The sequence below is a fragment of the Tyto alba genome, unplaced genomic scaffold (genome assembly GCF_018691265.1).
Source record: "Tyto alba isolate M040663 unplaced genomic scaffold, T.alba_DEE_v4.0 Super-Scaffold_22, whole genome shotgun sequence".
NCBI lineage: Eukaryota > Metazoa > Chordata > Aves > Strigiformes > Tytonidae > Tyto > Tyto alba.
Genome location: NW_024881296.1, coordinates 19,284,151 through 19,572,508, shown reverse-complemented (window position 1 = coordinate 19,572,508; position 288,358 = coordinate 19,284,151). Strand labels below are relative to the sequence as shown.

The 288,358-nt window shown below is 38.4% G+C and overlaps 2 protein-coding genes across 2 annotated transcripts; both read right to left on the bottom strand.

The window, feature by feature from the left end:
* Window positions 1–137,547: 137,547 nt before the first annotated feature.
* On the bottom strand, window positions 137,548–257,806 carry ADGB (androglobin). Its single transcript, XM_042796125.1, is given in 36 exon segments — window positions 137,548–137,975; window positions 139,530–139,713; window positions 141,090–141,192; window positions 143,283–143,391; window positions 145,748–145,903; window positions 147,578–147,765; window positions 154,404–154,515; window positions 155,763–155,962; window positions 162,170–162,354; window positions 163,976–164,163; window positions 170,006–170,159; window positions 170,358–170,492; window positions 173,200–173,293; window positions 175,627–175,761; window positions 181,629–181,767; window positions 185,066–185,233; window positions 186,731–186,845; window positions 188,953–189,094; window positions 190,103–190,205; window positions 191,886–191,949; window positions 193,472–193,640; window positions 199,616–199,661; window positions 208,562–208,684; window positions 211,491–211,609; window positions 212,381–212,555; window positions 214,845–214,939; window positions 220,689–220,814; window positions 222,456–222,667; window positions 224,312–224,398; window positions 225,563–225,702; window positions 231,766–231,954; window positions 232,882–232,953; window positions 235,217–235,309; window positions 237,615–237,765; window positions 257,147–257,535; window positions 257,708–257,806. Coding segments are annotated over 36 exon segments (5,148 nt in total). The 3' UTR covers window positions 137,548–137,786.
* Window positions 257,807–265,311: 7,505 nt separating this feature from the next.
* Window positions 265,312–287,743, bottom strand: RAB32 (RAB32, member RAS oncogene family). The gene is made up of 3 exons (XM_033011707.2): window positions 287,119–287,743; window positions 269,259–269,536; window positions 265,312–266,865 (listed from the first exon to the last, which is right to left on the bottom strand). Exons 1-3 carry the CDS (start codon window positions 287,345–287,347, stop codon window positions 266,716–266,718), a joined length of 657 nt encoding a protein of 218 aa, XP_032867598.1. The 5' UTR covers window positions 287,348–287,743; the 3' UTR covers window positions 265,312–266,715.
* Window positions 287,744–288,358: the final 615 nt, after the last annotated feature.

Sequence of the window (288,358 nt, the reverse complement as noted above, 5' to 3'; positions counted from 1 at the left end):
AAAAAAAAATCATAATAGAAATTAAAAGAATGGATCTGAATTGATATACCTTATACACACAAGTCTTAAACATCACAGGAGATTGTTTTGAAAGAAAAAAATAACACTTTTTTTTCTGAAGTATCTTTGTACACATAATAATTATTTTAAGCGTCTGAGGTTGCTCTAAGACTATTTGCTTTCTTGACATGAGGGATGCTGAGAACAACTTCAAGGTAGAGATGCATCTACCTTTAACAGAGAAAAAAAAAAAAAAAACAAAACAATAAAAGCACAATAAAAAACACAGCTTTAGTATTTTTAATATTTTAGTGAAACGTAGATTGTCAAAGGAACAATAGATAAAGGAAGACTTGGATTGTCTTACTGAGTCTTTAATGATGTCCATCTGAACAGCTATTATGTAAAAAAAAAAGTCATTGACTATACCTACATAAAAGACAAAAAAAAAGAAAGTAAAAAGAAACAGAAATAAGTAGTAAATTAAAAACAATAATAATACTAACAGAATATTACAAGATATGCTTGATGTATGTATTGATATATTGTATATTTATTAATGATCTGGAAAAGACAGTTAATGACATCTAGGTGAGAGAACTAGTCAGAAGCCTTCATAAAGCTAAGAAGAGCCATATGAACAGCAACATAAAATGCTGGTAAATTAATATATGGAGTGGGAAAATTTCAAATACAAATATGGATATTTGTTTTCACTTTTTATATTACCAGCATCATGCCTGTAGAAAGCTCAGGGAGAACCTGTGCTTGGTAATATCAAACAAATAAATTGTTACTGTACACAATCAATGGAATATATTTCTAAAAAGATACTAATAGCATACTGAATTGAGACTGAATTTTGTCATTCTAAACATTATTGTAAAATGAAAATAGGTAAGGTAGGTTTAGGAAAACTGTAAGTAGATATTGGAGAGTAGGTCTATGTCATTTGGGAAAGAGATGAATTAGAGGCATCAGTTATATACAAATGATAGTGAAAAAGGGAAGTTTATGAGCCTGTTACAATAAGGGGATGAGTCTACACATGGTCATCTAAGAAAAAAAATACAAGTATTTAACTAAGTGTTAACAAATGAAAAATTCAGAACAGGCAATATCTCTTATACTATACAAAATGAAGTGTTGAAATTTAATGCAAAAAGTTATTCAGCTGAGAGCTTTGAAAGATTTTAAAAAAAAGATATTTGGATGATAAATAAGAACATCCACTAATAATTGGCTGACAATTTTGAAAAATGTTGCATATAGACATTCATGACTGAATTAATCAGAATTTAGCTGGGATAAGGAAGGAGTTTCCTCTACAGAGAGATCAGTTGTATTTCTTCATTTCGGAGTTTTTTCTAACTTCCTGTAACTATGAAATATTGTCTGCTGTCAGAAAGGGGATTGTATGGATCACTGTTTTAATTCTATTGGTAAACAGCTGTTTTCCTCCCAACAAAGGCAACATTTGTTTCTTTTGTGATAGCTTTTTACTTAGGACTGAGTTTCTTTCTGCTTACAATATTTATAAGTATCTCATTTTCTTTATTGTTAGCATAGGTTGAACCTCTGTGCAGGAGGTTTTCTGTTCCTGAAATTATTTTTGGAATTCTGAAATTTCCCTTGATATCTTGGAACAAGTATTTCCTACCGTCTAAACAAAGTTAATGGGAAGATTCATCACTTCTTAATATAAATAAGAAAAATTCCCTGTATTGTTTGTATGTGTTTGAGAAACCATGTTAAACTTTATACATATTTGGCAAACGCAGTATCTGACATTTTAAAACTTATTAATATTTGGACAAGAATCCTGGAAGACACTTGAAATTCAAGCAGCACATGTGCCTGGATACCTATAGGAAATTTTCACTGCGTACAAAGAAACTGCTTCTTCTGTGAAACATTTACAGTGTTTCAGGATTGAAAGGAGTTATAGAGGATGTGTACTTCTAACTGGAAGAGCCTTTTAAAAGAACACTGCATGTATATATAGTTCTTTAAAGATTCATTTCTGTATTATAGACTTGACATGACCATTCACATACATAATTTTAATACTGTGTGTCTTTTTTTTTCAGCTGTGTTTCAGCTTTAAGAGTGAACACTGGACTGATTATTTCACTTACAAGTTTTCATATTATCACAATGTTTTTTTACCCCAAATCATTGCAATGAAATTCACCCTTGAATTATTAAAGTATACAAATACTATCATTTTTATATATACATATAGATTTGCTTTTAAAATATAATTTATAAGCACTGGGTTTGGTGAATGTTTTCATTTTGGAGAATAAAAATCAAAGCAAGAAGGAAAAGAATGAATCAAATGCTAATTTGAAAAATCAGGACATAATGCCCATGGAAGGTATGAGATTCAAGCCTCCAAGGGTAGCACATACCAATGGTAGGATCACTCAAGTGAGAAATTTCTGCCACTGGATATAACTGAATTCAACACTGATATGAAGCAAGAGTAATTCCATAATTGCTCAGATACCAGAGTGGCACAAATTCTATAAAATCCCTAATTAGAGAGATAGAAAGCTTGGTGTTTGATACACATGCTGACTTAGTCTGCAGCTGGCCCTGAACAATTCACTGCGTGTTGTGCTGGGGAGCTCTCTGACTGCCCAGCAGTTGTTCTAGGCTACCCAGGGCTTCAGTCATATTCAACATCAACATCCTAACAGCAACTCCTCTTTTACCCTGCAAGTAAAAACTCAGTGTGGAGGTAAAAGCTAATACATTGTCAAAGAACAGGGCAGAAGAAACTTCTAACTGCTCCCCCAAATGCATTTCCGCCAGCAAAGTTCAGTCACGGACTGAGCTGTCCCTTGCTGTCAGATCTGGCAAAGGAATGAGAAATTAGTAATTTGTGTTTAATGAAAAAGCATTGGAAATGTTAAATTCACTATGAAAGCAGGAATTCCCTTGAGTTTTTTGTATAACTCACCAAACAAGAGAAGGGTCAAAAGACAGTACAGTCAGTTCTTCTGGAAAGGGTCCAGTTTAGAAATCTGGAAAGGGAACAAATCAATTCTCTAGCAGTCTGGAATCCCCTATCAAAGTGAAATCCATAAAATACATCTGTATGGCCAATGGTGAGAAGACATAAAAAATCAGGACAATTACTTCTGATTCTTGTTGTGAGGAGACCTTCCATCAAAATTAATATTCTGTTATTCTGTACAGTCTGATTAAGAAAATAAAATGATGTCTCTATAAGTGTCTATACTTAACAATGTAACACCATTTGAGATAGCTCACTAAAAGGCATAGGTGCCAGGCAGGACAATAATTTGTGAATCTGTTGGTATCCAAAGATATCTGGAAAGAAGATATAACCATTTCATGCTTGAGCATGGTCAGCAGCTTGTCCTTATGAAAGGAGGCATTAACAATTCTCAGCAGTATTAGCTCTCTGATTATTAGTGTGTCTGCTAACTTTAGTCAGCCATGAAGAACATACTTAATGATGGTGAGATGGTGCATAATGATGTAGGTCTGAAATTTTTAATAGAAATTCTCTGTATGACAAATGATGTATTAACTTTAAGTTGGACTAGATCTTTAATATCCTGCCCAGTGGAAGAATCTCAGGAGTCCTATGGATAGGACCAATTTTACAGCCAACTTCCTCACAATATGAAATGCTGACTTAATTCTTAGAGTTTTCTCAGTTTGGGCTTGCATCTGGTAAGGAAATTAGTTAATTTTAAGGGGTGAACAGCCTCCCAGATTTGTGTGTATATGTTTTTCTTTCCTAAATATACCAAGAGATCAGTGTAGTAGTTGTTGCAGTCTCTGCACTGTAAATTGTTCTTCACAGTATGTGCAGTTGAGAATAGTATCAAAGAGAAACTTGTTTGCGTAAGGAAACTTCCTTTCCTTACATAAAATATTAGGAGGATGCGCTTCTTAAAACAGACAACATAAGCTTTACAAAACTGGTGCCTCTTGATATTCATGTGATAAATGCCATTTTTTAAACACTGCATTTGCTAGGCTTGTGTTCAAGTTTGTTTATGCTGTTCTGAAAATTAGAATTCCATGTTTATTGACTGTCTGTGCTTTTTTGATAAAATTTGCCAAGTTTATAGATAAAAAAGTTTTTTATAATTGCAAAAATGTGACGTTAAAACCAAGATTGTATTTTACTGACTCATGTATCATGGTAATGGACCACCCCTTTGGCACCCTAAGAATATTAAAAATAGTTGTTTTGCCTCTAATTACACTGTTGTATTCACACAGTATATAAGAAAGATGGAATAAGTGTTTCAATTATTGGCAAGATAGAATCTGGTTCAGTTTCCCATTGTCTTGTTGGATCTGTGACAAAACTAAGAAATAAAATGTGTATTGTATGAAAATTTACGTGATGTATCTGACTAAAAGCAGAGAACGCAGTTGAAGTGATGCCCCGCATTATGTAGCAGAATAGAGAAAAGCTACACATTAAATGAGAAACCAAAATCTGAACCCAGCTAATAAGTGTTAGTGTTGGGCTGTTGCAAGAGCTGAAAGTTTGAGTGTCTGTTCCACTTATGGGAAAGAATGCAAACGTGCTTAAATTTGCCTCTAAAATAGCAAAAGCCAATCCTTCCCAATAACTATTTGCAGTAATGCTACTGCATAGAAAATATTAAGTTTGGTGTTAACTTATGCAATGTAAAAGCTAAGATGATCTCAGTAAATGTAGGCACAATCTTATCACAGGCTGTTGCCAAGCCTAATAAGAATCCTAAAGACCTCAACCAGCAATTTATGCCTATGATACACAAATCGGAGGCATCAAAACCATTCTCAGAATAAAATCAGTAAGTTGTTTGCCTTGAGCAGGTTTTAAGATGTCGAAAATTCTTTTGCATGCATGTGTCTGTAAGGAAAATAGCCTAATTGCCAATGGATATAGAGTTGCATCCATCCATGCTGTAGCCTGAAACAATAGCTGTAAGATGTGTTATTAGCTCAATTTCTCCAAACTATGACTTATTTGTAAATACCATTATTTCGCAATACTAACATTGACAATTTTGTTAATAGACTCCAATTCTTACTGTATGTGGTTGGTTAGTTAGACAGCAGAAGCCAGCAGATTAAAGGTGTTCAGCTACCCAATTTGGTGTTTCCCCTCTCCTAATTTTACTTAGCGGGCGCTGCACCATTATTGTGGGAGATGTTGAGGCAGGAAAGGTGGGGACAGTAAGCATGGGAGAATCTTACGTGTATTGGACAGGCTGAGACACTCCTTGACTTTTGCCTGCTGTGAAAATACATTTCAAGCTCTCAAATATTACACTTCTGAGGGAACGGTGACTTTTGTTTGCAGCTGCCAGAAAAAAAGTGCCCTTTGTTTGCAGCCTGTCAATAGAATGACCTTTCCCTCTTGCCAATTTATGCTCAAGAAATACATGTGATTGTTTTCCATTTCCTGCATGTTTCAAGAATCTTCCCAATTTGTTTGATCAATGATTCAGAAGCTTTCAAACTGACATGAGAAAATACACATTTTTGCAGACTCATTTTCAGTTGGACCTGGAGCAGCTGAAGCTAGAGATCAGCTAGAATTAATCTGTACTTAATGAGGGAAACTTGCTGAATTTTTATAAATGCTTGCCTATGACACATATCCAGAGTTACGTAAGAAGTCTGCCATTTATGCAATTTGCTTTGGCAATATTTATATTTGTATTCAAATCTTCTCCCTTGGGAAAATTAATAAATCAAACACTTGTAATTGCCTATCAGACAATAACTTGCATTTTGGAATGCATATGGCTACCTCAAAGGCAAAAACAGGCATCAAAAGCCACTTACAGGTTTTCAGAGTTGGTCTAGCCAGCAATGCTTTCCTCCTGCTGTGTTCAAAGTAGATGCTGTCTTTGTCTTTAATGGAATGATGCAGATGGACTATAATTTTATATAGCTGCAATGACAATTTAAAAAATAAATGTAGATGCAATCTTATCTGTGTGACTGTGTGGCAGGTACAGATGTACTCAAATGACTTTTGCTTTTATTCCAAGTTCTCTGGAAATCATGTAGCCATGTTAGCATGACATTGTATGCAAACTGCAAATCTCTGCTAAAAAGAAGCATATGTTATCCTGAGCACCTGTTATAGGTAAACATTGTGATACTGTTTCTGATCTGCATCTGATCCAAATTCTGCCTCTGGGAGCAGTGTAGACCTCCTACTGATCTGTTTGCCTTCTCTGAAGGTAAATGGGATGCAAAATTGGCATCCGGTCCTCTTCTTAACTGCCCCATATTGACAGTACATTTCATGTCAGCAGTATCAGTTAGCTACTATTGCACTGGGTAATGCCCACAACTACCTACAGGGGAAGCTCATGCATGCTATGCTCTTGCATACAAAAAAAAAAAAAACAAACAAAACAGTTATGCCAGTTCTTTATATCTTTAGTGCCTTTAAAATATAAGTCTTAGAAATGGCTGCCTGCACTACCACGCATGTTCTTTAGGAGGCAGGAAACATGGGGTCAGAGTTTTAAGATTTTTTTAAAAGAGTTTGAATGGGGCAACAACTCTCTGCTAAGGTTCAGGATTCCTGATGGGTTTTAGGAAGCACCACACTGGTTAGATGCCCATGAAGTGTACAGGATGGGTTCCTTGCCTAATTTGCCAACTCAGAAGCTGTGGTTGCATTACATGCATTACATATTAATCAATCTGTACTTCCCTACCTATCTCAAATCTAAAAATCTACATTATGTAAATCTCATGAAAGCTAGGGCAAATGTAGAACTCGTAAGTCTCATTGACTCAGAGGGGATGGGTTATACATCAAAGTCAGAGCGGTGACAAACAGAGGTGAAGTCTTTCAGCCTAAGCCTCAAAGAATAAAGTTGAAGTGAATTTTAACCAAACAGTAACATTCGTGAGGAGCAATTGCAGGAACAGCTACAGCAGAGTAGTTTGTTATGCTGTGGTAAATTTGGATGGTGCCTCTGAGCCCTTAGTAGCCCTGTGACCAGCAGTTGAATTCCTGTTGTCTCACATGTGATATCTCACAGAGGTGCACTGTGCTAACTGTGCCTCTCAGCTGTGTTTTGATGAGAGCCATATTGCCCTTCCACCCTCTGACAGCTGCATCCAGACCTCTTCCAAAAGCATCTTAAAATATTATCAGCTTACCCAGTAATATAGAGGTCATGTCAATGTTATTTACAGCCAAAAATGTATTTAGCATATGCTAAGCTAACTTGTGCATTCAGGCACTAACTCTCAGCTGTTCTTGGCTGTGTCAATGGTCTTTCGCTGCTGCTTCTGTCCAGTATATTCTCAAAAAAAATGGTAGCCTTAGCTGCATAAACTCTTAGCTGAAATTGCTTCCTTACCACAAGCACTTAATCATGTTTCTCCTCCGTGTTTCCCCTAGAACAGAAGGCAGCAAACACTCCCACAGACAAGGAAGACCTTTTCCTGGAAGGTGCAGGGAACACCCTTCAGCTTTTTGTGATGGCTGCCCAGGTGAGACTGCTGCCTGAATTGTGACTTTTTTCTTCTTCACTGCATTTCAGTGCAAATTGCCTGTGATTTAGTGCCAACCTTTGAGGGCACAGCTCTCAAACAAACATGGCCTGTTGCATTAGGAGGCAATACAAGAAGTTGCCTGGCTGTTAGTTACCGGTTCCTGGGTGAGAGCTGATAAAAGACAATGCAAGTATTTCTAGTTCTTGAAGCTGACTTTGCCTTGAACAGACTGCATTACTTGGGCAGCTATGTGGAGAGGAACAGTAAGCAAAGAGGCAGTAAACATCATAATCCTAAACGCATCCTGGTTGCACATCTCAAGATTACAGTCTTATCCCTCCCTTTCAGCATCCACATGTCAAGATATGCATTCTTGGTGCAAGTGTTGGTAATCTCCTTATTAATGGCATTTGCCCATATTCCTACTCAGAGCTACATGGCACTAGAGAGCTGTCACATTTGTACCAAGCATCAGGACTCAGAATGAGGCTTTGTGCCAAAATACGAGGCTATGGGACATGCCACAGGTATCAGGCATGCCCTGAAAAATGCTCTGAGCCTCTCTCTCTCCTAATTTAAACTCCTTTAGCATCTTCAGGGCTGTGACTTGAGCTAAGGCTCTGAGCAGCTTGCAGACTGGGAGGTGGAAGCAGCATTTAGGCTGCTAGCAGATACAAGCAGATGGAGAAAAAGGGTATGTCCATAGTGCAAAAAGAAGCATGGTCCGCACTATAGTCATATCACCACAGCATCATCCCAAGCTCATTAGACTTGCTGAGATGTAAAGTTTATTAGTTCATGCACATTGGCTTCCTTTCACAGCCAGACTGCTTCCTGAGGCTAACCTAGCATGCTGGCACATGTGCTAGACCATATTGTCATACCAGCTCATTTGACAGAAGTTCAGACAGCTAAGTATTTCACTCCTTATGCACTGTAGCTCTGCTCTAGGTAGCTGCAAGGGTAAGTGGTGATTGAGTTGTGGCTTTTGACACTAGTACTTGCATGATGCTGATAAGCATCTATGATCCTGCCCTTACTGTCTTTAAAAATCTAGTCCTAAATGTATGTAGGTTTCCAGAGCTGATAGATAATAGGTAATCAGGTAACTGCAGGAATGATCACATTCTTCAATACAAGACACATTTTTGTGAGCCACTGGTATAGCTTCTTTTACAAGACATGAATCATTCTTTCCCAGCTCACACTGATGCTTTCAATAGAAAGATGTGAGTGCATACATCTAGGCAATGTGATCTTCCATCAACACCTCTCTTAATGAAAGATCCATATCACTGTTAGTCTCAGGACAACGGACTTTTTAGAACAATTTCTGGACCTTTACTTTCCTTTTCTTTATTTTTCTTTTAACCTTGTTTATGTTCAGTCCTAATTATGCTCAGGCTTCTTCATTTACCTCCATTTAGAAAACCATATCCTAGCAGCTATGACTTTAGCAGCGAACTGCTTAATGACTTTCCTCTTAGGAACTAGCTAGAATATCTGCCTGATTAGCAATAGCAAATTCTCTTTGTACCATAGTAAGTAGTCTAGGAATGTGCTATCCTTCAAAGATCACTAGCCAAGTCAATAAAATACAGTGAGCCAAACAGACATATATTGAGCAACTAGATGCTTTCACACACTTCCCAAATGCCCTCCTTTCAGTTCCCCTCTGCACCCTTGAAGCCCTCCTACCCCAGTCACATAAGTTGCCCTCCTACTGCCTATCTTCCACATTCTCCTTAAACCAGCTCCAGTAGCTCCATGCCAAGATGCCATTTTGCCACCCCCACACAGCATTTTTGTTTCAAAATTTTACTCCTTACTGCTACTGAAAATCTAGAGTTTTGGATCATGAATAGGGTCAGGTGCATGTAATCTTTGTATTTGGGATCATAACCACAATACTGGACCATTTAAATGCTTTTCATTTATTTTTGTCACTTTTTATTTTATTTTTTTCTCTCATTATTTGGTCTCTTTTATCTTTCCTCCTCCCATGTAAGATTGAAAAATAGATTGCTTAAGAACTTTTGGAAAACCTTGCAAAAAACTCCACCTAAAAATCTTTCCATACTGTTAATTTCACATCTGCAAAAGCAGATATGAAAAATCTCTACCACCCACCTATGGTCAATAAATATCGTTACTGCAAACAAGCATGAGTTGTAGGAGCTGAACAAATCAAGATGCGCTTTTGACAGGTTCATTTGGCAGTGTAGGAGGATATTCTACAATTCTAAAAATATATTCTATTTTCACAGACATTTTGAGATATCTCTGTAAATTCTCTTACAGAAGATGGCCCAGGGCCCATATGGTACAAGTCAATCTGACAGATGTTATATAATAATCTTCCTTGATTAAACTAGTACAAGACATTCTCTTCTCACCAACCAAATAACAAGCAAGAAAACCCCCATCCATTCTGAAGTAAAACACCACCAACTAGATAGACATGTTAGAGGTAGAGATCTTGTTATAAGGAACATTGTTGTCACGTTTGGGAAACCCTTGTCTCTCTATGTCATGGGAGGAGTCCATTATCAGATGAGGTAAAGTAACAAGTAGGACTTATTAGGTCTAGAGTTTATATCCGTGTTATTAATCTGAAAGCCAGATTAGGGAATAGCAATATACACCAAAATAATTATTTAAAAGGAAAGCAATAGAGGGAAGAGAGGGACATATTACAACACTGATAATAATTTAATTACTTTACACACAGAAACTGAAAGCAACTCATTTACAGAGAGTTTGCATGATATTTTGTGAGAATAGAAAGTCTTTAAAGATTTTATATCAGACATTGAAGGAATAGGAATCAGATATCTTTTGAAATAGGAATATGCTACTATTTTTTGACCATATCCATGCATATAAAGGGCACACAGGGATATTTTCCCAAAGGAGTTTACTGAATTGGCCTTAGGCATGCAGCATTTCTAGGAGCTAATTACAAATACCACAAAATAAAAAAAGTCTTTAAGCTTTTCTTCAAGTTACTGAAAACTTCATCTGAGTCTCCAAAGTTGTTGATGAAAAGGATGTAATGAGACCCTGCTTATATTGCCAAAAAAGACAATTTAGCTCTGAAACATCTGTGCTGATCAACATGAAAGAAAAAAACCCAAAACTGTAACTGTCCTTAATGACTATGGCAGAAAAACATTAAGGCTTTTACACACAGACATTTGATTTTCTTATACCAAATATGCTCATGAGGGCTGCAGATTCTGGTTTTCCCTCATTTTTTGAGATGTTAAAATTGCTTCAAATATTTAAATGTATTTTATATGTGTTACATTATGTGTGCAGAGCCTCACCATATTGTGTTATGATTTGGACCTAATTTTGCAAGCCTGCTTTTTTTGTATTTTATTTATATTAGTAGTCATGTGGAGATGACTGTAATTCATTACTCTCATGAATAAATCTTTGCCGAATTGGATCTTTAGTTTAGATCCAGTAAAAGTGAAATCAAAGGGCATTTTATATCATAATGCTTCTGTGGATCTAGAGCTTCATTATTTTTTAGGATTTCTTTCTCTCCTTCTCTGTCTCAGAACAGCTAATCATCCTAACTTGTTTAATTGCTCAAAACTGTGTTTATGTTTACACAGCAACCTCAGAGACTGAAGACAGGAAAAGAAAATCCTCTTGTCTAGTGATGTAGCACAATATCTTGTTCAGGGTTGTCAGTCAGCACTCTCAATTTCATGTTATTTATCCTGAGGTAAAGGCATTTAAACATGTAGGAAGACTGCTATTCATTTTATTGGTTTTGGCATGCTTGTCTAAGTCTCAGCTAAAACAACAATCTTCTGTTCATCTTGTATGAATTTAGACTTCATCTTATTGTACCAAAACTCTTGGGAACTAATTACAAGCCTATTTTTGTAGTAAAACAAGCATATTGAAAGTTTACAAATTGGGTGTATGTTTACCTTCCTTAGCTCACATACTGTGCTCTGGAGTATTAGTCCCATATGTAAACAACACTGCAAATATAAATTGCCTAAGTGGCTTCCCTGTTGTCAGAAACAGCTGTTCAGTGTGGTAGTTACTTCATCTTTTTTCAAAACCAGATACTAAGCCCCCTGAAGTAGTTCTCCTTCAAGTGAGTAGCAAAGTGGAATATTGTAGTAATTATTTTCTTTACTGAATTTTTTTTATTTGAAAGTAAGTGTCCATTCATAAAATGAATATACTAATGTTTACTGAGCAAAATATAAAGTAATGTACCTAAATTTAAGCACTCAAAGGTATGTGACGCTCGTGCTTAACGCTAAGCTTGTGGTTTAGTATTTTGATAAACAGAGTTTAAACATCAGCTTTCCCCATCTCCTTGTGAATAGACGAGGATAAATTTGATTCTTTGTGCTTACAGTCTTTGTTTTGAACCTTGAGGTACGCTTATGTAATTCTTCGAGAGATGTGTTTTTTTCAAATGCAAGTGCTAGGTATATTTTCATTTGTTAAAATAAAAAAAGGTTCACATTTTATTTGGTAATACCAGGTGAATGAACATAAAAGAAACACCAGACACTATGAGATTTATGATAAAACAATGAATTTTTGGAAGGAGGGAAGGAAGTCACTGCTACATTGCAGATAAGTGGACAAAGCAGTTGTGTGGATACTCATAGCTGTGTGTGCAACCAACACACCACATACACAAAAGCGAAAAGGTACAGCTTCCCTGATATCATTGTACCTCTGGCAACACTCCAGGCCAGTAACTACTTTTACCTCCTCTAGCATTTGAAGCTATAAAGAACATAGGCAGTATGCAAGAACCATCAGCAAATGTCACCAGTAGAATATTAAGATTTAAGCACTCTAATACTGTAATATTAATCTCAAAAATCAACCTTGTCATTCTCCAGACTAATTCTGTGGTAAGAATGATTGTATGTCCATTTTTGGTATACTTATTCTAGCAGAAGTCTCAGCATCTACCAGAGTCGTTTTTATCAAGGTGGAATTTCAGAGCTGAGGCTGCTGGAGATGAAACATCTCACAAAGAGATGATTGAATTCATTTTAATGGGTGCATATGTGGTGATGGAAGAGTCCAGTGTATATTGTAGATACTGTGTCACCTGTACATTGTTCTTATCAAACTAGAAAATCTTAAGTTCTTTGGAACAAGTAGCATTATCATTAAAACATTAGGAGGATTAACCAATGCAGTTGAGTAAGGCCTTCCCCTTGATATGGAGGGTGCGGTATACATATTTAAACAGGCACTCCTTAAAAACAGTCCCAGTTGTACCTGTAGTGAACAAACAGTCTTGACTCACCATATTTGTCAAACCTTAAAAAACTGTGTCAATAGTAGCATGGATGTTGCACATGACTTTCTCAGGAGAAGAATTAATACCAGACATCAATGTTTATTCCCTTAGATATTGTTTCCATAGACTTAAAAAGATCACGTCAAGTTTGGTAAGAAAAATACATAATCAGAGTACCTGTATTTTCAAAAATTTGTTGTTAGAGGATGATCCAAGTAGTGACCAATGGCTGAATCCAGTCCAACCTACATAAGATTTTCTGCTACAAGCTTAAAACAAATGTGAAGAAGCCCATCATCTGAATGCCCATGGCGGCTGTGTAGGCACTGGGAGTGGTTAAGGAAGGGCCTCTGGTTTCCAGCCTGGAAAAACAATCTGCTCCATTCTGCTCCATGGATAGTGCTAGGACCGGACATTATTGTGCTTCCTCCATGTTGGAGCTACACACAGAAGGAGTCTGCCTCTACAAGAAAGCAGATCTCAGACTAAAATACACACAATGTCTTCTCTGTCCTTTTTCACTATTGTTGTTTCCAGTTCTTTATCTGGCAATGTATATTTCAGGTTTAAATGCCTTTGGTTTAGAGCTGTCTTCCTTTCTGAGGAAGGGATGTGCTGTCACATGTTTGAAAAGCCCTAGAGTACTGGGACCTCCTTCATTTGGCCTCTGGTTTGGACCCTAATATATGACTGTGTAAATAAATGAACTGAACAATAATAAATATACACAAATCATATAGATATAAATGTATTAGTATTGTATGTTATTAATAACATTAATAACATTACAAATAAGATAAACCAGTAAAATCTGTTAATATAATATTTTAAATTTATTGTTATAAATAGAGTGTAGTATGTACAAGTTATTGAAGAAATTTATGTTAGTGCACAGAAAATTATAGAAAGAGAACTAATGAAGCTGTACAGTGATCAGAATATAACTTCTGAGAGCTATGATTAGGAGACAAACATTGACAAATGTCACTCTAACCAGTAATCTACATAACTCTTTAAAAAATGCATTTTAATGACATCTTGGGGGGAAGGGAGAGATATAATATCAGACAATAAAATAAATGCATATTCTTTTTGTTCATTAGTATGAACAATAAATTCCTAAAAGTCAAGAGTATGTTCATGAATAATAAACTTCCCCATAGCAGAGGTGACTCCACTAGAAGTACAGAAGAAACTTCAACTGTCTCCTTGCATATTTGTCAAAAATTGCGGTTAGGCACTTCTGGAAGCTGCCAAGAATGGCCCAAGCACACATCACTTTACTGCTTTGTTCCTAAGTAACTTTATTTCATGCTATTTCAAAGATCATCATCTGCCTTCCTCCACAGTTTCAGTTGCAGAGGTTGTTTTCTGTTCTGCTCATAAAAGCACTACTGCTTACTACTGTTGACACCACATACAGTGCTGCCAGCGTAGGAGATTGGTTTGTGCTCCGGCTGCTGCTGAGGGACAACTGTGAGTGAAGGGCCCTCTACAAACTCTGTACAGATGCCTAAACAGACTCGCATTTTCAGAATAGAAAACCTCACAGTATACAAACCAATTTCAGTGGCTAATTACGTGGCCATGATTTGTCAAGAAAAATAATTTTCTTTCTAAATTATAGTTACTTATGACCTCTTATTTTAAAGTTGGATATCTTCAAATAGTAATAGATTTTAAGAATTCAGACTGAAAGCATGTAGGAATATTTCAGGAATTGGAAAGCAAACAAATACTTGAGTCACAGTGGAAATAGTTGTTCACAATGCTGCATTGTCTGAACATACTGCAAACAAAAGGAGATGGCTTACAGCATCTACTGCTGAAGGGGAACATGCTGCTATCACCAAAGAAAGGAATGCATGGATTAATTGTAGTGATATGCCTAGAACATTTGGAGTTGAGTGAAGTATGAAACTAAGACCTGCCAATGCTGTCCCAATCTACAGCACAGCTGTATACTTGCCACCAGAAAGTCAGTGGCTAGCATGCAATGAAATGTGCACTAAGGACTGAAGTGATCATTAGCGGTCTTAGGTCACAAAAGTACCAAGATGTGCAGTTTTAAGACCAAGACTTCCAAAAGACAAGAGCCCCTTTAAATACAAAGGTGGGACTAGGCAGTTGAAAATCAAGGAAAATTTGGAAACAATGAAAAATCAGCCATGCATCACGTATTGCATATATCACAATAGATAGTTTTTAATGATTAAAAGAATGGAAATCTTCTGATACGTTTAGAGGTCTGTAAATTTTTAACATGCATTTTTTTAATATTTGACATTTAAAAAATAGAGTTCCTCTGACTATATAAAATACCAGTAGAAGGCCAAACTATGTATTTACCCTTTTGTGATGATGGCCTGTTTCACCTAATATTCATGGATGCAGAATTGGGACAAGGTCATTGTTATATGAACTACTACAGGTGCTTTATGGGGAGCAGAAAAAAAAAAAAAAAAGCTGCTTTGGCTTCTTTTTTCTTAGAAATATCAAGCTTATGTATTCTTAGTCTGGGGCTAATGGAAGTAAACTGAGGATAAACCAGGTTTGGGTTGACAAAGGAATAAATCTTACAATTACATTCTTATGCAGAGATTGATGTAGAAAAATTGCAGAGATAAACATGCTAAACAGATCTCACTCTTCTTTCACTCAGGTCTTCCTTAAAGAAAATTTATTCCAGGGCTCTGCAAGCAATATTTGGTTTGCTATGCTGATTAAATTTTTAAAGTAAAATCTGTAGAGATTCACTGTGATTAAGGTGTGAAATTTTTTGAAATAAAAATATTGTCAGTTTCTAAATAGAATTCTGCCTTAATCATTCTCATTCATAATTACCTCAGGGTTTCATAAACCATGCCTGAGGCTGTCTCTACCATGTTTTTTTCTTCCTAATGTCTGGGAGCATTGCCTAGAGTACCTTGCGACTCTTTCCAGTAATGGGAAAGGACATGCTTTTTATTGTTCCCTTATTACACTATCTTAATTTCTATTCCTTTTCCTCAATCTAATTCTTATTGTGCCATGCCCCCTATATTTCTGCCAGCATGCTCTCTCATTCACCTACAGTCAAACGTTCTTTGAATCAAACAGGATTTTAAAACTGCTGTGAATTCAGGCTCAAGTCCGTTTGAGTCCTATTTGCACAGCTCCAATCACAAAAGGAAAAATGAAAACTCTCATTTTATCAGGAGCTCAAAACTTTCTTAGTACTAAGGATTACCAAAGTGGTGTGGAGCTGCTATATGTGCCTTTCGGATCTCACCTTCACAAGTCTCCCATCTTTTCAGACACGTCTGATTCAGTAGGGATTGGACCAGAATACCTGCCCTCTAAAAAATGGCAGCTGATAGGTACACTTCAGAGTAATGCAGAAACTACTCTCCAAACTGTTAGTGGTAGAGCAAGCAGGCAAAAAAATTCCTTTAAAAGAGAGTCCTAACTAGGATGTCTTTTTTGCACCTTCAGACTTTATCAACCAAAGATGCCATTCCAATCCAGAAAAGGCATGACACCAGAATTTCAAGGCTATTTAGGCATGCAGATGAGAGGGGTTTACAAAAGTGTCTGAGTGATTATGTAAACTCGCAGATCTCCCTTGTGACTCTCTGTATTCAGAAGATCCTAAATAGTTTTGTTTGCCTATTAAGCAATAGCAATATTCAGGTGACTGTGTGATTAAAATTTCTTTACTGCTTACTTTATTTCTCATTAAGTTTATATTTTTGTTCAACATTAATGTGAGCTACATACTGTAGGCAGAATACATGTGAGCAAGTGCTGTTATAAAGCATGTATTCTGGATTGCTTCATATATAGACATCAGGTGACAGCAGTAAGAAGATGTAGTAGTACTACTGGGTAGTGTATGAAAGGGACAGGAATTTATTGCCTTAGAAAGTGATGCTAATTTTTTTTTCTCATTAGGCAGCAGATATTTTCAAAAGGAAGTCAGCAGAAACCCAGTAGTATCTTTATTCCATTTTAAAATTGCCCATGTGTTTATCTATCATGTTTCAATTCATATTCTTAACCAAATAACATTTCTCAGTTACTACTATCCTCATTTAATCCTTGGATGAACTGCTTTGCTACCTCACCTGTTACATGAATGCACAACATTTCCTCCAAGCTGGTAGTCTAAAACATAGAATTAGAAAAAGATCCTGCATGTTATTCTTTTTTTTTTTTTTTTTTAATCTCACAAAAAAGTATAATTGCTGTCAGTTGGACAGCTCTGAACTACAAATCTGAAGCATAAATAAAATTCAAACACCCCCATCTCCTCTTTATTTCAAAATCTCACATACACATCGTCTTGACCTTACTAGCTTAATGAAATAATCAGTGTTGAGCTAGGCTTATAGTGTGGGGGTTCTATAGTGTGAAATTAATGAGCTGGATGGGATCCCTTATATTTGGGAGCCAGAAGGAAGTTCTGTGGGGAGGTGTGAAGTCTACTCATGACAGTGGAAATGTGTTGTGTGGGCACTGAGGTGCCTTTAAGAGGAGTTCCGTAATCTGACATTTTCTTGCTTTCAGGAGTTTTCTCTCTATGGATGTCACAGTTGCTCAGCCTTAGCTGAATCAAAGTTATTCTCTATGGGAATATGCACAGTGAGTAGGTAAGCACTGGTGAAATAAGGCTGGTGAAGCCAGTCACAGGTTCTCATGTCACAAGAAGCTGAATTCAGCAGTGGTGTGAGCAAGCTCACAACATAACAACCTTAACCTACTCTGAACTTGGAGCAGAAATACTCCAATAGTCACCATTTGGACACGATATAGTCTCTGCTACCTGTCAGTGTAGTATGGTGGGACTAGAAGTGTTCAAAGTCCTTTATCATCATCTGATAGCATGCAAGCCTTGACTACTCAGGTTGGTGGTTTTGTTTTGTTGTTTTTGTTGGGGTTTTTTGTTGTTGTTTTTTTTTGGGGGGGGGGGAGTGGATTGTGTGTTGTTTTGTTTTGTTTCTTTTTTTTTTTAACTTTGGAGTGTGGTTTTTTTACAGTCTTGAACATCAACCTTTCTTTGGCATAAAGTTCATAACACTCCAAAATAAGTGTGGTCCCCCTAAGGGTATGTGTGTATGTCAGCAACATGACTGTGTAGGTCTGTTGAGAGGTATATTTGTGGTTTCTGGATGGAAGTTCATGTAGAATTTTTTAATTTGACTTCTTTTTTAAATTGCTAGTCTTCGATGCAGACTTTATTTTGGGTGATTTATGAATGACATAAAGAAAAGACCAGTACAAGAGCTCCTAATTAGCCCCACTAGAGTCAGAACATTCCTCAGCTATCACCTTTCAACTTTCACCTTCTCTTTAACTCCAAAAGGGAATATAATAACCAAATATGTGTTTGGAAATAAAATACCACTGGGTACATGTCAAATTAATTTTGGCTTGTTAAACTTTTCAAGAAAACTGAAGGAGAACTTTTGTGCTTTTGTGCATTTTAGCTCAGTGTCTGCAGGTAAGTGTTGAATAGGCAGGTACTGCAACTTTGGGAACATTTTGTGCAGATGTCTGCAGCATGGGTAACCCTCCCTGACAAAGGAATTTAGTAACTTTTAACACTGGGTCATAATCATATTTTGATAAAGCATTACATTTAATTCTACCTCTTTTTCCAGTGAGCACATACCTCAGGTAATCTCACTTTACCAAACCAGACTGTTATTTGATTATATTTCCAACTAAAGCTTTGATTGAGGCAGCATAACGATTTCCTTTTTTATTCAGTTAATCTCAAACTCAGAAAAAATCAGCTTTTGGCTGGAGTATTCATTGCTTGGTTTCTACCCAAAAAGAATTTTTAAAATGTTTGATCAGAAATTCATTTCACAGTGTGAGCGTGGGAAAATAGACAGACATTTCTCATCATAAAAAAGGCACCGGTGTTATTTTGAACATCTGTACAACTGTAATGGAGAGATGTTAAAAGCTGAAATTGAGTGAAAAATTGTTTTGATTTGCTTGAGTTATAGGTTTTTGAAAACAGGACTCTGCACTTGGTCAAAGCAATTTTTTTTTACTAACATAACATGCTGTGATGCTTTTATGGCTAATATGCTAAAGAGCCAGGGGCTGAGGGAACATTTATGTGCATTTTCAGCTGGAGCTGACAAAAAAAGCTCTGCAAAATTGAAAATGGCTTTCAACAAAAATTATTTGCCCTTCACTGAAAATGTTCATTGAAATAAAACAAATCCAATTGCAATCATTCAGAATCTTGACAAAAATGAGATTTTTTTTTTCTTTTCTTTTTTTGGCATACATCTAAACTACTACTAAGAGAAAAGAAATTACCCTCAAAATGAAATGAGTCTTCTGTGCTACTTGTAATATTCCAGGAGTCCAAGAACTCCAAGAAGCTGTACTGTTACCTACAATTGATTCTTTCTGTTTATTATAAGTGTACACTGCTAGATCTTCCAATAATGCTGGCTAGTAATTATAAACATGAGATTGGTGATACTGGAGCAGATTTGAGGTGTATTGCATGCAAACTCTGTCAACTAAGGTACAAAACCCACCAGAGTAGGCAATTATGAAGCATGCCAGTAAAAAGCATTACAGACTTGGGTAACTACAGGTTATGCCCAAGGGCGTACTTATAAAATTATAGGTAAATTCTATCACCCTTGCTTCTACTGAATTTACTGAGGTGTTTGTCTTGCAACAAAGCACACAGGAAAAATTTCTGTATAACATGTAGCTTGGCATAAGTAAATTAATTTTATTCAAAAGAACATAGAGTTGATTAAGAGAACAGGGCAAAAGATATGAAAATTTTGATCATGATATATAAGCTAACAGAGTTGTTTTGATACCTGGAATTTTAATGAGTTATCTGCAAGTTGTGCTAATAATATGGAAACATAATGTTGCTAACTTCAGTTGCTGTAACTTGGAGCCACTAATTTTTATAGCCAAGAAGGTTCAGGTGTTGCTAGCTGTATGAAAAAGGTTAAGATGTATATAGGACACAAATAGGAAAAGCAGATAGAAGAACATAGTAAAAGCATAGTTAAGAGTAATAGTCATTGTTGGAGGAGTTAACTTTCTGTAGCATGATGTGTATTGATGTTAGGCTGCACTAAAATAAAGTTTATGAACAAGATTTTACGTGTGGAAGAATATAACAAAATGCTGACAGATTGCTATGGAGGGTTTGATGAGAGATAACTGTTGATATTTGCACTAAAAGAACATTAAAGTTACCAAGAGCTCTTTGAAGAAAACCTAAGGACTTGTAATTATTTGAAAAATATTCAGACTAATTAACAGAAAATAAAAAATACTGACTTCCATCAATTTCAGTCTAACATAGTGCTCAGTCATAGAATCATAGAATAGTTTGGGTTGGAAGGTAACTTTAAACGTCATCTTGTCCAACCTTCCCTTCAATGAGCAGGGACATCTTCAACTAGATCAGGTTGCTCAGAGACCTATCCAGCCTAACCTTGAAGATCTTTAAAAATCTACGGGTTTGGAAGGGTTTTTTGTGTTTGTGTGGGTTTTTTTAATCCTCTTTTTTTTTTTTTTTTTTTTTTTTTTTTTTTCCTTTTCTTCTGGCCTCTGCAAGACTATGGAGAGTAACTCATTTTTTCTGCATTTTGGGCAAAAAAAAATCTATAGCTGGGATGAGCATGATTATATGTGTCCTGTGTTTGAGTGAGTGGTGGGTTTTTTGGTAGCAGGGGAGGCGTCTACAGCAGTGGCCCCCTGTGAGAAGCTTCTCAAAGCTCCCCCAGCTCCAAGTCAGCCCCACCTCTGCACCAAGGCCGAGCCAATTAGCTGCGCGGCTGCGATAGCGTATTTAAGAAGGGACATGGGAGGAGGAGTGGGACTTGTGAGGAGGAGTTGTGACATCTATGTGAACACCAAGGCCAGTGGAGGAATGGAAGGGGAAAAGGGAGGAGGTGTAATGGAGCAGAAACCCCCCCTATATCCTGTGATAAGGCGGCAGGGCAGCACCCCACCCCCATGGTGGTCTACGATGGAGCGGATGCTGACATACAGTCTGTGGGGGGCCCCATACCAGAAAAGTTAATTACATCTGAAGGAGGCCAGGATCCTGTGGGAAGAAGCAGCCCCCGCTGTTGTAGTTCAACGCTGGGAGGATTGCAGAATGCAATGGTGTCCCATGCTGGAGCAGCTTGGGAAGGGCTGCAGCCTGTGGGAGGAACTCAGATCAGACAAAAGTTGTAGAGGACTGTATCCTGTGAGAGGAGGACCATGATGGAGCAGGGGGAAAAAATTCCAGAAGTTCCACCCTCTCATAAGAAGTGGCAGCACTGACTGCAGCCCCCATTCCCTGCCTCTTATGTTGCTGGAGCGGGGGAGGTAGAGATATTAGGAGCAAAGCTGAGCCTGGGAAGAAGGGAGGGATGGGAAGGTATTTTCAAGATGTGATAATGTTTCTCACTGTCCTACCTTGTCTGTTAAGTGTTACTGTTTTTAGTGTCCGTAATAAATTTTTGTTCTTTTTTTCTTTCCTTAATGAGTATGTCTTTTGCCTGTGACCGTAATGGGTGATTCATCCCTCCCTGTCCTATCTCACATCCCAAGACTTTGCTTATTTTCTCCTTCTCTATTCTGGGGGGAGAAGGGGAAGTGAATGGCTGCATGGTGCTCAGTTTCCCTCTGACCTCAAACGATGACAAGAGGATGATGTTAGTATATCTTCTATACAGTTTTCCATTCTCTTTTGAATACATTTTATCATTTGTTTCATTTTGAATGCATGAAGATTTCCATTGATTAATAAAGTACTGTTGAAAATATACTAAAGCAAAAGGAGTCTTATGATGGAACTTTGATAAATTTCTGATTTTTTACAGATGTAACTATTTACTGTGATAAAAAAGACCAGTTAAGTTTTACTCTTTTCTTACTCTCATAATGTTTCTTTCCATAATAATGTTCTTTCAACATAATTATTTCTCTTCTTAGCAGACCCAAGCATGTTATACAGTGTCACTGCTATTTATTTCTTGTTTACATTTAAATATAAATGACTGACTAATAATAATGGAGTTATTTTGCCTGTCTGAGTCATGGTATCTCTTACTTCAGTAAAGGAATTTTTGTGTGACAGATGGTGGGATTACTTCATTTAAATCAAAATACAATATTAATAATTTGTCTGAAAGACCTCTGCGTCTTCCACCTATATATTTAGATACAGCTACTTAATGTTCAGCACTGTGGTTCTTACATAAGAACACCTTTCAACTCCCATATACAACTGCAGGAGGAAAGCTAAGATATTGGCTTCTATCCACAGGGCCTTTAATTGCTTAGCATCTTAGTGCATTAGGTTTTTATTCCTTTACTTAAAACACAACACTTCTGGAAGTAGAAGAATAACTGGGAAGGCAGTCATGCTTCTGGACATGGGAGAGTCTTCAAATAAACCTGCATCATTACAAACATGATGTTCTGGAACTTCTCCCCCTGTTCCATCATGGTCCCCCTCTCACAGGAGACAGTCCTCCACAAACTTTTTCCGACGCGGGTCCCTCCCACGGGCTGCAACGTTTTCTTACATTGCTCCAGTGTGGGACACCAACTTTCTCCAACTGGAGTCCCTCCCACGGGCTGCAGCCCTTCCCAAGCTGCTCTGGCGTGGAACATTCCCTCATGCTGCAATCCTCCCAGTGCTGAATTACAACAGCTGGGCTACCTTTTCCCACAAGATGAGCCATGCAAAAAACAGTCCATAAATCAGTGTCTGCTCCACCACAGATCTTCATGGGTGGCAGGGGGGGCCGCCCAGCCATCTCCCCACAGGATACAGGGGGGTCTCTGCTCCGGCACACCTCCCCCCTCCTTTCTTCCTCCGTTCCTCCACTGACCTTGGTGTTCACGCAGCTGCCGCAACTCCTCCTCACCACGTCCCTTCTTAAATACGTTATGGCAGAGGCACAGCTGATCGGTTTAGTTTTCGAGCAGAGGTGGAGCTGAGGGAGCTTCAAGAAGCTTCTCACAGGGGGCCACACCTATAGCCCCCTCCCTTGCTACCAAAAAACCCCACCACTCACTCAAACCCAGGACAAGGAAGAAGAAAGTATAGATCTCTAGGAAGATATATTGATAGATATAGTTAAATAGAAGATGAAAGGAACACCAGGGAGGTCCATTTAGAAAAAGAAGGGTTGGGGATAGTAAATAGAAAAAAAAAAAAATAGAGAAAAGAGGCTGAGGGGAACATTCAAATAAGGGTATGACCTTTGAAAATCATGCATTGGCAGCAGATGAATGGTTCAGATATTTGTATTTCCTGAATGCCATTACTTCCATAACAGATTACCCTTCCTCCTATATAAAACAAAAGACCTGTTCCATTAGTTTTATGAATACTCTACTTAATGTGCCATGAAACATCACGTTAATTTAATGTTAACTAACCTAGGCCAGCAATAGACAATTCCTTTCTATAGGTTTTCCAGCAACCTTATAGGCTGGGGCTTGGAAAATATTAATTACTTATTCAACATATAATAAAATTAAATGTATAGCTCAGGACATTCAGATTTTTAAAACAGTTGGCTGGCTAGGATAAACTGGTACATTCTGAAGATGTGGAAGTTGTACTGATTTGCACCAGCCAAGGATTTAGCCTGTAGAAAAAGATAAACTTGTTCCATTTAATGTGCATTGTTTTATGTTGTTTTATAAGTGTTGGGTTTTTGTTGGTTTTGGGTAGTTGTTTTATTTTTTTTTTTTTTAATAAAATTGTGTGTTCTATGAGAACATCATGGATTTTGCAGAATAGGGCTTTTGAAATTAATTTCCAAAGATTTGCATAAATTCTCTGAGGGCAAATAATTTTAATCTGAAGGAAGAGCACTACCCATCTATGCTGCAGATTTTAAGTAAATAAAATTTTTCTGGAGGTAGAAAAAAAACAGCTTCCATACAAAGTTGGAGAATTAACACCATAGGACAAATACTATTTCTGAGCACTCTGATAATACACCTGTCCCTATTACTTCAGAGTGAAATCTTAGAAGTCATTATAAATTTAGATAAGTTTGATCAAAAGCAGGAGAGACTTGACTACTGAGTAGGAAAATTATTGAATCTGGAGAGCTTGATAAACAAATCCCACTATAGATAATTATTCAGATTTAATACACATCACAATATTAAAGAGGTACACTAAGCAGTGCTGTAGAAAAAATAAGGTCAGGACTTGACTCTGTCAAGACCTAGCCTCCAAATAAACCACTCTGATTGTTTCATAGTTCGTGATTAACACAGGCTTTGATCCAGCAAATTCTGAAATACATTCTTAAGTATGCAAACAGTCCTTTTAAAATAGACGGTCCTATAGTTAAAGTCAAGAACATACTTAAATATTTTGCTGGATCACTGTTAGTAATGCCTTATATTGCTTGCAAGCTGGTGGGACAACTGGAAAAAAAAGAAACTTTGATTTACAAGTTAGCAAGATTTCTTCCTTCCTTCAGAAGAAAACTCTGTTCTTTTCCCATCTTGTCTTGACATTTGCATTCTTCTCCATACCCACAATATTAGAAACCACTTACCTGAACAGCCAGCCTGTGTTTCTTAGCCTCTTGTATAATTAATGGAGAGAGAAGCTCCTTCACTGGGCAATCTGCAGCAGCAGCTGTGTCTGGGTAAGTTGCCTTCTGGAACAGGGCTTTCTTCCCTCTTTCTTACACAGGTTTAGGCTATTACAAGATAATAAAGATGATTACACTTGGGTAGCTTAAGGATCTTCTCAATAGAGCTTGAAAACTCAATGAATATTGCAAAATATTAAAAAAAAAAAAAAAAGGTCAGTACTCATCAATAAGAATTTAACTCTTAATTCATTCTTGAGTTACAGAATTTTATGGAGCTTTATGTAGTGCAAATTTCATGTGAACTTAACAGGATGTTTCCATTCAATGAGTTTGTGTATCTACATGGTTTTTATTTTTAAATCTGGTGAATTTTTCCAGATTAAGTTTGGTTTTTTAATGTATTTTTAAATTTGTATATGTGTGCCTGTACTGTCAGGTTGAAAAATATGGATTTTTGCACATTTGTGTAATATTTGCAGAGATCCACACTGTATTATTTTAGTTTGCAGTGCCTGACACTGAGGATACATCATATTCCCAAAAGGAGACAGAAGGTGTTTCCTGGATATATTATACTTTGGCTACTTGCAGTAATTTTCTGCCATTGTGATGATAAGGGAGGGTCTGAATGCTGCCTTTCCCCCTGCAGAGAAGTTTAGCCAGAATGTGTTGCTGCTTTTAGCAGTCCTCTACACCCTTCTGCTTGCCCTCACACTGACACCAACTTTTACTTTGTCCCTACTTTTATTTCACCACTATGAAGATACAGTGCAAGACCCCAGTCTTCCCTGACCCTCAATGACAAACACAGTTACGAGTCATTTCCCTTCATTTCTGGCAATGAAGAGGAAGGGTGATCATGACCTCTCTGAGTCCCTGGGATGTTAACCTAGGTGGACAACTCACACCTTACTCTGACAGGGTAGAAATTAATGTTTGTTGGGCTCTTGTTACCTTAGTTAACAGAAAGACTGCCTCAAAGATTTAGCAACTATTTAAACATAGAAGAGTGTCCCCTTACTGGTCTGTGCTGCTACCACAGGCAATTTAAAAATTGGGTCTTAATTATCAACTGATTGGATGTTTAGTTTACACCCTTGTATTGCCATTAGGACCCCAGCACTTCCAGCTGTTATATTCTTAAGGCCAATGACACGGTATTTTCTCCTTGGGCTCTAGTTTACCCCAAGTACTTTTTCTGTGCTGAATACAGTAGTCTTTGTAGTAGAAGTGCATTTCCATGGCCCTCCATCAGGTAAAAGTCTTGAGCAGAGGACCAGACCAGAGAGGTGTACAATTTTATGTTAATGTAATTATCCATGGATGGGTAATAGCTGACCTCTTTCCCTTCCTACTCTAGTTTCTTCAGATGATTTCAAGACTTAAAGCTTAAGAAAATGGACTGAGAAAAGCTAAATGTTAATAGGAGTATGTCACTGATACATGATCTCCTACAAGCTCATTCTTCGGTTCTTTCTCTTTATCAACTAGACCTTTCTTTTAATTGGTTCCAGAGTCCCAGAGATCCCAGCTTGCTTGCTCACTCTAATAACATGTACAGGTCTAGCTGAACAAATCCTTAAATCAATAAAGTCACTATTTTAGAGAAGAGCAAAGAAAAAATCTGTTCTGGGAAAGCAAGCAATATTAGAGCTGGTTGGAAACACAGAGGGAATATTTCTAAAATCTTGTTTGATTCAACTCAGCTGAGCTGAATCTGAACTAGTTACTGAACTGAATCATTTTCAAAGTATGTCAGAATGTATCTTCTACGTCAAACACATGTATCTCCAAATACTTTAGTCTGCAGATTGATGTAGAGCCTCCAGTAGACAGAGACATAGAATTTTTAAGTAGCAAATGGTTTGGTTTTCCAAACCCAAGCTTACACACTGAATGAAAACACTAAGTATTTAACTACTAACCCAGTTTGCCACTTACGTAGAGTGTTTTTAGCTACTAATAAATATGAAATTATTGGACTGGTTTGCAAATATCATTAGTGCCAAAACAACACCTAACATAATTCATCCATGAGTCAGCAAATACCTTTTGACCGGATCTACTTACTATCTGTATGGTAACTATCTCCAAAATTATGTGAATGACACAATGGCTTGCAGCATTCTATGAAGTCTCCTTGTAACATGATCTTGCTTTCCCTTGAAAGAAAAAAAGGCCAAAAAAACCCCTTGCTGAGTTAGCTTGTATGGCTGCTCATGATTACCCCCACTTCACCATGCAGAGATTATTTGAGAGACCATTTTTTCTAAAATGAAATAAGTTGTATTGTTGAAAAAGTGATATTCCCATGGTCTGAACTCCTTTGAAATGCTACAAAACTCATTGCCATATGGATGGTTTTCAAATAGTGCAGTGAAATTATATGTATGGATGTGACCTTTTCTACTAAAAGTTCACATTTCCTTCATGAGAACAGGACATCCATAATCTGGAACTGTTTTCATGAAGTCTGTTGCCAGACCATGGTGCTGCTGAGAATCATAGCAGAATGCCAGAAAGTCAATGTTTCTGCCATTCAGTAAGGTTACTTATGGTGAAGTTAGGAAAGCTAAAGCCCAAATGGAATTGAATCTGTCCAGGGATGTCAAAGGTAGCAAGAAGGGCTTCTATAAACACATAGGTGATAAAAGAAATAGCAGGTGAAATGTGGGCCCATTACTCAATGAGACGGGGGACCTAGTCACGCAGGATATGGAAGAGGTTGAAGTACTGAACACCTTCTTTGCCTCAGTCTTTACTAGCAAGATGAGCCTTCAGGAATCCAGGGTCCTAGAGACCAGGGGGAAAGGCTGGTGCAAGGAAGATGTATCCTTGGTGGAAAAGGATCATGTCAGGCAGTACTTAAACAAACTGGATACACATAAATTCATGGGCCCTGATGGGATGCACCCACAAATGCTGAGGGAGCTGGCAGATACTGCAAGGCAACTCTCGGTAACCTATAATTAGTCATGGCAACTGGAAGAAGTTCTTGAAGACTGGAGGAAAGCAAACATCACCCCCACCTTCAAGAAGGGAGAGAAGGAGGACCCAGGGAACTACAGGTCAGGCAGCCTCCCCTCAATCCCTTGGAAGGTGATGGAGCAGATAATCTTGGAAACTATTTCCAGGCACATTAAGGACAAGAATATCATCAGGAATAGTCAGCATGGCTTCACCAAGGGGAAGTCATGTTTGACAAACCTGATAAAACTCTATGATGAAGTGGCTTGCCTGGTAGATGAGGGGAGAGCAGTGGATATTGTATACCTAGACTTCAGTAAGGCCTTTGACACTGTCTCCCATAAGATCCTCATAGACAAGCTGTTGATGAATGGGCTAGATGAGCAACAGTGAAGTGGTTTGAAAACTGGCTGAATGACCAGGCCCACATGGTGGTGATCAGCTGCACAAATTCTAATTGGAGGCCAGTAACTAGTGGTGTACCCCAAGGGTCAATATCAGGTCCAATCATGTTTAACATCTTCATCAGTGATCTAGATGATGGGACAGAGTGTACCCTCAGCAAGTTTCTTGATAACATAAAACTGAGCAGGGTGGCTGATATGCCAGAGGGTTATCCTGCCATCCAGAGGGACCTTGACAGGCTGAAGAAACGGGCTAACAGGAACCTCACAAAGTTCAACAAGGAGAAGTGAAAAACCCTGCACCTGCAGAGGAAAAACACCACACACCAATATATGCTGGAGGCCAGCCAGCTAGAAGGCAGCTTGGCAGAAAATTCCATGGAGTTCAGGTGGACAACAGGTTGAACATAAGCCGGCAGTGGGCCCTTGCAGCAAAGAAGTCTAACGGTATTCTCCATTAGACAAAGTATTGCCAGCAGGTCAAGAGAAGTGATCCTTCCCATCTACTCAGCACTGGCAGAGTCCAGTCAAGGCCTACAAAGATGGTGAAGAGACTGGAGCATCTCACATATAAGGAAAGGCTGAGAGAACTGGGGCTGTTTAGCCTAAAGAAGAGAAGGCTCAGAAGGATCTTATCAATGTATATAAATACCTGAACAAAAGGTGCAAAGAGGATCCATGTGCTTTTCAGCAGTGTCAGGACAAGGGGAAATTGGCACAAACTGAAACACAGGAGCTTCTCTCTGAACATCAGGAAATGTTTTTTCACTGTGAGGGTGGCCGAGCACTGGTAAAAATTGCCCAGTGAAATTGTGGAGTCTCCATCATTGGAGATCTTCAAAAGCTGTCTGGGCACAGTCCTGGGTGACTGGTTTGAGGTGACCCTGCTTGACCTGGGTAAGGGTTGGACCAGGTAACCTCCAGACGCCCTTTCCAACCTCAACCATTCTGTGATTCTGTGAAGTTAGGAAAGAAACAAATACTATTTGAAGCAAAGTATTGGTGTATTACAGTCAGACGGACTAACAGAAGCAGCATTGGGCATTTTTAAACTGGGAACTTCCTGCAGGTTCCTGTGTGCTTTGGGTTTCTGCCAGCTTAGAAAGGTGGAAAGCTCTTAGCAGTTTCTGAAAACATGGCTAATCCCAAAGAGCACAGATCTGAGTACCACATTTGATCTTTGGTTCTGGAAAAGCTTGCTGTATTTGTATTTGTAAAGGAGAAGGAAGAATGTGAAGCTGTTTTAAAAAGAAAACATGGCTTGCCTCAGAAGACATTCATGGGTTGGAATTATCAAAATAATAGTGGAGTTTACCACTCCATTTGGTTTGTGCAGGCAAAGAAATAAAAATCTAAATAAACAAACAAACAAAAAAAGATATTTTTTAAGAGTGCTTGATTCTTTTGCTATGAATAAACTTTTCAAATTCAGTCTTTTCTCTTTCTCCAGAGAAAGGTGAATTTGCAAACTCATCACTATCACTAATGTCACCTGTGAAACATTAACTTAGTCCTCACAGTTATGGTCATCCTCAACCCAAGATGTCTTTTATCCAGCCACCTGTAAACTTACACTTATCCTGCACATACTCTCCCTTCCTATGCACTTGGGTCAGGTCACGTTGTTTTTCACCACACTGCCTGGACACGAAAGCAGAGACAGCTGCTTTCAGTTCCCTGTATTCCCACGGCTCCCGTATTCCCATAGCTCAGGCCAGAGCCACACATGACAAAGAGCAAGTGCAGGAATTTCCCTTCACCTGAGTCCCCAACTGGATTATTCACAGCGTGACAGAATGGGGGGCGTGGGGGATGGTGTTTAGCTGGAATCCTCATTGTGCATTGAACATGAACATTTTGAAAGGCTTTTAATTTCTATTTGAGCAGAGTTTTCCCAAGGGACACCTCCTGAGTTGGCTCCCTTGTCAAAGAAACACAACAGTGTCCAAGTTGCTTAACTAAATGGTTGAAAATGTACTTTGAAAATGGTAGAGCATGATATTTTCCTTTAGTCTCAAAGTCAGAATTAGCTGATCTTTTCTTTTCCTCCCACTAAACATTCATTCAAAAGCAGACACCCACATTATAATATTACAGTTTAAAGGAAAAAATTTGGCACATCCATAAATACTTCAAGGCACAGCCCTGTTCTGCAAAGCATTGGGCAACCTTCACTTTGAGATTACTGGTAGCCTTATTTGTTATATATATATATATATATATATACTTCATGCCAGTAGTTTATTATGTAAACACATGCTTATCTCTAAATCCTGGAAACATTTTTAAAAAGAAATCACAACCACAGCAGTACATATTTTAAGCTTAATCCTCTTAATTCAGTCAAAAACCAGGCAAAATAAATACTCCTGTTAAATTACTTACATGTTTTTATCTAGTTTGTGCTAGCTATCATAGTTGTAATTAAATTTTTAATGTTTTTTCATATTAACCAAAACACTATTGCAAAACAGTATTTCAGGGCCCTCCAGTGTTCTTGTTGCATGAACAGACCCAGTGATTCACCTGGGCTGCTCACGGGCGTGAGGCTGCAGAAGGGCTGTATGCAAAACTCGCTGTGCGGCTTACCTGCCTTTACTGTATAGCTTCATACTCCAGTGCCAGGAGGTGGAAACACTGCTGGATTGATTCTCTCATATGCAGTGCCAGCATCCTTTACTACTTCTATAGAACACCAAATTAAATGTCAGTAAATAAAAATAAAACAGCAATTGTATTTTGATCATAACAAGTGTTTTGTGTGCCAGAGGCAAGAAGTCTCTATGAAGAGAAGAATGCATCCTTGCTTCATAATTGATGGGTTTGATAGATACCAGCAGAGTTTTATTACTTTGCATTTGGCGGGGAAGGGGGGGGGTGGGGGTGGGGGCACCAGGGAGGGCACAGGCCCTGCACAGAAAGGCGGCTGTGTCTGAGGAGGTGGCGGTGTTGTGTAACCACACTGACAGAGTGCGTCACAATGTGTGACATGTGGCAGCAGAATAGCCTTAAATAGCTCTCACTGTCTTTTCTCCTCCGGAGGTTTTGAGGAAAATTTGGTTTTCTGAGTAATGTTTTATCCTTTCTGAAATCACCTGATAGTACAGCTCAAACTCCTCTATAGGACACCTTCCTGAGATGTTGGAGAGTTTTAGGGTAGAATGGGTGGGGTCTTGGTCTTTTAAATCCAGACATTAGAAGCATATTCCTGGGACTATGGGATGAATACATGTTCATTAATCTTGGTGTTAAAATTGATCACTGTCCCTTCGTGACCTCTACTGTAACAGAAGATAAGGGCTGAATTAATTCCTGCTTGCACTGAAGCCATTATTAGAAAAGTGTCTGACAATGACTAAAAATTTTCCAATTATAGAGGATTCATTACAAAATATAAAATTTTGTTTTAACAGTTGATTATCTTTTCTACTAAAATTTAAACTTTGTTCTTGTAGGTTCAGGAACTTATCTGGATTTATCGCCTGCTCAGGATTTTGATATTCATTTGTCTGCTAGACTTCAGAGACCACATTTCTACATAATTACTACCACATTTCTGTTCTTTACTCTCCTACTTACAGACTGCAACCAAGTCATTGTTTATCTCTGTAAGCTAAATATATTGAGTTCCTTCACTCTTTCTCTCCAGGAGTTGTTTCTGCATGATCCTCATTGCTCTGATATCTCTCCAATTTATCTGTGTAGTTTTTGATCTGTAACACCAAATTTGGACCAAATATTCTAGTGGAGGCTGTGCAGATGAGGAATACAGTGGAAATATAATGTCAGTAGTGCTACTTAATATTCCCCTTTTACTCTCCCCAGAACTAGTGACCATATAGGTATGCTGAGCCCTCATGTCCAGTTCATCAGTGCCCTAAGTCCTTTTCAGAGTTACTGCATCCTGGCACCTCCTTCCTGTAATCATGGCTTTCATTTTTAATTTCTGGTTGAATAAGTTTGCGTGTGACAGTACTAAAATGCAGGCTGTTGCCCATACCCAGCAGAGCTGTGTTCTACTGACCCTTTGTGCTTTACTATACCTCAGATTTTGGCATGAACTCACAGTTTCTGTAAACTGGCTTCACTCCTGATGTGCAGAAACAGCCAGTAACCTCCCCAAAGTCTGGTGGGAAGCCCGGACTGAGGCTCAGCCTAGAGACTCTTTTTTGCCCCCAGAGCTGCTCTCCTCCTTTGCCAGAGGGAAAACCCCATTGCCCAATGCACTGCTTCTCCACAACTCAGCCTGACCCAAATTCACATCATAGATCAGCATTTATTACTGATACTCAGCAGGAAATCTTTTTTTTTTTTTATCTCAAAGTGAACATTTGCAGCTGGCCCACCAGGCCTTCTGAAACAGTCGTGTGAAAGATATTTCAGTGACAGACAGATCCATTCAGAGTTCATGTTTCACAAGCATGGGTCTTCTTATAATGGAACTTATTACTCTGAGACTTAGTCTTTCTCAGCTATTTCAACACCCAGTGTCAGAACACATAACACAAGTCGGATTTCTCATCCATGTTCAGCACTCTGCATTGCCAGGCTGAGGACAGGGCATCAGCTGTAGCTGTCAGCAGTCTCTGGGGCGGGGGCTGGGGTGCGTTGATGGTGTCTGGGATTTAGGGTGAAGGCAGGAAGGCAGAAACCACCCCGGAGGAGTTTGCTGGTTTGCAAGCTGTGCAGGCAACAGGGTCATGTGGGATACTGCTACTGAGGTTGTGGATGGCAGCTCAGGAGAGAAAAGCAACTACTGGGTGGGTGATAAGCATCATGAACAAAAATGTTTTTAGGGGCAGCAAATCAGGAAGCAGTGACTGTGAGCTGAGAACAGAGGCTGAGTCAGCTACAGCACAGAGATGAGCTTAGGCTCCTTCCCCTCCTCCTCTTCTCTTATTTACCTTCTCTTCTAACCAAACATAAGCAACTTTTTCTCCAGGCACTCTTTGCAGACAGCATCAAATCTAGGCATCTAGAAGGAAAGGGACTGATGGAAAGAGCCTGCAGCTAACCTACCCTGGACAAATAAGTGTATTTTCTATGTGTGTTCTGGCCATTCAGCTGCTTAGGGATGGTATTTTTCTATTTCTGACTCTTTCTTTCCGTTTCCCTAAGATTGGCTTCAACACAACACTGCTGTCTTTTATAGCAAACATGAGATATATGAAATGTAACAAAGGAAAAAGAAGGCAGTATCTTCTGTTTGCTTACAACCCTTCCCACCACTGCCCCCCAGCTTCATCTGACATGCAATATCAGTCTTTTATAAAACTCTCAATACACTGCTCAGTGAATAAGCATTAATTAAAAGAATAAGATGGAGATCGATGTTGATTTATAGACAGAAGACAGGGAGCTAAGCCTGAATGGATAACTAGCTCTGAAATTAAATCTAGATCTAGAAAGTAGTTGGAAAGAAAAGAATGAAATATCTGTCAAGTTCTTGTAGTGGAAAAGTAAGAGCCAAATTCTGACTGAACCCAGGATTTTCATAAATCTAATGAAAAGGGCAGAACTAGACACCTTACAGGATACCAGTGGCAATGATGAACAGGATGGGGGCACATCAGGAACAGCTGTTTTCTTTTCTGGGCTATGTTTTTTTTAGTTCAAGTTAAGAAAACTTCTTTGTCCTCAGTGTACTGTCATGCAGTTTACAAAATGCTCCCAGTGATTTCTGAAATGTGTTCCTTGCAAAAGCTTTCTCCCCACCTTCTACAGGTTCTTAATTTCACATACTGAAAGAATTCTTATTTCCAGGATTCCCTTCTCATCACAAAAATATAATCTGATTCTATCCAACTTCTCCACCCATTTCTTTTTCTCTCTAATCCTTAACAAAAAATTACTTTCAGAATATGACACATTTCAACTGTGGTATATGAATGTCATACAGAGGGCAGTGCTGCCTCTTCACAGGCTCTCCTGCTTCTAAATTTTACACTGCTCCTTATGATACCTTTTTTTTAGCAGGATTTGCTACTTTTTAAGCCAAAGAGGGATCCACTGCAGGAATGAATTTACACTGGCCTCGTGACACCTCATCTTGAGAACTGAGACACAGAGTTTAACATTTCTGAGACAAACTGTAATGTGTTATAGACAGTATGTAGCTTAACTTCTGAGGGAGAGATGTTTGAATGGGGATGGTTTAATAGAAGCAATTTTTAAAAAAAAGACCTGGGCCAGCTGAAACAAAACCACCCCCTCCTAGAAAGCAGTGGCACAGATTTGCTTTTTGTCTTTCAGAAAAGAGTTTTTCAAAAGACAAACTACCAAATTCTGTTTCTCAGTCACAAAGCCCATGATTTGCACCATGATTTGGTGCTTGGTGTATGAATATCTGTGAAGTAATGACTGAACAGACATAGCAGTAAGTTCTCCTAACTCTCTTAATGTTATATAGTGCAGTTTCTCCAAAGGAAATAAGAATTTACACTGTAAGAGATCCCCCAACGGCTTAAAGTACAGGTCCTTGGAGGCCCCATTAAATTGCCATTATGATGAACCTTGGGCTGTGCTGTTCTTTCTCTCCTGCCCTCGCATGTTTTGTGGCTCCTCAGCAGGCTCCCTCATTATTTTGGAAGGAAATGCAGTCAATGGATTGAAGATCAAAAAGAGTTGAAAAGCAAGATGTGAAATATCAACCCAGTCAGAACTGAACAAATGCCGTTTTATTTTCTCTGCAGAGGAAACAGTCTAGCAACAAACATACAGCTGTGCCTATTGTTTGGCACATATTGGGAGGTGTTTGATAACTTTGGTCACCTACTTCCCCGTCAGCTGTTAGATTTGTTTCCAGTGGAGTGACAGGGAATGGGAGGTCAGTGTCACCCTGAGCCATTTCAGAGAAAGAGCAAGAAATCGACAGAGATGTTTCCTTGGCTGTTGACTGTAATTGTTTCCCTCTGTTCAAAGCTAGAGCCACTACACTCCTCCTTCCTTGTATTTCCAATTGCTATCACATTCTATTCTTGTGTGCCATTCTTTTGGTGGAGTGTAAAATTGACGTTCTGGCCTGAAATTAGACAAACAAGAGAGGTACAGCCTGCCCCACAGTTTCAGACATAGCAAAACTGGCTCAGAACAAATCTTCAAGAGCCATGCAGTGATGGTAAGTAAGCCCCGTCCCCAGGCTTTTGGTCCAACTGACACCACAGTTACAGCTGTACAGGAACTCTTTTTTCTGCACTGACAGGAGTTCTGATAGCTAGACACTGACCCTACTACAGAGCGGCTGTGTCAGGATGAGATGATCTCCAGAGGTGCCTTCCAGCCTAGGCCATTCAGTGAGTCTGTATCCCAAAAGAGAATCCAGGCTTTGTGGGATTTACTGTTCTCAACACCCTTGAACAGATACTTAGCTTTGATAAGAGATGCTAGCAACATTTTTATAGGAACAAGTAAGCAAAAACTAGCTGCAGAAATCAACAGCTTAGGAGTTATAACAGACTCTCCCATTTAATAACATAAGCATTAAATTTTTCTGCTCGGCAGCTTTGTACAAGCAGGTGGAGAGGAAAGCTTTAGGCTGGTTTAACTTGTGTTTTTTGATACAACCAAATGTCAGTATTCAGAAACGTGTCATGCAAATCAAAGCCTCAGATATGAATGGCTCCAGTCTTGAGGAAGTTTGCACAGAGATCCAGACTTTACAGATGGCTTCCATCCTTACAGTGATCTGGCAAAGGCCTGGTGACTGAACTTCAGCATAGTCTAGAGCTGCGTGCTGCAGACTGAACTCATCTGAAAATTTATGGACAAGGAAAGAAAACAGTTGTTGCTGTCAAACAGAAAAATAGCCTTTCCTTGCACTGAAAGCTGAGGCTGTCCTAGTATCTAATTGTTCTTACAATAAAGCACGTATTAAAATGGCTGGCAGATCAGAAGAAAGTCATTCAGGTGTGCCTGGGACAACATACAATGAACAGAAGGGAAGATGCCATTGCAACTTCTAGCTAGTAAAGGTTGATTGAATGCTATTGATGGCATTTTGAGGCATTTGGATAAGGTCACAAGCAGTCAAAGTGAAAAACAATCATATGAATAATAAAATGATACTCCCCAAAAAGTCTCATGAGCAACACTGAAAGCAAAGGAAAGAATATGAGCCACATCAGAGGCAATTCAGAAGCTGCAACAAAAATCTAGTAGTCAGAATCTACTACAGTTTCCTTTGCAATGTTCCCATTCATCTGCATGAACCTTTTACACAGCATTCAAATGTCAATAAGCCTCTATGGAGTTCCTGGTGCCCTAAGGACAAGCACACTAACAGCAGACTTTGCATATGCCAAAAAAAAAAAAGTTTGTTTTCTTTACTGAGCTATGCTTCTGCACTAAAGACTCATTCAAACACAAGATTAGTTTCATTCCAGTTCATAGGTTTTGAAATGGATAGAGGTAAAGTAATACAAGTGCATGCTAAGGCACATAAGGCCCAGAAACAAATGTTAAGGATGCAGTTATATGCCTAGGTTAATTATAGATTTTATAAATTCTTTCAGGCTACGTGGTATACTGAATTTACAGTCAGTAAATAAACTCATCTCTACTCGTGACACTAAATACGTATTCCCCTACAAGGAGATGAATACTGAGATAGTGGAAATAATCAACTAGGAAGAAAGGATGGATCTGTAGTTTTTGCATGCAGTTGGGACCAGTTCCCCTGATCCCATAAGCCCCTGTGGTACCCCTAGACAAACTATTTTAACAAAATCTTTGGGGGGTATAAATGTGCCTGTATCCTACTGATTTTTTTTTTTTTTTTCAGATGGGAATAGTTGGAGTTAAATATCTAAATATGTAGATCTTAGCCTTTCAATACATCATTTTTCCACGAATAAATATGAGTAGCAGCATTACATGTCCTCACAGCACAGCTAGAGAGTAATTATATTAAAGCTTATGAGGTTCTGAGGTGGAGGTAATGAACACTGAACTGATACCACACACTGAAAATATAATGGTCTGTATTGTAACCATTTCCTACCTGCACCCTGACTGGACTTTTGACAGAGGCAGCATGGAGATTATGTTAAATCAATCATTGGCAAAAAGTTGACCAGGCCAATTAATATATTTCTTCCTCGTGTCCAAGGAGATATGCATGGGAATTGTTATTCTTTGAGTGTTGAAAATCACAGCACTGAGGCGAAGGTAACTTGGCAAAATCTGGGCCCTGATGCCCATTGTCATTATTCTTGGTGGTTTTGTTTTGTTCTGGTTTGGTTTGGTTTGGTTTGGTTGGATTTGGTTTGGTTTGGTTTGGTTTGGTTGGATTTGGTTTGGTTTGGTTTGGTTTGGTTTGGTTTGGTTTGACTTTTTTGGGGGGGAGGGGAAGAGAAACAATCCTCCCCCATTTTTCCAGCTTTTTTCACACAGTAGTCTGTCTGGCTATAGTCACACCAAGAATTCTCTTCCCTTTCTGCCAGCCAGAAGTGGGTCATCACTGGCTTACAGTTTACCATTCTTCTTATTTGCAAGTTATTTCAGCAGTTTAGGAAACTTTTGAATAAGGACATCTTGTGGCCAGCGTGTCTGTGTCCATTCATGCTCAGCAATGCCCATTTAATTATTACATTACCCTGCCTCCAGGCCATCCTGCTTCTACCATGAGAAAGCCAGAAAGTGAACACTTCCTTGGCCTCTTGGCAGAGTTTCCAGAGTTTCATCATCTAGGATCCTCTGTCATTTATCTATTCATGCATATAGATTTTAAACAAATCAGGCCTAAGATATATTTGTAACCCAAACAAAACATTTTAGAAGAGCATGCATTAGCTTTTAGTCATTCTGGTTACACTGTGTACAATGTCACAGGGGAAAAATCTAGTGGTTATAAATTGTGAGGTGTGACAAGCCCTTGCGTATGTCAACAACTAAAACAATTATTTCTATAATGAGCAAGTACAGAAAGTTAAAGAAACAGGGAGATTATCCTTCTAAACAGTTTTTAATAGCAATTTTATTTTAGCCAGCATATCTGACCTCTCTTTTTTCCATCTATATCTCATTCATTCATTTGATCATTTCTTATAGATTGAGTTTATGAAAAGAAAATCCTCAGTATAGTTAGTGGGGGCAGACTACACTTGAAAGGAAGGGTGTAAGAAACATTTGTTCCTAGCTTGGATACTTTTGTGTATCTTTCCTCACTTCGTGTTGCTACATTATATTTACAAATAGACCATCAGACTAATTCTCACTATGAGGAATAGATGTTTTCTTTGTACATAAGCTATTTCCTCATTCTATAATGAAAATGGATCAGTATAAATATGTTAATGGCTTTACCTGAGGCAGACATTTCAAGAAGATAACTGAGTGTGATGTACAGTTTGAGATCAGAGAGTCCTGTTTCAAAGCATGCACAGATTTCTATTTTTGTAAAACAAAGAAAAAACTAATGAGCTTTAGACATAAAATGTTTGGTGCCATCATGCAGCTGCTGTATGCCAGAAATGCTGACAAGCCTGTTTTTAAGTCTGCAAGAATCACATGACACAGTATGATTCACAATCATGTTAACCTTTGTCTTGTTTGTGATTTAAAACAATTAAAATTACCAGAGTCAACAGAGTGCAAACTATGTAGAGTAATTTGGTTTGGTTATCTACGCCTTTAAATGTATTTCTGTGTTTCATCATTATGGCTTTCATGTACACAGAAGCTACCGAACCATTCATGCGTGCTCATGTGGAGATGCAGATTCAGTGTGTTTGACAGCTCAGGAAAGTCATAAAGCAACGTTGTCAAACAATTGCACAGAAGTTGCAAGACGCATTAGCTAAACTGTCAATAAGCTACAACATTGATGTAAATTATCAAATTTGTCAAGCTAAACCCGGTGCAAACATGCATTTATCTTAATGGAACAGCATTTGGATATTTGATGATTAAGTGACTTTCCAAGACAGCAGGCTAGTAGTATAAATTGTATTAAGGTTTCTCTTATTAACACAATGTCTTTATTCAGGAATTATGTGTCTAGGACACCTTCTTTTTAAGGAAATCTTCATCACACAACAATTTCTTCCTTGCTTATGTCATTTCCTTCAACTGTGTGTCCAACACAAATACATGATGAGGTCTTCGGAAGGTGACAACAGCCCCTCAGAGGGATTCAGTGACATTTTTGCCAACAGATAATGAGAATGTCTGGGTGTACATCAATGTACCTGAATTAGAACAAGTTGCTGGCATTCAGGTGGCCCCAGTCATTCTTGGTGCATCCTTTCCTTCTGTATATGCAAGATACTCAGAAGATCCAGGGACCTATCCCTACTAGGGATTCACAAACTACCCTGGTATGACATATTAATAAGAATAATAATGTTCCTTCAAGTGGGATGTTATCTATCAACAATGGTTCAGGATTTGGTCTGTCTCTGTTCAGGTAGTGTTCCTTTAAATGAGGGCTCAAAGACCTTTTCTTAATCGTGGCTATTACGTAATATGAAAAATGCAAGAAACAGCATGTCTGAAGTCTTGTATTTCCCTGAGCAGGGACACTGCATTTTCCTGAGGTGAGTTTAGTGCCAGAGTTTGCTGCAGTGAGTAAGCAGAGAGGCAGCCTAGGGCCTTTAGATATTTTACCTCTGAATGTCATTTTACAGTGTCAGGAATCTCAAAAGCAAAATGGGCTGCTATTGCAATTTTCTAGAAAATAAATAACACTGGCCACATTAGTTTATTTCAGTATGAAGGGGTTTTATTACTACTTCTTCACAGCAGGTTATTAGATTGTATGACATAGTCAAAGATAAGACCTCTTGCTCAGGAAGTCCCTAAACTCTTCTTATCTTAATGGTGTAACCCTTCCAATGACACCATACATGGCTAGGTTACACACACACATTAGTCAAACAAGGTTAGAAACTTCATGTTAGGAAAACCTAAAACAAAATCAGTGTGAGAAAGATTACTGACATGAGAAAGTTCAAGAGCCCTCAGCACTTCTGAAAGTAGCACTATAGATTTCTTCCTTTTTCAATTATTTACTTCTGTTTTATTTTCATTGTTCTATTCAAAGACATTTCTTCATGACTGAGAACTTCTTTAAAGGGAGTAAATTTGCACTTAATGTTTTATATCTCTCTAGTTTCTGTTAATTGATACTACAGTGAGTGGATTAAGAGACATAACATACTTATATTCTTCTAGTAATAGTGTCTTTGAATATAGGTTTTTAGCTTTGACTTAGAATATTTTTTTCATACCAAACCTGTCTTTTATTTGTTATTTTGTTATGTCCCTTTCTTTCAAGAATGTCTCCACATATGCTGACATTTTGCATTTCTCATCCCTTAGACCTAGTAGTCTCTTTATTTGCTTCCTGGTGCCACAGAGTTCATTCAAATAGACATTTCTTTTTATTGATATACACTCACAGGCTTTTCCATCATGATTAAGTGTATAACAAAGAGCATATATTTCTATTTTTTTTCCTTTAGTTATCCCCCTTCTAAAATCTCCAAAGCCAGAATTATAGTCATACATACAACAATTTACAGGAAGGATTGTTTTTCCTTTGAGAAAATGAGAAAATTAGTACTTTTGGACCTTCATGCCTTCAGCATATACAACAGTGATGAACCGATTGTACTAAACAAAGTTTCTATCACATTTTTTACGTAATTTTACTCTACAGAGTTTTTTAAATCTTCCTCTGAAGCAGCCTGCAGTTTTTATGGAACAAGACAGAGTGAAGTCTGATATGGAGGAGGGTTTCCTTGCACATATAAAACAGAAACGAACAATGGGAAATCCCAGCACAAAAATCAGTCATGACGCTTCCTTAAGGCTTTAGCATGAAAATACCTGAGAGCATATCACTTCCAAATTCAAGTTACTAAAATTCTGTTTATCTATCTGTTTCATGGGTAGAGGCTTACTCATAGGGAATACAAGTTACCATTCAGAATATTATAACATTTAGGAGCTTAATTCATGGACAAAGATCTATTGTCCTTGGCACTGTGGAAATAGGGACCACAAGACATCCTCTGCCTCTGAGAGAGCTTAGGCTAAGTCAAAAGTCTGATAAAAGAGTAAAGAAATAGTATTTATTGATCAACATATGTTCTGAGCATGCTGTTGCCAAAACCTTATAGGCATCAGAGCAAAGGAAAATTATAAGGAAGATAGGGAATTAAAATAATGAGCTAGCTCTGTGACTAGTCATGGACATTTCTTTTAGAGTATGAAGGGTGCTAGAGAGAAACACAAAGACTGTGTTTGAAGGTTAACAAGAGAAGCGGAGACTGGCGTGATATCTGGTCAGAGATCAGGATTTTTATAAGAAATGAGAGTAAGTGCATATGGCCAAGATGGGTATCAGCAGTCTGACAGAAGGAAATCAAGCAGTGTGATCTGTGAAACAGAGAATGGAAGCCCAGGGATGGGGTGCACAGGGAAATCTTGACAGTCAATGTGACATGATAGAAGCATGTTGGAGCAGGTGGGGTGGGTGGGAGTAAGGTTGAGACCAGCATTTCACAAAGAAAGAGGGAAGGAAGTTGCAGTAACTGATGTGTGATGAGGGCCCCTCTTTAAGGAGGATGAGAAAGGCATTTTCTTAGAAATGTGATTTAGGAATAACTTCTAAATTTTTTACACAAAGAAGTGTGAAAAATTTGAGACAGAGACAAGTTGAATATGACATACACTTCATAGGCCTAGAAGACAGGAACAGGGGTTTAGCCATACTAAAAATTTTGAGTAAGAAATGGTGATATTATATCATTACCTGTTAGATTAACATGGACTTTTGTTGCCTGCTGTGGCTTATTTTATTTTCTGTAATGTAAATTATGTCAGCATAGTGCAAATTCAAGACAAAGAATTGATAACCTTTTCTTTAAGGAGCATACTTCCTAGGAAGAAGTGTTCCAGAGCTTATTACCTATGCACAGATTTAATTATGTTGGTGCCTTATAGCTAATGTTAGACAGATCTTCACATCAGTGCTGTCATGTTAATTATATTAAAATCATACTTTTTTTCATTGTTAGAGTTTTATATGAAATACCCGCCTTCCTATGAATAGGTGTTAATCTATACCTCTGCCCAAAGTGAGAACATATTACGCCAGTATGTACCTTAGCTGCATATCGCTAATGCTGTCAGAACATATATGAGAACATAAATATATAGGTTTTATATATATTGTAAAAAATATATTTATATTGTTAATACAATCCAAGCCAGTGTGCATGAACAAGTACTATTTAAGGATTCCCTATCTAGAGGACATCTGTACTACCATATAAAATGCAGTTCCCTCATTAGGTCTTCAGAGTAATCAGGCCATATTTGTTCTTGAGTCTAGATTTATAACAAAAGGCTACCTTTAATTTTTCAGTATATGCAAATGGAAGTGTCAATGAATGAAAGATTCTGGTGACTGTGCAGATACAGCAAAAAGACCAGGAAAGGTTTTGATAAAAAAACAGATGTGTCTTGGAAATGGTCCCATTTTCATACTTGTGAAATTAGACAACTCTAATGATATCAGATTTTCTGATTCTCCCTGATTACATATTTTTTATATAAGACAAACAAAAGGCATTCAGTAGCTCACATAATCAGATAAAAAGAATGGGGGTTTGTTCAGTAAATCTTTAAAGGGACATCTGTTCAAAGGACAAATAACAAATCAAAATTCTTCATATACAGTGTTCTGCATAAAATGATGTTATACATTAAAAATGGGGTATTTCTTCTTAGTCATTAGTAGAAGCCATCAAAATACAATAAGGGCAGGGGGAGAGAGAAAATATTCCTTGGGCAGCATTTACCAGCATGACATGTTTTTTGTTTATAGAAGGATGTGAAACACCATAAAATAGTACCAGTTTTCAGGAGTGAAGATTTACTAAGTTTATCAGCATCTCAATCTAGTTTTCACTTCAGAAAACTGGTTTTGTTTTTTAAAATATTTTGTGAATCGAACAACAGAAAATACTTATTTTCATAGTAAAAGAAAAATATCCTTTTAATGTTTTATTAACTAAAACTTCACAAAGACTACTGAAGTCTAGAAGTCCATAGAGACAAATTTAGAGGAAGATAATTTTCAGCTTCGATTATGCATTATTCTAAACTCAACAAGGGCTCTGAAATACAATGCTTAAGAAAATATTGCCCCCAAACTGTAAATAGTTCTATTATTTCTAGACTTACAAAGCTGTAAGACGTTGCAAGGGACTAGTAGAACTCTACTAAAGGTAAATGTTAGAAAATTTTTAGCTGTAGTTTAAGACTGGAAGGGTAAGGTGCACTGCAGATCCTGCAAGCTCTCACCTCCATTGTTAACTCTAAAATTATGATCAATTTTAGAGAATTTGATGAAACTATTCAAGGGAGTAAAGTTAAATCTATGCACGAACACTGGCAGCACAGGAGTGAAAGAGATCACAGAATTCCCTACAATAAATTTTCCTGAATGTAAGAAAATTGGAATTTGCCACTTTCATAGATGTTTCCCATCAGCTTTATTTTTTGCCAGGTTTTCAGAGCATACTGAGGAAATGCAGGTTTAAGAAATTCTCATACAGTCCCCTTGTTTGACAATGCTGGTATATTTGTTAAGAGGTATGTTTAGACATACATTTTGACAAAATTAGAACTTACTTTTTGAAGGATTATTTTTCATTTCTCATTTAAAATAACATGCTTATTCAGCCTGGAGCTCTGCTCCTGATATGACATCCAGCTGATTACCAAAGGACTATGTGCTTTTACTGTTGCCTCTACTCGACATCTGTTTATTGTAGAATAGTAAGCAGTTTAATCTTCCCTTTCAAAAAGCATAACACACTCAAAACTTTTACTATAAAGTACTAATAAAATAAAGAGAACATACCAATAAAACACAATGAATAATTGTAATGCAATAAACTATAAAATGCCTTTTTACTCGCTTGCATTAAAATGCAAGAACTTTAGGTAATCTTTAAATATGCACATATGCATAAAATAATTTTCTGTAATACTGAGCCATGTGACAAAGAATTAATGGTGTCTTCCAAACAAAAGTTGTCAGGACAAAACATTTTTGTTCTGACATGGTGCATTTTCTATACAGTCTTCATAAAATCTTATCAGCCATGTTCATTTCTCAGAGAAAATATATATACAAAACTGTATTTGCTGCATCCATTCAATAATCTTGTTCTGAAACCTTTAAGAGGCAAAACACCAACTGCTTTTGTCTTTCCCATGCTGTTTCTCTGATGGCACTCATATTGTTCTCAGAAAATATGAAATCATTATCTGCTACCTGAAGTGTCCATAAAAGCTTGAGAAATTCTGCAAAAAGATGCCTAGCAATACTATTTCTGCAGCACTGCATTTTCTGGAAATAAAAGTCATCAGCCTCAACATGTGGGAGGTATGTGTAACAGTGTGCCCTTGCTGATTTCAGTGGGGACAGCGAGCCTTGCACTAGGTAATGAACTGGCCAACTCTGGCACTGTTTAGCTGGAAAAAAAAAATAATGGAAAAAATGGAGAAGAAATTTTTTAAAATGTGCTTGTGGATGGGAAGAAGAGTACTGTCATGAGGAAGAGATACTGAGTCTAACCTTAATGGTAACTGTTCAATTTTCTTCTATATAAGTCTGGCAAATCAGCATTCCCCCAGCTTCACATCTTTGTTATCATAACACTATCCCTCCATCCATCTTTCTTGTCTATTTTAGCTGGATGCCCTTCAGTGTAGAGCTCTCCTGGGCATTTGAGGAAATTCCAGACCAAAGGGGGATGGTGCTCCTCCAGGGATTCCACGGACTGGTCTAATAATCCATTTACATATGACTTGCCATTCAAATTGGGCTTTGTCCACACCTGCTCTGAAATAGGCAGTGAATTGGAGATGATAGTTTTAAGAAGGCTGTAACTGAGAATTACAGTTGGCAAAACAAAGACAATTGGCTAGGTCTTTTCTCTGCCACTGGAGGATGTCGGGGGGTAACTCAGTTAAACATAACTGAATTACACCGAAGCAGAGGAATGGAAAATCTGGACTGATGCACGCAAAAAATTAATGTTTGACAGAGGAGCAGGGAACCAGACTGTGTCTGAACTAAAGATTGCTGGTGAGGTGGCTGTAAAGTTGGTTGAGAGGGGATGTTAAGTTTGAGATGAAGGTCAAGCTGAATCAGCGTATTTGTAGGGAGAACATTAAATACCAGTGAAGTGGCAAAATGAGGACAATACAGATTAGCCTGGAGACAGAATTGATTATACTGTTTCATCTGACTTGAAAGAGTGGTGGTGGGAGATCATGACACTGGATTAGTAGGACATAAATAAGATGGTTTCTTCACACTACCAGAAAAACCCAATGCATCCATGCCAAATAGCTTACAAATGCTGGTAGTATATTGGGTTTATAGGCCCACATTATAGATCTCATTTTCGTGGTGTCACCTCTTTGGTCTATGGGCTTTTTTTAATAGAAAATACTTCTTGTATAGCTATACATATGCTTTCCCTTTTCAAAATGGCTTTTGAATGGCAAGTTTTCACCTGGTTCTGAGTTCAAACAGTGTCATAAAAAGCTTATTTTAAAAATATAATTTCAAAGCTATCAGTGCTTCATGGGGATGTGAAAAGCAGACAATTCAGAAGCATTGTGTGTCCTGTATTGGTCTGTCCAGCCAGACCCTGCTCAAAGGGTAGTGTGCATCAACATCCCTTGGCAGTGGTATCCAGGGCAAGCTGTGTCCACATTACAAAATGCAGCATCTCAGACACCAAATGCAGCTTCTCAGGCAGATCTGCTTCTTCTTGAACAAGAGACCAGGGAAAGGGAAAGAGGAACTGCTGAGGGACCTCAGCCATGGTTTGTCAATGTGCTCAGGGGCAAGCAATGCTGCTGAGAGGTGAAACCTCCCCTGGCAGTTCCCCCACCCCAGGAGCTACTGGGCCTGCTCAGGGTACCTTTTTGGGGAGGGGCCAATGCTTTTCCAATTGGTCTTACAGGCTTCACTAGACTGTGGAAGAAAGGTTGTCTTTTCATTTATGAAAGAGATTCTTCTGAAAGGCAACCATCTCTCATGCAGTTTGTTCATTTGCGTTTCTCTTTCCCTTTCCAACTAGAAACACTCCTCAATGCAGAGCTGATGTCTCAAGGGTATCCAGACAACCTCAATCTCCCACCCCATCCTAAACATACAGAGTGCTCACACCTTGTAACGCTATACGTGTCAAACACCATGAAGTGTTGCTTCGTCAGTAGCTTTCCTCTGATGCTCTCCATTAGGGCTGAGCCTTCACGTCTGTGTTTGAAAGATGGTTTAATATGAAACAGGAATTTGTTTTGTGTCAGTTATTTTAATGCAAATTACAGTGTCTGTCAAAAGTGCCAAATAAACTGACAAGCCTACAAATGCAGATCTCACTCTCCACAGCTTAAGTAGTAACATATTATTTATGTTATTGTATTGAGGCAGCTGTCAGAGACTAATTCAGCATGTGGGCCTCATTCTACAAGGTAGAGTATATACCTTCTATAGGAATTTAAAACCTAAGTGTAATGAAAGTAATGAAAAATGTCTGCTGAACCAGGAGAGGGAAGAGAGAGATAATGATGACTCAGTACCAGTTAGCTTGAAATTACATAACCCCAGCTTGTCTGCTGCCTGAATTTAACAAGCATATGTTTTTTGTCAATGTTAAGACAAGAGACAGTTTTGAAGGAGGGGAATTTTTGGAGGCCTCTTCTTACATGAGAGGAAAACACAAGAAGATTGTTATTATTGGCAAAACCAAGGAATGGGCTACAGCAGAAACAAGGGGATAGTTTAGGCAGGTATTTCACAGCAGAGAAAGAGAGAAAAAGGTTTTGTAGTGGATCGTAGCTGAAGTGACAAGTAGTGCTGTGATAATTTTTTGTTTAGATGGATAGTTCATTCTACCAGTGAATGCGACCTCTCCACCCTCCTCAAGATAGTACTGACAAGACAGGAGAAGGACTGTTGCAGCAGCCTTCTAGTCATAGCAGGGGAATAAGAAATTTATCTGTGAGAGTGGAGAGGAGAGGTAGCCAATTTTTGGAAGGTTATGGAAGGAATAAAGGGAAAACTTTAGCTCTGAGGCAGCTTTAGGATCAAGGAGAGAACTATTGTAAAGAGAAAACTGGCAAGGAAGATGGGCTGGTTTCTGCGAAAGAAAAAATAGACTTGTCAGCAAAAGATAGGGAGCTCTGGTTTGTGCCTGTCATGGCAGGACATCCATGAATAGACTCAGAGACTCAGGCCAACATTAAGGCATGATAAAATAAGGAGTATTTTAAGTTAACCAATGTAAGCAAAAGAAATTACACCAACTAGATGTGCTCAGTTTCAATGCTCCAAGTGAGTTGAAGAGATATAAACAAGAATGTTGCTGCAGTTAGCCTGTTACATGCCTAATTTGTCAACTGCAATCATTACTCTCTACCGCACCATCACAACTTCCACAGCAAATTACTATGGTGTTACAGACTGAGGTGCATATGAAGAATAGACAGCAGGGAAAGATTAATTCATCATTAATAATTTTGTCTCTTGGAGTGCGTGTGCCCTGAGAGGAAAACATTCTACTCAGAAGTTTTCTTTATATGCTGTATATTTTATATTTTCAGGAAAGTTTTGTTAATTTTTTACAGACTTTAGTGAAAGTTTTATCTTTGCTGTCTCTCAGTGCCTTTTGTTTGACTGTGTTCTGTCAGACCGGAAAACCTAAGCTCAAGTTGAAAGTAAGTTGTCCTCTGCAGTAATGACTATCAGTCTTATCCGTGAATCATAGTATAGCTTAGCTCACTTTCCTAACATTGTGTTGGTTTTAAAAATGAGAATGTTAGTAAGAGTTTTTTAGGCAGTAAAAATATGCCAGTGGAGAAGACTCATTCAGCAAGGATTACATACAAATAGTACCAATTGCTTTCAGGACCATGAATAGACTCTATGTCGTACACATGATTGGTGCAAACACACAAAAAAAAGAGAAAGTGCAAACCTTGCATGGAGACTGCTACCATAAAGAACTTCAAATGTCACACCAATTCCAACATCTGAGCAGGCAATGAAGGAAGTATGATATTTTTCAGGAGAAATATCATTAGTCCAAAAAGTAGCTTTTGGTTTCTGTAGGAAGTTTATTTATTTAAAAATACTTTATGTTTGTGAATTTTTTATGTACTTCAGTTTTGGTCCAACTATCATGTTATGAAAGAGGAAATGAATCAAAATATCTTACAATTAGCAAAACAATTCTTTTAAAAGACTTACAAAGCATTTTTTCTGCTGTATATTCTCTAGTTAGTGAAGGAGTCCACTTTCAAACTTAGGTATACATTTCTGCAGAGGAGCTACCGATTAAGATATGTGCAGCTCTTTTACTGTAAGTCAATGATTTTTATGTCCTTGAAACAAATTGTCTGGCAGCTGCTTGCGATCTAGCAAGTGTGTCAGCAGAAGTGACCCATATGTCAACCTTTTACTTTGCAACCCTCTGCTGATTGTGAAAAAAGTGTGAAAAAGTTCCAAAAGGTTCCAGTTCCCTCACTTTAAGTGCTACTTCATGTGGGTGTTTCAGATCTACAAATTCTTGAGTTAATAAAAAAAAAAAAAAAAAAAGTGGAATTTTTCATAAGGACAAATGCTTGCAAGATCTTGTATAATTCTTTCTTCGGAGGAGGCTAGGTGTTTCACATCAGTAACCTTACCTAAGATAGAGTAGGCATCTTTTAAAGCATATCTCCTATCTTCTTCATTACTTATAATGTTTTAGGATCCCTCGTAGCTAGCAAATAACACTGAAAACTGTGATTTTCAAAGGGTCCCTCTGTACTCCAGTGCTCAACTCAGCTGAAACAGGATCTGCGTGCCTAACATCTTTTTGATTGTTGTACTGGGATACCTTATTCTAGTCCCAAGTATAGGCAAGTGAAAAGATACACAGGAGCTAAGGGAGGAAAGAGAAAAAAATAGATTTTGGTTCTCAAAATTCAAGACCAGTTTACTTAGATTCTTTTACATACTTCTCCAAAGGTATATGGTAAACTTTTTAAACTTTTCTGCCCTTTAACAGTAAACTATTTTGTGGTTATAAGTAGGTAATATGGCTAGTGTCACACTAAAGTCAGTCTCTCAGAATAAAACAATGCCAAAAGTTAACAGAGATCACATAAGAGTTAATTTTCCATTTAAGACAGTTTTGCAGTGTTAGTTTTCTTGAGGAATTACTGTGTTATCTTTCATTTTGAAGGCTGAAGTTCTGAAAATTTTCAAAATCTTGCTCAGTCATTGAATGAAATTATTCATGGCCTTGTTCTGAATCCTTAAAAAGCTAGGGAAACCACTAGGATCCTCTCCATTTCTGTGTTTTTTTGTTGGTTTATGTAGGTTTTTCTTTGCAGATGGCATTGTAGACATTACATAATCTCTTTACAGAAAGTACATTCAGGGCACCGCATCCTATTTCCTTGGCTCATGAGGTTAGATGGTGATATGGTGGTTTATTACTGGGTTTGCGTGGCAAGGTTTTGGTAGCAGAAGGGATACAGGGGTGGCTTCTGTGAGAAGCTGCTAGAAGATTCCCCTGTGTCTGACAGAACCAATGCCAGACGGCTCCAAGACAGACCCAATGCTGGCCAAGGCTGAGCCATACAGCAATGTTGGTAACACCTCTGGGATAATGTATTTAAGGAGGTGGGAAAAAAACCTCCAAAACCAACAACTTCAGCTGGAGAGAGGAGTGACAGTATGTGAGGACAACAACCCTGCAGACATCAAGGTCAATGAAGAAGGAGGGAGAGAAGGTGCTCCAGACACCGGAGCAGAGATTCCCCTCAAGCCTGTGGTGAAGACCATGGTGGGTCAGGCTGTCCTCCTGCAGCCCATGGAGGTCCACAGTGGGGCAGATATCCACCTGCAGCCCGTGGGGGACCCCATGTCAGAGCAGGTGGGTGTCCCCAAAGGAGGCTGTGACCCTGTGGGAATCTCATGCTGGAGCAGGCTCCTGGAAGGACCTGTGGACCCATGCTGAAGCAGGTTTGCTGGCAGGACTTCACCCCGTGGAAAGGACTCATGTTGGAGAAGTTCATGGATTACTGTCTTCTGTGGGAGGGACCCCATGCTGGAGCAGTGGAAAAGTGTGAGGAGTCCTCCCCCTATGGAGGAAGGAGCAGCAAAACCAACGTGTGATGAACTGATGGCAACTTCTATTCCCTGTCCACTTACACCTTTGCAGGAGAGAAGGCAGTAAAGTTGGGCCCAGGAAGAAGGAAGGAGTGGGGCAAAGGTGATTTTAGGATTTGGTTTTATTTCTCACTATTTTACTCTGATTTAATTGGTAATAAAATAAATTAATTTTTTCCCCAAGTCAAGTCTGTTTTGCCTGTAATGGTAATTGGTGAGTGATCTCTCCTGTCCTTATCTTGACCCATGAGCCTTTCATTATATTTTTTCTCTCCATTGTCCAGCTGAAGGAAGGGGAGTGATAAAACATCTTTGGTGGACCCTGGCAGGTATGGGATTAGCATTGCATGCAGGGCACCTCAAGATAGAAACCAGATCACTGACCTCAGTAGGAAGAGGTCACTGAAATGTTGCATCAAAGACGGTGCTCCATTCCATCTGATATACAAAACAAATCCACCACAATAATGTGCTCCTGTTATAAGTCACCATCAGTGAAGTGGCACATAAAGGAGTCACAATAACAGGGTGAAGCGTAACTATCATTTTGGCAGTTTTCTCAAATATATTACTAGGATAGTATGTTTTGTTACCTCACTCTATGCATGGCACTTTCAGGGACTGCACTTTATTTCTCATAGCATGAGATGTGCGCTTTACAAGTGAAAGGAAGATCATTTTCTGCCAGCATGCTGACAAGTGTAACTTCTCCTCCATGAACTTTGGATTCTTTCTGTGAAGCTGTGTTCTTACTAAGGATAATGCTGGATGTGGTGAGACTAACCTCAAAGCTGCTGCTATAATTTATGCAAAACTTAAAAGTTACTCTGTCCTGTTTGGGTCTTTTCTACAGTAGATGGGGGAAGCTTAATTTTTCCCAAGAGATTTTACTCTCCTTTTTTCCTGGAGGTCTTTTTCCCAAAGCATTTATTTCCTCTGGCTGTATGATAGTAATCATTCTGCATGGATACATCTGTGACCCTGTAAGAAAGGTGAGTGCAAAATGGACAACCATAAATTCTATTTAAGGATCAGTGGCAAGGAATAAAATGAAAGTAAGGAAACTGGCCAGAAGGCACTGACATTAGAAGAGAGTCTTAATAGACCTCTCTCCCCTCCCCATCTCATCGATGTTTTAAAGTCTTGGAAATTGTCCTTCAGGGTAAGTTTAATGTGCAGCAAATAAAGACTTATCCACATGACCCTCGTGGCCATTTATGAGGAGTTGTTTTGGCTCTCATTCCAGGAACTTTGGTGCTAGAGCCTGCAAAGTGTAGAAGTGGAGTACAATTTATGAGTTACAAGCACAAGTTACAAGTGCAAGAATGGAAGAAGCTTCTTGTTGTCTTTCACAGGAGAGAATGTTGACCAACAGGCATGTAGGAGAAATCTTTCCTGTAGTCACTGCCAAAAGGGCCACCACTTAGGCATTGTAGCTCGAGACATTTTTAATTTTTTTTTAAGAGATTACAAAGCACCTGCCGTTCAGAAGACAGTGGAGGTTTCTTGGCTACTCCTGTTGAAGATGCAACTGCAGCTCACGTAAACCATATTTGAGGTAACTACAAAAAATAAACCACTAACAGCATAATAACGAACATAATGCAGGACAGAGATCTGCTAAGTACTTGGGGGTGAGGCTTGCTCTGAGCTCCACTCCATCCTGGTAGCACTGCTACCTTCTAGGCAGTCCAGCTTGGCCTGAGAGACAAGAGCAGGCAGAGAGAACTGCAAGGTCAGTTCAGGGCAAAGCCTGGAAAGAGAAAGCAAAATGAGCCAGCAGAACCGGCATCTTCTGATGGGAAGGTAGAGGTGTTTGGCCTTTGAGATGTGTAAAGAAGTTGTCTGAAAGCCGTCCCAGTTCCCCCACCCACTCCCTGGCAGGCGCTGGGCAGACGCTGACCGCATCGCTGCTGCCACCGCCACCAAGGCCGGTCCGAGAGCGCCCGCGGCAGCGCCCCGAAGCCCCTCGGGGAAGGCGATCACCCTGAGCCTGAACAGCGTGGCTGGGCTCTCACTCAGCATTGCTGCTCTTCACACATTTAACCAGCTTCCTTCAATCTTGAGAATTATTTTTTATGAGCTGAGTACAGGATTAGGAGTGCAAGGTACAAGTGGTCTTGAGATTTATAAGGCTTGGTATAGAGAAATAGACTACCTACTTTATTTGCATTCTGCTGTAGGAACAGCCTCTCACTATGCAATGGATGAGAACAGAAGATCAAAAGTCTATTTTGAGACCGTCTGGAATTCACTCTACAGATGTTGCTTTTAACATAATCGTTTTAAATTAAATCAACTTTTTTTTCTTTTTTTTTTATTTCACACTCATATTACCTTCCTTCTAGAGCTTGCAAGTCATGATTCCAGCTGGACAAAACATATAATGTCATATTCAGGAAAAGTAACTTTGTTTAATTTACATTTTAAAAAGTACATCTTGTACAACAGACCTCTTGCAGCCCAGTTTTTCTGATTAAACCCAGCTAACACACATAGTTACCTGATAAAAATGTAATAGGTGTAGAAGATACAGATACTGTGCCTTGATTTGCAAACAACAACCAGGACAAAACTTTCCAGACTGGTTCCCTGAACTATATAGTTCCAGGTATTTTGCGAGTCCCCATAGACATCCAAAACTTACTTAGGTTTTCACACATGAAATCAAGTGACAATTTGAGATTTTAATTTGTGATTATTTGCTGTGCTTGCATATGTAGATCTCAGTGGATGCAAAGTAATTTAAAATTTCATGGCATTATTGGGATTTTTGTTCTTATGTTTGTCCCTTAAAGCCAACAAATAGCCATCTGCTTTGCAAACTCTTCAATTTTAGTGTCCCGTGTGCTTGCAACTCCTTGAAACTTCAGCTGTTTTCCCCCAGGTATTTAAATATTAATTTATTTAATCTTGACTCATTTCACTTAATACATTGAATAAAGAAAATATTCCAAGATCACTTTCACATAAAATGCAAATAAAAAAATATTCCTAGGAACTGGAAGGTGCCTTCCTAGTTGTCCCTTAGGACTTGAGCAGTTGGGTGGGAAGTGAACCCCTTGGATGACATAGTTTGCTGTTCTGCCTGAAAAGGGGGTATTGTGATGCTACAGGAGATGATACTTAGCTGCAAGGTGGCAGAGGAGGAAAACTGTGGACTCTGCAAGCAGGAGAGTGCAGCGGGAGAGGTCTCACCACTGGGGCTGGCAGGGGGAACCTACCCACACCCTCATGTGGAAACAGAAGCAGCAGCAGCAGCTCCTCTCAGGTGAAGGAGATTGTTGGCTGGCTCTCTGGACAGACTACCTGGGGTGAGCAGGACAGCCTTCAAAGACAGTGATGGCATTTTTACCAGTTGCTGCTGGGTATATAACTGGTTGGAAAATTTCTGACAGAATAATGTTTCTGTTAAAGAGATAGTTCTATTAAAATTGACACTTTTTACAAAAAGATGACAGCATTGATTCATTTGGACTCTTCCCATTTGAAAAATGAGTCTTCTCTCTTCGATTCTATGCTATGAAAACAGCTCATCTCAACTTTACCACTTTGATTTACTATGCATTTAAATATCAAATAAGCTGTAATATAGATACATGTAATATAGATAGATAGTATTCTGATGTTAAAGGGACCTAGTGAATTAACTTTATGAAAAAGTTTTCACAGTATTAAAAGCAAGTGCCTTGATAGCAGATTCACAGTGCAGTTTCCACAGTGTCTATCCACAGGAAGTATGAAAGATGAGGCTTTACAAAACAAAACAAGAAATCAGATTTGCTTATGCAATGTGGCTAGTCAGGCTTCTGAACACCTCTGCATGGGAACCACTGACCAAAGCTGTCACGTTCTGTGGGGTAGATGCTTGGAGGAGACTCCTGATTTCCATGGGCTTGATCATTGCCCACAGCTAAGTGAAGGAGCCAGTATGACTATTGCTTTCTTTCCTCTCCACTTGGATCTATTGCCAGTACACTCTGCTCTGCTGGAAAGCCAGGGAGATGTAGGGTTGACTACAGCTGCTCATCAACCAGATCTCTCCTCCTTCTCCCTCCACTGACTTTCAAACTGGGACGCAGCCCTCTAGTTAGCGGCTGGCCAAACACAGCTGTTAGAAATGTAATGTCACAGCAAGGCTGCAGGACCCAGCGATGTGGGTGTAAGTGAACAATAATGATTGAGGTGCAGGACATTTCCTGGGGAACGGATAAACAGCAAGGAGGAGTTAATGGCCCACACTGTGCTTTGGCTCATTAACTGCTAGCAGATATTAATCACCAGAGAACATTCCTGGTGGGGGATGGTGTTATTGTTTGAAATAAGATGAGGCTGTATTTTGTTTTCTTTATGACTACCTGTTTGTTCCCACCTGTGTTATGAGGTTCGCTTTGTCAGAGAGAAGTATAGGAGTCCTAAATCCCCTCCATATGCCTTAGTAAAAGTCTTGAAGTCACCAGGTTGTAACAGGCTGTTCCTGCACAGCAGTGCCTAGTAGTACTAACTGCTGGCCCATAGGCCAGCCCCAGATTCCCTTACTGAGGCTTAGTTCCACATTGGCATAAGAGCTTTCTCCTTTTCCATAGGCGATACAATACAAATATGAGAAAAGGAAATGGAGAAACAGTGACTTATGATGTCTTCTAATTTATTCAGGGAAACTTCAAGGAGTCCTGTAATTTATAAGCTAAAATTAATTATTCTTTATAAGGGAGCTGTCCCACAAACTGTTTCTAATAAGAAAAATATGTATAGCAAGTAATCATCTATTTTTAGAGGACATAAAAATATAATAACAGAAGTTATTGATGGGTGTACCTTTGTCAGAGAAGCTCAATAACGTTATCAACTAAATCACATCCCTAGTCTTTTTACGGCTTCCCAACAGTAATAGAAGATAACTTCTTATTTTTATTTAGTCCAATAAAAGAGATTGTATACAGTTTCATGTCATTTTTTGTACCTTTTAAGGTTACCTTATTTTCTACTCAGAAGGGAAATACTCACTGGAATTATACTGAAAAATCAAAACTCCTCTTTCTAGTCTCTCTCCTAAAAATGCCAGGGACAGCTCTGGGAATCAGCATTAATGTAAGTAGCTCCTGCTGGGCTGTCCACCAGAAATTACCTGAAAGTCATTTCTTGTGAAACTCCTTTGACCATGATAAAGTTACAACAAAGGTGAATGTGGTCCTGTCTACAAGAAGGAATGACAGACTCACTGTGAATACTGTGGTACTTGCATCTGAAAATTCGGCTTACTACTGGATTTTGAATTGTTCTCTTTGTATCTGCACTGGAAACATGAGGGAAAATCATCAATGGCAGGAGGAATTAAAAAGACAGAGGCTAAGGGCAGCTATCCGGCAAGATGCAGCCGTTATCTACGTGTCCAGAGCACTTGCCGTGAACTCATTTAGAAAACTGCATTGGTTTATAGCTGGTGCTGGAAAGAAATGCTCATTTGAATTATCTTACAGCAACATTGTTTTTTATATTAACGATCAGATAAATTTAGGCTCCTGTTGTAGAAAAATTCCAATCAATAACAGGGCTGTCTATGAAAGACAAGATTTGAGAAGGTTTTTTTGTTCAGTTTCCTTGTTCTGGTGGCCTTGGCTAGTACAGAAAAATTAGGCAGGGTCAGCCTTATTCAACAAGAGCAAGGTGGTTGTGGCAAGGCTGAGTGGACTCCAGGCACCTGGGTTGCACTGGACTGGAAGGGGTATGAGCACACAGGAGAACAACCAGCCAACCTGATTAAGTCTAACCAATTTCATGAGGAAAGCTGCAGATGCACAAGGAAGGTTTTATGGGTAGAGCTTTGACCCTCAATAAGCCCAGCAGTTATTAAGACTGGGACTGTGGGAAACTCTGCTGATGCAATGGGTTTTGTTCATTTTTATGTATATGAGTATATTGTGCATTTTCCAAACAAAGTTGTTTCCATTTCATCTTCTAAAAGACTCTCCTGTGATCTTGAATGGTTAAAGCATACCTGTAAAGCTAATAGGGAGGTCACAGCTTCAGTACCTAAACCATGAGAATAGACACATTTTTGGACAGGGAAGATTTAAAGCAAGACCACTGAGAAAATTGAGTCTGACTCTGGCAGTAACCACTGACATCTGGTACAAAGTCACAAAATAAAAAGAGAGACTGAAACATATGACCCCCATGAAATAACTGTTCCTGTGTCTACAGTGAATGGGTGGAATAGTATGAGATAAATATACTTACCGTAAGAAAAGAAAATAGATTGGCCACTACTCTCAGGATTCTATAAAGTGCAATAGAGTAGTATTCCTCTCTCTTTGTACATATATTACAAGTAGAAGGAGGACTGAACTTGAACATAATAATACTTTAAGGGATGAATAATAAGAAATTGGTTTCTTTATTCTTTTTGTTATATTGTCTCACACCATTTTTATTGTTCCTCTTCTAAAGTGCAAGAAGGCCTCAATATGTATGTGTGATGTCAAAATACACTTTAGATTTAGAATTAATATTCTACCCTTATAGCAGAACAGTAATTTGAAAACTGTTGAAAATTATATACCTAATACCATAAAACAGTTCTAAGAGTGGGTGAAGTGAGGGCTTGAGGATTCTTTTTTTATATTTCTTGAGTGCTTATGGGGCTCTCACTGACACAGAATCTTAAACTTGTGACTTTAATAATTTATTTTCCTAATATTTAGATGTTATTAGAGAGTTGAAGGAGCAAGTCCATGAGACGTGACAACTTGGAATCCTAGAATCTTGATGGCGCTCCTCAAGTTTCCTTCTATGTTCTTTGAGAAGTTTAAAAAGATAGATATTTTGCATTTTCATTGATAAGTTCCCTACAGTTCTGCTTCTGCTTAATTCCAGAGCAAGTTCTCCATCTCAGAGGCTCAGCAAATTTATCTTTTTCCCAAAATTGGATAGGCTCCTCAATTTAAATGTTTCTTGGCCATAGTGAACCAGACTTAGCAGCCATCATCAGCACACTCTTTAGAAAACATATGCACAAATAGGTTTGATTGCCAGTCAAAAAATTGCTGGAAGCTGTATTCATTTAAAGCTACTGAGAAAGAAAGGAAGAGAAGAATGACTTTGAGTAGTAGGGAGTATCCTAATTATGAGTTAATTCACATTGGATTTGCTGTTTCTAGCCTTGGGATACACAAGACCTCTCAACCACCAGGCCTCAGCTGAAATAGTATTCCCATCCTGACTCTTGAACATGGCCCTCTGTTATACAAATGTGAATCACAGGGCAACAAGGACACATCTAACCTTTCAGAGCCTCAAAGACTAATTTGAGTCCAGTCCCCTAAGACCTGTTAATACTTTTCATTCATTCATTATTTGTCATAAAATACATGCCTGGATGATATTAGTTCATAATAGTAGGACTCTCTCAGGGATGGATATTTTAAATAAAAAAGAATTATGTCTCCTGAGTCGTTTAGGCTCCCAGCTCTGGGAAGTGATTTGGTACTCCAGACCACTAAGCTAAGTAGTCTAAGTAACATCTGGAGTCCTATATCAAGTGAAGCTAAATGTGATTCAGAAAAAGGGTAAGATTTAAGATACAAACTTGTGTCTGAAGCATTTCCTCTTTATGAGTCCAATGGTCAAGCTATTGGAAATATCCCACTAAAGTGCCAGCTTCCCCATGGAGGAAAGGGGATACAAGATTGTTTCAGTTTAATCACCAGATTCAAGACTGTGTGATCAACCTGTGAACTGCAGTCATGGAAAGCCAGAAGGGGAGTCCTTTTTCAGCTTTTGCCCTATGTGACTTTTCAGCTGTCTCAGCTGGGTAGGGAACCGAATGAAAGGCTACATCCCAGCTACATAAATGGCTATTACAGTGGGAAGAGGTAAAGGCTGAACAAATAATTCTTAAGAAGTGCCTGCATGGTTTATGGTAAGATCCAAGGTCAATGACCTGGAATACCTTTTTGATGGCTACAGCTAGAAAAGATAGATCCCATTTCTTTGTGATTAATATTATCAAGAGGAGATGCTAAGGCAATAGTGCCAAACACCTGGTTTTCATCAAGAAGAAATCTGCCATTGACACATCAGTCATATGTATGCTTATTTAGGCCAATAGACAAATGACACAGTCATAAAGTCAGAGAGATATCTCCCTAGCAAGAAAACAGTGTTAGTTTAGAAGTGGTGATAGGTTAGGTAATAGCACCTGATCTAGTTGAAATCTCACTGTTTTTTTATTAGAGCACATACAAATGCTTCTTTGATAATAGCCAGAAACCTGCTTTAGGGAGCTAAAGAGCATGTTAAAAAAATTAATCTTGAAGTATGTGTAATGCACTCTCATAAGCCTTCACCAGACAAAAGTGGGGGAGCTTGTGTTGTGCTTTCACACATGGTTTGCATATAATGTAAGAGTAACTGTCAATGACAGCATTTAACTGAATGAAAGAATGTGTTTCTCCAATGTCTTCTTGCAAAATTCTGTTTTTCAGCAAACTCCTTAGATGCCGAGTCTCTCAGAATAGAACAAAGGGATTGCCAAAAGCCATGAAAACTAAATGATTGTCACCTTTGATTAATGAAAATAATATGGATACTGGTAGGTGCACACTCACTAATTACATTTTCCATATACAGGTCCTAATCTTATATTTATATTAAAAAATACTTATTTTAATAAAAGGGAACAACAAAAAAAGCTACAAGTAAATATTCTGTGGGAGAACACAGCCTGCAACTCCTCTGCAAACAGCCTGTGTCTGAACCAAAGATGCAACAGTAGCAGTCTCCAGCTGATACCAGATTCCTAGTGACTGAATAGGGTTGTGCAGAGAGAAGATTCTGATATTTCCTACACATCAACACAGTCTTGAACTCTCCAGACTAGGAAAATATTGCTTTGATAAAAGTGACAAATAACAAATTGATGAAAGTTAAGCATGAGGAAATATTTATTTATTTGATCTTTTCACAACATTATACCCTCCAACTCTCTAAAATAAACACAGCCAGAAGGACAGGACTGGTGTAATTCACTGCATCATGCATGTTTAGACACAACAATTGTACCCCAGACAAATTCCAGCCACGTGCTTCTCGTATCAGGGTCTCCAGCTTTATTCTTTCTAAGCAGTCTCAGCAACTTCCAAATCCCAGCCACATCCCATCTGCAGCTAGGAAAACAACAAAAGCCGTGCACACAGAACAGTGGTCATCCTCTTCCCTTCTCCATCCTTTAGCCCTAGGCCCAGTTGGCACCAGTCACCTCACTGTGCAGATGGTGGACTTCCACTCCTCATGAGGTCCTTTCTCTTCCTTGGTACTGACTGCCAGCTTTCTGGTGAGAATCTAAATTAATTTATCTAGTGGAGTGATGTCACTCCTTTAGTGCTATTGTGAAACCCTGTTGAATGGAAAACAAAAGGAAAGGATTCAAGGCTGGAGGAACATGGTGGGGGTGTTGGAACTAGATGTTAAGGTCCCTTCCAACCAAAACCATTCTATGATTCTATGACTTTTTCCTTCATTCTCCAATTTCTGCTACAAGGCTGCAGGCATAACAACCTTAGGTAAATGGACCAGGTTTAATGAGCACCCAGCCTGCGCCCAGACCTTTTATTTGTATGGCACATAGCAAATAACCTCTTTTGTCTTTTCAGTATTTGGTTGACACTTGGAGCATATGGAAATGGCAAGTATGAATAGCGGAGCAGCCAGCACTTCCATAGCTGACTGGACCATTCTTGTATTCAAAATCTGACTTTCTCACAGTACACATGAACCAAAATCTCAGATCTTTGCAAAGCTAAACCCTGGAGCTGAACAGTGTAGTGGCAGACCAACATGAGCAAACACAATGGAAAGTTTTAACCTGTCCTGAATGGCTAGAAAAAGAGCATTATGCTGTTTATGCAGCTGCATCCAGGGAAGGCACTCAAAATAAGTGAGGGCCCTGGTTTTCCTGGCCATTATAAAGTATCTTTATCTCTTAATTACATCTAGGTAACTGACTCTGCAAATTAGAAAGGAATGCAAACAGCCCTCCTGCAAAGGAGTCAGAACACCTTCCCTCCTGTGTGCCACGGTTTCTGCCCCCGCCACACAAGCCAGCGAGACACGGCTAGTAGATCAGCTGTCTGTGGCACCACTGAGGTACTCCACCATAACTTCAGATGTAAGAGGGCAATCCTGTCCTTTCCTCTGCCTTTGCAACATGAGAAAGTGAGCTGTGAAATGGCTAGCTAACCAGCAGGTTTTCTCCACACTTTTAATAAACCTATGTGCACATTTAGTGTTTTTTTTTGCCATTTGAGGGAATTATTCTTTATCTTCGGCCACACCAACCACTATGCTACAGATTGCAATTTGTACCCAATCATAAACTTGATCCAAAAGAAACTGAGAATACATGATCCCTAGAAGATTTGGTGTATTCATCCTCTGCTAGTGAGCCCAGCAAACCCAAAGTTTTCATGAGGAAAGTACCTGGTTTGGTGTGGACACAATGGAATGGGGGCATTGTGTGGTAAGTTCAGGTGTCTTTTGGCCACACAGCTGTGAAATATACCCTCACTTCACACAAATATACATCTACAGTCACTGACTTTGCTTTTGCAGCATCCAGGCTGTCTGAAATCAAACCACAAAGGGAAGACCTGCAATTTTGCTATTGCTGAGCACCTGTCAGTCATTTATATCCACTCGCTGCAAGCAGAAAACAAGGGGCCTGCTTTTTCGTAAATAACTCCATGAGGTGTGAAGTGTCAGAATAACAGGCTCTGTTGCATTGCCAGCTATTCAGCCATACAAAATATCAGCTTTGTGAGAAATTATATAATCAAGTCTGCTTTTAATTTGCAATTAAAGAAGGAGTTAAAATTCCTCTGGTTTTAGTTTTTAAAAATAATTTTATAATTTTCACAGTGGTACTTTTTTTAGGACTAATTTTATAATTTTTCCTCCTATTTGAAGAGACATGTTTTCTTCATTTCTTTGAGCACTTTTAACTTACAAGATAAATGTTCATGGATTTACATTTCAAGTGGCAATTTTTCTTTACAGTGTTTTTGACCCAGACAAAAAGAGCAGAAATATTAAAGGTCTAAAGTTATTGCAAGAATTTTTCATAGGTGAGTTTCTCAAGGAAAGCTAATATCAAGTAAAGATTCTTTATTGCTAACAAAGCTTGATTTTAGAGCTGGGGTTCTGATGGAAATTGTACCAAAGAAATAGTAGGGATGTTGGAAAGTGCAGGCCATAAGCAAAGGAAATAATTCAATTTTGGATATGAAGAGGCTGGAAGAACCAGAGTCATCCAGGGATATGAGGGTAGAAAACCTGGGAAAGAGTGAAATAACCCATAACCTGTCATTTTCTCTTTCGAATAGACAGTGGTTAAGAAGACAACATTGATCTGGTTTGGCCTTAGAAAGAACACCAACCCTTCTTTTGCAAATAATAAACCATTATCAGTTCTTTAAATTTAATCAACTCAAGTACCATCCAGCACTCTGAGGGCTGTACATGTTTAACTTTACAGCCACTTACAAAACAAATACTGAAGTCCCATTTTCCTCTACCTTTTGGTAAGAACTATAATTTTCCCAGAACTTAAGGATAATGCATTTAAGTGAGAATTAGGGACCCTATACGTGCACACACCATGAAATAGAAAGGGTGGGAAAGGAGTGGGAATTCAATATGGAGGATAAGCAATGGCCTGGACTACATGTTGCTGTTACTCTTTAAAGGAAAAGTAACCAGGAGCAACGTTTACCCAGACTGGGAAACTGGCAACACTTTTTGGTTGGGTTGGTGTGTTGTGTGTATTTTTTGGAAGTCAGTAAGCACATCCATATGGCAAAATGGAAAGCATGATATCAAAACTTGATTTGGTTACTATAAGAAAGAGCCTCTTCATCCTGTACGAGTAGGGTTTTTTTCTTTCTTCCTGTTTTTTGTCCAGAACTATTCATTTTTTTTAGCTTTAGATGACATAATCTTTTAATGCTTTGTTGCTCTTCTAATTAGTCTGTTACCATTATCTTTTAAGTAGCATTTCTGACCAATCCTGCATACCCTTTAGTCCTGTCTGTTCAGTGTCACCTCTGTGACTTGTTTTCTTTACAAGTATTTTCCAAATGAAAGACTTTCACCATCCTTTGTGTCTTAAATCATCCACTCTACAGCAGAAAGAAGGTATCAGCCAGTAAGTATGGCAATTCTAACCTTCTCAGGTATTTGTAGTCCGTGAAATATTGCAAAACATCAAGAGCACTTGAGCAGAAATTTTAAAAGCATGCAGAGAACATAAGCTAGTTTAAAAAGTTTGCAGTGATTGGTACACCTAACAAGCAATACCCTACCATGACCTTTTAAAAGCATCTAACATGAGTGAAAAATACCAAGCAACAAGGATGCCAATTTTTTCATATTTTGTGTGTGGACCCCCTTTGTGAAGGAAGGAAAAAGAGAAGCTGTTACCTTAAAAGCACTCTGTTAAGAGGCACTCTGCAGCTGCAGTTGTGTCATGATGTCTCTGTCTAAATTAAACTGCAAATTTTTGCAATTACCTAAAGTGTTAAATGCTGAATTTTAAACCTTAGCTAGGTCTTTTGTAAACTACTTCTGTTACTCTGCTTTCAGGGAGCTCTGGCTTCTCTGTGTCCTGGGTTGAGTGAGTGGTGGAGTTTTTTTGGTAGCAGGGGAGGGGGTCATAGGGGCGGCCCCCTGTGAGAAGCTTCTCAAAGCTCCCCCAGCTCCAAGTCAGCTCCACTTCTGTTTGGAAACTGAGCCAATTGGCTGTGCCTCTGCGATAACGTATTTAAGAAGGGACGTGGTGACAAGCAGTTGGACTGGTGAGGAGGAGTTGCTGCAGCTACGTGAACACCAAGATCAGTGGAGGAACGGAGGAAGAAAGGAGGGGGGAGGTGTGCCGGAGCAGAGACCCCCCTGTATCCTGTGGTGAGACAGCAGGGCGGCCCCCCCCGCCACCCATGAAGATCTATGGTGGAACAGACATTGATTTATGGCCTGTGGTTCCTGCTTGGAATAATCAAGGTGCTGTGCCCGAAGAAGGCCGGGTTCTCGTGGGAAAAGGTAGCCCCGCTGCTGTAATTCAGTGCTGAGAGGATTGCAGCATGTGGGGGTGTCCCACGCCGGAGCAGCTCAGGAAGGGCTGCAGCCGTGGGAGAGAATCCAGTCGGAGAAAGTTAGTGACACATGACGGAGCAGCATGGGGAATGTTGCGGCCCGTGGGAGGGACTCGTGTCAGAGAAAGTTTTTGGAGGTCTGTCTCCTGTGAGAGGGGGACCATGATGGAGCAGGGGGAAGATGTTCCAGAAGCTCCCCCCACTGAAGATAAAGGAAGTGGCAGCACTGACTGCACCCCACTGTGCCACTTGGGGGAGGAGGTAGAGATATCGGGAGAAGAGCTGAGCCCGGGAAGAAGGGAGGGGTGCGGGGAAGGTGTTCTCAAGATGTGGCAATGCTTCTCACTGTCCTACTCTGTTAAGTGTTGTTAGTGTCTGTAATAAATGTATGTTCTTTTTTTCTTCCCCTAACGAGACTGCCTCTTGCTCGTGACCATAAAGGGGGATTTTTTTCCCCATCCCAGTCCTATCTCAAACCCCAAGCCTGGCTCTCTGTCCCTTCTTACTGCTGGAAGAGAAGGGAGAGAGTGGCTGCGTGGTGGTTGGCTGCCGACCAGGTTCAAACCATGACACTCTGTAACCACCAGAACATGGAAGGAAAAGCAGAGTATAAAGGTGAATTCATTAGCTTCAGCTCCAACAACAAAGCAGTACTAGAGCTGGAGCTTTTGGAGAAAGAAAACAGCTAGAAGATGAAGGGTAGGCTTAAGGCAGGGCTTTTCCCAGGAACCTGTTTCTAGCCTTTCTGTTTGAGACTGAGCATTTGTTAGTTAGTTTACTTTGGGCTCAGTTACGATTGTCATAAAGATCTAGACTTTCAAAAAACATTTGCACTAGGTACAGGAATTCTGAAAAAGAAAATCCGCAGGAGGAACAAGTAATGTAAATATTCTTTGTAACACAGCATTTGGAGCTGCCCAGGGTGATAACTCTTCAGAGCAATTAGTGTATGTATATAACTCTATCCAAGTTTGCATCTAACTAACCCGGTGCTTTCCTTGGGGAAGAGTCTTCTGACCCACTACACACACAGAGCCCCCCAGACCATACTTGCTGCAGGGCACCCATGGATATGCAGGCTATAGGGGCTGCCCTATAGCTGTGGCTGTTACCTCGAGGCTGAGCTTTCATTCTGAAAGGAGATGAGAGCCAGAAGTGGGCATGGCTGTAAGGCACAGGCCTTGCTCCTACTCAGGCTGGCACCTATCCTCACCAGTAAGGATGGTTTCTTCTTATAGGTTGCAGGCCCCTTCCCACATGCTGCTCTAGTGCAGAAGCAGCAAAGCGGCTCCTCTGCAGCTATAGAGAAGAAATCCCTGTTTTAACAGCAGTCATGGAACTAGACTGTGCTTTTAGGGGGTTGCACTTTGTTTACGCACTTCTTTTACTTTCATATATACTTTAAACTTTAATCCTAAATTTTTTTTTTTTTTTTTTTAAATTGTATACTGAAGTAGCTTCCTGCTCCACTGCTTTCCTACCAGCTGTGCAGCCAACAATCCTTTTACCATGTGAACCATATACATGGCTGTCTGTGGGTTTGTGGCCCGGGAGCTAACCTGCTTCTGATACTCTATAGGAAGACTCTAGTAAGACTTTGACAGTTCAAACTGGTGTAAAGCACTGTGGTCTGACTTGCTCCAAGTTAGCACATTCTTCCCATTTTGAAGTCTGTAGCATGTTTGGCCTGTATTATACATGACATGAGCACCACTGGCCTCCCCTCCAGGCAGTGCATCAGCTCAGCGGGCTGCTGGCTCGGCTTATGTCCTGTGTCACATCTTTGATTTGCTGCTTCGGGTCTGATCCAAGTTTAAAGTTCAGGTCCTGTGGGTTTAAGTTTAAGGCATTTTGTTGTTGCTTGTCAAATCTGAAATATTTTCTTTCCTGGTGTTCATGAATTGACTTCTTGTCAGTGTGTTATCTCTCTATTTAAAAGCTCACAATCCCTTGTTAAAACCAGTGAGAAGTGTTTGAAAACATTGCTAATATTTTTTTCAGAAATATGGTGTATTTTAATCTGGATCTTTGTACATAAGTGAAAATTCATGAAAGAAACCAATGATTTTGTATGCCGCCAATTCTGCATTCATGACTTGTCACATTAAGGAAGCTTGTTTTTCCCCAGTGTAAACACTCAGCACTTCTTGAGAAGTTAGGCATCCAGAAAACCTCTAAATACGTTTTGAAAATTTAAAACTTGTTTGCATTAAGATCTCAGCTCTGCAGTTCTTTATCAGAGCTCCCTTTCATTCTAGCCAATGACTGATACCAAGCCCATCTTTCCTCCTTCCACTTTCTACATCTATAACAATTTTAAGTTCTTTGGCAAAGGACCTGTCTTTCCCTACTCCCATGCTGTCCATAGCACACTCTGAATGTTGTGGCTGTAAACAGGACACAGGAACAGAAGTACTGGTCTTAGTTGTGCCCATGTCCAACCTTTACTGTTCCACTCCTACCCAACACCAGCACTCTGCTGCAAGGTTCAGAACTGAAGACACAGCCTTGACGTAGCAGATAAACAAAGATTTTGGCAGGAGAACTACCAGCTGGAGAAAATACAAACTCCAAGAAGGTGAATTATTCTTCCTCCAAATTAGTTACCTTAGCCTGCTCTCTACGGATATGGTTGTGTAGTGTAGTTCCTTACGTTAAAAAAGTAAAGCTTTTGTGTGATGCTGTAAGTGACTGACAATAACGTCAGCAAGCAGCCAGATGGATTTTACATGGTACCACTCCTTTCTCTCATGCCATCTATGTGAACGTGCTATAGCTTCACTAGACATGCTGGCACTGAGTATCTGCAATATTATAGCAATACAGCCCCCACAACCCCATCCCAGCTACAGAGACGAAGCTTTCACTATAAGAGGTGTCAAATGGAAGAAGACACGCTGCATGCTTGTTTTACAGGATTACACAAATAGACTGTTTGACAGATTTTCTTTGTGGGATCAGTGGCTCATTTAAAATGTATTCCTTTCATAGGCACTTTATTAACACTGACGCTCAGGCTTGTTAATTTGGCATCCCATGCTGCCTGTGCATTGAGACATTAAGCAGGTTTCCTCTTCAGCTGTGCTACCTGTACATGTGGAGGAGCAGCAGGACCTGGAAGGTGTGACATCCCCTGCTGACTGCCATAAACCAGCCCTCGGTCACCGCTGTTGCTGGGGCAGTGTGCTGTCAGTCACTGCCCAGAGAAGTACTTTTTTCTGCAGTCGACTCAGCAGAGTAGGGGGCAGGGAGCCAGCAGTCCAGAAATAGTAGAAACAATTACTGCAAGAGAATTTTAAAAACCATTGGAAACTTTTGAAGCTGGATCATGCCAAAAATAAGACAGAATAGACTAGTACCTAGAGAAGATGACTTAGAGGAAGCCAGTACCTCTCCAGAGATTTATCACTGACGCAGATCTCATTATTTCTCTCATTTTCCCTCAACAGTTTTGCAATCCCTCCTCTTGGCAGTTTTCTGGAGATAGGGCATGACCTATGAGCATGAGACAACAGAAAGCGTCTCCCCTTGCTAATAGTGTGAGACAAAGATTAGTAAGCCTTTGCTGGGTATTTGCCACCCTCAAGCCCTCCTGCAAGTGTCAGAGCTCGCGAAATCACTCCTGTCTGCAAGTGCTGGAGTGGCTGAGAGTGCAGCAACAATTCCTTTCAGACCAGCAACTCAACTTTCAGAAGGCAGCTGTTGAGGAGATGCAGAGCTAGCTGACCCCAGCGGTGCTGGCCCATAGGCACAGGCCAGGCAGGGCTCTGCTCGCCCTCTGGCTCAGCGGGGCCCTGCGCAGGACTGCACTGGCACGGGCGGCAGTACCTGTGCCACCATCGTCCTTCTCTGGAGAGCCAAACACTGATGACAGCACCTGCCAGAGCAGGATCACATCCTGCTGGCTCAACATGGTGGGCAGGCGCCTGCCGTGTTGCTACTGGGCCCTGAGCGAAGCCATGCTGTAAGTGGCCTCACAAGAGTTTGGGGACCAGAGGAGAAATCTGCACTACCCTTACTCCTGTAAACATTTATTCCTGCTATACTTTACAATTCACAGTGTCAGGACAACTAAAGTGTCATTCACTCCCATCATCTGCCTGCTTGCACAGAGCAGCTTTGCGGTGGCCACTAAATCCCCAGGAGGCTGAAGGGCTAGGAGGCCACCTGTACTTGCCAATGCAAGTACAGATCTATTATAAATACACAGATCCCTAGGTGCCAGTGAGGAGGAAGGTGTGGCACCTGTTTAGAGAGAAACTCGTGTCTGAGTAAGTCATGCTTTTTTTGCTGAGAGTACTCAGAGACTTAAGCCAACCCAAAACTGAGTGGAATTTTCCCACTGAAGCTAGGGGAAGAAGTAAAAAACTCATTTCCTGAGTTAGTTTTATGAAAACCACAACTCATTATGGGATTGGAGAGGATTATTTCAGTTTAGGTACTCTTAAGGAACATTCTCTCTCCCATTTATATTTGTGTCAGATGCAGAGTGGAAGAGTAGAAACTCAGACACACAGCCAGTGGTCCTACCTCAGAAAAAAAGTCACCTGTTAAGAATGACCTGGTGAAACAACAGTTACCCAGAATGGTTTGAAGATAACCTCTTTTCCAAGTTTTATTCTGATATTCTTGTTATCTGGGAAGCATGTCCTTCTAAGAGATCAAAGACTGTTATTCTTTCAAGCATTAAAGTGGAACTGAAAGTGAGTCAGAGCTGGGATGTTACTGGACTCAGAGAGACAATTAAAAAACATCACTAGAGGTTTTTTTCTGAGAAAAGGCTTCAATTTTTCTTAGAAAATATGCTTTTTTCAAGGGCGAGAAAATCCTCGTCAGGAAACCCAGTCTTTTCACCATATACTGTGTTTGTGATCTGCTACCAGTTATGTGCTGCTTTGAGTGATTTATGTCGATAACGCCTGGTACGTGGCACTCGCGGTGGAGAACAGCCACTTTCCCCCAGCTCAGCTGTGTGACGCCGTGCCACAGCCGGGCAGAAGAAGCTCTTAGCAGGGTGCGATGCTCCCAGCACAGCAACAGGCGCCCGGATCAGCTGCCTTCCCTTGGGCCCTGAATGCGGGACAGATTACATCTATAACTAAGGGTCCTCTGGGCCACAGTTTAATGAACTTTTAAGTAATTGTGGATCTGTCTCAATCATGCTTTCAGTACTGGATACTAATCCGAGGCCTTGATCATATTTAACTAACCATTTACCTGTTTCCAGAAAAATATTAATATTTTCCAAGTGTTCAAATATGCATACATGCATCTCTGAAATCTATCTACTTTAAATTCCCAGCTTTTTTTTTTTTTTTTTTTTTTTTTAAATATAATGTCAACACACTGAGTGTCTGGGGATGTGCTCGGAAAGTTTGCTAGACAACAGTCAATTACAGTCAATTCTGAATATAAAATGAGCATAGACATGCTATTTTGTTTGAAATGGAAAGGAAGCTGAAGGCCTTTCCTTAGAAATATACCCAGCTCCATAACATGCATTTTTAAAGCAAAAAAGAAATTATGGAGTATTCACAAAGAAAGAGACCTCATCATGGTATTAATACTCCTAAGCTCAGAATATAACAGTATTCTCTCTGATGAATAGGAATTGCTCCATTTTTAATCAGGAAGTGCCTAATGAGGAGACACAGGCTGGTAAAGCAAACTCTTGGAGTATTTACATCCCAGCCTCAAGTTGCTAGCAGGTTTTACCCAGACACCGTATTTCAATACACACTCATGACTGATAATTAGATCAAATTTCTCTCCTTGACCAGCACTTTAACCTCGTTCTTCCTTATGTGTTGCTCATTTAATCTTTGTTTTATTATACCTTTATTGTATCTTTGTTTTATTCTTAGACTGCTGTACTTACTAGGGAGAGGAAGAATTTTGTTTTTAAGCTAACAAATCTGAACAATAATCTTGTGATAAAGTGTGACACATTCAGAACAGCTTCTTGCAGCCATCTCCTGTTCTTTCATATATACTATTCTCTCTTCCAGCTTGGGAACATTTAATTTAAATTTAAACACCAATAAATCCCCAACCCCAAACCAGAAATCACATTTTGTTAGAAAACCACTAAAGAAAATAACATGGCCATTTAGAAAGGACTTCACTTGTATGTGAGGAATTCAGGACTCCACACAAGTGATAGAGGCCAGAGGTGCCTGACAACCTGCAGACTTCTAATTCCAGCATTACTTTTGCTTTAGAAAACTGGCTGTTCCCTTCATGTAGCATCTCGGATTGGCTCTGCTTTCATTACTTATTCCATGAAATGCTAGTGTCCCTTAAGTGACTAGTAGTAATATATGGCTACATGGGGGTGGGGGTGGAGTAGGCAAAGAGAGCTTTAGAAAACAAATCTAGACTAATTGAATAGTTGAAACAAAAAATTCTTTGCTAATTAGACATGTCTAATTTTTACTTAGTTACCAAAACTGGCTGGAAAAATCTCAACACAATCAAGCAAAATCTGATTTTGTTGGATGGCAGGGTTTTAATGAAATTGGAAAAAAAAAAAAAAAAAAAAAAGTTTTCAAATCACAAGACTTACAGTTTCCATAAAGCCTTCATTTGAAGGCAGAGGTATTAGAAATAAATGCAAAGTTTTCTATAACAACAGCCCCCAAAGCTGTTCCACTGCACAAACTCAAATTACACTAGATAGAAAATCCAAAATGCAGGATGTGACTCAATCAAGCATATTGTATCTATTATTCCTTACTTTTGACATTTCTCCAGTTCCCACCTATAACTGCTTTTAAGGCCATAGAAGTCCTGATCCAATTTATGTGCCTTTAGAGACTTCACTGTCGTACCTAAGTTACACATATAATCAGCTCATACTCTGTACACAGACTGTGCCATCTTGAGAGAGGGTAATACATTGGAGGTCTCATTCATTCTTTAAAATGAGAATTTTTTTCCTGATTAGGTATATCAGGAGCCTGTTTCCTAACCTAGGCTGTTGTTTAGTGGACATGGTTTGGCAGTTTTTCTTTTTTCCAGGTTGTCAGGGAGCACTGACCTTGTGAGAGAGCCCATCCTCACGTATGCTTGGTCCATTTCTGCAGCCAGACACACTATCTGGAGAGTTGGAGAGTGTAGCCTTTGTTTGTGACACAGCTGATCTTCCTTACTTCACTATGCTTTAATTATATATGCAGTTCACCAGTCTCAGGATTACAAGAACACCTGAAACCAATGGCATTTTCAATGAAATGTGATATTTGTAAGAGATGGAGACTATTATTCTCCCAAAAAAGCTAAGTGTGAACCAGAGGTACAAAAGAACAAGGTAAAAATGAAAAGCCTGAGCCCAAACTTATTTAAATTTGAGATAATCTTGCAAGTATTTGTATACATATCGAAGATCTTTTAAAGTAATTATGCTCATTTTTAACTCCCGTTATAAACAAAGATACGATTGTCTTAACTTCTTTCATGAACTGGAATTACTAAAGCATTTGTGCAGCTCTAGCTCAGGTTAAAATATGAGTCCTGCAGGCCATGCAAATAAATTAAATGAATTTCTGGACTACTGTTAAACTGTTTTTTTACAGGGTTCAACTTATTTTGATTCACTGGGAACTTCTCATCTTTTCTCTCTTCTCTTGCTACCAACAAAGGCTTCAGAAACCTTATGGTTTCCCTGTCATTTTAGGTAGGTCATGTCTTGGCTAAGGAAAGATGAAGGCAGTAGTCTTTTCCGTTTGTTTGTTTATTTGTGAAGGTTAACTAGGACAGCATTCCATACCTCGTCAGTAATAAAGAACAGGATTTGTTCTTCCTCTCTAAAACTACAGCTCATCACACTAACTGTTTCAATACACAGCAGTTTTTATCACTGTTATTTGAGCTTCAAAACCTATGCAAAGAGGACCACCACAAAAAGTTTAAACCCAGTTCCAGTAGAAGTTCTTATCAGCTTCAGGAGCGCATTGCCTCTGCCAACTTTTAGAAATAAAGGTATCTGAAATATGGGTCAATTATTATCTGGCTTTAACAACAAAGCTATACTTCTGTTTTTCAATGAATGAAAAAGAGGGTTTCTAAACTCTTCTGAAATGCTATATATTGTCAAGAGGAGTACTTTATTTTATGAAACTAAATATTTATGAAAATATTTTATAATGCAGCCCCAGTATCAGGCTTTTGGAAACAGCACCACATTAGGGCCAATGTGCTTTTTGCGGATACAAATACTTGGAGATAAAAGAGATGTCATTTTAATGCCAGGTCTATAGACATCCTAATGACACTGAGCTACTCACAGACAGCAGAGAAAAATGGCATGCCTCTTTTTAAATGCATAGCCTCATAAGTAACATGCAAGTGTGAATAACAAATATTACCTTCCCCCTCAAACACTCATCAACTGATCTGCATAGTCAGAAAACAGATCTCTTACACCTATGCATACAAAGTGCTATATTGTCCCTGTTCACACTCACCCACTTTGCACATGTGGTTTGGGATATTGAAAGTCAAGGAAACGGATCCAGTCATAATTCCCCTGTGAATGTCAAGGCAGATGGTTTATGACTCCACAGCTGTGGAGATCTGCCTGTATAAGGTAAGAAGAACCTGCATGTACATCCTCTTCCAACTAATCCTCAAACTTTACTCAGTGAGTGAAGCAGCAGTTCACCATGAATGACATCATGCTGCCATCCGCACTTGCTGAGGGCATACATATTGACATCTGCCCCTAAATGGGGACAAACCTTACCAGAAATCTCTCCTGATCTTATTCACAGTAGCTTTTGAGGCAGCTCCCTTTAGCCTATTTGGAAAGAACATTGTGCAATTAATCTTTAGAGTTAATTGCAGCACATGCTCAGTAACGCTCAGATAAAACACTGCACCTCCAAAACTCCCTTGACTGTGCTTGACAGTGCCAGCACAGCTCCACAATTCAGCTATGATTCACCAGGCCCTGCAACATTATGATAAGATTGGGCTAAATTTCAATGAATGTTGACCAAATTTTCTGCAATACACTTCCAGAAACAACTATGGTTTATGGCTGAGAAGAATTGGCAATCATTATCTGAGTTTTGATGCAAGTTTTTGAGTTTTCATACTGGGCCCCGAAAACAAAATACAGACCAAAATGCTCAGTGCTTTCCGAAAGCGGAGATGGTAATGTTTCTACTAGAGCTACTGTTTCTTATAGCACAGGAAAGAGACATAATGCCAGCAGGGTGCCTTCTGAGGTGATGTGGATTAGAATAAACCAAGTGCCCATTTCATCACACAAAGGAAAAAACATTTTCCATATGTCTCCACAAAGTGTTTCAACCTTACTTGATCACCATTCATCAGAAGCACTGATGGCAGCTTAAAATAAGATTGCCTTTCTCTACCTAAGGCCACAGGAAGAATGAACCACACAGAACATTAGGAGAAGAAATAGTAAGTAAACGTATTAGGGGAAAGTCAAGGTGATTGAGATTTTTAATGATGCAATATTATGATTTAAACAGTGAAGTAGCTCTGTTTTATCGGGCAAACTTTCCTCTGGACAAGTCAGACTGCCAGTATGCATCATACTCACCTCTCCTACTCTGTAATTGTGTGCATATATAATTATAGTGCTACAAGTCTTGCATTTACACCTAAACTATTACCTCTTGTGGATTATTTTACTTTCACAGTCATAAAGAGAAGATCTGATGGGTCACAGTGTGAGGTTTTTAAATTTGTTAAGTTCTGATGTATTAAAGCCTTATAGAAAAATAGAAAAACAATTTTTCTCTTTCACATCAGAGTTCAATTTGGCCTAGAAATTTCAAGTAATTTCAAGTGTACTGAACATTTTTCCTCCAAATTCAGAAAGTTCCTAGCAATGATCACTGATCACTCCTTGCAAATTTGTTCTTATGCACACAGTACATGCAGGAATGCAGCCTTTTGCCACTTCCATTAATTTTTTCATTCTAATTTTCTGCAGTGAAAGACTATTCTGACTGTCCAGTCTGCTCAGTCAAGCAGAGTAAGCTCTCATAACTACTGACAAAAAGGTCACTTTGCTAGCATTTTGCTATTCAGTGTTTATTCTAAGTCTTGATTTTTAACTCAACACCAAAATAAGTCATTTTGTGTTCTGCAGGCCTCAAAGGTTTCCAAACTGCTTTTGGAGCAATTAAAATAATTTATTTTGAAGGTGATGGCTTAGACTCTTTGCATGTACTGAAAAAACTGAATTGTTGTTATTCCGATGTCTGCCCATGGAAGAGTATACATGCTCTCTTCTTCCTCTCATATTCTAGATATAAGTTTAGAGAAAAATAAAATGGGCTAGTTTTAAGTAAAAACAGAGCGCCCCATAGGAAACCTGAGTTTATTCAGAACTGTAGCCTTATAAATCAATCTCACAGTATTTTTCACAGAGGTAACGTGCTACCCTCCACCATTTGGGCCAACTTGTTGCTGATGTTTTTTCTAATCTTTTTTTAATTCAGTTTCTATGATAAAGTCAGTCTTCACTGCCCATCCCAAACTACATTGTAGTATTGCAATTAGGCTGTTAAACAATTGCAACATGATGTCCTCAGGCAAGGTTCACAGAAGATCAACAGTGCAATCTGTGCTTATTGTCTTCTATATCATGCTAAATCAGTGAAGCTTTTTGCTTCTGCGGAACAGAGGTTTGCAGCAGGAGCCTGACGGTCTTTTTGATTGTTCTTGCAGTACCATGGAAACAAACACACACTGCTAGTGTTCATTTTGATGAGAAAGCAGCCCTCCCGGTCAGGTGTCAGGCTGTCCCCTCCCCACACGCTTCTCCCCCAAGACATTGGGCAAAAAAAACCCAACAACTTCTATTTCTTATCCTTTTAAGTAGATCACAGGTAAACCAAAAGCTCGATTTATCTCAGATTATTCAAGATGAAGTATTTTTTACAGCTTCTTGGGTTACTATGCCATACTCACATATGGCTCTTCACTGTGAAGCACTGCAGACTTCTGCCCAGAACTCTGCCTGCATGAGTGGGACTTCAGAGCACTAGAAAAGATACAGTCTCTACTGGTTATATGCTGGAGCAGATTCCAGCTTCTGCTTATGCAACTGTGGAAAGAAAGTGAACTGCAGACTTATTTTTAGTGGCACAGATGCACCTACTGTCTCTCATTGAGACTGGCACAAAGACACAATGGCACATTCCAAGACTGAGACAGCATCTGTCTTCAAGTGTTTTTCCTCTTTAAAACAAGAGGACTCTCTCCTTCTTTTTCATCCTCTGTCCTTCTTAATTTAAGGCTGGGAAAGGTCAGCACATGGGCTCCTGCCACGTACCAGTCTAAGCAATATTTGCCACAGAAAATCCTCTAAAACTGGGTAAAAGCAGCAGCCAAAGCCAGGTTTAAGATTCAATACCTTTATTCATCTCGGAGTCAAGAAGAGAACCTCCTCCACCTGTAAAGGCTTTCACTGAATTTAGTTTCCTCTGGGAATCTCCCCTGAGAGAGACATGATATTTAAATTCACCAGCTGGGAGTCCTCCCTTCTGCTGATTCCATGCCTACAGAGTTTAGCTGCTTTCCCAAGCCCTTATAGGGCCCATCCACCCTACCAGAGAGAGATATTTAGGGTGAAGGCATTTCAACATTTAGGATGAAGGCATTTCAAAACACTAAGATTTTGGTTTAGGTTTGCATTAAGAAAAAGCAAGAATGGGACACTTAGTATATAGAGATGAAGCACCCACAAGCCAGGTACAAGTAAAATACTTGAAGAAATGGATGCATTTAAAATGAAGGAACAGGCAATTAACTCCCCAGAGTTTTGGGGAAAGCAACCAGTGATATGCCAGGTTTACATGGGAAGTAGGGGTCAGTGGTGTTATCCTACTGGAGAACAGCAAATGCAATGCCTTTATCTAATAAAGGTGACACCAATGATGTTGGCAGCAATGGAGCCATTTGTTTGGCTTTGCTTTTACCAAAACTTAAGTGAATTTTAAAGAAAAGAATTATTATAGACATGGAAGGAATTAGGTAATAGAAAATGGGACAAGACACAATGTGAATTTGCCAGTGTTAGATCAGATTATACTGATTTCTTTCTCTGGTGAGATAATTAGTATACACACAGGGAAATACATGGCTAATCTAACATCAGAAAATTATTTAAAATGCTATCTCATAGGAAGTTATTAATTGAACTGGAGAATATAGGGAATACCTATGAGAATTGTAAGCTTCAAGAAACAGTCTAGAGTGGATTGTAAGGAAGTATCAAGCTGGAAGGAAACAAGGCAGGCAGTTCCTCAGCAATTAGTTTTTGGTCTCATCTTACATAATGTCCTTGTTAGTAGTTGGAGCATGCTGGTGAAGTTTGCTGACCCTGTGAAGCTGGGAGGTATTATGGAGATGTAACAGGGTTAGACAATTGCATTGGAAGAAATGCATGACCTTGCAGACTAGAGTAATAGAAATTGTACAAGCAAATGTCCTTCCATGTAGAAAACTTATTCATTTCAGGACAGACAGCAAAACCTTCTGCTTTAAGGGATGGATATCAAATAGAAATGATGGTAGAGGAGAAAGACCTTGTTGTTACCAAGTGTGGGATAGACACTGTCCTCTCTGATGATTAGGAAAAGCATTTCTGTAACACTGCCACAGTCAGCCATCTTTGCAGTAGGGCAGAGCTTTTTCCTGCCAGGCCTTTTCCATACTCTCAGAGAAGCAGCACATTAGGAGGCTGGTGTTTAAAACACTGTGACAGGGTACTGTGATGAATAGAGCACTCATATCTTTGCAAAGGCCAAGTTCCTGAAAATGCAAGCAGACATAGCACCCCAATGCCACTACTATACTGATGACACTCAGATTTTAGAGCTTTCTCAGTGACCATGTTAGAGACTATTTAAAAAGAAAGAAATTCTTGGGAACAAGATGTCAGTGAGAAAGAAGTGCCAATATGCCATTCTGTGTTAGATCAGCTGAATGTGAGCCTGCAAAGAAATCATATACAAACATTTTATACATTCAGCCAGAATGCTTATCTTGGAACCAATTTTTCTTGGGCTCCTAGTTTTTTCATTTGTCCTGCCTAAACTCAGCTTAAATAAAAGCACAGAATGTCAAATAAAGGCAAATTGCAAGACAAGACTTTATAAATTATTAAAGATATGGGATGTCACAGCAGAAATTCTGGCTCTGTACTGTACAAGGCTGTCACATTAAACGTTATGAAGGGTCAATCTGAAATTGGGGAATAGGTTTATTCTGAAATGAACTTCCAAAAAGACAAAAAATCCTGTTCTGCTTCCAAGCCAAACAGAAGGTACAGCTCTTGAACTTGGTCTTCTGTAGCATAATCACATGATAATTCAAGCATTAATTCAAGTAAATCTAAAATACCCTCCCTAAAAAGCAAGATAACATTTTCCTTCACTTCAGACCAGAGCAGGACCCATCCTTCCAAAATAAGAAGCTTTCTAAACACGTTTGTGTCTTAAGGGAGGAAGTGAAAAAACAGACACTCAATAGGGATGATCACATAGTTTTATACATTATTAAAAGGGTGCTCAGAGTAAAAACTATAGAATAAAAAACCTTTGGAACACAGTCAGAGTCTGTATTGCCACCCAGTAGAATATGTAAAAATGGATAAGATTGACTAAAATATCTTTTAAAGATAAGTGAGGAAAAGCTCTTGTTTTCCTAACAGAAGGAAAACCTGAATTATTAATGAAGCTGAGATACTGACTGCTGTTGAGATTGAAAGTAGGCTTGCAAACTCAGACATTTGGCCCTGCGCATGGCTACGCTCCAAGTTTGGGAGAAGACAAGAAGAGAGAAGCTTTGGCAAACAGACAAATACACCTTTCACTGGAAATACTTCCAACACAGCAGAGGATCAAAAATTCTCCAGTTCTGTCTACCCCAGGGACACCCTATGACAAATGTCCCATGAATTACTACTACAGGTTTCAAAACACTCCATGGCTGCTAAGGGACAGAGTTTAGTGAACTGATCAATCAATGAAAAGATTAATCTGGTTTGTAACAAGCATTCTTAAAAAAAAAAAAAAAAAAAAAAAAAAAAAAGAGAGAGAGAGAGAGAAATAGCTAGAGAATGAGCACAGTGTTTAATAACGAAACCGTTTAACTGCTAGAGACACTTTTCCCAAACTTCTTGTTTAAATTTTGCAGCTTTAGCAGGTCTGAGCAGATAGAAGGCTGTTCGGGCATGGCTAGATCCGAGCTCTGCTCCTTCATCTGCTGCAAGATGGCTTTGTGGGCAACGTGCCCCAGATCTCTGGGCACCAGGAGAGTACAGCTCTCCAGACAACAGACTGCTGAAGTGACAAAGCAGCCTACCATCCACCTCCTGCTTTGTCACTGTGATATCCCTGGGTGGTGGGGCTGCTATCAACCCTACTGCCAAGGAAGGGCTCAAGGCTTGTGGGTCAGGCTGTTGCCGGAGTCTGTAGCAGCAGTAAACTCTTTCCTTCCCACATCCCTTTCTCATTCAGCCTTGGATGGAGCAGTGGGCTAGATCTCCCAGCACCTCCCACAGCCACCTTCCATCTCAGCCCTGCTCCTCTCTAGCCTCGTGCCTCCCCATCCTCTTCCTACAGCAGCAGTGGCCTGGACCCTGTCCCACATCCTTGTGATAGAAAAATTCAATTTTGCCTCCACTATCTAAAAGTCCAAATGAGTGCTAAACTCTGCAGGGCCTTCAGAGTTTGGTATCAAGGACTAGTATTAATATAGTTTAATGTCCTTTTGTATTTCAAAGTGAAAGGCATGATTTTCTGAACATACACAATGATAGAAAGAGATTGAGTCTTAGTGAAAGACTGCAGGAGTCTCAGTTATTACTGTGATAAGGAAGACTTGAATCAGAGAAGCAGCAGTTGTTGGTCCCAAAGGAGGTGGCATCTCCTCTATGAGCTTTGTTGTGGTCACTTGTGAGTACCCCAGGTATTTTGGGGGACTGCGCTTCGGGTCAGAAAAGCCAGAGGTTTCAGAGCCAAAACCATGGCTACTCCCTGTGCAGCTACAGGGCAGGAAGGGCAAGTTTCCTTAGGTGTCCCTTATGGGGAAAAAACCTGTGTATTTCTGGCTATTAAAAATGACAGGGAGAGAACCAGACTTACAGTAAGACACTGAGAACCTAAAGCACTCCTTAAAGTACTGAAAAGGTTGAGGGTAATTGGTAGGGCTTCAGTTTTCAATGAGGGAGTTTCTTTTCTTTGGGCTTGGTGACAGTTCTTCATTGTAGAAGCAGAAAGCCTCTGGAGCCCAAGTCACTGCTGCTGAGGTTTCAAGGGTAGAAAATCAGCATGAGGATTGGTACAAAGTTTCATTCATACAGGACTTGAGTTATTTAGTGGTGATATCATGAACATATATCTAGGGTCTGAACCACTTCTGATCTGACCATGACTGTATTACTATTTTGAATACCTTGTGCCAATTTAAAGAGAGAGAAAGAAAATACAGTCAAGTACTAAGTTCACTTCACTGCTAAGGTGTGTCATCCTCCCCACACCCTAGTTGTGGTACCCCCTTCCACTTCTTGGTTAGTCACCTACATGGTGCACACCTGCAAGCTTAGGGAAAAAATGGCATCTAGAAAATTTAAGGCTTCTGCAAACCAAAAAAATTTTGCAGGGCATTTGAACTATTGCTGAAATTCTGAAAGAGTTACTGGTTATTACATGTGGTCATTAGGAGAAAAACAGTCAGTGAAAAATTGCAGTAGGAGAAAACCAGAAGAGTTGAACATCAACAAGATGAACAAAGAATAGTGTACAATTTCTGTCTCTAACCCTCTGCAAGGTAAACATGTTGAATAGATACATTTGTCAGATACACTTTACTAAGTTATCATTAAGTTATCATTAAACAGAGCAACTAATGTCAGGGTTGTGTCTTGTAACCAACAGTATCAACTCTGTGGGTTGGCATACAGCTGTACAAAGTAGTCCAAGTTGTACAAGGTAGTGCAGGATAAAACTGAACTGTGCCAGCTCACAGTCAAACTTCTGATCAGAATGAGGTTAAAACTAGAATTAAAGACAAATTAAATCTGTGATTAAATTTCATGGAACATGTTGAAAACTAAAACATACTGAAACAGCTCCCTTTCACCTAGAACAGAGAAAGTTGTATTCTTTTCGTATACAGACACATAAATGATCCTCAACACTCATGCAGAACAAAACATCACAGTCAACATGAGTAAATGCTGATTTTACGAAGCCAGGCTTCTCAGATGCTTCTGAAAATCTCAATTAGCATCTATCTTCCTGTCTACACAGTATCATGACTTTGAAGAATCTGACCCCATGTCTCATTTGGGACTTAAGTACTTTGAAAGTTTTACCTCTCAGCAGCATGTATCAAATTAGAGACTTTCCTTCTAATCCTATTGTTGCAAGTTTCACAGAAATACTGGTATCACTGCCATTTATTATCACGTTTGGCTTGAACCAAACTTTTGAATTTCCCTGTAGCTTGGCAGCAGAGTTCAAGCAGAACAAGGATTGCAAAGTTGATACAAGTGAATACACATTTTTAGGAAAGGGATAAGAATTCAACAGCACACTCACCTGGATCTGAGGTTTTGATTATACTGAGATGCCAAGTGATGCAAAACACAATTTGTTTCTGTTATTTCCCCTTGGAGACCTGCACTGTATGAGTGAGATTATAGCAAAAGGCTTGGCATGTGAATTGCTTATTTGAAGCATATCATTAGCAACTTGCTGTGTTTTCAGTTGACTGCCTGTTCCTATCCACTTCTGTATTTCTGAAGAATTGTATATTGGTTTCCTTTTAGAATATTCCTTCATGTAGTTGTCTGTAGGAAACAGATTTGCCATGCATATTAGCCAGATTTTTCAGCATTAATATACATTAGTTCCAACTTCTTTTCTAAGTATAGAGTGTGACAACAGTCTTTTCTTTTTCGCCACAGTATTTCTGGGGGGGCTAGACAATTCCTTAGTTTAACTGGATGTAATCTCTGCTTTATGATAGTTCTAAAGCTCAAGAAAGACCTTATGCACAGCAGGTAAGAGGGCTTTTCTTGCAAGAGTCCTCAGCACCATTATTGTAACACAGTAGTAATATCCAAACTCTTTTTGGGTGAGTTCAAACATAAAACAGTTATTTTTAAAAATAGGTTTCCACTCCCACCTACACCCCCAGTTGCTGTTCCTGAGCAGATGCAGAGTTTGTTGCTGATACATAGAGAAGTCCCTTGGTAGTACATGACTCTATTACATAGAAAATGGGTAGCAACTCTTTGCAATTCTCCTGCACTGTTTATCTTGCTTATTATTATTATTATTATTATTGCTTTTAAACAGAAAACACAAAATCTAAGATAAAAACAGTGTACAAGAGTAGCAAGACCAGGCATATTTGCACATGGTTCCTTTCTGGGTGTCTCACTATAATGAGAAATATAACAAAATATCACTATAACACTAAAAAAAGTACATGCCTAAGGCACATTAACACCCAGCTCTCTCAATGCAATGAACTTTTCAGTCTAAATTGGAGAGACATGGATTTCACAGATGGATCACTCAGTGGATAAGGAATTGGCTGGATGGTCACACTCAGAGTTGCGGTCAACGGCTCCATGTCTGAGTGGAGAGCAGTGATGAGTGGCATTCCTCAGGGCTTGGTGTTGGGACCAGCTCTGTTTAACATCTTTGTTGGAGACGGGGACAGTGGGATTGAGGAGTGCACCCTCAGCAAGTTTGCTGATGACACCAAGCTGGGTGGTGCGGTCAACACGCTGGACGCAAGGGATGCCATCCAGAGGGACCTGGACAGCTTGAGAGGTGGATCCCTGCAAAACTCATGGAGTTCAACAAGGCCAGGTGCAAGGTTCTGAGCATGGGTCAAGGCAATCCTAAGCACAAATACACGCCGGGCGAGGAGTGGATTGAGAGCAGCCCTGCCGAGAAGGAGTTTTGAGTGTTAGTGGATGGAAAACTGACTATGAGCCAGCAATGTGCGCTCACAGCCCAGAGAGCCAACTGTGTCCTGGGCTGCATCAAGAGAAGTGTGGCCAACAGCCCAAGAAAGGGGATTCTCCCCCTCTACTCCACTCTTGGGAGACCCCACCTGGAGTCCTGTGTCCAGTTCTGGGGCCCCCAACCAAAGAAGGACACGGACCCGCTCAAGCAGGTCCAGAGGAGGCCACTAAGATGATCAGGGGGCTGGAGCACCTCCCCTGTGAGGACAGGCTGAGACAGTTGGGGTTGTTCAGCCTGGAGAAGAGAAGGCTCGGGGGAGACCTTATAGCAGCCTTCCAGTGCTTAAAGGGGGCTACAGGAAAGATGGGGGGGGACTCTTTGTCAGGGGGTGTAGTGATAGGACAAGGGGTAATTGCTTTAAATGGAAAGAGGGTAGATTTAGATTAGATGTAAGGAAGAAATTCTTGACTGTGAGGGTGGTGAGGCACTGGCACAGGGTGCCCAGAGCAGCTGTGGCTGCCCCCTCCCTGGAAGGGTTCCAGGCCAGGCTGGACGGGGCTGGGAGCAACCTGGGCTGGGGGAAGGGGTCCCTGCCCCTGGCAGGGGGGTTGGAACTAGGTGATCTTTAAGGTCCCTTCCAACCCAAACCATCCTATGATTCTATAAATATACAGCTGCTCTGAAGTTACAGCAGCCATTTGGGCTTGTGTAAGTTACACTGCTATTCAGCCCATACTTAGAGAGTTTACTATCAGCATACCTTAGCAGTAGTAAATGGTATGTGAGATGGCAGCTGTGTTTTGCTAAGTAGGTTTGAAATTCTGATGTGGATTTCACTCCATGAGGAGGTGTATTAGTACAACAAGCACATGCCTAGAGGTACTGCAAAAGTTTCTCTGCTATTGGAGAAAGTCAAACTTGTATACCTGTAGCAATTTGAATACTTGACGTATATATAAAGCTCAAACCTTATTGAATACTAAGGGTTATTTGAATGTATGACAATTTTCTTAGCTGGCCTTGTACAATACAAATGCATGTAGCCTTAGAAAGAACATAGTTTCTGCACACAGATCACAAAGAACTCCATAAATAGTGAAGGAGTTTAGCAAAAGTTTGATAAAAGTAATATCATCATATTGCCATCATCGTGGTTTGAGCCCAGAGGGCAAATGAGCACCACACAGCCCTTCACTCACTCCTTCTCCTTTCAGGAATGGAGAAAATTAAGCAGAAGGCTTAGGAATTGAGATAAGGATGGGGAGGGATGACTCACCCATTACAGTCATGGGCAAAAGACAGACTTGTTAGGGGAAGAAAGAAAGAACATCACTTTAATTCAAACACAAAGACAACACTTAGCAGACAAGGTGGGTCAGTGAGAAGTACCACCGAATCCAAAACCACCTACCCGAAACCCTCCCTTCTTCCCGGGCTCAGCTCTGCTCCCCATCTCTCTACCTCCTCTCCCAGTGGCTCAGGGGGCAGGGGATGGGGGGGTGCAGTCAGCTCACCTCTCCTTCCTTCTCGGGAGGTGGGGTGAATGCCACACATTCATCCTCTGCTCCACATGGATCCCCCCTCACTGGAGACAGTCCTACATGAACCTTCTCTGGCGTGAGTCCTCCCCAGAAGATGCAACTGTTCGCAAGCTGCTCTGGCGTGGGTCACCCCTGCATGTCGCAGTCCTCCCAGCGCTGAACCACAACAGAGGGGGCCGCTTCTCCCCTCAGAGTCCTGGCTTCCTTTAAGCGCAGCCACCTGTCCTGGAATGGCCTTCTCCACAGGCCACAGGTCAGCCTCTGCTCCACTGTGGACCTCCACGGGTGGCAGGGTAGGCGGTCCTGCCATCTCACCATGAGATACAGGAGCCTCTGCTCCAGCACACCTCCCCCACTTCCTCCTCCTCCCTTCCACTGACCTCAGTGTTCATCCATCTTGTAACTCATCCGCACAGGTTCCCCATCTTAAATACGTTATTTCAGAGGCACAGCCACTGTCACCAGTTGGCTTCAGCACTGGCCAGAGGCAGGTATGATTTGGAGCCAGGGGAGCTTTGAGAAACTTCTCACAGGGGCCACCACTGTAGCCCCCTCCTCTGCTACCAAAAACTGCACCACAAAATCCCAACACAGACGTTCATCTAGTATTGCCTCTGTCAGTTACAAGGCACACATTTCTAAAACTACACAGATATTGCATGATGTTATGACCTGGTCTGGGTAGCCCAGAGAGTCACAAAAGGTTTCATAATCCTCTCAAGTTAAATTAAGGTGAAATGACACCAAACAACCCATTAAAATATTTAATTTGCGGTAGAAACAACTTAAACTTGGAAAGAATAGTAAGCAACCTGGCTCCTTATAGATTTTCAATAAGAAAGAAAAGAAAGGAAATAAAAGGAGAAAAAGGAATCCAATCACCACCCCAGGTTCCAGTAATCTTGGGTGATGGGTACACACCCAGAAACATTCTCTGTTGCCTTTAAGTTCATTTTATCTGCTGATTTGCATATTAGATGAAGACAGGCAGGTTCTCCAAAAAGTCATTTACATGAGAGGTGAGGAAAAGATAGAACATGGGTTCTGTGCATTCGTTGAAGGGGGATAGGGTGAATTAACTCTTCCAACCACTTAGGTCGCTGGTCGTGATCTCTCCCTGCCACTTTTACCTTTCCCCCAGTTACCGCAGACTTCATGCTTCTTGGGCAATCATCCGGCCTTTGGTTCCTTCTGGGGCAGCATGTTCCCCTCTTACCAAATTTTTTAGCTCTTCAAGAGTATAGATGTTAGCAAGGCCTATATTGTTTATACAAAGTATCAGGCTTACACAATAGAGCCAATGTGTAGTGGTCCTTCTTTGAAGATCAGTGCAGTCCTGAATTAAAGTGTAGGCATTAACCTGAACCTATGGTTTTACTCAGTCTACATTTCCCCCCTTTGAGAACAGATAGAGAACTTGGCAATACAACCATAAGGGAGCAGAGCCGTGCACCCTTCGATGCACTCTGTGGTTCCTTATGCAGACATTTCTTTCCTTCGATGAATGTTTGAGGCATTTATAACGAAAGGTGGGAGGAAAACAGAGTACTTTAGAGGAAAAGAAATACAAGTTTTCTGAAAATGTTTATGAAAGTTTTTATATCTCAATATCTTCTCTGTAAAGTGGCAAGATGAACAAAGGACATCTTCATGACTGTAAAAAGAGTTGTTTATCTTTAAACAAGTCTCTCCAAAAACAATAAATGGATTTCAGTTTATCCAATTGTAACAATATTAGCTTTTAGGAACATGCTATTTTCCTGAATTATTATTGCATTGCATAGGTCAAGGGGAAACCAAATAGACATGTTATGCAGTACAGAAAGAAGGAAATAACACTCTAGGGGCTGCAATTCAAGACACCTGGCTTTGTTTTCAGACTTCCGAAGAAGGATGAAAGACATGCTTGTGCAGAAATGCACTGTTGCAGACACATTCTCCATCAGCCTGATGCCAAGAGGTACATTCCCTCTGGGAGAAGGGGGCATTCAGGATCAGCTCTATCCTACAAAAACATTTCTGCTATCAGTAGACACTCTGGAGGGCAATTAAACATCTGTTTCAGTTGCACAGTGGACTAGATAGAAATTGAAGCTCTTCCAACTGCCTTTGCTTTTTGGACTGAAGGACCCAGTCTGAAAATTTCTGGCAAACACAGGAAAACAGAAATATTGTATATTTAATATGGCTCTGCAAACAAGCTGTGGATCATTCATCACTGCTTCAGTTTAATAGGTCATATAGGACTACCAAAGCCATACATGTATTAATGCCAGTTGTGATGGCTTAAAAAAAAATAAAGTGGAGATACTGCAAAATGAAGACCGGTGAGTCTATATGTACCAACTGAAGTGAAATTAGGGAGGAATTAGATTATTTATATAAAGCAAAAAACCCAACCCCTCTTGATTCCCTTTCTCCCTTGATATGATTTGAGCCAGTTCAGTAGCACAACTGTTAGTATTCATTGCTGGGCTGATTGTATTGCTTATTACCAGTAGATAATACATCTCAAAACTAATCTGTACCCTGTCCCTTACACAGATAGCCCTTCCTTTGGGAAAATCTGGTGGAGGAAAATGTCTCTTAATGTCAGTAGCAAAAACAGAATTATCTTCATCTGGATCAGGATTTCACCAGCTGTCTACCTCTTGACCTTAACTAGTCAAGACAAGGTCAGCTCACAACTTGAACTAGCCTTTGGACAAATATATTTATCATATAGAATTTTGTATAAAATAAGTTATGAAGACACAATGCATAAGAGAAGGGGGAACAGAAATCCAACTCAGACAGACACCTTCCATGGAAAAGACACTCTTCTTTACACTGGTGAGCACAGGCTGAAGTTGTGCTGAACCTTACCTCCAAATGTGAAAGTTTTTTGACTTTGTGGGGCAATGCTTAAGATATATCCAATTCTAACAGCATCTTTCTTATTGAGCGTAAGTGCCAAAAGCCCCACCAGGCTTAAAAGTGTGACCACTTGGAATGAATTTTAACAGGAACCTAAGTGGTATTCTGACTGTTGGTGCAAAAGAAATGAGCAGTAAATTCAGCAGAAAAATGTGCACAAGGTGTCTGCCCATGTGCGTGAATATGCACACAGATGTGTATATATATTCCTCTATAGTTTGCCTTACTCATGACATACCTGTTTAAAAGTGTTTGTTTTTGTTTTTTTTTTTTAATCGTATTTCTTGATGATAGGGCTAATTTATCAGATAATTAAACAGTCTGCAGAAGTCGATCTGGGGACTGACGGTCCTAGTGCTATTCCTAGAAAGCTCCCAGATTGCGTCCAATTAGGAAAAGTGTTATTAGGAGAGGAACACAGGACCTAGAAGACTCAAATATGAGGAGCTGAACACTGCCTCTCATTAATTGATCAGAAGCAAGTGCTTGCCAGCTGAAACAAGACTGACTGTACATACTGAGCCATCCAGAAAAAAAAAAAAAAAAGGTTTGAGCCATAAAAGCAGTTTTGTAGAGTTCCACATTAAAATGTTATAATTCTTACCACCTGCCCCCCCCTTTTTTTTTTGTATTGAAAACACAAGGGTATATTTTTCCATTTTAAATTAATTTTAAATACTTGAAAAGAAGCTTTTTTTCCTAAAAAAGTAACAACATTAAATGGTACGTAATTTAATAAACACAGGAAATAATATAACAGGATGCTTGTACTACCTGTTGCCCAGAGTGAAACTCGAAGAGATTCAGTTATTATTCTTACACAGTATCCTAGTTATATATGTCATATTTTCATTTCACAAATAAAGGAAGTTACACCAGAAACAATTAGGAATATGCTACAAAAAAGTTACCCTCTTCCTTAAAAGGTAGTAAGGTAATATACACTCATTCTTGTATTGTGTAAATATGAATAGTGTAAATAAGCCAACTTCAAAATATTACTGAAAAACTAACTTGATTGTCAACATATTTTTTTTCCCATTAATATCTTAAAACTATTTCTTTTTCTTGGGTTTCCTGCCTACCACAAACTAGGTACCACAGCTCAGCTGTGGTAACTTGTGAAAGTCTTCAGCCATGAAAATCAAAGAAAGAAAGCTGATTCATTAGGTAATATAAAGCCTGTTGTTTGGAATCAATGATGTGCAATTCCCCAGATCACGACTATAGCCAGTAACAGCTAGAACACCTATGCCTTTCTCTGTACAGAGTTATTTTCAATGGCTTTCAGGTCCTCTTGCTTTTGTGACCGAGCAGCTCTGCCAGGGTTTTCTAGGACCACAAACAGCTGTTATTTAACAGGGACTCTAAGATGGTCAAAGCATGAACACAACTACTATGACTTACACCAAGTTGAAGTTTTCCAAGAAAAATTTTCATAAGAAACAGAGTCTGAGAGCAAACATGCTCTGTACAACTTAATTAAATTGCCTTGGAACAAGTAATTTTGGGGCTGTTTTTACAGGCCAGGCTGAATCATAGAATCATAGGATGGTTTGGGTTGGAAGGGACCTTAAAGATCACCTAGTTCCAACCCCCCTGCCATGGGCAGGGACACCTTCCCCCAGCCCAGGTTGCTCCCAGCCCTGTCCAGCCTGGCCTGGAACCCTTCCAGGGAGGGGGCAGCCACAGCTGCTCTGGGCACCCTGTGCCAGTGCCTCACCACCCTCACAGTCAAGAATTTCTTCCTTACATCTAATCTAAATCTACCCTCTTTCCATTTAAAGCAATTACCCCTTGTCCTATCACTACACCCCCTGACAAAGAGTCCCCCCCCATCTTTCCTGTAGCCCCCTTTAAGCACTGGAAGGCTGCTATAAGGTCTCCCCCGAGCCTTCTCTTCTCCAGGCTGAACAACCCCAACTGTCTCAGCCTGTCCTCACAGGGGAGGTGCTCCAGCCCCCTGATCATCTTAGTGGCCTCCTCTGGACCTGCTTGAGCGGGTCCGTGTCCTTCTTTGGTTGGGGGCCCCAGAACTGGACACAGGACTCCAGGTGGGGTCTCCCAAGAGTGGAGTAGAGGGGGAGAATCCCCTTTCTTGGGCTGTTGGCCACACTTCTCTTGATGCAGCCCAGGACACAGTTGGCTCTCTGGGCTGTGAGCGCACATTGCTGGCTCATAGTCAGTTTTCCATCCACTAACACTCAAAACTCCTTCTCGGCAGGGCTGCTCTCAATCCACTCCTCGCCCGGCGTGTATTTGTGCTTAGGATTGCCTTGACCCATGCTCAGAACCTTGCACCTGGCCTTGTTGAACTCCATGAGTTTTGCAGGGATCCACCTCTCAAGCTGTCCAGGTCCCTCTGGATGGCATCCCTTGCGTCCAGCGTGTTGACCGCACCACCCAGCTTGGTGTCATCAGCAAACTTGCTGAGGGTGCACTCCTCAATCCCACTGTCCCCGTCTCCAACAAAGATGTTAAACAGAGCTGGTCCCAACACCAAGCCCTGAGGAATGCCACTCATCACTGCTCTCCACTCAGACATGGAGCCGTTGACCGCAACTCTGAGTGTGACCATCCAGCCAATTCCTTATCCACCCAGCAGTCTGTCTGTCAAATCTGTGTCTCTCCTATTTAGAGGCAAGGATGTCATTCAGGACAGTGTCAAATGCTTTGCACAAGTCCTGGCAGATGAAGCTGCACCCTGGCCTGTCTCAGTCTACGTTGTGATGCCACATCAGTGTGCCAGGCAGTACTGCTGCACTGCAATGGAGCACAACGGCAATGCAATGATGGAGTGATCAGCCCCACTCTCAGAGCACCAATGCTACATATTAACTCTGGGGTAAGCTATCCCCTCATGGAGGCAAACATGGGAAACAAACTCATGTGCCAGGTAACTGCAGTAATAAGTAACTGAAGGCAGAAGGAGAAAATATTCCATTTATTTACTAATTTAAAAGGCATCTGGCAAAAAAAAAAAAAAAAAAAAAAAAAAAAGGGACCTGGGTGATGGGGATATATTTCCCTTACACTTAAGCTGGGAATGTTCCTGTTAGACTATAAATCCAGAAGACTGGCTGTTTCTTGTTTCATTAGAATGATCAAGAAGGAATCTGAATCTCTAAAATTGTGGTTTTTTCCTCTCCCCCTTCATTACTCTCAGATTGAATATTTCCAGTATGAATATTAAATACAATGTGCTTTTAGATGTTGACATAAAAGTTATTTTGTGGGTGGGTCTTCTGTGAACTTTATTATCTGTATACTGTATCTTGGCTCAGACCAGCCAGATCTTGTTCACCTTTTTCAAGAAGGACCCTCTGAATTTGACAGGAATTAATTTGTGAAACATGACTAAATAAGCCAGACTTCATTCATATCAAATATATCAAACAATGCATGGAAATTTAAGGGTCTTTAATACAAATCTTTTTCTGTCATCTCAACTGCCTTGCACTTGTGACACCAATTATTTAGTTAAAACTGAAATTTTCAAATATAATTTAGAATTTTATTGCCACTTCATAAAGTCTACTCTCTTTTCAGGTCTGACTCATTCTTCCCACTTAGTAATAATCTTGAAAGAGTGAATTGAGTTGCAACTGAAATACAATTTACATGTAAATTAAATTAAGTATAATTATGTTTCATAATTACCACTTGCAACTGAAAATGCCTCTTTCAGAAACTCAACAGAAATAATTTCTCAGCAATTTCTTCTTTGTAATTAAGAGAAACTTGGTTAAAAAAATAATAATCCTACTAGCCAGACATGCCTTGCAGACAGTACTTGCGTATGAAATGATATCATCTGCTGCACAGTAATTTAGCTCACACCATTTTACAATCACCTTTCTGCTTTTGAGGTTTCTCGACAGTTAATTTGCCTCAATTTTGAGATGGCTATATACAAGAGGAGAATTCAGACACTGTCTCCTGGGTTTGGGGTTTTATTTTTTGGGGTTTTTTTTTGAAATTCGTTGGCAGTGCAGTCAGAAATACCAGCCCCTACCCAACAGAACTTCTTGGAAACGATCATTTGTTCCATAGCTGAGATTACTGAAATGAAGAAGACAAAAAAAAAAAAAAAAAAAATTCCATTTTCTGCTAATGACTCCTCACTTCTGTTACCATTTCAGGCCACAACAAGTGATAAACTCTGGAGCTGGCAGGTGCTGGAGACCATTAGATTTTCATTGCTGAGAAAGGAAGTCTTCCTTCAACTTTCAGATGTTCATAGTCCTTCTTAAAGGATGTATTAGTGCCACATCAAGGGAGAAACAGAAATCACTCTGAGCACTGAAGTCCTTGCTGGGAAGATGTTGAAAATGTTTTCGACTTTCTGCATAACCAAGTGTAAGTAACAAGACAGTTAGATATATTGTCTCCTCCCTTTCCAACCTCCAAGCTTATTTGCTACAATTTAACTCTGTTGTTGAAGTGATGATTTCACCACTAAAGAATTTTAAGACTGTCGGGAGGGGAGACAACAGTGTAATTGTAGAAGCAAGCTATCAGGTGCTAACATTGCAGTGTCATTCAATACCAAAACACGTTTGAATGGGAAGCTTATGTAGCAGATACAAGTCCCAATCCCACAAGGTGCGAGTGGAAGTCCCTCAGGTGCATTTTGTTTTTTCCTTCAAAGTGCCCCCAAGAATATGAAAATGTCTTTGACCTCTTTTCCCAAGAAGCAGCTTCTAGCCATATATTAACTCACCAGTCCACATTTTGAGATATTGTTTCAGTTTATATAAGGTTTGAGATATATCCCATAGTTTTCCATCACGGCTTCTGAACATTTGCACTCCCTTTGCTTTGTGAGGGAAAGAAGTTTTTCCTAGTAATCCCAGTAGATATATGCTCAAACTTTAAATTACTACCTCATAATGGCCATTCACTTGGGCAGCAGAACCTTCTTCCAGAAGCAGTTTAGCATTTTATGAAGAGAAAAATGGTGCAGGCATTCATCAGGAAAGTTCAGACATGAAGCATTTAAAGAAGCCAGGCATATTAACATGAGTGGACATTTCATATTCAGCAGATAACTGCTTGCCTGTTGATAAGGCTAACATAACAAGATGCAATTTGTAATGAAGTCTATTGTGGATAATACATTGACAGCAGTGGACAACACTGGTTTTGCACAGTCCAAAAGTATAAAGGTGGCATAACATTACCCCACACCTGAGCAAACAGCATGCCTTTGCTAGCAAATGAAAGAAGTAGGGGTCTCTTGACCTACCTGCATAGATTAATCCTACCAGAGGATGGCTGACATCCTAATCCTGCAACTACACCCCTGATTTTATGCACGCCACTTAAAGCCATTTATGAGCTGGACATGCAGCCAGTGAAAAAAAGAAAGCCTGATCCACAGGACAATCTGTCACATCCAAACGGAGGCAACGTCAGTGCACAGAAGGAATCAAGCACTGGAAGTACTTTCCCTCCATGCATCTACTACAGATGTTCAAAGCAACTTGCCTAGACTACTTTTAGAGAAAAAAGTTCAGGCAAAATAAATCCTTTTTCAACATATGTAGTGTATCTTATAAATGAGCAGGCAAATTTAACTTCACTAAGTTATATTCAAGTGGCTGAAAAGACCACTGCAGTTTCTCACTGGTCTATCAACAGCTGCAAGCTATTAAGGCATATCACACAAAATTAAACAATCTCACTGAAAAATAAAATTTTACTTGCAACAGCAGTTATGCTGGTATTAGAATTAGAGCCCAGCACAAATGTTAAGTTATGATTCTACCACCACTGAAAGAGATCAGAAAGTCCTTGTAAATCAACCTCTGATCAAGGAGAATAAAATAAGACAGTGATTGCAAAATTGTCTATGAATGCCTACACACTATATTATATAATATAGTGTATGTACATGGAAGTGCTGGTCATAATATGTCAAGACTTATTTACAGGGAACAAACATATTCTCCCTTCTCAGATGACAGCAGTAGCTGGAGGGACTCAGGCATATTTGCTTTGGCTTGGCACTGCTCTCAGAGGGGTGCCTGCAGTGGGTGTCCTCTGCATGACACCCTGCCTGCTATTCTGGTCACGGCACAACACAGCATTAAAAGCTGGTTCAAATAATCAATATTAGAAATTCCATTTTAGTGCAAGAGAAGAGCTTGCTGGACAAAATTGAAGTAAAATGTCTCAACCTTATCGCAACTAAATTGTGTTTTGACCTTCCTAATATTAAGCATTTCAACAGAATCTGAACAAAAAAAAAAAGTTGGTTTTGTCAAATGAACCTTTTTGGACTTGTTTTGCAATGCATTCTAACCACTTTTAGTGTGCAGACAGGGCACAACGCTCACTGCTAATGGGCTAGTAGGATCAAAGCATTTGATGTAAAGCCTGTCATTGCTAGGAAGATAACAGCATGTCTTCCTTTACTCATCTCATTTGTAGGAATTTTTCTCATCTTTCACAGGAAGACAAGGATATAAGTGTAGTACACAAAAATGTGCCCACGAGTCAGCTGGACTCATAGCATTAGAAAAGCAGATATACAATGAGGGGTTTTTAATTACTTTTCATAATTACATTTAAAACTCAGATGCAACTCTTCTGGTATTTTAATCAACATTAAAGATGTAACTGCACAGGACCGTTCTGGTTCAAAGATATGGCAGTATTTCAGGATGCCCACATGCAGAGAGCTGCTACCAGCAGATAGTATTGCCTGTGTTTCTTAGTAACTGATAAGGTTGTTCATTTATAAGCAGGAAGCCTCACTGAATGGCCTCAACTTTATGTTAAGATCCCCTAAAGATATGCTCCAAGACATATCATATACAACTAGAGGAAGCAAAGCTCTGGTCAGACCACTACTCTCCCTAATTGCCTGTTTTAGAATGACAAAAATCAGATCATTTCAAAGCAAATGATATAGTTAAGAATTAAAATAATTTCTTGTATATTTTTAAATTCTCACACTTATCTTTTCCCTTTTACTGAAAGCCCGCTTGGTGCTTAGCAACTATGAGCTATCTGAACTGTTCATTGCAGTCACTGCCATCCAATGAGAGAGACTTATAGAAAAACATCAAAAGGTTATGGAACAAGCTCATCAAGAACTCGTTTATTATATGAAGTCATAAAAATGATCCAGAAGCAGCCAATTCATCCCATGTGGTGCTACCAATTCAGAACACAACACAAATTCCCTTTTATTCATGCATATGTGTATGTATATATGGGTGGGTTTTTTCAGTGTTCGGTGAGTGCATGAAGGACCTAAGTAAGTACATAACTATTGCTGATATCTAGAACAAGTGCCAAGGTAAAAAAAAGCAAGGAATCCATAACTCAATCACTCAGAGCTGGAAAAAATGAAAACTCTCCTTCCTCACAGCAGAAAAATTACTTGCAAAAAGTCAGTACTCGAAAATTAAAGAGAAACTTGCTAAAGACAAGGTATAGCCAAAAGAGTTACATCCAGGAACTCAAAGCCATGTAAAGGCCCCATATTGAAAGCATGGGGACAATAAATACCATCTACTGAGAATCCTTGATAAAGGGGGCAAAAGGAGTTCAGTATTGCTGCATGGTACATTACCAGAGGCAGCCCTCAGAAAGTTGAAGAGGTGTGTCCAAATGAACTGAATAAAAAGGATCATGAAGTCCTGCAGATTAAAACCCAAACACTCATTGAAGCAGACAAAAATACTCTGAGGCACAATTGATAAAAAGTATCAGTAAAAAAATCTGCTTTTAAGTACATGAGAAGCAGAAAACCTGTCAAAGATTAAAAAGAGTCAATTGATCATAATGTAAGAGTAGAAACTTATGAGGAGAAAACATTTCTTGCACTGCTGTTTGTTTTGTGAGAAGCTGGGAAGATTCCCCATAACAAAGCAAAGAAACGGTGGGGGTCTCCTGGGGGATTTTTTTTTTTTTTAAATGAGCGACTCGGAGTTGCCTGAAATTGAAGTGACTGTATAGTAAGTTATGGAACAAATTGCCAAAATGAACTTAACAAATTGCCAAGACCAGATGGTGTTCACCCAGGAGCTCTAAAGGAACTCAAGGATGAAATAACTGAATTACCAAGGATAGTGTGCAGCCTCTTATTGCATCAGTACCCAAGGAACACAACAAATGTGACATCAACTTTTAATGAACAGTTTCAAGGGAACCCCAGGTTTCTTGACCTGGTGTTTGTAGTGGGCAAGTAAGTGACAACTTCAATTAAAAAAACCCCAGAATTAATAGGCATCCGAATGATCAACTTCAGGAGTAAACATGGCTTTGCAGACAAGTTATGCCTTGCAAAACTCTATTTTGAAGGGGGCAAGAAACTCTGTGGATAAGAGTGATAAATCTGGTATCTACTTAGATTTCCAGAACGATATCTTATTAAAGTGGTAGAAACTAACAACTACAACATAAAAGAAGAAGTTGTTAGCATAGACAAATAATCAGTTGAAAGAAGTGGAAACAGAGGTTGGAAATAAATGGTCGTTTTTTGCTGATTACTGGTTCTACCTGGACTCATGCTGGTTCTCACCTTGGTAGAGGACCTGAGAGATGCTGAAAAATGCAGGGAGAAAGTTTTCTTAATTTGTAAATATTAAGTTATTAAGGATGAAGGCCAACAGAAAAACAGCAGGATTGGAGAGCTGAATGGACGATAAAGGAGCAGGGGAAATTCAGTGTAGGTGGTAATAAAGGATGCACAGAAGAAAAAGGTTCTTCTGTGAAGAAGAAGAATCCCAGCTTCACATATAAATGATGGCCCTTACCACTGAGCTGACCATTACCACTCAGAAGTGGTATCCTGAGACTATAACAGAAATAGCAACATAATATATAAGTATATAAATGTAATAGAAAGCTCCATGAAAACATTAGCTCAATATTTTGCAATGCTTAAAAACTTAAAAGTTTAGGCACTATTAGGTGATAAAGAGAGAACAAACTGAGACCATCATTATGCCATGGTTCATTTGGATCATGAATATTATGCACAGTCTCCTCATCTCTTGTGGGAGTCTAGACCAGATTCAGAGGTGGGAAGCAACAAAGAGTAATGATACAGGATTGGACTGCTCAATCACAAAAAGAGATAACCAAAGGTGGATATGGTAGAGGTCTGTAAAATGATGAAGCTCATGAATTAAAACGGGATTGCTTGTTTTCCCTCTTTGCCAGTAAAATGAGGCATTAAAGAAAGCCATTTGGAGTGATGTTCACAGCAAATAAAAGGATAAAGTTTATTATATAACATTCCCTAACACAATAATAGCTGAAGCTGGGAGAACATTTGGGGCTACCCATGTTTGTATTGTTTTCACTTTTCCACATGCCTCCATTTGTGGCCACTACAGTAGCTAGGCTAGTAAGCCAGATGGATCCTTAGTGACCTGTAGCTTCTTTTCTATTGTCATATTAAGTTGAATATGAGCAACACCTCCCTTCTAGATTAATTCATATACATCTGAACTACAGATCCAGATCAGCAGCTTATCTGGATTTCAGGATAATATGGACACTGTTTACCACAACCAACAGCTTTTCAAGGAGGAGGTATCATGGATCTGAATACCATCTCTACAAAAGCATGCATGTAACAGATGAAGAAATGTTAAATGGAGAGGGATCTCTTGAAATTAAAGCGATAATTGTTTCACTGTGCTTTCCTCTTGGCAATTAACTATCAGATTTTCAGTAGCTAAATACCAGGAGAGCTTATAATTTCTCTGCAGCTCCCCAGGAAGACCCAGCAAAGAGTCTCAGAAGGGGAATACTGGTGCTGCCTGTCCTCATTAATTAAATATGCTCAAGATTGTTCCTGGGAATGGGGACGTGATAGTAAATACTGTTAAGTTGTTAGCATAGTCCTATTAAATAGAACAATAACAAAAACTCATAGGCACACTTCTAAATTTAAGATGTTCCAAGGACCCTTGGCAGGTCAGTTTGCATATGGACATCCTACTTAGATTGAGGTAAAGAGAGAAGATGACTTTTACACCAAAGAAAAGAGCTGGAGGGAGGACAAGAGAAGAAGGGAGGCAGGAAAGAGAAGGTAATGAACCCCTTTATTCTTTCATTGCCATAAACCTGTACTCAAATTCTATGCTACTGTTGCATTTCGTATCCTACATATTTTTCTCTTGCCTTCCTACCTTAGTATCCTGGCAAGCCATGTTGCTCAAAGCCTTTGGTCTTTCCCCTCAACTGGTCTAAGGGCATGCAGCTCTTCACTCATGTATTGCTCTGCTTGAAACCCCAAAATCCCCCTCTTTTCCCCATTGCCACATCATCTGCTGCCTCCCCAGTGTATGAAAAGCTAGGGGTATATGAAACAAAGCTGATTTTGTAGAAAAGCTAAAAAAGTTAGCAAATTTCAGGAATATTCCAGTATTTGTACACATGAAGTACTAGGAAGCTATGTTTCTACGATTAATATCTATTTAATGAACCATGTTTTCAACTTCCTACTGTCCCTTGCATTAGGGGTAGCATGTCTAGCAGAACTCTACAGTAATGGTATGCAGCCTACTCACCTTTCCAGCTGAGTATATTTATGGCTAAAAAGGTGGCAAAAGACTTAACTGAGACTATATGTGCCACGTAACATATGTGCCCTGCGCCCAAAGATTGTGTGACCAGGGAAAGGCTGAGTGTACAGCTGCCAACCACTCCAGGAGACATCTATGCTGCTGTGAATGGTATGTCACTGGTATATAGTAAAGAGACAAGAGATCAGCGGTCTCAACAGTCTGGAGGGTATTTCCTTTTGTTACAGATGAGCTCTGCATGATCTGTTGATATAAAAGGGTTGTTTAGTTTCCCTACCACCCTCCAGCCTTCTAGAGATACCATTCATAAAATGCACAATTCCTCCAAAGCCAGCAAGAAGCTGTAGATGAGGGAAGGTGTGTTTGATTCACACTCTCCAGTGGTTTTGGCAGCAAATTTGATCCTACTGAAATCCTGACTGTGATGGAGACTGAAGTCTTTATGTTATTTATATTTCTGTTGCTTACTTTGCAATGAAACAATAATATATGAACTTTCATAAATGGATCAAAGGGCAGAAAGATGGGTTCAGTTCAAGCTAATCAAATAAACTTCAGGAATAACATCACACACCACCATCACCACATTAAATAGCTGAAGTAAAGAAATACATTTTGTCTCCAGATATAAACTGTGACAAATATCATCCCAATAAATCTTAATCATTGCTCCTTAAAAAAAAGGCCAGTCTATATTCTGTGTGAGGACCCTACAATTTTCTCTTGTCTCATTAGAGGACACAAGGATCTTTCCTTCATTTCAGCGATATTTATCTTGGTACCCTTAGAAGCCTCTTGGACACTGACTCAACACTAGCCTAGCTGAACCTTCTTTCCAGCAATCCTGTTCTCTGCTTTTGGGAAATTCCACTCAATTAATATAGCTCAGTTTATGAGCATATGAGGCCATTAAAAGTGTTGAGCTTTTTGTAGTTTTTATGCAATGTAGCCTGGCATTTACTTGTACACGATGAAAGGCTCTTTTACACACCACTTGAATTCAAATATCCTAGCCCAGTCATGCAGAAAATCCGTACTTTTTGAGGTACCTCAGAAATAGTATCAATTACTGGTTCACTCCTAAATTGTAACACTATGGGAGCTTGTAGAGGTTACACTAGCCTGAGTAAAAGTAATTTACCCTCTTTCCACATATGTCAATATATAAAAATAATATAATCCCACGTGTAGGCAAGACTTCAGTCACATCTGTTCCCTCCCTTATTCTCTGCAGCATAGAGAGCACCTAGGCTTGGGGAAGGCCTAAAATAGAGTTCAGGGACTCATGGAAAGATAGCCCCTTAAGGCCTTTTCCTAACCTTGTGGGCAGGGAATCCAGAGGAATTCTCTTGCTGCCAGAGGTACTGCTTTGCATATATACAAGTATACACCTTGGATTATGTGCGGGCTTGTGGTTTTTTTTTTTTTTTGCCCTGCTTGAGAGCTGAGGAATCCACTTCAGCCCAACATCTTCCAACCCCAGAGCCAGCCTGGCTAATTTCAGGGCAGTCTTTACACTCTATCCTGCATCTACTGTTCTTGAATAGAAAGGGGAAAAATCTGTTAGCTCTGCTGTAAGCATAAGAAGCTATATATTTACCTTCAGAAGTTTTATTTTTTGCAAAGTAAACAACAGTTGGACAATTTAATTTCAAGGGAAGTGACATTTGTTGTTAAGTTTGTTGTTTTTTTTTTTTTTACATAGATTTCTGCAACAAACTGAAATTTAAAATCAACATTTTCTTCTTGGCAAAACAGCCCTGGATAAAAATGAATAAAATCTGAGGTAAGAATAAAATTGAGATCTACATGGAAAATATAATATCAGTCCTTCCTAAAGAGCTTAAAGATTACCAAATCAGAAGTTGTCTGTATGTAAACAGAGATTTAGATAGGAGGGCCAAGTATCTACTCTGTTCTGGGAAGGTTGTAGATCTCTCTTAACCAGAGACTTAATGCCAGGAAAAAATAGTCGGTGGTGGAACTGAGGACTGAGAAAGAATAGAAAAAATTGCTTTGAGTACAAGTGAAGACTAGTTCAATTCTAAAAATACTCAAAAAAATAAATCATGTCTACATCAGCTGGATGAGTCCTGAAATGATTGAGCATTCCTTTTCTTTTGAGAGCAAAATGTTTTGTTTTGTGGTTTTGTTTATTTATATTTTTTTAAATAAAATATGTTGAGAGATTCTGGCACAAAGTCATTCTACCTTATTAACTTTACAGTAAAGTTAATGTGAAGAGACTATAAAACCACAGAACTATGCTGAACATGAAGATAGGTCAGGGAAACCATAATTTTGGAAAAAGCAGCCCCTTCAGTAAAGAAAATAATTTAAACATAATCAGGGAAAAATCCACTGACTTAACATCCTATGTGATGAATGAGGTTCAGCTAGATCCAAACCCTTTTCTTCCACCTGTGGAGGAAGCGTCTTGGGGTAGCATGACTTAGCCCTCTGAATAATATCATAAATATAAAGAGCTTCCTCATTGCACCATAATTTTTGCAGCAGTGCACCACTTTGATTCTTGTACATGTCAAAATTTCTGTCCATGTTAACTCTTCCCAGAACTTGCCAAGTGTTTAAAAATCAGAAACCTATTCCTGGCCTGTCCACTCCCCATGTCTCACAGAGGTTCAGCACCAGTGGGGTAATCACTGTGCTACCCACCTGAATCACAAGGCTTTTCATGGGGAACCTGAGGGTTTCCAGCTCATATTCATAGGCATAAAGAAAACCTTGAGGAACATTTAGGAGGAATTTTAAGATAAACCCCACTTCAGTGCCTTCTTAGCAAGGTGATAAAATGGGGTGTGATAATTATTCACCATTTCAAAGAAAAAAAACCCCACCTCTGTCCCAAAACACAAATCATAGCCAGATTGCTTGGCTGTATTAGAGAGCCTGAGCTTTATCTTCCAAAAGCTTTCTGGGCACAGCAGCAAACATTTAGGTGCCTTTTCATTAAAGCAGCAAAGGTCTATTAGCATATCTGTCCCACTGAGATTTTCTTTTTGCCAGAGAACAATTACCTCCCATATCTCTGAACTGTCATCCAGCCTTACAAAAACAGCCTCCTGAATGTGTCCCATGGAGTTTTCTAAGAGAATAACTCAGTGTGAGGAGGTCAAGCCATCACTTCAGTAGAGGATCAATTCACTAGAATAATTATTTTCAGACAAAGCACAGAGTTCATATTCATGTCAGCCAAGATCATTGTCAGTATTACAACAGCTCCTCCTGGGATTTGCAGTCCCACTGTGCAGGATGAGATACAGAACAAGCAGCCCAGGAAGAACACAGCATAAACGGGGTATCTGCAAGGTGCAAGCAGCAGGGGACTGAAAATAAACAATGCATTTTTATTTCTGCCGTCTAGCAACTAAATCGAAGTTGCATATATTAATGAAGTATGTGATTTTGAAATGTCATACTATTGGGGTTATACTTACTAAAACAGAAAGCAAGAAGATATTAATGAGAGGTCACCTGCCTACACAAACAGGAATTCTGCCTGGTTTGGCCCAGTACTATTAATGAAATCAAGACAGGAAAGACTGGAATGGCATATGGCTGACAGATGCAAGCATGTAATTTGATGGTGCAGTGGAAAGAATTACTAAGTACATCATTATCAATTTAGTAAATTCCAATTTCTTAGGAGAAAAAGACCTCAATTCTGGTTCAGCCATTTAGAAGTTAACCTTTCCATGAAGGCAATATGTGTGTATTGCTTTTCAGATGTAAGCTTTATGTATAAGTTACAGCACTATACAACAAGATGGTTAGGAAGGACTTTATGAATCTCATAGGTCCAGCTTCAGACTTGTCATTTCTGATTGATACTTGTCCAGTTCTTAAAGACCTCCACAGTTTCCCAAGTCTAAGACAATATCTCATTATAGAATCATTTAGGTTGGAATAGATCTTTAAGACCGAGTCCAACCATGAACCTAGCACTGCCAAGTCCACCAATAAACCATGTCCCTAAGGGCCAGTTCTACAGAGCTTTTAAATACCTCTAGGAATGGTGACTCCACCATTTCCCTGGGCAGCCTGTTCCAATGCTTGACAACCCTGCTGGTGAGGGAATTTTTCCTAATATCCAATCTAAATGTCCTCTGGTGCAACTTGAGGCCATTTCCTCTTGTCCTATCACTTGTTACTTGGGAGAAGAGACTGACACCCACCTCACTACAATCTCTTTTCAGGTTAGCTTTAGAGAGCAATAAGGTCTACCCTCAGCCTCCTTTTTTCCAGGATAATCAATCCCAGTTGCTCCTCATAAGACTCGTGCTCTAGACCCTTCGCCAGCTTTGTTGTCATTCTTTAGTCATGTTTCAGCACCTCAATGTACTTCTTGTAGTGAGGGGCCCAAAAATGAACACAGTATTTACCAGTGCCAAGTATAGGTGGACAGTCACTTCCCCAGTCCTGGTGGCCATGTTATTTCTGATACAAGACAGGATGCTCTTGGCCTCCTTGGCCACCTGAGCACGCTGCTGGCTCGTATTCTGCTGGCTGTTGACCAACACCCCCAGTTCCTTTTCTGCCAGGCAGCTTTCCAGCCACTCTTCCCCAAACCTGTAGTGTTGGATGGGGTTGTTGTGACCCAAGTGCAGAACCCAGCACTTCAACTTGTTGAATGTCATACAACTGTCCTCAGCCCACTGATCCAGCCTGTCCAGACCCCTGTAGAGTCTTCCTACCCTAAAGGAGATCAACATGCCCACTCTACTTGGTGTTGTCTGCACACTTACCGAGGGTGCACTTGATTTCCTCATCCAGATCATTGTTAAAGATATTAAACAGAACTGGCCCCAATACTGAGTCCTTTACTTTATCTTCACTTTTAGATTGTTGTTTTATTTGGGTTTGTTTATTCTTTCCCTAGCACCCGTTCTCTACCTCTGTTGTTGCAATTGAAGCTCAACAAGCAAAATGCTGAATGAACTCAGAGGTTTTTGCTTTATTTTTGAAGGGTTGAGAGAAGATTATTCCTTCATGCTTTTTAAAAACAGAAAGACTCCAAAATACCCTTTCATATAAAGACTCCAACTTGATATCTCCTATTTTGAAGCTGAAACATCAATAACCACATCCAGAGAGCAGCTTATCTGGAGATAATCAATTTTTCACCCAAGCCAGTTTCCTAAAGACCATGTTTCTCTAGATAATTCACAAGAATTTCATGTGAAATAATGTCAGAAGATCCCTTTCCTTTTCGGACATCATCAGGCTGTCCAGCCAGAACTCTAAGTTCATAGATAAATACTTAATGCTCAAGCTAAGGTAACTGTAGGCTATGGAAGATGGCCAATAGACCATTCAAAGTATTTTTCATTACTAAAAAATGTGGGCAGTGACCCTGGAAGTCTTCTCTTTCTTGCTTCATCTTTATTTTACAGGATGCACCTCTTGGAGGAAAGACGAGAAAGATTAGGGGGAGGTGATATATAACTAAACAGGTCCACTTCACTTTTTGGCCAGCGTATTTAAGTCCAAACCAGTCTCCTCTTTCACATCACTGAAGTTTGTACTTGACTTTCACTTGGCATTGCAAAGCAAGCAGCAGCTTGAATTCTGAGTCATCTGGCAGGGATACTCTCCAAAACAGTAAGTTCAAAGTTTCATCCTCTCCACCTTTCCTGTCTATTTTTCCATCCTTTCAAACACGGGTGGTTGTGCAAGAGTGAAAAAAGAATTATTCTGTTCAGAAATGAATATACAGCACATTTTGTTTTTAGGAGAGCGTGAATTGTACCCTAAGTTAACAGCTTAGATATGAATCTCAGTAACAGCTATATGTTTTCTTGCCTGGTAAATCACATACATCCTGGCATATTAAATTACAACAACCTGAAAGCATGGGGAAATGGGATTTGATACCTGGAGCCAAGTCTTGGTTTGCTTAAATTTATATTACCTTAATCAATTATTTTCCAAGGACAGATTTATCACATTTAGCTGGTTTAGCTGCAAGTATTTGCTTCACTGGTAGCTAATACACACATTTAACAATTAGAAAAGCAGCAGTCTATTAGATGTTAATTCCTTGGGTTTTTTCCTCTGCTCCATAACGTAGCTCTTAATCAGATATTTAGCTGCGTTTAGACCAAGTAGCTAGTGCAGCCCCCCAGAAGCTTACCTGTAAGCAGCTAAGAGCTGATTCTGCAAGATCTGTACTTTCTGTAATTGGAAATACCTAAAGGCAGAGTTATAGTTCACATATCCTTCACAACCTTGGGGAAACAGCTGAGTCCCTTCACATTTTTCTAGAATGAAGTGAAATACAAACAAAAGCAACTGGACATATTTCCTAAGCATTCTCTTTATTCCTAGCTGAATCTTTTCTCATGCAAGCAACACTTACATATGTGCACATGCACTAGTTTAGACATCCATACCTCTAAGGTAACTTGCCCATCCCATGCTTTTACTGCATCCCGCACCTGGTTTAATCTGATTTCAGAAACACAGCTTCTGTACCGTGATCTCCTGTGTGTCTACACAATACCATATTACTGTGTGCAAAGCTCAGTAATGAGAGACTGTTCCACTAGCAATGTATCCAGACACTTTTCAACTAGGGTATACAACAGTGTGACCTGTAGTTAACTTTCCCTGTATGACTCACAGGCTTAATTTCCACACCCTCCCCTCCCACCCCCCCACCCCCCCCCCATTAGCAAGCTGCCCCAGAGGGAAAAAATTAGAGAGGGAGAAGTGGCTATGTTTCTGCCTTCTTGAATTCTGCACATATCCCTACTCAAAAGCATTAATGGAGGAGGAGAGAGTCTGGAAGGTGCTCTTGCAAAGCTGCCTTTGTGCACTGGTTTGGATTGCAGAGGGATGGGTCAGGTATTGCTCATTAGCTGTTACACTCCCCATGCTGAAGCACAACATTTTCTGGCCACTGATCACATTTTGGCAGCTACAGAAAGAGGCTGTGACTGGAGCTAATGTCTGAATCTGAGGAACAGCCTTGAAGGAATTTGCTTGTTTTGCCTTCCATACAGCAAATCAGATTAACTCTAGTTTAAGCCTGACAATTTACATTAACATGTCATTTGTCTACAAACCATGAAAAAGTGTTCCTCAGGTTAGAAAAGGGTCATGTTTGGGGTCACTAGTTTCAAAGTCTGGAAATGAATCAGCAGTTTTGAAATTACACAGACAGACCAACCAAGCACTGCAGCAAAATATGGCCCAGGACAGCTTGCTTCTCTTATAAAAAACACCATGAGCCAAGACTCTTGTCTAAAAAGAATCTTTGGGTATTTCAGTAGAAAAGATTCAGGATCATATGCCCTTAGGCTGAGGTTTGAAAAAAATCTGATGGTACAAGACTGTGCCAAAGAGAATGGCTGCAAACAAACTTTCCACAGGAAGGGAAGGGGCTGAATCACAAAACAACAGAAACAGAAGTGAAGCCCTGTGCCTTTATCCTAAATTTACAGAACACTTCTGTGAGAGATCGGGGATATTATTCAGAAAGGCTGTTCCTGAGCCACCTCCTTGGATGAGATATCCCTCTACTTTGCCCGGTTCCAAATAATGACATCTTTGAGATCCCAATCAGAGATGTTGACAAAAGGAGATAAATCCCATGCCAGGCCAGTAAAAGGGCTACCAGTGCTTAAACAGATGTCTGTGCCAGCACAGTTTTGATGAGAAGAATCTCTAGAGACCCACAAGGCTCTCTATGCCCCTGGCCATCATATACCAAAGACCTGGGCCTCCACTTCACACAGGAAGCTGCATCCTTCAGTTCTGTGGTGTCCCAGGGCCTTGCCAGAAAGGAATCCCTGGCTAGAAGACAACAGTCCTCCTGGCAGTATGTGACCCTGACTCCAGCTATGGTGTGCTATCTGGAGACATTAGTGGAGAATGGCAAAATGAAGTTCAAAAGCACTGGCCCTATTCAACCTCGAGACTGCTCAGGCAGGCAGGTGTTGCTCAGTACAGGGACAACTCTTGCAGCTGAAGAACTCACTTATATCCTCTTACATCCAGAAAGCTTTATCTGGAGCTCTTACATGATTATTTTTATACTTATTGTGTCATACCCTCATTAAATGTGGGGAAGGAAGAGAAGGCAGAATGATATAAGGACTCCCTTTCAAATGGAAAGTTGGCTTCAGCCATGAACCATTCACATTAACCCAGAGATATCTGATTCACATCCAAACAAAGCCTTGCTGATAACTTGTCCTAGCTCTTTATTTCCCAGCAAATAACAATTCAGAAATTAGTACTTTTTCATTGAAGTAATGCAGCCATTCCTCTTGTCCAGTATTGCAGGTATTCCCCCAGTCTATTCTCCATAAACTGGCCGCTATCATGAAAGGACAAATAACTAGTTGGGCTGGGTGCTACCAATTAAACCCTCATAAGGCTGAAACAATCAAGTCCAAAACCAAGCCCAACAAGAAGAGTGGTATACACTCTGCTGTCTTCAAATTCATAACACTCCAGGTGATATGAAATGGCCGCTATATAATAAAGTCATGACTTTTTTTTATCTGTTCCAAAACATAGACTGAAAGGTTTAAGCATTATTGCCTTGCAATTCTCATCCAAATGAATACAGAAGAATCATTATCTATAACAGTACTTCACTGTAAAAACATCCCCTCACACCTTAAAATTGTGACTTCTTATGCACAGAAAGACTGTGTTTCTTGCAATAAAAATTATGGAACCTACCAAAATTACAAACCCAGAACTGGACATTTACTGAATAGGATTTTAAAAGGATTTATTTTGTAGCAATTTGTTCATGGAAAGAGAAGGAAGAGATGCTGAGAGTTTAAATATGTAATTGCCTAAAGGCATATGAAGGAAGCCATGCAAGTCACTTGTTTCCAAATGATTTTAGCAGGTCTTCAACCTTGCAGTTCTTACTGAACATATTCTCATCATGTTGTACAGCAGTGCTCCTCATATAATTTAGTAGTCTTTAAACAGGGATCTCTGTAGCCTCCAGTTCCTACTCCTTAATGCCTTGGACATCATTTTCATGTTAATTCAGCTAGTAGTTAAACAAAACTTTACAGAGAAACTAATGTAAGAAAGCATTAGTTTGGGTGCAGAGACCAATAAATAAAAATAGAAGTCTATTATGCAGTTGTATTTTTCTTCCCTTTTGTGTATTGTAGCTCAGTCTATGTTACCACTTTCCCTTATTGTCCACCCCTACCCTGATCAATGATGGAGCAAATATTGATTAGCACAGGCAAACCTAGGACAGATGACAAGCAAGCAACAGATTTTTTTGCAAGCAGATTGAGAATATAGCCTGTGCTCCTCCTGCAGTTTTAAAGGTCTTTTTTAGAACTTTTGATTTCATAAATTTCATAGCTGGTGAACAATTTGGCTGCAGAATCTAAGAAATCCAAGAGCCTAAAGCATAACATTAATCAACTCAACCATTAAAGCAGTCCTTATTTACTTTTGTCTTTTTTTTTTCTTTAACACAAAAAAACTACAACACATCTTGCAAACTAGGGAAAACTGTGACCACTATGGTAGCAACACAACAAATCATAAACAGACTATAAATAGACGGTTATTTTTAGACCTCTGTGTTTCTTAATTGCCTATAAACTTACCCAGTTGTGAGCGCTTTGTGAAGATTCTGATGAAAGAATGCACTCTCCAAATTTCCACAGGGCATAAATCCTCTATGTTATATCTTGTGGATGGGATGCTGACATTAACTGACAGAAACAGAACAAGACAGACATTTTTTAAATGGGAGAGGAGAGGAAGAAGGAGCCCTGTTACCTCTTCCCCTGCCCCCAGCTCTGCTCAACCTGGCTCAGCTGTGGCTCACATCTGTGAGAAGCTGAGGGTATGCCTATCAGACCTCAACCCTGGCTGAATTTCAAATTGCCTCCAGTGGGACCTGGATCTCTGTGGATTTTCATGTACCAAAGAGAATTGGAGCTGAATGGAAACATCCTAGTGAAAATTCCTAGAAACCAGATTCTGTCCTCACCAGGCATAGACCCTGCTGATGATTTATTCAGCATGCAGGCTCAGTCAAACAGTAAAATCCTTTTCACCTTAGGAACAGTCGTTCTGAGACAAAAAGTGTCTGTATGTCTGCATTTATGTGCCTACTCATCATTAACAGACAGATTGAAGTGACTGATGTCATGATTTTAATAACAGAAGCCAGAAACACCAGCAAAACATTGACAAGTGGAATTTGTTTGCAGAGGTTTTACAAGACCCTTAGGAGAAAAAAACAACCTTAATGAAGACAGACAAAATTATCAGGGAAATTACGGGGTGTTATGCACTGTTTCTTTCAGTCCATGGCACCAGTGATATAAATGCTTCAGTTCAGACTGGACCAGCAGTCTTCTGAGAGGTGCTGCTTCTTCCCGAGGAATGAATAACCCCCACTGAGTGCCTGGTGGCCTTTGCCAGTGCCCTTTGTCAGGCTCCTCTGGGCACACTTCCCTGCCTGCCTGCTGTACCTGTCACAGCCCTTCTAATTTTCCTCCAGTCTTTCTGGCCCTGCAATGCTCCACGAGGTGTTTCTACCTTGGCTTTGCAAGTGCTTCCATCATTTTCCTGCTGGTGAGACTCCTCTTGTTTCCAAGGCCTTTTCCCTGTCCTTTAAAGTTCCTCAGCTTTACCTCAACTACCCTCTTCACCCTGGTTTTGTTACTTGATCACCATGTATTTTTAAAAAAATTATTTTCCTGCTAGAACTGAAGTACCCCCTTGGTTTGCATGGCTCAGTTTGCTTTGCACACATTTGGTCTTGTAGTGCCCTTCTCTATCAGTGCTCATGGGCTCCAAAACGGACTCTGTATGGCCCATGCACCAGTATCCTTGAAAGCATCAACTTCCCAGCAGAGGAGAAGTCACTGACAAAAAGTATGGCTATTCACTTTAAAGTATTCAATTACTTACTCCTTTTTTGCAACAGACGTACTCAGACAGCATGCAAACAACACCCTTTCTCAGAAATTTGAACAGTTCTCTAAGGCCAGATCTGTCTCAAGTATTTTCTCTGGTTTGATAGGTGAGGCGAGGAGCCAATGCCTAGTTTTTGGCCAAGGACATTTCACTAGAAAATGAGCAGCAATGCAGAATTTATTCAAAGATGTAGCAAGCTTTGCACAGCTGTAAAAATAAGTTTTATCACTATGAGTAACAGTGCCATCTGCTGACTCCTGCTATAACCATATTGAGAGGGTTCCATAATAGATAATTAAGCAATAAATTTTTCCAAAATCCAATATCTTTTCACAGAAAACAGCTGCTGTCAGAGGTTTTTCAAGTCATCTTGTAGGATTCTGAGGTAAAAATAATTTTCAGTATGACTTCTGAAGTCAAGAAATCCTCAGCTGTTTTCCTATGGACCTAAGAGACATCAGAGTCTTTTATTAAATATTGCTCTGATGTCTGTAGAATATTTGAATTACTTTACCTTATTACACAAAGCATCAGAAAACTTTGTGTTGCTCTCCCTAATTTGCCATCTCTCTAAGTGATTTTCTGGGCCTGATGAACTGAGTGCCTACCTTTCCAGATGGAAGCAGGACCTTTGAGGTTTGCAGACAAACTCAAAGCAGCGGTGTCTTAGTGCAGCTATTTGGAAGAGAAGCTGTTGTTTTTTGGAAAATTAAACAACAACAAAAAAAAATCCTAGTTGTTATGTACACTGAACCTGCCAGTCTCAGGAGGCTAAAACCCAATTATTGGTCCCAAGAGATCCAACACAATGGGGACTGATGTTGATGAGATGCATTTTAGGTGCCAGTCTCCAAAGTCCTGATCACAGTCTTCTTCATGTTCAGGCACATTAGCTGTTTTATTATGATTTTTAAGCTAGTGATCAGTTATTTTTCAATCAAATTGTGCTTGATGGAGCACATTCCTTTCTAAATAAGGAAAATTACTTCCATAGCTGTATTATCCTTGTTCTTGCCAGAGGAAAGCTTTTGGTCTACTGGTCACTTTGCCACAATTAGTTTCATGCAAAAGATTTTAAAGGTGAACCCCTCAGAAAAACAGAAGGTAAAAAAAATAAAAAGATCCTGGTGTGGGGAAGCAGCTACAAGACCTGCTGAGTCAACTCAAATCCTCATGCAAATGATGCTTTATCACATATTTCTTAGCAGTCCAGAAGAATTTGCCTTTCAGCCTGCTATTGCTAAGCTGATGTGGGCTGGCTGCAAACAGAAGATGCAATTTGCTTCTTCTTCAGATGTTCCTTTCCTGCCACCCCAGATGGCTGAGTAGCGTCTACAGCTTCCACACTATAGAGACCTTTGCTGTGGGGCTGGCATCACTACATAATCGTATCTTCAATTCTAAAACATTATCATATCATCATATCAAGTTTGCTAGACCCAAACAGTCAGAAAATGCAAGCAAGGCAGATTTACTTGTCTAATCTTTATTCTGTGTTAGTATGATAAAGCTTGGATGGGCTAAGCATATGTAAATTAAAATGCTGAGACAAAAAAAAATGCAGAAAATAAAGAGCAGAGACTGCATACAAAGTCTACCTTAAAGATTAGGGATACGTTTGGGGCTTGTACAGTGTTGGGATTTGTGTGATACAGTAAAATGCTGAGACTACGAGGACCACAGTGGTGCCCAGGGGTGAATGCGGGAAGGCAAACAGCAAGGAAATTTCTGAGCTGTGGCTGCCAAGGAGGGATTTCACTGAAGGCTTTGGCAGAGGTTTCTGGAGCCCTGACTGAGATGCTGTTAGAGAGTTTATATGAAATAATTAAATAAGAGAAGACTGAAATTAATAATCCCATTGAAGAGAGGCCTTTGACTATATAGCCATACACACTAGCTTGCAAATACACTGGAAAAGATTTATGCAGTAACCTCTTCTTCTGGGTCTGCTCCACTTGAGTCCATGAGCATTTTGGAATTCCTTCCAGTGGGTGTAGGGCACAACTGACACTGGGCCAACATTCATATGTGTATATTGCTGCTTCTATCTGGTAATGAGAAAGGGTGCTGTCTGCTTTTCTTTCCAGACTGGAAAAGGGAACTTGGGCGGTAGATTGAACTGTCATAATCAGTTTGACGGTAAGTGAGGCAATAACTGTATCTTTGGCTTCACTTTCTCCCATTTCAGTAGTATTTGCTGTGCACAGAATTCATCTCTATTTATCAGTTTTTCTCCTCACCTGGCTTGCTCTTTCAAACAGGAGAGGAGGGATGGTTTTGATGCTTAAAGAGGCTCAGTGGAGTAAATCCTATTTGAACATCCACAGCCAATCCAGCCAAGGGTTACTTCACGTGCCTTTAAGGCTGTGTTCCAGTAAGTACAACCCAGCAAGAAATATGCTATTTTCTTTTCAGTGTGGCATTTCTGACTCCTGGTCAGCTCTGAAATCACTAGCAGAATTCACCTCTGGAAAGGTTCTACTCATGCAATTCATATGTGTTCCTGTATTTCTGCCTCAGCCCACCTTACTCTTCCATATCACATGTCATTGTGAACAGGATCTTCAATTCATCACATTTTTCAAATTAATTTTGATTTATAATCTTGTTCTCCAGCATATCCACAGTTCTTCCCAGACTGGTGCAATCTGCAAATCTAGTATGCTTACGATGATGTCGCCTGTGACAAGATGCTCCTCAAGATGTCTTCTGTGCTGGCACTTCAAAGATCCAGGCTGGACTGCCAGCCCATGAAGTCACTTAGAGGTTGGGAAAAAACATAACGATAATTCTGGAGTCTGTACCCAAGCTTATTGGGTAATGAGGTCTGTTCAGCAGGAAGTAGTGGGTAAGATCCAGTTTTGCCCACACAACCATATGATAGATACCGGTCATGCTGGGTACTGTGGCAGGGCACCTCAGCTGGTCCATGAGGGATCCAGGAGAACGGTTCTGGAGTTCCTCCCAGGAATGCAGGAAATGCCACATGCCCAGACTTTGATAAAATCCAGCCCAGACTTATTCAGGAGATACACATACATCATTCTGCTCTGTATTAGTCAGCAGTGACCCTGGGACCATGTACAAATGTGTATGGGCCAGGTGTGGGGTGGCTCATTCAGCTATATTTGTACATATAAGGTTCAGTGTATGCCCTAGAGGTTTGACAGGTACCCACTGAGGCTTCCAATAACTCTGTCAGTGGCATAGAGTCTATCTCAACATTTTCATTTCTGTGATGAGTGTATGATGCCTCTCATCCATAATTATAATTTTTTATATATTTTGATAGGATGAAAGACAGAGTTAAACACTTGTTAATTTAAATGCCTTCTTTTAATTACTCACAGAAAACTCCTTCCTGCTAGAGGCACGTTTATGCCAAGCAGCTTCAATACTATCTCAAGCATGACAGAGCCATCCTCAACAATTCCTGAACCAAACCATTTGAATCCTTTACTCTCCAAAACCTCCTTCCTATGGTAACATTTATAGTGGTCCACTTACCTGCTCATAGTGGTCAGATGTGTTCCTGTCTCCTTCCTTACCAATACTCACTTCTTTCAATCCACGCTGCTTAAGTTGTCTTGCAGGACATCATTGTGTAATGATTTACATTAACAAGAAACTGGTGAGTAGTCACAATGGTTTTAGGTACTGGTGAAAATTTTTACTAATTGAAAGGGTTCCTTTTCCTTGAATGAATTATAGCTGGCATTTTCTCATGATCGCTATCACTTGAAAACTAATAAGCCTTTTTTAACCAGAAATAGAGCTCCCTGTGGACCTTCTGCTAATCTGATGACAGGACTGCTACCAGCTGCTTTGCATGAAGAGTGAAATCAGTGTAGTTGTGGTACAATGAGTTCTACTACTGTAATATAAAACAGGCTCTTGAGCAGATATCTATCTGCAGTACAAGTGGCAATATTCAATACTGTCTGTATACAGTGGGAATTTTTCTGTGGAACACATATAGCAGAATAACTTCTTTTCTAATTTCTGTGCCAATTCATTTCTCCATATAGAGGTAAAAAGTGCTCAGTGAACAGGTCAGTCCTAATATCTATTGCCTAAACAAATATCTGTACAATGGCTTTTCATTGTCAAAGTAGACAAAGACTATTAAGCATACACCACATCCTCACCTGGAATGTCTCACTTGTAGCCAGGAGCAGATCTTAGAATTTCCTTTCACAGTTAAGATCACCTCACATGCAGTATATAGAAAAGCTAAGGCCTGGGGGTCTGAAGAAGTTCAGATGTGGAGTTCCAGTCCCATCACATGTTAGTACTTTGATGCTGGATCATAGTTTTCCCCATCATGGAGATAAAAGATTTTGGAGGTAGATCTACAGTCTTTGTTTATGATTTTTATTTTGATGACTGACTCTGCAATTTAGATTTATCAGCCTGAGAAAACCATAGATTCTGAGTTATGCCGTGTACTATTAACTGGAATTGTCTGGTTTTTTAACAGAATATTGCAGTGGAGAGAATAGAAAAGACAAGGCAGCAGCCAGTATGCTGCAGAGGTGCTACTGTTCTGGCACAAGTTTTTGTTTTATTTTTGGCTGTTCACTGAATTCATCCTTTTGCACTTCAGATTACATAACACAGAAAAAAATCAACAAACTTACATTCTTCTCCTCTAATACCTGTGTGTGATTTTAATCCCCAGATTTCTATTTATAAAACTGAACACAATTTAATCAAAAAGAAGAGACTGTATTTACAAAGATTAATAAATTGTAAAAAGATATTCAGCTACTCTGGCTAAGAAACTACTCAAGCTGGGAACTACTCAACACTTAAAACTGAATGCAATATACTTATTGCATGCACAAACCCCATTCAAGACTATAAAAACTAGCTGCTTATTCTGGACATTTAAAAAAAAAAAAACAAAAAACAAAAAAAACAACATAAAGTCAGAAATGTTTGCAAGCCTCCATTGGCTCATTACAACCCACAAGTTTTGGATTTTTTGTTTGTTGCTTCTTGTTTCTTCATGGCATCTCTGTAGCAAAGCTTGCCTACACTGAAGGCAGCATCTGGTGCTTTGCAACAGGTACAGTGATACCACATCCCCACATTCCTGGTGGCTCCATCTGTTTGCCATGGCAGCAACCATTCATGGAGCTGGTACTGCTCCTTTATAAGTCAAACCTCCCAACTGGGAACTGTGGGGTGAGGTAGGAAACCATGGTGGGAAGACATGGAGGCAATGCCCATAGCTACCAAACTGACCCTGTTCTTTCAGTGCTTTTCCTGCACTGAAGGTCAGCAGCATTGTCCATTTGGGGATGTTGTCCAGTGATGCATGCAGAAAGGCTCACCCTCAGAGTGGGGCCGCATCTGAAGTCGTCCAGGCACCATGGTGCTTGCTGGCTCCTTGCTGCAGACGACTTCATATGGGACCCTGCTCTGAGGCAGCTTGAGCCTCTATTTTTGTCCCTTTCCATTTACTAGTGAAGTCATGAACACAAGATTATTTCTTCAGATGTCAGCAATACCCAGTGCTTATTCCCCTGCTCACTTATAACTGTTTAGTAGCTGAATCACTTCCCAGCCAGCAATTGTGAGCTCCGAGATGGAGGCATCTGTTCACACAAACTGAGGTGTGGGAACAAATTAACTCTAGGTTTGGAAAGGGGCGAGAGGGATGGGGAAGACTCATTTTAAATACAAGTATCTCAAGCCCTAAGCCAAGCAAGACAGTCCAGGAAAATACCCCACACTGCCCTACATCACTATTTGAAATGGACTTCTCAAAATCACACAGAAGCAGTTTTTGAATTTACCAGTAAAAAAATCACAAACAGCAGTAAAGCTGCAGGGTTACACCTTATTATTGTCTGTTGCCAGTCCGGTTCAGATCTTCATTTTGTAGCTTGGCCTAAATAGTTTACCAGATTCTGTTATTATGTATGGCAATATGACTTGATATTTGCTCTGGTGCAGAAAAGCTTTCACCAGTGTGAGAAGATTAAGGACTCATCAGTCTGGAATTACTGGGTTCTGCTGGATGAGGTGCCCCTAAGCCTTTGAGCCAGTAAAGAGAGAGCCCTGTTGTTTTTTTCTATTTCTTTTGATCTCCTATATGGCTGTTTGCTGTATTTCCTAAATGCAACAGACTGCCTCTCAGCATCCGAGCTGGCTTCCCACCCCTCCTTCTCTGATGGAAGCCTATTCAAGAACGGTCCTCACAAGCCTTCCCTAAAGCTGTTATGTGGTCGAATAAAAGCTTCATGGACAAACACACAATCAGCCACTTAAAAGCATCTTTACCAGGGGAATACTCTGCATTCCTGATGGCAATTTTCCAGAGGTTAATTAGAATATGTCCAATTTTCATTGTATTTCCATCATCACAGTTTCCCTGCAAGCTGCTATAAAGCAGCACAGACCTTTACAGCTCTTACCTCTCACAGTGACAGCTTTAGACTTGGCAAAGGATAAGCATGGAGTGGAAAGGAGGAGGGAAAGGGAGAGAGGAACATGGTCAAGCCTGAGGCAGAAGCAACAGTGAGAGTTTGTAACCTTGCAAAATTCACCCAGAAGCCTTACCTCTGCAGCCTTTCACACAAAACCCTTCCCCTGTAGACTAATGAACACTCCCTTGTGCACCTTGCAGCCAGTGTTAGATAACAAAAAAGACCAAAGGCCCAAACAAACAAAACCCCTGAGGTCTGACAGAACTTGAAAATAAGGGAATGGGGTCTTGAAAACAGATTTGGCAACCTATTTCTTGCAACATGGCTGTTCTGGACAGTTTCAGGCTCTTTGTGAAAGAATTGCCACATATTCATCTTCAGTGTGTAATTGCCCTCACGAGTGAATATGTGTCAGCATTCTCGCTATCTTTTATATCTTTGTGCATTAGCATCAGGAGCTCTGAGGGATGGTTAACGATTTCTTCCCTCCAAATCCACAGGAACAATAAACACTGACATTCTGCAGTGTGGTTTGGGCTTAGGTTTGTACACATGGTGTTTTGGCTCTGCGTCTGGTTAAGTTTGCTGGTCCCTGGACACCCAGAGTCAGAGCAAAGTGCTGTGCTCTCCAGCACATGCACACTGTGATGCAATTAACAGTTACCACCTTTTCCCTTCGAGGTTAAGAACTAGAAGCAGCAAATTAAATGTTGCTCCACTGCTGCCATTTCTAAAGCCACAGGAAGACTTGCACAGGCAGCTGACTCTGAATGAATTTTCACAGCAGCTCTCGTAAAAGGGAAAGAGCCAGGGGCTGTGTTTGTTTGTCCTGATAAGGGCTCAGGAAACAGGAGAATTAAGCGAAGGCACAGGCCATGTCACTTCACTTTATGGGGAAGAGAACAGGGCCTGGGGCCACTTGGATCTAAAGGAAACACAAAACGGTGGTGCTGAGAACCTTCTCACAGAGAAACCTCTGCAGGGGCCTCGTTTTCAGCCCATGCTTAAAAGCAAGACAGCTGTAGGATTTGACTTTGGCTAGACAACCCTCTGAAGGACAGCATTTGGCATGCATTAGGACTGGAGATTAAAAGTTACTGTGATTTACTGTTTTCTTAATTAATTGGCTTTATTAAAATGAACTAAGGCAAAAGAAAACTAGACCCGTCTTCCCTGGCCAGTAGGTTGTACCTTCCGTACCAGTACAAATGCCTCTTTCCCTTACTGACAACTTTTGAAAGCATGGGGAAACTATAATTTTTGTGAGTTCCACGTTTCCAGCAAATTTGGCCAAAATTGGCCAGACAATGAAACTCGCCAACCTGCAGGCATTCAGGCCTCATCTCCACAGAAAAACTGTCTAAAGAGCCTCTTTAGAGCCTCTCCAGGTATTCCAGTGAGCTCCAAAACTGAGTCAGAGCATCTATTAGATCACACCTGAGTGTCAGCCCTGTTTTCCACTTTGGTTCAGTACTGCAGACAGGCAATTTCAGAGACCCAGATGTAAGGTGACTCAGGAGTTTTGTGAACTAGATGGGCTTGAAATGACATCCTACAGAAGAGGACTTTGCAAACAAGCAGCTCTGAATTCCCATCAGCTGTTGCATGACTGCTCAAAGGTCAGGCACCAGGGCAAAATCAAGGGAGAAGCACAAAATTCTGAAGAAGTTTTTCTTCAGAGTCAAAAATGTAGATAGGGATTCATAGAGGATTGGTATTATTATAAGCAAAAATTATTATCTTACTGCCACTTAGATACTTAGGTGTTTATTCATCTTCCACTCTTGATAAAGTTAATTAACAGATCTCAGGATAAATGGTTTAGTTATTTACTGGAGAGCTGGCTATTTATGTGATAATCACCCTCACTATTTGTATTCAGTTGATTAATCTCTAAAATAAACTGAGGCCTTATGTGAATTGATAACAAAAGATCCTCATTCTGGGTGGGGTACTTGTCAGCCCAAAATGTCAGCCACTCTCCAACATGCCAACAATCACCAGGTGAAAAAAAGAAAAAAGGATTTCCAGAATGAGAAAGTCAATGCCTTGGTAGACCTCACAAATCTTTTTCATCAGGAAAAGGAAAACTATCGTCTCCTCTTGTTGTCTTTGGAAAGGTTAGCAGTTAATGAAGGTGAGCGAATTTGCACTGATAAGCAGAGCTGGAACAGTACAGCATTACTACAGTCAAAAGAGCAAGAAAATCTTTATCGGTTCTCAGGAAGCCTGTTGTTTGTGATATTGCTTTAAAACAAAATTATATCAGAAATGTGAAGAGAAGAATTTGGGAGTTCATGCCAAAATGGAATATAAGACAACTTCCTGGTGCTTGCCTGTTCTGCAAAAACGCTGTGGTTTCCTCTGTCCAGACATAGCACAACTGCCTCAGCTCCACCTAAACCAACAACAACAGCAACAAAAAAAACGAACACAGAGGAAAGCCGTTCTGAAATGTTCCAACATTTTGAGTGCTCAGTTGGAGTTGCAGGTCACTGGGCATTTTCAACTGTTTCTGGAGGAGCCATTTAAAGAGCACTCTTCGTCCAGCATCCTAGCTGTGCCGAGTTGGGCTGGAAGGCTTAATGCTTAAATATCCCATGACAAAGAAAAGTCTCAGATGATACTAAGCTGGCAATTAATTTGTATTGATGAGATCCACATTGGATCACATGTACATTACCTATTGGTCTTCAGAGAACAATAGAGCTGAAGGGATTTATGTAAAATTTGTCAATGTATTTTATCTCTGCATTTAACATTGTATATTTCAACACATTGAACAAACTGATAAACACATACCAGGAGAAGTCCTCAATTAAGAATTTATTTTAGATTCCCAGTGTATTACATTAGTCCTTTCAAGGAAACAAATACCCTCTGGGAACTATACAACTGAATAGAGCACTCACCATGCCAGCAAACTTTGATAGAACAAGGAATTCCACCAGTATGGAACTAGGAAAGTCTAGGTTCTCATAAATGGATGTCAGATGACCCCTATTGCTCTGGTCATAATAATTGTTGCTTTCTGTATCTTCCCAGTATTCCCATCATGGACCATAAATATTTCCCAGGGCCATATATATATTTTCCCATTCCTCTCAAGCTTGGAAATAGTTGCTTGCATCTGCCCATAAGACATTCCACTCTGCTAACCTGGCATCAGATATCACTATCTCTTAAAACTGCTCAAGCAGCTAAGAGGAAACAACACTCCCCTATTCTGACCAAGTCAAAAACACAAGTTGCATAGTAGCTACTGAAAGTCCACCTTGTCATGGACTCACCACAGAGCACGAAGCATCTTTAACTAAGTATGAGATTATCTTTCATTGTTATAAACAAAGAAAATTATGACAATTAGTCAAGTGTATTTTATCAAAGCAAATGGTCAAGTAGTTGAATAGAGAATTGGAAATAAAGAACATTTTTAATGTAGATACTTATCCTTCCTTGGTTTTGAGATTCAAATTTTGCCCCTCTTCTCCCTTGTTTCTCTTAAAATATATTTCCATTGAGATCCTTAGAAACAATTTGTTATGGGCAACATAAATTGTGAAACATCTCATTTGACTCATTGCTTTTAATTCACTCTAAGTTTTGCATAGAAAATAGACGAGTTAATATTATAAGACGACTTTCATTGTCTGGATTCTCTCTTCTCCTCGTCACTAACTTTAGGGGCCTTGCACTGACACACACTGCAATATCCTCAGTCCTATCTGCAGAGCTTCCAGTTCCCCAGCTCCACTTCTACCCTTGCTGCAGATTTCTATCTCCTGTACCTAGCATCCCTGCAATCTCTCCGTGCCTCTCCTGTGTCCCCCTCCATCCTGCTGCCATGCATAGCCTGATCCCCTCCCACCACTTGACCTGTGTTTGGTCTCTTGATTGGACAAAAAGTGGAAAATAATTGAAAAAAAGCAGCAAATAACTGAAGTAACTTGGAGCTGTGTATGTAATGACTGGCCAGTGAGCAGCTGCCTCAAGGCTGAAAGGCAGTGGCAAAACCCTGCCTCTCCCTCAGTGAGGGCTCTGGTAGGGTCTCTTTCCTCTGTGTCTGATTTTGGCAAAGACTGAAGGAATTTAGTATCTCTGAGATATTATCTCTCAATTCCTTTGACAAATTTGACTGAGCTGATGCAGCTGATGGAAAAGAAGGGCAAGGGCAAGGGCAAGGGGAGGAAGGAGAAGATTGGACAAAAAGAGACAGGCAGAGCTGTCACATCATCTTTGTTTTGATAGGAAAACAGACTACCACTGCCAGCCGCCTCTGAAAACAGTCTGTCCTCAGATGCTGTGCTGTGTTTGGTTTGTCTTCTCCTTCCCAACAGTCTTACTGAAAGTGAATAACCAGAGGAAAGGCAGTTCAGTCAGCCACACTGAAGGATGGGAAGAGAAGCCTCTCTGAAACAGAATGTATGTATGCTCCTCCATCCACCCAACATCCATCCTGGAAGGATTTGAATGAGGTGCAACAATGAGGGGACCTTAAAATATTGTTCATACATACAGATTATCACAGCCTGATTCCATTCACCACACAAGTTTTTTTGGTGGCATGACAAATACAAGATGTCAGATTCTGGTTGCATAGATATTCATTGTTCTATTGCCATTAATACTCCTATCTATGCCAGTGGAAATGATGTACTTGCATTAACAACACATGAACCAGACAACTGCAAGGACTACTTCTAGCAAGGTACCCACTCACTGCCCCTACAGAGACTTCTCCTGGGAAAGAAGTGCTCCCAGAAATGTCCTTCAAGTATGCATGGAGGAGCTCTAACTGCCATGCAAACTGAGGCAGGGAGAGGGCTCGGAAACATGCACTATCCCAGCATTTAACCATATTGATCTGTTGCATTTTTTCAATATGGGGAGGGACAGGTAAAGACGAAGGGAGCCAGCTAAGTTCTTCTTAGGCACGTGGGAAGGGAAGGCCCTCATTGCTCTGCCCAGTTACTGCTGTGAGGGCAGCGGGCACCATGGCATGTGCAAAGCAGGTCTGTGTGTCTTTCCTCTTCTGCTATGGCTGTTTTTCTGTGCTTGTCCTCCCAACTTCTTCCTGTTACCCCTGGGCTGGTTCTTCCTGAAATGAATCACACATTTTTTGCATACTGCACATCCCCGGACAAAATATCTAATGGAAATGCAACCACAGTTTAGTCACAGTTTGAATTAGATCCACTCAGGCACAACACTATAAGGGAGTTTTGTTGATTTGTTTGTTGCATATATACTGGTTGTTAATTTTTATTGCTTGTAAACTTTTTCTCTATAAAATCTGTGTGAAAGCTGAACTACCATGTTAAAGGAAAGTTACCAGATGGGGAAAATATGGTTGATTAAAGTGGCTGTTTCCATGTTTGCTCAGTGTTGTGACACATCATCACATTGGGTAAGGTGATTGGCAGAGAAACAACAGCAGTGAGCATGGATGAGTGTATGCATCATGTGTAAATGCCTGGAGCTGAGTAGGGCTTGGTTTTGCAAATTTCAAGTAGTTCCTGAGTCTAATTTATTATAGGTTTTGATACAAAAAATGAAGAAAAAAATAATAAAAGAAAAATCAAAGTAAGTGTCACAGTTCCTGCTTTAGACTACTGAATGCAAAATGAAGAAAAAGCAGGGAGACTGTCTCAGACAGGGAATTAAGGTTATTTTAACACTACAGGTACTCTAGAGAAGGTACAATCCTATTTATTCCTATATGTATTATCTTCCTTGTTTCCATTCCAGGAAGGTAGAATGGTTTTCTTACTAAACCTGAGTTTCCAGATCTATCACAGATGTGGAGTATGATCTGGTACTCATGTCATCTCCTCTTATTTCAGCACCCCATCTATAAAATGTGGATAATACTTCTTCCCACTTTGTCTTGAACCTTGCATGTTTTCAGTGCAGTTTATTCTGTATATGTGTGTATGTGTGTGTGTGCATGTGTAAATATATACTGAGATATAGAGAGAAATATACAGACTCTGATTTTGCGGGCCTCTTGCTGGTATTATAAACTGAGAATAGCTAGCTTTTAGTAAGGAGTGAGCATGGTGGACAATTTGTTAACTCATCCACTAGCCTATAGATAGACATCAGTTAGACCTGTAAGCACTAGTTTCCATGATGTGCTGCACATAGCAAACAGAGATGCAATGGACAGTTTTCTAGAAGATTTGCACCTTGGGATATTTAAGTATTTTAAAAGGGCTTGTTTAATTAGAGAGGGACAGGACTACTAGCCATCCCTAGCCACTGGGGTGGAAAGCTCAAACGCAACCCTGACTAAACTGTTCCCTGGGTGCAGAAGCCCCTGTGCTGGTTACCCAGATGCTGTTGGACATCTTGGCCCTGTGACACAGGACGCTGGCAGCTGGTCCCATCCTCATTGCACTGCTTATGGCAGGCATTGCTTCAGTCCTTGTGGATGCTGTACCAGCCGCTGCTTGTCTCATCTCACACTCATCCTGAAAAAGCCTGTTTTTCAGACTTTCATCCTGTACACAGTGATCACCTCCCTTCATCAATAGCATCTCACGGTTTAACTCTACTCTCAATTCATTGACTCAAAGCAGCTAACCTAGAGCAGTTTTGTCTTCAGCCCAAAATATACTTTGATGTCAAGGCAGAAGCCCCTGAAGTCGACTGTATTTTCTGCTGGCCTGAGGCAAGGCTTGTTTTCGTGTGGTCCCTTTACCAGGCATTACTTACTCTCTCCATTCAGCTTTCTTCCACTACAGCCCAGGTTTCATTTTCATGGAAGGCCCTAACTTGTCCAAGGATTGAGCTTTTTAGGAGGTAATGTCAGGACAGAGTTCCCAGAGAGGTTTCCCCCTCTCAGCTCTGCACATCGCTGTATAGGGCAGAGCAGGTATACAGCACTTGGGAAGCAGAGCAGGGCAGAGCAGGGCATTAAGGAAGTGTTTAGACAAGAGCTTCTCAGCCAGATGGACCCCAGGTTTGTATGGAGGAGGGGAATGTCACCATTAAGCCTTGTCTGACTATCTGAGTCTTGGGACCAGCCTGCCATAAAATCCACTGCTGCAGCACTGAAGCCTGCTCCATCTGTGAGCTGCTGGTTACAGCTTCTCTAGGGGCACCTGCGCATTGCTGAATTCACTGAAGGGAATTAGGTTGTTAAATGGGGAATTAAGTGCCTACATAACCCTGCGGGGTCTCACTGAAAACAAAAATCCTTACTCCCGGGTCCTGTATTTGCATCCAGCTATCGCAACTGCAGCTAGCAAAGCCCTATGGGGAAAAAAAACCAGCTCAAATGAAAGCAGAAAAAAAGTGTCTTGTGAAGATCACCTGCAGAGAGGGAAGCTGCTCTCCAATTGCATGAAAGTCTGTGCCAGACATGTATGTGCTATGCAACAAAAAGCTGTTCACTTGGGTAGAATGGGAGAAGGAGGAAAATCTAGGTGGTGATGAGGTGCATTTCCCAAGACTTTCCCCAAGGCGGTAATGAGGTGAAGCTTGGCTGAAAGATGACAGAGGGCTGGGACCAGCTTTTGAGGTTCCCAAACAAAAATCAAAGTGAAATAAGGACAAACAACACAGGGTTTACGACAGTGCTAAGCTGACATGATTATTTGTAGATCTCACTGTATAATATGGGAGACTTCTGCTGTTCAGGGAAGACGGGTATCCTGGTGGCAGGGTGACAGTCCCCTGCTCCCAGGCCCCAGCGGCAGCAGAAACACCCAATAGCTGGAGGCCAAAAGTGGGCGCTGAGGCTGGCACTAGTGCACAGAATGTTTCTGATGAACACAACTTTCTTTCCATTTCCGTCACCAATGTTTTTGTTCCCTAAACCCTGCTTGATACCCAAAGAGCTACACTGCCTGGTGAAAGGCTTTGCAGTGTTTAATCATTTATAGAGGACTAACCAACAGTGTGCAAACCTTGGTGATGAATTTTATTTTAAATATTCTTATAAATGGAAGAATAATCAGAGTTGCTCTGGCATGGTAATTTATGAGCTAGCTGACAGGTGATAGCTTATGATCTTCCCTTAGAGAGCATGAATTTCTGCCAAAATTATCAGTCCTTCAGACATTTTTTAACTTGTGTAAGCTAGGCTTTTCCTCTCGGGCTTGTTAGCAAAGGATGCCTGCCTACTCCAGTCACGTTCCGAAAGGAAAGGCACAGTATGGGATAATTCCTGTTCAAGAATATGAAATGCAATTTAACTTTGCGGCATGGTGTCAGGCAAAATAATTCATTTCAAGGGAGGCTTTGCCATCACAGTAGTTGAATATTCACTGTAGCCTCTGGTCAAGAATTCAATCACCAAGGTGTTCCCTTTCGGGCTTACCTTTTGGGGCCTGATATGCAGAGGACAGACACCTTTCCCTTGACAGTTCTCCTTCAGTCTGAAAATCTTAGCTAAAGCTTTTGTTTTCAGCATCGCTCTAATGGTGCTTCTTCTGTTAGCAGCGAGTTAGCAAGAAGAAGAATTTAAAAAAGGGGTGAGGAATCAGGTTTTTTTGATTGTTAAAGAATCATTTACAGCTGAACTCTGCAAAAAATTTGGAGAACTGGAAACTGTACATCCAAAATGAAAATATATGTCCCAAAAAATCAAAACATTGGCATAAATTCTTACAGTATTTGGTTCTAGATATGTAGACATAACACAACACTCATAAGAAGCAAAAAAAAAAAAAAAAAAAAAAGCTCATTCTGCACTGTCATACTTGTTTCTTCCCTGGTATCCATGAAAGGCAGCTTTCTAAGCTGACATTTGTGGTGCGTAGCTCTGTGGTCTGTGGCATGCTGGACACATGACTTTTCTCCAGGGGTCACTTTGTGGCATTTGGGAGGGCCAAGCAGCTACGTGGTGCACACCACTCGACAATGCAGGCACTGAGACTCTGGATGCTGTGTATCTGGAGGTCAGTGCAGCATTTGGAGATGGACAGTCAGCCTGAATTTGCTCCTACATACAAAGAGCAGAACTGATGAGGATGAGTTTTTTCATCTTTTTCCCCAAGTTCAGAGCACAATCTGATCTGTTGCCAGGTCTGTTTAGGCTACACAGAGAAAGATTTTGCAAACCATCTTTGACCTCACCACAGTGTTTTCAAAATGTTTATTGAATTTCAGTGAAGAGAGACACATTCTGCTGGGTAGTACTGGGAGAAGGAGAGTAATGTTCTGGTGCTAGCAGTGCGTAAAACACTGCAGCAGATTAAAAAAATTCAAACTAAATTTGAGTCTTACAGCACCACAGGAATTGATTAAATGTATGCCTTCCTTTGATATAGTACTCTGTGTGCTCACTCTGCTGATGAGGGGTGTACCAGGTACTGGACTCCAGTCGGCTGCTGCACAGCGAATAACGCTGCTCGCATTGCTAGAACCTCCCTGGGTTTCAGGCATGGCCTGTCCTCATTGCCACTGTCCTCATGGGGAAAGAGTGCTTCAAATCTCAGTCGAAAGATGGGTGACTGGGCACCTGTGGTAAGCAAAGCTTTCCGCTTTCACTGGGAAGAGGAAAACCTGCACAGTGCCCATGCAGTCCCGACAGCCTCTGTGAGCCCTCCCCGGCCTCTTGCCACATCTCATCTGTGGACAAGGGGACAACCCAGCTTCTCAGCCCACCCATTTAGTTTTTCTGCAGCACAGTTGAATGCCAATTGCCTTTTGGTATCTTGCTCACTGCAGCCTTGACTGAAACCCTGCTGAAATCCCGGGGAGACCTGCTGCTGATCCCATGGCTCCGTACAGCTGGAACTGAAACAGCCCCCTCCTCCAAAAAATACACTCCCTCCTAGCCTGAGAATATCCCATTTGAGTTTTTTTTCTCTGATCTCATTTATTTCCCAATACTGTGCCTGTGATTACTCTCCCTCAAACCCTCTCTCTCGCTCTTACCAGCATGCCTTGCCTAATTCCTCCAGAGATGTTATCAGCTGGGATGATGAGCAGCTGAGCTCCCCGTATTACTGCTGATGCAGGCGGGCTGACAAATGAAAGAGCGAGTGTGAGCTCCGCTGGGTCAGCTTTTATCGGGAATGGGAGAGGGAGGCCAACGGGCTGGCAAATAGCAAGAGCTGGCGGCTCTTGATCACCCTTCCCAATATGGCTCTGGGCGCAGAGGGATGCAGGGGAAAAACCCATATGCTTCACTACCCTCGGCTTCCAAGAGCCCCTGACTACCTGGCTGATCTGAGCCCTGCCCAGCACACTGTTACACAGCCAACTGGCAGCTTTGCAAAGGGATTCAGTGCTTTTTATTAGGTTGGTTGTTTTGTTTTGTTTTGTTTTGTTTTTTTCCCTTGCATGCACCCCTAGGACAAAGAAACATGTGGTGTGACTGCCCAAGGCTTGCTCTAGCAGAAAATGCTGCAAGGTGGTGGGAAGACAAGCACCATTTGAAGAACAATGAAGCATTTCCTTAGTTTCTCTCCTTAGAAGAGGGTCTGGATCCTCAAATTTTCACAACGTGGTCCCTGTGACCACAAGGGACTTTACGGTCAGGAGCAAATCAGTGAGCAGCCAGGGGCATGGATTGATTCTCCTGGTTCAAAAGCCTCACTGCAAACTGCTATGTCCTGTAGTGCTGGCACAATATAGGATGCACTGGTGAATAGAGCAAATCTAGGATTATCAGTGTTCATCTTTGTGCAGCACACAGAGAGCAGCATAGTTCAGGAGGAGGAGGGTGATGACTGGGGAGCCTAGGCTCTCTGGTTCATCCATCTTTTCCACTGCCATTCCAGCTCCTGGAGGCAGCATCAGCACTACCATAGCTCACAGGGTGAGCAACCAGGCAGGAGGCAGCAGGTCAGCCCTGACAGATGCAGAGCCACGCAGGGGTGTCTAGTCAACAGGAAAGGATCTGGCATCAAAGAAAGGAAACAACACAGAGCCAGGAGACAGGCTGGGGACAATTGTGAGGGGTGAAAGGGTGGGAAAGGAGGATTTCTGATTGGGAAGGGAATTACAGCACCCTTTGCTCTGTGCTGCTAGAGCAGCCTTTGCCAACAGAACATCCTTTCCTCACAGCTTCAAGGGCAGAACTAGAAATGTGTATTTTCTTAAACACGGGAGCGCTTATCTGGCACCAAACTGGCGGCAAGACACACAGGGAACAACACAGTCCCAGGGATCGGTGGGACCAGCCACACCCTTCCCTTGCCAGTTCCAAAGGGCCATCGGGTGCAATTTTGGGGTGCAATCCCTCCTCAGAGAAACAGTTGAGGTAAAAGGGGGAGCAGAGGCCTGAGTGCTTTCTCCATTGGCAGGGCCTATTGACCTTGTACCAGCAGGAGGGAAGGGTGATAAGATGCTGTGGTCTCCCTGTTCACACTGCCCATGATGGGAGCAGGGCTACAGTGCCATGTAGCTCTCCTTCCTCCATCCACCAGCCTCTACTAAACTCTCATGATTTTAGCACTTGGGATTTTCCTTAAGTCTCAGTCCTTAGCATCAGCTGAAAATATGGGAAGTTCACCTCCTTTGTCCTAAAAAAGGTGGGTTTCCAGTTCTGCACTTGGAAATGTTCAGAGTACACTCAAGAGGATCCAGACTGTGGGAGTAATTTTACAACATGATGATTTCTGGGTGACTTGCAGGCATTCAAAATCTGCTTTTCCTCAGAAGACCAGCACAACACCTTGAGCTGGGATTGTTGCATTGCAATTACTGTTATGAACTGCCAGAAAGTCAAATCAGGAAAATTATACATAACCAGCCAGAATTGCCCCGCTACACTTTGTTACCAGCTCAGCTACCTTTCCCTGTGTGTTCCTCTGATAGTGATGCTCTTGGTAAGATGGTGCTTTTTCTTTTGTATTTGACTGATTAAAAGAGAATTATTATGTTTATGCTCTACCTCACTAATAAATCTGAATTTGTGTGTGAAAGGCAACAAAATAATTTGGGAGAAACTCTACTTTAAAGTGTAGAGATCTTGAATGTCCATTCCTGCAGTGGACACCTTACACAATATAACAAGTAAATAAAGCTTTAAACAGCCCTTTATCCTGTAATATTCTCACTTAACTCACGGGGAGCAAGGCTCATGCTGGTGGTCATTGTAGCCAGGCAGACAGGGACAGAAAAACCTCAGGCAGAGAGCCATTATTGTCTGCTGCTTGCTTAACTGTGGTTGGCTCATATCATTTTTCATTAGCCCATGCACAATAAATCCCTCAAGGACAAAAGTTAAAATAAGCGTTACTATGTACATTCTGCAATAGGTTGTTAAAGTGCAGCAGAAACAAGATGTGTTGCCAATGTTCTGAATGGAAACCAGTGGGTAGATGGTGGCCCTTGGGGTGTGATCGAGTGGGTTGGTTTCACCACTAGATGACACTCGTGTCTCTTGAAAAGGATCCTGCTGCCCCTGCTGCTGGCTGCAGGTGGAAGAAATATTGAAATCTGAGATTAACCTGGCCTCTCCTCTCCAGGTGGGAGCTCCCTGAGTGCCTCTCAGACACAGCCACTGCCTGATTAATGCAAGTGGTTGCACATTAGGAAGCCTCACTTCTTTATTTTGCAAAAAGAAGGTGAGAAAAAATGATGTGTTGACGTTTCAAATGTTGGTTTCCTTCCCAACAGAAGGAAGGTAATATGCTCTCAGCAAGAGGGTTTCTCCTACTGAGTTGTGGAGCATGGCTATGAATTAATGAGAGAAGGCATTGATTTGGTTGTCAAAAGTATGGTATACCCAGGGCCCAAGTCCTGCAAGACCCAGACTCACTATGAAACCATGGTCATGCTGTGCCTCCCACCTAACACCATTTTCAAAAGGCCACAATGCTTGCCTGCTACTTCTGCTAATGCCCAAATTACTCTCTGCAAAACTAGGACAACTCCTTGCCACCCAGTCCTCTCAGGAGACAGAAATCGTTCCTGTATGTAAGTGCTCAAATACCTTAGAGTAACACGCTGTAGCCACCACTGCAATGGAAAACTTTTTGAGTGATACTCTCCATTCGGCTTCAGTGCTTGACTGTAAATATTTGATACCACAAATTTTGGAAAGAGTCAGTAAAAAAAAGCCTGAGACTAAAATGCTGGTATGGCTTTAGGTTAACAGCCATCATGTAGCAGAGCACTATAAAGGACACAGGGTCAGAGTGTTTAAGGACAGCTGTAATTATATTTCTGAAAACTCTCCATGAAGAAATGTCCATATACTTCTGATTGTGGATATATGTGCTCACTGATGCCCAGACAAATACTGAAAGGGTGAAGACCCCAATTCTCCCAGAACGAAGAGAATACAATGCCACTCAAACATGGCCTGAGATGGCAGCCCTAACCCTGTCCTCTGATCAGCTTCAACAGGCTGGTAAGGCCATGCAGAATCCCACAGGATTGTGCTTCCACAGATCTGTTTGCAAGATGAGACATTTATGTTTTCTACAGCTTAGCAAGTGATTACAGAGATAACGAGGACAATTTGTCAGTAAGCTAACCTTTACATAAACTTCCTATTATGAAGATCTTCTTCTCACATTGTGCAACTTATCATGAGTAATGATAGTCTCATGAATTTTGCTATTTCAGGTTTTCCCCAGTTCATGGTCTTTGTTTCCTTTTTTTCTACAAAAACAGAAAGGTGCTTCCCAAGCATGTTTCCACGCTTGCAGTGGCCAGGCAATTAACAACTTCACCCACAATCAATACGCATAGTTTTCTTGAGTATATAATGCAGTTGGTAAGGAGATGAAGACTGATTTTTCCTGTGTAAGCTTTCCACAATAAACCTTAGTATTTATTTCTCTTGCAGTAAATCTACTTACCTCCTTTTAATCATGATGATGAAATCAATTAAAGATATTTTACTAGTCTGTCCAAAAACTAATGAGAATAAGATTTACAGGCAAGCAGGGTATTCTTGATACTGAATTATTGGATGGATACTCAAGAGACTTGAGCTAGTCCCTAAATCTGTTGGTCTGAAAAGTCCAGTCAAGACATTTACGGTGCTGAATAACTCTGAAAATACTCTAGATCACCAGTCCCTTAAACCTTACTTTGTTCCTGTGGCAGAACAAAGCAAAAGCTGTTACCATACAAAGGGGAAGCCAGTCCATATTAGGGAGCCAATTTACAGGAACAGCTTGTTTACTTTCAGACAAACAGTACTGCCTATGAGAGCCCCATCTCAAGCACAGCTCCTGCTGACTTCAGTGGGAATCTGGTATGAGTCAAAAGTGGAGGCTCAGTAGTGCTCTACAGAGAAGCATAATCATAATTACAGCAAGGATTATAATTGGAGAATTTCAAAGTCAATCAGACTGCTTCTGTTAATATCAATAGCTGTCTGGTGGCTAAATTGACTAGACTAATTCTTTTTTAACACCTCTGCCATAAGACTCATCATTAGACAAATGCCATATCCTAATATATACTGCAGCTTAAACACAATGAGAGCTTCAATCTGTTTTTTAATCTCTGTGATATTCTGTCTTGTTGCCCACATACTGGGGAAAAAAAAAAAAAAAGTTTATTATAGGCAGAAAACTGCACGGACTGTTCCCCATCAGAAGGTTCTCGCAGTCTTCGTGTCCCTGAGAAGTGATGGGCTCCTGCAGACCTTTGGTGCATGCTGACATTTGAAAAATAAGTAAAAAACAAAACTTAAACCAAATATAAGTAGTTTGCTGCAGCTCTCAATGCTGCAACTCAAAAATTTGCTGAAAGAAACTAGCATACTAGTATGTATCAGATTCGTAAATGGAAAGAAAAAGTCAGTCACCTGTTCAAAAACCTAAGCAGCCCCTGGTATGATTCAATTTACTTGTATAGTTAGCTACTCAGGCCATGTAAGAGTTCTTGGAGGGGAGAAAACAGACCCTCACTTATCCCAATCCTCCCATTTTCCTCTTGTACAACATGCAGAGTGCAGATTTAGTGTCCTAGCTGAAGAAGCTGTCCAGGGTCAAGCAGATGCATACCGAGTGGAGATGGCACTTGTACTGTGTCTTCATTCAAGGCAAGGGCCTTCAGGTCATGCTCCTCATTGGCACAGGCAGGGGCAGTGCCACTGAATAGTATCCCAAAGTTGTCTGGAATATGTTTATGCTTGTTCATTCCCTGAATCTGTTTTAAAAGGCAAGCGTCGTACTCGGAGATGGCAGCCCATGTTTTCAGAGCTAGACTCCACCAGCAGTTAATTCAAACTGGCCTGATTTTCAGTGCCCCAATTTGAAGCAAGTTCCTCAGCTCCTCGCAAAATCTAGTCATTTTTAGTTAGAGACCTACCTTTTGGTAACTGATTGGGAACATTACGACCTGCCTTTAAACTGTAATGTGTTACAAAATTAGAGGGACAATTTATGGGACAGCAGATACTTCCCTTTGCAAGTTACTGACTCCCTGGTGCATTATATCCTTATAATGAGTCAATAAAACAAGTCACAGCTACAGCACAATGAATGCCAAGACGCATAATGGGCAGCAGGTATTTTTAATGATTTACTCTATCAGCCTCCTGAACAAGCACTTGTACTTTTGGGAAGTTCACCGTATTACAATGTACAAGGTATGTGACTATCAGTATTTCGGCTGCACCTCTTGTACTGCAGAGAGATCAATACTGTGCACCAGCATCAACCTTGCTGGAAGAGAAAGGGCATCTGAGCCCGAGGACAAGCACTGAAAACAAAAAGTAGAGAAGTCTTCTGGGAATCAAAGGCTCGAGGCAACTAAAGCTAGACACAGACAGCGTCTGCATCCATGGGGGTTTGCAGCAGTGAAGATTCACCCCCTGGTTAGCTGAGCTATGTTTGAGATTTTTGATGGACTAGTTACACATATGGTCTTTGAATGAGAAGACGGACTGAAAGCCACACAAAATCCTCCCAGTTCACACAGACCCGTTCTCTTTCAAAAGTAGAATAGAGCAAGACAGGGCACAGCTTTGAAGGGCCTAGTGGAAAGCACTAAGCTTTTGTTATTTTGCAGACTAGTGCCTTTCAGTTATTATTTTTTTACTTTATTTATACCACTATTCAAAACTGAGTACATATTTTGCTGTGGGGTAAATAAAAGACTAAAAGGATAGCTATCCTTGCCTTCAGTCTCTCAGAAATAAGCCCAGGCTCGCTAGAACCTCAGCATTTTTCTTGTGGCCGCGAACTGCTCAGAGACGGGGTTTGATGGAGCCGGGCCGGGACCCAGCTCTGAGCAGGGGGTTCCCTCTGGGCTCCGGGACCGGCCCCCCTCGTCCCGCCCCGTCCGCCCACGGGTGTGCAGCGTGGCGGGTGGGCAGACGCGGACGCGGGCTGTGGATGAAGGCGGGGGCAGCGCTGAGAGGGCCGGGGCCGGGGCCGGGGCCGGGGCCGGGGCCGGGGCCGGGGCCGGGGCCGGGGCCGGGGCCGGTCTGCCCGGGCAGGCGGCCGGCACAGAGGCACTTCCCCGTAGCCAGCCGATCCGAGCAGCGCTGCCGGGCTTCCGCGGGTGCTGGCGGCCTTTCCCGCCCTGCCTTACTCCTTCGCGGCCCAGCTCGGCGTTCGGCCCGGGTTTAGGCTCCGCTTACGCAGGCTCGGGCCGGCGCTTGGGGCCGGAGCCGGAGGTCCAGCGAGCTGAACTTTGCAGGGAAAAGCAACCCTTACGGGCGGGGGGAGTCTTTATAAATAACGCGTTCGGGAGGAGAGACCGGTGTATCTGGCCCAGGATTTTGGGGAGCCTTAGGCTTGTGCTGGGATCTAAGCTAGTAGTAGAAGGACCAGTTCTTTTGCAACTGCTCTGAAAACAAGCAAAACAAACAAACAAAAAACCAACCAGATCTTCAGCTTGGCAAAGAATCACTGGGAGTGTACTCAGGTGTTTGGCTGGTTTGTATTTTTAGAAGACTTGGAAATGCCTGATAGGGGTGGAAGGTATTAGACTCCTCAGAATTGCTGTAAAGCTGCCATATTTTGTTTTAATAAAACATTTTAGATTTTTACATGAGAAAAGAGCAGCATCAGGACTACACAAAAAATTACAAGCCATTTAGTAAGGTAAATACTCTCTTATTCACAGTGTATATTACCTGTTGGCATTGACACGATTCACATCTCATTCTAGAAATTCCTCCAGGAAACAATCATCATTATAAATTTTTAGAAGTGGCTGAATGACTCAGCCTGCAGATTTAGTTGGCCAGAGTTATGCATTGCCTCTATACTCTCTGTACTATCTTTGATAAAAAAATGACTGTGGCACAAACTTTCTGAACGTTTCTATTTAAAGTAATCTCCACTTACCTGTCTTACTTCCCGATCTAGCCCACTGCTACCAGGGTGACAGTATGAAAGCAGCAATGAATCCAGTGGAGGCCATAGGAAAGGATGGAACAAGGAAACTTTGGGTCCTGTAGTACCTCAAATCAAAGTACTTGACTGTCAGGGGTGATTCTACAATGTCCTGCCCTGTGCATCCCGCTGGTGAAATCCTGGCCTCTAGCAAAACCAGCTGAATTTCACTGAGCAGGGACTTTATCTTCTAAAATACCTTGCACCTTATTTGCAATCATTCGGCATTGCACACCGGCACTCTTGTACCAGTGTGACTGTGTCTTAAATTATATAGATGATATAGTCAGCACACATGTGCTGATAGATATATGGGAGAAAATAATAGATCTCCAGCTCTTGCTAAGGTCAGTGAGAAGACTGGAAATAGAATGACGCCTCATCTTGACTTCCTTTTCTGTGCATTCAATTTGTAAATGCTATGACAGGGAAGCACAGTCTTCTCATCTTAGCCAGGTTTTCAGATTTTGTTTTTTGTTGTTGCCTTGTGGTGAATAAAAGTCTTTAAGAGAAAGCAGATATGGGTATAGACGAACACCCTAAACAGCACTTGAATATCACAGTCTATGCATGAATGGTATCTTAGAGCATCAATTACCAAAACAGTTTCCATCTGCAACATCGCAGCTGCAATGTGTTAAGACACTAATATATATGGGAGAAAAAAAAAAAAAACTCTCAGAGAAGCTAAGATCCCAATTAAGGCTTTGGAACTGTTAACATTGAATAGTTTAAGTGAAAGACACTTAAGCAAGTCTTGAGAAATGTGCTTTCAGGAAACCTACGTTTTGCTCTGGAACAATAGGAAAGCATTGCTTTGCTTTTCCTAATGTTTTTGATGATGAGAGGGAAGTGCTGTGAAACTCATTCTATCAAAAGTAAGGACAAGGTGAGAAGAAGCAGCTTCTCATTCCTTCATTAGCTGAACCTCATGTCTCTTTATGCCACGTTTCTGTGGTGTGAGAAAGAAGAGTACAAGCATTGCTTTAGGGACGTGTGACTAATTTCTGATCTTTTATCTTTCTTCAGTTCTCAAGAGTCATATTTTTACAGGATATATAAAACCCTGTAACATACAAGTTTTCATCCCCTTGTCTACCCAGATGTGGCTGGGAGTGGAGCAGCTTTAGACTTCCCTGCATTTCTAGATCTATGATTCCAGACCCAGCTCAAGGTTTCTCTGTACTTCAAAAAAAAAAGTTTTGGAGATTTGTGGCCTTAAAGCTGAAGGGGCAGAGTTGCATTGTGGTCTCTGGCATGGGCAGAGTAGAAAAGAGGAGGGGTGGATTTTTCACTGCCCCTTTGTGTCCCTTTAGGCACTTTCTGCTTTCTGAATGTCTGAAGTAGTTCTGGTCACTCCTAGCCAAGCCACAGCCGAGTGCTTTGACAGCTTCCATACTCTATCTGTTAGCTGATGTCCTCTGTTTTTTGCTACCTGTAGAATGTCCAGCCGTGGGATGGAAATTAAGTGTAGGACACTCCAGGCCGCAAAACAGTGGTCTCTTTTTAGCAAGAAAAAAGAGACTTACTAGCCTTATCAACATCCCTGAACATGCAGCTGCTGTAGCCCTCCTTGCATTTTCCAGCTTTGCAACGAGCTGGCTGATACACAGAGCCAGGCTCTCTCTTGCTGTGCTCTGTATCTGGTTTTATGAGCCTTCCAGGGTGGTCCCAAGTCAAGAGTAGCTGGGAAGGATGGCTGTGATGTCCTGCTGAGTAGGGCACACACCCACGGAGTCCACTTCAGCTTTCTCTGGCTGAGGGTACAGAAGCCTGGCTGTTGCTTTATGTGGATTGTGCTGCACCCACTGGGCTACCATCTGCAAGGCAAACACCTCTTGTGTGTCCCTGAAAGAGTGATCCTTTTGGTGCTTGCCATTAGGGAGAAGTGCAGGCGTTGGGCAGAGGAGCCCAGGTTTCAGAGAGGAGTGTGCATCCAAACCTGACCTGAAGTGGCATGTCCTGGCAACACTTGGGTCTGTACATTGTCTCATTCTCAGATTAGCCTGCCAGTCTCTGAACCACTGTCCCTAACCACAGTCGTTGCCACAGAAATCAAAGGTCCTGAGTCCTACCTGACCATCCCCCCCATCTCTTTTCTCATATTTTGGCTAGTAACATCTTTGACAGACCTTTCTTTTGTGCTGTTGTCTCACTTCATGCAGTGCAGACTCTCCTCTCCTTCCCTGACTTTCTACTTCTTTCCTGTCTTTGTCCTCCTTTGAGATGGAGGACAACAGCATCTTGTTTTTCTGCAAATAACAAGAATATTTAAATCATTGAAACATTACCTGGACTGTGAATCTATTAGGGCTGATTCAAGAAATGAATGAGAGAAAAAAAGGGCTCTGTAAGTGAGATTTCTTTCATTTTGCAAACTGCTGTGTGATTATGCAAAGCTGTTCTCTCATGTTTTCTGCCAGACAAAATATGTAGACACTTTTCTTGCCTCTTGGAGGGGAAATGCTGTGCATGTGCATAAATGCTGTGTCTCTTCCTTGAATTAAAATGAGACCTTACATAGCTGGTAAGTTGTACATTGCCGGGGTGAGCAGACTGGCAGCTCAGAACTGAGCCTGATCTCATGACACATTGCTTGTCTCAGCAGCGAGGCATCCTGGAACGGGCTTGGTCTGGTTTTTGGTTTCTAACTCATTGTGTAAATGCCAGCCAAATTAAAGCAAAGCAGATGGATCAAGTCATTTGAAGATTAATGAAGCTACTTCCGTTAAAAAGTAACTTTAGATATGTATTTTAATGAAAAAGATCCACTCTAGTTCATAAGAGCTGGTCAAAAGAAAAGGATAGAGCAGTGAAAACCCCTAAAGCTTAGCAGAACACACCTGCTAAGAATTATTAGAAGTGATTAACTCTTTACAGAGTTAATCCACATTAACCTGAATTATCATGTCAAAGACTTAATTTCTTTTTCAGTTACCTGCATTGTTTTGTGAATGCTACCATTTTTCCTAAAATACAGAAGTAAAACCAGTGAAGTCTGAGAAGTTCTTTTAGAGGTTATTCACAATTCAGTCTAACATGCTGTAAAGTTTTCATTCTCCTGTTGCATTTGCAGTTTCCATCAAAACTTTTTAAAACTTACGCTGAAGAGTGACATTTTACTTTGTATAGTGGGCTATAATTCATATAAATGAGAAATGAATATCAGGAGTCAGTACAGTAAAGAAATTCTTACTGTTTTACCACTACAGAAATGCAGCTCAACATTAAATATGCTCTGAAGGATGCCTTCTTGCTCTCAAGAATCTCTAAATCTTTATTGAAAATTCCAGTCAATCACAAAGTATAATTGTAAAATATTTCTAGTATTGCTCTAAGATCTGAGCTTATCAGGTCTATCAAACTGCATAGTTGGTCCACAGGAGGAAAGCCAGGCCTGTCTCTCACATGCCACTGTGCTGGTTCCTGAAACTGCTTCCCCCTGTGCAACTCCTCTGTGATGATTAGACACTGAGTCTTTTCAACAGTGTTTTAAACACACAGATTGGAATTAGCTTTGTATTTGGTTCAGGTGTTGGAGGTACTTAAGGTGTGGGGGAATCACACAAACACAAAGAGAAAATCTTACTAGAATATCAGAGACCATCTCTGTAAGAAGCACACAATCTTCTGCCAGAGACAGATTAAGATTTCTGAATTGTTGGAGTACCCTATCCACTTCAGCTATGTGCAGAGATGGCTATTGCCATACTCTTCTTTAGGAGTAAGACTTGACATTTCAGGGGAGAAGTATACAACTCTCCAAGTCACAAGACAACTAAACTGCAACACTTAGAGATCAACATAGTTACCTGTGCTGTTCTTTATATACAGAGTCCTCCCATCAACAAAAATTAGAGACTGTGTAAGAGACAAACTGTGCAAACTTTCTCAAGGATGATTTTCTGTAAGAAATGTTAGAAGCCAACTGTTCAATCCCTGCTCCCACTCCCCCAAATCCAAACCCTCTTCTGTGACTTGAAGAAGCTACCAGATACCTGGTAAAGTATATTTTGATGCAGCCATTCCTCTATTGCACTTTGAAAATGACTGTCATCTTAAAAGATCATGCAGTCATGTCTTGATGCAGGAAAGCTTTCTCTATCTATTCTGTTCTGTAAAGGGCTTGACCTCATGTTTCAGTCCTTTGCAGAAGTTATTTACTGAATAAGAAAGCACATAATTTAAAGCTTGTCCTTATGCCCCTACTGAATCTGGCCCTGAATGGCCAAGCTGAGTATAAGCAGGAATGATGACTATTCAAATTGCAGAGCTTTTATTACAGGAAACCTTAATTAAATATGAAACCTTGATGCAATATGGCATATTTTGGAAACGTTCAGTCTGTAAAAACAGAATTTGAGCAATTTCTTGTACTGAATATGGGCAATAAATTCCTTTGATATAAAGGCTGGTTAAATTTCATAAAATTATGGTGCTTAAAAGCTGTCTTACTGCTAGAGGGCAAAAGAATAAAAGTGCTTTATCCATGTGAACACACAATTTGACTCTTGGGCAACTTGATCTACAAATGGGAGGCAACAATCCTATCAGTTAAAACACAACATATAGTTTTACTTGTTTGTTTTTCTTACAGTAAAGTGCTAAATGTGATGGCTCCTTAAATTACTGCAAATGGCTGTTTTGAAATACAGTTACATTTTGTTTTAAATTTTGTACATCTTTCAGCACTAACTTAGCTTCTAATATAGTGCACCATGTAAAAAACTGTTGATATAAAACTCATGCATATGAAATTTCATCAGTCATCTCTTTCTGGGTCCAACGTCTGCAAATTCTTTGATCCAATCCAAACAAGGCCTTTTCTCTCCCAGGCTCCATTATGAAGTAAGTGGATATTTTGTTCTTCTGGAATATGCACAGGGATTTAATAAAACTGCTACTGTGCTTCTCTTAAACCATCACATACTCCAAAGTACATGCAATTAAACAGTGTGACAGTAATTCACTCCCTCATCATATCTGCATTGTTGAAATGATAAACGAGCCTGTAGAGACATTCACAAACCACACAGCAGATTTTGACGATGCTGCATTACTCTTTAAAATGAGAAAATTATGAAATTTAGAATTGAGTATAGCATCAGAACTAGATTTGATAATATAGATGTGAGTACAGTGTGTCTGAGTTTAAGTCAGTTTATAGCTGATTACATGGGGGATGGATTGTGATCATGTAGGTTATTAGCTGAATTTTTGACATTTAGGTGCTGATTATGCTGGCTTTTGGAATTGGATTGATTTTTACAACAGAATGTCATTATAGCGCTTGCAGTGACATCAAGAACAGAACTTCAGCTTGATCTTCTTCTACAGAAGCTCATTAGAGATTCACATAAGAAGACAACCGACACGTGCTATTACCATGGAAACAAGATGGAATATTATGAAGCAGTATAGCCCATATTCCAAAACAGAGGAGACAAAGTCAGAGCAATTATAGCACAAGACTGACAGGCTTTTTATTTGCAGCCTGTATGGGTCAAAGCAAAACTTAGCTCCTGCTCTTTGAACTGAAAATTTCCAGTGCAGTTTTAGGACTGGTTTCAATTCCTGCTTTTCAAACATGAAAACTCAAGCCAGTCAGTTTAGTTTATGTTGTATGGAAGGAAGGAGGCCGAATGGAAGCAGAGGCATCACAGCAGGTGTGTAGGTGTTATGATGTACAAAGAACAGACATCACAGAACTGATAGAGGAGTGAGTTAAGTTCAAGCCAGTCAGTGAGGTACTGATAAAACAGAGGTGAGCAAACCCAGCAGAAGAGGAACACCTGGTGTGTTTTTAAGATGCAGAAGAAAGGCGAATTTCAAATGCAATGGCTAGCCAGTACCAATGGCCAGAATGCAAAGGATAAAATTTCTTGTGATTTGCCTTAAATAGGTGAGTCTCATGGTTTCTCATGTTGCGTAGATAATGAAATGCTTTTGGACATCCTGGACATATTGCATGTATACAATATGTAGGCAGTCTAACTTTCCAAGCTTCTGCTTGTGATTACATAGAAAATTCTTTAAGCCATTTAAAACAGCCCTGTGATCTAGAGAGAGTTTTCACTATTGTAAGAGTTTTGACTGTTGTTTCTGAGTACAGAGTGTTAGATAGTGAGTATGAATGTCTGTATTTTTTTGTGTTTGATGACAATACCAAAAAATACAGGAATTCTATGCTAATGGAAGCAAAAGCTTAGAGGAAATACTTTACCCTTCATGTAGAAAGCCTATGATTGCCACTTCATTCACACACTGATTCTGCCTTTAAGAAACATTTTAAAATTCCAGCCAAAGTTCTAGGAACCAAGGAAGGGTCTATTGTAATCACTTTGAGCAAAGCCATGATGGGCAAAACATAGCTTAGGAAAGGTAAACAAAAAGAATGATAAAGTTTTAAGGAGTGTTCAACAAGCCTTGAAAGTCTGTGCCATGAGTTTGCCACTACAGAGTTACTGTGAGATGCAAAAACACTTAAGAGAATGAAGAAAGGGAAAAATACTACAGTACAGAGAACACTTGTTGGGAAGCCTTCCAATCCCTGCATATGAGAAGTGCAGTATCCCACTATTTAATTATTACAGACTCCACAAATTGTTATCCACTTAAGGAGCTCATGTTTCTGCCAAGTTAAATGACTTCAAAACTGGTAGGTTACATTCACTGTTTCAATTCTGATTCATTCTTGACTGGTTCTGTTTCGATTGGAAAAAGAGAACAAAAGTCACTGTGATTTTGGGAGAAAAACCTGAATATGAATTTTTATTGCAAAATTTTACTCCAGTAAAACATACAAACTTTAATAGTAGTGAATACCATTATGAGAAGCAAAATACCAAGCACGTTGTTAAAAAGAATATTAGATCAATTTTTTCACTAACACCAGGCAAAGAGATAACATGTGATACAGTTGACAAAAATACTGGAAAATAACAAATATTCTTTCTCATCTTTGCATATAAACTTTCTTTCCCAAACTGTTAGATACAATTCATTAGTGCTAGCAACTACTCTTTTTTCCCTAAACGTTTTCTGTGCTTTTCTTTCTGTGCATCTGGGCTTTTCTTCTCTTCTGCCTGCAGGACTGCTTCATGAGCTGCCAGCTCTTCTTGTTTTCTGCGCTCAGCCTCTAGCAGCTTACTTCTGTATGCTTCTCGAATGCTGTAAATTCTGCCTCGTGCTTCATCTAAGGATGCCTAGCCAAAAACAAACAGCAATACCCCCCCAACACATGAATCTTGATTTCATCACACGCAGCTGCATCCTTCCCTTTATGCTTCACTTTGTGACTCAAAGTACAGGGGGAGCATCTCTCCTTTTCTCCTTATGTGTATTTTTAGTTTTGTCACAGTGACACAGCTGTATGTCAGTCTTTTCACCATGAAGAAGGGGAGAAAGTTCATTAAAATCCTCATTAAATTGCTGGCATAATAAGCTAATAGCGTGAAAGAATGATAGAGCAACAGACTAGTTACCCATCTGGATTTAGTCCCTCTTCAGTTACTGGCTTGTTTTGTTTTCTAAACAAGTCCCTTAAAACTTAGTTTTCAGCAATGCCGATATGGCTTAAGAGCTCTAATCTTCTAAGAAACTACAGGACTCTAAATCACACTGACTTGCTATGAGACTTAGGGGAAGTGGGACTTTGACACTTCTGAACACTTTTTCCTTTACATTTCCATTCTCGAAAATGGAAGTACCTGGATACTTTTATATAATTCTCTGCTAAAAAAAATGTAAAAGTGCTAATCAGCACAGTATGCATATTCACAAGTAACTTTTACTTTAAATTGGTACTGTGGAACATCTTTAATGGACATACTTTCTGGAAAGAGCTGAGGAACTACTCTTAATAAAAAATGTGACAGGCATCCAAAATCATAGCAACATCTGTAAACCTGGATATGCATTCTTTCTAGGATCGATCAGTCACTGGTAGAGAATTATGGCTCCTTGCAGACTTGTAGTTAAGTAATATAAATCAGCCTGTCTGGGAACTTGTTAAGGAGATGTTTTCAAGTGATTTCTGCAAATAGGTTGGTTTGATGTAACATTATTTTTACTGTCTCTTATCCAGTTTTAAGAGCTCTGAATAGTCACTAGCTGATGGCTAGCTGTTATTGTCTCACCATTGTGTCACAAAACATTTTGTTCCTGTTGACACTCAAGGGTTAAGCCAATTTTGTTCATATATTTCTACTACTAATTTCATGTGCAATGCATTGACTGAGTTAATCCTAACAATGGACCCTACAGTAATGCTACCAAATTTATTATTCATAGACATGTTTTTTTAAGGATACCAGTTTTTTGTTTGCATATTCATGCATATTCCAGAAAAACTGTGCTCTCCAACTTTGCTCGAAGACCCATTAGGAGCAACTCGCCCTCCTATGTAAATTAGCTTGTTCTTTATTACTTTCAGTAAAAAAATAGCCAAGCCAGAGATGCTTTATCGAATATGCATCTGGTTGTATATGCCAAATGCTTAATTTATTTTAACTTTTAACTATCCTTTTAGGGTGATATTCCTAAAATAGTGGTTTTGCAAAGAGCTGTATTAAGAAAGTACTAAGAAAATCATATTAAGGATGTTGTGTTGTACTATTTTTTTTCCTTAGAACCTTTAGTTTTAACCTTTGCCCAAGAAAACTTTCAAGCTTCTTCACTGTTTCTAATTATTGGTACTGAATACAAAAGTCTTGAGATATCACAGTAATAGTTAGTGGAATGTAATCTTGAAAACCTACCTGCAGATTCTCATACATTTCAAGTATATTTTGCTTCAATAAAGCTCTGGCATTTCGTTCTTTTTCTCTTTGTTCCAAAGCCTGCTCTCGAAGTGCTCTTAAATGGTTGATTTTTTCAGCTTTACGTATTTCTTGCTGTTGAATGATGGACTCATTTCTTAGCACAGACTCAGACATTGTTTTTCTGAAGGAAATACAAAGATATTTGTCTCATTCAAAATACAGTTTTGGGTGATGTGTATTTTGCTTAACACCTATATGCATATGTTTTGCTTATGTACTGCAGTGTCACCATTGTATGGTTAAATATGGTTAAGGAAACACTTTTCATCTTTTTACATATAACACTGATGAGAAAGTACATTCCTGAGGCCAGGTCTTCATATACTTGAGTGTCTATTTAAAAAATATTTGTAAAATCATGTTCATCTTTGAACATATGAAAAACTCCTACATGTGACACTTATTTTTAATTTGCAAGTAATATCATATTTCCAGAAGTTTTTGATATTCTAATTTGGCATTGAGACAAATGTAATTTTTTTTTCTTCTTTTTTTTTTGCTGTTGTCATAATGGCAGCTAAATGGATAATATATTTTTATAATTTGACTTAAATGACTAGTGTAAAAGTCAAGGAGTTGAAGACAAATGAAATATTTACAAGACTCAAGCCTGTGCAACATACTTCGCCATATTTTCTACTGTTTTAATGCTGTTCATTTCAATATAACACCAGTTTCCCTTTCAATTTAAAATTAAATTTGGGGATTATTTCAGCATGTTCTAAGGCCTTTTGAAAATCCACGAGCTGTATAAATGCCTCGTTGAATATAAATGGATTTAAGAATGAACTGGGTTCTAGCTGCAGCACAGCAAACATGCAGGTATATGTATATTAGCTAGATAGGTTCATATCAACACATGTAATAATATAGTTTTTCTGAATAAAAAATATAATTATTTCAGCTATTAACTATTATTATTAACTGAACTGCATTTGTTAAATATATTATTTGAATCTAGCATCACAACCTCACAAAGTTCATATGTGCTTCTTTCAAGACGACCACTGAAATAAAAATTTTGCCTGCGCATGCATTTTCTTCAAATTTTTATGTCACATACTCATTACATGCAATTCAGCTCCTTTGACCTGTGTTATGTTAAGGAACAGACATAAATGACAAATGGAGGTAGGAAAGCACATATTTTAAAACACATCCATGCCAGGAAAATCAAAGCTGAAAATTGTATCTTGATGCCATCTACACTTCTGCATTCACTACTGAGTAATTTTGTGTACACAACATAAAGGACAGATAAACATGAGCCAGGATTTTCACAGCAACTTTAAAAAGCATGTGACAGTATTGTAGCTTACTTTAATGACACATGAAGGATAAAGTCTAAATTCACATCTATTATACTGCATCCAATTACAGATAGAATACAAGTGCATAAAAATATATTGCATTTACTAATTTCTATATATGAAAATCCTTAGTCGGTCTTTCATTTTCGTGTTTCACTGGGACATAATTATTCTTGCTGCAGTTTACCTCATGTAAGGACTAAGGTCTATAGGCTCCCATTTTTTTTGCTGTGTTTGTAAGCTTGTGTCAATGGCTGCTTGTGATGCTTTTTTTTCTTTGGTAAGAGAATCTGCAACAGAACAGATTAAATTGGTTATTCAGTTAAGGAGGTTCCATCTAAATTTTTTTATATTTTATTAATTCTTTTGGCTCAGATAAATACATTATTAAATGAGAATATGGGTTGGAGAGGATATAACATTTCTGCCTTTTTATTTCCAACACTCATGATAGAATTAACGATGCTGCAAAAAGCCCACATATGCTAGAGTGAGATTAATATATGTATTTTAGCTAAATCCACATTACTCAAGGTTTGTAAATCTAAGCAAGAACACTCAATTTAAAGTGCCTAAAGAATATAAGAACAACTTTTGATTATCAAGGAATCACATCATTTTATTAAAAAAAGAAAATCAATAAAAATCTGAGTGTTCAGTCCTGGCTGTAGATTAAAAAAAATGGTATTCCTTTTGGGGCAGATATTTAGTTTGGGAAATACCAGTCTAAAGAAAAAAGACCCCATGACAACTTGAAATTGTTATTCTGAAGTCTTAGAATTTTTTTACCACATGGATAGTAACCGTGTTATGCTTTACTGTAGCATTCTCACAATACAATGATATATCTCATAGTAAGCATGCCACTGTGCTGAGCTTCATTGTGATTATTCCAATGCTTCCTTCTTTCAGTTCGTCTGGATGTGCTGAAAATGCCTGTGAAATCTGATGAGATTTAATGATGACTGCAGTAGTTTGTTTTCATAAAACCTCTCTAATTACCCTACTTATAGTAGTAATCAATCGAATCATTTAAAAAATATTACTGGAATTTTCTCAACAAAAATAGGGAAGAGGTTTCTGAGCATTAAAAAAATTTACTGTTTATATATATACTGTCTAAACATAGACAAATATACCAGCCTTCTTTGGTCTAGAAGGGTGATGTGGCCTTTGGAAGTTCCTTAGACACTGTCCATCGGAAAAGTATTCTCCAGAACATAAAAATTCTCATGAAGATACTGAACATTACAAAATGTTCAAGCACATTATTGCCTATTGCTGCACTCTACAGAGCCTGATCATAACAACTTAAAGTCACTGGGGTGTCACATCTTTACTGCATAAGACTTTGTATTAGACTCCAAATGCTTAGTTTAGAACAAAGTTCCTGGTAGGCAACCGTTAATTTTGAAGTCCTTATCCAGTAACTTAGAGAAAAGAATATTTTTTCAAGTTTCTTTGGAATGCAAGAAGTAACTAATGACATGTTTGTCTGAGGCATAAGGTGAGGACTACTTCTGCTTTAAGTTCTGAAATGTTCCCAGGAGAATTACTTACCTGACTGGCAAAACACTAATATTAACAAGTTATGTACTGGTCACAGGTTCTAGTTCCGTGCACATGAGCCATGACCAAATACTGTCACATCCAGACTGGGTATTATACTTTCCTTTTTGTGATGGCCTGATCTTAGCATTATTCTCAGAAGAAAATAAAGACAAACAGACTTGCAGCATTGCACCCAGTTCAGATTTTCATAAGAGTCCAGTAATTGCCAGGAAATACAAATAAAGAATCCATAGAAGTTGTAACCACTAAATATAATTAGACAACACTTATGGAGGCTGTCAGGAAACTGATGCCACTCAGTATGCAATTTTTGACACCTCACTTCCAGAACACTGCCCATGAACAGTTTCCATGAACATTAACATAAAGAAAATGCACATTAGAAATACTAGTGTCCTACTGACATGATATTTCAGTTGCTAAACAATTTTAAAATATTTCTACACTAATGACCTCTGGTTCCCAACTTGGAATTGAGAGAGTAGGTATTTTCCACTGAATTTCCAAAAATTTCAGGTTAATTTAGGGTTAGAATTCTAGTACAGCAGGACTACCTAAAGTTTGCATAAGGATAACTTGTCAGCCTCCAAGAGCTACAAGACCGTATCTGTGTCTGAAAATAGAGCAATGAAACAATTAAAATAAAGAGGGGATGGAGAAGATAGAGACTAAGTATGCCATTGTGCATTTGGACTCCTTTATCAGGGCTGTTCTATCCATTTACTGTCAGTATTTAATGCAGAAGTCTTTTCTAAGGATCTGAACATGATGAAGCGAAGATGTGCTTGACAGACAGTTATACCCTTACCTCTTTCTCCTGCACTAGGTGTTAAACTGGCGGTCTCAGTCCCAGCTATGGGCTCCTCTGACTCTCTCACAGTATACTTATTAATAAACCGTATGCGTTCCTGAAAAGCCTAGAGATCAAAAATTTTAATCCGGATAAGAAAACTTCTACTGCGTACTTTAAATCCCAAAGAATTTTCAAAAGTAGGAATCTATAAGTGGTCAATAAGACAGTAAATCTTCAAATCCAGTGCATGTGAGATATGATGCTACTTCGTATTACTGGTGAGTATATTTCACTGGTCTGCTCTATGAAAACATTACCTCTAACAACAGGAGTGAAATTAATGAGTCACTGGGGAGGAAAAAAGGTAAACATAAAAGGACCACACTTCATGTCAGAGTCATATTCAAACCATCTCTCCATTAGATTTTTTTTTTTTTTCTGAAATAATAACCTGTCAACATTAAACATTCAATTTTTTCTGGTAGTATTTTGGAACTTTTATTTGTTTTGTTTTAATGTGTTGTGTAGAGGAGCAGTAAATTAGCATTACTACTTAAAGCTCATCTTTAATTTCTATCAAGTGTGTCTTGAGTATATGAATAAGAACCCCTAAGTAAACCTGTGTGAGATGGTAGTTCAGTAAAATGAAAGCAGTCAGGACACTTTGAATGGTTTCACTCCACTCATTGCACACTGGCTACATTTAGTACATAACCCAAATGAGAAGATTATGCTCTCCATAACAAACCTTACATGAGCATGCGGCATGCAACTCTGCCTGGGACTGGAATCAGATGAGATGCTAGGGTTCCCACTGAATCAGTCCTGAGATATTGAATACTTACACTAAACATCATCATGCAATGAAATACTAGAAAACCACCGATATATGGGCAGTAATCTTTGGATTAAAAAAAAAAAAAATCCTGAAAAGCAAGGTTCCCTCATAGCTGAACATATGGTCAGAATACATTCGGCTACTGTACCTCCTGTACAGGAGCCATAGGGGTCCTATATGGGTGCAAACCCTATCAGATTCAGTTACCTTTGATGCCAAAACCAGGCATCACGCTTCTGCCCGTCTTTTCAGAATGTGACTTTGGCTCACTGGCCTTTCTCTTAGGGGCTCAGATTGCCAGAATGGATGGAGAAGCCAAAGGTTAGCCTGGAGTCAGGCATGTAATTCCCAGTTGGAGGGCACGTGACCCCTGGAGCAGACAGACATTAGGGCAGGGTGATGGGGAAGAAAGGAGAAGGGAAACTGCTTAGTCTGGATAGAAGACCCCCAATTTAGACCTTCTTTTTTCAGGGTATTGCATGGAGTTGCTGCAACTTTCTTAACGATAGCTATTTTAGAAAAATGTCACAGACCTACAGGGCTTTTAAAACGGAACCCTTTAGTTGTAGTACAGTTGATTTTCTGATCAAAAAAGGCAACAGTGATAAAACCAGCATTCTGAAGAGACTCTTTACACATCAGAGGGGATTCATTTCATCTTTAGGAGGCTGTACTTGCATTTTCAGTTTCAGCACAGCCAATTAAAGCTACAGAGTAATGCATCTCTCCTTAGATCTGAACTTAATAAGGTAGTGTCAGAGAAAATTTTGAGCTTTGGATACACTGAAGAGAACTTAGAAAATCTGAAAGTGTAACTGGGAAAACCCATGTCTGAGGTTCATTTCTGAAAGGTAATATAAAAAAGGCAAAATGCTTCTAAACTGGGGTTTCTAGCCAAGTATCCCTCAATGGTCAATGGTGGTGGTGGTAAAGGTTGACTGTCAAGTAAGTTTAAAGACTGCATTTTGTTCTTTTATTTTCCTTTTTGGTAATGCTGCTTCCAGTTCTGAATCAGCAGTGTAAATTTTTTGCTTTGCTAGAAAGGACTTGTATTACTTTTCCATCTTAAGCATACGTCATGTCAAAAGAGCCCAGCTGCAGCTGACATCTGAACTAGTACCACTTCTCCAAAACAGTAAATTCATACAGAGCAGCATGTACAGGCTCATGGGTAACCTGCAGCCCAGAATGAATTTGGGAATCCTGGCTGCAGGGGACAATTTAAGTGATGATATGGCCAAGTGCCAGTTCTTCAAGAGAAATTTTTTTGGCATGTTTATAACAGTGTATTTCTCACTAGAATCTGTATGTGCTAAACATTAAACTTGTCACAAGTAGCAGCTTTGCAATTGTGTAGAGATAGTGGGCTTTCTAAGAAGAATTTTCTTCTCTGTTTTGGAAAGTAGAATCTAAAGTCTCGGTGGCCTCTAGAAGGGTAGGTGATCTGAATTCCTGTCCAGAATTCATGCACATAATCACTTCTGATTCTTTAAGCTGTGTAAAATTTCCTGTCTTCCACAGAGTGGTGAAAGGGACAGCCATAAGAAGTCAGGTCTCTGTTGTGGCAACTCCTCTGTCATTACAGACAGCTCTTGGAACTTTTGAAAAATCATTACTGCAAAGATTGCACTCTGATTATTACTTTGATAGCTCTTCCTGGCTCTGCAGACTCCCATGCTTGTTTCATGGCTTTGATCTCATCTATTCGCTCGGTGTCTTTCTTCACCTCCAGAGCATCTGCCTCTCTCTGTTCACTAACCAGACGTAAAGTCCAGTATGGTTTGTTTGACACAGCATGCTGAAAGTGAAGTATGATAAACATAATATATTAACTGGTATACATCTACTACCACTATTTAGGATTAAGTTATTTCTGTATCCTGGTAATTTTCCTGACTGATAGACATTATACATTGATAGACTTTGACATGCATTACTACACAAACAGTATCTGCCAAAGGAAAGGAAAATTACTTGCAATGTCTAGAAGCTCTTTGAGGTATTTTGTTTACATGCTTCCCCCACACTCCCAGTTCTTCTGAACAGTCTGTCTGAACAAGAGTATTTTGTATCATTTTTTCATGCAATTGTCTTATCTCCGTGCCAAGCTTTTTTCCTTTCCTTCTCTCCTTTCATTTCCTTCCTTCCACAAGCTTTTTTACTATAAGTCTTATTGTATTATCTAGGCTTTTTGTGTAGAAATACATCTTTCTCTGTCTTATGAGGTATCAGGTTCTTTCCAATCGCTTCCTAAACTCTTTAAGCCACCTTAACACATGGCTTCTCCAGAACCGTAGGGTACATGTAGTGCCTGAAACGTAGGAGACTATTCTGCTGTCTGACCGATGAATGAGATATTGTGCTGCATGTATTTCTGGAAACTGTACCATCTGCAGAAGCTTTAAGTCCAAGATTTTGAAGTAGAGATGGGAGTTCAGCTTTTTTTTGAGACTAAATGTGGGCATCTCCTTTATCTACAAGCAGTCTCACCTCGAAATTTGCATCTGTTTTAGTGGCAGATTGAAGAACTCCCAAGAACCATCATCCCAGCACCCCTAGCGTCATTGGAGCTGAAGGCAGAAATCTGACACAGCCTGAAGTTGCATTGCATTTCTGTGGCCAACAGTCTCAACTGCAGCCACTCGGGCTGCTCTGAAAGAAGGGTTAAGGCACTGTTCTGGAACTCTCTAAAATTAGGTGTGGATATGAATCATAGGGAAGTTTGCTGTGCAGCAGGTTTAGTCAACAAAACAATTCAGCAGAGATTTCATAATGAAAAACTCTATGGAGATGCCCTCCCCTTGAACTACCTGCCATGAGGCAGCAAAATTCCCAGCAAAAGCAATACCATTAAATGAGTTGCTGTCAGTTTCTTCTTGGCCTTCCATTAATCTGTTTTCAATCCATAAAGTCAATTATTCCTTTTAAGGCACACAGTCTGGCAGTAGCCTTTCGGTCAACCACAGAACAGTCAGATTATCCCACCACAGATGAGAAGAATTTTCAAGTAGGCATGTCGGTACCAATTTTTCTGCCATTGTATGTCACAAGCTAATGACAATTGTAACGTATGAGACTGGAACTGACTACAACAGAAAGACTTATTTCATCTCCCTGGGAACCCATGGAAACCACTACAATGAGGGACTAATGTGACATGAATATGGCAAATTCATGGAATTTAATAAACCTTCAGCAGAGACAGAAATTATACCAACAAAAGGAACAACCAGTAGTTGTTTTATACAGAAACAAAGAAATGAGCACGTTACATGTCTAAATGCAGGATGCATGTCTACTTTTGTAATTCAAACTCGGGTGTAAAACTAAAAAAGTGGCAAAGCGGGGTATAGAGAAATGCAAGGGATACACTAGAAGTGCTAGTAATAGCGATCTGCAGACCTGAAAATATCCTTACACTCAGTACAATGATGGCACATTCAACAAATCCAGTTTTTGACTTTGTTCTCACCTGAGATTCAGGTCGAGAGGGAAGAGATACAACTGATCCTTTTTCTTTATTGGACTTATCTTTTTCTGTCTTCTCAGACGCTTTATCTTTTGATTTTCTGGTTGGTTTAGGAATACTTGCAGACTTTTGTCCTTCAGAATAATTGAGCATTAGGGGAAAGCTGTGGTCCTCATGCTTTTCCCCATATACTATTCAGGTGTAGTTATGATGCATGATTAATTAGAGGATACCATTGTCATCCATAAACATATTTCCCCATATAATATCCACGGTGGAATAACAGCACAAAACATCCATACAGAAAGAAAAAGAAAAGTCAGTTAATTAGTTGACACTTTCAAGTACTACACTACATTTATTGTACCAAGAAAGAGTCTGGGGACAAAACACCTTTTAAAAGCAGACTTACAAGGTGGACATATTGTGACAGCCTTATCTGTCCTAAATATCATTTTACCCAGGGCTTAACTGTGTTTGTCATGGTCCCTGCACATGAGTCACTGTATTGTTTCCTTGTGTATGGGTCAGTCCAAACATTGCAATGCACAGAATCACGGTATGACTCTTAATTCTCTTATATAGTCTCATACAACCTCTATCAGTGTTGTGCACTAGGCAGGTGAGAAGCTCAAAGTAGGTAAAGTCAGTGTTCTCACTGTTTCATATCCTTGTAAGCCTGAAAGTGTGAAGAGCATAAGGGAAGATATGCCTCTCCAAAAATGCAAGGAAATTAAGGCAAAGAAATGTATTTGAGATTTGATGCATATTTAAGAAATTCAAAATTATAATTCTCAGAACTATCTGAGAAAATTTCTGATTAATTATTTTATCAGTACATGTGTATGCTATGTGTATGCTATATGTTTGAATTAAAGATGCTGAGAACTGACATTTGTAACATTCTGCACTATCTGAGCTGGTGGGAATTGTTAACAAGACTTTTTGCATGTCATATTCTTATTAAAATAAATGAAGAAATAAAGCAAGCCTGTAATAGCATATAGCTTTAATAGCATAAGGAACATGTCAGTTGAAACTACCTGGAACGGACCCACAACTCTATGAGAAAGATTAAAGATCTGAGTCTGAAATCCCAGTTTCACTCCATGCTGCCTGAAACATTAAAACATATGCTGAAAACCTAGATTTGGTCAATACAATAAAATAGGGGATTTCTCTTAGAAAAAAAAGAGGAAATGAGTGACTGTTTGTTTACAATCTGACAATAATAACAAGGTACCTTTCACTTAATGCTATGCTTTTCTAATTTATTTCCACTGAGTACAAATCACTGTGCTGCATGATTAAGGAGCTTTGGATCAGATCTGCAATGTCATGTCTGAGGTTATATGGATATATAAAATTGTAAATATTAAATATACAGAAACACATTTATAATACATATATAACTACGCATACAAATATATATCTACGTGTATTATGTGTATTACATCATATATTATACATGTGTTTATGTATAAATTGTATTATTATCTCCTCATGCTACTTAAAAAATGTACAATGGCACAAAAGTCCTAAGCTTCAATTGATTCAGTGCTACCAAAGCATACATTAAAGAATGAAAGCAAAAATTAGAGGTCTTCACAAATATTGAAAATACAAAAACAACTCCAGAGGAAACGAAAATATAAACCAAATAGCTTTCCATTTAATTTCACATTATCATAACATATTAGCACCATAAATCAGGCTGGTATACGTGCATTATTCACTGAATTATTAATTTTTAAAGATAATTTATTTATTGTTTATGCAAGCATTCAAGAGACATTGTGTCATTAGCTAAATGATATCAGACAAAGACTTTCTATGTCATGGGATACCACAAGCTTTGTCTGGCTTCTATAAATATTTTACCACTCTGAGTTTTAACATTTTGATGCTCTGGACTTATTGCATACACTGAGAAGTTAAATAAGAAAGAAGCATATGAAATGACAGGGTATCCTGCTTTAACTCCAGCCAGGAGGGTTTAGGGCAGGATTCAGCTGAGCTCTCTTAGCTAACACTAGCTGCACTGCCCAGGTTCCCCCTGCCCTCCTCCCCGCCTCCCTCAGCAGAGCAGGCAGTCTCCCTGGTTTTGGGATCATCCTCCAGATATTCCTGGAGGGGGCACAGGCTGCGGTCTGGCACTATAGCGTGCAGCCTGCTATGACTGTAAGAGAGATGTTAGTAGTTCCTCAGGACTTTTCCAAGGACAAAGCCAGGCAGATGCTTTGTCTGGGATATGATAAGAGGAAAGGCAGGGAGATGATACCGAAAGTAAAAGACTGTTCCAGCTCACAGCTTATGCATCGATCATCACAAACTCTCAGTGGCAGTTATTGTATAGGGATGGCACCAAGAATACTGTGGGCATCACAGCAATTGACAATGATGATAAACAGCTGATAGCAACTCTTAAAATTAGCTTCTCTTCCACTTTTCAATTAGTTACTCAGAGATTCATTCAGTCTAATGCCTGAAGGGACCCTAGTGATCATCCAGTCTGATGTCCTATCTGTGACAAGCTAAATAATTACACCAAGTGATTCCTATCTGAAACTCATAACTTCAGATTGAGATACAACAATTCTCTTTTTTAGGCAAGATAGACAGGTACTCCTGATTTATGAAATTCAAATTACAGAAATGTATTTTATTCATAGGTAAAATACAGAGGAGTCTTTTGAAGTTTTCTTTGAGAAGATATCATGCTCCCACTATCTGAAATAGGCTCTGAGCATTTAGTGGGATTACCCAGTAGTTGGCAGAAATGACTGTGACTTGCCCTGTGACAGGCTTTCAGATTTGGTTAGGGAGTGATCGAGAAGTTCAGCTGTTGCTTTTCCTGTCTCTAACTGGACCTTCAGAAGGATTCTTGACAGATAGCAATGTCAGAAATCTTTCCAATGTTGGGCTCATCCAGACACTGAAGTTGCCGTAAATATACACCAGGATAGAAGCAAACCACCAGTATGGCTGCAGTAGTAGCAGGGATTAGGGCATGGCTTAGAGCTCTACAGGTCTTTAAACTCTAGCACCATCATGTATCCCCAGTGACATATTGTTTCACTAGGCAAGTGATTGGTCACTACAGACAGGTGAGGTGGGAAAGAGGTAAAGAGAGGAAGAACTGAACATCCTGTTAAACACCTCATGAAGTGCTTCCCTTGGGATGAGCCAACAGGTTCTCCTGCGGGAAGAGAAAACCTGTGGGAGAACCTTTCCCAGTTCTGGAGAAAAAAAAAGGAACATTGCAGAGGATATTGACTCTCCTGCCTTTTCAAACCTATAAAATATATAAAAATATATAAAATACATTCTGCAGTCAGCAGTCAGTGCACACTGATGATTCAACTCTGGGTTGTGACAGTTGCACAATAAAACTTCTGATCTTAAACCAGGAAAAGTAAAACCAAAGAACCCAAAAAGGCAATAGTTGAAAATCATATATACAAAACAAATCATAAAATAATTTTGTTTGCACAGTCAAGCAACTTAAAATGGTATTATCAGTTGCAAGATTGCCTGCTAGTATTTCCCCTTTTACACAAGAATTATGATCCAGAGCTTAATTCTTTTTTACTGCTTTTCCACTGATGGCTTGCCCCACTAACAGTTCCCAATAAAAGGAAAAAAAAAAGAGAAAAAAAAAGAGAGAAAAGAATGAAGACTGTAAAAATAATAAAGTATCTGGCACTTTCTAATTTTTGTGTACTTGGGTTTTCCTGGTCAATGTCTTTTTAATGTTTTGTTTGTGCAATATATTCTTTAATAAAACATTTAATGAGATTTCCTATATAATAAATATGAATAAATACTAGTCATGAAATAACTTTTGCTAATACAGTTCTTTTTACAAGTACTGTCAAACTGCAGTACTGAGGATTCTGAAGAAAGAAAATAATAACAAACATCAACAAATACAAAATAAAAAATTATCATAGCATCTGTATGCCAGAGATGTATGCCATTATAATGTCAGTGAATATTGATAGATTAATAGTATGGGTCTTCATTTAAGGGGAGTCTAGTTTAAAAGACTTTAGTAAATGCTAATTCATAGCTGAAATATGCTTTTGCCATGATAAATTAGCTTTAATACAAAACTAACTCCAGATGGCACTGTTGTCTTATATGAAAAAGTGATACCTGAAATGATGAAAATTTGTTGCAGGAATTTTCCACCTGGCTTACTGCAGCTTTCTTAAAAATCACATGGTGAGATTTTTAGTTACACACCAACATTGCTATTATATGCATTGTGTGCCTGACAACAAGTGTTGTCAGCTTTAAATGGTAAAGCTCAGTTTTCAAATAGCTTTAAAACTAGTTCATAGTCAGAAACAGATTCAAAGATTAAATGCTGTTTTTTTCCCAAATACTTACATATAGTAAGCACTTCAGATAAATATTGCTGTTAATAAAGGTACAAAAAATAAATGCTAAATAGTAAATACAGTAAGTGTTGGTGTTTAAACTTTATGATATATGTTGGTTTTGAACTCTGTTGGTGGCCTGCGCAGTCTGTTGGTATCCTCATACAAACAGAAACACCCAGTTAATATGAACTGTGAAATGGATTTGGGTTACTTTGAAAGGCAGCAATTACGAGAGGACACAGAAATCACAACATTTAAAAAGAAACCTAAGAGAAAAGCGCTTATTATCACTGACTGTGGCTTGAGCATGGTTGACTGCAAATGAGCAGAAGCATCAGTTAACATGGAGAAGGGAATCTATGAACAGGAATATTGCTAACTTGAACTAAACACGAGAATACTCATGACACTGGCAACCTTTAGTAATAACTGCTGAGAACTAGTGAAGAAATTTAGAGATTAAGTGACCTCCTTTGACCTGCAGTTTTACAGAGCATGGCTATCACTGTATGAAAGGATACACACCAGCAGCATGACCCTGTGTTAAGTACAAGCTGTTACTAAGTAGCTGACTCAGAAGGATAAGACAATACAACAGGATGTCTATAAGAAGCAGTCTATCATTAAGGGGAAAACGAGGAGAATAAATTAAGCCATCTAGGAAGAAAAGATGATTTTGTGAAGAATGCAACGAACTAAAAGCAGGTAAAATTGCCACTTAAAAAGCTGTGTACAGGCCAGTAAGGTTATATGACGTAGCTCCTCAAATATTACTAAAAGTGACTAGGGACTATAGTAAATCAACAAGATACATCTTTGTAAAGTTCTGTAATTCTAACTGAAAAAATACTGCAAAAATCTCAAATGTTGCACTCAAAGCCAAGAAATGAAATAACAGGTCAGCAATTGCTGGAGATGAATCTAACTTCAGTCCAGGGTGATAGAAATTAAAAAAAAACAAAACAAAACAAAACAAAACAAAAAAAACAACAACACCCCCCCCCAGACATTTAAAGAGTGATACATAACCAGAGTAAGAAGTGGTAAATACCACTAATAAATAAAGAGCAAATCTTCCTAAGAAAATTTAAGGGTATTAGAAAGGGTGTATATATGAGGAAGGATAATGAAAATACTTTCTCCTTATCGCATATTTTAAAATTTGAGTTATAGAACTTTAATACTAATGATATGGGAAATTTACTGAATGGTGGAAAGTAATATTTTAGGTTCAGCAGGAATTAAGGGGTGAGAGCACAGAGGAGTCAGCTGCATGCATGGATGATTGCATGTGTGTGTGATGGTCTGCACCAGCACCTGGGGTAAGGCCACAGCCTCGGGAGCTCATATGGGATCTGGGGGCCAGCTCCTGGGCAGACTAGGTGTCTAAGTCCAGCTGCTGGAAGAATCCACCTTATATACATATATATGTAATGTCTCAAGTGGACTTCCATTCTGTCCAGCCAGAGAGAGGGAGGCAGGATGAGGCCATTGGTGCTGTCTGTGTGAGTGCTCTGCGTGTCTGTCTGTGACCTGTGTGGCTGGCAATGTATATCTGTAGGTACGTAGTGTGTATGTGTTTTGTGTGGGGGTGCTTGCTGGCACTATGTCTTCAGGCTCGCTAATGGTTGGACATAGGGACGTGGGGTGGCAGCAGCCTCGCCTTTCTCAGGCTGTCGGATCCTGCATGGTAAATTTTCCTCTAACATAATTAAGATCTAAATCATTGTGTCAGTCCCAGTGGTAACAGGAGAGGCAAATATGACACATCTATCTAATATCTAGGATACTGACTAGTATTCTAACTGCTTTTAGTATGTGTTGGGTTTTTTTTCTGTCCCTTAACAAGAAATGCTAAGAGAATCTAGAAAAAAGAGAAAAGCTTCTGTAATTTCTCTGTCCCCTTCCTGGCTTGAATACACAGCCTGTCCTTGGGACCTTTCCTAGTCTTGTCTCCTGCCTAAGATCTTCTCCTAGCAGTACAGAATTAATACATATCCCAAAACATGCCTTCTTTTCTCTCTTGTCAGTGCATTTTCTTAAATTATGAGCAGGTAGGTTTCTCTAGGTTCTGTGCTTGGATGTACTTTGTCCGGGCACTGTGCCTTTATACTGACCTTCATTGGTCTCTCTGGCTGTAGAAGCAGTCGTACTTCTACAGCTGTTCTAGACCCCTACCTAAAGTTGAGCCCTAAGAATCTCAGGTGAGTTTTGCAGAGTATTCTCTGATTTCTTTATAATTTATGAACTGAAGATCCAGAATCATGCAATCAAACTTCATTTCTATGAACCACAGAACAGAGAACTTTGTTGCTTAATTATCTCATTCAAGCAGTGAATAAAAGAAAAAATGTCATATGGTCTTGGCTTGTAGCAGTATAACATTTTTTTAAATCATTAACATGATGCATTTGACTAAATACATACTTGGATCAACCTACCTTTGATTTCATTTTTCTCCATTTCTTTTAGTTCCTGAACAAACAGAGACTGACTCTCAGTAAGTGGCCAACTATCATACAACACCAATGCTTGTATGATATACTTGTGAGACTGCGGAAGAAAATGCAGTATGTTAACATGCTGAAGATATAACAATTACAGTAAGCATTCAGAATTCCTGTAGGTTAGTTAACTGCCAGATATTGAACTCAGCAAATAAAACACGTAATTAATTTAAAGGCTTGAACATTACAGTATTCACAAGAAGCTTAAAAATTAGTGATAATTCCACAGATTTTATTTTCATTCCTGTGAAATTAAACAATTATTCATGCGTTTACCAAGTGAAACTGAACTGGGCTATACAATAAGGAGCTACATTCCTTTAAGATTTCCATGTAATTTCCTATGTATGCCATGGGCTGAAACAAAGACTTTTGTCTTTAAGGCCTACTACAGGGCTTTGAACCCTAATACTAGAACTCAATAATGTCTTAATTTGAGATAGACTTGACAGGGTCCATGGGTTATTTTAAACATTGTCTACACTGAACAGGACAGGATTATCTTTAAAAATTGTTTTCTAAATTCTAAAGCCAATTCTGAGTCAAAGGAACAACCCTGGAATTTATTCTTCAATAATATTTTTTTTTTCTTGGAATAGTTTTTTTGCATTTGAACTCAATTATTAGGAAAAATCACAGTAGAGAAACAAGAACTGTTTTAGAAAATTAATGTTGTTTTTATAAGATAGACAAATAACACTAGGTGAAGTCAAGAAGAATCCACATTTTTGACATCCCTCCCTGAGAAACTTAGCTCAAGTAGCAGCTGTTGTGTGTGTTACTAAAGTTTTCAGCTGACAGGCAACAGGTGTTTCTCTATTAAAACTATTAAATATGGCTTTCTTTTACATCGTATATCAAAGAAAACACACTGAAGCATCAGAAGTTTTGTTTAATCACTGGTAGTTTTTGGCCCTTAGCTGAAAGTTATGCTATACTTAAATTTGATTTGGCAAATGAAGAACATTTAAAGATTGAATATATAACCTTGATTTGAAAACAAATATGACCCCTTCTTATTTGGTTATTCATATATGTACGTTATCCTTTCTCCATAGCCTCATTCAGAAGCTACCAGCAATCTTAATTTTGGATTCCTTGTTCTTGCCTCAGGATATCAAATCTCCACAGGTGCCAAAAGAATTATCAATACCCCTTCACTGTTTGTTGTTTGTTTTTTTTGTTTTTTTTTTTTTTTTGTTTTGTTTTGTTTTGGTTTTTTTTTTTTTTTTTGTTTTTTTTGTTTGTTTTTTTTTTTTTTTTTCCAAATCCCAATGATTTGGAATCTCTTACTTGTTGTGGACTTCCATCATTATTTTGAAAATTTTCCAAGAGGAAAGATTCATCTTGTAATATAGGTGGACCTTTTTGTACAAGTCCTGGTTTGATAGATGTTTTGGTGTCCTTTGAAGACGAACTATGACCTTTTTTTCTGGATCCTCCAGTTTCTGATTTCTTTTTCGTACTACTTTGGATAATCTGGGTTTTGCTTGCTGCAAGATGATAAAAAATGTCAGTGTTAATTTCCAGAAATTCTATGAATTATTAATATGAGGTAAACAGATGCCCACAGAGAATAAGAGAATTACAATAGTCAATTTTCTCATGCTGAATTATAATCAGAAGGTTCCAGTTAAAATTATTCCAAATACTGTCCTGATTTCATTCTGCATGCAAATCACAAATGTCTTCAAAGTAAATAATGAGAAATTTGAAAGACTGTATATATAACTGTTGGTACTTCTTGTAAAGCGTATCATTTCCCCCCCCTCCCCTGCCACAAACCCCACACTTCCTTCCTGCACTAACCACCACAGCACCACGCTATGCATTACATAACACAGACAGCCTTCTACTCTCTATGATGGTGTCTCTGTGTAGCTAACCTAATTTAATAAATTGTGTATACCTGTGGAAGGAGGAGAGAGGTGCATTGGCCACAGTTCTATCAACTCTTGCCCTTACAGAAGTCTCTTATGTCAACCTGACACAAAGATCACAGCTGATTGAAGTTTAGAAAAAGCCAGTCTTGACAGCAGCTACAGAACTATTTGTGGTCTATCATTTATAAAGTTGTATCATTGTCTCCTAAGGAAGGTATTAGTGCAGAAAAACTGTGAAACCAGAAATGTGCTAAAGAATGGCTGTAACAGAAGTATTAATAAAAAAAAAAAAAAAAAAAACAAAAAAAAAAAAAAAACAAAAACAAAAAAAAAAACCAACCCCATAAATTTTTGTTCATTTCTAATGCCGCTGAAGTCTATGATATTAACCCATTTTTAGATACAACTCCATGGTAGTATGACTATGCAAGCCTGTATCTGTGGAATAGTTTCTCACTCAAACTGAGCCTGCTGAGCTTTCCAGGTATCAGTTAGCTTCCCATGCTGTGAAGGTGAGAGGAGACCTCACTCACAGTGGTTAGATTATCAAGTCTTTCATCAGAGGGAACCAAAATCATGAGGCTTTTACTCAACAGAAGTGCATTTGGATGAAAAAGAAACATTAGCCAGAGACTATTCTTGCATATTCTTTTACATCTGTGCGAAAACCTGCTGCAAAGAAACAATTTGGATTCCAAATGGAAGAATAACCCTATGCACAGACATTTTCCAATTAGGTAACTTGCCTTTAGGGAACCATTTCCAATATTTGCATTAGAGTTTCTAGTCAGGAAGTATGTTCAATGCCTGCCTGAGCACTGTTATCAAGGGACAGTGCAAATAATTTTCAAAAAGGTTGCTTTAAAGCAATGAGGCCAGCTAAATGTACTCCCTCTTGTAGGCAACAGAGAGGTGAACTCCTTTCCAGGAGGTCTGGTGTCTGGGCTTTAGGAGCTGTGCACTGGTCTCTGAAGGAGCCAACCTCTACCTATCAAGGTAGGTGGGTGGATTTCAAGGGAGGCTGTATTCCTTAGGGTATAATAAGCTTTCATGAATGCCTCACTATCCTCCTCTCTCTCCTAAATCTGAAGAGCCTAAGTACTCAAAAATTCTATAATGGTTTTCCCGGAGGATGATCCTGCCATGAAGATAACTCAGCTCAGAATGGTGGAATCCTTCATAAGACTCATTCTGCTTTCCTTGCTGGAAAGATGACTTTTGGAAAAGTCCCCGAAAATGCATAAACATCCAAAATAATAGTTCTAGCAATTGTCACCAGGTGGTGCTGTAACACCAAATTACTTTTCTTACTACATAGCTATTCCGCCTCGGGTTTCCTAAGCAGAGCTCTGACTCAGATTCAAACAAATATCTGACCGAGATTTTGATACTTCGAGACTGGATTGTATCAAACTGCTACTATGGAAAATAAAAGGCTTATGAGCATTCATTTGCCCATCTGTGCTTAGAAGACTAATGTGTTTGTATCAACAAAACGAGTTGTGCTCGCAACGTCAATATGTAATTCCTTTATTGGCATGTGAACATTCAAGGTCCGAATCATCTGCTACATCTCAGGAGAGGTAAATATATTCAAAATCAATTGCTTCAATGTAGTTTTTGAGCAATAAGAGGCATTTGTATAACAGCTGTGACTGGAGAAGAATTAACAGGTTGTGGGTGGGAAAGGGGGATAATGTTTTATTGGTGATGCTTGCACAATAATGACACTTTAGAGTACTTCTGGCAACACAGCAATCAATTCTATGAGAGGCATAAAGTGTGATAGTGAATAGGTCTCAAATGTGATGCCTGTGTCTTGCTCAGCTAACAAGTTTGCTGCTGATGGTATAGCAGTGGTTTCTGATTATTCCTATTCTGTGAAAACACACTTTTTTAAGAGAACAACTAGGTACTGACAGTATGAATCTTGTTGTATTGAGTGTCAGTTGTACAAAACCCCACCTGAACTTGGCATCAGTATTTATGGAGGTTCCTATATTGTTATTGTACAGGCCACAATTTCCGAAGACTTTTGACAATAGCAAAGAAACATGCTTTTACAATGCCATAAATTGCATCTACAGACAATCAGCAGGTTGGGTAAGATGATACTGTTATATTGGCTATACTGAATACATTTCATAATATTTTCATTTGGTTTGGATGCTCTGAAAGATTTGGAATACACAAAATATCTTCATTGTGTTACACAGGATACATATATATAGAAAAAGAACTTCAATGTTAAGACCACTTGGTCTAGTATTGTAAAAATAATAGTAATAGTAGAAAAAACAAATATGACCACTTCACAGTCATTCTTTCCAAATGACAGCACTCTATATACTCACACTAACTTAAATGGCATCAGAATATTCATTTCATGTTCAAATACAATCTAAAATCATAACACCTTTTTTACAGACTCCACTGCTGAATAGAAACCTGATACAACCACCTTCCTATTTTCAATCAGGTAATATAACAGACACTTAATTGAATGATTCACAATGGATTAAAATAATTTTAAATTAGCAGAAATTATTCATATTACAGCACATAAGAATAAGAGATAAAAGCCTGATGCATGTGTCTGATTTCTGAGGATATTTTGTAAAGTTGTTCTCACATATGCTCCCTGCTAGTCTGGCAAAGACAAGATGTCCCTCTTAGTTATTCTGTCCCATCCTCTCTCTTCCAGCATCTGTTAGAACCCATTTCTCTTATCTTTTACCTGATTGTGCCTTTTAACTTATTTCAATCTTCATCTTTTCCAAGAAGACGGTTTCCTGAAGGAAAGTTTGTCCTTCACTTTACTGAGAGTAATTTGGCAATTTATTTCATGTATTGTGATGCTGACCCTAATCTGAGCTATTTTATAGCTTTCCTGCTTCTATTTCCACCACACTACTACTAAGTTTGCTAATCCATTCCCACATTCCAAAACCAGTAACCAAATATAGCTATTAATTATCTTGATAACTCAGACAGAATCATGACAGCTTCTCCATGACTTCCTTTAAAACCACAACAATATCACCTGATGAGTTACACTTTCAGAGCATGGTCTCCATAGTATTTAATTTTACAATTCTGGTAATAACAAGGTGCAGTTGAGACAGAAATCAAGATGTTTCATAAACATGATTAAATCAGTTATTTTTCCCACACAGTATTAGAAAATTAGATAAAACATTTTTCTAACGGATCATGCTAGAAAACTACACAGTTCAAAACAGTGGAGGTGAGCACATGAAATATGACGCTATTTTGGGCTTTAGCAAAGCAATAATCCGGTATTTGAACAATCTGTCTTTGCCTCAGGTTATGAATATGCTCAAACAGGCAGAAACTGATTGATTTACAGAAGATTTACTGTTTACAGGTCTTGATAAAAGGACTGAAGTCTTTAACATCTTGCAACATTGATTTATAGTGGTGTCCATGGAGAGTACAGTAGCTGATTTGTTTGCTTGCAAACAACTGTTTTATTTAAGCATACTCGTAATATAATTTTCAAAATGAAACCCACAGAGATAATGAAAAATTCAAAATAGTATACGAACTTACAAATAAAATGGAAATAGCTTGATTAAGAAGTGAAATGTATAGAAAACAGGGCAATTAAGATTATGAAAGAAGCTAAAATGGCATGACAGTAGCATCTAGAATCTATTACACATGAGAAGTGTAGTGGACGCAGGTATACAGTACTTCATTTTTGTTAAAAATTACCTGAGCACTACAGGGACAATTGTTGAAAATACGTCCGAGAACTATGTACCTCATTCATCTGTATTTATTGTTTCTGAATAGTAAAATTAAACACCATTTCAAAATCAAATGTAAATCAACTGGATAAGTGTACTTTCTGATGACAAAATTTTCATTGCAGTTTTGTTTTAACTTCTTTAGTAGCCCAGCACAAATTTTATCAAACAATAACAATGCCAGTAGCAAACAGCTAATATTGTCCGACGGTAACTCTTAAGCACCATATCTGGCAGAACTCTAACTTCTGAAAGCCTGGAAGTGAAGTGTGAAAGAGGATGTCCAGATAACCTGACTCTGCCCTCTAGAGTGCTGCATCGGAGTGGGATGATGGCAGAGCACTGCTACCATCTCAAGCTGAAGGCTGTCTCTAAGGCCGTCTGTAAATTAGTATCTCTGTTGCTAGACTGCACATCTAAGGAAACTGGATTGTTTGTGTATCATTAAGAAAAAAAACAACATAAGCTTTAACTACTAACTGAAATCTCGGGATCACGGGAAGCTGAGTGGTCCTGGCAGAGGCTGGAAGACACCTCTGGAGATCGTTTAGTTCAATCCCATTGCTAAAAGCAGGGTCAGCTAGGGCAGGTTAACCAGTCATGGCCATGGCCAATTGGGTTTTGATTACCTCTAAGAATGAAGACTCTAAAACCTCTCTGGGCAACCTGTTTCACTGTTTGATATATTGAGAATAAAAAGGAAAGAAACAAACAAGCAAAACCAAACCAAACAACCCCTTCTCCCTCCAAGTCAAGTTTTCTAATGCTTAAATTGTATTGTCTATATTTCAGATTGTGCCCATTGCCTCTTGTCTTGTCACTGGGAACCACTCAAGAGTTTGGCTTCATTTTGTTTACCTCCATGACCCTTCTCCCAGTATTTATATGCTGCTAAACTTGGGCAGACAGTAGATTCAGAATGTTAGCTTGCTGGACTACAGCAAGTCAGTTTTAACTGGTGCTGGATTGGTTGTTATTAGATACAATCACTAGTTTCAAAGTACTTCTGAGAAAATACACGAATTCTTAGCATATTTATGAAAGATGACCTTTGAACACACACTAGTTCTTTAACAAGAGCTGAGTTTATAAGACTGCAATGTAATGAATGACAATAAAATAAATCAAAACAAAACAAAAACTTTCAGCAAATCAACTTCTAAGATTCAACTGTTTAGCCAAAAGTGAGTAAGGTATAAATAAATTTGTCTCAAAGGAAATTTTGTTTAAATTCAGGTGTTCCCATAAGGTATAACTTTTTCTCAGTATTTCAGTTGCTATCATGAAGAACTGACAATAGTATAATGGGCGTTTATGCCTTTATGCCAACTTTGCAAGTCTGGGGCAAGTAGCTCTTCCTTCAGTGTCTTCTATTTCCATGAATATCACTGTGAAGCTGTAGCAGAGGTAGAGTCAAAAATGGAGATATTCTCTTGCAGATAAATATTATGTAATTTATTCAAGAGTCTTTTGCCTTGTACTCTGGGGCTCATATGATGGATAAGAAGCCAGTAAAAAGAATGCTTCTGCTAAAAGGAACAGTGCTCACGATGGTGTGTTTAAATCATGAGGCTTAGTGTAATCCAGGAATGATCTACCATGTCCCATGGTCTGGGCATCAGTTTCCTGACAGCCCAAATTTTTTTTTAATTTTAGGATCAAAAAAATAAAGGCAAGATCTTGAAAATAGAATATATTTCAATCCTCAAGGTCAAGGCAAGCAAATTTTCAGAACTGAGAAGCTGCTTCAGTTATCTACAAAACTCCTTACTCCGTTATAAAAAAACAGACCAAAAGGCAGAAAAAGAAAATAAGGCTGGATACCTTATTTCGCTCAATCCTTTTGGTACTTTCCCTCATTGCTAAGGATCAAGGACTCCTCTTAATTGGTCAAAAATATAACTGATTTCACTCAATCACAAAGCAATTAGGGATTCATGTAAAATGTAGGAAAACATACTATTTTCTATGATTACCTAAAGTTACTGTAAGAATGTATATCGCTCAGTGAATAAAATTATCAAATAGAGAATATAATACTTACAGTGAGAACTCAAAAGTGTTTCATTACTCAAGAAATTAAAAGCAGGGATGACTGCATGGCCCTTTCCAGTGACACTCACAATTTCTTCCTCATTATCTAGGACTTGTAGTTTAATGAATACATCTGATTTAGAGGTTTGTACCTGCACCGTAGCAATATGTGACACTGTGACTTTTACTGAATACCTAAAAAGGAAAAAAAAATATATATCAATATAACCAACTATACCAGATCATTCTTTTTTAGGAAAGTACCTAAATGTTGTGCTGACCTGGAAGCGAACACTTAAAATCGAGTCTGTAGTCAACTGTTTTCCTGGTATCTGGTGTGCTAAACTTCCTGTAGTGAAGTGCAGTGAATCTATGATCAAAGTAAGTGCTGCTGCTGCAAAAAGGGTGGTCTTGCCATTTATTTTTTTCACTGCCTTATCAAATGGCCAGATATACATTTTCCCTACTGCTGTACAAGTATTTGTTGAAAAACGTGGTTAGCCAGATTATGGAACTGTTTCAATTAAAAAGTAACTGAGCAAAAGAAAAGAAAGTAAGATTTGCTTTCAGAAGGGTACAGCTATCTCATTTGATAGAAGCTGCTACTCTGCTCAATTTAAAAGACTGTGAAATTAAAAGACTGTAGAATTAGAGTCTTAGGACAAAATTTAAATAATAGTTCTGTTGTGACTCATAACTTTATATATTACTTGTTTTTTTTGCCACAAATTCAAATTATTAGACTAATCTCACAAAGCAACCAACCAAACAGCAACAACACACAAAAACTCCATCACCATGACCTTGGCACATGTGGAGTCAAGAGTATATAAATATTTTAAAATAAAATTATTAGAAGATTGGCAACATCAGAGTGGAGAAAAATAAAATAAACTCATCAAGAAAGACAGAGTTTACAGAGTTTGAGTGCATTTGTTTTATTTCCATTACATGCTTTCTTCATTTATATTGAAACTGATTCCTTCTGTTGAATAGACCTCTATCCCAAGAATAATCCATTGATTTGAAATATTGATATAAATTGTCAGGAATCAAGGTAAAATGTTCTAGAATTAACCTTCAAAATATATATATGTAGTCAGCTCTAAGCACAGGGCCTGTTTTAGTGTAGTGTGTAGTCCTTTGTGTAAAAACTTAAGTATAGTGATTTAGTCAGGGTTAGTTCTGAACTCAAACTCAGCCAGAATATACTAATTTTAATAAACTTTAAAAAATGTAAGAAGTATTAATAAAGATTTAATCATCACATTTTTAGTAAATGTGTTCTTCTAAAAGAATCAGTATGCTAAAATAAAATGTATATAATTTTTTCTTCCAATTTTGCAAGATGAAAAGTGGTTTGATATATCAGAAAAGAAAGTGTTGCGTTTCTGTATTATTTAAATTTTATCTGAATAGCTGAAAAAATATATCAAGATTTATGTCTCCTCCCCATCTGCAAAATCTTATTTTAATACATATTTAATCCCCAAAAGTACTATGGAATTTCAGTATTTGATATGTGGATAATATTTCAAGATCAAGCTTACAGAAATGCAAAATACTGTTATTATGATTTTAAAGTTATAGTCTGTGTACTTCATACCTGTTCTTCATTAAGCAGTGACAATATTTAAGAAAATAAAACTTTCACAAATTAAATGTTAAATTTGATATTGCATATTGATGGCCCATAAAATTCAGGTATTTGCCTTAATACCCTCCCCCCTTCTGAGAAAGAGGAAGGAACATACTTTTCTGGCAGGAATGGTCCATATAAAAAGCAGAATTTAATAATTTTTCTCTCAATATTTACCTGAACATTACATACTTGTTATTTGGTATGTAATAATCTTTAATTTCTTTAGTTGAATAGACATTATTTACAGCCTCACGAGCGAGAAATGGGAGTGGACTATGAGAACCGATGAGACGGAGCCTCCATCTTCCAGCTGCCAAAGGTAGGTCACCAGTACGTGCTTCAGCCATAAATGTGTATCCTTTCTAAAAGGAGAAAACAAGTAATTTTTACTTGGAAATAACACTACCCAGAATGCACTCTATGACTACATGCAACACACTTTTTGTCCATGTTACACTTATTATTATAATAAGATGTCCTTTATAAGCAAGAATCTTATAGTTCTATTATAGTCTAACTTATGAAGCCTCTCTTACTACAGGAATTTATGTTTGGCAAAAAGTTACATAGCAAGTGAAATCCAATCTCATCTAACCTCAAAACTGTCAGGTATTTTTCGGGGCAGGTATAATCAAACTCCTGAGGTCACTTGCTAACCAAATTATTTGATGACTCTAAGTTGTTTAATAAAGTCTAATTTAACAAATATTAATGAGTTCTTACTCTTTCATTTAAGCATGTGCAGTACTCTAGTCTGAAAATTCATAACATGAATAGAGTTCAGTAAAACATATTTATTCAATGTTTTTTCCTCCTTTTACATCATACAACTATGCAAATAGCTTTCAGAAAACAACCCCACATCTATGCATCTCTGGATTCTATATTACCATTCTTTTTCTTATAAATCCACTAGCAATGGTATCAATCAAATTCTTTTCATTTGGTACAAACCATTTTTTTCCCGTTTGATATCTGACCAAAACTATATGTGGTAGTTGTGTTTATGATGATAGTAGTAGGAGCAGTAGTAGTAGCAGCAATAGATATAATAAAGAAAGAGTAAAAGACTGCATAAGTGAAGAATTTTAATCTCTGAGACAACATCAAACCTCTGGTATTGCTGGGAAACATCTGGCCTGTATGCCAGATGTAAGATAGATGGGCATTGTAAAGTATTGATGTATTTGAAAACTGCACAATAATTCTGAGATTATACATACTTTTAAACTGCAAAGATGACCACAGCTGATGATAAGAAAACTAATATTTTGGCAATTCACACAGAAGACATTTAGCAAAAGCTAGCAGTCCCCAGGCACATAAAAGAAAAATTAGGTAAAGATACAATGTAAACATGAAAATTACTGCATTCACTCATAAACAGAGAGTTAAAAACATCCCTTCATGCTGAAGGCAGCGTGAAAATATGGGTGAATGCGATTTGCTGCATGGAAATTTAGAGATCAAATTCATTGTCTTCAAATCTGAGGTTAAATTAATACTGCCCCTACTTTTAACAATATTATTACAAGAATAGCATTAAATATCAGGATATTAATCTTAATTTTATGAAAATGTTTATTTAAGAAAAAATATTTATAGTATTAGAAAAATCAAGTAAAAATTAATTAAAAATGCAACACATAAATAAGCCTGATGCAGACTTATCCGCTCTTTATGAATCCTGAGAAGAGGAATATGGGAAACCAGAATATAAATTTAACGGTTTCAAAATTTGATTTTATTTTATATTAAAAAAAAAAAAAAAAAAAGAAAAAGAAGGCAATATGAATATGATTACTTGAAAGGCAGTGTCAGGAAAAAGGGATATAATGAGTGCAATGGCCAGTTGCAATGTAACAGGGAAACTCAGGATTAAGTCCCTTCTTCAAATTTTCTAAGCTACCCTACCAACTTGCTATTTCAAATATTAACATCTCATATTACACTCAAGAAATAGTCCAGATGAAAATTCTTTGAAAAGTTTTCTCTCTCAGCAGTATTCTGCTAAATTACAGTTAAAAGAAATCAGTATTTACCAGTAAAAAGCCTTTGTTAAAAAATTCTTATAATAAATAGGGTTGTGATTTCAGGACTATCCAATAATGCAGGGTTGTGACTTCAGGACTACTGAATATTGAGAATGAAAGTAAAAGAAGTGATTCACAATTCCAATTTGTGCAATTGTAACTGTAAGGCACTTTATACCCTTTATTCATTACAAGGTAATAGCAACCATTCAAAGCTATAATTCAGGAGAACACACTTATTTAAATATCTAGTTAAGCATATAGTTAAAGTCCCCCTGCTCTTAACAAGTACACTTGGAAACTGAGAGGGATTTAGCCAGATATTTAAGTGCTTTCTGACAGCATGGTGCGCATGAGAAAAACACTTTTAAAGAAAAGGTTCTACATTCTTAATGTTCACTATAAACATGCAGAAGATTTAGAATTAAGATTAAAAAATTGTTTGAGTGGGCACTTTCTGAACACTATAAGCAATTAGAAAGCACAGTAACTGAATTTTGCAGCCAGTAGGAACACTGAGTAATCATCAGCCACTACTGAGAAATAAGCAAATAGAACTAGACAACCCCAACAGATTTATGTCTCTTAAAAACCTTTGGGAGGTTTCATTACCTACTTAGATATCTTGTTACAGTTCACTATGTCTTGAATCAGAAAGGGTTATTTTCTAAGGTACCACCTAAACTAACTTTGTTAAAGTAAGATGTTTTCCTTAGGTCCTTCTATGATTAGTCAAAACAAATAACTGATCAGTGTCCTTGCTCAAATAGACTTCTGTTATCTAGACTAAATATATTGTTAGTGATGATTTCTTCGACCCTTATCTTCATTGGTCAGCTGAAGCTAGAGGAATGCTTATGTCTATCCTTTTCTACAATCTGTTCAAATGACTTGTGAATAATAGAGTAGAATTACAAAAACAAATGAACAAACAAACCAAAACCAACTGTATCGAGCAGTAGAAAAAATTACAGTGGAAGAATAAAATTTATTGCAAAAAAGTCCAAATAATGCAAAGCAAGTAGCTAGTTTCCATCTAGACTGTAAGTTCTACAGAAAGAAGACAGACATTATTGCCAGTGTGCAAATTTTATCCATATTGTCAGTCATTCTGAAATGAACTTTAATGTGTTCCAGGAGTGTCCCTGAAGTAGAGTAACAATATCTGTTGACAGTATTTATTTTTAGCTCTGTTGTAAATTGATGATACATAGTTTTGAAGCAGAACAACTAACTGGTAGGTTTATTTAATACACGCATACACACAAAAAAGGGAATTTTTCTGTTCTAATATCAGCATTTAGGAATTCAGGCATACTGTATAATTTCTTGCTTGATGTATTACACCACTGACTATTTTTTACAAAATATTGTTAAAAAGAAAGTTAACAGTCAGACTAAGATAATACCACTGTATTCTGTGTTTCATAATAACTGCATAATGTCTTGTCAAAACATCAATAGCTTTTGCAGGTCTACTGAAACATTAATGAACCATTTACAAATAGGAAGAAAACAAGCTGAATTGTACAGTATAAGGTTATATTTTTACTGACAAACAGAGTAGCAGTGATTAAGAAATGTAATAAAACCAAGTAGAAAAATACAGGAGACGTGTACAATCCTGGTTTAATATTCTTAAAGCAAAATCACTCTTTACTGATATTAAACACATTTAATATTATAAAATGTTAAGTCATAAGTTTAGAGAATAATAACAAAAATGTCTCCTTCAAGTGGGGACTTCTGCAATAAGGAAGGACAGGAATATCAAAAAGGGCCATTTTCATTAGTTAATGACAGAATCACTGAGGCTATCATTCTGTACCCATGAAAAATAAATTATTATCATAGAATCATTATGGCATGTACTAGGTGGGATAGTACACAGCAAAACAAGCATTTCCAACATTAAAACCACTGTATTGCACAAAGCATTGGTAAAATCTTATCTGGGATATTGTGTACAACTTCGGACAACTTTATTCAAGAAAGATATGTTAAATGGGAGGCGGTCTGAGAGAGAATTAGTAAAATCAGAGAAATGGAAAACCTGTGTTACAAGGCAGAACTACACAGCTGTATCCTGCTAAGCAGGACAGATGCTAAGATGAGGTTTGTTGTGATTGTTCTTTCCACAACCCACCACTTTCCTGAAAAGCAGTAAGTAGTGTTCACCACTGAGATTTCTTTTTGCATCCTGTCACTTGCCACTGTTGGATTTCAAACTGAATTTTCCTGCCTGATAGAATCCACACCCCATCTCTGAGGATTCCAAATTAGTTCTGAGAGCTTGAACAGCTTGTCTGCAACCCTCCTTTTTAAAGCATATTCCTCAAGCAGTAGCAGTCCTAATCTGTCACAATCAGCTAATATTCACTATAAATACTAGATAAGTCAAGTTCATTCTAGTGAAAAAGGAAAAAAAAAAAAAGTCTGATGGAATTGAAAGTTACAAAAGAAAGACAAGAAAACTGCTGCTACAATGATAGACTGGAACTGACATCAATTCCTTGTTATTGACAGAATGGACTGAGAAGACCAAAGTATGAATGTCTTCACTAAAAGGTCAACTGTGAACATGTGACTAGAATAGTTAATATTAGGGGTAATATTAAAGAGTTAAGAGGCATGCCAGAACAGGAGAAGAAGTAGTAAATGATTATATAGATAAATTAAGTGTTTGGATTAGTTAGGTCTGATGAACTTCTGAAACATCTGAAGGATAAATAGATAACAGATTAAAACAATCATAAAACTTTTCAGTTATATTTGATAACTGATGGAGGATAGGAAGACTATAGAACTGCAATGTACTTTTTTAGATGGACAAAGGTGTCTAGAAAATTATCAGTCAGCATAACTGCAAAGGCTAAAAACATAATGAAATAACGAATAAAATTAACTCCTTGTAACCACCTCAACATAGCAAAGAGACTGCAAAAAAATGAGTCCTATCAAACCAGTCAAGCTTCCTTCTATAGGAAGAGCAGGATGCAATCAGTGAGTTTGGGAAGAGCAGGATGCAATCAGTGAGTTTTGGAAGAGCAGGATGCAATCAGTGAGATTTCAAAGATCTAACCTGAACCTGGTTCCATTCAGTATTTTTATTTGTAATGTGGATGGTGGAATGGAGAACATATATGTTTAATTAGCTGATACCACAAAGCTAAGAAGGATTTTAACTTTAGAGGAAGAGAAAAAAATAATTAAAGATTATTTTAAACTAGGGAAATAGTCTGAAAAATACCCAACATTCAAATTGGTAGTGAAATACACTACATTTAGTCAAGAATACTAAACTACAGGATTTAGTTCTTCAGAAAAGCACATAGGGTTACAGAAGTACAAATCAGCAATGGTGTTACAAAATAGGGCAAGTATCACGGTTGGATATATAAGCAGAAGTAAAGCCCACAGGACATGTAATCTAATAGTTCCTTACACATCATTTGTATGGCCACAAGTTAATCGTTGGTGCAAAGTTTACTGTGCTCAGTGTTGTGCATGATAAACAAAAAAAACCTCCAGCAATTGGAAAGAATTCAGATGAGAGAGTAATCAAGGGTGTAGAACATGTAGCTTGCAAGGAAAGACTGAGCAAACTGTCTTTAGCCTAAAGATGAAATGGCAGCAAGAGGGGAAGCTGTGATAATTATTTCACAATATAATTATTTCTTCAGAAGCAATTTACACTAGTGCTTCTGAGGTAATATACAGCCTTTGAGGGGGAGCATACCTAAAGCTGTATTTGGCATCAATGCTGAAATTATCATTAGTATTTGAAGATGCATGTTAATTTAATTACTGGAAGTATGCTTTGTAAAAGGCTATTCAAACCTCATTCTTAGTTTGGCCTCTGAATCTTGACAGTTGTTCTGTCAGATGGACAGCACCAACAATAACCATATTGCTGATTAGCACAGCACAGGGAAGTTGGATGATATTCCTCCATTTAGAAAGAGTAAAAAAATATAAAAGAAAATTAAGGTTATGCCTTCACTGTTAAAGGTTTAGCACAAAAGCAGATTAGTGATAGTCTCTGTTCAAACTTGCTAATAAATAAGGGCACACTTCTAAGCAGAATGCTGTGACATAGCTGAAAATGTACAGAATATAGGTAATTGTTATTTTTAAAATTATACTTTTCAGAACTACTTTTTGCATTTACCTTATTTTTGGTATAAACACGAGGTGCGACTTTGAAAAAGACATGTGGCATTTCCTCCAGTGTGTCATTATCAACAACATGAAGTCTACAGGAAGGGATAGTGGTATACACCTTTGGCACTATAAGCATGTCTTCAGCAACAAGAAATATTTCTCTAAAAAAAAAAAAATCAAATTATATTACAATTACTTTCACAAATAAAATTATTTGTGTAACACAAAGTGAAAGTATACATTAGAATTTCAGGAAAGTAGACTTATTTAAAATTACATTTTTAAAGCAGGTTAATGAGAAACCATGGTGTACCATTACTACACCCCATAAAAGTTATACAGGGCTGTGTGAAACTCACCTGAAAACCACAAACCACACATTTGGTGGCTGATCAGCATACATTACAGCATAGTCAGTGAAAGAGATCTTACACCATTCATCTTCATAGCAAGGAAACTTTTCAATTGACTTACAGTTTCTTTTAAACATTTCTCTGGAAAGCAGAAAACAAGATAAATATTTAAATCTAATCAGGAGGTCATGTATGTCTTGACTTTAACTTAAGCTTCATGAAGAACACTGCTTCATGCATGAGTGTAAAATGATGATATAAAATGTGTTACTAATGTTACCCTTGTATCCAATCTCAAAAAATAATAAATCAGGTAGGAATCAGCTCTTTTAGAGTTAACAGCCTCTAATGGCCAACACTTACATACAAATATTTGTATCAGTCAGTCTATCCATGAGTATAACTGCTTCTAATAGCCCAAAATATGGCTTCTACAAAACTTTACTTGTTTATTGTTTGTTTGTTTTATAAATATCAGTTAGCATAACTTCCATTTCTTTATATTAAGCCATCATCTTAAAGCTGTGGCGTCATTAGGAGGTTAAAAAAACCTTTATTTCCTGTTAAAACTTTTTGGAACAAGAAATGAATAAAAGCAAACCAAGTAAATTTAAAATGGGATTAAAGACATTCCTTTCACACAGGAAAGAACCTAAGACTGTAAATTCAGGAGTTATTTGTAAGGTAAGCAAGCTCTCAGGTGTTATGAGGTTCTAGACAATAGAGCTAATCTCACTGGCACCTAAGTGACACCATGAATTTTTATTTATCACATGCATATCAAAAATCAATGTTCCTCTGGATGAAACAATGTGAAGACCAGCATACAAAAATCACTGTTATATGAAGAGGTGGGCAGGGTGAAGGGCAGAAGAAAGATGATAGATCTTACTCCATCTTTTGGCTCCTTCCAATGATTTTATCTGGAGATTATGAGTGAAAATACGCTTACATAGAGGTGAAGGAAAGGATATCCTTCTCCCTGCCACTCTCTCTGTCTTGAATTACTCTTGTGCTACTTGCTTTCTGCAGTTAGTAAACAGCATAACTTTTTTGGGAATCTTTTAATTGCTCCAATTCAAAGTTTGGTTTATAAGGCTTATGTAAAGGGGATAGTCTAAAGAAACCCCACTATATCCATTTTCAGTGATACCTGTCTTCTTTTCTGAGTCAACCATGAATGTGTTCAAGTTGGTCAACTGCAAAAGCTTTATCCACAAAATCTGGACAATGCTACTTTGATATTCTGTTATTCCTAGATAGTCACTGAAATTACAGAAACAATCTCCACATTCATGTTTTTAGCAATGATAATAGCTGACCTTGAGTCACCTTAATTAAGGTGAGTCACAGAGCAGATGCAAACATCATAGAACAGTTTGAAATTTTAGTCTGTGAAGCTTTGCAAAGATTCCTTCCACCACTGATGAAGAGCACACAGGAAGACAGAAAAAGTCTCTCAGAAACCTCAAATTTTTAATTAATTGAAAATTATAGTAGGGACAAACACAGATGAGCTTACATGGGACGTATAATGAGAAACAGGTGGCAACCCTAGCACAATTGAGAGGTTTTAGGGCATTTCAAACTGGTGTTTATGTTGTAAAATGGTACTGCTTCTGTCCTCCAGTAAGTCTGGAGGGAGTTAGAGAATAGGAAGACTTTTACCCTAATACTGAATTTTCCAAATTCCTGCATGTTACTTTAATGGCCAAGGTGTTAGTTTGTTACATTAAATGCTAATCTGTCAGTTGTTAAAAAAAAAAAAAAAAAAAAAAAACAAACCACAAGCAAAAAATAAAATCACATCAGCATAATTTCAACACTCAAATGTATTCTCTGTGACAATGCCTAAGAATCACGCCTATAAGTTTTAAAAGTCTGAAAGTAGACTAAAACCTGCATCTGATCCTTGCTGATTTAGAGATGCTGATAATCTAAAACTGAGGTCTAACATTTGAAACAAGGCTGTGGTTGCAAAGTCTTGATCCCATCAACATACAAAGGTTTTACAAGATACAATTATCCTGATTAGACACACTAAAAATTGAAATTATATGCCATATGAGTATTCCTTAAATTGCTGGTTATAAGGAGTGAGGATTTATACCCACAGCCAGTAATTATTGCCAGTTCTCGTTACCCAACCCTGGCAGAACTGATCTACTGCTAGATCGGTTGTATGAATACTTGCAGAGACATTTTTGAAGGACTTCATGAAAATATATGATCCCCAAAGAGGGTCATGCTTACATATGACTTAAGGAACACTGTTGATACTAGGGTAGCTATCTTTGCAACAGCTGTAACTAAATATCTTGGAAAGTGCCTATCTAGAACTATATCTACTTTCCTTCAAGCAAGTGCTACAAACAAATCCTCTGATGATATAAACTGTGGTACAATTAAATAGTATAGTTATGTCCTTTCTAATGTCAATGAGGATTCCTTAACAGATGGCATGAATCAAACTGCTTCTTTAAATCAACTGGTTAGCTGTTTAATTAATGAATCAGTATCAGATTTATACTTATGAAACTGCCTATAGGGTATTAAAAAAATGAAATAGAGGAGAAAGGTAGTATTCTAGCTCAAGCTGTAGGAAAAAACCCATAACACACATACCTAAATATTAGATTTACTATAGTTTTACTCATATAGGGTGCACAGAATAAAGCATAGCGTATCTTCACTAAAAACAACCCATCCCTTCCAACAGTTTTGTAATTTTAAAAAAAGTTTTGTAATCTTAAAACTAGTAATGCTTGTACTATATTTATTTTGAAAACCAGAAATTTACAGCAGTTATATGGCTTCAATAAAATAGTTTAATTTAGTACATGATTACCTTAACAGCGTTACAGCACACTGTTCAAAATTTAACTCAATCGCAGTCCACAATTTTTTCAAGGTTTCTTTGACATTAACATTTTCTTTAGTACCTGAAAATAATGAAATAAGTTAGAAAATGTATATAACATCTAAGTTGTGTATTTTTCTAAATATATACCTGCCAAATGTGTGAAAAATGCCACTCACACAAGTAAATTGTCTTATGAATCATTAGTTTTTATTTGGAATTTTACAGAAATCTCACTGGGCTGAATGTTAATTTCTCCTTTGACAGAGAAAACTCCATCATCACCTTTGTACTTTTCAGCACTCCTACAACTGCAAAAATGATGTGATCAATATTTTCTCTGATTTACAGTTTTTTCAATGTAATACGTTGTAGTGATAGGAGGTGATCTCTGTCCTCAGAGAATACACTGTTTAGCTCCCAGCAGCTTTTATTTGCAGCTACTATGAAGGGGTAGGTATGTGTCTAGGCAACCTGTGTAGCTACAAAGAAAATTATCAAGCAGCTCCAGTGGGTAAATCATCCCACTCATGTTTGATACCTTTCAGAAGTATCAGGATGTGTTGCCATCTCAGAGTGTCTACTTTTATCCGCAGAATCTGGATGAAGACTTGGCAACTAATTTATACCCATTGTCTAACTAAAGTTAGGTGAAATCCTTCTTTATTGCATAAGCAGTTAGTAACTGAAAAGGGGAAAACTAAAAAAAAAAAAAAAAAGGGGAGGAGTAGTAACACTTTACTGTAAAGACAAGTATAAGAGAGAAAAATATAGATAATGAGGGAAAAGAAGACAAGAACAGTATGATTGAGGAAAAGAAAAAACAAACAAACAAACAAACAAACAAACAACAACAACAAAAAAACAAGCAACAAATCAACACAGTAAAGCACTGTAAAGAAAATACCAGAATTAAAAGTAACAGTATTGGTAAAACAGAGTAAGTTAAGACAGACATTATAGACAATGGAAGAAAGTTGGGATACTCACATAGTGCTTAAATGACAAAAAACTAAAATCTAAACTTCAAAAGAACAGCTTCTGGGCTCTAAAATTTGTAGGAAATAATAATACTAGTGAAAGCTTACAGAAAGTCCTAATTTAGGTGGAACTTCATAAACAAAAATAGAAAGGCACTAGACTACTTAGTAGGAATGCTTAGCCTGACGGGGCTACAGGTGATAGTTTGGGAGAGAAGCAGCACCAGATTTACTGGTGAGGAGATGAAGGTACAAAACAGAGCTTGAAGATATCATCTAGTTCAGGTAAATTACACAGGGGAAAGAACCCCAGCAATGATGATAATTCAGGAAGGACCTTCCAGCAGAATAGGGGTGACTTACTAAAGAGGGAATGTAAGTCTCTCAACAGACCAGTTTTCTTTGTCATGACCCTCAGGCATTCATATACTGTGAGGCTAGAAGGAATCATTGTGATCTGACTTCCTGTGTAACAGTCCTGTTAACATGTTAATAGCTACTTCATCACATATAAATGACCAATCCTTTTTGAATTTTATGAGTATCTGATTTTAAAGTTTTCAGTAGTTTCAGTACAACACAAATCTTGGTTTATTCAAATAAATACCTTATCATTTTAAAAATAAATGACATGTTTTCTAGTTTGAATGTGTCTGGATTCAACTCACAATCTTTAAATGTCAGACTAAAGATCTTCTTGTTACACCTTTGGATTGCAGACTATTGTTGCTATCAAATTCCTTTTCTTATATGTGTAGTTAGATATTATAGTGATATCATTCTTAATCTTCCCTTTCTTAATTTACAAACTAACATCTTGCAAGTACAAGGTGCTTCTTTAATCCTCATCCTTACAACTCCACCCAGAATTTCTCAGTTGTTACCTATCTTTCTTTTTGGACTGTGGACACTGCACTTGGATACAATATTCCAGTTGAGATAACAGAATTGCTGAATAAGAAATGTAACACAAGTCTTCAATTGCTATGTAAGATTCCTCTATTTGTGTACATAAGAATGAAGGATAGTATCAGCACAATATCTTTTGAGCACAGTATCAGCCTTTGATGCTGTGTTCTGCTGATGACCAATTATGATGCTTAGGTTCTATGAACTTCACTTACACTTCCAGAAAAAAAAAAAAAAAAAAGTGCAGCTCTGAGATAAATCTACATTAATGTAAACTCTGGTTTAATGTCTACAAAAATCAAGACAGGGTGTCCTCCTACTTCTTAGTATCATATGTGCTAATTGGGTGATTAGTTTGAGCACTATTCTTAGTTTTATAAGAGATTAGAAATTCAACTATAACGTTCTATTGCATTTCAGTTAATTTTAACTTGATATTAATTAGTAACAAAATCTTTACAGTAAATATTTGAATAAGGTGAAGTGTGAAACATTTTTTTAAAAGGCATTTATAAAAGACACACACCCGGTTTTCTGCTGTTGAATACTTTCCTAACATAGGTCGCTCTCCAGATGGCTTGAAGTCTAAGAGCTGCTGCTTCTTCTTCAGAAGTGGGAGTTCGGTTCTGCCAACTACTAAGGGAATTCTTCTCACAACTCTCTGAAAGAAGGGGAGGAGAATGAGCAATATCAATAAAGCTGGAAGTCCTGTAGCTGCCTGCAATGAAGTTTAAAACAAAACCCTCCAAACCAAACAGAAAAAGACGAGGGAGCTATATTACAGAAACAGAGTGGTTTCCTCATAAAACTTCCATTTATGACAAAAACACCACTGTTAAAATTTTACTCTTATCATGGTAAAATTAGACAAAATATCCTGTCTAATTACACAAAGTCAGTGTTCAATTACCATGCTAATTCCAAATACCAAATTATTGAATTTTTACTTCTCTTCATGGACAGCTACTGCAGTGCATTTTTAAAGATCAAGTCTCCTAATGTAATTCCAAAATAACTTTCCAAACATGAACCAACAGGATTTGATACATAAGGCCCGATTCTGAACATAGCCAAAAAGAGATTCACAAGATATTAAGGGCTTCTGTCTCTCGATCTGATAATTTTATTAAGTAACAGTTTAAACACCAGTGTTGTTTGAAACACTGTATTCAACCTTTACCGAGGAGCCATGGAATAAGGATAAGATCTGTGATGAAGCAGGAGTTCATTTATCTGACACTGACTTTCTGTTACCAAGGAGCTTTGGAGTGAAACAGAAATTAGTGGGTTTTGACAGGTTAGTAATGAGCTCTTTGAAGGATTCCTTGCCTAGAATTAGTATCAGGGGAGCCATCAGAACCAGGGTTTAGGGGGAAGACTGTAAGCAGCACTACAAGGAGGCAGTGCCAGGGAGCTGGTTTGGAACTGCACAGATAAATAATGAGTGCAGTGAGACAGCACAAAAGGAAGGAAACAGTGGTCCAAAAGAAGTACCAACAAACAAAAAGGAGAAAAGAGAGAGATCCACTTGAAAAATGGAAGAAACCAGCTTAAGTAAAATATTGCTGTCATCAGCCAGGAGATCACACATTTCAATCTAGTATCTTTTATTGAATATTGTTAAATGTAGCTGTGTTCCCAAGCAACATTCCTCTTTATTGTCTCATTTCCAAACCTCAGAAAGCTTCTTTAATATTTAGTGACTCTGAAAGGTTACACAAGCCCACTTGAACAGACAATAGATTAGAACTCATCAATATGAATGGCATAACTACTTCTATAAAACAGAAGCATATAATCACAGAATGATACAGGCTGGAGGGGACCACTGACGGTTATCTGATCCAAACCAGGATAAATTTAGAGCAGGTTGCTTATGATCCTGAGCAAATGTCCAGTCCATTTTTTAATATCTCCAGGGATGGAGACTCCACAAACTCTCTGGACAATCTCTCACAATTTTTGACTATCTTCATGATGAAAAATGTTTCCCTAATATCCAACTGGAATTCAGCATGTCCTAAGATGTGTCCTGTCCCTCTGCAACTCTGAGAAGGGTATGGCTCCTGTCTTTTCCCATTTATTCATCAAAGTAACTCATATTTCACAATGATTTTGTCCCATCTACAAGCTTGTCTATTTTATAATTAAATAATCCAGTCGCAAAATGTGCTATAACTTTTGACCCCACTAATCACAGTTTTCAAAGAAAGAAAATAGACTTCTATTTTCAGTAGGTGTTTTAGATCAGAAGAATGGTCTCTGCTGCAGAGCTAACATTTCCCACATATGGCAAAATGATATATTATAAAGTAAGTAAAAGTATTATACTTTTTATATGATCACGCAGTTACACAGACTGTTCTGGCAAGTAAGGAGACCCTAACACTGAACCTGAATCAATTATATATAAAATTGTGACTACATCTAACGTTACTCCTGGTTCATTTAAGCATCTCTTGTTCTTCTTGCTTCTTAATCAATAATCAAGTAATGGACAAGTTCCCCAAGAAAATACCCAACTGGTGCAAGATGGTGCCACGTGCACTTGGTTTCAGACAGGTAAGCAAGCACTTTAGTAGTGTCAGGTTGTAAGTCACTGCCAAGAAGTTCTCCTCCTATTTCATACAAGAACCTTGTAGTAGGTGCAGAAAAATGAATAAAGAGATTACATAGTGGCATGGTGAGTCAGATTAGCTTGCTGAATGAACAATTTAATATTTTTTCCCCCTGTCTTTGCTTCCTGTGAAATCGGCAAGCTGATCAGATTCCCTAGCATCTGTGCAAATGCTGATGGTGGGAGTACATGTTCTGGGATGGGAAGGTGGCAAAGACAGGACTTTAGTAGTAGCATTCAGTGAAGCTGCACTTTAAGGTCTAAAAAGACCAGAACATGATCTGCATTTAATCAGTGACTTATAATGTATTTCATTACTTGTATTGCCAACAACATTCATAATAAGACTTCACTCCAGAAGTGACTAAAATTGACTTAGATATCATGATTCTAATTTTTCTTATTACTGGGTTATGTTTGCCAACTTTCTTTGTAACATACAAATCAAAATAATTAAGTCAAAATTAAATATTCTGATCTTCAAAGGTTTTTTTGACTTAATGCTTCTTAGTATTTTGTCTTATAAACACAGAAGTATGTTACTGTGAAATGCTTTAAATCAACCAATATTAACTAGTGTATGTTCAAATTTTACATTAAGATTGAAAACTGATTTGTCAGAAATTTCTGGCACGCTCTACTTGTTAATTAGAAGTTATCCTGCTAATAATAAAACTGAAGTTCTCAAAGCAGCTTAGCAAGACTTTGCTCACCATAAAACCAGTTGCAGTTTTCTCATAACATTGTGGATGCATCTACTGTAGGCAATGTAACATAATGTTTTATTTGAAAAAGGTCTATTTCGCAAGTACTGGAGAGGCACTTTCCATATTCAAGCAAATAATGGCAAACTTTCCTTCACCCATTACCAGAACTCAAGTTTAAATCCAAACAAAGTGTAAGAAGAAACAAATGTCCAGAATTATCTCTCCAGTCACACAGAACAACTTATGATCACTGTTCTTAACCTATTTTTCTGGAGGCAAGAGAAGCTTGTTCTGGAAGAGAACAGGGCAGGAGTTTACACAGATAAGATAAGCTTATATCTAAAAGCTTGACATCTAGATAAGATAAAACCTCTGATCAGAAGGTTTTAACAGGCCTGCACACAAAAGGCACTCTACTTCCAAAGTCAAAGTTGGGATTTATCCATTGAGAAAGAAATGTACCCTTTGAATTGTGCCTAAATAGCTGTCAAGTATCCGAGACTCTTGAAAATCAGTGCCGAAGGCCTTCAGTGCAATCAATCGTTAAGTGAGTTGGCTCAAGAGTGGGCCCCATGAAACTGGGACAAAGTAGACAGAGGAAATGTGCAACAGAGAGCAGGCAAGCAGTGCTGAGCTGTCGAGACCATCTCCCCTCATCCTGTGTAACATCATCCTGGTATGCTTCCTTTCCCAGGAAGCATCACATACCTCTGTTAATTCAGCATCTCATGACTGTCCAAAGTTCTGCAGGGTCTCTTTATCTACTCTTCTTCCCAGAAGACCATAGAAGAGTCATGCCATGGAGAAGGACTCAGCTTCAGAAACTTCTGTCTTTTTGTCATATGTTCACATGGCATGGTCTTCCACTTGTTTCTTGTAGCTCTTGTGCTAATTGCTCCATGGTGATGGATGGTATTTGTCAGACAAATAAATATCACTAGATCATTTTCAGGATGGCTTCTCAGAAACCTTACCAGGCATGACTGCTAACTGCAGTACATCATAACATCCTTGCCCTCAGTAAATCTCGAGATGAATTCATCACACAGTGCAAAATGAACATGCTAATATAAAATGGAGGTGGCATTTCAAAAAAGGGTCAGATTTGACCTGAAGTACTCTCAGACACAGACAACAAAGAGATTTCATTCATGCATTACAGTTGTTTATGTTGATGACTGTTAGGTTCCAAAGGGTTAAAACTCGAATCCTGACAAGATCTGAGCAACTAACCTGTAATGCAGCAGTGCTAATGTGAGCCAGTCAGATCAGGTGATGTCAGTCCTTCTAGGCCTTCCTACACTGCATTTCTCACCTGTTTTTTCCTGCTACTTACTTTTTTTTTCTTTTTGACACTTCATTTGATTTATGCTTTTTTGAAAACAGCTGTCTCTATTTCTTTAGAGTTCTGGGATGGAACCTGAACACAAGCATGCATTTATTTCAATGAAATCTTTATTAAGCAGGGCAAAATGTACATCCAAGGTCAATAAAGGCAATTCACTTCCCAGTCTGATAGGAATCTTTTGTAATTTAGGTCTGGAAAAGCAACTAAATTAAAAAGATATATTGGACACTGGAGGAAATCAAATTGAAACAGAACTTTCCTCCTCCGTACATTTATTCAATTTTTTTGATTCATCCCCCAAAACCTAAAAAATATTCTGCCACAGTGGATCTCATAATTCAGTAATATATAGTTGAGGTTTTTGCTACAACCTGTCAACTATGCTAATTACTCAAATCTAATTAAAAAAATGTCTTCTGTTCTATTGCTGACAAGAATTTAAGTTTTTTTTTGGAATACATAAATCAGTAGCAGTCATCTTAAAAAATGTGACAGGTGTTGTTGACTTCAAGTGGTGTGACAAATGTCACTATGCCGACCCTTATAATTTATGTTCTTGCCAAAGTATATAATTCTGTGAAAAAATACAATGAATTATTCAGTCATTCTGGCTGATTCTTTATCTCTGACGTCTCACAGAAGAATAACCTTCAGAAGAGGAGATTTGGACGAAAGTCCCCATTAAAGAATGAGACAGAAGTGTATATGTTTTCTTAAAGAACAAAAGTATTACATCACTTTGTCAGTAAAGATATTCGTGTAAATTTTAATTAAGATTTTTTATACCAATTTTCCAAAATAAACTGACTAATGAAAGAAAGTTAATATAATTTTGATTGACCGAGGAGAAAGACCTTATACTGGAAGTGCATAATAGCAGAAGGAAAAGCTAAATCAGTCTGAATGGCCTTCAAATGGTGATGGTGTATCTTCCTGACAATTTTTCAGGAATTTTTCTGTCATAATATGAAACCATATACATAAAGCCTCTGTTAATGAATTAACTACTAATATTAATAGATTAAGAAGTTATATAGACTACAAAATAAGTATCTTAAAATGGAAAAGATCTCTATATTTGGTTGACAGGCAAGCTTAATTCTAACTGCTTATGACTCCAGACTGCATACAAAAGGAGGCAAAGGACCTGTGGGGTGAGAAATATTCCTGCTTGTAAATAAAACTGCTTGCCTTCCAGTGGCTCGTCCCACAGTACTTTCAGGTGTACAGCATAGCCTAATAACAGGCTGGAGAAGAGGTGGATGGTGCTGTAGTTAGATCCCCACTACATGTGTGTGACTAGCCAGCTAAATATCCAGCCAACATGATAATTTGCCAAGAATAGGTTTAAAAACCAAGCAAGCAAACAAAAAACAAAATACACCCCCCTACCCTTCCCCCCTCCCCGCAAACAAACTAAAATACCCCCATCACCAAGAAATAGCTGAACTTTCAATGAAGGTACTAATTTGAGTGTTCCTTCACTCTCATTTCATGAACAATATATGCATTTAAGGTCTTTTTAGCCAGTAATTTGAATGAGAGACATGATCTGCAGTTCATCAGGTAAAAAAAGCATCTGTAGACGCTTGTTAATGCTTGTCAATACTGACAAAAACAAGTCAAGGAAGACAAAGGGCAATTCTATAAATTTTATAAATTAACAAAACATGAACAGACTTTCTGGAACAAAGAAAAGGATCATTTCTATTCTGAGATGAGTCTCAGACAGGCTGTCATCAGTAAAAGGCTTAAGCATCTCATATGAAAATAACCATGTTTACTTAGGCAAGAAAGCACTAGATTAGTGAAGAGCTGGCTTCCTTGAAAATAAGAGTATTTGAACGATAGAGTACCTGAAGATATAGTGTCATCCTCAGAAACCTCAGTGTCTTTAAAATCCAAAGTGAAGGACCTGAAGGCAAATTTATAGCTGTAAGCAGCCTTCTTGCCTAATACATATTTGATCAAATACCAAAACGCACTATTGAAAACCTAAAATCAAAAAGAGAAAAAGCATTCAAAGAACGATTCATTTTTAAAAGCTGATTTATATTGTTTCTCATTATTGTTTCAACAACTGCTTAGCTCTTTTCTTTGTTCAAGTAAAAATGAAGCCTTTTACTTTCTCAAACAAATATAGTATCTGAAATTTAGTCCCAACTGTAGAACTACAATGCTCCAAGCCAACAATCAAGAGAAAACCTGTTTCTTGCCTGGCTTATTAAATATAGGACTGATTCTACAGCTTAAGTTTTTACCACCCAAAAATATCTCAGTATTTTATCTAAAGTGAGTTGATGGTCTCATACCAGAGGACAGAAGAACACGTTATAATCACTGTCATGACAACTGGTGTTCTAATTAGAGGTTTCAGAAGACAGACCAACAACTGAATGGGCATGCTTACTGAATTAGGAGGTGGCACCACAAGGAAAAGTAGAAATATATTGATGGGCAAGAGGGGAAGATTTGGTGTCCTACTTTTATGACTAAACTGATGGTTCTATTTTTATTCTTGACATATTGATGCTCTTTAAAGATCAGAAATCCAATCTCTTTTTCCTTCTTCCAATTGGCAGAAATTTTAGAGTGTGTTTTTCAGAACTTGTTTCATAACTTGAATTGAAGAACACAGTAATAACTTATTGTAAAAGACAATTTTTCACTTTCATTGTACTTATTTTCAGATTTTCTTGCTTTCTGGAAATGTTTTATGCTAATTTATTGTCTTGTGTTTGTCTGGTGGGGTTTTGGTGGTGGGGGAGAGGACTACAGCAGTGGCCCCTGTGAGAAGCTTCTCAGAGCTCCCCCAGCTCCAAGTCAGACCCACCTCTGGCAAAGGGCAAACCAATTAGTGGCAGTGGCTGCACTTCTGTGATAACATATTTAAGAAGGGGAACCTATGAGGAGGAGTTGTGAGGGAAATACTTATGCCACCACCAAGGTCAGTTGGAAGAAAGAAGGAGAAAGATGGGGGGAGCTGTGCTGGAGCAAAGACTCCCCTTCAGCCTGTGGTGAGAGGGCAGTCTGCTCCCCTGCAGCCCATGGAGGGCCATGGTGGAGCAGATGCCCACCTGCATCCTGTGGAAGACCCCACACCGGAGCAGGTGTCTGTGCCTGAAGAAGGCCAGGACTCTGAGGGAAGCCCATGCCGGTGCAGTCTGTTGCTGGGAGGACTGCAGCCGGTGGGAGGGACCCACACTGGAGCAGTTCATGAAGAGCTGCAACTCATGGGAAGCACTCACATCAGAGAAAGTTCGTAGAGGATGGTCTCCCAAGAGAGGGACCCCACACTGAAGCAGGGGAAGAGTGTGAAGGGTCCTCCCACTGAGGAGGAAGGAGTGTCAGAATCAGAATGTGATGAACTGACCACAACCCCCATCCCCATCTCCCTGTGCTGCTGTGGGGAAGGAGGTAGAGAAATCAGGAGCAAAGCTGAGACCAGGAAGAAGGGAAGGGTAGGGGAAAGGTGTTTTTAAGATGTGGTTGTATTTCTCACTGTCCTACTCTGATTGGTAAATTAAGCAGTGGAGGTGTTCAAATTAAATTGATGTTATTTTTCTTCCCCTACTGTGTCTGTCTTTTGCCCATGACCATAATGGGTGAATTATCCCTCCCTGTCCTCGTCTCCATCCCCAAGCCCAGCGGCTGCATGGTGCTTAGTTACCTTCTGGGCTTAAACTACAACAGTCTTCTGTGGTCCCCAACATGGGGCATGAACCCACAGCTACTCACTCGCTCCTTCCCCCTCAGGAGTGGAGAAGAGAAAATTAAACAAAAGGCTCACAACTCCTCCTCCTTCTTTCAAGTTCCCCTTCTTAAATATGTTCTCACAGAGGTGTAGTCACCATGGTTGATTGGCTCAGCCTTGGTGCAGAGGTGGGTCTGACTTGGAGCTGGGGGAGCTTCGAGAAGCTTCTCACAGGGGGCCACAACTGTAGCCCTCTCCCCACCACACAAACCCAACACAGTTATGTATTATAATATTAATAAACACTTCCTTTATTTTGAAAGATTTAAGACTGGTGAAGAAAGAATCTACTTTATTACATTCTTATTTTCAGAATAATTTTTTACTGTTTATATTAAAGATAGATAATTTCCATATTTTCACTGTTGGCTCAGTGCTTCTCATTTACCTCATTTCTGTTTTTTTATGCCTTTACAACTACACATTGGTCTTCTTAGCGGGGAAGAGAGGAAGAGATATTTATGTTCATGCCTACTGAATTTTTCTTAAGGTCTCTAAGTTTTACACATATTTCATATGAGCATATATATTTAAAATTTGTATTTTCCATTCCAGATAGGTCAAACTGATTTTTTTTCTGTTGGACTTGGCATGAAAATGATCTCTTTCATGAGTGGTGCACCTGGAATTGTTCTTTCTCAACTATGTTGTTTTGCTGAATTTGAGCCTGGTGTGAAGTCCATGTATGAAAGTACTGTCTTAGGTGTTCTATTTTTTAATATCAGTGATTATAATAATATTAATCCCTTTCTTATATTCAATCTTCTAAAATACACAGACTAAACTGCATGAGCTTTCTAGTACTTCAATGAAAGTAATTGAATCTGGAATATATAAAGTACTGACTGTAAAAAAATCAAGCTATAGCTGTATTATCAACATTTGCATAGACATAATAATTAGCATATCTTTTCCATAACTTTTTTTGTTACGATCTTTTTATAATGTTGAAAAGGTACAGTATAGAGATCTACAGAGAAATGTAACATTTTCATCATGTATCTAAACCCCCTTTAATTTACCACACATAAAGCAGAAAAGTTGAATAAGAATGTTGCAGTTTCAAAAAACTCAGGAATACTGTGAGGGAAAAAAACCTCATTACTGTCTTCAGCAATATAAGCTGTAATAATGCTTTCCTGTGCCATGAACATTAGGCACAGAATAGAACCATTCTGGATTTTCTGCATTTCAGCTAGTGTCTTTCAAACCTAGAATTAAGTCATAAAATAAAAAAAAAGCTAATGATTTCGGCTCTGAAGTATGTTAAACTAAACTGACAAAATTAGAGACTCAAATTTAGAATGTGCTACTCTGTGCATATTAAAATTGGTTCATATTAAAAGAAGATAATTATTTCAACACAGTTGCAAGTTATGTCATTTGGGCTTGCACATAATAACGAATGCCACACTTGGAGCAATCAGAAGGTCCCTTCTAAAAGCATAGCTACTGTTCTGAAGAGGATAATGACAATGTTAAGCTGTTACCCAGCTTCTGTAGCCTTTAGATTTGTCTTTATTAAAACTGTTTGTTCACCTTGAAGTGTTCTTCAACCATTCCAGTACTGTAGAGGCCAGGAGGACAGTGAGTTATTTCCAACTCCTTCAATGCTTTAGAAAGTTCAGGCTTACTGCTGAAATTATTTATCACATTTCCAACAGCTTTCAGGATAGCTGTAGCCTGTTCTATAAACCGGTAGCTCTCCTGGAGAGAGAGAATAAAAACAACCATTGTTAGAAAGATTGCTTTAAACTTTTCTTTTGTTTTCTTTCTAGGATGTGACAGAATGCAAGTGTTTTTTTCTGTGATGGAGTACAAAACTTTTCTGAAGTCTAGCAACTGTTACTCATTTTATAAACTGTAAAATCAGTTCAGTATCTGGTATTCAAAAGCATACAAGATTTTCACTGATTTTAGCTATTGAAATAAAAAAGTTACAACACTATTACAGGCACCGTAACATTTATCTGCTAAGGATTTTATTTTTCTTGTATCACTAGTCCTAGGACATTTAATCAAAACCAAGATGCGTATAGAGACTTTCTACACAGTGATAAGTAGACTCTTGTTATCTGAAATGCTCGACATCTATTATAAAAGGACAGATGAGTATTTGTTTCCCATTGAAAACAATGTCCAAATACATGTTGCCTAAAGCATCATTAATCCTCATCAAGATTTCTGTGCAAGAATGTGGACACTTCCCTGAAAAATGACACTATGCAGAGAAACTGCTGTCTTCAAAAAGAAATGTAAAGGAGACCTCAGGATAAAATTCTGATTTATTTTCTTTATGAGGAATAGCTTTTTATCCACAACCTGAAGGGGATAGTACAGCCACAAGACATTTTTAGTGACCCAACTTCTTATATTTAAACTTCTTTACTACAATAAATCTAATACATTTGCACAGGCCGCTTTAATGTCCTATAATTAGGACCCTGAATCTACACTGCTATGTAAATTTGCAGTTACCATCACCCCTCACAATATTTTTGTACAATTGTGCTCTAGAAGCTATACCCCCTCCCATCTGTGCCCATGGCAAATATTCGGGCCTACTCTTTGCCATAGAAATTTGAAAATATGGATGACAGTAATATATATCTGTCTGGATTGTAGGCAACAATAACAAAAGCTGTAGTAATTACTCCCCTGGGCCTCTTACCTCAGCTATGAAAAGTTGTTTGAATCAACTGTTCATTTTACATATAAAAAGCTGCTCTGGGATCCGGTGAGTAATATGTGATCTCATGGGACAAACCAAACTTTGCTGATGTGACAGTTTATTTTACTAGGCAGCTATTCTTGCATATTAATTAATATCTGTATAAGTATTTTACCACATGCCTCAAAAAGAGAGCTTATATGCTACCTCTGACATATGTCTTTCAACAAGAGTATTTTTAACATTCCATTTTTATGCTGATGTTTTATGTAAACCACAATACTACCTAATTTTTAATTACATATCTATACAAGACAATTGTTGCAATATCCATATCAATGCCTGTTGTGCTGTAAAACACTTTTATGCATTCATCCATTTAATAATGAAATTAATATTATACCATTAAATATAATAACTCTAAATGAAGATCCAACAGTACTTCACTTTAAAATTAAATAATAATTTAGTTTTAGATAACAGTATTATCTAAACCATTATCACAATGCTTGACTAGTTCTGGTTACGCATACCTTTTCAAGACTTGTCATCACAGAATCCTCTTCTCCAAAGATACATGGCACCATGCTACACAGATGAATATGGTGCCCTACGGGAGAACTTACTGTGAAGAGCAATACATGTCGCCTACATTCACGAAAAAAAGAATCCAAAAAGCATGGGTTTTTTTTGGTTTTGTTTTAAATTACAGCAATTCTTAAGCCTTTCCTTTAATACATGTTGGTAAAAATGAAATCCTTTCCTAGACGTCCTGGCTCTGCAGATCCTGTATTTCTAACTGCTTGCTTCTCAAGAACCTCCAAACATAGGCAGTAGGTGAAATCAGAGGAGTCACTTACTATTATTTTATTTTTCTTTCATTTGTTTGGGTTTTATTTTGATTTTCTTTAGCAAAATAGGCTGTTTCACTATTTCAGATGGATACAAACCCGAAGTTTTTTATCCAGGATTATAGTTAGTTACACTTAAAAACATCTGCTAGAAAGCTTAGAGAAGTCTGGTCATACATTAATTAGATCGTAATTTCTGTGTTTGCATTGACAAAATGATAAAAAATAAATGCACAATCATGTCAGGCTAGATAAACACTAGAGAGTGACCATTTTATGGAGCACCCATGGGCCAAACCACTCAACCATAACCTCTTAAGACGGCCAACAGAAATTCAGTATGTCTTACTGGGATATACTCAGTTCATCCTTGTTTACCTGTTTGTAACCTATAGCCCATTCCTATCATAAAAGAAGCTATTCCTAACTATAGTTACACAACACCGGGGATTCAGGCTCTTCTCTCCAGTTAACAGTGTCCTGCAGTCCCACTGAAATACTTGAGGAGCTTGCTGATACCAAATGGTGAAGCCTCATCGTCTTATATCATTGTCATAATGGCGCTTAGCTGAAGTTCACCCAGGCCACAGCTTCAAAGTGTTAACCAGAGATCCAGCAGTGAGAGTAAGAAAAGAGAGTTACCCCTTTACACATGCACTTTTTAAATTGCATCTTCTTGTGAGTGAAATTTGAAATGCCCCCTGGCCACCAAAAGACAGAGGGAAGAAAGTACCTTCCTGTCTTAGCAAGTCATTCCTCATTTGGAATGAAAAGGGGAAGCGGTCAATAAGCCCATTTGTCTCCCACACCTGCTGTTAATTAAATCTTCCTGAAAGCCTGCTGGCTCTGCCTGGATTAGAGAGAATCAAAGGTGAGAAACTTAGCAATTTGAGCTGCTTGTACCTCTGGTAGCTTTGAAATTTGCAGGTGCAAAAAGATATGTTTTTGGCCTCCCTACAGGGCAGAGATATGCAACTTTTGGAAACTACACTAAGGAAATACATATGGTGGCAGAACTAACCTATAAACATAGTAACTTTTCCATTTTTAGTCTGAATCAAAACAGAGAGCACTATTAAAGATCCTTGATTTAATATCAGTGTGCTAGTATTGTGATAATTTCTTTCTGTGCCTATTTGTTTAAGACCTTGATTGATTTTTTAAAAATATATTTTGTCTCATCTCTTTGAGATTAAAATGGTGATTCTCTACTTTTGGAAAAGTAGAAGACCTCAGTGAATTAGTCAGCAACTTTATGCTTATGGCAAGATATGAAGATGTCATCTTCCTTGTTTCACTGGAAGAATTTTCAGAAACTATCAAATATCAAAGGATCTTGCCTTTTATCTATTACCTTAAACAATCAGTCAACGCTCTACACTGAATATCTAGAGTTACATGCAAAGAGAAATATATCATATTAAGCACTATGTGAATCTGAAGACATGCAAGGCTTCATGGATAACCTCAGAATTTCTCCTGCCATGTCTTATAAATCCTGTTTCAAGAAAAATAGTAAAACTTCCTAGCTATCATTATGCTTTTACAGTTCCACTAAAAAGCTTAATTCTTTAATTTTTGTTGGTACTCCAGGGAACATCTCAAAATAATTATTGACACTTTTAAGTAGGAACTTATATTCTAGTTTGGTTTTTAGCAAGTCAGTGTGATTTTTCTTGCTAAATGCTCTTAAATAAGAGTAAAGAATTTAAAAACTTTATAAAGGTTTTGGTAATTATTTTAAATTCATAGCAATTTTGCAGTCTTAACAAATCCTAGCTATCATCCAGATTGATATTCCAAAAACATGTGTGAGGAAATAAACTCGGTTAACACGTACAGCAAAAGATCATCTCAAGCCTTAAGACTAAAGTGTCAAGACAGAAATGAAGCCTTATACATACCCAGCAGGAAGATTTAACACAGTGGCTTTGGTTGCAGTTGTATGCAACTTTAACACAAGTTCTCCTGGAGTCACATGTTTCCAAGAGAAATATTCAACCATCAGCACTCCCTTTGAAATACTAGAACGTTCTCGTTTAGTACCTAGATTAAGAAAGGAAAAAAAACAACCCACACAATTGTGGGGGGGAATAACAGTAAAATTAAGACAAATACATTAATGCAGAATCTGTAGGTACTTCACAGTCATTGAATTGTTCATTTAGTCTTTGATAACTTGGAGAAAAGACCCAGTCATTTAAAATGCATAGGTGGTATAGAATACGGCATATTTGTACTATTTACTAGAAAATAATGGTTGAAAGAATGTGTTAGGAGGGTGTGTAAATCAGTCATCTTCCAAGTCACTTAATTCTGCTCTAAAGCTCAAGAAAAAAAAAGGCCATTCTGTCCACATGCGAAGGAAACAAACAGCCATATAAAGCTTATATTAATATTACAGTCTAATTATTTTAACAGGACGGTCAGTTTGGGTTTTTTAAGCTTTCTTTTGTTTCTATCTACTCTACTCTACATGCACTAAAATTATGTCCATAACCAGTGTTTAAATATCTGATTAGCTTAAGCTGACTGTCATAATATTCATTAGCTTTTCTGAATGCCATTCACAAAATACAAGTGAATTTTATTTAAACCATCCAAGCTGTTGGATCTTGAAATAAGCCAGCTGTAAATATACTTAAGACCTTACTGTGCACCAGTTTAAAAATGACTTAAAAAAAAAACTTTGGTCATATTGTTGATTTACTGCATTTTGTTCAGCTAAGGTATAAAGTAGCTTGCAAGAATGGAATTTGTAGAAAAAGAAACCCTAAGAAACACAAGGAAATCCATACCAGAAATATATTGATGAAAAGCTTGCAGGAAATCATAATAAACAGCAAAGGGAGGGATCCTTTCAGAAAAATATTCGTCATCAATATGAAATAACAAGAGTATTGATTGAATATTTGTGTATTTCCTAGAATCAGTTTTACTATTTAATGTTAAACTCTCAAACTGTGTCAAAATACACCACAAACACAACAGCACAGACATATTCAAGAATGGGAAAACACAACACGAGCATGCATTTTTCTGTGTTGGCCTTACCTTTCCTATCATCCCAGTGTACTAATGCAGAAAAGCTAACCAGGATTTCAACGGGCATCAGACTGTCCACAAGTAAATAATAGAAGACTCGGTCATCAGTAGACTGCATAGAAAAAATGGACATTTGTTCATCTTTCATTTTTATTGAATGCTGTCCACCTGCACTTATACATAGCACGACTAAGATTTTGGATACTGTGACCCTAGTTATGGTATGGGAAGTAAGTAATTAATTGTCACTATTACTTCCAAGTTTCAGGCATGTCATTTAAGCCCAGATCCTCATGCTGCATGTATAAAACATAATGTTCAGTTTAGAGATAAAAGGAAACAGAAAGGTTTCTTGAATGAGAATATATCTAATTTCATATGATATTCTTCATCTGTATCTCAATTTCGTTTTATCAGTTCTACTTGCCAAACAACATCAAATGGAAGACCAAAAATTTTGTTTTGTGCTGCAACTTTCTGATTCTAATTAATTACAGTAAGTTTGAAAGAAATAAGCACTCTTAATTTGTAACACAACTGATGCTGCCTCATATTTTTTTCTACAAAAATATATGGAGGCAGCATTTTTCACTCTCAACTCTAATACATGATTCCTATGCCAATAGTAGAAACTCCAGAATGATTCTACTATTCCTAGAAATTCTTCAAAATCTGAAGGTGAATGAGCTGCTTTGCTTCAGAACTATTTTAATACATGTCTTCCTACATTCTCCATAGTCATATAAATGCATTTTTTTGTATTCAGTCTTGGAATACCACTACTATTATATTCATAGCATAATACAAAAGTGATCTTTTATAAGTCTGACACAGAATTTACCTAATAGTGTAAACAATTCATCTGTATCAATGTAAAAAAATAAAATGGTATTACAGCAAAGGGTTAGTTTTTCGACACAATAGCACAAAGGCTTTACATAGTTTTGATGCTGATTATGGCTTGTGAAAGTATATGGTGCAGTGATTGGGAAAACTTGTGATGTGATTACAGAGATGTGTGAAATTGTAGGTATACTACAATTATGAAGCATAATCCATATAGTTAACCTTCTCAGTATAGTATTATACATAAAGTTCACGTCTGGAGTTTACATTTCAGTACTCTACAATTACACTTCAGCTACAGTATAAAACTAGAGCTGGAACAGGATATTGAAGCAGGTTGAATAACCTTCTGATAATATGAACTAATGTTAGATTTAAAGAACTACTGTAATTTCAATGTAACTAAGGAGTATTTCTAATCCCTGCAACAGAATGTTGTAAACTGTGACAGGACTTAGCATATAAAGGGAAAATGGAGGACTACACTATAAAGACTCCTGATTTGGATTTTAGATGACAGGGGAAAATTAAGGAGAACTGAAGGGCAGATTCTGCAGCTGAATCATCATTAAATTTAATTTAGTCTCTGAATTTTTATAAGGTAGATTTAAATCAAGATGAAGAGAGAATGGAGATTGATTTATTGTAATATATACTCTCACTACTACCGACTTTCATGATTTACATACTCAATTTTTTTATTATCATGCAATAGCATTCTATAAATTTTTTTTCTTATCTTAAAACACAGTGAAACACTTCTGGACGTTTTCTAGCAAACATTATCTTTGTATTGACTATAGTAATCTTAGTGCATTATTATGTTTTCAGTAATTGCAGTTCTATGTGATCTACCAATATTATTTAGGAGATAAGTATTATCTAATTATGTAAGACTTTGACAAATATAAAAAGAAGTACATAAAAACTCAACGCAGTCATATACCTTAAAATCTGTCTTCTGATAGTTATAAGCATATGTCTGTGGGTTGTGGAAAACATACAGGTTCCTATGAAGAAAAGAAAATAAAAATACATGTAGGAAAATAATCTTAGCATGAATTATATATATCAGGTAAATATCTATTTCATAGCATGATACTAATTTTACTTTCATAAATCACGCTCCCAGCTATTTCTTGAGAGTAGTTCAACATTTTTAGTTCTGTAAAAGGTGAATACAATTCATCTCCGGAGAAAGCAGCTGACATCTATTTCTATTGTTGCTGCACTTCTAGTTTTCCATTGGAGGTCAGGCCACTAATTTGTCCAATTTGAATCTATAAATGGTATTTAAGCTAATATTATTCTAAAAATTCCATGCCTGCCTGAAAATTATTGTAATCAAGTTATCTATAAAGTATCACTGTAAGGAAGAACAATTTTTTATAGTTTATTAATATGCTTTTTCAATTCCGTGGTGTTTGCACACCTTCAAAAAGCTTCTCATTCCTGGCAAGGATTTTTTCTGACCTTGGTTTAACCAAGGGGAATATAAATTACTTCAACTTTGAGGGCAGACTCAGATGTGAAGTCCAATGTTTTATGTAAAACAAATGTTTTGGTTACTCAGAAACTTCACAGGGATCCTGATCCATCACTGACATATCAATTCCTACAATGACTAAAATATTCCTAATTTCTCAAAGTTGATATGAACTCTGAACATTCACCTTATTTTCACTGTATCTGAGATGTAGGCATGTCAGACAAGGAAATGCTTTCAACAGAACTGACTGGTAAAATGAAAATCTTAGGTGTTTAATTTCTTCTGAGTGATGAATTCTTCAAAGGTCAATCAAGATGCTTTGTTAACAAAGCTTGTGAAGCTTTTATTTTTATTTATAAAAATAAAAGCTTCACAAAGAAATCTGTTACAAATTCAAATGAAAAAAACGTGGGTGAATTTTCTCTGATAAAATTTTTCCCCTCAGCAATATCAGATTCTCTAAAGGATCCATATTGTACCACGCTCCTTAAATCTGAAAGACAGAAACTAGAGATATTATGCTACAATTACACTCACTTTTTTATGTTTGCAGAGGTATAAATGCCTTGGAATTATATTGAAAAGGGAGCGAAAGAAAGCATCTAGTTGACCAGGCTGAGCTATGCCGATGGCAACAGATTTCCACAACTGTTTTTGCCTTGGAATTGTGTTGTTCAGCCACAGACTGTGTCTGCCCAGTGGCTGACAGGTCAGGTATGTGAACGCTCTGATGGCTGCACACCTGGTGACCGACCAGCTTCCACCCGGGGTACAGCCTGCCGGGGGCTTTATGAAGCTGGTGACTGTGCTCGCCACCGTGCTCTGCAGGAGATGACATACCACAGACGCAGCTGCACCTACAAACTCGCTCAACGGGGACAGGCAGTCTGGCCCAAAGAGGAGCCTTGAGACTACGCAGAAAGGCAGGAGAGTTATACAAAGTTCTGCGGAGAAGATACAGTTTTTATATAGTCACGTTTCGCATTTTACCATTGTTATACTGTATATTTTATGGAATAAAATACAAAACCTCCGCTCCTTACTGGAAGCAAACACAGAAGTCTTCAAAGCTAATCCAGGTTTCCCTGGAAACAGAAGTCCTTTCTGACTCGATTTCTTCCTTTGATTTATCCTCTGTCTGGATGTTCATACCAGTATCAGCTGTTTCTGACATTTGTTTTGCATCAAAACTGATATTCTCATGTGATTCTTCTGCAGGGATAAGAAGACACCCAGAGCCAATAGAGTGACAGTATGCACATTAAAGTAGTATTATTCTTATATTGAAAAATTATGCTAAAATTACCAGGATATTTTCCATACATCTCAGAGTTTAAAAATAAAAAGTAGCCCACTAACCTAAAAAGCTCAAAAGGTGACTGAAATAACTCTGTACAGATATTTGTTGTTTACATCTGCAACTGCTTAAGTATTCTGCTTCAATTTGCTATCACATATTAAACGATGCACCTTTAATATGAGCATGTTACGTAAACATACATATGAATTCTGCAAACCTAAAATCATCTCTATAAAGAAAAAATACAACCCTTGTCCAAAGCTCCTATTCAGTGAAAAGCTAGTGGGGCAGTATCATAAAATTTTTACAGCCCACAGAAAATTAAAAAGACACAGAATTGTGGAGGACTCAAAGACCTATTTGTGCCTCTGGTACTTAGATAGCACTTCCTGTGATGCTACTCACACAAACCAGTCTAACTACTAGTAAACAGAAATAGATTTGAACTATTTTACATGATTTTTTTTTTGTAGGAAAAATCAGAACTAGTGTCAGACTTATACGAAAATATAAACACAGAAAGGTCATGAAGATACATTTTGTAGTCATTAAATAACCTTTTAGGTTGAGTTGTAATGTCACTTTTTCTGCCTTTACTCTGTGAGATTCATATTAATACTTATTGAAGGTGTTTAATCTGTCCCAAAAAAGAATTTTTGAGAATAGCTCAGAACAGTTGAGAATAGAAGAACAGAACAGCTCAAGCATGTACAGCTATTAATTCAGAATATTTTCTGAGGCAAAAGATGAGATAATATCCAAACAAGTAAGGTAAAACAAATGAGAAAGGTAATTAGAAAAATACATAATTTATATTTAAATGTGCTTTTAATACTTTATGATCAGTAAGATACATAGTGATGTGCTGGATATCTAATGAGTTTATATGATGTAGGTGGCTCTAAATTAGTTTGCAACTGTTTTTCAAAAATTGAAAGAAATGTCATGTAAGGATATGCACCAAAGACCTTTTTCTCTTCCTTACACTATGGAACAACTACCTGAAAGCTATAAAATCTAGGGTTTTTCTTAGATTTAAGTTAACATGGGTTTTAGGCCTACAGTGAAATAACCACAGTACTTGGCTTACAAATGTGCATATCACAGAGAGGATGACTAAGGGGTCACCAGAGCAGAACTATGCCCAATGTCACCTTCCCGTGGCTCACTGTTGCCCCTCTTTGTTTATTCTGAACATGAGTACTAGAGTACTACCAACAGACCTTCTTCAGGATCAGCAGGGTCAGTAGATTTCTGCAGCCTTCAAATAGAAGATATGATCCACCCTATTTAAAAGTCAGTACTTAGACCTTTCTGTTGGTTATGTATGCAGAATGGGGTCAGAGGGAAGATAGATCCCAGTGCAGCTAAAGGAAAGCAAAACCAGTGTCAACAAAACGGCTCGTTTTCCCACTCCTCTTTGAAGAAGTAACAAGAATCTTGTGTGAATGTAATCAAAAAAGCATATTTTATCCTTTCTGGTCTATGCAGTCCAAAGACAGTGCTGTTCAGAGCTTCCTGATACAACCATAGGAAAAAAAGTAAATCAAACTGCTAACTAGAGTTTAACTTGTATGCAAGAAGTGCCATTTCCAGCTATAAGAAACTGCAAACACTGGGTGATAGAATGAAGATATTATTTATGGAATAAAAAGATAAATAAATTTGAAGCAAATCTTAAGAGATGTTCAGTATAAAATAGTATTTTTAAACTGACATACAGAAGATAATTGCAGCAAATAACCGTCCATAATTATCACAGAATACATTACTTGAACAAATGCAAATACTAATCAAATACACAGGGATATAATAGGAGTTTATTATAAAGTTAACATTGCAGATAACTTCAGAAAAGGGAATAGCCTATTTGTATTCAAGAATTGTATGTACTTAGAACTCAAGCAACAACGATTAATGTTACAATCAAGCCCAAGAGAAAAAAAAGTAACTTGTTGAATAAGGGAAAACATTCAAGCACAGATGTAATAACAACACATACATTGTACCAAAAAAATAGAAGGCAAATAAAAGCAGATCAATAACAAAGAGCACAGCAGCATATAAACCAGAATAATTAATCCAAATAGAGAAACAAGAAAGAGTAGCAAATGAACACAGATTAGCATAGTTAATCACAAAAATCACTATTCATATGGTAAGAAAATACTGTACTGCATGAAACTCCCAAAATTATTTGAAAGAGTCCTGTTCTTAGGAAAGTGAGAAGACACATTTTTAGACTGTTTAGCATAAAATACGTCAGCACTGATTTTGGTAAGTGCTCATCACTTTTCAAGCACTGGCTCTTTACTGAGGTGCTTAAATGGAAATCAAGTCCCTCATCAAACTGACTAGAGTTTTGGGCGCTAACATTTATTCAGTATCTAGATGCTTTGTATCTGTCTCTTCATAGTCATGAGCCAGCTCTTTAGAACACAAAAAAAAGCACATTAAAACGTTTGTTAGCCAAGTAAATGAAAAGCATAAGAAAATACTACCTTGTAAAGAAAGCATTGAAAGGCAAAATAACTTTATCCAGGTTTGGTTGGGTTTTTTTGGTTTGTTTTGTTTTAGTGTTTTTTTTTTTTTTTTTTTTTTTTTTTTTTTGCGAGGGGGGAAAGATGGAGGTAAAGAGGGGATTTTTTGATGGAAAAAAATCACACAAATGAACAGAAGTATCATACATGCTCTGCCTTAAACTAAATTGTATTTTCATTCTGAAAAAATGCTACATAATGCTGCAAAGCTGAAGGCAACCAACTTATCAGCTTCAGGTCCACTTTAACAGAATGTCAAATTCTAGCTACTTTTATGGAAAATATACATATTGCCCACATGATCAAAGAAATTTTCCACCTTACTGTGTAACACTTCAATATATCCTGTATACACAGTACAGTAATGTCATACTTAATTCCAGCATGCTTATTTAAGATTTCACTTTCTACTTTTAAGCATTTTCAATCTGTATTTTAGTTTCATTACGTCTCTGGACAAAAACCAGAACAGCAAGATTTCTGTGAGGTAACAGACAATCATTGGAATAATGTGATGCTACAACCAACTTCGACCAGATCCAGTATCTGCACCAAAACCAACTGGAAATCATAGAAAAGCATTTAATCTAGAGAATATAACTACTTTATTGTAACAACACAGACAGAATAAGTGTAAATGTATGAATTTTCATTTAACAACAAAAGACAATTAAGTATAATTATATGTTTTAGGACAAATTTTTTGTTCTGGTAGATTTGCAGACCTATGATTACCTACCCTGAGGACACTAGAGGAAGACAGTGAAGCACTATACTTCTACAAAAACGTTTAATTGCATTTGGTGAATCTCAACAGCGTAAAATTTCAATGGACTTTAGCAGCCTAAGTAGTTTCATGAGAAGATTTTAAACTATTTTTTGTTTTAAACAAACATAGAAGGACAGAGATTCCAAAACCAAAAGGTTGAAATAATGAAAAGCAATTATTTATTCAGGAAAGGATTCACTTATATATGTGAGTTTACTTGGAAAATATTACTGTTTTCAATAGGAATGTGTTTCAAATCGGCTTCAAATGAGCAGAAAGAACCTTCCTGACATTAGACTATTCATATATTTAACTGTCTAATGACCTGTAACCAAAGTCTGAAGAGATAAATTTATTGAATTCTCATTCACATTCTTTGCAAAATTTGAGCATTTTTTAGCCATGTTAAAAAGTGTATTTAAACCCCAATATTCATAAATAAAACATTTTTTAAAACATTTCTGTTTCTCTCAGTTTTGGTTCATGATTCATTCTCTCAGGTATTCTGTGGAGTTGAAAGACTCATAATGAATTGTTTTGAAGTAACAGTAATACAAAGTAACACTCATAACATACAGTGCATGGTACAATGCAAAATAGTAAACCAAGATATATTACTAATGCTCCTTTCACAATGCTTTCTTTTAAAAATATTCTTTTGATGATTAATTTAGTTCATAATTAAGACATTTAAAGTAATTGTATTATTTAAAGAAAAGCCATCATACCTATACCACCTAGGATCATAGAGCTCCAGTCTTTCAATCCTGTAATGTTTAGTAATATTTTTCTATGTAAAGTTGGAATAAATGGATTTTTGCATAGAGAAATGACAACATATAGGTTGAGATAGCCTGGAAATTGTGAAGAGAACCTAAGTACAAAGGATTTTGTTACAGTAGCAATGTGAATTGTCAGTTTTATAGGCCAAAGGATGGAAATATGTCTTTTCCTTGGTTGTGCTATGGGAATTTTTCTTCAATGGGCATTTCCTGAGTAGACTTTTGAGTAAGCAGAAAAGATGGCAATCTGTTTATTGAGATACACTAACTTCAGAATCAATTAGCAGCGACAGCTACAAAAATACTCCAAGGTCCCAACATATTCATGGCAGGCTTAAAGAGTCATCTACTGCTAACTAGTGTATTTCTATTAGGTTTTGGCACTGAGCTGTGAGAGAATAACTAAAGGATGTATTTCCAGCTCACTTACTTGTAGCATTTTGATACAGTGAGATTCTTCTGGTTTGGCTCTTTTTTTACTGGGATTATATTAATAAAAATAAGAATTCATAAGAAAAGACATGCAATCACTATAGTACTTGAAATCATTATCAGTTCTTAAAAGTATAATCTCAAAATTATATCCTTTGCCTGTACTGAACATACAATCAGTATGTTCAGTAAATTTGTTTAAAAACTATTTATTAGTATTGGTTTTGGAGAAGTATGATTTACATTTGCTTCAAGATATTTAAAAATCATAAATGTATTCTCACTCTTCACTATACGTTTAGTATGACCCAGGTTTTTTGTTGTTGCTTTTTTTTTTCCCCTCTCTTTATAACCTTATCTTGTATTACCCTATTTGTGGGTTACTAAAGATGCTTGATAGCTTGCACATTTTTCCAAACTTAAGACAATGTTAAAACCTGTGAAAATATCTAAACATCTCAGGTAAAATTACTGGGTTTAACTACTGTAGAAGTTAGGAAGTTGTGCACATGCTTTAATTGTGAAGATATTTATTGTATTGATGAATTATTGGAAGAGGAGATCATAGATATTTTACAGCAGAGAACAAAATAAAAATTAAAAAAAAAACGTTTTAAATAATGTCATTCTATGCCTTTTTCCCCCATGAGAATCAACCTTCACAAATGCTTAAAAAGCAAAGGTGCAGTGCACAGGTTTCTACATGGACTGAAGAGTTGAAAAGCAAAACCAAGACAAGTGTCACATGTATGAATCACGGTATAAATATAGCATGAATCCTATTCACATGTTTCACATGTTCTGCTCTGATATTCACTTTCAGAACTCTGGTAAAAGGAAAGGTGTTTCCTAGCAGCCAGCTTTACGAGAGTTTCATTGTGTACCAAGCAAATCTTTTTAAAAGAAGGCTTCTACGAACTTCTCCTGACCGAACCCTTAAAACATTCACCTAAACAAAGTACTCCTTTTTAAAAAATGACTCAGTTTGAACACTCTTCAAATAGTAATCTCAAACACATTAAAAAAGGAACATTCTTGCCTTTTATTTCAGAAAAAAAGAAATATAATTCACAGTGATTAGAAAAAGAGCTCTGTGTACAAAATCCAGTATATTTTCCTGGAAAGTAACATATGACAAGTATTATTTCTTTCAAAATATTTTTGTAAATTATGAATTTTTTAACACCAATCTGAAGATTCTAGTCTACAAAATTATACGTGCTATTACAAGTTCTCTCAAATCTTTTCCCATAAAACCAAACACCCATATATAATATACTTTATATTTGTACATGAGGATTAACGTTGAGGCCAAACAATATGGCAATGGCAGAAGTATGAATGTAAACTTCAAATACACTTACCCTCACTGGGTCTCTCTGCATTTTGCTGCCAAAAGAGGGTGGTCTCCTATATGGTGGAAAAAAAAAAGCAAAACATAAAAATGTTGAATATAATCTTGCATTATTTTGTTAAAGAAAACACATGGGTTTGGGGCAGTCCTTCCTGAGATGAAGAAACAAACAAGTAAGTTATCATTGTAGTGTATTTTCTTTTAAAGAAAAATAGAAATAATAAAATTCACCGTAATACCTACATCTAAATCACCAATAGACAGACAGATGCTTTTCCAGAGAAGTACATGTGATCTGGAGTCTGCAATAAAAGCTGTTCCATATGCATACTCCTGTGCTATTAAAAAAAATGTTCTTTGATATTATCATTCTTTGAAAATAAAATAAGTTCTATTCTAAGAATGAGTTAGTCATACTCTAGAACCAATTCTGTTCTTTTCTATTCTAAGTTTACTTTCTTGGAAAGTATACAGAGGGCTCCTTTTCCAAGAAGCATTTCTTGCTGTGCAAGTGTACACAACTGTCATTGGCAACAGCATGCCTGATTGCTACAGCATCTTTTGTTTTCTATCAATCAGCTGCATAAATAAAAAATAGCCTGTTCTTTTTTAATGTTTTCAGCAAACAACTTTATCCTGGTCAATCCCACTTCCAAGCTAAAGCTGCTGAATTAATATGAGTGCAATATTGATTTACATTTAAAGTTGAAATCAAATTACACAGTCTTTCAGAAAGTCCACTCATTAAATTTGCAAAGACAGGGTCCTTTTGTTTGAGAGATTAAAATCTTTGATATTGTTTAAAAATGTATGCCTAGTCATCTTTCCTTCTGACTGCCCTCTTACCTGCAATATGACACACTGAAGAAGACTGACTTGCACACTTTCCCCCCCACCCCACCCCAACAAGGGAGGGAGAGCTGGAGAAAGAGATTCCACAGTTTCCAGCTTATTTCTTATTTGAATCTGATGCTATTAAACGGTTTACTGGACTAGTTTTGCCTTTGTAAAGATAAATATTAAAGCCTAAAAAGGCTATTGCAAACAAATTTGCAAGCCTTTTTTCATCCTAGGTCTCCCTTTAACAAATTTTGTCATCCTTCCCCCCACTCAAACTCCCCATATATACTCATCTTTACATGTGTCAAAGGCTCTAATGCTGAAACTGATAGCATTGAGCCGGCCAACATCTGACACACACGATGATTTTCTGTTCTGCATTTTGAAGAGGAGTTGTGGGAGCTTTAGTGACTTTGAGCTGCTTTTATGCTTTCTCAATACAATCTAGAAATATTTTTGAGCAGCAGACTCATAATTTAGAGAGTCTGAGTAAGTTACACTGGACAACAGGTCACAACAGTAACTAAAGCTTGCACAAGGTCATTGTGCTATAACTCCAGGTTTGTCTCAACCCTCCTATTACAGACTAACCTGCATACACAGTATGAAGGGACCTGCAAATGCTTCCTTAGCGAAAAGCCTTATGGCTTTCTAATTTAATTCCTAGCTGCAGTAAAAGTCTGCCTGCATCATTTTACAGCACCTCCACAGGCCCAGAATAGGCTCAGGAATCTCACCTCTGCCAAAATTTCAGGTGTTTGATCTTCTCTGAACTAACTAAAGGAAAGAGTTGAAAGAACAAACTAAGATTTGAGTTTCTGTCTAAAAATAGGAAGTATCAAGTAATTTAATACTTTTAATGTAACTGCAGTATTATTTATTGAGATAATATGAAAGTCTCATTTTTGCACAGCACAAATCCTAAATTCTATTCCAAATCTGTAGTTTTTTTAAAGAAAGTTCATGAGTTAAAGCTGGGGACAGAGCTAATATAAACAGCAATTAAGAGAAAAATACAGACATTGTTGAAATTTTTAACAGTTGGTTGAACAATTTGGTAGTTGAAATATATTACATCTTATATTTCCCTTTTTAGATTAATTTCTTGCTCTTCTGGAGCAAATGAGATGATAAGGACACAACAGGATTTTGCAATTGCCCATGTACTGCAGCTCCTGTTTCCAGACTTCTGTACATATCACTGTGCAAAACAAAAGGCAAGCTGTGATCACTTGTCACGTGACATTGACAGTCACACCTCAACATTTGGGTCTGAAAAATCTCTACTAATACATGGACTATCTCTCCCTTTCAACTCTGACTTCAGAATTATGCATGCATAGAGCTGTCCTATTTCTCCATGGGAGTCTATAACTTGCAAGATTCCAATATTGCTACATTTCTTGTAGGAGTCACAGGATTTACCAAGCAGTTACATGCCATTTATCAAGTTTCTTCTCAGAAATCCCGCGCATGTCCAAAATATAAAAAGTACCAGAACTACTGTACAAGTCTTGGAGACTGTAATGTTTGCACCATGAGTCCAGCACTTTCTGCTAGACTTACTGTTCGTGGTCAATACACATGATCCATGCCTCTAGTACAGACATGTGGCAGCTTAATATAGAGCTACTTCATTGGTATTAACAGCTGGCAGCAAGAAGGCCTGGAGAGACACAAAAAATCCTCAAAAACTGCTTCAATAGAATTTCCAGTAAGGAAGGAGAATGTACACTGGAAAATCTGGATGTTTAGTAATGTTATTTCAGCCTGTTCAAGCTGTGAAACCAATTTAAGCACAGCTGTGTAGAGACTTCTGTAGGCTCATTTACTTGGTTTTTAGAGAACAAATAAAACATAGGCAAAAACTGTCTGCCTCTCTGATGGTATGGGGTGTGTCCATCTACCTAAACCTCACCAATTCTGAGACAACTGGGAGTGTCAAGGAAGTTCTCATTCTGTTATGCTATTGCCTCAGCTACAGCAACTAAGACGCTGGCACAGAACGAGAAACTAAAGACATTTTTCCTCCTTAATGAACACGTGTTTTCTGAAAGGTCAGCTCTGCTGCCACATTATCTGATAAAGAAAGAAATAAAAAAAGACTTGAATCCAGCTGTGAAACATGAAAGGATGCACACGGTTAGAATCAGGGAGAATTTAGTCAGTTATTGTTCTTCCTGCAATCAATGCAAAATATGAGGAAAATTCGCTGGTTAACTTAAAAATCTAATTTATCATCTATTATGTTTATTAATCATTAATGTATAATTGTAAAAATAATGGCAATTCATAAATTTATAGCTACCTTGTTACTTTCAAGGATTCTTTTGTATTTTTCAGCCCCCTAGCTATGTGTTTATTTTATTTAATTCCACCAAATAATATGTTTTAAAATCTGGTATTTTTATAAAATCAGTATAATTTTCTATTGTAGAAATGATGCATAGTAAAACTTTTCACACCAGTTTCTGTAAAAAACATGAGTCTTCTTCCAGAATTAAGCCCTCTGGATATAATTGTAGGTGAAGAAATAAAGCTTCAAGTATATAATTTTTAAGATTAACGATCCATTTTAAATCTACCCCCAGAATGACAAAGATGACCAAAATATTTAAGATCCAACCCTGTATTAAATTTTTAGGTTTGATGTTGACCTGAAAGTTGTATCATCAAAGGGGTTTGCATCTATAGTCACTTGGACACAATCTTTTTGCCTATTCGAGTCACTGTTTTCACTAAATGGAGTACCAGTTCTCATTTTAGGTGTGATGTGGGAGAAGGTAACGGAAGTGGCTTTTGAAAAAAGGCAGTGGTACAAAAGAACAAACAGCTGCACAGCTGTGCACAGACTGAGATATAGGAATAGCTAAAAAAATACTGGATTACCAACTCAGCTTCTCTTTCATTCAGTCTCTAATGTTGGAGCTGTCCCACTCTGTATAAGCAAGAATATATATTTGTGGGCCCATTAGAAAGATTCCCTATACCACAAATGTCTAAATTTGTGTTCCTATTCTCAAGTCCCTCTACTAATTCATGTGCCTCATATCTCATGTATACTTTTTTTCCCTGAAAAAGTGGCAGGGAATTTTCATTTTGTGCAGAGTGAAGTAAATTTCAAAACCATAAAATTGTAAAGAAAATAGAATTTTTTATTTTCTACCTATCCCCCCTGTTGACTCAATACCCATTCACTGGGCTTATGAAATATATCATAAGGTTAGAATCAGAAGAAAAAGCTTGTTATGACACAATACTCTGGAATGTTTACGGGGAACATGAAAAAAGCACACAGCAGAAAATGTAAACTAAATAGACTCATATCAGATCTGAAGCAGAAGATAATACTGATCCTGTATATACTAAAGGATGGCACTGAAGTAAAAAATATGAGGTAAACATTAAAGAACAAATGTATTGTGTTTATGTCACTGGGAGAGTGGCTATTTTAACATTTCTACTCTAGAAAGTAGCACTGCCAGGGAGCTTGACACTGAAGAAGCCACAATGAGAAATCAGTGTTCTGCTTAATATTTCTGAATATAGCAATCAGGTCAGTCTATTAAAATACCTAGTAGCCATTGCAAATTCTGATGGTAAACATATTTGCATTAGATTTTTCTTGCTTTGTTACTGTTCAACATTTCTTCAAACAGAACACAAAGACCTTTCTTCTCAATGGATTTGGAGATGTATTAAATATTTTATCACAATGAAGGATATACTAGTGGGCTTTTGAATGACAGAGCTACAAGGAAACACTATTCCAGGATAATATTTTTCTCAAAAGAATTTGCCAAAGTTATTGTTCCAGAAAACTGCAAGACACTGTGCAATTTACATATGATGACTTTTTTGCTTTTTTTCCTGACCACAAAAGTGTGTAAGGAATAAAAATGAAAGGAAAAATCAAATTCTAGAAACCTGCTAGTTCAGGAAGCCATTATTCCACAAATACTTTTTTCAAACTAAATGGAACAAGCCAAAAATCTACGTTCACATGCATTTTGATGCATCTTACACATATAAATTACTTACCTTCATATTGAAGAAGAATAAAAGAGAGCCTCTTCATTAAAGTACAGGGCTCTACTCTATGGCATTTTAAAATAAAAAATTCACAAAATGTATTTTTCTTAATAACAGTGATTCAAGGTCAATTTAACTACCAAAAATATATACGTATAAGATTTTTTTCCCTAATGCAAATCTACAAAGCTTTCAGAACTGTAAAGTCTGAGGGAATGGGAAATTCAGGAGAAAAAGTTTGAAAAAATCAACAATAAAGCATTTTTGTTCTTTGGCATGAATACTTTGGGGACACGAGGGATAACGCTGTGTCTTTCAAGTTGATATTCTTCAAAGAAGGTACATCCAGCTCCTAAAATTTTTCCTTTCATTTATCACCAGTCTCTGTTTCTGTGACAACAGACCTTGGGAACAGTGAAGCAGATATTCAGTGATGTAACTTCATACAGTTTACATTGGAGTGAATTGAAATATGCCAATTTAAACTTGCTGAGGATCTGGCACAGCAGCTGACTGAATTTCAGTCAGTTTAAAGCATAAAACTGCTGCGTCCCAAAGGTTTACTAAATTTATATCAAAGGTTTTAAAGCAGATGTGTCCTGAATGGCAATCACACATTTTAAAATGGTGACAGTTTTTCAAATTCAGTAAACTACAAAATTCTACAAATTAACAATAACCCAGTGAGTTGAGAATATAAAAGTTTCTCTTTCTGTGTTTGCTTTCTTAAACACTACTTAATGAAAAAAAAATGTATAGATGCATATTGTTATTTCAAGTTTTAGAACTAACGAAAGAAAGCTCTCCCATAATGAATCTCCCAGAGGTATCCACATAATTTTGTTGATTAAAAGATTTAACATGTGAAATAAAGAAGATTGTTCTGCCAGTTAAAAACATTATTTTCTTTTGCAATCTGTACAAATGCAGTCCTACATATATACTGCAGATATTAATAAGGTTAGCATTTTCCAGCTGAGATTTAAACTGAGGCAAAAGTAAAGTTCAAGTATAAGTCAATTAGCTGCTCATGACTTCTTACATTTCATGTCTGAATCAGATTGCCCTCAGACTAGGTCACATTCATGTCTTCTCGAACCATTCCCACTTTATCAATGTCTTTCTCTTGTATTTTCTTACTTGCCCTCCCCTCTCCTTGACTGCATGTCCTACTGTGGCAGACCAGATTTCTACAATCACATAGTTCTTACACTCTTGGACTAGAGGAGAAAATCAAAGTGACATTCCAAACTACTTTTATGCTTCTGGCACATAAACATCTATTAACTATCGTAACTAAATCTACATTTGTACAGCTAGAGAAACTGAAATCATGCAATCAATAATTATTATATATTGTAAGATGCTACTTACAGCTCCTTTTTACTCTGCTGCTTTTGTAATGATTTTCACAAGTTGCAATTATAAAAAGACTTAAAGGTGAAGTACTAATTAAGCTATTGTTTATAAAATGTACAAAAAATACACAATAGCTAAATATATATTTTATTACAAAGAACTCTCCTTCACAACAGAATTGCCTTATTTTAGAATCATAACCAATAACTATATCCACATATATACATTTTCTACACACACAATAGATACAGAACAGTTTAAAATAACTGAGTTTCACATCTGAAATATAAAAATGGCGTCAGAGTACACTCTGAAGAGGAAACATATAAATAAGCACTCCGAAAATTACACAGAAAATTATTTCCCTTTTACTTCAAAATTTACAAAAATAAATTTTGTTTACTTTGTTCATGAAGATACCCCATGCCATACTATCCTTAACAGTACGTCTTTTGTTCCCAAACACATTTTGTAACCCTACAGGCAGTCACTGTACATCAATCAATACTGCAAATGTTATCCCCATGTACATGTATGCGTATCAGTTTGTCCCAGAAAAGGACAGTAGAAATTTTGAAATAATTATGCCATCTTTACTACAGAATTGTGGAGATAAGGACTTTGTTGCAGATTTTCCTTTATAGAGCACTATGGATGAATACTTTTTAATATGTTCTTTTAAATTATTCTCTATATTATAATCATATTGAATGTAACAGACACAGAAGAAGCACCTGCTTTTTACTTGGGATAGAAAATAAATATAGAGGGAAGACCTGTAGTAAACATTTACAAGTTGAAACTACATCTTCCAAAAATATAATTGGCTTACTGAGTTGGCTCCAGATTTTGAGTATAACTTCATTGAAAGCATTTGTATGTTACCGAGACTGCTTTTTCCCTCAATTTTCTTAAAAACAGAAGTGCTATCAGATGCTTTTATAAGCAGTGTTGCTACAATAAGTATGAAATTGAAAAGATACTGGTGCTACTATGTTGGGTTCTTTTGTAGTTGTTGAGCAAATAAAATAACTTCAGTGGAGGTCTGTTTGGTTTTTTGAATATTTAAGTCTCAATTTCTCTATGCTGTGAATTATTTCCCTATAAAAAATACTTTGCATGAAATAGTGTAGTGCCCAGAAACTCCTTGAAAGTACATATAAGAATTAAATATTACTAGGAGCATTTTCTTAAAGGTTTAACTAAAAGCAGAATTTGGTAGCACATGCACATACCAATTTAAAAACAAAACCAGAAAGAATAGAAAAAACCCTCAGTAGTTACAACTGCCTAAAGTCACCCTAGTAATGTTTTACTGAACTTGGGTAAGATTCATCTTATGTATCTTGGAAAATCACAGTGGAGACTTTTAGCTAGTAACTAGCATTTCCTTGGATAGTTTGGGCAACCCGTGGTCAGCACGTTGCATCTAGTGAACCTGTTTGGAGAAATGTCACAGTCTCATGGTATTGCTCAGGAAGCTTGAGTGTCTAATTAACAGCTGAGGATTCCCTTAGAAGGCAAAGCTTCTGAAATTTAAGAGCAGGCAAACTCAGTATTGAAGACTTAACTGTTTTTCTAGATCTAGCCTTAAGTCTTTCAGTTAGGAACCAAATGAGGATGCCATTTTAAGACATGTGTTTATAAAGTTTACATTTTTCAAGTAGTCATGCCTAGGTACATCCTTCACTGTAGCTGAAATACACTAATAACATTAATCCATGAAGTAACATTTATCTATAAACACCTCTGTCCTGGGTTTGAGTGAGCGGTGGGGTTTTTGGGTAGGCAGGGGAGGGAGCTACAGTGGTGGCCCGCTGTGAGAAGCTTCTCAAAGCTCCCCCAGCTCCAAGTCAGCCCCACCTCTGCACCAAGGCCGAGCCAATCATCTGCGCCTCTGCAATAACGTATTTAAGAAGGGACCTGGGAGGAGGAGTTGGACTTGGGAGGAGGAGTTGCAACAGGTCATGTTCATGATCATGTGAACACCAAGGTCAGACCGAAGATGGAAGAAGCGGCAGCACTGACTGTAACCTAACCCCCCATTCCCTGCCCCCTGCATTGCTGGGGGAGGAGGTCGAGATATGAGGAGCAGATCTGAGCCTAGGAAGAAGGGAAGGGTGGGAGGAATGTGTTCTCAAGATGTGGTAATGACTCCCACTGTCCTACTCTGTCTGTGAAGTGTTGTTGTTGTTAGTGTCTGTATTAAATTTATGTTCTTTTTTTCATCCCCTAATGAGTCTGTCTTTTGCCTGTGACTCTAGTGGATGATTTATCCCCTCCTGTACTACCTCAAATCCCAAGCTTTGGCTTAATTTCTCCTTCTCAGCACTGGGGGGAAAGAGGGGAGTGGGTGGCTGTGTGGTACTCAGTTGCCCTTAGAGCTCAAACCACTATCTTCTTAAGATTCTCCCATCAAATTGATTTTAAACAGCAAAACCAAAATATTTTTGTAGTGTTAGCAATAAGACTTTTAGAATCTGAAGAATAAACAATGAAAGAATAAGGTTAAAACAAAACATATTACAAACGATTTCCCACCCAGTACACATCAATATAACTGTAAAGTGGAAAGGGTTGGGAAGTTACTCAAACAGCAGGGAAAAAAAAGTTCACTGAGAAGTCCTTAAAACCCTTTAAGTATTATGTGTTTTCTATTTTGTCTTTCACTATCTTTTGGAATATAAAGCTAGGTCAAGTTAAAAAAAATCAAGAAAATTATTACCTGAGAATAATCTTCTGTACTTGAGTGCCTCCCACTTTGATTCATATCCACATTACTGTCACTTACATTTTCATGACTTTCAGTAATAGAAGGGAAACAGGATACGGAATGAAATCCTTTTTGCTGGTAGACTGTGGAAAGCAGCTAAATAATAAAAAAAAAAAACTCAAACACTTTAATCCATGCATTTACTTTCAAATGACAGTCTTCAAAACTACTGCTCTTAACAGAATTTTGTCAAAATAATTTATGCCTCTTTTATTTTGACAGCTTAATATGGTAGCACAAAATCTATATAAGCATATATTCATTATCATTACTGTCTTGACACTACAAACATATATATGTCTGAAGGACCTGAACTGTTGCCCTCTTAACTAACTCTCAAAAAACCAAAACCCATGTCAACTGAGGAAAACTAGATAACAATGCCAGAAGTGAATAAATTTCTATGGCACTAGACAAAAAAAATATATTTATAATGTGCAGTACTTAAATGAAGGAAGGACAAAAAAAAAGTTTTATGTCAGAATAGTTTTTGTCTTTTCCCTCAAAATAGGTCTCGGGGGCTACCAGACAGCTAAAACACATGATAACCAAGGAAGCCTGTGCAAGGCCTGTTCTGGTCGTAGTAAAAGAAAGGTCTGTTGCTGACTTCAGTACAAGGAAAAGTAAAAATTGATGGAATTATAAATAGATATTTGCTTGTGAACTAGGAGAACAAGATCAAAACAATGCTGCATACATGCCAATTAGACATAAATGCATAATTGTGTTATTGCAGCAATAAAGAACAGAAAAATAGAAGCACATGTTATCTATCCCCCTTCCTAAGGATTGAAATAATGAAATATCAAGATATTTACCAGTTAAACAGTCTCAATAATCTTACCTTTGAGTATTTAAAAATATTTTATTAGAATAAAAGCAAGAGATTAAAACCAGTTTCAGTCCCAACTGTGTATCTAAATCCCTTATCTTATTTAGGCAGCTATATTACTTTAATGAAATGCTAATACTTGCTAAATATTTTAGGTTACTACCTGTTAATTAAATCACAAGATATTAAATTAGATGATTGTCATGGAAACTTAACACATGAAATAAACTGTCCTTGAAAAAATGGGGTAAGCTGACCACGAAGGAATCTATTATATATGAAAAAAACAATATAAAATATGTTAACATGAAAATACTGCAACATCTTCATTATTATTATCTCATTCTTTTAATAACCTATTTATAGATATTGCTTAGAGCATTTTTATATATTTCTACTTCTACCATTTGAAAACAAACAATAAGTAATTTAATGTATTTTTAACCAATAAAATGCAACTGCAACAGCAAAACAATGATATTCTCAGAATATTCCAAGGTAATTTCTTCCATGGACAAGTGCTGTGGTTGGAATAAAAAAAAAAAAAAAAACCAAAAAACAAACAAAACCAAAAACAAACCACAAAAAGTATCTAACTGTTTTATTATCAGTCCATCCAATCATGATGATCAAAATGCAGAACCTGCCACAAGTATGCAATTTATTCAGTAACAAAAGGTGTACACACCTTAAAAAAAATATACACACTTCTAACAATTTACAAATTGTTGGTGGACTCAGTCTCAAGAAAAGAAATATCCTCCAAAATAACTTAAACTTTTTGGTGCCCACTTGGTATGTGACACATTCAATGCTTTCTCTGTCAGGAGTTCAGTCAGAATAAAAGAGAGGACATTAAGAATCCTAGCAGTTCTGTACTGAATATTCATATCATAAACTGAAGCCTGACAGAAATGTATTATGCAGTGGGTCATAGGAAAAAACCCAAGACCCTGATAGACTTAATGGTAATCCTTTTCTTGTCAGTGAGCAAGTGTTATGCTAAATATTGAATATTGACTAGAAGTCATGTATACACCAATTTCTGAAACTTCTTCTCTAAGACACCCTGTATAAAGACCCTGGTTTTCAAGAGTTTATAGGACTTCCAAACAGTCTTTAACACGGTGTTTATACAAAGTTGTTTTGAGCATGAGCTTCTTCACCTGCACTCTCAGGCTTCTAACAACTATAATGAACAGAGAACAAGCTGGTTTATTCATAAACATTAACATTAATTGTTTCCATGCCAAATATGCAATGGTCATGAAAGTACTGACTGGCCAGTCAATTAATTCGTGTTATGTGCAAGAATTGAAAAAGACCGGTAATTTGAGGAAAAATTTGAAAGACATCAAAGAATATTCCTATTTCTGGTGGATGTGATCCATTGAATATTCTACATCTTTAAGCCCACTGAATAGAGAAACTGGCAAAGTGGTTTTGCCTGATAGAGCTCCCTGCCCTTCAGTGTCAGATGCCCTGAGAAGTGTGCACCCACCTAGGGGACTGTCTGCACAGGGTGTGACAAGTAGGGACCCACCCCTCAGCTGTGTGCATGTCCACCTCCTGCTGGGCTTTCTCACCAGCATGTAGAATAGCAGATTGTAGGGAGCAGCATATAAAACTTAGAGCACCCCAAGTTGCATCTGCAACAGGAGGTGTGTGCAAGTAGAAGAACCTGCACTCCCAAAGAGGAAGGTGTGCTTGTAACACTCAAAACCAGGAGGGTATGTATAATTGCATGTGCATGCTTCTGTGTGCATGATTACAAATTCTTGAGACTGGTTACAGAAAGGTGTTCAGAAATTTGTAGGTGTTTATTAACATTTTGTGAGTGTCTAGTATAGTGGTTTATGTGTTGTATTGCTGACATTAATCCTAAATGTACAGTTCACTGATTGCCAATTCATTATGTGACCCCAGTAAATCAATAGAGTGCTCTGATCCTGATGTGCTTTAAACTACATGAACTGAGCAGTTTTTCCATGTGACACAAGTAAACATAAGCAATTGTGCTTTCACAGCAAAATGGACTAACTACAATGCTAATGTTGAAACTACATTGAATACTTACGTGTTTGTGGGTATTGTGATAAAATTCAATTTGTAATTCAAAAATAGGCTAGCAATCTCAACATGTTCTTCAGGTTTCTCTAGCATAGGCTCTGGAGAAAAGCAACTTGTTAAATATATATATTAATAAGAAATATTTAATACTATAATTTTGACAAATAATTTCCACAGGTGTTTCATTACCCTTAAGTAATTCTCCAAGTATACACTTGAATGGAAGAGAACAACCAGGGGTGTCTTTAGGCAACATATCATGAAAAAAATAAGTGCTTAACACACTGATCCTCAGCCTGCAAGGTATTAAAAGTGTGCTTAACCTATATGTAAGGTTACTGAAGGTAGCTCAGAACAAATATGGCAGTACATTCTGCCTTTGCTAATTTCCTCTGTTTCTTATCCCAGTATATTTTGCGAGCCTGCCTGTAACACTTTCATATTCAAGCTATCTCACATCATGCATTTAACGCCATCATGCAGTGTAGACAAATGCTACAAGTTTACCTCTGAAACTGAGTTGTTGCAGCAAGACTAGTCACATACTTTAAAAGTTTAAAAGGTGTTCAGAAGCTTTCATGGCTCTGCATCAGAGAGCTTCTGCATTGCTTTGATAACACTCCCTCTTAATTTTCTCCAGTAAAGTGCTTTTTAAGAGATAAATTAAGACACTTCTCAAAGTCTTTAAGAAGTAATATAGCTGAGGGGAAGTATATACAAAACTGGGGGGGAGGCTGAAGGAGGGGGGAAGAGAGAGAGGTAATCCCTAGCGAAGTTCCATTGAAATTAACCTAACAGATGATAAGTATGGCCCTGAAAATGTTTAAACTGTAATTACAGATTTATTTTGAAGGTTTGAGTAAACAAACCTTGGGGTTCAGATGTCACAACAGTTTCCCTTTTCTGACGAAAAAGCTTCCAACGAGGAACTGGTGGTGGTTGTGGCGGTGCTATCAGAGGACAGGACCTAGTTCTAGTGATCAGGACAGGATGGCTATATATGTGGGAAAGCCCATATTGCCTCAGCTTCTCTGAAGAATCAGCCTATGAAACACAGAAAGATAATCTGACCAGGGTCATATCTCCTTTATCTATAATACTTATCTCACAAAAAAAGAACAGTATACACACAAAAGCATCTAATGGCTTGTATAACAAATGAAACAAAAACAATTCACCTGACAAAGCTATCCCAAAACATTCTAATTAGAATTTGATGTTCAGCAGAAAAAGTGTAATTGAATACTTAGAAGTGTTTGCATATATTTTACCTTTCATAACAGATTCATCACTTCTTTCAACTTATTTATATAACCATATTCTTTTAGGTGCTACAGAAAACATATAAGCGAAACAGAATGGAGATGTAAAAAAACAACAGGGATAACATTTAGCTTCAAAGAAACATATTTAAAAATACTTTTTCCAAGGGAAAAATTCCTTACTTCATACTGAATTTATAAAGCAGCAGAATTCTAAAAGCAACTGGTGGATCTAGTGGAAGGTGTTCCTGCCCCTGGCAGGGGGTTGGAACTAGATGATCTTTAAGGTCCTTTCCAACCCAAAACTTCCTATGATTCTATGATAACTTATGAAATCTCCATAATTTAATATCACTTTGAACCAATGCATCATTAAAATTAAGCTTTTTATCTGCTGACTAATTTAGAAAACATTAAAGGCACTGCAGTTGACCCATATACCAAAGCCCTTAGCAACAGACCTAAGAGCAATTTTAGATGTGGACATTGAGTGGTGCTCTTCCCATTAAAATAATAATGGTCCAATAATTACCACTTTTCACCACTGAAAATTCTATTACAGTATTTGTACATCTTTTTTATTTTAAAAATATATCTTCTTTTACTTACTAAATAAATGCTCCATAAATTATTTCTTTAATATGCTCATCAGCAAGCCTCTGATTGCTCCTGCTCATTGTCAAATGTACCTGAGGTTCTATAATTACAAACTTTGCAGAGAATATCTGTGGTTGTCAGAATTATTTGAAGGGAGAGAATCAAATTAAACACAGTAAGGCACACAAGCAATATATTAGCCTCATCTGATCTTTGAATTTATAAAGATATAATGCAGGAGTGGTGGCTGGATACACACATATTCAAGAAACTTAAAAATGCAAGTTAAAACATCCAAGATTAGAAAGGATTTTGAAGACGACCAGTTAGGTGACATAAAGGAGAATTTGTCTGCTGCTGAGTAGGAGACACACTTGAATGACTCAAATATTGATTTTTTTCATTTTATTTGAGCAAATTTAAGACAGTTAAATTCAAGCCACAACAATCCAAGGACATCACACTAGAAAGCAAAGCTAAAAGGGATACTGTAAAAATTCTGGAGGGAAATTCTGGCACAACTGCAGTCAATGACAAAATTTCCTTAAAATTTAGGGAGCAACTCTTAGCCCAGTGAATCCACTCTTCCAAACTTAAATTATTTCCATCGCTGTAGTACGTCTCAGCCCTCAAAGAAGGCTTGAAAATTAGCTTTTTTAACTTACAAGAAAACCACTACACTTCTATATTTAATTTCTGTCAACTTCCATTTTTCTATCAGTCTTTATTAAAATATTGGTTTAGACAGACATATAGATTCATCTGCCTCATCCTATTTGGTCTGGCATGCCTCTTTTTCAGTAATCTCTATACCCTAACAGACTGAAGCCAAGTTTGAGACTCAAGACATGAGGTGGCAGGAAAGATATAACCCTATGTCACCCTTTCCAGTTTCCTTTTTGATGACTAGCATTACTTATTATTAGCAAAGAGACAGTATTGTCTGAGACCTTAAATTAAAATAAATTAAAATAAAATCATAGACAACAAGGGTGTCTTCAAAACAGCATAAAACACACAGCACAATTTTTAAAAAGAAAATAGTGCAAGAATTAAGAGCAAATAAGCATAACACCTGCAAACCATTTCTGGAAATTTCTTTATTCTATGAAGCCTATCAGTTTCCTGAGAAAGCAGCTTAAATTTTAGTGTTCTAATTATGATAAATATGATTTAAATGTACAAAAAATTAAGTGTAATTAATAATCAACACAAGAAAGCCTGCTCTGGCATTATAAATAGCTTTCTGTAGAGGGTGAGTGACTAAGAAGAAATTTAAGCATTGTTTTTACCCCTTCTGCATGAATTGCTACCCTCTCTCCAGCTGCTTTCTCCAGTTATAGCACTAATGATAGAAATGAATATAAACATGCTATTTCTTATAGAACATCATATCGGAAAATGTATATTAGATAAGTCATTAATTGTAGTCTTGAATGCAATGCCTTTCTGTCCCAAGAGCATAGAATCTTACCATCTGCCCTAATAAAAACACATCCTCTTCAAACAAATCTAGTGGTAGACAGACAGCATACACTGCCATTTCCGGCTGGGTTGGCACAGAAGATTCTACAGAGAAAACATCAACATGCTTTAGAACAGGGTAGACAGTGAATAAATGTTGTTGTACCTCACCCTAAATTATTCTGCTTTCTCTGCCCCATTTGTATTATTCTTTTTGTTGTCTGACTGATTTCATTCAAAACAAGAGCTCATCATAAAGTACTTGGAAGAGAAACCATGGATGGAAACAACACCTTGTTTTAATCCTTATCTATTTAGACCAACAACTTTTGCATATTTTACTTATTTTACACAAATGAATAACAGAAACTACAATTCAGAAATGCAACAGGTCAGAGGTAGCTCTCACCATTGTTCTTTTGTTTTTCTTCAAATTTTAAAAACACTAAATATTAGCATGAAGAAGGCAATACACATCATCTGGGTAGATGAAGTAAAAACATACCGATTGGTCAGTACTATCTAAAGGCTTCTCACTAGTGAAAGCAAAATTTGATCTTGCCAGCAAAAGAATCAAAAGCCAGATCTCTGGCCACTCCTGCCAATGGATATGAAGACTGCGATAAGTAGTTTGAGAAACAGAGTGCTTGTAAACCAGTGTTACTGTTCTTACTTTCGTCAAGGAGATGGAAAAATGGAGGTACTGATGGCTGTTTCAGAAAGCATGAGCGTGTGACCCATAGGAAGAAGCCACTGTTAATTCCTGAATGATGAAGAGAAACCAAGGCTGTCTGGCTGACAGCCAGTTCACTCGTGCTGAAGGGAAATCAAAAGTCTAAAAAATATAATACTGGAAATATAGGTCTGTGGCTTGACCTAAAAGTCAGTTCAAAATGAAGGATATCTATTTCTATTTTTTTAAGTCATTTAAGAAAGCATATGAAGACAGGATTTCAGTACACAGGTTGTGACACTTGTTTTTCATTATTGTCTTTGTTCCCTTCAGCTCCACCTCAAATATAGGACAATTACTTCCTGTGTTTAGTAAGTATTTAGCTAGAAGTTGCTCTAAGAATAGGTATTTTTCTGTGAAATGGAACAAAACAATGCTGTCTGCATACAAAGAAAAAGGGGAAAGGAAAAGAGAAAAGAAAGAAAAAGGAAAGATAGGCAAATGGCTGGAAAATAAAATTTATCAGACTTAAAATCCATTTATTTAGAAGGTATGCAATGTTTTTTCTTAAAGCAGTAAGATATCTCTGCATCTTAAATATTTTTCCAGAAATTCAATTACTCAATTAAATGTAAGCTGCTGGTAAATCAGAGTTACTTCCAGTGAATTCTTAGTATTTCTTACTGCATGCTTGTGAGTCCCACGTTAACCACAGGTCTTGTGTTAGTTGTTGGTTTCAACTTACTCAAAAGCAAGGCTGTGATCTAGGTTTGATGTCAGTCCCTACTGACATATCTAATCTGTTACAAACACAGCAGTAGTAGCTATGTCCTACACATTACAGAACAGTACGTGCTACGAGGCACACCAATCTCATTGCTTGTGAGAAGTATTTCTCAGATAAAGTATTTAATCAAATAGCAGGTGAAATGTAAAGCTGTCATACTCAGCCCAGATGGATTGTGAAATAAAATGTCTGCAGGGCAGACAATAAACAGCAATGAACAAATAATTAGAACTTGCAGATGATTAACCACACACACCATGTTCACTATAATAATACTATTACAATATTACAAAGCTTTTGTATATTATGCCAGTACCTTTTAATAATATATATATTTTTTTTGATGCCTTTTCAGTGTACAAAAAAAATGAGGAAGATGTATGCAAATTATTTGCCACCAAATGTACTGTCGCTTAGTGTAAATTCAGCATCTGGGGAAAACGGTTAAAACGAATAGCCTTGATAAAATTGTATTATTAGATGACAAATTTTATAACATATGGTACTACAAAAAGGTTAGATTAAGCAAAGCCTATTATTTGTATCCATCAGTGTGGATTTAAGAATTCTGCGGTGCATTGTTCAAAATTTCTGAAACCTTGTGGATGCTTACGTTTCACATTTGCAGCTTTGCAAATTCATTTACAGAAAGTGAGTACTACACAACCTGAACAAATGTTTCCATCCCTGGGAGAAGGGACAGGATCATTTAAATTCACCCATGTAATATATATAATCAGCCACTTAAAAAGAAAGGCCAGGAATTAAAATGGTTGGTTTTAATAGCTCTTAACTATTTTTAATTTTTAAAAAATCATAGGTTTTGAAGACTTGCAAAGAATTTTCTCACTATATCTTTATGTTTCTCTCAAATATTTGTCAAACAAGAGCTGATGCTGAGCTTTAACTTTCCAAAACACTTCAGTTGGCTTTCAATATCCTTCTTATCAGGTGTGCAGCTCATATATTAACCTCTGTTGTGTTAGGCATGCATTAGCTTTGCCTGTTGGAGGGTATTATTTTCAGTCTTCAGAGTAACAACCTATGTCTTTTTGAGAATTGACATAAATATTGCAAAATGGTAATATGCCTTTGAAACACCAGAACAAAATATTAGGCTCTGGTTCCTACTTAGAAGTGAAAACTCTTTCGAACGGGTAAAAGGAAAATGAAAAGAAATTTATAGTTATGTGTTACGTATCTCATTGACTCTGATGGTTAATAATACAGATCTACTTGTACGATTTCAGAATTTTTTAAAGGCAATAATAATCTCCCAACACTTCTGTGACATAGAAGATATTATTATCTCTAATTACAAAACTGGTATGAAGGCACAATGACACTTAGCAAAAAATGAATGGCTGGTTTGTAGAATGAACTCTCAAATTCTTAGCTAGTGCCCTCTCCAGTGTAATATTATTCCCTTTCCAGCAGTTCAGAAATTATTAGGAAAATCGTTAGTCTTAAAACATAAATGGAAAGTGGAGTGGTGGCTCTTTATCGGAACAAGAGGCCTAAGTAGCTCATACCATATAATCTTAAAAACTCGTTATGGAATAAACGGACTCTGTAGGTGTAAAAGGAGAAATAGTTACTAGACAAAAAGGCTGATGAGCGGAAAAGTGCAGATTCTGTGTCAAAATGGGCCAGTAGGAACATATGAATTGTCTACAAAAGCTTCCCAAGGACGGGCTGGCTGATAAGCCACAGGACCAAAGAGCTGGCTGCTCTCAGGGAGAGCCCTGACTCATCAGGCGGAGGGTTCATTACTCTGCTGGATCCGTGCAACAGGATGAATAGAGAAACAGGGTCAATGCTTCAAGGATCCTGCAACTCATATTGTATTTGGGGGGCTGCAGCAGGCATTGGTCTGGGTGCACAGGTGATTCAGAACTGTGCTTATACATTTGTATTGGATCTGGATGGGATGGAGCTAACTTTCCTCAGGGCAGCTTGTAGGTTCCCTGTTTTAGATACGTGACCAAAACAGTGCTGATAACACACCAATGTGTCAGCTATTGCTGAGCAGAGCTCACATGGCATTAAATCCTTCTGTTTCTCACTCTGCTGCCCCAGCCACTGTGCTGGGGTGGGCAAGAAGCTCTATCCTGGTTCCCTCCCCCATCCCACTGGCAGGGAATGGGCGAGGGACAGGGTGGGGGCTTAGCTGCCAAGCAGCAGCATCCTGCCACAATGTTATAACCCACACAAAATCAAGAGGCTGTAAGAGAAGTTTCCAAATACTCAGAAGTAAGTAACTGCTATGTCAGTCTGTATGAAACTAAATGAGGTAATGAATATACAACACAATGAAAAAAAATATAAATGATATCGAGAGTATTTAAATACCTCTTTAGAAATAATTCATATTTATCACAGAAAGAAGAATAATTCCCTTAAAATCGTCACACTCAATAGGTAGAATGAAAAGTTGCAGTAGGGAAGTAAGCATTTTTGTGGTGCTGGAAATTAAACACTTTTCAAGCTACTTACATTAAAAAAAAAAAAAAAAAAAAAAAAAAGCTGTTGTATTAAGTAAAAGTCACTGTTACAAATTTCCCAAGAAAAATTCAGAAACTCTTTACAGCTACTGCCTCTGGAGTCTGAATTTGAACCTAGTCCTTGTTTCAGATGTTACTTTATGCACAACAGTGGTTCTGCTGTCCCAGGCCACTCTCTGCAGACCATGCATCTCATAAAGCCTGCAAGCTTTTTCTCTTGTGGTTACAGTTTCACAACAAAAATTCATTTTAATTCAGTTTTATTTCAAATTGCAGTTCTCCTTTTTTTATTTTCCTTGCAGTCTAATAATCTTAAATTTGCTCCATATCCTACAGCCTCTGACTTTACAATCTCCACATTTACTTCTATTCAAATTCTTATCAAGTTTATTAGTGAGGTATCTACCTCTTATGCTTTTTCAAAACTCTTTTCTGGTTCAGACTTAGAATAAAAGAGTTCTTTGACCACCATATTTAAGACCTGAACTAATAATATTTCTAAAAAACCTCTTCACAGGCCACTGTCTTTCAGTAAACAGCATAAACTGTGTTTCAAATGGCAGAACAAAGATCAAAATGTCATGTAGTTCTTCATATGGAAACACTGCCTGATGATTTGTAATGCTTTTTCACTCATTTCACAGTTTCTAGAATTCATCACTTTGATCCTTCTGCTTCGCGTTTGCTTTCTTTTCCCCACGATGTGCTTGAGTAGTAGTCATGTTCCTTATATTCATGTGAAATGCCTCATTTCCTATTCCACAACTACTATCACTAAATCAAACTACATTCTTGCAATACATTTTAAAATTTACTGCTATTTAACTCCTTTAGTAGTATGTGAGGTAGGAATTCAAATTAATATATTTGCTGATGACAAACAGCAAGATTGGTTTGATATAAATTAAAATTATTTAAACTACAAATTTTAATCAGGATCTAAATCAAGAAGCAGAAATCTGATTTACATAATGTGTTTCATTCTTATTACACATTTTTACTTTGTCATTATTTCCCCAAAGTGAGATGCTCTACCTATTCTTTCCTATTGATTCTCAACTAGATAATATTCCAGTTAATAAATATGTTTCCTTCTGCTAGCCATATTGAAATGCTACATTTATGCAAATATAAGCAATGACAATAGCAAATTATGTTAATGTACACTTATGAAGATTTTCTATATTTTATGCTAGTAAGTGTGACATTTCTTATTGACTGATTAGCTGACTAATTAGTATTTACTTGTGGTTTGTTTAAACTATATTTTAAAAAAAAAAAAATCATTAAATTTAAATACACAAACCAAGACTCTACATTTTTATGCTATTATGAATGTATCAATATAAAAAATAAATACATAAAGATATATTTCCAGGATAAAGGAAACAAATTTATTAAGCAATTCAATCATGGAGTGAATTCTAATTAATATTTCTGCTCCCCCTGCCCTTTAAAGAAACATTCCTGCTTTTTCCAATCACAATTTACTGAATAAAGTAGATATTGAACAAATAAGTTTTTAGAGAGGAAACTTTTAAAATTATTATTATTTAATACAGCCACTAATACAGAAACACAGTTTACCACTAAAACAAATCTTGGTCCTACAAGACTGGTTAGCAACTTCCAAATATTCTGCACAGATTTACTTTACCTTTTGACATCAAACACAAATTACTGTAATACTATTCTTTATATAAGTTACAGGATTTAAATAGGTTAGAATTACTTCAGTCTGAAATGCGGCATGTTAAGAACTGCAGGTTTTTTTAAAAAATTGTATATTTAACCTTCCCCCAATTAAGTTCAAAAACAAATAAAAGCAAAGCCCTTTGCTTTACATGTATCTCCTGTTTGTATTTTTAGTTTCAGAACAATAGGACTTACTTTCAGTTAAGGCATGATGAGAACGTTGGGCTTCTGTGAACATTTGTGAAGACTGAACTAACTTGTTTTTATCCTTTTCTGCTTCTCTTCTTTTCTTCTTTATGATTTCTCTGTGCTCTGCTTTTTCTATCAAGCAAAATAAAGATTAAATATTCTTTTTCAGATACAAACTTTCAGTCATAAAGTCTCATACTGTGTAAATGTTTTAATGATATATTAGATAGATTTAAAACAACATCAAGAACAAACTATTCCATGTCAGAAGAGTAGAGATACAATAAAGAATTAATGTCATTCTGTTTAAAAAAATAAAAGATAAAAAATAATTCTTAAGATATAAAATGCAGATGTACTGAGAAGGGTCCAGGAAAGTTTTGGTCCCACCTTCCAGTTCATGTACAGCTCTCATGTCCCTACTATGATGTTTGGAATTCCCGAATTCATGGTGATGTGTCAAATATTTTCTTCATGTCCTTTCTCCTGTGTATCAGTAATTAAAAAAAAAAAAAATCTAACATAGATGAGGTACAGGTTCCCAATGGACATGGAAGAAGAAAGTCTCCCACAGTCACCTTCTCTCAAGCTGTAGAACTTAAGTATAGAAAAACTACATTTTTAATTAAAAAATTCCCAAACATTAATAGATCAGCGCTTTTAGCCTCAGTGTTGGAGATTACAGAGCTGTGTTGTAACATATTGCTTCCCTCATTCTTAGATGTTTCAGTTACCAATACAATTTCTAAATCTTAGGCAGGATTAAATTTACAAAGTTTTCCGGGAATCAATTACAGCACCTTGTTGGATGAATGACAGTGCTGTTCCCAGTGACTGCATCCCTGTGCATGTACATTCCAAACACTGAAATACCTACTATGCTGGTGAGTGGGTCATAAAATGATATCAAGAATTCCAAAGAAGATAATGAGTGGGTCATAAAATGATATCAAGAATTCCAAAGAAGATAATTCCCCCTCAGCTAGGTCTTATCCAATATTTTTATAACGCTTTTGACATTAAGGGAATAGTATTTGAGATTCCAAGTGGGGAAGGCAGAGATTTTTCTGAAAATCTAGGAAGAAATATAAATTTTAGTATATGATTTGTATCTTCCAAAGACATTAGAAGTGTTGTGAAACTGCATCCATGCCTTCAAGTTAAAATCAGCAAATAAGAAAACTCAGTCTCAAAAATAAACATTGAAGAATAATATACTGGAACAAAAAAGTTTCTAAACCTAAGTTTTTTCATTTAAATGTAAATAGGCTCAGCAGCTCTCTAAGAAAATTAATACCTATACCTAGTAGCATAAACAGAAAAGCTGCTATATAAAAAAAAAAAAAGCAGGCAGACATTAGAACATATTTGTACGAACCCTCTGTAGGTAATCATGCTTTGTAACATCCATTATGAAATGTATAATTTATTGATGGACAGAGAAGTGCTGCCTTTGGGGAAACTGTAACCTCTCTGATTATTATCCCTCTGCAAGGAACCAGTGTTTAGAGAAATGGCTGTGACACGGAGCTGAACAAATCTCTGCCATAGAATGAAAACGTTTTCATAAAATAAGAGACTAGTACTGCTTCTAATGAGATCTACAGTTAAAACAAAAGTTTTTGGAATATACGCCATTGCAACATGTTCAGTGAAACAACAACAAACCCACAGAGTTGCATGTAGCATAATAATGACATAGAAATTTGAAGCCAGAGGTTATGCTAGCTTTATGCTTGGCCTAGAAAGATAACACTACCTAAAATTACAGACCTTTGCCAATTCTGTCAGCTTTATCTGCTTTCTCAGGTTTATCTGGCTGCGTATTCACAGATGAAACTTCAATTTTTAACTCTGAGACTTTGGTCTCTATAGGTTTTGTATCTGACTGAGGAATATCAAGTTCTGGAGTTTTGTTATTTGGCAACTTGAATTCTGGCACAATCTTTTTCAAAAGGTCCCAGACTTTGTCCAAGTATCCATGCCTTTAAAAAAAAAGCACACATATATGTCAATGATAATGATATTTGCAATAAGAAAAGAAAGTGTAATTTTTATTTAGACAATACTATAGTACAACTGACAGTCCAACTCTTAGAAAAGTTACTGGGTTATTTTAGTAAATAAAACCCACTTGCCTGATTTAGTGTATTAGCCAATTTGCTAAGAGAGAGATTATGGACAGACACATAAAAAAGAGATGACGGTTAGAGAAGCATGTAAATAAAACATCCTTTCTAAAGCTTTTTAGTAGATAAAAGTTGCAGCAGGGAAATTTGCAGACTACTTTGCAGCTACACCATATAATAACTTGATTCTAGCTCTGTACATTAAAAACCTTCTCAAAGGTACTTCCAAACTAGGTTTTCCTAACTGTTTCAGTACAGGCAGTTCCATGCCTCTTCCACTGTTTCCACCATCTACAAGCTACAACAGCTTTTTGATATGACATGACAGTTGCAGCCATACTGGTTCTCCACAGAAACTCAGTGATTCCAGAAATAATATAAAATTCAATGAATCACTCAGAGCCATGAATACAAGCTAACCAGATACCGCATGCAACTTTTTTTTTTTTTTTTTTTTTTTTTAAATCGATTGTACTATGAGCTAAAGCCATCTTACACTAATATTGCAAAGACCCTGAGGTATACACATTTTCTTATTCTGGAATATAATATATTTGCAGTAAATGCCAGAGTTGTGAATACTGGTTTTTGCTGTTGCAGTCCATGGGCAACATACACAGTACTGTAAGACACAAATATATCAAAACCCAAAATCGCAAGCATAACTTGGGTCATAAAAATTGCTGAAATAAAGGCTAAAATAGCCTTTGACAGAACTTATTTAATACTGAAATACTGTTATAAATAAACAATGATATCTAAATAAATTATATATAAATCAGAACTATTTGTTATCTATGTACTCATTAGAATGTATACATCAAAAGGCAAAAAAGTGTATTTTAAAAAAAATGTCTAAACATTTGGTGCCTGGATCCCAGTCATTCATTCAGTAAAAAAAATGCCAAGATGGAAAATTAGAATGTCTGTTCTTTAAAACCACAAAACAGACTTAAACCACAAAACAGACTTAAACCACAAAGGAAACAAGAAAAATGTTATTGTAGGTTGGAAATACTATTTTTGGTTGGAAAAAAAAGTATATCAACTGTTCTAATTTAAAACGTGAAAACACCATATTAGCTGAAGTGAATTACTTCCAAACTAGTGATGTATATTTTCTATAGTACATTCAGATATGAAGTTATCATTATTACTGGCAGACATTTTGTATCTGTATACTAGATGAAACATAGATTTCTCTAACCTTGTTTTCACAACAGTGTTTAATATAAGATAAAAATAAATTAATTTTATGAAGAATAGGCATCAGCTTAACATGATAAATAGCATTATGAGCAACTGTATGACCTACAAAGAAAAACACAATAAAATTGCATTCCTTGAAGGCACTGTTTCTCAAGTGCCAGAATTAAAAACTGTACGCTTCCCAAAACTGATGCTGAAGAACTTCTAGGGCTCAGCTTTATTTTTCATAATGCCTTATTGAATTAAATATTTAACACCTAATAATGTAAATTGTTTAATAGAAGAACTTACCGGAGAGGAATAACTTCTGGTATCCATCCAGTCAGTGCATGTAGAACTGTAAATTCCTCCAGCTCCCTTTTTCCAGTTTCATGTATACTATAAGACAAAGGCAGACATTATACAGAATTATAATATAACCAACTTGCAGTAAACTCTGTAATCTACATTACACAATTTTGCGTAGGAGCAAGAGCATACACAGAATAGCTTGCTGACAAACAAGTCATTACTTGCAATTTTAGGAGTTTTCCAAACCACTGCTGACTCCTAGCCTACAAAGTCAAACTTGCTTTTATGCCTTTGCATCTGGCCCATTATTTTAGCATTCCCCCTGGTACAATGGCATAGTTTCAAAATTGTTAGCAAGCATACGATGTATACTCGCACACAGTAAAGCCTCTTTTTGCAGGGTTGGAGATGTGGGCTTGAAATCCCTCGTGCTAGAAGGAGGATATGAATCTAGAGCTTCCATTTCCTGAGCAGCTGCTCTAACTCCCAGGTTACTATGCACAAGTTGGTTGTATTTCCAGTGTACCACACTGCACTCTTTCAGATTGGTATGGGCTCCTATTCTCTGGAGAGATTTCCATCTGTAGATCCTGAGAGAATCAAGGCTAAAGATGCCAGCACTTGGCCATGACTAACCCTTGTGCTCTGGAGAAACGCAGTTATTTCAAATGTGTTCCTGAAAACAGAGTTTCCTAATGGGTAGCTCCAGGCAACTCCCTAGCCTGTGTAGAAGTATTTTAGATCACTCTTCCAACAAACATAACTGGATATGACGAGAACAGGGAAGCCTGACTACACAGATCAATGTTTTGAATTTTCTGAAGCTTAGACATTTAAACACTTGGCGGTCATTGCTCATCTCTTAGGAACCTGTGGCCATAACTGTCAATCACTGCACCATCGGCCACTTTCTGCTTTCCAGATCAGTACCATACAGCTCATAATGGCAGAACTGTAGCAAAAGCATCAAAAGTGGAACGATGGCAAACAGATAAAGCAAACAGGGAGAGTTGTCCAGTTTCTTTGCAAAGTTGTGCATAAATTTACAAACACATCTAGAAAGCAAACACTGAACTTTCTATACCTACGGGGGATTTTGCTTTACTGATTTACAATGTCAGCCTTCAGAAAAGGGCATATTTGTCATAACAAGATTTTTAGAAAATATATTTTCCAGGTATACTAAAAGAACTTTTTTCAAATTCCATGTGACTTCACAAAAACATCCAAAAGTGAGATGACTAAACATACCTAGTATTTGCCAGCTTAATGATAGCTTTGGACAGCAACATTGGCCAAAGTTCAGTTTGAGAGGTTGTAGCTGGTAGTAACAATTTATCCTCTTCACTGAAAGGCATAGTGTCATCCACAATGATCTTTCTCCAGCACCCCTATGATAGAGGGAGGGGGAGGCAAGAAGACAGACAACACTGAGCTTGTGGGCTGGAAACAGAACATGTATGGAAGAGAACTTTTAGTGCTTTCCTAAGAACCCAATTCTACTGTAATTTCATTTACATTAGAGATGGCTTTAAAAGAAGTTCCTATATAGTATCTGAGAAGCATGGAAACCATATTCATATTATTTTATTACTGCTCTGACTTATTTATTTCAGAGACTAATCACAGCTATTTTCAAATATATTTCCTCTCCTATGCGTAGTCCACCATGTGCATGCATTCATTGCTGTTTCTTCAGCTGCCATTGCAGATACCGGAGAAAGAGTAATGATTAAAAAAAGGCTTAACTAAGTCATCAGTTTTGCAAATGCCTCTTTAAGTCTTAGTCTGGAAAATACTTGTGACATAAGCAGTCCCCCTTTTTTCCCAAGAACTACCTGGGGATGCAGTGGTTAGTGTCCTGGAAAGTATTAAGGTTGTATCTTATAAAACACTGTAGGAAACAACATGAAATAATGTAACAAATATTCTTAATTCCAGGATAAGAAACAAACAGGTAAGGCATGATACTGATGTCTCCAATACCAGATATTTCATTAGCAAATTGAGTTAGTATCCCACAAAATAATCTTGCCTACCATTTTCCAGAAGAAGTCTCTGTCCTAGTGACTAAGACGTAATAGAGAGGCTAAGGAAATAGTGAGACAATAGCAGGTATTTCTGTTAACTCACCTTCAAAATGATAAAAAATAACCAAATCACTGAAGTGTTCACCATATGTTATTAGAGAGGGCAAAATTACTGCTCTCTGCTTGTAACTAAACTGTGGCTTCCAGCTGAAATGCCTGTTGATTAACTTGAGAAAGTAAAGGAAAAGATTGAGGATATATTTGGTTTTCTATAGCTCAGGGGTTTTTTAAAATTCAGAGTATAATTCTGTGCATGTAATTCTTAAAAGGCAATGGTATTTTTTGCATATGTAGCACAATTAAAAATATTTTTCTCCTCCTCTCTAACTGCCCGCCTTTTATAATTTACAAATAATAGAATCCATATTGCAATTATTTTGTATCAGTAATAACCTTTTTATAGCATTTCATTATTAACTCTAAAACAATTCTGCTAGTTTAAGGAGATAATACACCAAGAGAAAAAAAGAAATGCATGCAAGGCAGAAGGTTTATGGATAGAAAAAGAAGTCTATAGGTGAGAAAAAGCAGAAATAAAGAAACAAATTCAATAAACCTCAGGAATGCAAAGTGAAAGTAGGATGTGGGTAGAATTGGAAGAATATTGTGTGAATTATGTGAAAAATTATTATCCACAGGTTTGATCTGGTGGATAATAATGCCCTCAGGACTCACTACAGCATTTTACTGAAACCAGTTCATTACTCTTCTACTGTGCTTTCTCTCCCTTTTCATTTAATTTTCCACTTTCTCTTGTGAAGTCTGTTTCTCCTCTATCTCTACTTGGTTTTGTCCTTTCTCATTTGCACATTTTCTTTAATCTTCCATCATTTGACCCTCTTTTTTTTCCCTGTTTTTCTTTATATTAAATACAGCTGTACAACCAGAGGAAAAGAAATTAAGTAAACACAAAGGCCCCAAAAAAAAACCCAAAAAAACAACAAAACAAAGGGACAAGGAAACTAAAACACCCTGATAACTCTTCCAGATGCTTTAAAATGAAGTCTTTTATTACATGAATACACCACCTCTGCAGCATTAAATTCACATACAGAATAATGTCCTCTGCTGGGGAACCTGGGCAACATAATTTCTGATTTCTCAAACTCATGCAACTCTTATTCCCTATTTGAATATAAGTTATTCTGTATGTGGAGGCAGTAGTAAGAGACGAGGAAATGAGACACAGGCATGTAAATCAGCTAAGTGCTCCCCCTTACATGAAAGTTAAGAGATTCTTACAGTTTTAACTGCTTCCTTATTTCTTCCTCAGTGCTGGCTACCTGACATGTACCAATACAAAACTGCATGAAACTTCCTTTTAAAATATCATATTTGATCTATACTGTATTAGAACTGTTTTTCTTAATACAAATAACATGGTGTAGGATTATTTAAAAATAAAATCAATATGCTCAGGGTTTTGTTCCCTCTCAAGAGACACGTATCAAACTGCAATGTGCATAAGTGCAGCCATCTCTCCAGCTTTCTTTGTATTTATGTTCATGTCAAAAGATGGGCAGATTTATAAACAATTTATCAGGGTGATGGAGAAGTAAAAGAAATCCCTCCTTACTTTTAGTCGCAGGAATTTTTTATACTATAACCACTAAAATAATGGTTTCCAGTATAGAAATAAAGTATGAGCAATTTTCCAAGGGTCATGGAAGTGTTTGAGTAATTATTTTGTATTCATAGATATGGAGATTTCTGACAGAACTGCGCTGAAGTGTTTCTAAGTGACATGCTGCACACAACTGTGAGGCTCTCTCCACACCTCCAACACGAAACTTGATCAGCTTATCCATCGGAGGCACTGACCTGCTGCTGTCCCTCTCCAGGAGCATCATCTGCTGCAGACATGATGCAAGATCCTTAACTCTGAACTTCTAAATACATGTGAGATGGGAAGTTTGTGCCCTCTCCTTTTGTAGAGCAACACTAATTATCTCAACTAATGGTAAACTGGAGACTTGCCATGAGTACCATTAGGAAAACAAATCCTCTTCACCAAATTATATATATATATTATTTTCCTCTCCTCTGGTATATTTTTTCTTCTCTTACTGTTATGCGTTTAAGAGTGTTGTCCTTGAGTACTCTGACCTGCACTCTTACATTCCATCTTCCAAATCCTTCCATTAACCACATCAGCATTTTTCACAAACACAGCCACCACAAAACCTCTTTCTCCCCAAATTTAAGAGTTTCATTCTTATTGTTGCTCTTTCTTTTGAATGCCTCCTATTGGCTGAGAACATCTTCTCAAGAGACCTCTATTTTTAACTTTTTTACCATGGGTTAAAAATAAAAAAACCCCTCCAGGTTGTTCTTTCCTCCTGTTGAATTTCCATCGGTCTTTGGTGGTTCCTTTTTACTGCATAAGGTTTTTTCCATGTATATATATTAATACCATATTCTCCAAGAAAGCAAAATGAGCATTTTTTTTTATTGCTTCATCACATTTTAAGGAGATGAAGTAATGGTGAATATACTATTTCCCTCAAAAATTCTTTTAATATTTAATTGTCATTTCTTCCAATTAATTATGCCACATTTTGGATTGAATTTATCTAAAGTAAAATTCTAGCTATTGGACCTTTTTGTATTTCAGTAAGAAGCACTCCACTGGGATTATCTTCTTTTCCATTTCTAACTATCTATATGCAATGCCTTCATAACCTCTCTCAAGCTGGAAGAGACCTGAGTTGAACACATGACAGTCTAAAGTCTAAATGATACTGAAACTCTGGAAAAGAATGCAGGTGTCACCCTTTGGTTTTTCGTTCCATAATGTACATTTTTGCAGAGCAGTCATAGCTGTAGTCATGGAACTTTCCTTGCATAAACTGGGAGTTTTAGTCCCAAACAACTGAGAAGGGAAGAATATTCAGTCCTTCCACTCCTTGGTAAGTGCTCTAACCATCACATTTTATGCACAAGGAGAGGTGGCATCCATCTGATAACAGACACAAAGTCTCTATAACTTTTCATGCACTGTCACAGAATAATCTAGTGTTTGGTATCTGCATGGACAGAAGTACCCAATACAAAGCCCTAAGTCAGCTGCTTAATGTCCAGGAAAACTCTCAAAAACACTGAATGTTTGTTTGACTAATTGTGATAGCTCCTCACTCAGAATGTGAGACAACTTAATCACCCCTGGGAAGAAAACACATCTATCCACATCAACAATAACCAACCACTTCACCACCTAAATTCATCCACTTAAATTCTGCTGCCAAGACAGCTTGTGTGATGATGACTAAAGCAGATTTCTCAAGCAAGCACTCTGAATATGTCCACAGCTTGCCTCGATACACTGATCTGAAAATGTTTAATTTGAGCAGCTGAAGCCTCCAAACCTGCTTTGTTAGAGATGGTTATATTTGTTCAATTCACAGTGTGCCAAGGAACAGATATATCTCTTTCAGCCTGCCAATGCACAGAAGAAATATGGAGTAACTGCTTGTTGGTGCTTTTTTCTTAACCTTGATGTTTATGTTTTTATTACCAGTAGCTTACTATAGCCTGTTTTTAAATATTGTATATCAATACTACTATCAACTTCAATTTCATTAGTACCTTTGGCCTGCTTAATCAGCTGTCTGCATTGTCTTAGCTGTTCACTTGTATATATGAGCACTGATTTTTGCTTTTTCTTAAAAAAAGCTTTTACACGTGCCTTTTTAGGTTTTGTTTCCCTTTTTAAGTATAACTTTTTGTTTCCATGAATTCTATCTTTTTAGTAGTCTAATGGGATGCCTTTGAGTTTTCATTAAGAATTCTAACTTTATGTTTTCAAATGACTGTGTCAAAAATATTTTCAGGTTTGGGCAACTGGAAGGTTAATATGGTCAATTATATGTCTTAATGTGTTGTGACGTATTCTGTTTGCAAAAGACAAATATGCCCAGAATAACCTTAACAACACAGACAACTTCTAACTTTTGGGTCAGTGATATTTCTTTATTAGTATGAGGTTCAATATTAAATTGTGTTCCCTACTGACTGTAAAATGCATGAATAAGTTATTGTCCTCTATCTTTAGAAACTCCATGGAATGTTTTGGTTTTACCAGTACATCTTCAGTAAACAGTCCTCACACTGGAAGTCTTTAATCACCTTTAAATACAATTGGATACAAATAGGTCTATAAAGTCAGGCAACTGAGTTATTTAAACAATAAAAAACTTTTTTTATCCTAACACACCAGAGATATGGGCCACTCGTCTAACTCTACTAAACATGTGCATCAAACCTCTGTATCCTATCTTTCATTACACAGGATCAGCTAAATTTTGAGTATTATTTCAAAGCAATTAATGCAGACGCACAAAAAAATCAGGAGATTAAATTAAGACTGAAACAAAAATGGGGTAAAAGTTATCAAGTGAGAGTTTTTATCATACAGTTTATAGTGCAGCACAAACCTCACAAGCAGTCTTCATATTTTTCTCCCTAGAAAAAATGAACTGAAACATACCTTCTTATTCAGTAAAACCCAATCAACACCAAGAATTCAAGTGGTAACAAGAATTTCTATTCAGTTAGCACAGACATATGGTGCTTAGTATCATCACAACATTTTGAGACACAGTAAAAAAAAAACCAAAATATCAACAAGAAGTACTTTCATAAAACAAAAAAGGTATAAGAAAAAAACAAAAGAAATAAAATTTCTGTAAATGTGCCAAAACAAAATCAATTTACATTGAACTATAAGAGGACATGTGACTTAGAAATCAAACCCTGTAAAAACAGGGTGTATATCACATACAGCTCAAAGAAACTACAAATGGTGAAAATTAATCACTTCTTAAACCACCATTATTCTACCCACTCACTATATGATATAGAATGAACCAATACTTTTTTGTCAAATGTACTGAAACCATGCTTTGGGATAAGGAATGACATTGAAATCTGCTGTTTGACACCAAAAAAAAAAGTCACAAGTATCAGAAAAGTTATTTCAATAGATAGTTTGAACAGATGTAACATCAGCAACTGCTGTTATTGGATCCTCTTTCTAAAATGTAATAAACAAAAGAATTCAAATGTAGTGCCTTTTTGCAGTGCCCAGAAGAAAAACCCCCTCCTAACAACCAGCAAAATTCTACACAATCTATGAAAAAAGAATGCTGTCTTTTCAAGTAAGAATTCTGCTTTATCAAGCTCTAAGTTGTACAAAATTCACATGAACTGTAAAAGGCATTTTTATTAACATGCATCAACAATCTGTCAACACTTCTACTCCCACAAATCCATATCTTTTCAATAATAATAAATACTTAGGCTAAACATTAAAATTTTCCACGCTAGCTGCATAATATTTATATATTGTTGGAGGGAAGTACTCACCATCCAATAAAGTTTCACTACATATTTTCCATAGCTATTGTATAGTGGCATGTGTCCCCTGGTAGCTTTACATAAGGCATAAAGGTGTTCCCACGGTTTCCACAAAAGTGTGGATGTTCCAGTAGTTAAGGCCTTTTCATTATATATCCTCCAAACTGCATAAATTTCACTTACAATCCATCTCATCAACTGAAAACAGAGAAAAAGAGAAAAAATTTTTTTTTCTGATTACATCTTCTAGAAAAATAAAATCATTAAATCATTAGAAGTATTTAATAATTTTAAAACTTTAAAATAGAAGCTTTAAATAATCAATTCTTTGGTGCATCTGTTTTTCTAACATGCTGATTTCTGGTGTGTTCAGTAGTTTCACAAGTATTACCAACCTGTTACAGTGATGCATATAAACAAGAATGAGAATAAGCCTTTGCTACAAGAAACTTGCCCTAGAATTAATTAGTAGTTCTGTGGATAGCAACATTTACATAATCTGTTTTTCTGGTGGATTCTTCCCATACAGTTTCTCTTGTACTGAATTTTGAATTTGCATTGAAGCACTGAACGAAACAGAAATGATGAAGTAATATTATATTCAGTAAGGCACTTATATGCCTTGGTTCTACCTGCTTTATATTTTCCCCTGATCTGTACAAATCTGGTAAGCATTTATTCAATTCTGGAGAGAAGGAGAAGACTGGCTGTGTGACAGACATTTGAACATATATGGAGGCACACTAAGATTATGACTTCAGGAAAGCTTGGATGAAAAATACTTTCTAATATAGCTTTTATTTCCTCTTACCTTTAGAGAATATTATCCAGTAATAATCTTCACAGTTCATAGACCGTATATTTAAAGAGAAAAACAAACATGTTTGGAAAATCTCTTACCATCATTGATTTAATTTTTCAAATCCTAAAAAAGATAAACACTAATTATACAATACTAGATGATTTCCTGCCATTTTATTCCCATCATTCTTTTTTCACTTCAAAAAATTGTCATAACTTATTCTTCATGGTAGAAATTTGGAGTAAAATCCTAAAAGTTAAAAAGAGTTAAAAATAATGAAATAAAATATTTTTTAAAAGGGACATTAATGTATTTCTACCTACCTCACTACGAAATATATGCTCATTTGTTGAAACAAGGTCAAACAAGGTTTCATTTTTGACAACCACAGGAATCTAGGAGAAAGTAAATTAGTTAAATTCATAGCTAAAAAATTTAAATGAACACTAATATTTTACAGTAATGGCATATGAATGTTAGACATCTGGCAAACATTTGTTAGACATCTGCAAACTAAGGGTCATCAGTTTGCAAATCTTGTAGCTGCTTTTGTATTTCTTAATAAAAATGTCTTCAAATATAGATGTTCAGAATTAAAAAAAAAATAATAATTATTTTTACCAGGAGATTTAAAGTGTATCAAATGAAATAATTACACAAATAAACTGAAATCCCCTCAATTTATTCATAATATTTGCAGTTCTGCATTTAAATCATGGTCATAACACTGTCTCGTACTTTCAGATTTCCTTGGCCTCCCACCAGGATTCAAAGGGCTTTATTTCCTCATGGTCAGTTAGATAGTGGTATTGTCAGTGTGAACACTGACTTTAGCAAACCTTTGACTATATTACATAGTTTTGATGACTATTGCTTGTTTATACAGTCCATTTTCTTTTTGTAAGCAGTTTAGAAATAACATACTAGGATTGTAGTTTACTGAACTAAATATATCTGTGCTTCTCATCATGTATTGGTGATTTTTGCTTACCACACTAAGTAGTCTTGTTTACATTTTCTTTTGTAGTTACTAACAGATTAGGTAGCAACATATATCATCCTAACAGCCTTTCATCACTTGACATTTACATTTATTTTTAACTTATAAAATTTCTAATTATCATAGCTTTTTTTATTCAAAATACATCGGGCCAAAACAAGCATCAAAGTTTTAATCTGGTCTTAAAGAAAAGAAATGGTTTCTTCATAGTGCTCTAAAAATATATTTTAAAAAGCTATTTTTAATACAGATACATGTTTCCATGGCCTTCTGGGCTGCCAGCTCTCCTGCCCTCATCTTTCAGATATCTCTACTCAGTTAAGCATTTTGGCAACATTTACCATCCAATCTTTTGGTCTTGTCAATTACTCCCCTGACCTCATCCTTTCCTTCCTCCGTTAAAAATTAAACTTGGACCTGTCTTGTGTCTAGTTAATAAAAAATGGAACTGACAAGCTGACAAAAAAAAAAAACCTGACAGGTCTGAAAAAGTTGGAAGGGTAGTCAAAGTGTTTTAAAACTTCAACATTTCATCTGAAGCAAAAAAGCTTTACAAATTAGATTAGCAACAGCGTTAGAGAACACTAACCTTTGAAATGGCAGGCTGTTTATTTTCTTTGCAAATAATTTTAAAAATAAACTAAATAAGGGTTTGCATGATTTTAAAATGTTATGGTTACCTTCCAGACAAGTACTGTCAAAGACATGGACATGTTCCCTATACAGACTGGAGAAATACAATAATTGACATGAGAAAAAAATACTATTTTAATGGTAAATATAACTCATGGTTTCAGGATATAAATTTACTTTGTATACCTGCTCATCAGAAGCCCTAGTTGGAACAAACAGAACTTGTTTTGCCATGACACTGATTTTTAAGTGAGAAAACGAACACAGAGAAAACCAGAAAGGCTTCTCTGTCCAGGTGTCTTCTAAATGAACGTGGAGTCAAAAAGCAGAGCAGACTTGGGAGGATACACTACCATGTTTTGCACCAGGGGGTGCCGGTCCATGGTGATCCCAGTCAGAAAGGCACTCAGACTCCACAGAGTATCATTTAAAATGCTATTATTAGAGCTAACTATAAAGAAGGGGATTAGTATAGGTAATCTGATGTCCTTTTAGACACTGGGAAACCCAAGTTGTGCAGCATCGAACAGGCCTCTGATCAACATGCAACGTTCTGTGCAGATCCCATCCATAGAAAGGGTCATCCCACTTTGGTATTATTGAGCTATGGTTGGATTTGAGCTGCTACATGACTTTCTTACAAGAGAACAACTCTGTTCATCATTTCTACTGTAAAACAGAAAGGATGTTCACAGAAGAACTTGCTGCTGCAGCTAGATAAAGGCAAGGAGACACCGGTGGTGTCATTGCCGGTGGCAAGCGGGAGCTGCCCGAGCTTACCCAGTGGGCAGGAATTTCAGCCTGCACCACGCAGGCCCCAGGCCCCAGCTCGGCATGCAGCACAGTTCAGCTGTGGCATGGGCCGCTGGCTCCTCAGCGCACAATGGTCTCCTGGACAGGATGTCTATGCATGGTCAAGTGGGTTTTATCTATCTGTTGAACTAATTTCCTCTACTAGTTTTCCTCTACTTGTGACGTAGCTAGGCAAGTAACATTTTTTCATTATGACCTTCCTTGTTTCTTACCTTATTTGTTAAAAACTCATGTGGACGTTTCCATGAATGCACTTTTAAGGATGCTGGCAACTCTATTTTCCCTTCAGGATCCTCAAAGACATGCTACATAAAATATGCATGAACAAAAATGGAACATTTTTTATTTATTACAGTATTTTATCTTCCACAAGATTTAAAATAATATATTGTTCACATGATAATTCACTTAAGGGGAAAAATAGCATAAAAAGGAACTAATAGTGTCTATAACTGAAATAAGAGTGTAAAGCCCAAAAGGATTATTCAGCACAAAAGCTGCTTATACTGTTCTGAGAAGTCTAGGTGGTCTGCACCGTCTCAATAGGTCTATATGAAATGTTTTCTTTCTTTTCCACCTTTCAGAAAAACCTCAAAAAAAATGTTTAAGCTTTTAAGTCAGGCACTCTTATACTAAGTTGTTTCTAAGTACTTTTTCTAACTCGCTTATTTCTAAAGCTTTTTAAATTGAAGACTGAAAGTAAATATCTAAAGCAATATTTAGACACAAACAAAGCAGGCTTCATGCATTTAAAACTGCTATAGAAACCAAAGAGAGTTATAACTATGCAGCATCATGAATTAGCTCATTAAAGAAAATTTCTTGTATAATTATCAAACTTTCATTTCCAAACTGATACTTATCCCCCTCTTGAAAAGAAGGCATTAGGATACATAGTATCTGTTTACTTAATAGCACAAGGTAGGATGAGGAGATGCATAGTTGTAGGTTCAGCTAAATTTGGCTGACAAAATCAGGTTTAACTTATCTTGTATTTAAGGTGGCTCTAAGAGGCAACTGCCAGGTCTCAGGAGTTCATGCTCTAAGGACAGGAGCCTTAACTACAAGTTCTACAGGAAGGACAGGCAAGAAACAGGAGCAAGAGAAACAGTCAAGGTCAAATGCACAATCTCAGCAGCACACTGTGCAGCTCTAAGAGAGGCTATTGTGTAGGGGTGGTTGATAAAAGTGCTTGAGTGTTACAAAGAAAGAAGTCACTTCCAACTGATTCCTTTTCCCACACAAGAAATAGAACATGAATATAAACAATCCTAAGTGTACTCAAAGGTACTGGATGCCATAGCTAATTCTGTTTCTAACTAAAATATCCTATACGATGCTGAATTCTAGCTCGCAGCTTGGATCAAAAGAGGCCATATTAAAAATTCTTTAAATCTGTAAATTCATCTGCTGTGGCTGACACTTAACAACTCCTTTAAACATGTAAAAGAACAATGTTTCATATAGCTTGTGGCTGAAGAACTGAATGGTCCAGTCAACACTTCAGAATGCCTCTTATGCTAAAAAATAAGAAAGATTTTCAGTTACAACTATTTTTAAATTTTATCTATTATAATAATATCTGGCAGACCTAACAGATTAGTGCTATATAAATGTTTAGAGTACAACCCAAAGACACCAAATATGGTAAGGGAATAGAAGAAAGACACAAAGAAAAAATATTTACATGTTAAGTTAATGGCAGCATTCAGTATAGAACCTGTATGTTCTCTCAAAAAGAGTACTTTGATCTCACAGGGGTACAATATATTTAGTCTTGGAATAAGAAAAAAAAAATCTACAAATATATATGATAACATATACATAGCACACAAGAATACATACAGAATAAACATAGAAAAAATGCAGAATTTGCATATAAAACAGTTAAGTATGGTATTAAATAGCATTTTAAAGTGATATTTAAAATCCAAGTTTAAGAAACTCTTTAAGAAATAATTTTACTACTACTCTGCATAAAATGCATGTACGTTCTGTAATGATAACCAGTTTGAAGTAGTAAAAATCCAGATGAGACTTAAACATCACTCCAAAGTTGGAAAGACTGCATCTGGTAGGTGCTTACTTTCTGCAAAATAACAGTATCCCCTCAAAAAATTCTCTGCACACTAGAACCGCAGACAGTGTTTCACATGTCCAGAAACTGAGATGTGCAAAAGAAAAGACTTCAACATCCATTTTTCCCATAATAAAGATGGGTGCATTTAACCTTCTGAGTTCACAGAAACTACAGTACCCAGAGAAGGGACTGCTCTGACATACTACAACAGTTCAGCTGTTCCCACGTCCCCAGTTTTAATTACATTATGAAATAGATTTTGTGGTTGCATTTTTTTAAACTATTACTGTGCACACATTAGTGCACATACATATGTTAACAGTTCATTTAAGAAGCAACAAATAAACAATGCACAATACTTTTAGCTTATTATTTTAGTTTAGTAGTTTAGAACTACTTAAAACTTATTGAAAAGATATGATTGCAAATTAACATATTTATCAGTAACAAATTATTTTGAAGCTGTGACAAATTACTAAATACAGGTACAAAAAATTAAGTGGAAATAAGGTATGTGTCAAACAACTTACTGAAATGAGACTTTTTCCAGTTTTTTCTTTCTCTTTTCCAACTTTTCCAGCATTCCATTTTTCTGCATTGATATCGGCTTCATTCCATTCTGGCCAAATAGGAAATCTCCACTTCTCATTGAAAGCACCTGCTTGGGAAGACAAAGCTGACCTGGGAAACAAAGAGAGGCATGAATAAAAATGAACAGTATATTAGGTGAGTGTAGTAGGAAGATTTTTATCTCTTGTGCTGCCAGCACTCTCACTACCCTCTTCTTGGGATTCACAACTCTCGTAAAAAGTTTGCTGAGACTGCAGAGATTTTTCACAAGACTAACACACAATGTGTTCATAGCTACCAACCAGCACAAGCAGTACTTGTGCCCATCATTTTTCCAGTGCATAGCAAGGGCTGAAAAATTGACCTATCTAGAATGAGAATACAGCAGTTCCTTCTGCCTTAACTACCAAACCCAGAAGCAGACAAAGTGTGTGCAGATCACATCTTAATTATATTCTCCCAAATCCACTGGCAATAAACTGTAGATGTTGTTCACTCAAAAGAACAAAGGGAAGAAGCTGCAGGGACCTGAGAAACAACTTGGCTTCAAAAACTGAGGAAAAGGGTTTAAATAAATCTTATTGCAGAAAAAACATATGGACTTCAACTAGTTGGAAGAAAGGACTATGGTCAGAATCTCCTCTCTGATATTCATCAGTGTCCTACAGCAGAAATACAGTATTAGACAGACATTACATGATACTTCTACTACGTTATGTACATCAGCTATAAAAATTTACAGATATTGTAGTTTTCTATTTTCTTTCCTTATGCAACACTTTATTTTTTATTTTTTTTTAATGAGAAACAGCAGAATTCCTACAAATGTGTCCACAACATCAGGAAGAAAATAATGTTTTGGGCTACAGCTAGAGAGCTATTTTTACAAACTAGTGCCAAAAAATATTTCTTTTAAAAATTAAAGCTTAATTTCTTTAGAAACTTACATCTTCAGGAGATTTGAATGGGAAAGCTTCCATTTTTTTAGTATTTGAGAACAGTTTCTTTTAACTCCTAGCCATGTATTGCATATCATGTCATGTGGATATTTATACTGATATACAAATCATCAGAATATCATATAAAACCATACTATCATTTTAAATTTCAGCATTATAGCTTTCTCTTGAGATTTTGGTGACTCCACAGAAAAAAAACAAACCCTGATTATGACTTACAGCATCACTCAGTATTTGACGTTTCAGATAAAATGGTCACACTGTCATAATTCACATACACTCTTTTTTAGTTGTTGTACACAATATCCATTCATTGTTCCTATATAGATGTAACATTAATTATGACTATGTTCTAAAGACAAACACAGACTACATAAGTGAGTACTCTGGCTAGGGGAAAATGGTGTGTAGCAAGTGACACCTGAAAATAATATTACGCCCTATCTCCCAGAGGTGGAAGCAGGGGCAAGTCACTTGGGGGAAGAGAGACACTGTTCAAGTATAGAGCAACGAAATTGCAAAAGCAGAAGCTCAGCTGGAGTCAGAATAATCAAAGGACATTAAGGGCAAGGAAAAAAGCTTCTGTAAGTACACTGGCAGTAAAGGGAAGACTAAGGAAAGTGCATGTCCGCTGCTTAATGGGGCAGGGAACCTAGTGACAAAGTACATCGGAAAGGCCAAAATACTCAATGCCTTTCTGTGTCTTGGATTTTTCTGGCAAATTTGGCTCTCAGGCCTCCCAGTCCATGAGTCTACTAACAGAGTCTGTGGGAGTGAAGCATTTTCTACAGTAGAGGAAGGCAGCTAGGAGGAACTCCAGCCAACTGGACACACACAGCTCCATGGGACTAGTTGGGATGTGAGCAAAGGTACTGAGGGAGCTGACTGGAGTCACTCCAAGGCTCCTGTCAATCATATTCAAAAGACCATGGCAATCGGGTAAAGCTTCTGATGACTAGAAAAAGGCAAACATCATGCTTATCTTAAAAAATGGTAAGAAGGAGGATCTGGAGAACTACAGTGCTTGAAGATACTTTAAACTCAAATGGATCAGGACCTACGCAATCTGATTTATGCTGGCCCTGCTTTGAGCAGGGAGTTGGACTAGATGGCTTCCAGAGGCACCTTTCAATCAACTTTTTCTATGACTCCACAATACTTTGCTGTTAGCAATAATAAGGACAAAGACATGGGTAAAAATAAAGATTTCTCACTGTCTACACAATAACTACATTCATCTACACTACCAGTAACTCTCATTGGAAGACAGCTGTGAAATTTCAATACCATCTGTGCCTTCTGCTGTGCAAATAAAAAACATAGCTTCTACCACCCTAACTGGAAGGAAGATGTATTCTCTGAGGTGATACCTTGCTTTGCTTTCCCCTCTTTGTCATTTCAGTCATCTGTAAATGGCCTCCAGCCTCTATTATGTTTGATCTTTCATTAATGGTATAATTTTTTCTCCAGTATTTTCTTGAAGACTCAAATGATGCTTCATTCTATATTCGATAGCACTTAAGAAGCAATTGAAAGCCCTGAACTGCTTATCAGTTTCTTTGGATTACTAAGAATGTCTATACCAGTTCCAGTTGTTTAAAGAATCTACTGTATCTGCATTAACTGCATGCATGCATAACAATGAAAAACAAAATGCTAGCTGTATCAGCAGCTTCAACACTTGGGATATTTTGAAACCTTGCCCCTTTAAACACTGATTTAAATATGACTCCTGGCAGCTTTTTACATATACTTATAAGCAGAAAAGGACAAGTTAAAATTCTTACTTCTTCTACTTGATTCTTATTTCAGATGAAATATGAATATGTAGCAATTTTAAATATTCAAGGAATACTAACTTTTTGAATCTTTTCTTCTCCCTCTAAGTCTGCATTTACTCTTTTAAAAAATTATAGAAAAGCATGGAAGTTTCACTCAATAATGATAATAATGGTAAAAATAATGGTAAAGATGTTCTGAAGCGATTCCTAAAGAAAATTATATAACAATTGCAATAATTGCTACAAGATTTCTGACTGCTTTGGGACAATAATGGAATAATTAAAAAGCGTATTTTTTAAAAACAACAATGAGATATGGAAAGACTTGACTAGCTTACTATCACACTAAGACAGAAAATTGCTTTCCAATACAGTTTGACACAATAGAATACTCTCAACACTAACAATGTGGAAGATGTGGAAACAGTGTTATCTATGACTGAGATGGCTAAACTAAGTTGGGGAAGCCAATGCTCTGCTCCTGCTTCTCAAAAATGATTCAATAAGATTTTGAAAAAATTCATAAAGAACTGCAATTTAATTGGAATCCAGATATAAAAGAATAAATGAAAAAAGACAGCTGAATTTATTAAAATACTGTATTTGAGTAGGGCTATTAGGAAGTTCCTTTATTACGAGAATTAAATAATATAATTAATTGAGAACTCTTTGAAATGAACTAACAGGGACAAGGACAAGGCGAACCATTACTGGTATTTTATGCTCAAGCTGGATGGCTTCATTGTGCAACAGTATTTTAAACACTAATTTACCGGAAGAATTCTTTTTAATCCTGTGCTAAACCCTAAAGGAGAAAAAGGAAGATTAAACTGCCTAATGAGGGAAACACTACGAAGTTGGAACTAGTTCACCTCTGACCCTCTAAGCAGCTTCTCCAAGAATACTAGTATAATTGGTATAGTGCCAACAGGGGAAATAGGGAACGGCAGGATAGACAAACACAACAGGGAACAAAAAATGCAGACAGATTGCGACCTAAGTTTTTCAGAGACTTCAGATTTAACAGAGACAGGAAACAGGTCCACAAGGTACTGTAAGTGTGCTCTCTCAAATTACACATAGTCATTTAGTCTGTAGACATGGACACTTCAGCTGCTCACCCACTCTGTAAGCAAGATCTTGTCAAGATGGTCAATGGAGTCTAGGGAGCAAGCATTTTCTTCTTAAAGTAGATGAATCTACCTGTAAACTATACATGAGCATTCCTCACAGAGGGAACCCAGAAACATTGAAGGGAGTCTTTTCAAGAGAATTACAGAAGTATTGGTATTTAGTTTCAGAACAGCATGTCTATTCCACCGTCCTTCACCAGTACCCATGTCATTCTGAATTACCAGATAATAATAGTTTTGGGACACTAACATGTGTTCTAAAATTCAAGAAGACACAATCCTTTTTATTTAATTCTTTCCTCCACATAAAGACTTAGTACTCTCTTTCCTAACCCTCCCTTGTCAAAGGTTAGATGTACCTTTAATCTTGCTTAGCATTTTGATGCTGCCGCTTTCCTTAACAATAAAACAAAACCCAAAATAAGGAAGGAAAAATAATTAGTTTTTCACTTTTGCTTAGATAAGCAGATCTGAGTATGGAAATTAGACATCTTCTCACAGTAATTTTGATTGGGAGCATCTGAAACAGATGGAATGGTTTAATAGTTCAATAATAATGCCCCACTTCTCCCACAGTGACTCTCTGGCTTTATGCAGAAATCGAGTTGGAGACTTGACCAATAAAAGTGCTTCAGCTTTTCCTGTCCCCTTATCTATACTTTGGAAGTTAGGAAAAAAAAATCCCCAGCAATTCCACCACATCGATGACTTCTTCAGGGTTCCTGGTTAGTTACTTGCATATGGATATAGCCAATCTTTTTTTATACATTCTGTGATCCTTGTCATTTGTTATGACACAGTTTGCAAAGATTATAATTTCTGCAGCTAAATCCTTTTTCTATTTTCATTAAGGTTTCATTTGTTTATCTTTATTAAACCTACTTAAGTTTCAAAGTTTAAGATCTGCTTTATATTATCATCCTAAGAAGTTTTCACAGACTTAGGACACAGTATTGGGATCTCTGCTTGAGGACTGAGATACAAAATTGAAAGCGAAGTTTTAATTGGTTTAATGAATTGCTACTCAGCAGCTGAGCTACAGTTACTGTCTGTGCATCTGTTCTTCACTGACTTCAACTGTGGGGTGAAATACGTGTTTGCTTAAAGCACATTTTGGAGAATCAAAAGACTGAGCACTGGTATCTGTAACAGCAACTGTTTAAACAAGCCAGCCATTTTATTTGCAGTATCATACCCTCAGGTGGTATGGTATGATTAGATATTTATATGCTAGCCTTTCTGTAGATGCAATGGTTGTGAGCTTGGTCTTCATTTGATTCACCCTATTAAGAACTTGTTTATCTCCACAACAGGGCATTTGTTTCTAAATAACTGCCAACAGGTCATCACTTCATCCCATCTTAGTGCTCCCTGTAGGTGTTTTAAATGGTCACAAACATTACCCATAGCATATTTTAAAGATTAAAAAATAAACTTTTAATTTGATGATAACAATATCGCAACAAAAGACAAAATCTATTTGATGTTCAACATTTTCAACTTGTTCCCTGGAAAGTGCTGCCAATCTTCTATCTTTCATTAAATACTATCTATTCTTTCCATTAAATGTCTGCAACTACTACACTGTAAAGCTTAGTTTCATTCAAGCCCCAGAAAATACATGTATCTGATGTCACACTGACTATAGTTCTTGGGATGGCAAATAATTAATGGAAATGATTCAGTAACAAGACATGATATTTAAGTAACAAATACCTGAAATGTCAGTGGACAAGAATCAGAGCTGAAACTTTTATCCTTCTTTCCTCCTTCGCTCTAGATGCTCTGAACTCCTCTATATGTATAGAAGTAAGAACAACTTGAAGGAAGAGAGGGGAGTGATATTCTCCCTTGGATACCAATGTTGGGTCACAGGGAGATGAGAATTTTGGGCTCTTTTCACTTACCAGTAAGCAGTAAAGAAAAATATGTCCCTTGCTTTGATTGTTTGAGCAGCCAGAAGAAACAATTTCTAGCCCCAGTAAAGGCTTTTATATTAGGAAAAAGAGGACAGAGAACAAACAGATGGCCCAACTTCACCTTCAGACATGCCCTGTGGGGAAGCTACTTAACTTTTTCCCTAATCTCTTCAGAACTCAAAGACAAAAGGCCCCTTTGAAGACCTTATTTATGGCAGAAAATTCTTTTAAACTCTAATCACTGAAATGTGTTTTTAAAAGGAGCATCTGAATATCTTAGAAACCCACAGCAGAAACCATGGCAACACTCAAGTTTGTAAGAATCTGGAAAGGATATGAGAACATTTGATCAAGTATCAGTAACTCTGTGCCAAAATGATCTACTCCTTTTCTTCATACCTAGTGCCATTCTTCAGAAGAGGAATGAACAGAATGAGTCATGATCAGACAATCTAATAAGCAGCTAAGGCAATACAGTCTTTTCCTTATTAATACAGTCAGCAGTGATTACAAAATAAATCCAAAATATGTATTTTCTGTTTACAGTAACTTATCATTATTCTTATCTTGGACACCAGAGCCAAAACTTAAAGGACTCTCTGCAGAAGAAAAATACACTGGTCTAAATGCTCAGAGCTCTCATGTTTGGGGAGAGACTCAAGCCATGGATGCAGTTCAGGTACAATGAGCAGAACAAACAATTGTATTGCATCTAAGTTGCAATGATAGTTGCTTGCAAAGCCTATGACAACAGGTTTTGTTGTCATTTCACTTTTGTGTACTGGGGTAGGATTTCTTCCTCAAAAAGCACAGAGTGCCTTCTGTGTGAAGCAAGATCAAACTGTGGAAAATTAAAGTGATGATAGAAAGAAAAGATGAATACCAACTGATTATTCTTTATAGGCATATTATTTTTAAAGGACTCTGTAATTTGGATCACTACTTTCAAGTATAATATTCTAATTTCTAAACATAGATGACATCCACGTAGGTGTCAGACGAACTACTAATAGACTTCAGTAACTTGCCAGGAATGAGCCGATTTCAAATACACACACATTTGCTAAGAGAGAACGGTCACCTAGCCTCACATTTAGCCTTGCCAGATAGAAGCCCACATGTTTTCTTATTTTTATTTGCCTGCATATTAATGGGAGGCAAGATGTACGTTCTTGATCTGCTTTCCAGGCAATGGGAAAAAAAAAAAGCTGCATGCCAAATCTCTTGCCCAAATTGCACACAGATTCATATCCTGGATATTATTTCAAATAAAAATCGATGGAAAGTAGTGTTCTAGAAGCGTTGTGGGTTTAAAAATTTTTTTATTTGTTTGTTCTCCTATTTTAAGCCTGGTTCTCTTTGTTGCCCTATAAATATTGTCTGAATTTTGATCTTTATTATTTTAAAATTCCAGCTAAAAGTTAGTATCTTTCTTTAAAAGTTTGGATCAGTTATCATCAACATAATTCAGACTTTTGCTATGTTGATCCACTTACACTAACTATACCTTTTTTCTATATAAATCTTTGAAATGACAAAAAAGTCAGAAATTGAATATAAAAAGTACTAGAATGGTGTCAAGTGTTAGAGAAAAAAAATGAAGATTCATTCAAAAAACTGATGACAAATAGTGATACCTTATTAACCGACTGAATATTTCATATAGACCACAATAGATTTTATCTTGTGTAACTAAATCTTAGCAAAACAAAACCATATTTTTTCATATATTTTGGGAAGAATTTATGTGAAATGCAACCTTCATGTTCATAGCAAGCTCATCCACAGTGTTAGAATTTTGGATTCATTTTAAACCTTTAATTTTTGTGTTCCAGGAAGAATAGTTTTTATTGCACAACTGTCATTAGTAAATGGCTCAAAAGACAGAAGCAAAATCAGGTGAAGTTATAGACTTCAGAAATAATAGTGGGGACACTGTTTCTTTCAATGGCAGCACAAATCAAGACACTGTAGCCTGAGGGCAATGGTAGAAAAGCTCAGCTTGCCATCTTCGGTGCCAAGAGCCAGATGTAGTAAAAATTCTCTGTTCCTGATTCTGTGGAGCCAAAGGTCTGCTGTTAAAAAACTTCTAATAGGGAATGGAAAAAAAATACTATTTTACATATTTGAAAAACACTTTTGATAATGGAAGGTATCAGATGGCCTGGAAGTCATTCATTTGCCAGCCTTTCATGTTCTACCACACTGGAGGTCACTTAGACTTTTAAAAGACATCCCTCAAAAATTATTATTTTTTTTCAATGTACATTCCCAAGAGTGGAACACTGCAGATTAACCCCAAGAAATGTCTGCTGAAGCAGAAACCTTGTAATATCTAGCTCTTAAATGAGCACATTTAATCTACAGAAACAATAATATTTTACAGAGGAGGGCTTTATATCCAGTTTTACATGTGGAACTATGATACACCAATACCTAGCTAGAGTTAGCGAGGGCCTGGAAGGGGAATGCCTTTTCCGGTGATTTTCAGGTGCCAATCTCAGCCAAGAGAAAATGATCTCTGACTGATTCTTCCAAGGTGGTTGAGTCTGGGTTGTGCTCCAGGTGGGATTGTTGTGAGCCAACCCAAATTCTTTATGGTTACCTGGTTTCAAAAGGTGGATGTGAGAGGCCAAGTGAACAGACAACCGTAGGCACCAAGGGGGCCCACATGTATCTTGCAGTCTTTCAACAAGACATAGATTGGAGTGCAAGTAACACGTACATCCCATTTTTGGACCAAATTCCTGTTTGAACAATGCACTGTCCTTCCAACTCGCAGCAAATGACTATGGGTTATTGTCCTGGGTTTGAGTGAGTGGTGGGGCTTTTTGGTAGCAGGGGAGGGGGCTCCCCCAGCTCCACCTCTGCTCGAAAACTGAGCAAATCAGCTGCGCCTCTGTGATAACATATTTAAGAAGGGACATGGTGAGGAGGAGTTGCTGCAGCTGCATGAACACCAAGGTCAGTAGAGGAATGGAGAAAGAAAGGAGGGGGGAGGTGTGCCAGAGCAGAGACCCCCCTGTATCCTGTGGTGAGATAGCAGGGTGGCTCCCCCCTTCCACCCATGAAGATCTACGGTGGAGTAGACATTGATTTATGGCCTGTGTTTTTCACCTGAATGATCAAGTTGCTGTGCCCAAAGGAGGCCAGGGTCTTATGGGAAAAGGTAGACCCCACTGTTGTAATTCAGCACTGGGAGGACTGCAGCATGCGGGGGTGTCCCACACCAGAGCAGCTCAGGAAGGGCTGCAGCCATGGGTGGGTCTCCAGTTGGAGAAAGTTGGTGACCCACGACGGAGCAGTGTGGGGAACGCTGCGGCCCATGGGAGGAACTCACATCAGAGAAAGTTTGTGGAGGACTGTCTCCTGTGAGAGGGGGACCACAATGGAGCAGGGGGAACAAGTTCCAGAAGCTCCCCCCACCGAAGATGGAAGAAGCGGCAGCGCTGACTGCACCCCCCATTCCCTGCCCCTGCGCCACTGGGGGAGGAGGTAGAGATATCGGGAGCAGAGCTGAGCCCGGGAAGGGAGGGGTGGGGGGAAGGTGTTCTCAAGATGTGGCAATGCTTCTCACTGTCCTACTGTTACGTGTTGTCAGTGTCTGTAATAAATGTATGTCCTTTTTTTCTTCCCCTAACGAGTCTGCCTTTTGCTCGTGACCATAAAGGGGGATTTTTTCCCTATCCCAGTCCTATCTCCAACCCCAAGCCTGGCTCTCTGTCCCTTCTTACTGCCGGAAGAGAAGGGAGAGAGAGTGGCTGCGTGGTGGTTGGCTGCCGACCAGGCTCAAACCACAACAGTTATGCAGTTCTCAGTTAATGATAACACTCCAATATCAGGAGCTGTCGGTCAGTATGACAGATCAATTAAGATCTCTGTTCCAAGTACAGTCAAAGAAAGCAAATCAAAACACTAGGATATATTAGAAGCAGGATGTCCGATGCAAGAAATTTTACGTCCTTTGCATGAAATACTATTTTTGATTCAGTTGCCCTAGCAATGTAAAAATAACTTTGGAAATGCAGTGACAGGCAACAGTTTAGAGCATGCAGGAATAAGCGTAAACGTACAAAATACTGAGTAGTACAGGTAAGAGTGTATTATTTATCTGTTCTCATGACACAAGAAAAATAATGCATCTAACATAAAACACAGCAAATTTTAAACCAATAAAAGGAAACACCTGATCACTCAGTACATAATTATCCAGCAGAACAACAACAGATGTGACTCAGGTGAGAATAATGATCTATAGCTTCTGGAAGAGCCTATCTCAAGCAGCACATACCTCTGTCAGACTCAGGACAAAATGAAATAAGAAAAGGAACATACCACTTGGGGAATCTTAGTTCCACTCCACTGAGCTCTGTGTGAGAAACCACTACAGTACAGTCACAGCGCATCCACGTGTTCTGGTTGGACTCCAAGGATCTCTTTCCAAAACCTTCTTTCTGTACCTGATTCAAAGAGGGACTCTGAAGTCATGTCTCCCCATGTAATTGTACAGTACCTTAGAAATTATGGAACCACTAACTTTTCTGAGTTTGTTTCTCTCAGCGCTGGGAAGATTCAGTACCGATTTCCACCCTAGAGTTTGGTACTCAAATATCTTTTAAGAACATGGCTTGTCCCTTGCTCCTTTCTTTAGCATTTATTCCTCATTGGGTTCTGTAAAATCCTTTTGTGTCTTCTGTATGGCACCTGGGTAATTAACTAAGAACTAAAATCTCTGCATGGTAGACTATGTCAGTACTTCTGTGGATTTAGATCAACTCATTTACAAACCACTTAGCATGTGTTAATAAGAAAACCAGGAAATTCCACTTCTTCAGTGGTGGTTAGAGAGAGCTCACAGAAGGAGCTGAAGAACATTTTGCTTAAGTAGATGAATAACCCATTGAAAACAGTCTCTAGCATGATATTTTGAGAATTCTTTCCAGTTTCAAATCATAATTATTACTATTTTTCTTTTGACAGTGCTTTTTTCTGCCATACAGTTCTGCTGGAAGCTGCTTCTTTCATTATACTGTTCATTGTAATAGAAGTCCAGACTTCTACTGCACAGTCTGATTGCACCATCTCCAACCAGTGGCTCATGAGGAATGTTTGCCTGCAAGATGATCTGACATCGCTTCAAGTTCCATGGAACAGAAAACCTAAAACTAAGACCAGTAGGAAGCACGGCATGTAGCGTGATATTACCGCTGCTATATTACTTAATGTTTTCATGCCCATGAGTCCATGAAGTTTGAAATCTACAGATCAAGGTAGGCTGAGATCTCATGGGTTCACTGTTTTAATTAGAATTAACTAGGAAAATTAATTTGAATACATAATTTCCTAATTAAAGCATAATCTAGTTAATAAAAATACCAACTTACTGGTTGGCTTATATGCTATTTTAATGTTTATCATATTTACTTGGGGAAGAACTCATTGTGTCATCACGAAGCATGAAACTAAAAAAAATTTAAAGACAGAGAGAAGGAAAAATAAAAGGTACTAACAAACTGAGGATACAGATTGAAGTTGTACTGCGTTTATACACTGAAACATTTCAGTGAATGAAGCACAGGTTCTGAAAGCAAGATCTTCATCTTTCTGGACAGAAAATGCTAACACCAAAAATTCTAGGTGTGCTTAACTTTATTTCTGAGACTAATAAAAATACTGGCCTTGGAAATATGAGTTATGTAGAAAACAAATAGACAATAAAAGACAATAAATGAAAAACAGGTATTTTATGCTCAGAAAGTACAATGCAAACTCTTCAGGAATGTCTCTACTTTTTGTTAATCACAATTTAGGTATTAGTACAATAGTACAGTAAAAGAGTTTGCAGATGCACACTGATGCAATAAATAACTTCTGAAGAACAATCATGAACTAAAGAATTTCACCCAAAATTGCACCTAAGATCATAACACATTTATTTACTAGCATTACTACGTCTGGGAAAAGTCTGCATGTTCATGTCTGTAACATTTGCCCAGTGTTTCAGATAGTTAAATTTTAAGATACATAGACACCTCCCTTCAATTCTGCAGCTGGACGTCCTGGAATCATGGGCCATTGCAGGTTTGTGTTACTTCTGAATTGTTTGAGAGAACAGGAAATGCTGGTAACACAAACAGCCAATAAAACCTTTGAAAAGGCTCTGGACAGACATTCAAACCAAAAGAATTCTGTTTATCTTCAGAGTGATTGCAATTAACAGCCTGCTAAACGAGACCATGATCTCAAAACACCTGTTCCTCAGGATTATCAGAACAGTAGCTGCCAATTGGAAATGAGCAGCTGCTGTAGCCAGAGACAACACAGCTCACTCTCGTACCCTTGTGAAGCCTTAACTGGCTTTGGTGATGCATATGGTTTGCTTTGCTTATTAAGCTGTCTTTATCTCAACCCATGAATTTTTGCACTTTTTCCTGGATCTCTACCCCATCCTGTTGGGGGGGGGCGTAAGCAAGGAGCTGTGGGGTTGAGCTGTCTACAGGGGTTAAAACCATGACAGTAGTATGCTTTGAACTTGATCACTATGTTTATCGTAACCACTACCTCAAAACTAACTGTATTTTTAAAGACAAACCAGTTTCCAACAAATGGGGCAAAATTAACCATAAAATGGATATGCCTAATCTAAAAACTGAAAAAATCAGGATTAGTATCCTCAATGCCTTTTGTCCAAAATTTTAACTCTGTTTCAAGCCTCTGGCAGAACTTATTCAGAACCACCAAGCCATACTCATCTCTGAGTAAAGCTCTTAACCATGCACAAGCATCTACCTATGAATATAACTAGCTTTTACAATAATATAGCACCCATTCTCACATTGTAACTCATATATTGCAACATATGTTGCAAGATAAAGATATACCACTGAACTACCCTCTTGGACCACAAACTTAAGAACAGGAGTACTGAGTCAGAGCAAGAGTAAACTATAGCACACCTTGTCTCAAACAGTACTCGTAATTGAAAGCCTATGAAGAGCATAAAGGCATATATAATATATTTCTCCAATACTTTGATAGTCTCCAATCATTTTTAGCTCAAGCACTTCCTGAGCTAGATGTGGCTGTTATGTATGTATATAATCTTCAATAGATTTCTTTTCCACAGACTTACTCCATGACACCATGTAAATTTTTAGTGCCCATTAAAACTCTAACCAACATGAGTGCTCCAGCACAACACTAAAAACAGCCACAAGTTCAACCACCATGCAGTTATCCACAAGACATTAGTTCTTGCCATTCCCAAAATTCAATCTAGCAAAACCCACCCAAACCATCAAAAAATTAATCTGTTCAGCCTATATTCTCTAAACCACTGCTGTAACCTAAACCTTAAGAATACTTACCTGAGGAACACATGCTGGCAGTGGATAAAACCTCAGTCACAAGGCTTGGCTGAATCCTTATCCCAGGCATATGGGAATGTAAACACAAATTAGCATTGCTGCTATTTTTTTCTGTTCTTACTGTCCCAGCCTTTAATCTTAATAACAAACATTAGGTAATCCTAGACTTTGGTGCAGCAACCCAGAGTACAACAGCAGTGCAACAAGCTGCTACTCATCGCAATCACTCAAGCACACAGCTAAACTTAAATCATTTCTTTCATCCAGTCCAGGCTTCAGCCTGTCTCTGCAGGTCCTTAAGGATCCATCAGCAGTAAATATTGCTCTTAGTTACTGCTCTCCCTAAAAAGAACTCCAGCACAACTCTGACCTTCCCCTATACATCCCTGACCTCTGCTTGTGACACAATTATCCTTAAATCACTTGCCTCTCTTGGCACTGACAATTAACTCCTCACTTCTGTCCCTAATAACCCAAACCCTAATTGAGATAGATGTTGACGGCTCAAGTTTAATTCAGAAGATTGGGCTTGATGTCATACAGCTTCATCAAATTCATTTCAAAAGCATTTTAATTCATTATCCATTCTTACTAGCCAGAATCTCTTTCAGTACCGACAAAGACATCATTTTCTATTCACTATAGCTACTGAAACCTGGGAAAGATCACATTCTCAGTAGCCTCTAATGGTGCAATTAAGAAAACCTATAAGGACAGTATTCTTTTGAGCTCTGCAGCCTGTCATCTCTAGCAACTGCCTAGCTCCTGAATGGAACTGCTACCTAATTAGAAAAGAGTAATGAAGAGAGACCCAATGGAGCATCCCACAGAGACCCACAAAAAGTCTGGATTAGCGACTCCAAAGAAATTTTTCTGTCTTCTCCGTATGCTCCTGAGGTCCCACTCCAGCATCGCAGTATATCAAATAATCACTGTTGACTCCTCTCCACGCTGCAGATGTGCTGTGCTAACAGTTGCAAGCATTCACAGGGAAAAGGAAGCCTGATCTCACTAGAAATCAAGCAAAGTCATTTTAAGGTGATCAAAATACACTGTCCAGATGTTTGTACACGTTACTCTCAGAGGGCTCCTGCATTAATGTTATCCACAAGAGTTGAAATTATAACACTGTAATTCTTTGTGGTAAGCACTGACAGCTCTCAGGATTTTTTTTTTTTAAATTATTTCTAAAAACTATTAGCCTTTTTTCTTTTTTATACTACTAACATTTCTATTTAGTATTTCAATCATTAAAGTCATAAAAGCACGTAGCATTTACTATCAGAAAGACAATATTAGATAAAAGACAAAATATTTTTTTCATTTTTATCCCTGCAACTGCAAGTTGTGTTCAAAAAAAACCAAACAAACAAAAAAAAGAGATTCTGAGGGAAAACCTACCTTGTAATTATCACAGAATAATAAACTTTCAAGGCAACATTTTTCTTAGGCAGCCTGCAAACATCCATACCTCTTTCAGATACAGGTATAGTAACATTACTTAAGTTCTCCTAGACTTACACAAAATTTGTACACTAAAAGTTGTCTCTGTCTCACAAATGCACTGAACAAGCTGTGTAGCAGAATGAACATAAAGAGATGTCAAAGAAATATCTAATAAGTAACTGTCATATTTCCGATGAACACATCTTCAATCTTACAGAGTGTGTGTAAGATTTAGTTCTAATCTCGACAACCCACTAAAGAAGGACTTGCTAAATTGCCTTTGATAAACCATTTATGATCATCACTAATGCTTGACTACTATTAGGAAAAAATCATTACCTGAGGAAACAGAGAACAACCTGTCCAACACAGGGATTATGAACCAAAATGAGGACTAAATTATACGGTTACACAGTACAGTTGTTTTATCACTGTGTTCAGAAGTTTTTCTCAACAGTTATTAATATTAAGACCTTCAGTATTAATCATTTTGTCCCAGAGTAGACTCATTCATAATCGGCTTGGTACTCTTCTGATTTTTCTCAACAACAATCATATAGATCTAGCCTTAAATCAGAAAATTGAGCATTCTCTGCATTTGGAGCTAGAAACGTACTTTCTAGAAAGTGAATGACATTTGTATCTTCTTTTCATGGACCTACAAACACAGAATATCTTTAGTGTAATACAGATATTCCTTAGTATACATCATCTTTCCACTTCCAAATAAAGAAATAACATGTCAATCTGCCTGCTGTCAATTGCATTCCCATCATTCCAACATCACAAATCATATGACCAGGGGAAAGCACTCTAGAAGCAATGTTGAAAATTGAAAAAAGAAACATAGCCTCCATTTTGCATAAATCACCATCTGTAGCTCTAAGTTTTGGTCATAAGCCTGATCCAAATAAAAAGCTCCCTGTAGACTTTAGCAGACTGTAGTTCAAAACTTGAAACTGCCTAGCTGCTTGCTCTCTCCATAGAAATTATGTAGCTTATAGCAGTGGTCTCCAAAGAGGGGTGTGTGCACAAGGAAGAAAATATTATAACTTCAGTAGTGCATGTATATAATTCATAAATAAATAAATATACATATATTGAGGGGGTGTGCTCAAAAATGTTTTAGTGTTAGGGTTGCATAATCAAAAAAGTTTGGAGACCACCAGCTTACAGCATGACTAAAGAAAAGAAATATGATTCAATGCTCCAGTCCTATCAGAGGGATTAAGAATGTTAAAATATCTTTTTCATATTGTGTTTGGGGTATAAGTTTCAATCCATCTGGGAAAAAAGGGCAAGGAAGAAGAAAGGCTATTCAAGGTGTCAAAAGTGTTCTCGAGGGTAAACTTTTAGCCACACTGTTCAGTTCCCAACTATCAACAATTTTCACTGATTTCAGCAAAACCAGATTTTTACCCACATCTTTGACAAGAGTCCTAAGATTTGTGGGGGTTTTTGGCAGGGTGACTAAACACTGTAGTAGAATAGAGCCTTTAACCAACTCAGAAAGCATTTACAACTTACAGACTGAAAGTGTAGTAAGTGATGAATTCAAATTTTCAAAAATTTTATAGCACTATTCTCTACTGTTTCATGAGAAATTTTGGCTTTTTCCTGTAAAATTTTTATTTCAAGACAAAAAATTATTTATGCAAAAGTTTAGAATAAGCTGTTACTAGCTTTCCTTGATTTAAAATCATTCATGCTAAAGTAAAATCTTTCCTGACAGCCTAAACATGAAGGTTTATCAGGTCAGTTAACTTGGCAAGACATGCATTAACCTAAGCCAAGAATTTCTTCATCCATCCATCAGGCCTTAGTAATATTTCAGAACTGTAAAAAGTGAGCAGGGATATGTTAGTTAAGAAATTAGTATCAGAGTTGCTGTAACTTTAGATTTTTTGTGTCACAGATTTCCTGTTTTCCCCTTTTACATTACCAGCATTTTTAGTAATATATATATAAATTGATACAAATACAAACAGAGGTAATTCTGTATACTAAAAGCTGTTCGATCTAATAAGAATTTTTTTTTTTTTTTTTTTAAAAAAGGGACATTTAATCTCTTCATATGCCTAAATACTGTTCAGGAGAATAAGATGTCATATGGAAATGTACACAATACATACACTTGACCAGATGCTTACTGCGGAGACTTACTCCTCTGTACAAGTGCACTCTTTATCACAATGGCAGAGCAGATAAACCCAAAGATACGCTACAGTTTAAACAGAAGTTACAGGCTTAATGAAAAAAAAAAAAAATGCCAGCTATATATTTTGTGTTTGGGAGGTTCTGCGTTACAATCAGGCTATTGGAAGTTTCTTCCATAGTCTAGCAACAGAAGTCACTAAGCCACTGTTTGGACATCTTCATGCTACCACACTTCACTTAAAACAGCCCTAGTGAAGGGCGTAAATATCCCTGTGCTCCGATTCTTAGTTAGCGTTGAATTAACATTGGCATACGCTAGACATTAGTTCCACTGAAATTAGTTGATAATTGCAGAGTGAAAGGTAAATCACATCTCCTGTCCTTTAGGTCCAACATGAGATTTCAAATACAATGTAAGCATATGTCCCAGATTTCATTTCAGAGGTGTTTCATTCAAATAGTTTGTAATTAAATATTCTCATCTCAACTTGACACTGGCAAAACAATTTTCTAATCTGATTTATCCATTGTGGTCTCATTTAATACAGCCTAAAGTAACAATGTACTAAAGAAAAAGGCAGATACTGTTCTAGATAATCTGGTAAAATAACTCATGTCATAAGAATGATTCTTTTACAAGTTATCATGTATGATACAGGACAGAATTAACAATTTCACTATATAAAAAGTACATGTTGTCTGACTCTCCAGAAAAAGATGTATCTTAGTTTAATGGAATAGCTAAAAATTTCTCTACACTGTAAGAATGCCTATTAGGGGCCAAAACCCGAAACACTGAACAAAATCTTTTGGATGACAGCCTGTTCAGTTTCATACACACTGGAAAGTAAGAAAATACTTTTCTCTAATAGTGCTAAAAAATAAAAGTGTTCCTGACAGCTTCAATATCATCAGAAAAAAAGTGATAAACTGCTTGAAGCAGTAAATATGAGGGGCTGCATGGCTGTGGCCAAAACAACAACAACAAATGTTACTAAGCAAAGGGACCCAGTGAGAAGGGAGAAATTAGAGATACTGGCTGCCTGCAACAACAAAAAAGTTATCAAAATGGGAATCAAGGTGTGAAATACAAAACGGAAGTATAAAAATATGAAATATGAAACTACTTTGTAGCAAAGGTTGAGTAACTGGATGTGAAATAAGAATAAAGGGGCATTTGAAGATTGATTTCAAGAGAGAAATAAGTGATACAACTGAAACCTCTGTTTATGGCAGGAAAAAGAAGAAAAGGGCATGAGCACATACATCAGACACCTTTTTCTTCTGAGTCCTGACAGTGCTACGTGTGCATGCTTACATAATTTAGGATGAGAAAGCTGCTCAAAAGAGGAATAGAACACACAGGTCAAAATAGCAACAGTGAAAAAGTCAATGTAATATACAAATTCACACTAAATACCTATCAAATAGTGATTCATTTTAAAATATCTCAAGAGGTGCTACTTACACAGAAATATTTAAGAAATTAATAGGTTTTGGGTTTTTTTTTGTTTGTTTGGGGTTTTTTTTTGGTTTTTTTTTTTTTTTTTAATACTTAATTTCCTCAGATTCATTATAACATAAAGCAAACATTCAAGGCATTGGGAATCGTGTTTCCCTTCTGTAAATGAAACATGTGCTATAAAAGTTGTTAACCTTTTTGCCCTGCAAACTTCAGCTTGCTTAGCTCCTCTACCTGATGAAAATGGGGCACATATTCCCAAAATTATCATCCCGAATCACAGCTTTGAGGTTCTTTTAAACCCAAACACCGTTTCAGTAAGCACCTCTGTCTGCTCCTAGCCATGAGCCGAACTCTTCACGCCGTGAGCTGTGCCCGGCACGCTGCCCCCCACATACAGAACAGCCACGCCAAGGCCACCCACCCGCACACCACGCGTGCCGTGGTCTCCCCATTCCTGCTGCTCTCCTCAAGGTCACAGGCATCCCGTCTGCTCGCCCGGGGATGGTACAAGACACACGCAACATCTTTTGGGCGGGATGATGCTGCCAGTCAGGGGCATAAGATTGTACAACTTCCGTACTGAGCTGGGTCTCCAGTTTAAAAAAAAAAAAAACAAAAAAAAAACCAAACAACAGCCACCACCAAACCCCACCTTGTCTCTTGAAACCACTTTTAATTAAGTATCCACCTGAGCAGGTAAACCTTCCTAGCCCAGGTTAGCTGCAGACACAGGACTGCGGCCAAGCGCCTTCTCCGCACCAACGTCCAGCCCGTGCCAGCAGCGACAAGGCAGCGGCACAGAAGCGCGGCCGGCACAAGGCGCCACCGGGCCGCCCAGCCCAGCTCAGCCCAGCCCAGCCCAGCCCAGCTCAGCCCAGCCCAGCCCAGCCCAGCTCAGCCCAGCCCAGCCCAGCCCAGCTCAGCTCAGCCCAGCCCAGCTCAGCTCAGCCCAGCCCAGCCCAGCTCAGCGCAGCTCAGCCCAGCCCAGCTCAGCGCAGCTCAGCCCAGCCCAGCTCAGCGCAGCTCAGCCCAGCCCAGCTCAGCCCAGCCCAGCCCAGCTCAGCCCAGCTCAGCCCAGCTCAGCGCAGCTCAGCCCAGCCCAGCGCCGCCGCCCGCCGGCCCTAACTGCCGCCCGCGCCAGCCCGGCCGAGCCCCTGCCCGGGAGCGGCCGCAGCAGCCCCGGCCGCGCACCCCGGCGGGTCTCCCGGCCCGCCCGGCGCACCCCTTCTCCCGCGGCCTCCCTCCCCCCCTCCCGGTGCTCCTACTCCTTGGCGGAGGCGCCCAGCTGCCCGGAGCTGTTATGGGTGCCGAGCTCCTTCTTCTTGCTCCCCTTGGAGGCCATGGCCGCCGCGTCCGCCGCGTTGCCGGGCGACCCGGCCCGCCGCCAGTAGCGGCCCCAGCGCCGCCCCGCGGCCCAGAAGCCCCTGCGGCCAGCCCGGCCCCGGCATCGCCCCGGCCCCCGCGGAGAAGGGCGGGCGGCGGGTGGGGGGTCCCGCCCGCCCACCGTCCCCACCCCGGGGCGGTGGCGGGGAACCCCCGGGGACACGCTCCAGGGATCCAAAAACCTGGTGCGGGGTGGCTCTGCGGAAAGGGGCTTGGCTTCGGGGGTGCCGGGAGGCTGCTGCCTGCGCCTATGCGGGGCCTTCGCGGGTCTCTCCGGAGACGACAATTTGAAAAAAAAAAAAAAAAAAAAATTGTGAACAGAGGAGGACAGTGGTGGGTTGGCATTTCAGGAACAGCAGGCAGTGAAGGATCGGAAGAAGAGTGAAGGGCGATCAGAAAAAAAGAGTGGAGATCGGCAATGCCTGAGAAAAGGGAAACTCTACGGTATGTGATAGAGCTTGGAAGGAGCAGCCTGTGTGCGGCCAGGAGCTGTTGGCTGCTGAGGTGACATAGGGCAGGGAACTGAACTTGAGCAAAATCATCCTCGAACAGACAGGCTGAAACTACCCTTCAGAAGCAGCTGCATTCTGTTAACTCTTAAATCATCATGATGTTAGGGACCAAAGTGGAGAAGTGTGTTGTATGAAATGTATCTTGGGTAAGCTAATGGAGTAAGCAAGGTGGGGGAAGAAAATTGCAACCAGCTGCAGAATAGAAAGCAGCCTTGTCCTAAGCACAGGACATTCTGCCCACTGCCATTTTAAATAATTTCTTATGGTACTGTGTCTCATCTGATCTTGCCAGGGACATGCTTTTTCCAGCACTCCAGCCTCCCCTGAATTTGACATGGTGCTAGAAAGGATTCTGATGAACCTCAGCTGTGTTATGACTTCCACCTACATTTTTGTTAAGTTCCCTATTTGCTAGAGCACCTTTTGATCACATTGTCATGATGTAGCCTTATTTTGGGGGAAGACAGCCCCAAAATATTCAGGAAAATATTCAGCAGCTGTCCAAATCCAATTTAAATATAGCAATAACATCAAGTCCCATGGGGCTGCTCAGGGCACATACTTAACTATAAACTAGAGTGTTTTCATGAACTGGAGACCACCACAACCTTGATCCTCTCTCCACTTAAACATTGGGGGAACGGAGTGTAGGCAGCCAGAGCAAGCAGCAAAGTCAAATTAAAGTCATTCAGAGAACAGGGCAGTACTATTGCCTTTCTTTTGTAAATTTACATTTGATGATTCATAACAAAAGTATCTTTCTATGTCAAAATTAAAGACTTCCTGTTTTTGATACTGTGTGAAAACACCTACCTGAAGTTTGGAGTTGAGGGCAGCTATGGTACTCTAGCTATTGAAATTGTTAAGAAATGGGGATACTGACAGAGGAAGTAGTATTACCTCTTGAAAAAATTCTAAATCTTTGGCTAAAAGATATGATGAATTTTGATTGTAGACTGAGGGATGGAAGGATATTTCTGTTTTTAAAATGAGAATACACAATCTTAATGCAGTGTTAAATACTGTAGAGCCTATTAAATCTCCTAGTACACCATTTTACTTCAGTATTTTGTTATTTACAATTAAGGATGTAACTTTTGCAGGAGATTAAAATAGTTAAGTCGTCTTGTTCTAAGTTAAGGCATGCTGCAGATCATAGCAAATGCTTTTTAATAGAGATTAACTTCAGTACAGTTTTAAGTGGGGTTGCAGTTGTGTATATAAGATAGCTTGATAAATATTTTGTAATATAAATGTGACTAACATTCTTCAAGAAAAGTCAGGAACAAGACCATAAATAGATATACCTGTAAGATGTCTTCAAACTTGTTGTTCCCTAAATAAAAAATGAAATGAAATACTGCAATGCAGTTTACGTTCTGTAACTTCTGAAACATGTAAAAATGACAGAAGTCATTATGACACATGTGCCATCACACGATATGACACAAGTGCCATCATAACCATTTGAGCTATAGTAAGTCTCATCTAACTGTGCCTAAAACAATACTCCATGAAAACAAATAGCATCCTGATGGACAATCTGATTGAGACCCCTTGCTCTTTAAACTACTAAGTGCTGAAAAGCAGTGATTTTGGGTACCTTGAGGCAAAGCACAGTCAAAACCAGTAATTCTTCAAGTTTCAAGCAAAGTAGTTTGCCTGTGTGGTGGGTTGACCCTGGCTGGATGCCACGTGCCCACCAAAGCTGCTCTATCACTCCCCTCCTCAGCTGGACAGGGGAGAGAAAGTATAACGAACGGCTTGTGGGTCAAGATAAGGACAGGGAGAGATCACTTACCAGTTACTGTCACAGGTAAAACAGGCTCAACTTGGGGAAATTAGTTTAATTTATTACCAATAAAATCAGCACAGGATAATGAGAAATAAAACTAAATCTTAAAACACCTTTCCCCCACCCATCCTGTCTTCCTGGACTCAGCTGCACTCCTGATTGCTCTACGTCTTCCCTGCAGTGGCGCAGGGGGATGGGGAATGGGGGCTGCAGTCAGTGCATCACACACAGTCTCTGGCGCTCCTTTCTCTTCAGAGGGAGGACTCCTCACACTCTTGCCCTGCTCCAGCATGAGGTGCCTTCCACAGGAGACAGTTCTCCATGAACTTCTCCAACATAATCCTTCCCAAGGTCTGCAGTTCTTCACAAACTGCTCCAGCATGGGTCCCTTCCACAGGGTGCAGTCCTTCAGAAACAGACTGCTCCAGGGTGGGTCCCATGTGGGGTCACAAGTTCTGCCAGTAAACCTGCTGCAGCGTGGGCTCCTCTCTCCACAGGTCCTGCCAGGAGCCTGCTCCAGCACGGGCTTCCCACGAGGTCACAGCCTCTTTCAGGCTCTGGAGTGGGGTTCCCCACAGTCTGCAGGTGGGTATCTGCTCCACTGTGGACCTCTATGGGCTGCAGGAGCACAGCCTGACCCACCATGGTCTCTACCACCAGGTTGCAGGAATCTCTGCTCCGGCACCTGGAGCACCCTCCTCCCCCTCCTTCACTGGCCCTGGTGTTGGCAGAGTTGTTGCTCTCTCATATTCTCACTCCTCTCTCTGGCTGCAGTTTCCATTCTTCGGGGTTTTTCCCATCTCTTAAATACGTTATCCCAGAGGCGCTACCACCATCTCTGATGGGCTCAGCCTTGGCCAGTGCTCAGCACTTGGAGCCGGCTGGCACTGGCTGTGTCAGACATAGAGGAAGCTTCTCAGAGAAGCTACACCTGTAGCCTCACCCCTCTCCCCCCCCCCCACTGCCAAAACCTTGCCACACGAACCCAATACAGCTTGTACATACATCTGTAGAAACATTAGCACTTTAACCATCCAGATGCTGTCCAGGGAAAAGGGACTAGAAGTAATCTTTGTGCATAGTACAACTATTTCAATGTGGTACTATACTGAATAAATACTGATCGAGTATAAAATCATGTTTGAAGCACAGTAATTTAAAGTTAATACTGAATGTATCTTAGTGGGGCAGATGTTTTGCTACATCAATGCTGGGATAGCACTGTCAATTAAAATTCACTCATTATAACCAAAGATGCTTCTACGTAACATGAACAATGAAAATGGGTAATGCAGCCCAAGTATTATGCTACTTCAATACCACAGTCCACTTTTGAAATACAAAAATTAAAAACAAACCCATCTGAATGCGTGTTGTGGTTTAACCCCAGCCAGCAACGAAGCACCATGCAGCCCCTTGCTCACTCCTCCCCCCTGCCATGGTGGGAATGGGAGGAGAATCAAAACCAAGTAGAAGTCGTGGGTTGAGATAACAATGGCTTAATAACTGAAAAATAAAATATAATAATAATTGTAATGAAAAAGGAGATAACATAAAGAGAGTGAAATAAACCCCAAGACAGACAAGTGATGCGCAATGTAATCGCTCACCACTTGCGGACCGATGCTCAGCCAGTCCCTGAGCAGCGATCTGCTCCTCCCAGCCAATGCCCCCAACAGTTTATATACTGAACATGACATCATATGGTATGGAATATTCCTTCAGCCAGTTTGAGTCAGCTGTCCCGACTGTGTTCCCTCCTAACTTCTTATGCCACTCCAACCTTCTTGCTGGCAGGGGATGAGAAGCTGAAAAATCACTGACTTAGTATAAACACTACTTAGAAACAACTAAAACCATCAGTACATTACCAACATTATTCTCATACTAAAACACAGCACTACTGGCTACTAGGAAGAAAACTATCTCTATTCCAGCCAAAACCAGGACAATGTGAGGTTGAGGGCAAGGTTGAAAGTCCATTATTCTGGATGGATACTACATACTACTTTGATACATAGCAGTAAATGGCAGAGGAGTTTAGAAGCAGAGTTAGCAGAATACCCATGCTATCTTTAACCTTTAGGGAGCCATGAGCTCTCCGACAGGACTCAATTATAAGCATAACTTACGTATGATAAACAGGTTAAAAGCTCCTAAGTTCAAAAGAAAAATACTGATGAGGCAGAGCAGAAGCCTGTATGTTTTATCAAAAGGCTGAACACTTTGTTTCATTTCCTAGAACCTGTAAAAGACAGATAAAACCCCTTAACACTAAAATGCCACGACATGTAGCAGCTACCTTTACTCACAGTTACAAGGGCAATAATGCCAGGAATTCTGCATATTTTAATTTAATTTAGAGTTCAGACCAAATTATGATTTACCATGAGATAAAAAACATGCAAGATACTATACTTATCTTTGCAAAAGGATGAAGGAACCAATATTGAGATGCTGGCCCTCTACTCGTACACTTCCCAAGCCAAAGCTATCCAAAGCATCATCTTTACATAAACAAGGAAGGCTTTCTTAAGGTACTTGGGGCAGGAAGCATTTTGTATGTACACAGACTGAAATGATAAAATAACCATCTAGTAGAATTTATTCATATGAGTATGTAAGCCACTTAGAATGTCTAATTTTGATATTTTCACTGAATGAACACTATTTTAAGTGATGATAAAGGAGTCCATAATTATGTGTTTAAAAATACACCAAGTACTTTTTTGTTCTTATTCTGACACAATTTGAAACAGAGAAGTGAGCTTACACACAGAGCTTTATAATGGTCATGTACAATACAGGCACAATTTCTTTCAAATGATCTTCACTACATCATCAGAACTGAATCTAGCCTGTTGCTTATTTTCAGTATTAGTCTGCTGCAGGACAAAACTCTGAAGTGACCTTTTGCATACTGTCAAATGAATGATGTATTTCAATTCAGAATCATTATTTATCTCACTGACATTTTGATAATATATTTTTCACTCCTGAAAGAATATTGCTACCCCCATTTCTTAGTTTCTTTAGCAATTCATTATATGAAGAACGAAGGCACATATGTGTACTTAGAAAACTGTGTTTCTATACCAGACATGGTGTTCTGTAAAGGGAGAAAGACGTAGCCAGTTCCCTGGTTTGGAACCAAGGTCACTAGCAAGATGTTAAAAGTAGAAAGATAAGAAAGCAACAGTTTTTAAGAGCAAAATATTTCACCATCCCATACCATGGTTTTACTGCACATACTTCTTTTATAACTATTTCCTCATATCACCATGTATCAAATGGTTACTCAGGAACTGAGTCTGTAAGAATGACTCAAACTATTCCCCAGTGATTAATCACTACAGATGAACAAGTATTTGTTCAATTTAAGGAGATAGAATGCTATTGCAACTCAATTGGTCTGACACAAAGTTTAAACAAACAAAACTGTAGCTTGGAATAGCTTGTATTTTTCTACCTCTGCAGTTAAGATACACCTAGAAAATCCCATACTGAAAGACCACTAATTGCTCTAACTCCTTTATAGTTTTCTCAGTAATTGTAATGCCTCATTAACCTTTTTAAATGAACAGAGGCTGACTTTGCAGTAGCTGCATGGACATACAGCACTACTACAATCCAGGAAAACTACATGCCATCTCCAGCCTTTACAAAAATCAGTTGATGGAAACATGCCAGAAAAGACATTTTACCGAGGCACTGATTCAGATTTTTTACCCAAGTTTTTAATCTCAAAGCTGTCCCTTAAATATAGGGACTAGAAAATCAGGTAGTTGCTCATTTAATATTAACATATTTCAGATTGCAAGAGATAATGAAATAAAATAGCACAGGGCTGAGATGAATTATCACTTTACTATATATCCTGTATATGTAAAACAAATTATGTTTGACACTTTTTGCTCACTTATTAGCCTGAAGTTGAACTGGGTCTGTCTAAGTCTTTCCAAACCAAAGTTCTTGGGCTAATCAGGACAGGGCTTCATGACTAGTTTAATTGACCTGAAGACTTCTCCACAAACTACTGTCTCAATCTCCTCTACAAGGGACACGGTCCCATTCCCCTCTTTAGGCTAAAATACCAGTCTTATAATTTTCACCTTCTGGCTGGATCAGATTTCCTGATCCACCCCACCAGTCTCAAACATAGCAATGCTTCCTCCAAGGAACAGAAGGGAAAATGCAGTTTGTAACATGAAGGAAGACTAGCCATCTATTAAAGCTCATTTTTTTTCCCCTCAGAAAAGTTAAAAAAAGAAAAAGATTCTATAATGCAGGTAGAAATCAAATTGTTTTTTATAATACTAGATTTAGCAAATAGAATCTGCTCCATAATACAATCTGCACAGTCACTTTAAACCTTTGGGGTTTTATTTTTGTAGATGGTAGTTCCTGAATGTCATTCTGCCTCAGCTTCTCCAGTCAGCATCAACCTGTATCAGAACTAGTATACTGCACCACAGTTTGAGTCATGGCCATTCTACATTCACACAGAGCTTCAGGAGAACACAAGACACAGGGAAGGCCTTAAACATAGCAGCAATATCTCTTCAGGCAGAAATTTTGATGTTCTTGAAACTAATCTGCATTGGATTACACAGTCACTGACAGGATCCAGATGAAATTTACACATTAAGGTAGAGTCCCAAAGCTTCAGAGTTTAGTTTTCATTCTGTTGAATCTGAAAACTAAAAACAAGAAAAAGCACAATAGCTTAAAAAAAAAAAAAAATAATAAAAAAAAAAAAATCTATCTCCACTGTCAGTTTCTCCAGTACAGTAGGTATTTAAGGAACTAGCATTTGAATGTACACCAATCTTCTATGCCATACTAGATAGTCTCAGGCATTGGCCTTTTTTTGGTCCATTAGTGACAAACTTCACCTTATATTTCATAGGCTCAGTAAACAGTTGAAACAAATTGAAGATGAAATTGCATCTTATTTGACTGGTCATAAAGATTTATCATGTTTTGATCTAGTCAAGAAGCATCAAATAAACAGGCTATGCACACATTCCACTGGCTAGTTACTGGATTTGTGCAGCTATTATTAAAGTTTAGAAAAAGACAGTACACTGGAGATTAAACAGCTGATTAAAAGTGAGTTTACAGTCTAATGAAGTGGTTCAACTGGCTGAATAGGAATACTATGGTAGTTCCATGTTAGCTAGAAAGGTTAACAACTCAAACAAGCCAGTAAGGAACACGGATGGGGTGCAACTTCCTTTCTGAAGTGTTACAGGCTTTCAAAAAAAATTATAGTAGCAATCAAGCTTTAAGTGTCCAGTGAATCTGCACAAGCCTAACGGACACATTCTTTACAGTGGTGCATGGTAGGAAGATAAGAGACCATGGACATCAGTTGGAGTTAGTTTATCTAGTCTGAACCTTTCTACCAGGGGACAGTCAGGCATTGAAACAACTTTTATTGAAGGTTTAAGACCAGACAACGTGAAAGGCTAAGCACGCTGGTATGACTTTGCTTGGAGAAGGATGTTGGCTTAGAAGACTTCCTAATAACCCTTTCATCTGAATTATTTTATGATCCTAAGATATTTAAACCCAGTTTTAGCTTATGCCAAGCCTTAGTGCGGTAATTTAAAATAATTCTTTAACATAGCAGCTACTATAAAAAAAAGCTATTTTCAAATGTCAATGGAAGTATTTGTGTATAGGGTGGGACACATTATGGGAAGTTGTTTTCTCAAAAACATACACCAACAACATATAAGATGCCCAAATACATTTATTTGTCTCTTAAAAGGTACATTACTCTTTAGGAAAAAGACAGCCTAGGAAATCTCAATACATATTAAAGTATATCCAATCTGGCACATACTTCATGCTGATGTTTAAGTAAATATCAGCACCATCAAACCATGCAAGATAAGACTTCTTAAGTCAGTAGCAATGATGTACCAGGACAGAAGAAACACTTAAAATAAAGAGGAGCTTCAAAGCCTTTCAGCCAAGCAGAGCCAGAGTTCCAGAATGTATTCAAGAACCATGAAATCTCTAATCCTTTTTATATTAATTTGTTGCCAAAAATACGCTAGTTATAACAAGGAAACAAACATCTTGGTATACCAAGCTACAAACTGGTAAGCCAATTCACCAGCTCCAAGTAGTCAGAAGAGTGCAGCACTGTTCTAAAATTGAATATAGAGCTTGGGGAGGGGCAGGGGGTGGCAGGTGTTTGATAGGCTAGCAAGAGCCAGTTAAGCTATTTCCTTCAAGACCTATCTCCTTCCTCATGGTATTCAGAACCATCAAGACAGAAGGAAAAAGAAGCAAGTTCATTATCACAGGACAGCAATATATTTATTTTTTGCACTCTTGGTGAAGTTTTCAGTGTTAGTGCCTGAAAGTTACTGGATGTTTATTTCTGGATGTGCACATGGGTGAGGTTACCATAACTATGTGCCAGCAGTACAACTGTATTCATTAATGTGTTTCATATGTAAAGTATTAGCTGAAAATATTTTGCCATAAGTGGCTAGAGATGCATTTTCATTAGTACCTCTGTAACCATGCCTTTTCCCCTGTTAAGAACAAAATGGGTAAATGATTATACTTAACTCAGAGGTAAAAGCCATCTGCGTCACTCAGCCCTAGTGAACACATGTCATTGGCCCCCTCAAGATTTCTGGGATGTCTCAATCCAGGAGCACTAGCAATGAGACAGATCCTTATAGTGGGGGATAATAAATAGGGACAAGTATGTAGGTGAGAAGGCTAAAGTGGGACATTACTGGTGACAAAGGAAAGTTAAAGGTGCAAGTGGCTGTTCAGCAAAAACCATGACAAGTGAGTCCTACTTGGAGTGTAGCATATGTCCTAGAAGCAGACTGAATGTTGTCTTTGCTCCTTTTTAGGAGTGTAAACACTACCTTATGTTCTCAAGTAAGACACTAATCAGACTTAGGTGTAGCCACTCAAGCAAGTGGAGTGATAACTCACAAGATACTCAGTTTCATGCTAAACAAGAATATGTAAACACCCACAAGAATCACCTATTCAGATAATACCAGACACCCCATATGGATTGTCACAATGCAGCACCATAGCAGCAGTTTGATTTAAGGAACAGTCTTACTGCTCTTCCCATCACATTTACTGAACAGTGGTAGCATTAGCAGCACTGTGATTTACTCTCTGCTTTCAATGGGTCTAGGTCCAGTTTTGGTTTTCCCACATCATTTTCTTCATTAGGAAAGGTTTTGTAGTTGGCAAGGATGTTTTCCACCAAGAATCGAGCAGCTTCATCTATGTTGATGTTGTCCTAAAAACATCGAAAGCAAATAAGTCAGTGATTTTGAAATAGTCACACACACCTCTTTGAAGCAGGCCAAATACATAAACTCTTCTACCATCTCAGCACAACACAAACAGCTTAGATATATCAGGTCATTGCTCATACACTTGCTTTTTGAAAAAAGTTACCAGAAAGTTTTGAGACAAAGTTATTAATCCATATTACACATAGGATACCTTGACTCTAATCTTTCAGGCAGTTGGGGGATGCCACCTGCATTTGGAATACTCTTAAATGCCAAAGTGCATTTCTGCATCAGGAAAGATAATAGGTAATTACACTGTTCATAGTAGTGTTCTACCTTTTGGGGCCCTTTTCTGCTTCTGCTGCAGATTGGAAGCACTTAATATATAAAAGGACCTTCTCCAGCCCCTCAGAACTCCAGCTAAATCGTGATGCCTCATCCAGCCACTCTACATTTTCTTGTGCAGGCTTGGAAAAGTACCTTCACATACCCTCTAAAAAAGATATGTAAGCAGGATATCCTGATGAAATACATATCTAGGTTAATGTGAGGCCAAGATGGCCAGTGCCAAGGGGACTTTGGCCACAGCTATGACCTGTTTGGGCCACCCGCTAGCTCACCATAGGGCTGCTATATTTGGAATTAGTCATCCGTGGTTTCAAAGGAAATACCACACCAGTACACTCCATGTCCATAAGATCTGAACTCTACACTCTACCTATCATTATTACACTTTACAAGCTTGTGATTGTCAGCCAAACTACTTCTGGAAATTTGCAGATAGGCACTTCGCTGCCCAAAGTGGAGAAGGATTCTCCTCATTTTAGTGTGAGGGTGTTCGTAAGATTTCTATGAGTATATATACTCTCTACAGTTCTTTCGCCTTTAACATTCTACCTAATCCACATGGAGTGGGACCTGTATTATTACTGATGACTAGACTGAAGATTCAAGTATCAGTTTCAGCAGAAATGCAAAAGCAGATTATCAGGATATTTAAGTGGGCAGGACTTAAAACCACAAACTGATTTGCTGTGTTTAGAAAGCAATAAAGCTGTCCTGAATTTCTGCTAAGCTATTTTAACTACACTTGAGAGTCCTAAACAAGTAAATAACTGAAATAGGACTAATACTGACTAGACTTCTATGCGCCAAGAACCTCGTTTTACATTGTTGTGTCTTAAATCCCACCTAAAATGCAAGCTGTCACTACACTTCCACATTAGGTTTTGTTCCAGTATTACTTGCATTTATTTTTAACCCATGTTGAAATTAATACCTACCAGTGTTATGGGCAGGTAAAGCTTCAGGGAAGACATAGCCCAAAGCAGAACCTTAGTATTTTTTGAGTATGGAGTCTTAAAATGTGAAGTTTAAGTAACAGATGGGTGGGTTTGGGAATTATTTGTTAAATGCAAACAAATTATTAACTAATTTAAATAATTCCTGTCACTGTGTACCCTTCTTCCTTATTTTAAAGTGATCAGGAAGATGCTTATTACTTTATTTCTTCTATTCCTCTTACAGACTTCTTTGAGTTGTCTATGTATCATTTTGTGCCAGTTCAGCAGCAGCAGTTGAAGGAAGTAAGCAATCTAAGGGAAAAGAGGGACCTTGAGGTTTAGCTTACCATATAAAGGAGTTATTAGCCGGACCAGTAATTTGGTCTGTCAGCCACACTGTCTTCATCCGGAAGAACCTTTCATTTCAAGGATCAATTTAGTATTAAGGAACTGTTTGATTTCACTGCCAACTAAGCTACTGCAAGCTTATCCATACATTGACCGAGTCTGTAGACTGAGTGCAATATATGAAGTCACTTAAAAGTATCTGTCTATCTTAGCTTAAGTTACTATACAGAACAATTTGTTTTTCTCCAGTTAAATCTTGATGCTGCCTGATAAAATAGAAAAGTGCTTTAGTGACATTATCATCTGGGTAGGTAGTAACAAGTAAGCAAATAGCTTGTTCACTTCTAGAGTCTTACCACTTCCTATGTGCAACAGTGAAGACAGAAGATTCAATTTAAAAACCTGCACCTAAAGATCTTGTATCTTTTAGAGTTAAATCAGCATTTAGTAGTATTAACATCTAAAGAATGGCTCTGATCCTGATGCATGCAAGATGAAAAAAAAAAAACTTAAACTCAGTTAATGAATGTTTCCAGCTCGTTTTAAGGTTCTCTGAATTTAAGATGCAGTTCTAATTTAAACCAACTATTCTGCAAGTCTTCCTCCGGAGTGAGCTAGCCTGCACATTACTTCCAACTTCTATTGAACATTGGAGACTTCACTGTCACTTCCTATACTTGATAATTTTATTCCTCACATGACTATTAATTCATTCTTATGCCAATACTTAGAGGAGTTAAAACAAGTTTCTTCTTTATGCTCACCTTGGCAGATGTTTCAAACCATCCCACAAAGCCACCCTCTTTGCAGAACTGGTCCATTTGAGAGGGATTCTGGCTGCCATCTTTCTTCTGGTCACACTTGTTTGCAAGAAGAACAGCAGGGATGGGGCTGCCATTGGGAAGTAGTACTTTACTGTCCAAGTCATGTTTCCATTTTGAAACAGCCTCAAAAGTGGAGCCTCTTGTGACATCGAAGACCACAAAAGCACCAACTGCCTCTTTGTAATACACTCTGGTCATATTTCCAAAGCGTTCTTGGCCTGATAGAAAGAACAGTGACAGAGAATATTTATATTTAAGTACAAACTGTAGGAAATGTAATTGGACTTCTGTACCAAGTTAGTACATACAAGTTTGGCATGCAGGTCTAATCACTTAGTTCATACAACATTGCCTCTTCTATCCTATGTAAGCTCATTGTAACAGCCATTATATATATTATACACAACAACTGAGATGCTAAAAGTAGTTTGCAATGCCAACTACCACTGGGAATTTTTTTCTTTTAAACTTATTTGTTGAGTAGTGTTCTTTGAGAAGTAATGCCTAAAAATGCTACTAGTACAACTATACACAAATCTTTCTTTCATCAAAAAAGCTTCTGCAAGATTTAGATATAAATTTAACTGCTTCAGCTAGAGATTTAAGCAAACAATCTTTTTCCGAAGTGTGAGCAACAAGGGTTTCTACAAGCTCCAAGGCTAAGAGCCTTCAAAGAATCTGTCCTGGTTTCAGCTGGGATAGAGGTAGTTTTCTTCCTCATAACTGGTATAGTGCTGTGCTTTGGATTTAGAATGAGAATAATGTTGATAACACACTGATGTTTCAATTGTTGCTGAGCAGTGCTTACACTAAGGCAAGGACTTTTTGGCTTCTCACCCCACCCCACTAGTGAGTAGGCTGTGGGGCACAAGCTGGGAGGAGACACAGCCAGGACAGCTGACCCCAACTGGCCAAAGGGATACCCCATACCATACAACATCACACTCCGTATATAAACTGGGGGGAAAGCTGGCTGGGGGCCACTGCTCTGGAACTGGCTGGGCAGCGGTCAGCAGGTGGTGAGCAATTACATTGTGCATCACTTGTTCTGTATATTCTAATACTTTTATCATTAGTAATTTTTTCCCTTCCTTTTCTGTCCTATTAAGCTATCTTTATCTCAACTCACAAGTTTTTTTTCCCCATTGTCTCCCCCATCCTACTGCAGGGGCATGAGCAAGTGGCTGTATGCTATTTATCTGCCTGCCAGGTTAAACCACAACAGCATCTTCCGGAGAAGTTGCCTACATTATAGTATCCTTAGGATCAAGCTCAAAAGGAGCTAATTTAACACTTCCAGCTAAACCTGTTATCTTTGACTTTATCTTTTAAGTCTAACACCTTCTCTGGAATAATTTCCAACTACAGGAATACTACAGAAATCTCATTATTTGAACAAGATTATCAAAACAGCAAAACTACAAGTATTCACAACAAAAATCCAGAAGAAAACAAATGGTCAGCAAGTATAGTAAACTAAAAGCCTTTTCTTAAGCACAACTACTGTGGTCAGTATACTTGAAATGTAGAATTAGAGTGCCAGTTCAACTATTCTTCTCTTTGGAAGGTCAGACCATCATGCTGTATTTGTACTTGAGTGTGCATACCAGTGTCATGTTGCTTGGGAAGTTCAGGCTACTAAAATAGCCTTCTGCTTTGTTTGGAAGTCTTAATTGGGAAAAGCAGGTCCTGCACTTTATAATTTATTCTTACAGTGTATGGTTACTTCAGCATTTAGCATTTAATGAATATGCAGTTTTAGAATAGATAAAGTAAGAATTTTAATTGGAAACATAGTTGTCCTCTGTTTATAAACATTCAAGTCCACCTTTGATTAGCAAGTACAAATATTTACAAGGAGAACTGGGTAATATCTTATCAGAAAGAGCCAGAAATTCATTAGGTGAAGGAACTTGACAGGGGATCCTGCTCAACGGCATGCTTTTCTAGCTCAATTGCCTCATTTTAACATCAGTACTTCAGCATACTGATTAGCTCATTCCCTATAGACATTTTCAGGAAAGGTTGACTAAGCAGCTGTTAGAGTTGCCTGAAAGCAGCGGTAGCTACAGTGGAGTTCCAGAGAACTATAAAGCTGACTATTTCTGGATGTTCAGCTTTAAAGTATGATGGTCTGTAAAACAGCATCACTAGCCAGCATCTTCTGAGAAGTGGAAGTTACACATGAATGTCTTCACTACCAGCTCATTATCCCCTGTGTGCAAAGTAGAAGCATGCAAGAGGTTGAATATGCAACTCCATATGCAAAGCTCAAGTTTTGAAGAAGCATTTATGCCCTGGACTTCAAGGCCAACAAGCCAGGCACCAAGCCTGCATCTTGGTGACTATGTCACTGGAAGAGACACATTGCTGATATAAATCTCAAACAGTATACACAGAACTTGTACACAGTAACTCACATTGTCTCCCTATGACTTCCCAGGCTGAATTCTTATGCCTAAAAGGTGGTTTTGGTATAGCCTTACTACAAATTGTTGTACCATGTGGCCACTGTTTTCATGAATCAAATGCCATCAGGAAAACATCTGGCCAGAAGGCTTATACTGCTTGTACAGATCAATTGTCACACCTAAAGAAGATTTACACTTAGATTGTAGGGATTTTTTTACTTTTTTTTTTTTTTTAAATGGAGCTACAGAGGGTCAAATTTAGTTGTTAAGCCAGTCACTGCATAGGATATCACACAAGCTATGAGAAGCTCCTTCTCAGATTCCCCATTTCTTTAGCTGTCAGTCTCACCATCAATTCCTGTTACACAGCAATGCCTCCAATTGTGCTAAAGCACTGAGCCTTGTGTCCAATTCAAGCAGTATATCCCTTCACACCATAGGATAGGCCCAAAAACAGTGCAATCTCAAAATCTACAGTGCTCTGTACTAATCTCAATCTTCTACAGAAAGATTTATTCAGTTTGGCACTGAAATGGTCTAGAAGTGAATACCACTTGCTGTTATTTACATGAGACTACACATGAATCTGAAGCAGTGAGGAGAACAGTCACATTAGTCTTTTCTATTCAGTTGCTGAAGATCTGTAGGGATTTCAGACTTTAAATTAAGGTGATAAGTTTTTCCAAAAACTTGATGGATATTCACATAAAATTAAGTCAGACTGATTAGTTGCAGAAAGGGTTGCTAGACTGTTACCAGCAAGGAATAGAGACAACATAATCACTACATATGAAAACTAATTTATTTGGGATTTACAGAAAAGGTTATTGGGCAGTTAACATTTCTCAGATAACTGTGCATGCTCTAGGTAAACATGGCTGTGATCAGTTACCACAGTGAAGGACATTACCATTGACTGAATCCCTTCCTGCCCATTGCCCTCCCATCCAAAAAAAAGCTTTAAAGAATAGTTAGCGAGAAGGCCATACTAGCCTCCTATAGCAATAACCCTTGCTGAAACCTGCACAACACAGTTAAGGTGTTTAAAAGAGATTGAATCACATATAGCTTCCAAAGAAAAGAAACAAAGTTACAAAATATATATCATAACCAACTTGAAGAGTCCTAACCACTACCAAATGTTTTTTCTTAAAGAAATAACAGGGGGCCTAACCTTGGCCAGAAAGTCTGATCATTAGATAAGTTTGACAATTCTATTTCCAAGAGAATTCCTATCATCTTACCATAGTCAGTCTTCCCCACCCACCCGGACCCATGCCTTCACATACAGTGAGCTGGAGACCTGCACTGACTGGTAATCAACCAACAGTGCCCAGCAGCTGGTTCCTTGACATTGGTGACTTCTCATGCCCCAGTATCCCCCAGCCTACGTGAAGCTTTAAGGACATGCAGCCTCTCACCAGATATGCTATACCAGAAAGGCAACAAGTCTTGTAGTGGAACAACAGACTAGCTGAATCCCCTCATGGGTCCTGACTAGGGGAGAGGGCACTGCAAGTGGGATCATGCTAGCCAGCAGATTTAGGAGCTCTGGAATAATGCTGAAGTCAAGGTTAGCTTTGTATGTAGCTTCTCATCATGTAAGAAGATAGCAATACTGGTGGGAATGTAAGCCTGCACTGAGCTGTACTTCACTTTGTACTCTATAGCAGTCACTTTGGAAGTATGGGCTTCAGCTGTCTGGAACAATCATTTAAGTATTATTTCTAGCTGGCTTTACTGACAGAAGTTGAAATTTTTGCTCCTATGAGCTTTAGATTTGGAAAAACATTAATACACATTCTTTAATTTAAATTTGGGTGAAAGTAGACAGCTGATGTGCACATCAGCATAAAAGCTTCTATCTTTACTTCTTAGATTTAAGCTTTTCATTAGGAATATTTGATATCCCTTACCCCTAAACACACACACAAGCTCAACACCACTGTAGTATTAGAGATTAATGCCTTTTAATAGGTCAAATACACTCCAGTGTAAGTGCTGCCCTTCTCTAAAGCAACCCAAACTGCAGAACCGTTTATTATGCAGAGCTGCTTTCACCTCTAGAATTCACATCCACTAACAATAAACCTGACCTGCATACTAGCTTATGACTGCTCTTCAATCCTGTCTAGAGGCCTAACAAGGATGGACATCTTATTTTTATTCTATAGAAAGAAGACAGAATCAGTAACACATGGTCTTCCTCAGAGGCTAGAGTTTTGTTGTGGTAAAAGGTGTCATGAGACAGGAAGACAATTCAGTATAAAATAAGTAGACTTTCTTTACAATCCTGTTATTACTGACAATGCACATGTTGAGCATTTTTTTAGGGGATGCAGAGCATTCTAGACAGCCTTCTGAAAATTTAACAGGACATTCATGCAAAGCTTTTGCAAGTGCTTTTCTGCCTGCAAAAAAACCTCACAGAAAAAAACAAACTGTGGAATTCACTGCTTCTCCAAAGTCTGGAGTCTAAACATCATTCTCTATATTATTAAAACTGAACTACTCCATTTTTGCCATACTCAGTTCAGCCAGGGATTTGTCATTCCTTTTCCTAAGTCCAGCAGAACTTTTGCTGCAGTCATTCACCATGTGCAAGAATAGTGTTAAGCAGTACAAAAAGTGGATCATCCCTGAGGGGAAAAAGGCTAGAAGCGATGAGATGAAACTAGACCTAAAAATCTCCAGTGTGTATAACCATGGAAGGAAGGGGACATGAAGATAACTACTTACTACAGCAGTATGGAAAGGACATCATAGGATTAATCATTCTGGTAGGTCTAGTGCCTTGACATAAAACTCATGGTACCACAAAAGTATACTTTCTCTGTGTTTTAGGGGTTCGCATATAGACAAGGAGCTAAGCTACAGGGCAGTCATGGTGATGAGAGGTTTTGTTTGGGGGGTATGGAAGTAGCCACATGCAATGCAAAGTTCTGCATTCTCCAACCACAAAGTTTTTACATCTAAATGACTCAGCACATATTGTCACCATATTTTCCAGTAATTGCAACAACATTAAGTGAAATACTTGCATAATGTCATGCATCAGGAACTAATACCGTTCCCTACAGCAGTATCACATGAATTAAGTTTAGTTTAAAACTGTATCAGAGCTTGGGAGCTATGCTTGTTTCCCAGTTTACAATGTAACAGGGGTAAAGTGTAAGCTAAAAACTACATGAGAAGAGTTATAGCCAGGTCTGACATTAGAAGCTTTATCTCTGTCCTTTATTTAACTGCACAAGATAAATTATCATAGTAAGCTTCAGATAGTGCCAACCTTGCCTTGAAGTACATTTTAAAGAGGTTCTACAGCAATCATTACCAGTGTAAGTAATAAGCAAGGGTGTCACACAGTGTGACTTATTGCAGCAGTTCTTGCTTTTACTTAGCAGGAGATACTCTACACTCCCACCATTATTTCTGCTCTTAACTCCTATGGGATGAGAACTGGGGCTGGAAAAAGCAAATTAAATATATAAATGACTGCTGGATATATGTGATACTGAGTTTGTCAGGGTTCCCTCTTCGATTACATACCATACCTAGAAGTCTTAATATGTAGTTTGTATCAACTGACAAGAACATAAAGAATGTAAAATGGCCTATCTAGAAGAAGCTTCCCCAGCTATACTTTTTTGCTATGAGGGCAAATTGTGTTTTACCTCTGTCAATACCAATAACATAGCACAAGTTCCCCTACTTTGTAAAAATCTAAGCTGAAGCCACACAACTCAAACCAGAGTTGCATTTAAACCCTTAACATCTCATCAGGAGTGCTGATGGACAACTAGACAAAGTTCTTCACAATCCCTCTTTCGGATGAGACTAATGGTTTTGTCATCCTCCAAAAATTGAATCATTAATGAGGAAGTGAAAGATGACCAAGGGTTATAAAAGCCTGACAACTGGAAGAATAACGGAACAAATAGTTTCCTTCATTGAAGTAACGTTCATTCAAGTCATCTTTGACAGGCTAATCAGCTTAATGGGTGGCCAAAACTCAAAACTTGATTTTAACAAGTTTGGCAGTTCCACATCAAGTAATCTTAAACTATAGATGTATAGTCTAGATTGCAATCACCCCAAAGTCAATGCAGCTGAAGAGTTTTAGTCTGAAGTTTCTTGTTCCTAACTGGAAAACCATTGCAATGAAGTTTTGCAGTTTTTTCCTAGACCCAATAATACAGTGTTAAGAGTCTGATAAACAGCAAAAAGTCTTCAGTTTATGAATAAAGCCAGACAGTTTTTTCCAACATTGTCCTTCAGAATACTCAAATTTAGAGTTCACTTAGTTTAAAAGGCAGTTTAAGTTCAACAGAAAGAAGGAATACATCACACAGGAAAAGTTTAATCTATAAAACCAGGCCAAAAAAAATATCTATCCAGCAATACTGCAATAGTGAAGAAAATGATCAAGAGACCTAGTGAATCTGAGTGAGTTAAAAATATATAGAAGTAGCATCCTGATAGTGTTTCAGTTATTCGTTTATCAACAGGTACTAGAGACTGCAGTGAATTCCGGCATCACAGGGTGTTTATTAATCTATAGAGAATGGTTGTAATAAATCAGTTTTAGTCTGGGAGTATTTGAATGTTCTTTCTCCACTGTGAGAAGGGTTCTTAGCTGAACTATTTATCATGACCACTAATAGTCAATTAGTCATGCCAAAATTCAAGAAGGGTCATTAGTGACAGTCAGGCTGATTTAACTGCCAACGCCATAGCTCTTAGAACCTTGCTATCAACTACTCTGACCTTATTGGCCAGACAGTGTGCAAGCAGAGTGCCAATATTAAGGTTTCAGTGCCAAACTCCATAGGTTAATTGTTTCAGAAAGTTTCCAGAACCATGGCACATTTGTGCTTTTATTCAACTTAGACAGGAAAAAACACAATTCAACAGTAAGTGAAAATCCTTTTTTCCAGTCTTCCTTCTGCCAAGGGAAAGCCTAACCTAATGAGCACTCTCCTCCCTGCTCTAGCTGTGGTGCTTTGCAAAGGATTTTTCTGCAACTCCCTGAATTTCTAGGGTCAGGCTTTCACATACTAACATCAAGGATCATCTGAGTGGCAGGTCCTTATTTGCAATTCCAACTCTCAGTGAAGTTCACATCATTTAGTGTGGTAGATTTAAGCTAAAGCGTCACCAAAACCAGCTGGGCATGCAGCCCAATCCTCTCACTGAGTTAGAACCACTGTTTTCAAAACTCACGTAAGTCATTTAGGAGCCACAGACAAGAAGAGAGTACACTTCAGATGCCTGTTGGTCCTACAGCTGGATGTTTGGCACAACACAGCAAACATCCAGAATTGCCCTGAGGATGTATCTCCCAGTTCTCCAGACATCTAATGTACATTTTAGCACTACCAGGGTCAGGTGTGAACTGACTGAGGCTCCTTTTCAGCCAGATATATCAATGTTACTGGCAAGCTACCACTGCTGACAGCATTCCCCCCTCTCCCCAAACCAGCACAGCTTGTCCCAGAACTGTCTTGCCCAATTAAATCGAATCTGTTATTCAGCAAGAAGTAGGTTAACCAAATCACTATCAATATTACAGGGCACTCTCAAATGTGTCCACCTGCTTTTTCACAGGGGTTGCAGCTGTAGATTGAGAGCAGACAGACTCTCAAATTGTTTGTACTAGATGGCTCTACACTCCTCACTCTTTCAGCTATCAGTGCTAAGTTACCACATGCTTAAACCACAGAGGTTTTGAACTATACTAGTGGCTGTAGAAGACATTAGAAACCTGTAAGAGGTTTAAAAAGGCACATCTAGACTGACTTTTACTTTCTACCATTGTGGAAGTAATATTTGGTATTTGTGGTTCTGATGACAAACACCAAGAGGTTAAAAAGCAAGAACTACAGGACTATATCTTACTGTACCAGGCAGTGCTAGAAACAGTCTCACTGTCTGCAGCTCCTAGTTTCTAACAGATAAAAGCAGCCTCATGATTTTAAGTGAATTGCTAGTGTCCTTTGTTACTAAGAGTGCTGTGGGAAAATTGACTGACCACTGGACGGACCTCTTCCCAACAGTAACTGCCTCAAACCTTTCAGAACTGTCTTCAGGGGAAAAGGTAATCAGCCCGTTAATCCCTGTTCAACTGACTCCCACTTTACCATAAGAGATAACCTTTGGTTCTCTGGTTATGTCTACATTAGAAAGTTGCAAGGTGCAGTTGAGGCAGTTCTGTTGAATGAGACTGTCAGAGAACTGACATCCACAGTGTGCTATTTATACAGTATGTGTGAGAGACTATGTAGTCACTGAAAAGTCACTGAAGAATATCAGTTCAGGTGCAGAAGTATTTTGATTGTTAGGATCATAAAGTGTTTTCACATGTTCTTAGAAGTCACTATTTCATTCTGAACTGATAGGAAGTAGTTTGCTCTAAAGTTTCATTGCACAACAAAGCCAGTTTGTAACCTAATAATTTGTTAGCTATCTGAATTTTCAAAATTAGTGACTAGTCTTTCCATTCACTGTTTGCTATCATTATACTTTATTCTAAAGCAGGACAGTCCTGTTCACTACCAGCAAAACAGCAAGAGCACTGAGATGCAAGCACTCAAAAGTTAGACACCCAATTTCCATCAGGAATGCTGACCACATCTACCATCCTAATAGATGGAAAAAGCATACCATTCTTTCACAAAGATAGAAAGGCTTCCTCAAACAATTCCACTGCTCTCAGGGAATTTTACAGCAAGACTCATACACTTCATCACTGCCTGTAGCCTTGGGCTAATCTAGCATTTTAAGATTGTCCAAACTGACTTTAACTGCTTACCATGTTGTCTTTAAGAAGTTTAGAGGCAATACCCTGCACTTATGGTTCAACAGGCTTCGTCCAGCATCAAATGGATGTAAATTATTGTACATAGAAGTATGACAGTCATGTTTCTGTATGAAAGTTTAACCTGTTTTGCTTGTATCTTTGCTAAACAGCAAATTAACAAGAGGGGAAGTCCCTAACTAAGCACTGGATTTTCATGCCCAGAGAAGTAGAAGTCATTTAGCTTGCTGTAACTCTAGCTAGCTGTCAAATGCAGCATGTATGGAAAAACCTCTCCTTGCCTTAGTATTCAGAAAAAGTCAACATAGTCCAATTAGTGTTAGCAACAGCATGACTTGGTATTTCCTACCTTGCTTTAACTAGACTTACCCAAACAAGTAATTTGCCACAGTTAAACTGTTTCACTCCTGACACCCTCTAACCCACCTCCTTTGATGAGCTGCCATGCAGCTAGAGCTGTACTGTGTACTTAACAGTGATGCTGCATAGCATTACAGCATTTCACAGCACACAGGAGAACAAATCTAAAGTCAGTTTGTCTCAAGAACAACTTTATCACGAGACTGAAAAAATGTTAATCTCTAAAATGGTCAATGTGTCATGGCACATTGTGTGTGATTGGAATTTTATGTCAAACAGCTGCTACTTTGCTCTACCCAGCATTCTAGCCTGGGAACATTTAAAGAACAAGTTCCCATAAACTGTTTGCAGTGACACTCAGAGGCTGACTTTTTAATCTATTATTTGAAAAGCTGCTAAAATCCATACAATAAGGAATACTGGTTTTCATTTGCTGCTAATCTAGAAGCCACTGCTACTCAAAGTTTGCTATGCTTTCCCTAGACAAAATCAAGATACTTATTTCTAAACAAGCTCTATAAACCCCTGAAATCCCATCTTTTTTTTTTTTTTCAAAGCATAATCTTACTGTCCCATCTACCTCTCTTCTGTCTCCATAACCAGATGGAGATCTAATATCCAGAAAATCTAATGTACTACCACAAGTAGCTTGAGAAGCATGTTTTGCTGTGAAGTCACTGCTTACTGCTGGTCATAACTAACATTTGAAAGTTCACAAGAGTTATTCTTATGCTTTTATAGGAAAATATAAATAGAAATTCCCTTACTGCAAATCATTTCCTTCTGACATGGCATATCACACTTCAGAACCTCTGAAGTGAGTATTTGGAAGGAACTGTTTACAACAGGCTGCAAAAGCATGGCAATGGTTACCAGTGAAGTTCAAGGAAGTTATTTCCAACAGCTGTGAGACTGAATCCCAGTAGCCTTGCTCACCACTGAAGGGAAGAATCTTACTTTATACAGCATGCCTTTTGTGGAACCAGTCAGCTAAGATTGTTCTCTTTCCTGCCTTTCATAAGACAGGTAATCAGTTGAGAGCAACCCCTTTACAGCACTTGCCAACTCAAATTGTACTTGTGTACACACACTTCAGTGACACCCTGTCCTAGTGTGAATATAAAGAAAATCAAACTGGTAAGAGGCAAAGTGGTGATGTAAATAAGGTAAAGACACCAAGACTCTGAAGCTGCAACAGTAATGCAAGGAGAGTTGATAAAGGTCTATTTACATTCATGTAAACTCCATATATTAAGAGTTTATATTTAATATGTCTACACCAGTTTGTCTCTGAAGGGTAATGCACTTGACTTGTCAAACCAATTTAATTTGACTACTTGAGTCAGTATTACAGTATTACATGAAGGGCAAGAATTTAGCCAATACTTCCTCAAAAAAGCTATGCTTAATGCAAGTTGATGATTTCTGCAAAGACTCATACTTAGTTTTATAATCTGACCCAAAAATTAGTTATATTGTGTACGATATACTATTTTTCCTCCTGTCTGCTCTACTGAACATAAAAACTTAGGTATTGTTTCCCTTTAAGGTAGCTTCCTCCCTGCCCATTTGATGAATACCCACCCATCCATTCTTTATTCTCTGTATCAGAGTGCTAGGGAAGCATTTTTATTGTGATCTTGTAGAAAGCATAAAGCTTCTGAGCAACTGCTATATATGATATGAACCTCACCAATTTGAAAATAAGGCTGAAGCTCCACCTATTCCATAGTGATTAGAAGCTCTAGCACTAAGTGCATTTCCATAGTTGACAGAAATTAAGAGTATCTGCAAGATCAGTACAGCAAACTTTAAGCTTCTACTAGATCAGGTGGTCTAAGATCACATATTTAACCCCAGTTCTTGTAGGAAACCTAGAAGAGCCGATGGAGAAATTCTAAGTTTATTTCCAAGACACTCAAAGAGCATGTGTCTTAATTCCACCATTTAACTGAAAATTAACTGAACAGTCCTATCTTACATAACCAAAATTACCATACTGAAATACCTTACAACACTAACTTCAAACCAGTAACATTTTCCATATGCTTATGGAATTCTATCAGCACACAGGCTTTAAGAAGCTTAGTTCAAGATAACATATACAGTACTTCAAGTTGCTATACAATATAGTCCTAAGCACAAGAACCTTCAGATATGAATTCTGTACCCCACTGAAATAAGACAAGGAAATTACTTCATCAGCAAGACTAATAACCATACCTTGCTTGATAGCATTTAATGAAAAATTACTTAAGCAGAAGAACTCCAAAAAAGAAAGCATGTTGACATCCCTAGCCTATATTCAGGCACGTCTGAAGGCTGGAGACACCAAAAGGAGACAAGTTTGACACATTCATCATTTATTTGGATACTTAGCTGTAGAGCTCCAAGCACTGTAAGTCATTCTCAACTGAAAACTCATAACTTTAATTCAGCTGTTTCAGAAGTCACAAAAAAGGACACCCACAGAGGACTTCCCACAGAGGGATGGTTTCTAGAAGGAAACACAGTACACCTTCAGTTCTGTTTCTTGCCTCTACTGCTTCTAAGACAGCATTCAAAACCTTTCAATACCAGCAGGCCTTCTACTTCCCCCTCCTCTAACTTTATCAGCTCATCTTGCATGTTTCCAGCCAGCATTATCCCTAAGTAATTTTTCTCACATTAAATTTATACTTAACGGTGTGAGCAGGAAGCACTCACAAATCAGTCACAGGTCTTTCAAATCTTTTTGATCTGTCTGGAGACATCACATAAAAGATTCCCCAACCATGACTGGGAGTTTTCTGACCTGTCTCAGCTTTTACCTAAATGATAGTGCTTCCATCTCCACAAAGACAGCTGCTGCTGGAACCTTCATCACCACATAGACTAGGAAATAACCTCAAGTAACTTACCAGTTTCTGAAAAAAGCTCCGAGCTCCAAGTTCTTCATCCATTTCTAATGCACTTATTTATGTGCACATTTTTCACTCATTAGGTATCTTTATAACAATTAGGAAAAAAAAAAAAAACAAAACACATTTGGGTGCAGGTTATGCCTGTATTGTCTTGCCTCTACCCTATGCTCACTTGTACTAGGCACACAGTTAAGCAGGTTTTTTCATGATTTCTTTGCAGGAGTTGCCATTTTAGTCTCTATGTTGAGCTTCAAAATGTGTTGTGGCAAAAGGCAACAACAAGGTGTCTTTGTTACAAGAACACCTTGACTATGTTTACAAACAGCTCTCCTCACTTAAAACAGACTCCTCTGAAAAGGAATTGAAGTACATGCCTCCATGGCATAGAGCTATATATGTATAGGAAGTGGAGGAAGTTTTCTGGTTGGCCCTACAGACTTTCAGGGATGCATTGACATAACTTAGTGCTTATTTCAGACCTTATTTAAAAAAATAATAAAATCAGTCCATAACGCAAGAAACAAGTTAATGACCTGGTACATAGAAGCAACTTGCCAGTCTTCTGACATGTCAGTAGCACTAATACTGACTGAGGAAAAACTGGAATATACAGCTGCTTGAATCTGTAAGGTTTTTCACATGGAAGTACACTATCTCACATACCAGAACAGCCTAAATGCCTTTGAAACTCAGCCACCAAAACACACAACAGTACACATTTATGTTCCACAGAAGGTACATAGCTACCAAGCATTCCACCTTTCCAGAGGAGATAAGTCTTATTCCATTACCACAGAAAATGTTATCAGGTGAAACATCACTCCTGCTTATCTGAGCAAGAAGGCATGCATTATGCCTTCACTGTCTTGCTTTGCAAGTGCTCATTTCAGTTTGTTTTTTTCCCTTACTGTTAAACAAGTTTTACAATATTCTCCTCCTTCTCCCACATCCATGGTTGCCTGCACTCACTTTGATTTCTCATTGCTTCCTATGGATGAGAGCAAGTTCACTTCCTAAACTCAAAAGATTAACATCAACTCACATATCTAATACTTGTTTGTCTTCATAGAAGAGATGGTTTATTCCAGTTCTTCCTCAATTTAGTATTTGAGCAAAATACTTAATCTGATTTCTCTATCCTCCTGGGGACTGGTATATACTTTAAAAAGTTAGACTTCAGATCTTTTCAAGAAGACAGAAGAATTTAGTAACAAATCTGCACGCTACAAGTCTTATCATTCAACTTCTGAAAGTTTGTTTAGAGCACATTTAGACTACCAAAGTACAATTATTCCTCTTCTGTTTGGCCATTTTCATAGCCGGGCTCTTCCAGTTAAAACATTACTTCAGTTTTAATAAACACTTTTACAAAGAAATTCTAATAAAGTCCTGGGAGAACGGTGCTATTACACCAAAAGTAATACAGAACTGCTCAGTCAAATCTTCAAAACCAAATTTGTCTATCAGTTGTCATTAGTGACATTCTTCAGGTGAAGCCAAGCTCAGGTGGTCATCTATGGCTTTTACCCACACTGGCCCGCCAAGCAAGTTGCATATTTGTACAGGCTGACGTGAGTGATAGTCAATGTGATCATAAAGTAGCAGCTAACAGTACTCAGTTGCTGGTCTTATTCGATCAGATCAAAAGGTTTGACAATACAGAAAATCCTTAAAGTGTTCTTTCAATGATATTTGAGTTTCATCAATATGCTATATTCATCTTCTACACTACATTGTGGTCAGTGCAGAATACTCACTAAAAGAGCATATTTGTCAGGTAGGAATCTCTAGCATATTGAAATAGACTTTAGAAGCACTTCCATACCATTAAGTTTCCTTTGTTTTTTATCTCTTTACCACAGTGACTCGTTCCTATCGCCTATTTATTTTGCCGATTATTTATGTCCTTTGATCAAGGGGGTTGACCTGCTCCTAACACTTTCAGAATTTATCCAGGAAGAGGTATTTCTTGTCAAGATAAAAAAAAAAAAAAAAACAAAAAACAAAAACAAAAACAAGAGTAATACCTAAGGGCAGCAAAGGTTTAGAAGTTTTGCTCCTGTATGAACATGTATGTAATCTGTTCAGCTTTTCAGAATACTTCATGCCACAACCACGATAATTTGACATTGACTGATCAGTCTTGCTCCCAAGCTTTTGCATCTCCATTATTCAAGAAGCTAAAACCCATGCCTAAATGCTAAAATGCCTGAGTATTTCTGGAATACACAAGTCTAGGCACAACAGTACCCTTCTTTCCCCTTTGATTCTGATGCAGGAGTTTGCATTACTTTGTACCTTACAAGAAGGTTACTTTCACTGAAAAAAAAGCATAGTAGTATAACATTGTCATGCAATGTTCTATAGAATTATCTAATCACTAAAAAAAACTCAGCTAGCACAAGAAATTGAACTCGCTCAGGCACCTGCTGCATTGCAATACACAACATTGATCATTTTGGCTACATCACACCAGAAGCCAGCACAGTATCTGCATCTTTAGCTGATGACTGAACTATTATTAGTTCTTAACCGATTTAGGTACAGAACCTTAGATTGCAGCACCCAGCACTTTGAGGAAGGCTTTTTATGATGAACAGTTAAGTACAAGCTTTGATCCAGTGAAAAATAACATGCTTCACAATGCTTAAGGGTTAGACTTTAATTCAGAAGCCTTTTAAATGCACCCAAATAAATTCAGAATACCAGCTGGAAAGTCACATGTAACATCACTTTACCATAAGATTTAGAACTCATCAAGAGATCTAAAGCTGTTTGTCTGCATACACCACCAGACAAAATTACCTATGTGAGCTGTTGAAAGCCAGAAGACAGTTGGGCTGATGAGTTAAAAAGGAATGACTATCACATGCTCAGATACTTTGTTACACATTTCAATAAAGCTCTTTAGGGAATATGAGCTATGACTATATAGAAGCCATCTTCAATCTGGTTCTCTAACTAATAATCTCTATATAAACCTGTTAAAATCCTCAAGCATTTAGAAATATTCACGAATATAGATGTAGGAAGCTGCAGAACACATTCCCAGGTGAAGGACTTCAGTCATCTTAAGACCACAAAACAGCCCTTATGGATACTAAAATCCCCTTTACTTTAATGATTAATGCTTAATTGAGATGTGAAGTTCTCTAGGAGTCTGAACTGCTACTCCCACACTGGCTAAACACAGCCCAATCGAAAAAAAAAAAAAAAATCACTAAGATTCAGATTACTTCTCTTCTTGGCCTTTTTTTTTCATTTGGGAAAGGACCCCCAGCCCCTTGGAAACAGAATAGCTTAACTATCAGATTAGACATAAGAACTTGGATTGCAAATTGCAAAACAGTTGTATTTTCCTTTTTTATTTTTGCTAGGCAAAGATTAGTTAGGAGTTTCACATGAAAGTACACCACCTTATAAAATAGGAAAAATATTTCAATGACAGGAAAAAAAATTTGATTCTTCAATCTATCAGCAATATTAGCACAAGACTCCAGGGATCAGTAGCTCTTAACTCAGTCTTCACCTAGCAGTGTCCTAGATACACTAAGGGTAATAATCAAGACTGAAAGATACCGTCTTCTAGATCTTGAAATTAACACATGGGTGCATTGATAGAACTTCCCATAACATAAATAGGTTCTGTCCAAATGTTACAAGTTGCAGCTAAGTTTCAGCCTAGCATCTTGAAACAGGTTGCTTTGGCAAAGCACACAGCCTATCCCAGTCTCAGAAACCAAGAGCTGAGGAGAAGTTAAATGCAAGCAAGGCAGCCTGCTGAACCCAAGGATCCTGTTACTTTCCCCTCTTCAGTCTTTGGAACCCCAGACTTGCTAAAATATATCCAGAGCATTGTAGCAGCTTGTACCAATACTGCTAACTGATTTACAGAAAGTTAAAACTGATCCATAAAAGGCACACATCCAAAGAGAAAGCTTGCCAACATTTTACTTGCTCTCCAAAGCATCAATTAGAAAATATTTTAGTTTGCCCTAAAGGCCAGCAGCAGAAAGATCTAGGATGTGTTTCAGCATATGGTAGTAAAAAGCAGGCTTTTTAGTTTGAGGAATCATATCTGAAGTGTTTTAAGATCATCTTTAGAGCAGAAAGGCCAGAAGCTGACGTACAGCTGGTCTGTCACAGGGTTACAGCAGCCACATGTTACACTTCCTCTTTCCTGAGCTTCCATTTGATAAAGCATAGAGTTCATGGAAACAGTAACTACCAGTTGTTACCCTAGTATCTTCCAGGAGCTTAAATTTAAATGCCAGCATTTGAAATAATTCTATTTTTTCATATCCAAGGAGATATTCTGAATGTGGTAGAGAGGGATGAAGAGAGCTGCACATTAAAACCTGGGCTGCACACAAAACTAGAAATGCAATATCAGCTTCAGCTGATTAAGGAGCCAAAGGGCCAGACTTACAAGACCACAGCAAAACAGAGCTTGTTCTGTAGCATTTAACACCACAGCATAAGCAAAGTTAACTCTGACAGGTATACAGTTGGAATCTTTGGAACAGAGATGTCAGAGAACAGTTTTGAATTATCTATACGAAAGGAATGACGTGTAGTTTAGACAAGTGATCAGGATTTTTCTGCTTCTGTGTGTTCAGAGTACCTTTTTGATACACAAACACATGATTTGTGTGCAAAACTAGGCATAACACAAGTCCCGTTCCCTCGCTCCACATTGCATGGACACAAGTTACTTTTGAATTAAGTAGGTGACCCCAAACAAGCAAAGTTTGAGCACGCTTCCTTTGAGGACTATTTTAGCTATGTGAGTTACCTTTAACTTGTAAGGTGTGCTTACTAAACATAACCTACTTGGAAAAGATATTTATTTCCTCTAGAAGCGTTATGGAGCCATAACTACGAATGAATTTAAGCAGCAGTCATAACCAAGGCCACAAGCACCGGAGCAAGCGGGCCAGGAGGAGCAGTAAGATCAGGAACCCCTGGAAAGCGCCGGAGACACCAAACTGAGCAAAGCAGCTCTTTGAGGTTTGCTATAAAACCCTGGGCTGAGCCAACAGCCCCACAACATCAGCTAACAGGCACACACACAGCCTATAAAACGTCAAAAACTTCACTTCCACATGGAGACCTCCCTCTACTTATGCCTCAAACGCAGACAAGAGGAGTTGCGGGAAACAGGGAGAAAAACATGAAGCCAGACTTGACAGCCGAAAACCACTTTCCTCCGCAGAGGCCGGGTCCCAAGACCCCAGATAACCTGGTTCACAGGCCTCTGCCCACCTCGGGGGTCATCCTGATGAGAGACGCCCGCTCCCGGCCCTTACCTGCTATATCCCAGAGCTGCAGCCGCACCAGGGTCTTGCTGTCCCAGTTGATGACTTTGAGAGCGAAATCCACCCCGATGGTGGCCCGGTAATGCTGGGAGAAGAGCTGGTGCACGTACCGCTTGATAATGCTGGTTTTCCCCACGCCCAGCTCCCCGATCACTAGCACTTTGAAGAGATGCTCCCGGCACTCCGGCACGCCGGAGCCCGCTCCTTCCCCGCCGGCCATCCTCGGGCCTCCCGCGGAGAGGAGCGGAGCGCTGCGCGGCCCCGGCGGGACGCCGCGGGGAGGCCGGGATGCCGGCGCCGCCGCTCCCCCCCCCCGCCTCTAAACTTTCCCAGCCGGTAACTTTTCCTCCAACTTTCCCCAGACGGACTCCCCGCTGCGCCGGCCCACGCCGAGCGGGGGAAAGGCGAGACGGAGCGGGCCGGAGGGAGGGGAGAAATCCCACAACCACCTGACTGCAGTCACAGGACGCGGAAACTCCGCGGCCTTATAAAAGCCCGGGGGAGGGCGGTGGGGAGGGGCGGGGGGAGGGAGCCGGTCCCTCCCCGCCGTTGCGGGGTACCGGGGGGTGGCGGCGGCGGGATGGGGTCCCTGGGTACCCCCGCAGCTTCCTCGGCTCCTCGCCCGGCCGGGGTGGGCTGTTCGTGGGGCAGCCGGCGGGGGGACGGGGGCTCCGGCCGTAGCGGGAGCTGAGTGTTAAAAGGAGGCTCAGGCCGGGGAAGTTCCAGCTCCCTGCCGGTATCATCCTCCGCCCCCTTCTGCTGGTAGCGGCCTCAAAGTTTTCTCTCGGTAAAAGTCTCGGGAGCGCCCCTTCCCCGAAAACGCTCCGGTTTTCTCCCCTCTGTCCGGCAAAGCGTGTTATAGGCAAAAAGGTTCGTGGGACAGAGGGCTTTATCAGGGTGTCTGCTGATAGGAGCACTCCGGAGACCCCCGCTGGCACCCACGGCCACCTCTCCGTTACTGGGCTGGTTTGCCCACCTGGAGCCAGCTTGGGGCCCTCTGAGCAGGGGGGGTTTGCACCCAGGGCTGCCCCCCTGCACCTGCACACCCTGCAATGAGGCCTGGAACTGCACAGCAAGGAAGGAAGGGTGGTGCTGAGCTCGCCCCGTGCAAACAGGCCAAGGGCGGAGGCAGCAGCAGTGACGTAGCGTAGGCCGTCATGCGCAAAAGGCTCAGGTAACAGAGGATGAAATCACCTCCTCATCTGCAGGATTCCCATCAAACACCTACAAC

Bases quoted from the DNA above. Each gene is read 5' to 3' on its own strand.
- RAB32 (XM_033011707.2), bottom strand. From the start codon at position 287,347: ATGGCCGGCGGGGAAGGAGCGGGCTCCGGCGTGCCGGAGTGCCGGGAG. The intron at 269,537-287,118 runs GTAAGGGCCGGG...TCTTTCTATCAG, and splicing joins GCAGCTCTGGGATATAGCAG to GCCAAGAACGCTTTGGAAAT. The intron at 266,866-269,258 runs GTGAGCATAAAG...CGATGTTTTTAG, and splicing joins GGTTTGAAACATCTGCCAAG to GACAACATCAACATAGATGA.